This window comes from Stomoxys calcitrans, chromosome 1, assembly GCF_963082655.1.
Source record: "Stomoxys calcitrans chromosome 1, idStoCalc2.1, whole genome shotgun sequence".
NCBI classification, from domain to species: Eukaryota; Metazoa; Arthropoda; class Insecta; order Diptera; family Muscidae; genus Stomoxys; species Stomoxys calcitrans.
The window spans coordinates 173,384,748-173,619,864 of NC_081552.1; the positions used below are offsets into that span (position 1 = coordinate 173,384,748).

General features: G+C 39.2%; 4 protein-coding genes across 7 annotated transcripts; all 4 read left to right on the forward strand.

Annotated features, from left to right (window-relative positions):
• The first annotated feature begins 22,201 nt into the window (after positions 1–22,201).
• Positions 22,202–200,804, forward strand: LOC106081518 (titin). 4 transcript variants are annotated; one of them, XM_059360572.1, is made up of 35 exons: positions 22,202–22,413; positions 23,703–24,250; positions 43,305–44,868; positions 44,935–45,164; positions 45,226–46,590; positions 46,655–49,459; positions 49,534–55,380; positions 55,447–55,678; positions 55,749–55,920; positions 55,993–56,179; positions 60,601–60,946; positions 61,013–62,324; positions 69,011–69,140; positions 117,168–121,586; positions 121,799–123,034; positions 123,545–123,603; positions 125,534–125,834; positions 126,195–126,269; positions 146,033–152,167; positions 152,336–163,624; positions 163,969–164,196; positions 167,835–178,508; positions 179,564–184,408; positions 184,701–184,742; positions 184,827–185,078; positions 185,241–186,197; positions 186,357–188,024; positions 188,092–188,233; positions 188,292–189,310; positions 189,464–189,769; positions 193,768–193,791; positions 193,887–193,991; positions 194,062–194,256; positions 194,351–194,653; positions 199,538–200,804. In XM_059360572.1, the coding sequence occupies exons 2-35, from the start codon at positions 24,085–24,087 to the stop codon at positions 199,780–199,782; spliced, it is 58,875 nt and encodes a 19,624-aa protein (XP_059216555.1). In that variant the 5' UTR covers positions 22,202–22,413; positions 23,703–24,084; the 3' UTR covers positions 199,783–200,804. The 4 variants fall into 4 exon arrangements, with proteins under 4 accessions (XP_059216555.1, XP_059216556.1, XP_059216557.1 ...); XM_059360575.1 differs by lacking the exons at positions 146,033–152,167; positions 152,336–163,624; positions 163,969–164,196; positions 167,835–178,508 and adding exons at positions 135,198–135,302; positions 135,448–136,529; positions 140,665–140,725; positions 140,966–141,007 and having other exon boundaries at positions 22,233–22,413; XM_059360574.1 differs by lacking the exons at positions 146,033–152,167; positions 152,336–163,624; positions 163,969–164,196; positions 167,835–178,508; positions 193,768–193,791 and having other exon boundaries at positions 22,232–22,413.
• A 12,706-nt stretch (positions 200,805–213,510) lies between these two features.
• Positions 213,511–213,990, forward strand: LOC131997239 (uncharacterized). Its single transcript, XM_059367877.1, has one exon. It carries the CDS (start codon positions 213,511–213,513, stop codon positions 213,988–213,990), a length of 480 nt encoding a protein of 159 aa, XP_059223860.1.
• A 186-nt stretch (positions 213,991–214,176) lies between these two features.
• Positions 214,177–215,756, forward strand: LOC131997242 (uncharacterized). The gene is made up of 2 exons (XM_059367882.1): positions 214,177–215,371; positions 215,500–215,756. The coding sequence occupies exons 1-2, from the start codon at positions 214,177–214,179 to the stop codon at positions 215,754–215,756; spliced, it is 1,452 nt and encodes a 483-aa protein (XP_059223865.1).
• Positions 215,757–215,763: 7 nt separating this feature from the next.
• Positions 215,764–216,672, forward strand: LOC131997245 (uncharacterized). The gene has a single exon (XM_059367884.1). It carries the CDS (start codon positions 215,764–215,766, stop codon positions 216,670–216,672), a length of 909 nt encoding a protein of 302 aa, XP_059223867.1.
• Positions 216,673–235,117: the final 18,445 nt, after the last annotated feature.

Here is a 235,117-nt window from a genome sequence, read left to right on the forward strand (position 1 = left end):
TTAAAGAAACATTCAACTTTAAAAAGAGACGTTAGGGTGTTGCGAAGCACACCGGGCCAGCTAGCTTACATAAAAATCAGTTATACTGTGGCAAAACATGTATAATTCAAGTTTCCTGTGTATTGATGAAAATAACTAAAATAAAAAATAAAGTAAAAAAATAAACATGCAAGTAGCTAGAGGCACACCAAAGATTCCAGAATTTGAAAGGTAGTTCCCAGGCTTGGAAGCTCGTCTACTCTATAATTCCAGAGAATATCTCTTTGGTCCTGATACCAGAACGGGTGTATTTAAAACTCTTCAGCAATCTCGTTGAAAGATCTGCGACAGTCAAGTACGGCTTTTGAATTCAGATATACGTTCGGCAAAGATTTGATGGCCGCTTGGTTGTCTGATGGTAGCATTTCTCGACACTGAAGGTGCTTTCAGTAATGTAAAAACGACGTCAAACAAGAAGGAGCTGGAGTTTCCAGGCATCAACACTATCTCAGAACCCAATCTTTTTACTGCAATCAAATTGTATCCACTGCACTGTTTCTCAAAAGAGGTGTTTCTCAAAGCTCAATTCTGAGACCCCTTTTTCTATGTACATACAGGATCTCCAGAATCATAAAACACGCTCTAATTTCCAAGTTCATGCTGATGACGTCCAGCTATACTTGAGTAGCCCCAAATCTGATATACAATCTAGTATTGCCTTGCTAAACTAGGACTTGCTTAATGTTCATGTTTGGCCGAACTACAATGATTTAAACCTAAAACCTTCAAAGACAAAATGTTTATTATAAGACAGCAAAACCAGTCTCTTAAAGATCATGGCATCGTATTAAATAACCACTGTTGTCAATGATGTAAAAAATCATGGAGTAATTTTCAATGATCGCCTTACATGGCACTACCACATAAAAAACGCTACAGAGAAAATGTTTGGAATGCTCAGAATACTCCATGGAAGCCAATCTTTTACACCTCTACAGATAAGAGCGCTATTAGCAAAAACATACCTAGTTCCGTAATTACTGTATTGATGCGAAATATTTGCATCTTGCGACAAAGACAAAGTCATCATCGATTAAATGTGGCTTACAATGCCATCCAAAGATACGTTTACCGCCTACGACGGCAAGAAAGCACATCCAGAAAACTATACGGAGTTACTTTCGATAATCTTTTAAAAATCAAAGTTCTAAGATTTCTTCACAAACTCGTATATACCATGCAGCCGAGGTATCTGTTTGATTACTTACAATTTGCTCAGTCCACTCGAGGAAAAAAATTGATCATACCACGGCACCGCGCCAAGATTTCTGAATATCATTTTTCATACACCCAATAAAACTTTGGAACCAATTACCAACCAGCACCCAACTCCAAGGCAATGCTATAACGTTCAAAAGCGCGCTATATAAATGAATTCATGCTCTTGAAACTAATTTGTAAACAACTGACAACTATTCCTTATCTTACGTAATGCGTAGAATACTTAGTTGCTCATATCATCGATGTAAAAAAATGAACCCGCACAGTCAATTATAACACCCCGGTGTTGTTGTATGGGTTACCAATAAAATAAGAAAGTAAATTAATAACTTACTGTCTAAAAGATGTATTACGGAAAGCTTGGGATCTGAGGTTTACTGTCTCCTCTACTTTGGAACATGGCCATTAGGTTACGTAATAGTGGCAGTCCTTTACAGACTCACTTAGACAACTTGAGGTCCATTGTGATACTACAGTAGCGACAGACCAAGGTTACCGGGGCACCTAACATAGCCATTAACAATATATTATTGTCTCTTGAAGAAAAAGGTGTAAAAGTGGTCGGGACGTGGCAATTGCGGTTATGGGAAAGTTTCGCAGCACTCTTAGAGATATACTTCAGGAGGCTCTAGTTGCGACATCCAATTGGGCAACGGAAAGCGGTCTAGAAGTAAGTCCGCGCAAGACTGAATTAGTTCTTTTCAGCAGGAGAAACAAGTGGCACCTGTCTTCTTAGGAGGAGAAAATGTCCCTTTTAGTGAAAGCGCAAAATACCTGGGTGTTTTGTTAGACAGGAAATTGAATTTTAAATTCAAATCCAGAAAGGCAACTCTTGCCCTATACACCTGCAAGAGAGCCATTGCCAATAGTTAAGAAGGTTTAAACCACAAGTCATGCATTGGGTATATACTGCAGTTGCGAATCCTATGGTGCACAGTTGTGAGTCCTATAGTGCACATATCACAGCCGGACTGAGTACGACATCATCTGATGCATATGTCCGCCATGCGGGCATAGGAAAAACGAATTAAAACACATGGTCAATTTACACAACTCCGTGTGGCTTTGCAAAAACACTGTACTTTATTGACAAGGGCTTATGAGGACACCACGGCGGAAATTGAAACTGTACCATAAAATATAAGAAGTGATTTTAATAAAACTACTATAAAATCTACTCCAAACGATCGCTAAAAGTCACGCCCACCCTCCCAAGCTCTATTTTCGATAAATTTGATCATAAAATTAAATATATTTTATTTATTCCTATAATAAAATTAAAATTCAAAATACTTATGTCACCCAACATTTTGATAATTCGCCAAATAAAAATAAATATGAAATTTTAAATTACACCATCAATGATTAATTGTAGTCATACTAGAAACTTTTAATTTTAGTTTTAATAATTTCTGTAAGCTAAACCCTTCGAAAATTAGTTTGTCAAAATAATTATGCCAATGACTGTATATCTTAGGCATATCACCAACGACCTCCGCTTGGTACACTATAGAGTGATTGTTGAATATTTATTTTCGACAATTAAAGAGCTTTTAGTGAAATACCATGCTACAAAAATAATATATGTATATCGAAAATCATGACAATATAAATGCAGTTATCTGAATCCCATATGATCTTTACTGGTCTATGAATTCGCTCGCAGGGTTTAGAGCCATTAACGTTTGGGTCTTAGATACACTCCATTATTTAAAGTCTTTATTTCAGCTCGATATTGTCATGATGTCCGATTTAGGGGTGTTCTCAGGGGTGAGGTGGTCTTTTAGACACTTGGCCCAGAAAAAATATGAGCATCGTGCTCTTCTCTCAAATACCATTTATTTAAACCCCATATTGGCATTGGTTTAAGGGAGTTTATAGGATGAGGCGTCCTCAAACATTTGGCCCACATTTGGATATGAGATTCGTATTCTACTCCCAAATACCTTTACTTGAGCCCTATATTGCGATTGTCAGTAAATAATTGTTGTTTGTGGTTAGTTTTAGGGTAGGGGTAGACCCTCCCCCCCCTCCCCCCCAATACCTTTCATTTGAGCCCCACATTGACGTGGTTGGTAAATATTCCCGATTTAGGGATGTTTTGGGGAGTGGTGTGGTCCCCCAAACACTTAGCCCTGAAAATATATCAGCATCGTGCTCTACTCCCAAATATCATATATTTGAACCCCATTTTGCTATTGGCCTCAAAATTGGATATCAAATTCGTTTTCTAATCTCAAATACCTATCATTTACACCGCTTAATGCAATAGTCACCAAATATGTCCGGTTTAGGTTTAGGGCCCCAAAGACTATCAATATCGAGATTTACTCCCTTTAAGACCCAAAATTGTCATGGTGAGCAAATACGTCCTATTTGAGCGTTGTTATGGGGGTGGGACGTCCAGTTGATTCCGAATTGTTGATAACAGATTCGTGGTCTACTCCCAAATACCTTTCATTTGAGCGCCATATTTCCATAGTCGGCAAACATGACCGGTTTCGGAGGTGTTTTGGGGAATGGGGCGGCCGTTCAGTGTCTCGGCCCTGAAAATATATATTAGATTCGTGTTCTACTCTAAAATACTTCTTATTATTGCCCCATATTGGAGTGGTCAGCAAATACATCCTATATGGGTGGTGCAATGGGGGTGGGGTGGCCCCATACACACTTTTTCCTGAATATTGATATACGATTCGTGCTTTACTCCCAAAGACCTTTCATTTGAACCCCATATTGCTATTGCAGTAAATTTGTCCTCTTTGGGGATTGTTTTTCGTATTCTACTCGCAAATACCTCCCATTTGAGCCCTATATTGCCAAGGTCGGTAAGTATGTCCGATTTAGGGATGTTTTGGGGGTTGGGGTGGTCCCCCAAACACTTAGTCCGACAATGCGTTTTCTACTCGTAAATACCTTTCATTTGAGTCCCATATTGTTATGATTGGTCATTATATACATTCGGTATGTTTTGGGAGTGAGCTGTCCCCCCGAAAATTTGGATACCAAATTTTTTATTTTTAGGTTACTTTAAGAGCACACAAAATTTCGCTTAAAACACATCACCGAGATCTGGAGATCCGCTCCAAACCGCTTTATCAGGAATAGTGGTACAGTACTTTCTATTGAACAGCGGCTCAGACTATGTGTACTGCCTGCAATAACGGGCACTGTATTAAATCACGGAGAATGCTCCTTTATCCCCAAAGCAGTGGTCGCAGCTATTTCTCTGGCCACAATGTCCATAGTTGTTCAGTGTAGCATTCAATGACTCAAACAAGCCATCCTTTGGATGGGGCTGAGTATGGAACAGAAGGTGGATATTTGGGTCGCCGTCCAACTTTCATCACCTGCGCTAATTAATTTTTGTAATTGGTCAATTTTCTAAAAACAAAATTAGCTTCTACGTTTTTTTTTTTTTTTTTTGGTTTAATTTCCATTTTTAAGCAATAAGACAAAATTCTAAATTTAAATAAAATCAGGTGTGTTGCTCTTGTCTTAGTCATCGGTATGAAATTCAAAAGTAAGCTATTACTAAAATGAAATAAATTAAGAAAAAACGCTACACAAATACATGATAATGCCAAAAATAAAACAATCAACAATAGATTTGGTGCCAAAAAAACAAACACTCAAATAAACAAACATTAGAAGAGACAATGCATCAACAATAGGGACTAGATTCTAAAACGAAGAATTTAGCAATTGCTTTTTTAACCATCATACAAAAAGGTTTGAATTGCTTTGATGAATCAATCAGTGATTACAAAATAACATGTGCCTCCGCTATATATAGCCATATAGCCAAATTTTCAAAGTTCTTTTTCGTTTTTTTTTTTCTGAAAAGAATTGTGAATCACAACACAGTTACATTTTTATGACTAACTGCAAAATATTTCCTCGATATATATAGGGTTATTTTTTTCTAAATTTTATTTTTAATTTTTCTTCTATATCAGTCTGTAGGTTCTTTAATCTTTATCCAATGCTAACCGTATGAGTATTCCAAAATCATCAATAATTTGTTGTTAGTTTTTGTCAATATTTCATTTAATGCCATCATATTTGAGCATAAAAATTTCATTTTCTCATCGTTAATTTTTATTCAATACGGACGAACGGGCTTGATTATAAATTTTATGTTTCACTGCTCGTCGGCATAAATATCCCCCACACTGGCGAATATCTACTGAAGATCGACAAATCTGTGGGAAGGGAAAAGCCAAACATTGTGTTTGCGTGCGTGCAAGTTTCTTCTCATTCTCATTCTCCTTTATTTTATATTTTATTTTGTTATAATTCATGATATTAAGGAATATAAAATTTAGATATGTATCATAAATACAGTGGAAGCTTGACATGGTATAAAAATGATTTTTGCATTGGCCCATGTGAAGATATATCCGAAGCCCCCAGCTATAACGGTTGGTTATATTTAGAAGTCAGAGAACTTAATGACAATTTGTAGTTAGGAAACACTAGAGTTACTCGTAGAAAAACACATTTCCGGGCAAACTCTCCAAAGATCAACATGGCCCTGAAAGAGATCACTGATATGGGTTCATCACAAAAAATTAAAACAAGCTAAAAACTTCTTTGGATGATCAAATGTTTCGACTCTTTTAAATCGCTTAAACCAGATAATGTTTTAGCATTCAAACTACAAGCTGTATCCGAGACGACACTAGTTACCTGTCTAATACCAGTGTGCTAGTGAATGTATTATAACAGATTATGTCATCACTAGTTCTAAAGACTCTATAGAGTATGATAGATAAACATTTTGGAGCGAAAAGTCCTTAAGATCGGCTGCCACGACAACGACACCCTCGTTGTCAAGGAATGCCCAATGACAACATATTTTGAAATTGAAATACCTTCAATAATGTAAAAAATATGTTAGTCGTAAAGCGGCCAGAAACTCTGGGCATCAATTGTACCATCAGAAAGTTTATTAATAACTTGCTTCCAAAAAGAGTTTCACAACAGGCTTGAGATCTGTAACTCTATACATGGGTTAGGGACACATAAAAGAAGTGTACTCCACTTCTTTGAAATAAAGCCATTAACAACTTAGTATTGCCTCTGAAAAAGAGTGGTGTAAAACTCATGATAAATAAATTGTCCCAGCATCAGACAACTCTATGTACGACTACAAAGTAGGGTGCAGAAAGTGGTCTAGCCTTTAATCCGTCTAAGGCGGAAGTTGTTCCTTTTAGCAGGAGACACAAGTACCTGCAATGGGACCAGCCTCCTTCGAGGAGAGAATGGTCCATTTACTGAAAGCAAAAAATTCCTAGTTGTTTTGCTGGGCAGGAAAATTCCTTCAAAAAGAGGATGAAGCCAATCTGCCCATAAAGCAATTCCAAATTGGACATGCTGGAGGTGAAAGACTCATGCATTAGCCTATGGACCCACTGAGGTCTCCCACACTTTTTGGATATCAACTAGACATTGACTATGTTAAGTTTCGTTCCGTTCTTTCGTTTTGGCAACACAGTGGCCTGGAGGACGGCGCTCTAAAATCAAACCTAATGTTTAATACCCAGGTGGGTTCAAGATGAGGCTAGGTCAGACTCACTCAGACGCTTTTGACCCTTGTGATAACACAGGAACAGGAGAAGGAAGATGCCTTTAAAAAGCCAAACAACTTGCGAATGTTCACATCCTCTAAATCAGATAGGTTCTCGAAGAAATGAGAACCAAAAGTAGAACTCCTGTCCAGTGTTGCCGTCTTTGGTAGGTTTCTACCAAAATTGGTAGGTTTTTATTCTCTTGGTAGGTTGGTAGGCTTACCTCAATTTTTGGTAGGTTTTTCTAACATATAAATACCAATTTAATTACTGAATAAATCACCGGGGATGACTTAAAGTTATTTCACTTCTTGTCGTTTCTGTGTATTCGTTAAGAGTGTAGAATAAAACCATGAATGTCGAAGGGCCAAATCCTTTTACTAGGCGTATCACTGCAACAAATTTCTGGAAAAAGTGTTAATGTTCTGATATTGGCTGTTACTGGTATGAGTCGTAAATTCTGAGTTAGGTTAGGTTGAAATGAGGGTGCAGATATTAATCCGCCCCATGCCACTATGGACATACACCTAAGCCAATAATCGGCTTGTTGAGCGCTCTAAATACACAAAAAATTTTTTTGAGTTAAAAATGCGGCTTTTGAGCGTTCAATACCTTCAATCGGAAAACAGGGCTATACATATATGGTCAGACCTGGTCCATACTAAGATGTCCATGCAACTCACTGTACCGGCGAAAATGGGTAGTAGAAGCGCATGTGTGGGCTTAAACTGGGAGATAGTTGACAAAACAACGACTTTTATAAAAGGGTGCTATAACAAGATATAAAACATCTTTGAACTTTAAGCTGTTGAGTGATTGCAACAAACAGATAACGACGATCTAGTTTACATACATTATAGGGTTGAAGATATATAAATTAATCTGTTGCAAATGGAATGAAAAAATGGCCAACTTTTCGGTGGATGGTATAAGAACATATACTCCATTTTTGTAGAACATTTGGTAGGTTTTGGTTGGATTTGGTAGGATTTTTCTTAAATTTTGGTAGGAAATAATTTTCTTAAGTGGCAACACTGCTCCTGACTGCCAGTGCGGGACACACACACAGCAGATGTTCTATAGTCTCTTCTTCTTCCGTCGTCCTCCGAAGTCTATACTGACAACCTCTAGTCTGTCAGCATATTTTCCTATCAGACAGTGATCTGTCGCGACGGATACAATGACTAAGACGTCTCCTCTAGCCAGTGACAGCAAAGTGGTAGACTTCCTCACGTCTAGATTATGTCACCTAGTTTTGGAATGCTCACAGCCCTTTTCGCACATGCCCTGCTTTTCGGGCCTGATCCTGAAAACTCAGCTTACATGTCGCTAGAGGCATACCCACAGATTCTAGCTCCTCTGGATTGTGTAAGATAACCCCTAGAGTCGCAAGCTCGTCTGATCTACAATTCCTTGGAATTGATCTGTATTCGGAACACAGAACAGGTAAATTTTGAAGTTTTCGACGATCTCGTTGAAATATCTGCAATGAGATGAGATGTTATTTATGCCAATCGTCGTTATGATATTATATCTTGGCCATTCCACAATTTTTTTAATTGAAAGTATCTCCGTATGATAACACTACAGTGGTCGGATACCTTCTCGATTCCTCCAGTCCTAGTTCTTCAGAGTACACAAAACCCAAAAGAACGTCTAGTTTGGAACCATCCTTATGGAAGTCTATGTAACTTCTATTACCAGAGATATCGTAGTTCCCATCTGTTCTATCAGGAATAGTGGTACAGTACTTTTTATCAAAAAGCGGCTCAGGCAATGTGCACCCTACAATACCGATAGAAATAAGTTTGCTGATATCAGCAAACATTGTCTGCTGATTATTATTAAAATTTTTTTTAACCATTAAAACAAAACTTGCACTATATACCTCTTAAAATAAAAAATGAGATGCAACATACAAATATTTGAAGTATTTTTTGAAATTTTAGGCTAATTTCCACTTTTTATCATCTGAAAACAGCAAAAATGTTTGCTATTTTAGCAAAAAATTACTGCTGCCCCATTTTTAGCAGACTTTCTGCTGTTTCAGCAGATATTTTTGCTGATTTTACTAGCAAATTTCTCTGGGTGAAGGATAACACAGTGTCCATAGCTGCCGCATGACCTGACAGCAATTTGTCTAGCCGCAATGTCCAGAGGCAGTAGGTGTAGCATAAAATTTAGTGCATCAGACAAGCCATCCTTTGGATCCGGCTGAGTAATGAATAGCAGGTGGACTTTTGAAGCGCCGTCCACCAGACCAAAATATCATAGGTCTGACAACTGCTATATATACCCAATGCATGACACGCGATTTAAACCCCCAACTTTTGCCAATGGCTCTTTTACAGCTATATTTGGCAAGACTTACCTTTCTTCCCCTTTCCAATATATTTGATTTGATGTTCAATTTTCTATCTAGAATAACACTCAGGTATTTTGCGCTTTCAGTTAATAGAAATATCTCTCCCAAGGAGTCAGGTGCCACTGTGGTAACTTGTATCTCCTGCTGAAAAGAACAACTACCATCTTAGACGGATTTACGCCTAGACCACTTTCGGTAGCCCACTTAAAGCTTTCTGACGTATATCTCTTAGAGTGCTGGGAAACTTTCCCCTGATCGCAATTGCCACGTCATCAGCATACGCGATCACTTTTACACCTTTTTCTTCCAGGGAAAATAATATTTTGTAAATGGCTATAGTCCAAAGTAGAGGAGACAGTACACCTCCTTGAGGTGTTCCTCTGCTGACCCGTCTTTTGAGATCCACAGATCCCAAGCCTGCCTAATGAATCTTTTAGTAAGTACGTTGTTAATAAACTTTATGCTAGAGTTGATGGATAACCAGAAAGAAACCACATATCCTTCATGATTGACGTCGGTTTTACATTATTGAAAGCACCTTCAATGTCAAGAAATGCTAAATTCCTTGACAGCGAGTCGACCCCGTAGTCGACTAGGTCGTGAAGGGCTGTTTCAGTGGATTTACCTTTACTATGTACATGCTGCTGTCGCGACAGGCGATCTCCAGGGATCTCTGCAATAATATATGTTTCTATGAACCTCTCTAGAACATTCAGCATAAAGTATGACAGACTAATAAGACAAAATTCTTTCGCATTCGTATGGTACGGCAGACTATATCTCCCTTAGCCAAGGAGCTAGTCTATCGGACACACCTTGTAATTCAACCGGTGATACATCATCAGGGCCTGCCGATTTAAAGGACTCAAAACTTTTTATCTCCCAGGAGGTTTTTGACTCAGACATAATTTCCGTAATAACCTCCTACGAATGCATGTCAGTGACAACCTCTTCTGGAGCCAAGGTATCCGTTGGAACGTTTCTCAGGAAATGTGTGTCAACGAGTACTTCCTGCTTTTTTCGACTGGACATTGTCCATACATTCTCTGACTTCTTAATGTAGCCTACGGTAATAGATTATGAGGATAGGATTATCTCTTTCCGTCCTAGTCCAAGTCGATTGGTGCCCTTGTGGCTTTCGCCCTGTTGAAGAGTTTTCTACTAACATAACGATAATCAGAGAAGCAGTGACCATCCAACACTTACCAGTCACATATTCTTGCGCTGATATTCTCTGATACCAAGGTAACATCTAGTACCTCCTGACTGTTCCAGGTAATAAAGGTCGGCTTATCCCCTTTATTACAAATCATTAGATTGCAAATTATAACATATATTCGATAAGCAGCTAACCGATCTCTTGGATCTCCGAACTTGCTCATATCTGGTGATGTGCTTTAGCATCAATTCTCTTTTGGCTCTTTTCCATTTCAGAAGCGCCTTATACCAACAATTTAAGGCTTGAAGTCGGCATCTCTGAATCATGTGTCATATAAAGGGTGATTTTTTTTATTGTTTTTATCCTTTTGGCAACACTGGTTTAAAGAGCTTTCGTGTTTCGTTTCACTGTCAAACATCTTCAGTTTGGTCTATAATTTAACCATGAATGGTCTTACAAACAAACAACGCTTGCAAGTTATTGCAGTTTGCTATCAAAATGCGATCCACTTTTTCAACGAAAAATTGTGTTCAGCGACGAAGCTCATTTTTGCCTCAATGGGTACGTAAATAAGCAGAATTGTCGATTTTGGAGTGAAGAACAGCCAGAACCATTGCAAGAACGCAGATTTTGCTGCGGTTTATGGGCCGGTGGCACCTTTGGACCGTACTTCTTCAAAGATGATGCGAATAATAACATAAAGTGAATGGTGAGCGCTACCGTGAGATGAAATCCAACTTTTTTTGCCCAAAGTGTAAGATCTTGACTTGCAGGACATGTGGTTTCAACAAGACGGTGCCACATGCCACACAGCATGCGTAATAATGGACTTACTGAGAGGCGAGTTTGGTGAACATTTTATTTTACGTTCGGGACCATTTTGTTTCACGTTTTTGTGGGACTATGTTAAAACTATGTTCAATTGACGCATTGGAAGACAACCTTGAAGAGCTTATTCGCGAGATATCGGCCGAAATGTTGAAAACAGTATGCCAAAATTAGACTAAGCGGATGGGCCATTTGAGGGGCAGTCACGGTCAACATTTGCATGAAATAATTTTCAAACATTAAATTATTTTGACCGTACTATCGATTGAAATAATGATTTCATGCGTTTTTCTGAAAATATAGTCCGATTAGGCCCAATCTGCAACTTAGCCTGCGAACGAAAAAAATATGATTCTGTCCCAGATTTCAGCCCAATATCTCAATTCTTGACTGATTCTGGACGGACGGACAGACACACGAGCATCTTCTTAGAATTTTACGACGATCAAGAATATAGGCATTTATTTTGTAGGGTCCCTAATGGATATATCCATGTGTTGCAATGACAATTTCAAACAATTTTCCAAAATCGAAATGGGCCGCCCAGACTCTTAAAATTTAAAGTAAATTTTGCCAAATTTGATAGAAAAGGCCCAAAACGGCAACGCTGCTTATGGTGTGAGTCATGTCTGACTGGAAATCATGCTAAAAGACTAAACGCGAAGCTATCATCACATCGAGGAAGAAGAAACTTTAAAACATCAGATGTGTTTGTGTTCCGCATTGGCAAGCAGATGAAGTTCTACTTTAGGTTCTCATTACTTTGAGGACTTGTCTGAATTAGAGGATGTAAACTTCCGCAAGTTAGCTGTTCAATGGTAGGGGTTAAAAGGCATATTCCTTCATCTGTTCCAGTGATATCACAATGGACGAAAATAGATACATTTATAATTCTTCTCTATAGCAATGTAGTTATCCAGGAATTGTTCCAACACCCAGAGTTATTTAAAACATGGGCTATCGTAGAGGTATTGACGTTATTGAAGGCACCTTCTATTTCTAGGTGTCGCCTTCCCAAAGAGGTGTTGCACTGCGGCACGCTGTTTGGTCTCGGCTATAAAAAGGAGGCCCCTTATCATTGAGCTTAAACTTGAATCGGACTGCACTCATTGAAATGTGAGAAGTTTGCTCCAGTTCCTTAGTGGAATGTTCATGGGCACAAATTGCATTATATTTCTAGGAAGGCGGTTAGGGTGTATCGTAAACAGTTCGATAGTTCTCACAGCTTTATGCGAGATTGTGTCTGTCTAGCGTCATTTTAGATAGGCATGTTGACTAGTGGACGTGCCGTCGTCCATCTTCTTCCGAATATATGCATCCATTAGTCTTTCCAGCATCTTCAGCAGAAATGATGACAAGTTTATAGGGCCTTCGCTCTTTCATGACTACGTTTTCCCGCCTTGGATATGAAAACCATCCTTATTTGACTCCAGTTCAAAGTTATCTAGTTGAGGGGCTATATTTATGTACATTATGTACATATTGGCCTGGGATTTTATATGCAAAATATTTTTCAAATTTCCTAATATCCACAACATTTACTGGTATTATTAATAAATAATTTATCTGTTTTCTATCTATAATTTCTATGTTATCCTTGTATTCCAAGGTTTTACTGTGGTAAATTCAATAATTTTCTTTTCACAAAATTTTTTTTCGTTCTTTTAAATCTTTGCAATGTTGAAAAATACGTGTCAAAAATAAATCAACATTTATTTTTAGTTTTCCAACTCACAGTCGACACACAACGATTTAGCATACGATCGATTGAGAGCATTCGTGTGGGATTTTCACAGGAGAGTGAGTACCAATTTGTGTAAAAGAGAGCCGAACAGGGTGCAAGAGACAGGGGTGAATATAAGCGATTGTTGAGAGTATAATAGGGAAAAGTATAGCGTGAACAGTTGGTATGATTAATTTGGGGAAAAGTGACATTAAAAATCTGAGTACTAACTCCTTGAAATTAAGAGCAGCTACCCATAAAAGATGAAAAGATGTATAATAATTGAAATGGCAAACGTTTGGTAATTCAAAGGGGAATTTCACTGGGAATATCTATTGTATAAGGTTGATCATGTGAAGAAAATGTGACACTTTAGTGTGGTGCAGAATTGAAACGCTTTGGCAATAGTAATCATGGCGGTACCCAAACTGTAAGCCAAGAAACACAACTTGTTAACGGAAATATATTTGAAATAATTTAAAAATGGAGTTCTCAGTCGTTTTTGTTTAGACAACATAAAAGTCTAAAACTTTTAATGAGTTATAGGCCGATCAATGCGAATGTTTAGGGACGAGCAGGCCCCCTACGCTTCATCTTAAATTTGAGATACACAACGTTTGGATGTTAAGTAATACCCCTTATACTTATATACAAATTCAGATGCTAGTTTTGTACTCTACGCCTTATATGTGGACCGTCATTTTTAAGACTCACATTTTCGCAATCGGTGCAATAATTCTATGGATTCGCAGTATAATCCAAAATATTTTGCAGTTGACTTCAATAATGTCCCGACCAATCCACAGGTTTCCTTGAAAGGATTACTGCGAGATTGTGTAGGCCCATAACATATTATCATCCTTTGCTAATAACCCAATAACTTTAATATAAAATGTGTGCCCTACTCCCAAATATTGTTACTTCGGTCCCATATTGTGGTAGAGTGGTCGAGATACTTGTTCCCAAAATTGGATGCCACATTTGCACGCCTCTACTACTCCTTTCGTTGTACGATACGATATTGTTCCGCCCGATTTACGTGTCCGCTTGAGGGTATTGCAATATCATTAATTTTAATATCAGATTCGAACTGTACTCTCAAATTCCTTACACTTGAGTGAATGCGATTTTAGGTACGAGTAAGAGCTTCTCTCCAATTACTTAACACAGATTTTATCAAATTTTAAATAAGTGATTTCTACCCCACCTTCATCGATCTAAAAATTAAATTACCTAATACACTTAGAGAAATTTATTTATTTGTTAAAACAGCGAACATTTTGAGCAGTTTTCAAATGGTAAAAATAAAAAAAGTTCAAACTTTCATATATATTTCAAATATTCTTATATTCTCTCAATTTTGCAATTTTTCCAATTTTCTACAATTTTCTAATTTTTGAACGAATTTAAAAATATAGCAGACAAAAAAATTACTACTGTTTTATTTAAGCTTTTAAACATGAAACTTTTAAAACTTGACGCCTAAAATTGACGGAATGACTAGATTGGATGGCGGTATACCAATCTAGTCATTCCGTTTGTATTGTAATACCCCATATATATTCTTGATCGTCGAGACGTTCTGAGTCGATTTAGCCATGTCCGTCCGTCCGTCTGTCGAAATCACGATAGCGGTCGAACGCATAAAGCTAGCCGCTTGAAAATTTGCACAGATACGTCTTATTGCTGTAGGTCGTTGGAGAGCCACATCCGTTCAGATTTAGATATAGCTCCCATATAAACCAATCTGCCGATTTGATTTCTTGAGCCCTTGGAGGCCGCAATTTTTTCCGACTTGGCTGAAATTTTGCATTTGGTATTCTGTTATGACTTCAAACAACTGTGCCTAGTACGGTAAAAATAGGTCTATAACCTGATATAGCTCCCATATATAAAACGATCTCCCGATTTGACTTCTTGAGCGCTAACAAACCGCAGTTTTTTCCGATTTGGCTGAATTTTTGCATGTGGTGTTCTCTTATGACTTCTAACAACTGTACCAAATACGGTCACAATCAGTATATAACCTAATATACCTCCCATATGAACCGATCTCCCGATTTGACTTCTTGAGTCATAACAATCCGCAATTTTGGCCCGATTTAGCTACAATTTTGCACATAGTGTTTTGTTATGACTTCCAGCAACTGTGACAAGTATGGTTCAAAACGGTATATAACCTGTTATAGCTTCCATATAATCCGATCTCCCGATTTGACTTCTTGAGTCCTTACAAGCCGCAATTTTTGTCTGATTTGGTTTAAATTTTGCATGCGTTCTTCTATTACGACTTCCAACAACTGTGCCAAACACGGTCCAAATCAGCCTACAACTGATTGGGAGATCGGTTTATATGGGAACAATCCCCAACGACCTACGTCGATTAGAGGGCGACCCAGTAGCCGAGTGTGTAGCGTGCTTAGATTATCAGTGCAGGGGTCGTGGGTTCGGTTCCCGCCAGAAGCCTTGGTCTGTCGCTACTGTGGTATCACAATGGACCTAAAATTGTCTACGTGAGTCTATTAAGGGCTGACTTACCTAACCTACATCAATTAAAAGCACCTGTACAAAATTTCAAGCGGCTAGCTTTACGCGTTCGACCGCTATAGTGATTTCGACAGACAGACGGACATGGCTAGAACGACTCATAATGTCGAGACGATCAAGAATATATATACTTTATGGGGTCTCAGATCAAACGGAATGACTAGATTAGTATACCACCATCCTTTGGTGGTGGGTATAAAAATAGTTGTAGTTGTAGTTGAAACAGTAGATTTTGTTAGATTAAAAAACAGTAATACCGCAATAGAGCTTGACTAATGCCGTCAATTTAGGCAGATCAGGAATGCTCTCCGTTTAAGCTCGTATTTTGGCCAGAAAGTTGCAGTCTTCCCAACTTGTCCCTGATTGTCGGACATTGAATATGTCCCTTCAACGATTTTCATCTAAGTTGCAAATGGCGCCTTCTGTGTTTTATTTATGATAAGTCCTTTATGTCCGGGAGCCCAAGTTAGACTACTGCTACCAGACAACATAAATTAGCAGATGACGATGCTAAATTGCGATGCATGCTTTCTTTATAGCCAGTATATCCGTCGAAAACACATAATAAGGCTCAGAAAGCTTCACTGAGTTTGATATGTTGGCTTCCTTTGAGAAAACACCTGACTTCACAACTCCTTCTGACGTCCTATCCCCTCAATGGGATTCCATTTTAAGCATATGGTTTTCAAAATGACTAAGAATTTAGTTTTATTATAAAAACAAGTAAAAAGGCGTTAAGTTCGGCCGGGCCGAACTTTGGATACCCACCACCTCGGGTATATCTGTAAACCATCTTTCATCGAAATTCGGTGAAAATTTAACACCTTATGTCCCAAATCAGTTAAATCAAAATAAGTTCCGATTTGAACCATATACTAATAAGTACACTAGCTGTATCTAAAAATAGACCGATCAGAACTAAATATATACGACACGGATGTCGAAAAGCCTAACATAAGTTACTGAGTCAAATTTCAGTGAAATCGGATTATAAATGCGCCTTTAATGGGGCCAAGACTTTAAATCGAGATATCGGTCTACATGGCAGCTATATCCAAATTTGGACCGTTTTGGGCCAAGTTGCATAAAAATGTCGAAGAGCCTAACACAAAGCAATGTCCCAAATTTCGGCGAAATCGGAAAATAAATGCCTCTTTTATGGTCCCAAAACCTTAAATCAAGAGATCGTTCTATATGGCAGCTATAATCAAATCTGGACCGATCTGTGCGATATTGCAGAACTATATCAAGGAGCTTAACTTAACTCACTGTCCCAAATTTCGGCGACATCGGACAATAAATGAGCATTTTATGGGTCCAAAACCATAAATCAAGAAATCGGTTTATATGGCAGTTATATCCAAATCCTAACCGATCTGGACCAAATTGAAGAAAGATGTCAAAGGGCCTAACACAACTCACTGTCCCGAATTTCATCAAAATCGTATAATAAATGTGGTTTTTTGGGCCTAAGACCCTAGACCGGGGGATCGGTCTAATGGCAGCTATATCCAAATCTGAACCGATCTGAGCCACATTGACGAAGGATGTCGAAGGGCCTAACACAACCCACTGCCCCAAATTTCAGCGAAATCGGATAATAAATGTGGCTTTTATGGGCCTAAGACCGTAAATCGGAGGATCGGTCTATATGGCAGCTATATCCAAATCTGGACCGATCTGAGCCAAACTGACGGAGGATTTTGAAGGGCCTAACACAACTCACTGTCCCAAATTTCAGCGAAATCGGATAATAAATGTGGCTTCTATGGGCCTTAGACCCTAAATCGGAGGATCGGTCCATATGGCAGCTATATCCAAATCTGGACCGATCTGGGCCAAATTGACGAAGTATGTTTAAGGGCCTAACACAACTCAATGTCCCAAATTTCAGTAAAATCGGATAATAAATGTGGCTTTTATGGGCCTAAGACCCTAAATCGGAGGATCGGTCTATATGGCAGCTATATCCAAATCTGAACCGATCTGGGCAAAACTGACGAAGGATGTCGAAGGGCCTAACACAACTCACTGTCCAAAATTTCAGCAAAAGCGGATAATAAATGTGGCTTTTATTGGCCTAAGACCCTAAATCGGCGGATCGGTCTATATGGGGGCTATATCAAGATATAGTCCGATATAGCCCATCTTCGAACTTAACCTGCTTATGGACAAAAAAAGAATCTGTGCAAAATTTCAGCTCAATATCTCTATTATTGAAGACTGTAGCGTGATTTCAACAGACAGACGGACAGACGGACGGACATGTCTAGATCGTCTTAGATTTTTACGTTGATCAAGAATATATATACTTTATAGGGTCGGAAATGGATATTTCGATGTGTTGCAAACGGAATGACAAAATGAATATACCCCCATCCTTCGGTGGTGGGTATAAAAAGGATATAAGAAAAGATTTGCTCTGCTATTAGAGCGATATCAAGATATGGTCCGGTTTGGACCACAATTAAATTATATGTTGGAGACCTGTGTAAAATATCAGCCAATTCGAATAAGAATTGCGCCCTTTGTGGGCTCAAGAAGTAAAATAGAGAGATCGATTTATATGGGAGCTATATCAGGTTATAAACCGATTCAGACCATAATAAACACGTATGTTAATGGTCATGAGAGAATCCGTCGTACAAAATTTCAGGCAAATCGGATAATAATTGCGACCTCTAGAGGCTCAAGAAGTCAAGACCCAAGATCGGTTTATATGACAGCTATATCAGGTTATGAACCGATTTGAACCATACTTGGCACAGTTGTTGGATGTCATAAAAAAACACGTCGTGCAAAATTTCATTCCAATCGGATAAGAATTGCGCACTCTAGAGGCTCAAGAAGTCAAGACCCAAGATCGGTTTATATGGCAGCTATATCAGGTTATGGACCGATTTGAACCATACTTGGCACAGATGTTGGATGTCATAACAAAACACGTCGTGCAAAATTTCATTCCAATCGGATAAGAATTGCGCACTCTAGAGGCTCAAGAAGTCAAGACCCAAGATCGGTTTATATGGCAGCTATATCAGTTTATGGACCGATTTGAACCATACTTGGCACAGATGTTGGATGTCATAACAAAACACGTCGTGCAAAATTTCATCCCAATCGGATAAGAATTGCGCACTCTAGAGGCTCAAGAAATCAAGACCCAAGATCGGTTTATATGGCAGCTATATCAAAACATGGACCGATATGGCCCATTTACAATACCAACCGACCTACACTAATAAGAAGTATTTGTGCAAAATTTCAAGCGCCTAGCTTAACTCCTTCGGAAGTTAGCGTGCTTTCGACAGACAGACGGACGGACGGACGGACGGACGGACGGACGGACGGACGGACGGACGGACGGACGGACGGACGGACAGACGGACGGACATGGCTAGATCGACATAAAATTTCACGACGATCAAGAATATATATACTTTATGGGGTCTCAGACGAATATTTCGAGTAGTTACAAACAGAATGACGAAATTAGTATACCCCCCATCTTATGGTGGTGGGTATAACAAATAAAAGCGTGCTAAGTTCGGCCGGGTTGAATCCCATATCTTATATAAGCCAAATCGGATGAAAATTGCGCCATCTATAGGCTCAAGAAGTATGTTGGGGAGAGTGGTTTATATGGCAGCTATACCAGGTAATGAACCAATTTAGACCATACATAGCACAGTTGTTGGAAGTCAAACTAAAACACTTGGTGCAAAAAGCCAAGATCCGAAATCGGTTTTTATGGGAGCTATATCAGGTTATAGACCGATTTGGGCCATACTTGGAGCAGTTGTTGATGGTCAAACCAGAACATTTAATGGAAAATTTCAGCCAAATCGTATAATAATTGCGCCCTATAGAGACTCACGAAGTCGACATCCGAGATGGGATGGGGGGATAAAACAGCCAAATTGCGCCCTCCATAAGAAGAATTGCGCCCTCCAGAAGTATTTATGCAAAATTTCAAGTACCTAGCTTTACTTCTTTGAAAGTTAGCGTGCTTTCGACAGACGGACGAACGGACAGACAGACGGACATGGCAAATCGACTAAGAATGTTAAGACGATCAAGAATAGATATTTACTTGTTGTCGTTGAAAATTTTGTTACGAATCCAAATCTTGCATACAAATGAAAATTGAACCACAAAGACTTCGTAAATTGCAAAATATGATGCAGCTCTCGGTCAAAATTTCAAAAAGAAATTCAAAATCGAATATCCTCGAAACAAGAGGAGATATTGTAGACCTCAAGGGAACTTTTTTATAGGGCTTTTGCAAATCGCACCATAAACTAAGATTTGTCAACAATTAAAATTTTGCACACAATCTCGCTAACACCTCAGCTCTAACCATTCCAAATTTCAAAAAGATACCAGTTCTCTTGGGGGTATATTCATTTTGTCATTCTGTTTGCAATACATCGTAATATACATTTCCGACCCTATAAAGAATGTATATTCTTGATCGTCAGACGGACATGGGTAAATTGTCTTCGATTTTTACAAAGACAATTTAGCAATGTCCGTCTGTCAGTTGAAATCACGCTACAGTCTTTAAAAAAAAGAGATATTGAGCTGAAACTGTGAGACAGTGAGTTGTGTTAGGCCCTTCGATATCTATTTTCAATTTGGCCTTAATCGGTCCAGATTTGGATATGGCTGCCATATAGACCGATCTCTCCATTTAAGGTCTAGGACCCATAAAAGTCTTATTTATTGTACGATTTTACCAAAATTTGGGACAGTGAGCTGTGTTAGGCCCTTCGACATCTCTTTTCAATTTGGCTAGATCGGTCCAGATTTGGATATGGCTGCCATATAGTCCGATCTCTCCATTAAAGGTTATCGGCTAAAAAAAGGCGCATTTACTGTCCGATGTTGCTGAAATTGGGGATAGTTGGTTGTGTTAGGCCCTTCGATTTTTTTCAATTTGGCCCAGATTGGTTTAGATTTGGATAAAGCTGCAATATAGTCCTATGTCCCAATTTAAGGTCTTGGGCACATAAAAGGCGCATTTTTGTCCGATTTCGCTGAAATTTGGGACAATAAGTTATGTTAGACCCCTCGATATCCTTCTCGAAGCCGGCCCAGATCGGTCCAGATTTGGATATAGCTGCCATACAGACCGATTTCTCGATTTAAGATTTTGGTCACATAAAAGGCGCATTTATTATTCGATTTCCTTTGAATTCGACACAGTGACTTATGTTAGGCTTTTAAACATCTGCGTCCTATATGGTTCAGATCGGTCTATATATGGATATAGCTGCCAAAAAGACCAATACTAAATTTCCCTTGAACATTTCACTTAGTAGCAGGCGCTACTTCTCTCATATCAATTAGTGCAGTCCGATTAAAGTTTAAGCTCAATGATAAGGGCCCTCCGTCCTCCAAGTGCGAACGGCATACCGCATAGCGACACATGGCAAGATAACTCACAAAATTTTGTTCACTCCGAGGTTTGAACCTAGGCGAATATGGTTACCTCTGCGCCACGGTGGCTTCCAAAAGAATAATATTGAACCAAAATTGAACAGAGATTGTATATATCGGACTACTAAATATCCGTGCCGAATTTGGTCCAAATCGGACCCTATTTCAAAACAGCTGCTATGGGTGCATAAATACCGGAATATGAAGGTGATTTACTTGTTCACTAGTTTTTTTTTTCGATAAAGCCACTATGCGTTGTCCCTTATATTCACTGACTTCTTAATGTACCCCACCGTAATAGGTTGGGAGGCTAGCAGCTTCTGTAGCCCAGAGGCCTCGGACGTAAACTCCACAGAGCTGTAGAATTCCACCCGAGATTTGTTCTAAGCCTTCTTCAGCTCACCTTATGTTCTCTGTGCATAATAGACGTGCCAGTCGTATACACCACACGACTTGTATATCTGGAATAGGAGTGGGTTTTTGCTGGCTACTTTAAACTAAGACATTTCCAAACTGCTGAAGATATTCATGTCATGTAAACTCATTTTTAGTTTTTATCAAGCTACATTTTAATGGGCTTAATAGTTCAACAGTTATAGCCGTCGAGAGGTTCGAAATCTAATGTGGACAACTTACAAAATAAAAATACAAGTATTTAAAGGTCCATTCCTTCCTTTCCTTTGATTGGATATGACAGAACATTTGTAGAATAGACCATTTCCGACCGAACGTAGAATAGACCATTTCCTTATGTAAAAATGTTTGAAACATTTTGAATACTCCATAGCAATAGCTTCGATTTTTTTGAATTTTTTCCGGGTTTGCACTATTGTGCGATGGTGGTTATAAAAAATAGCAAGCATTTTTATAAATCTTTTTATTTGTATTTTAATTCTTCTTAAGTTTTGTGTTAAACCAAAAAATATCCCCTTCTCCCATAACACTTCCATTCAATAAGCTTTTAAAAAGTTTCTTTGTCATTCACTACCCAACATTATATACGCCCTTCGTATCCATCACCCCACTATGTCTTTGTTGAGAGAAAAAAAATATCCACATCATCAGCTCAACAGTTTGCCCCCACAGAAACTATGGTGGAAAATTCAAAAATATCCTAACGAACACAAAACGAAGCGGCACGAAGTACAGGGCATCATCACATATAGGCGCTCTCTTGCCACAGCTGCTAAACGAAGCGTTGGCCGTGTGTGCTCTATCTATGTTGAGCTATATGAACATTGGCCAAAGATTTTTGTGGCATTCTTCGCTCGCACCTCAAAAACGATCGACGTCTTGGTTTCAGTCTCGGGGATTATGACTTGAACCAATTCAAAATAGAAAGAACCAATTTTCAAATACATATAGAATTTTTTGTTAAATACATACATATATATATATTTTTCTAAATATATATATATAAAAGAAGAAAGTTTAAAGTATACATAGAGTTTTTTTACAACAACGAAGTTATAAATTTAGTGAAAACGATTTAAAGCAAATAAAGGATATCAATAAAGTAAGCTCATTTCCCATTGCCGACAAGAACGCAAGGCAAAATTTCAAACGGATATTCTGATTTCGTAACAAGTGATGAAGAAATGAACTGAACTGAGCACAGAATAGAATTTTTCGCTGAAATTCTAAAAAAAGACTGGTGGTGTACATATATACATACATATGTGATGATACAAAGACGAAAAAAAAAAAATAAAAATCTGAAAATTTTCTAACCGATGAAGAAGATAACGGTTGCGGACTTTCGCGGAGCGGCTAAACGGTTGAAACTCCCGGAATATGGAGTTTTTGAAAAGTGCCCACTGAACTTCAACTGAAACTGAGAACTTGCCTTGAAGCATAAACATTATTCGCGTTAAGTTAATGCTAAACCAGGATTAGGCATGGCTTAACTCGAATAATGAAGACTCAAAACCAAAGTTTTCAAACAAAAGTGAAGAAGGAAGGGGGAAAAACAATATATGCACCCCATCGGAATTACACATTTATGCATGTTGGTGAAAAATGACAAAATCCAATGAAAATAAATTCATGATTCACAAGTGTTAATCATAAAAATTTAACTTATATGCAAAAGAATTTTCTCAAGCAAACAAAAAAAAACACAAAATTATTTCAAAAGATCATAATGATGATGATGTTGATGAGGAGCATCACAATCATCCAAGAATATCGTGCACAAAATAAAATCCTCAAAGAAGAGCAAAAAAATTGAAAAGAATTTCTGAAATGAATTAAAAATAGATTTTGAAAATTAAGAAGACACCACCAACCAACCAACTAAGCATACCACCATACAAACATCCTAGAGAGCTTATCAAACTGTGCCTGTGTATGTATGTGGCTGTTCTGGTATAGTGCGCTCTGAAAAACACATATTTCCCCCCCATTGAAAAGAGACAGCACATGCAAAAAGTCCAAGCAATGGAAGGGGACAGCCGCAGAGCAGCCTTTCTAATCATTTATTTATAAATAGACGATGTGTAGGAAAAAACACCATTAAAATTATGTGAAAATTAGAAAATTATTAAATGGCAAAAGAACTATCCTCAGCAGCAGGGAGCACAAAATTAAGTCAACTAAAAAGTGAAAATCTAGAAAGATCTAAAACAAAATTTTACAAAAAAAACCTTGAAAACAACAAAAATTGTTTTCGTTTTAACTATTTTTTTTTTTTGTTTTTTTTTTTAAGTTCCCCATTTTTCCTCTATTCCTTCTTTATCTTATCTTTCTCTTTTCCCTACTTCCCTATTTATTTTTGTTTTTTTTTCTGATTTTTATTTTCTATAGCACTTTTAACACGAATAGTAAAATTTACAACAAATCTAGTAAAGTGTGTGTAGCAGATTAATAATAAATAAAAATAAAAAAATTAGAAAACGGTCATTTATTTTGTGAAAATAAAATAAAATTCACCCTCAACAGGAAACAAGGAAAGATTAGAAAATAAAGAAAAGAGATTTAAGAACGACCAAAACGACAAAGAAAAGTTCAACAACTATTTTCGCGCTACACCACCGCCCAGTTTAGAGAACAGCAAATAAGTGCAGTACACCCCAATACAACGCCTCGCACACTCTCTCACACACAGAGTGTTGCAATAGCCAAACGAATTTGTGTATTTTGTTCAATAACATTTTAAATGCTATATAGTGTTATATAACGATCTAAAATGCAACGACAAAATCCCTCGGATCAACAGTTGCAACAGCAACAGCAGCAACAATTCATGCAAATCCAGCAAACGCAAACCCATCAAGAAGTGCATCAGCAGCAACAAAGGATCAGCCGCACTGAACATCATGTTCAAAGGAGTCAAGTTACCACTCACCAAAGAGGTCAGTCTCCAAAACTCTCAGTCACTCTCACCCCACCATCAACATCATCATCTGCTTCTCTTCTCTCATTTTCCGCCTACATGCACATACAGAGATGAAGATGTATAGACAGATACACCAGCTGTATAAATCTCGTATAAATATATAACACAAATACTACGGCAACAATATTTGTGATCTCCCAAACTGTAGTTCCATGCCAAAGGCAGGAAGATGTTTGGAGAGAAATTTCACTTGAATATCTCTGCTTATTAATGCATATACACATACTCATGCTATGTATACTTTTCTCCATGACTAAGTGCGCCGTCGCAGACTTTATTGAAATTGTTGTGGTTGTTGTTGGCGTTGGCGTTGGTTGATGGTTGCTGTGATATGCTTTGCATTCATAAATAATGTGAGTGCATCATCATCATTATCATCATAACACCCCCAGCAACACCCACATGTACCACTTATACATACAAACAAAAGCAACAATGTGCAGCATACACCCAAATACTCTGGTGATCTCTTGATCTTACCCCACAAAGCCAAAAATTGGGATATACTCTCTTGCTCTTGGTATCTACTCTTTCTCTTGATTGATTTTGCTGTATGCAATATATCCACTTGTCTGCCCTATGTATTGCATATCTTTCTGTTCTATATGCCTTTGTATTTGTGTTCATTTTTCATTTATCCGGAAGGAGATGAAATGTTTGCTAAATTTATCAAAATTTAATCATATAGCAATGATGTCAACAAAAGTTTTATCATTATATAGAATAGAATAATGCAAGACTCTTGGCACCGAAAAAACAATGCAAAATCAAACATTAGGATGAAAGTTTTAATGTTCCTAAAATCAGTTGTTCGTTCAATACAACAACTAGCAACTTTAATATACAATATAAGCGATGTTTTTCTCGGGCTTTCTTGGTGAGAATTTATTAAATGAAAATAAAAAGAATCTTTATTTCATTTTTGATCGACGTTTCGTGGGCTTTTTTCCAACATTATCAAGAGCGTCTTTATTAGAATTTTTTTAACTATTTTAGCATTCTTATATATTGCTTATTGGTATTGAAAAATGGTCACCACATATAAATAATAATAAAAAAAAAACGATTAAATTACAGTTGAACTTAAGCTACTTTAATACATTATCGCAATGGAATACTCTTAGATATAGTCATAATTGAATAATAATATTCTAATTGAAAGAAAAAACAAATCAATTTTTAAATACGAAATGAGTTAAACTGTTATCATAAAATATGCGATACAACTTTAAATATTTAAACATTAGTATATTGTTAAGAAAATTTTGTATACCTTTTTAAACAAAATTCTTCAAAAACCAAGAAATTATAGATTCAAGACCTTATTCATAAAATGTAAGGTATATTTGAAATAGGTTTATTTGATATATTTCCTACAAAGAACTGGCAATTAAATAAATCTATTTTAAGGCTTCGTAAATTTTTCTGAATAAAGCCGTAAATGTTAATATTAAACATTTTTAACAACTTTCCTAACCTCCTTGAATACAATATTAATTTAAATTAATTACCAAAGCTTAATTCTACCTATTCAAAATACATACTTAAATGATTAAGATGTGGAGGATTTGAATAGAATTTGTCGAGTTCTTTTCTCGGTATCTCTTGTGTGTTGTTTCAGGCTACAGAGCAATTCAGACCATATTTGAGACGTATGTTGAAGGTCGTGAGAGAAACCGTTGTACACAATTTCAGCCAAATCGGATAATAATTGCACCCTCTAGAGGCTCAAGAAATCAAGAACCCAGATCCCAGCTATATCAGGTTATGGACCGATTTGATCCATACTTAGTACAGTAGTTGGAAGTCATAACAAAACATGCCATGTCATATTTTAGCCTAATCGGATAGGAATTGCGCCCTCCAGTGTCTCAAGAAGCAAAATAGGGAGATCGGTTTATATGGGAGCTGTATCAGGCTAAAAACCGATTCGGACCGCATTTGACACGTTCGTTGGAGGTTAGGGGGAAGCCGTTGTTCAAATTTCAGCAAAATTGGATAATAATTACGCCTTCTACAGGCACAAGAAATCAAGATCCAATCGGTTTATATGACAGCTACATCAGGTAGCGAACTGATTTAAACCATACTTTGCACAGTTGTTGGAAGTCACAACAAAACAATGCTAAATTTTAAAACCAACCGATTTCTTCCACCATACTAAGCACAGTTGTTAGAACTCATACCGAAACACTTCATGCCGAATTTCAGCCAAATCGGATAAGAATTACGCCCTCTAGACGCTCATGAAGTCAAGATCCAAGATCGGTTTTTATGACAGCTATATCAAAACATGGACCGATATAACCCATTAACAATCTCAAACGACCTACACTAATAAGAAATATTTGTGCAAAATTTCAAGTGGCTAGCTTTACTCCTTCAAAAGTTAGCGTGCTTTCGACAGACAGACAGACGGACGGACATGGCTAGATCGACATAAAATGTCATGTCGATGAAGAATATATATACTGTATGGGGTCTTAGACGAATATTTCGAGGAGTTACAATCAGAATGATGAAATTAGTATACCCCCATCCTATGGTGGAGGGTATAAAAACCAAATAATTTAATAACAATAATGTTGCTTTAAATTTTAATTGAATTTTTATTTTTTCTCTCATGATCTTCAAGTAAATAAGTTAATCGATTAAAAAATACCAACCTTGCGAAATTTTGATCAATTTATATATTCACACAAGCTAGGTTCTAAAATCCTAAAAACCTTACGATTTGTAATGTACCATTTTTCCATTTCTACAAATTTACCTCCAAATCTCTTCAATTGAAATTCAAACTGTTATAAGCATACATCGCCGCCTTTCAAATCCAAATATCGAAAAATATAAGTGATGTAGAGTTCATCGAAGTACAATGAATCTCGAAAGGCGGCTCGATTTATTTAAGAATCGTTTTCTAAAAAACTCCACTCCATAGAGTTGTAGCATTGCGGCACGCCGTTCAGAATTGGCTATAAAAAGGAAGCCCCTTATCATTAAGCTTAAAACTTGAATCGGACAGCACTCATTGATATGTTAAAAGTTTGCCCCTGTTAATTTCTTTTCTGAGCTGCATTGCCGTGATTAACACACTTGTGTATAATTTACCAAACAATGAATATATTCAGATGACAGGCGGCAACAGCTAAAACAAATTTAAAATATTCAAAAGCAAACAATTATGACCAACGTTTAATCAAAATGAAAATTTGATAGGACTCTAATTCAGTTTAAGTAGTATTTGTTTGTTCATTAGTTTTTTGCGCTTCTTTAGTTAGGTCACAAAATTCATTTCATTTTGTTCTTGGATTAACCAGCTTAGAGTAATGTATTTCTATTTCTTGCTTCTATTTCAAATAGAAAAGCAAAACAACCAAAACCCTTGTGTCTCAGCAATTGTAATGTGTTTAATGTATTGGGGCGGGCTTCAAGAATCGCGATTTCGGCCTTTGCCAGAGGCCCCATCAACTTGCGATGCCACCAAAATATTATATGCTTTCACCTAGTCATTAATTAGTGCGCAATGCAATGGTTGAAGCATTAACTTGCAGCCCGCTCCCAATACACCCTTCGCATTTGTGGTGTGTTAAATTTATTGGGGTGGGGTCCAAGTATCGCGATTTCGGCCTTTGCCAAGGGCCTCATCAGCTTGTGATGACACCACAAGATTGTATGCTTCCACCTACTCATTAGTTAGTGAGCAGTACAATGGTAGAAGTATGATCTTCGAATGAAATGTTGAGTCTTGTTAATCAACCGCAGTAGGAAAAAATTAAAATCGAACAATGAACATCTCTTCAAAAATCTTGTTAATTCAACAACAAAATGAAAAAATTAGATTGTTCAATTTATTTCTCAAAATCAATATTGATGTCATTTGTGCCTGTTGAATATAATAATAATGCATCGTCAAGGCATAAAAAATACCCCGAAGAATTGGTAATTAGTAAAAAAATGCAGAATTCGAGTAAACGATGAAGAATTTCTAGCTACAATAGTTTAAGCAAACAACTGCACAACGTTATGTTCAAAACGTTTTATTAGAGTGGGAAATAGAGGAAATGATTAACTTTAGAACAGGAGAGAGAACCTCATTGCCTTATTTAGCATTCAATTGATTTAATGTTATTACTTTACAGAAGATTTGAATTGCAACACAAAGTCTTCCTTATTAGTCTAATCATAGTTATTTGAATATCTGAATACAAATATCTTCTTTTAGATGAACCAAAACCACAAAGGCAGTTTCTAAACAGCTGCTTTAAAAAAAATCCAACTGATTTCGATCAACTTAACGAACAAAAGTTGTTCGTGCGAGTACTGTAGTTTGGTGGTTATGGCTGTTAAGTACATCAAATGTAAATATAAATCAATAATATATTTTGTCAGAAACCAGGAACAGAGCATTAATTTCGAAATTTCAAAAAGTTTAAGTTTTAATAGGATTTAGAAATGAGATGTTCAACAACTACATAATAGAACTGCTTTAATTTAATATCGCTTAGTGCAAGAATTTGAAAATTGTATGAAAATGATGGCCCATGGTACAAATAAGTTATGGATAGATATGTAGTGCAGACTTCTTCATTAAAGCAATACATCTGTTATGAATGACAGATTTCAGTTTAAACCACTACCTGCAAACAATTTTTGATGTTTTAAGATGGCTAAAAGTTAAAAGTAGCCTAAAATATCATAAATACCTTAACAACTTGTATTTGACATTATTAATGCTGGCAACATTTGTGAGATATGTAAACCATGTAAAACTTCACTCCAAAAAGGTGTCGCACTGCGTCACGCCGTTCGGACTCGGCTATAAAAAGGAGGCCCCTATTATTGAGCTTAAACCTCGATCGTACTGCACTCATTGGTATTTGAGAAGTTTGTCCCTGTTCCTTAGTGGTATCTTCATGGTACAAATTTGCATTTGCAAACGTGTCAAATCATGATTGGTGTGGTGTATCTCCTGTGGCTTTAATTTTTTACATTGCATAAAATTTTCGATCATCATTATGCTTATCTCGAAAGAGGAATAAACACATTATTGGAGAAAGGATCCTCGCCCTAACAAGCAAACAAAATTAGAAATCTTTTCTTTTAATTTTAAGAATATCTAGTGTAATTTGTGCCAAATTTTATACAGTTTGATATATTTTTAACGATTTCCAACAACAGCAGACAAAATAACTACCAAAATAATCTAATCATACTTTCGAATAAAATATGTACGCCTAAATTACCAAAAAATTATATGGATAAATATCTAATGCTTTAATTGTAGTTATGCACTCCATCAACTTTAAACAATTTGCTTAGAATATTAAAAAAAAATATTTGAATTCTGCAAACAGCTCTACCGACTTATTTCTCTAGGTGTATACAAGCTATTCCTTCAACTTCAATCTAATATGTGTTTTACAAATTTTATTTACAGATTTTAAAAATCCCACCTTTTTCACAATATTTTGACTGGCTGACGAAAATTTTTGTCACTTGAGGTCAAACAAGATTTTCACACAGATATAACTTTTTCCGTTTTTATTTTAACATGTAGGGCTCAAGGCCGGTACTACACTCAGAGAAATTAGTTAGTAAAAACAGCCAAAATGTTTGCTTTATGAGCAGAAATTCTGCTGAAAATGGGACAGCAGTAAATATTGCTAAAACAGCAAACATTTTCTGCTGTTATCAAATAGTTCAAAGGTTAAAAAATCTCAAAAATTACGTAAATATTTCATATAATTTTATCTTTCAATTTCACAAGCATATAGCTTAACATTTTTTCCAATTTGCCAATGATGACACCAGTCATAATAACTACTACTATTATAATTATGTTTTTACAGAAAAAAATATGCCTGAAATTGGCAAATGCTTTTATAAATACATATACAGCAATGCCTCAATTGTTGTTTAGAAATTCAAAAAAATTTTCAAATTTTTAATTTAACATCAGCAGGCAGTGTTTGCTTAAAATCTGCTTAATGGGTATATAAAACACCTCTATTGTCACGGATCCGACCTTACTGGAACCGTTGTTTTTAAGATTTAAAGATCAAAGATTTAACTGTTGATGAAAAAGCGCTGCAGTCGAACTTTTTTTTTTGCCTGCTGAGGGCTTGGCAAAGATTAGTGAAAATATCTGGAATACGTATGGATTCCACATGTCTACGACTATTCTCTAAAGCACCTATTTCTGAACCAGAGTTTTCTTCTTGTACTTTTGCGTCCGAATCAATTATGCAAGGCATGGCGAAGCCTTAGGTATATCCCTAAAAATTTCAAATGTTTTGGTTCTTCTCCAAATAACATTGTGCTCAATGTCAGTTATTCATTTAGGTTTTGTAGCATTAGGCCTTAAGACATAATTAATAGTTTTGGTTAGTTGGGTGACATGTCACATCCATTAACATCAAAGACCCAAAATTATTTCCAGAAAATGTGATTGTTCATAAAAGACGGTCATATCGCCCAAAAATGTGCAAAAACAACCTATATTAGGAGAAGATATGACAGAAGTGGGGCAATATGACATTTATCGCTATTAGAATTATTTTTGTTTTTGTTGATCTATGAGAAAAATAGTTCAACCAAAAAACAAAAAGAAACGTGGTTTACGACGATGTTGGCTTCGCGTATGCTACAACAACAAACCTTTTGCAGTCCCTCACAAAATAGTGGAGCTGGGTAAAAATCAAAAATGTTTTCAAAATTATTAATGACAGCTTTCATCGAAGTTATGAGCCGTAGAGTTTTTCTCATTTAGACTATTTTTGTCCAAGCCCATTACATTAATGATTGAATGGGCAATTCGTCGAAGAAGGCCGCTGATGAAGGTATGAAATTCCAGAAAAATATTTTTCATATAAAACCAAGTGGGGACTTAATAACTGAAACCACCCACGGTTGTCAACTAATAAATAAGTTGGACAACCATTGGTTTGCTAGTTATCCCTGTGGTAAATGCCAGCCAAAAATAACAGATCTTGAACGCATAGACTACAAAAAGAGTTATTAGAATTATATAAAAAAAAAACATTTGCAATTGAAATAGTAAAAGGCAATTCATAAAACATCCCTCCTAATAACAAAGATTTACAAACTTCACACATTATAATTCCATTATAATACAATTGCAGCGAATTTTGCTTGATTTTTATATCAAACTTATCTTTATGAGGGCATATATTATTGGCTGAAAAAAACACAATGTGTTTACTTAGTATTATAACTGATTACAGATTTTTGAAAACCATTTTGTAGCCTTCTAAAATACGCTTGAAAAAATTTGCCAATAGTAAAAATGTTTGCTGCAACAACAGAAAATTTGCTAAAAAATGGAAAAGAAGTAACTTTTTGCTTCAAGCTTGTGAAATCACTTTATTTTTAACTCTGTTTGCGCTTTCTGTTTTGGTCTTAACATCTTATTTAGATTTCCTTGCAGTATATTAGAAAATTTCGTTCAATGCAAATTCTGCTGATGAAGATTCATGGCTAATGAGAAATTACGATACAGATAGCCGGTCAAATGCTCTTTAGCAACATTTTGCCTTCCTTTTGAAAAGTCTATTTTTTTAATTAAAATCATTGAACGAAATGGTCTATAGCCGGAAAATATCCTACAATGGTATCTATATAAGTTTATTTTTATACCCTCCACCATAAGATGGGGGGTATACTAATTTCGTCATTCTGTTTGTAACTACTCGAAATATTCGTCTGAGACCCCATAAAGTATATATATTCTTGATCGTCGTGAAATTTTATGTCGATCTAGCCATGTCCGTCCGTCTGTCCGTCCGTCCGTCCGTCCGTCCGTCTGTCTGTCGAAAGCACGCTAACTTCCGAAGGAGTAAAGCTAGGCGCTTGAAATTTTGCACAAATACTTTTTATTAGTGTAGGTCGGTTGGTATTGTAAATGGGCCATATCGGTCCATGTTTTGATATAGCTGCCATATAAACCGATCTTGGGTCTTGACTTCTTGAGCCTCTAGAGTGCGCAATTCTTATCCGATTGGGATGAAATTTTGCACGACGTGTTTTGTTATGACATCCAACAACTGTGCCAAGTATGGTTCAAATCGGTCCATAACCTGATATAGCTGCCGTATAAACCGATCTTGGGTCTTGACTTCTTGAGCCTCTAGAGTGCGCAATTCTTATCCGATTGGAATGAAATTTTGCAAGACGTGTTTTGTTATGATATCCAACAACTGTGCCAAGTTTGGTTCAAATCGGTCCATAACCTGATATAGCTGTCATATAAACCGATCTTGGGTCTTGACTTCTTGAGCCTCTAGAGGGCGCAATTCTTATCCAATTTGAATGAATTTTGGCACGTAGTATTTTGTTATGATATCCAACAACTGTGCCAAATATGGTTCAAATCGGTTCATAACCTGATATAGCTGCCATATAAACCGATCTGGGATCTTGACTTCTTGAGCCTCTAGAGGTTGCAATTATTATCCGATTTGCCTGAAATTTTGTACGACGGATTCTCTCATGACCATTAACATACGTGTTTATTATGGTCTGAATCGGTTTATAGCCTGATATAGCTCCCATATAAATCGATCTCTCTATTTTACTTCTTGAGCCCACAAAGGGCGCAATTCTTATTCGAATTGGCTGACATTTTACACAGGTCTCCAACATATAATTTAATTGTGGTCCAAACCGGTCCATATCTTGATATCGCTCTAATAGCAGAGCAAATCTTTTCTTATATCCTTTTTTTGCCTAAGAAGAGATGCCGGGAAAAGAACTCGACATATGCGATCCATGGTGGAGGGTATATAAGATTCGGCCCGGCCGAACTTAGCACGCTTTTACTTGTTAACGTTACAAATTATCGAAAATTTTATTAAAAATTTTTTTTAATGCATTAAAAAAGAATATATTAGATTATTTTATTGAGCTTTTCGTCAAGTTTTTATAATGAAAAATACAAATTTTTATAATAAATTAAGAAATATTGTGAAATTTTTACTTCTTAAATATATTCTTCGACTTAGCTCTATATTGATGGGTTGGCATGCATTGCTCATATTCAAAATCAAACTTCAACTCAACATACATTTTTACTAATCTGTAGAACATAAAATGTACAATGTGTTGAAATCAAGCCAAGGCTTTGACCAACGATTGAGTTGCTTGTTGATGTTCAAGTTCATGCTTAACTTTTTACAGTTGGTCACATTTTGTTGCTTACCTCTCCGCTAAGGAGGCCACCGTAGGGTAGCATATTCACCTATGAAGTTGAAGGCCTGGGTTTGGATCCTAGCGAGAACATCAAAAAAAAAAATTTCAGCGGTGGTTTTCCCACCCTAATGCTGGCAAATGTTTATGAGGATATATTTTGCAATATTTTTTTGTAATATACATAATTTATTCCAATTGTAAATAATGGACATGTAAATAAAAAAAAAGTATACAAACATGCATTACCTACAAACATTACTTCCTCTTACATTCCACCTAGGGGAAACATTACTTACCATTCAGTTTTGCACCTCTGAATCAGGAGGTCAGTTTGAATAGGAAAAGAATAAAATGCTTACCTCACTACTTAAAACATTTAGGAGATAAAAGTGAATAAATCGAAGAATTAATGTCTAAACTCGAAAATGTGGAAGATGTTACAAATTTTCCAATAGCCAAAACTGCTTATAATTTAAGATGCTAAAATTAGTTAATATTCTATGTAAGAAAGAAATCAATAATGAACTATGTACTCCCTTGCGAATCGGCACATGACAAGATGCGATCTTGTGCGGAGGTTACACTCAATACAATAACAAACAAAGAAAACGATTAGAGTGTATGCCACAAAGTCTTCTTGGTTAAGTAAACCAGTTGTGTTTCGCTGCAATCTCAAAAGGTTTTTGAAAATTGCATTTTTAAACAGAGTAAATTAAAGGCTTTTAGGGAAAGAATCATTTCTAAAAATGGAAATTGGTTTCAAAACGAAATTCTAATGCAATAAAAGTACAATATTTCTAAACACCCACAGATTCTAGCCAGATTCTCAAAACCTTCCACTACAACCAAAATGCAAATTTGCAAATTTTGCCCATGAACATTCCACTAAGGAACAGGGGCAAACTTCTCACATATCAATGAGTGCAGTCCGATTCAAGTTTTAAGCCAATGATAAGGGGCATCCTTTTTATAGCCGAGTCCGAACGGCGTGCCGCAATGCGACACCTCTTTAGAGAGAAGTTTTAAATGGCATAGTACCTCATAAGTGTTGCCAGCATTAGGAGGGGAAAACCACCGTTGAAAATTTTTTTTGATGGTCTCGCCAGGATTCGAACCCAGGCGTTCAGAGTCATAGACGGATATGCTAACCTCTGCGCTACGGTGGCCTCCCTCCACTGCAACCATAATATGCTAATAATATCCTCTAATCGGTCTTTGGATCTACTCGAATGTTATGGGTAATAGATAGGAGACCCGACACAACAAAAAATTTTAACGTCAATTTCGTACTCCACCTTTCACCAATCTCTAGAGTTAGTCTTTGGATGGGTTAAAATGTATCAAACCCAACAAGTAAAAGCGTGCTAAGTTCGGCCGGGCCGAATCTTATATACCCTCCACCATGGATCGCATTTGTCCGGTCCGGTTTAGACCACAATTAAATTATATGTTGGAGACCTGTGTAAAATGTCAGCCAATTCGAATAAGAATTGCGTTCTTTGTGAGTTCAAAAAGTAAAATAGAGAGATCGGAGCTGTATCGGGCTATGGACCGATTCAGACCATAATAAACACGTATGTTGATGGTCATGAAAGAATCCGTCGTACAAAATTTCAGGCAAATCGGATAATAATTGCGACCTCTAGAGGCTCAAGAAGTCAAGATCCCAGATCGGTTTATATGGCAGCTATATCAGGTTATGAACCGACTTGTAATTTATTTGACATAGTTGTTGAAAATAACAATAAAAAACGTCTAGCGAAATTTCAGCCAAATCGGATAGGAATTGCGCCCTCTAGAAGCTCAAGAAGTCAAGTCCCCAGATCTGTTTATATAACAGCTATATCAGGTTATGAACCGATTTGAACCATATTTGGCACAGTTGTTGGATATCATAACAAAATACTACGTGCCAAAATTCATTCAAATCGGATAGGAATTGCGCCCTCTAGAGGCTCAAGAAGTCAAGACCCAAGATCGGTTTATATGACAGCTATATAAGGTTATGGACCGATTTGAACCATACTTGGCACAGTTGTTGGATATCGTAACAAAACACGTCGTGCAAAATTTCATTCCAATCGGATAAGAATTGCGCACTCTAGAGGCTCAAGAAGTCAAGACCCCAGATCGGTTTATAAAGGGTGATTTTTTTGAGGTTAGGATTTTCATGCATTAGTATTTGACAGATCACGTGGGATTTCAGACATGGTGTCAAAGAGAAAGATGCTCAGTATGCTTTGACATTTCATCATGAATAGACTTACTAACGAGCAACGCTTGCAAATCATTGAATTTTATTACCAAAATCAGTGTTCGGTTCGAAATGTGTTCATTCACCGTAACGTTGCGTCCAACAGCATCTTTGAAAAAATACGGTCCAATGATTCCACCAGCGTACAAACCACACCAAACAGTGCATTTTTCGGGATGCATGGGCAGTTCTTGAACGGCTTCTGGTTGCTCTTCACTCCAAATGCGGCAATTTTGCTTATTTACGTAGCCATTCAACCAGAAATGAGCCTTATCGCTGAACAAAATTTGTCAAAATTTGAACACATTTCGAACCGAACACTGATTTTGGTAATAAAATTCAATGATTTGCAAGCGTTGCTCGTTAGTAAGTCTATTCATGATGAAATGTCAAAGCATACTGAGCATCTTTCTCTTTGACACCATGTCTGAAATCCCACGTGATCTGTCAAATACTAATGCATGAAAATCCTAACCTCAAAAAAATCACCCTTTATGACAGCTATATACGGTTATGAACCGATTTGAACCACACTTGGCGCAGTTGTTGGATATCGTAACAAAACACGTCGTGCAAAATTTCATCCCAATCGGATAAGAATTGCGCACTCTAGAGGCTCAAGAAGTCAAGACCCAAGATCGGTTTATATGGCTTTATGGGGTCTCAGACGAATATTTCGAGTAGTTACAATCAGAATGACGAAATTAGTATACCCCCATCTTATGGTGGAGGGTATAAAAACGACGAATGGATAAAAAATATAGAATATTTCTAACTCGATTTAGGTGAGAAGTATGCTACATCTATGAATTAAAGGAATTAGTTAAAAGACATTTTCCCATTAGATAAGGTAATGTGAGTGTTCTGGAAATCGGTTTTAAATAGAAAATTATATATCATGATTCATTTCAGTATAAATATCTTCGAAATACTAAAATTTCGGCTTAAACTTAGCTTTTAAGAACCCTTAAGAGCGAAAGGTTTTATTTTTATACCCACACCGAACGAAAAATAGATACCAATGGTATATACATGGCTTGGTAAATTAATACCAAGACATGTAAAAGGGTGCTGAGTTTCGGCAAGTTTTTTACCCGGTATCTCTTTATAGGCAAACAAAGGTTAATAAATAAGAATTGCTAAGCTAATGGAGCTATATCAGCTTATGAACCGATTCGGCCCATAATTGGCTTTGATGTTGGAGACCATAGTAGATATCATAGTGCAAAATTTCAGCCAAATCGTATAAGAATTACGCCCTCTGGAGGCTCACGAAGTAAAATCGGGAGATCGGCATATATGGGAGCTATATCAGGTTATGAACCGATTCCGACCATATTTAGCACGTATGTACGAGGTCATAGAGTCAGCTAAATCTGATAAGAATAACGCCCTATAGAGGCTCACGAAGTTAAATCGGGAGATCGGTTTATAGGAAGGCTATATCAAGTTATCAAGATTGGCACGTATGCTAGGGGTCATAGAAGAAGTCATTTTGCAAAATTTTAGCCAATTCGGATAACAACTGCTCCCTCTAGAGGTTCAAGAAGTAAAATGGGGAATCGGTTAATATGGTACCTATATCAGGTTTTGAACCGACTCCGACCATACTTGGCGCATCTGTTGACTGTCATAAAACACGCCACGGTACAAAATTTCAGCCATATCAGACAATAATTGCGCCCTCTAGAGGCTCAAGAAGTCAAATAGACCAACATCACCCATTTACAATCCCAAACGACCTACACTTATAAGAAATATTTGTGCAAAATTTCAAGAGCCTAGCTTTACTCCTTTGAAAGTTAGCGTGCTTTCCATAGACGGACTGACATGACTAGATCGACTTAAAATGTCATGATGATCAAGAATATATATACTTTATAGAGTCTTAGACGAATATTTCGAGATGTTACAAACGGACTGACCAAATTAGTATTCCTTCATCCTATGGTGAAAAGTATTTCAATACCGTAAGGTATGAAAGATGTTAAGCGTAATAAATACCGTACGGTATAGTTCTAGTTTAAATTCACGGTAATGCTTTACTTAAAATACCATTGATGTCATATGGAATCAATTTTTCTTTCGGTGCACCACTATAGGGTAGGGGATATACTAACCAATCATTCCGTTTGTTATACCTCGTAATGCTGATCTCAGTCCCCCTAACGTATATAAAATCTTGATCATCTTGACATTCTACGTCGATCTCTCTGTATGTCGAAGTCACGATAGCGGCCGAACGTATACGAATAAAAATATCCGGTTGAAACTTTGCGCATGTACTTATTATTGATGTAGGTCGTTGGGGATTGCAAATGGACCATATCGGTTCGGATTTGGATATCGCCCTCACATAAAACGATCTCCTGTTCTGACTTCTTGAGCCCCTAGAGGCCTTAATTTCTATCCGATTTTCATCATCCGTGCCGAAAATGGTTCGAAACTGATATAGCCCCCATATAAAACGACCTCCAGTTTTGACTTCTTGAGCCCCTGGAAGCCTCAATTTCTATAGGATTTGGCTAATATTTGGCACAAGGTCTATAAACTGTTATAGTGCCTATATAAACCGATCACCAGTTGTAAAACTTGCTCCTCTAGAGGCCTCAAATTTGGCTGAAATTTGGCACAAGAGCTTCTGCTCTGACTTCCAACATTTGCGCCAAATATGAATCGGTCTATAAACTAATATAGGCCCCCTTAAATACTCGTACCCCAATATGAATGAATTCATGAGACCATATGATCTACAACTAATTATCGATTTGATTGTTATAAAATGATTCAAACAAACTGAGTTAATACCAGGGTACCCAAGATTCAGCCTGGCAGAACTTAGTACGTAATTACTTGTTTTTAGTTTATTATGATTGGTTCACAGATGCTCTCAATATTTTTTCTATATGAAATTTCATCAAAATTAGTCAAGGGGTTGGGGCATCTGGTACACTAAAAAAATTTTTGTCCTAATTTTAAAGATTCGAGACAAAGATTAGCAAACTTAATTTAAAGATGATAAATTTTCCCTCTTTTTAAGGAAGCATTCCCTTTGGTTAAAAAACTTTTTTTTCATTTTTAAATTGAGTTTTTTTTTTTAAATGAGGTTAATTAATTCTTAAATTTTCGTCTTGTTTTTAAAGACCAAAATCCAAAATCAAGGTCAAAATATCCTTGAAATTTAGGACATTGAACTTGGGACAAGACAACAGTGAACCGTAGTTAAAGAAGCAAAACAGCCTTACAAATAGGAGCGTATTTAAATGTTTAATTTTTTAGGCCAATAAAAATGTTTTCAAAATATAATAGTTGGGAAGTCATCTATAAAGTAAAAAAAGAATCAATCAGCTATCAAAATTTGAAACGGATGGTGATGTCCATTAATAAATAGGAAACTAAAATTAATGATAGCATCCTTATTTCAAAGTTTTGGTCTTTGGCTCATTTTCATTGCTAAAATCCTACGAATACGGAAAAATCTTAAATTATGGGAGAAATTTTTTTCCTGCGTATGGCGGTTTCAATCCACGCTTCCATTTCTACGATTAGAAGCCTTTATTTAAATCACGCTCTTAGAAGGCGACATCGCTACCAACTCAGTTACTGGGACACTTCACTAGCCTCACCAAAATTAGAAAATTATTTAATTTAGAACGGTATACAAAATGATGTTGTCCAATACATTTTTCATTACAAATGTAATGAGCAACGCAAACAGTTCCAATTAAAGTTCCATTCACAATATCCAGAAGTTAAGTCAACCGCATGGAAACACTAATCCGATATTTAGAAGGTTTGTTGGCCTGATCGTTTTGCATAGAGACCCATAAGACATAGGAGATAGAAGCATTTGGTTGATTATACTTCTTTTCAGGGCTTCAATGTTCTTATAAGCTTCATGCAAACGCAATCAAACTCAATGTTAACCTTCTATGATATTATTGTAAATGTTGTTGAAGTTTAAGAAGATCTGTGCATACTGGATCTTCTAGTCGTTGATGTGAATATTGATCAATTGATTCATCTAAACATTGCCGTAAGCCATAAGGATGAAAATAGTTGGGATGAGACGGTCTTGTCGTACTTTGGAAATTCCATATAACAACCTGTAATTGAAATATTTGTACCGTACCCAGATCTGTTTAAACGATTTCCAACCCTCGATTATGTCACGTTCTAAGCTTTAGTCGAAATATATAAGCTGAATGAATATGGAACTAAAGCATACTAATTATTTCCGAATACTTATAATTCGTAATGTATTTAAATATACCATATAAGAGCTGTTAAAGTGTAACTCAGCCTCTTTTGTATAAGTGATGGAGTTTTTTTCTAGTTTTCTCCTCATCTTTTGAAAGAAGAACACACCTTACTCCTATTACTGTATCAGATCTATGGTGAAAATTTCTACTGTGTTTCAGTATATTTGTATGTTTAAGTTATAAACAAATCACAGAAATGTTTTCTTTGGGTGTAATTTTTTTCCTTTACTGGAAAAATAAGCAATACAATTCCCCATATTTGTTTATTAAAACTTCACTTATATATTCTAATGATTTTTTTTAGAATTATTTGAAAATGTACTCTTTTCTATAAACAAAAGGAATTCCACAGCACTCACATCATCACCATCCGCATCATGCAAAAAAATAAATCTAAAATAGCATCATTTTACTGGTAAATTATCTAGATAAGATATCTCTAGATACTGGCCTGGGAATTTTATCTCGACGCTTATTAATCAGTCTCATGTAGTAGAAGCATTGGAGCTCAACAGCCAAGAATAAAAGTTCCCAGAAGAGAGATCCAAAGAAAAAGTAAATATAAAAAATTAAAAACAAAAAAAAGTTACCGAATAATTGCTAACATAATCCAAAAATTGGCATAAAATCTTATGTGCAACTAGCAAACATACCTCCTATATAATAAATATATAAAGCAAAAAACCCTGACAGCAGAATTTTGAGAAAATTTAAACATAAAGTAAAAAAAATTATCTGTGAAATAAACAAAATGAAAATAAAAAATACATATACAGTGGCTAACAGCAAGACCATACGGGATTTTCTGAACCAATGTTTGTCAGACACTTCTATACAAATCAAGGAAAAGAAAATGTTGCCAAAACAATGTTCATGATAGTTATATATAAAATTTTACAGCCTTAATCACTAAATGATTTTCTTTTAGTAGCTCAATAAGTCAAATTGAGGAATGAGTAAATATGGAGGCTGTGTCTATTTAGATACCTAAAGGATCTATATTTGGTATGGGTGTTAGAACAGTCTATGTACCCATATCCAACAATTTCGATTAGAGAAGGTACACTCAGAAAAATTTGTTAGTAAAAACTGCAAAAACATAAGCTGTAAGAACAAACATTTTCTGCTGATTTCAGATTTCACATTTTGATGTTAGCCTCAAAATTGCTGAAATACTTCAAAAACTTGTACATTACCTCTTATATTTTAATGCTAAGGTTTTCAACTAACTATTTTACCAAACCTTCTACGGTTTAATTATTTTTTTACAATTTCAAAAAAAAAAAAAAAAAACAGATAATATATTTACAAAAATCATATTTATGCGTTGAAACAAAAGCATTAATTAACGCCAAAAATATGCCTTACTATACTGGAAATACATTAACGATCGTTTAGATGTTCAAAAATTTAAGAGTGTTTCCTTCAAAGGTAAAAATATAGAATCAGCAGACAATATTTGCTGATACCAGCAAACTAATTTTTCTGGGTGCACAAAAAGTTGAATCGATAAATTAGCTTATATAAGAATTTAGTGTTGATGTTTGACGGCGCTAGTGAAAGGAGTTTTATATTTATATATCCATTAGGTAAATTAATATGGAAAGACAAAAGTCGGGTGGTGCCGACTTTGTGCCCTATAGGTACAAAGTGGGAGCTATGTCTAATTCTGAAACAATTTTGATGGACTTCGCCGGATGTTTTCAGATGGGTTGTTTAACAATCCGTATCACATTTCGAGCAGATATGTTCAAACTGTAATAATTACGATTCACAAATGACAACATTATTGCAAATTACCAAAAAATTGACGAACATACATATGGGAACTATATCTAACTCTAAACCGATTTCGAGCAAACTTTTCAGATAATGTGGTACTCGTCGAGAAAAGTGTTGTGCAAAATTTTGGCAAAATTAGTCAAAAATGCGATTGCAATGGCTCTAGAAGTGAATATCCGGCGATATACATATATGTCAGCTTTATCTAAATACGAACCAATTTCTATGAAATTCATATATAATGTCAAGAGTCAAGAGAAAATCCTTCCTGCCAAATTTCGAGATAATCGGTTAACAAATGACCATTTTATTGCATTGCTACTGCAAATCGGACAAAAATATATATTGGAGTTATGTCTAAATCTGAACCGATTTCGAGCAAACTTAATAGACGTTGTGGATATTGTCGAGGAAAGCGTTGTACAAAATTTGGGAAGATTGGTCAATAAATGCGCTTGCAGTGACTCTAGGAGAGAAAATCGGACGATATATATATGAGAGCTATATCTAAATCTGAACCGATTTCGATGAAATTCGTTAAAAATGTCGAGAGTTAAGAAAAAATCTTTCCTAACAAATTTCAAGAGAATCGGTTAACAAATGACCATTTTATTGCTGTATTACTGCAAATCGGACGAACATATATATAGGAGCTATATCCAAATCTGAACCGATTTCTGTAAAATTCACCTGTAATACCGGGAGTTATAACGATATATATATGAGAGCTATATCTAAATCTGAACCGATTTCCATGAAATTCGTTAAAAATGTCGAGAGTTAAGAAAAACTCCTTACTGCTAAATTTCAAGAAAATCGGTTAACAAGTGACAATTTTATTGCAGTATTACTGCAAATCGGACGAACATATATATAGGAGCTATATCCAAATCTAAACCGATTTTTTCCAATTTCAATAGGCTTTGTCTCTAGGCCGAAAACATGCCCATACCAAATTTGAAAACTATCGGATGAAAATTGCGACCTGTAGTTTGTACACAAATTAACATGGACAGACAGAGACACAGACGGACATAGCTAAATCGAATCAGAAAGTGATTCCGAGTCGATCGGTATACTTATCAGTGGGTCTATCTCCCTTCCTTTTGGGTATTACAAACTAATTCCCTATGTTACAAACCACTACTGTGGTGCAGGGTATAATTATAAAGACATTTTTATATGGGAACTACAACAAATTGTGGCCCGATCCAAAGTATACCTGACACTAATATTGTAGTTGATAAAGGGACTTAATATGCCAATTTTCAGCAAAATCGCCCGAAAATATGTCATTTCTAGGCCATGTTTGATGAATATTACTATGAAAATATATGAAAAATGTTGTCCCCTTTGAAAGTTATTTATCAACCATTCTTGCTCCGCATCCTTAAAATATATCATGAAAACATTTTTATTTTCTCTACCTAAAACTTTTTTCTCTCCACATTATTTTTTCTTTCTTCTCTTTAACAATTCTATGCTTGTTCTCTCTTCCATTACAGTGGAACAACATGGCGGCACTTATGTACCCCCCGGTATAACACATGTGTATGCTCAGGGTGACATCTCACCACCGGTTTTCGAACAAATCTTTAAGAATGCCCGCTTCGCTCAGGGCGGCAATGCCTTGTTCGAAGGTAAACTTCGTGGCAATCCAAAACCATTTGTCAGCTGGACTCGGAAAGGCGCACCCCTTCTCGAATCGCAAAAGTTCCATATGAATTACAACGAAGCCACTGGCGAGGTATCCCTGCTCATCAATCAAATTGGTCCCGGTGATGAGGGCGAATATACCTGCACCGCTCGCAACCAATATGGCGAGGCCATTTGTAGTGTCTACATTCAACCCGAAGGCGCTCCCCCAATTCAACCGGTGCAAAAATTCGAAAAGAGTTTGTACACCAATGGTTATTCGTTTACCTCGGTCCAGGAGGAGTTCCGTGTGGACACTTTTGAGTATAGACTTTTGCGTGAGGTGTCCTTCCGTGAGGCCATCACTCGTCGTTCGACCTACGAGTCGGATTACCATCTGTGTCAAGAAGTTGACCGTGCCTTGGGCCCGGCTCATGCTCCACAAATTGGCCAGAAACCTCGCAACTCGAAATTGGTTGAAGGTTCTGATGCTGTGTTCACTGCCAAGGTTGGATCCAATCCCAAGCCCCGTTTAACTTGGTTCCACAATGGCCAACGTTTGGTGCAATCCAACAAATACGACATCTCCTACTCGAATGGCACAGCCAGCATGCGCATCAAGAACGCCACCCACAAGGATGCTGGTCATTACACTTTACTTGCCGAAAACACCCAAGGCTGTGTTGTGTCGTCTGCCGTGTTGGCTGTCGAAGCCGCTGCCGAGTCTGGTTATGAGCCCAAACCTGTGGACACCACAGCTGAGCAATTGGAAGCTGGCAAAGCTTTGCCACCTTCCTTCGCCAAGGCCTTTATGGATCGTGAGGTTACCGAAGGTCGCATGACCCGCTTTGATTGCCGCGTCACTGGCAATCCCTATCCCGAGGTGTACTGGTTCATCAACGGTCAACAGGTCAACGATGATGCCACCCACAAGATTCTGGTCAACGAATCCGGTAACCATTCGCTGATGATCACCAATGTCAGCCGCATGGATGCTGGCACCGTCCAATGCTTGGCCCGCAACAAGGCTGGTGAAATCGCCATCGAAGCCCAGTTAAATGTGCTCGAGATGGAGCAAGTTGTCGCACCACAATTTGTCCAACGCTTCAGCACTATGACTGTGCGCGAAGGTGAGCCCATCACCATGAGCGCCAATGCCATTGGTACACCGACGCCACGCATTACATGGCAAAAGGATGGCGTACAAATCTCCTCGACTCCTGATCGTTTCATTGGCATCGATGGGGGTGCCACTTGCTTGGAAATCCCACGCATTAAACAATCCGATGCTGGTTGGTATCAGTGTACTGCACAAAATGCGGCCGGCTCAACGGCGAACCGTGCCCGACTCTATGTAGAAGTTCCCAGAGAACAGCCACCAACAGAACAAAGACGTCTTAATTTGCCAAGGCCAACGAAGATTATCGAACCAGAGTGAGTATTGCAAATTAAGGAAAAATTGAGAAGCCCATTCAAATGTAATTTTTCTCCCCCCCAAAGGCCCCAACCTGGTCCAGAAGTTATTTATTTGCGTCATGTTGAACGCGCCAAGCCCCAGAGGCGTCCCGGCGAGGAAGAACGTGTCTATCCACCACCACAATTTATTGTCCCATTGCAAAATGTGCAACAAGTTGAGGGTTCCAGGGTTCATATGGAAGCTCGCATTGAACCTGTAGGCGATCCCACGATGGTGGTTGAGTGGTTCCTCAACGGCCGTCCCATGGCTGCAAGTAAGTCCATCATTCCCTCACCATTTCAGCTTCAAGCACTAACTTCCGCTTATTTTCTTAGGCTCCCGTGCTACATCCGTCTTCAAATTCGGCTTTATTGCCTTGGATTTGTTGAGCGTCATGTCTCACGATTCCGGAGAATATTTGTGTCGTGTCACAAATGCTTCCGGTGTGGCCGAGTCGCGTGCCATACTCTCGGTTACTCAACGTCCTTCGATTGAGCAAACCTCCCAAAATCCAAACAGCCTTCAATACATCAGCCATTTGGAAGATTACTCTCGTTACCAACGGCAAGAGAGCACCGATGAGATGATGAAGCAATTGCCAGTCTTCATCCGTCCCTTGCATGATATGGGTGACCTTGAAGAGGGCAAAAACGCTCACTTTGAGGCCCAACTTAATCCCGTCAACGATCCCAGCATGCGTGTAGAGTGGTACAAGGATGGTCGCCCCATTACTGCCAGCTCTCGCATCACAGCCATTTTCAACTTTGGCTATGTCTCCTTGAACATCATGCACCTGCGTGCAGAAGATACCGGCACTTACACTGTACGTGCTGTCAACAGCATGGGAGAAGCCGTCAGTACCGCCAATATTCGTGTCAACGTACGCTCCCAAGTTACTGGCGATTTGGGTATCCCAGAACAACAGCGCTACATCGAGAAGGTGGAGCAACTCGAAGACTACAGAATGGCCCAAAAGAGGCGCCATGTTCATGAGGCTCCTGAGCCAATTGCTCCACCCCAATTCAAAACCCAGATACAAAATCAAGTCGATATGCGTGAAGGTGGTCATGCCCACTTTGAGGCCCGCCTTGAACCATCTGGAGATTCCACCATGCGCATTGAGTGGTACAAGGATGGTCAGCCCTTGGAGGCCAGCTCTCGCAGTACCACCTTTTTCAACTTTGGCTATGTGGCTCTTACCATCAAACAACTGACCATCTATGATGCCGGCACCTATACCTGCCGTGCCTACAACTCTATGGGTCAAGATGTTACCCAAGCCCAATTGAGTGTTATCTCGAAGAACGAAATCGTATATGACTCGCAACATCCAGGAGGCTTGCAGAAAATCCAACATTTGGAGGATTCCTCCCGCTATGGTCGCAGCCAAGAGGAGGAGGTGACGGTAACCCAAGCTCCTCGCTTCTTGGGTCCCATGAAGGGTACCAACAAAATCATCGAGGGCCAAAAGGCCCACTTTGAGGCACGCGTCGAGCCCCAGAGCGACTTGACTATGCGCATCGAGTGGTATCACAACGGCCAGCCCATTACTGCCGCCAACCGCATCCAAACTTACTACGACTTTGGCTATGTGGCCTTAGATATTACCCAAGTTCGTGCTGAAGATGCTGGTGTCTACACTGTGGTGGCCAGAAACAAGCTGGGTGAAGCCCAATTGCAGGCAACAATGGTTGTAGAAAGTAAGTGAAGCTCAGAAAATGCCGGTTAGAGCAGTTCTAATTCAATTGTCTTTTTTGTTTACAGCTCGTTCCAGCATTGATACATCCAGCATGCACCGTGGTCTTTATGAGAAGACACAGCATTTGGAGAGCAGGCAATTCGTGGAACCCCATTACGATGTCGAGGAAATCTCCAAATCCAAACCTATTTTCGTTCAACCTCTTTCGGATCCCAAGCCCATTCATGAAAGCAAGAATATTCATTTGGAGTGCCGCTTGGAACCCATGGGCGATCCCACCATGCGCGTCGAATGGTTCCACAACGGTCGTCCCATTACTGTGGGCTCCCGCTTCCGCACCTACTACGATTTCGGTTTCGTAGCTTTGGATATCATTCAAGCCACCTCCAGTGATTCCGGCGAATACACCTGCCGTGCCACCAACCACTTGGGTACTGCCCATACCTCCGCCTGCGTTCGCGTCATTGATCGTTCTGACATTGTCACTGAGACCCAGAACGAAATGTCCCTGGAGCATATCCAGCAATTGGAGGAAGCTGCCCGTCGTCGTCATGTTGGCGAAGATGACATCACCATCATGCAAGCTCCTCAATTCACCCGACCATTGCACAACGTCGAGACAATGGAAGGAACAAACGTCCATTTGGAGTGTCGTTTGCAGCCCGTAGGAGATCCCAGCATGCGAATTGAATGGTTTGTCAATGGACAACCGCTTAAGACTGGCCATCGTTTCCGCCCAGCTTACGAATTCGATTATGTGGCCCTTGATTTGTTGGGCTGCTATGCCGTCGACTCTGGTGTCTACACTTGCCAGGCCAGAAATCAATTGGGCGAAGCTGTAACCTCCTGCTCTGTGCGAATCGTCGCTAAGAACGATCTCATCACTGAGACCCAAAATCAATCTGGCTTGCAAAAGATTGCTTATCTCGAAGACTCTTCCCGCTATCGTCGCAGTGAGTACGTAGATGAGGAAATTGTCACCATTCCTCCACGTTTCCTCACGCAACCCAAGAATCTTACCAACATGCGCGAAGGAGGTCGTGCCCACTTCGAGTGCAAGATTGAACCAGTAACCGATCCCAACCTGAAGGTCGAATGGTTCAAGAATGGCCGTCCCATTACTGTGGGCCACCGTTTCCGTCCCATCCATGACTTTGGTTATGTGGCTTTGGACATTGTTGATCTCATCGCCGAAGATTCTGGTGTGTACACCTGCCATGCGGTTAATGCCATTGGCTCCGCCGAAACCCATGTGGAACTCATGTGCCGCAGCTCTGAGCAAATTGTAACTGTCACCCAGAATGAGACTGGTCTTCAACAAATCCACCACTTGGAAGATCGCTCTCGCTACAGTCGCCGTGAAGAAGTCGATGAAACAACAAGACAGGCTCCAGTCTTCACTACTTCCCTGAAGAATGTCGAGATTAAGGAAAATCAACGTGCCCACTTTGAGTGCCGTCTGATTCCAGTTTCCGACCCTTCGATGCGTGTGGAATGGTATCACAACAACATGCCCCTGAAGTCAGGTTCCCGTTTCACTGAGACCAACAACTTTGGTTTCGTGGCCTTGGACATTATGTCCTGCCTGCCCGAGGATGCCGGTACCTACACTTGTCGTGCTTTCAATGCCCTCGGTGAAGCAATCACCTCTGCCGTAGCTATAGTCCATACCAAGAAATCCATCTATGTGGAATCTCAACACGAAAGCGCTCTTCCACGTCTGCAACATTTGGAAGAGTCCACAAAACGCCAACGCATGAGCGTCCAGGAGGAAACCATCAACCAGGCTCCGGTCTTTACTTTGCCTTTGAGAGACTCACGTGTTGCTGAAGGCCAGGCGGTACACTTTGAGGCCCGCTTGATTCCCGTAGGCGATCCCCACTTGAAAGTCGAGTGGTTGCGCAACGGTCAGCCCATTGAGGCCTCCAACCGCACTACCACCATGCACGACTTCGGCTATGTTGCTCTCAACATGAAGTACGTTAACCCAGAAGACTCTGGCACCTACACCTGCCGTGCTGTCAACGAGCTGGGCCAGGCTGTCACCTCAGCCTCCTTGATTGTGCAATCCAAGACCTCCATTCAAATGGAAACCCAACATGAGGCCGCAATGCACAAAATCCACCAGCTGGAAGGCCACACCCGTTATCAGCGTCGTGAGGAGGAAGAGTATGTAGTAACTCAGCCACCACGCTTTGTGACCAAACTTGTTGGCCCAGCCAATCTTGTGGAAGGCCAAAGTGCTCACTACGAATGTCGCATTGAGCCTTACCCCGATCCCAACCTTAAGGTGGAATGGTTCCACAATGGACAACCTTTGAGCACTGGTCACCGTTTCCGTACCACCTACGACTTCGGCTTTGCAGCTCTTGACATTTTGACTGTTTACGCCGAGGATAGTGGCGAGTACACTTGCCGTGTCACCAACAACTTGGGAGAAGCTGTAAACTCCGTCGTTTTGAACGTCCAATCCAGATCTGGCATCAGCCATGAAACTCAACACGAGGAGGCCCTGCAAAAGATTCACCATTTGGAGGGTGCTTCTCGCTACCAACGCAGGATCGAAGAAGACACTTTCATGGCCGAGCGTCCACAATTCGGTCGCCCATTGCGCAATGCCAACACCAACGAAGGCAAGCCTGTGCACTTGGAGGCCACTCTTACGCCTGTCAATGATCCTACCATGAAGGTAGAATGGTATTGCAATGGCGTTCCCATCCAAACTGGCCATCGCTTTAAGACCACCTACGATTTCGGTTTCGTAGCCTTGGATATTCTGTATGCCCACGCCGAAGATACTGGCACCTACATGTGCAAGGCAAAGAATGCCGTAGGGGAAGCTGTAACGACTTGTGCTGTAAACGTCACAGGTGAGTTGACCCTTAGGGACTAAATGGAGATTCACCCCTAATAACACATATTCCCATTTTCATTTTCATTACAGCAAACAAGACATTGGATCTCGACACTCTTGATGCCGAGCGTTTGGAAAAGATTCGCCAATTGGAATCCTATGCTCCACCCAAGAGGGTTGAAGTTGAGGAGAAAGGTCAAAAACCAATCTTCCTGACACCTCTGAGCAATTTGGAGCACTTGAAGGAAGGCGAACACGCTCACTTGGAGTGTCGTGTGGAACCAATTAATGACCCTCACTTGAAGATCGAATGGTTCTGCAATGGCAAACAGCTGCCACTTGGCCATCGTTATAGAACAACTCACGATTTCGGTTATGTCGCCTTGGACATCTTGTATGTCTATGGTGAGGATACCGGCACCTACATGTGCAAGGCCACCAACTTCCTGGGTGAGGCGGTTAACACATGCAATGTTCGTGTTTTGAATCGCCGCAGCATGATTTTGGACACCCAACATCCTGATGCGCTGGAGAAGATCCAGAAACTCGAATCTAGGGCAGTGGCTACACGTACCGAAATCAGTGACCAACCCATTAGTCCACCACATTTCACTGTTCAGTTGCGTGGAACCGCTGAAATTCATGAAGGTGAAACCGCTCACTTTGAAGCCCAAGTGCAACCAGTGCACGATCCCAACCTGCGTATTGAATTCTATCACAACGGAAAACCCTTGCCATCTGCTTCACGTTTCCACATAACCTTTGACTTCGGGTATGTCTCACTTGACATTACCCACACTGTGGCCTCTGATGCCGGCGAATACTCTGTGCGCGCCGTTAACGCACTTGGCCAGTGCGTGTCATCGACCAATTTACGCGTCATTGCCCGTGGCACCATCATTTCTGACAGCCAACATCCTGAAGGTTTGGAGAAGATTCGCAAGTTGGAATTGTCATCTCCCTTCCAACGCCCTGAAGTGGAAACTCCTGGAACTTTGCAGCGTCCTGTATTCACCCAACCCTTGCAGAATATCGACCGTATTAACGAACACCAAACTGCTCACTTTGAGTGCCGCTTGATTCCCGTGGGAGATCCCAATCTTAAGGTCGAATGGTACCGCAATGAGAAGATCATTGAGGACAGCTCTCGCATTACCAAACAACACGATTTCGGCTTTGTCTCCTTGGACATTTCTCACATTCGTAAAGAAGACGAAGGTGTTTACATGTGCCGTGCCGTCAATCCTCTGGGCGAGGCTGTTACCACCGCTTCTATGCGCGTTGTTTCTGAGGCTAGTATCCAAATAGATACTCAACATCCAGACAGTATCAGCCGCATTCATCAATTGGAGCGTCCACCGGCACCTCGTCCTTTAGAACCGGAGCGCACTTTCGAAAAGCCCATTTTCACTCAGCTCCTCACTGGACCCTCTGAGGTATGGGAAGGTCAACATGCTCACTTTGAGGCCCGTGTTGTACCTGTTGGTGATCCTTCTTTGAAATTCCAATGGTTCATCAACGGTGTTGAATTGAAGATGGGCTCCCGCTTGAGAACAACCAACGATTTTGGTTTCGTCACCCTTGACATCAACGCCATCGTTCCCGAAGATGCTGGTATCTACATGTGCCGTGCTTACAACGAAGCCGGTGAAGCTGTTTCATCCACATCCATGAAGGTCAAGGCCAAGGCCAATATTTCCGGCGAATCATTGATTCCCGAGTCATGGGAAGCTATTCGTCTCAAAGAGGCCTCCTTGAACCGCGTACCCGAGATGTTTGTGGATAACACACCCCAACAAGCCCCAGTCTTCACTACCCACTTGCAGAGCTACGACAAGTTGAGCGAAGGCCAGCATGTTCTCCTTGAAGCTCAAGTAGAGCCTCGTGCTGATCCTAACTTGCGAATTGAATGGTTCAAGAATGGCATCTCCCTCACAACTGGCTCCCGCATTCGCAGCACCTTCGACTTTGGTTTGGTCACCCTTTCCGTCAATGGATTGCGTGCTGATGACTCGGCTATTTACACCTGCAAGGCCACCAACCAAATTGGAGAAGCCGTTTCCACCTGCACTCTTAAGATTGAGGACCGCCATTGGTTGCAAGGCGAATCCTTGCATCCTGATTCTTTACCTCGCATCGGCGAATTGGAGGCACCCAAGCCTGGCCGTCCTGAAGCTGCCGAACCCGTGTATGAAACCCCCGTGTTCATCACTCACTTGAACAACATTGAGTGCAAAGAAAACGAAAGCGGTCGCTTCGAGTGCAACGTTGAACCTTCTCGCGATCCCACTATGCAGATTGAGTGGTTCTACAATGGCCAACCATTGCAGGCTGCCGCCAAATTCAAGTCCATCTACGACTTCGGATACTGCGCCTTGGACATGTCTAATCTGTATGCCGAAAACAGCGGTGTATACACCTGCAAGGCCACCAACAGCAAGGGCTCTGCCACTACCTCGGGCACTCTTAAATGCTCTAGCGGCAAGCTTATGTTCTTGGACACTCAACATCCACAAGGTGAAGCGGGCATGGAAGCCATTCAGGAAACCGAGGCCGAATTGGCCAATCGTTATGCTCGCCAAGAATCCAAGCCCGAAACTCAATATCCCGCTCCCGTATGGACCAAACCTCTGCATGCCGAGTTCCACTTGTCTGAAGCCCAACCTTTGCATTTGGAGGGTAACGTTGAACCTAAGGAAGATCCTAACCTGTTTATTGAATGGTACTTCAATGGCAAATTGTTGCAACATGGTTCGCGTTTCAAGATGACCAGTGAGTTTGGTTTCGTAACCATGGATGTCATTGAAATCTATGCCCGCGACCAAGGTATCTACACTTGCAAGGCCTATAACAAGGCTGGAGAGGCCTTCACCTCTACCACCATCTTCTGCGACTCCAAGGACAACATCATCGACAAGACTCAACATCCTAAGGGTGCTGAGGGTCTTGAACAAATCCAAGACTTGGAAGAGTCTCTACGCAAGGATGGCGATAAGACCGATAAGGAGGAGGAGGGTATGGCTCCACGTTTCACCACCGAATTCACCAACATTGCCGATATCGGTGAGGGTGAAATTGCTCACTACGAGGCCAATCTCATACCAACTGGAGATCAAAGTATGGTCATTGAGTGGTTCTTCAATGGCAAGGTTCTCGAGGCCAGCCATCGTGTGCGCACCATCTACGCCTTTGGAATGGTGGCTTTGGAGATTCTCGGCACCAAAATCGAGGATTCCGGCACCTACACCTGCCGTGCCACAAACAAATACGGCTCGGCCGAGATCAGTTGCACTTTGGAATGTGTTGAGAAGCCACGTGGTCAGAAGCCCGTATTCACCACCCACATTCAATCGGTCGAAGGTCTCAAGGATGGCCAATCGGCTCACTTTGAGTGCACCCTCATCCCTGTCAATGATCCTGACCTCAAGGTTGAGTGGTACCACAATGGCAAACTTATGCGTCACTCCAATCGCATCAAGACCGTATCCGATTTCGGTTATGTGGTTTTGGATATCTCCTACTTGCAAGACCATGACAGCGGCGAATATGTCTGCAGGGCTTACAACAAATATGGCGAGGACTTCACTCGCGCCACCCTCAACTGCCGTGGACGTGGCGGTGTCTTCTATGACACTTTGCAACCCGATTCCTTGCAAAGAATTAGGGAATTGGAATGCCCTCAAGGCCAAAAGGGCGATACCTCTGCCCCTGTGGTTGCTGAACCGCCCAAATTCATCACACAAATCATGGATGTCACCAAGCTGGTCGAAGGACAAAGTGCTCACTTTGAAGCTCGCCTCACTCCCATCACCGATCCCGATCTCAGGGTGGAATGGTATTTCAATGGCGAGAAACTGCCCCATGGCCACCGTTTCCGCACTTTCCACGATTTTGGTATTGTTATCCTGGATATTTTGTATTGCTACGAAGAAAACTCTGGCGTTTATGAGTGCCGTGCTGTCAACAAATACGGCGAGGATTCTACAAAGGCCACACTCAAGTGTACCTCCAAGGCCAATTTGATTTTGGATTCCCAATTGCCACGCGGCATGGAAGGTGGCTTGGAGAAGATTGCCAATCTCGAGTACAGCATGGTCCGCACTCGCGATGAAAATGTTGAGGAGTCCAAAGGCAAGGCTCCCGTATTCACTGTCCCATTGGAGAACATTGACAATATGCGCGAGGGAGAAAATGCTCACTTTGAAGCCCGTATTACTCCCGCCGACGATCCTAAGCTCCGCGTCGAATGGTTCTGGAATGGTCGCCCACTTAAGGCTGGTTCCCGCTTCCGCACCTTCTGTGACTTTGGCTTTGTCATTTTGGAAATCTCTCCTGTGTATCCTGAGGACTCGGGCGAGTACTCTTGCCGTGCCATCAACGAGTATGGTGAGGCCGTTACATCTGCCACCATGAAAATCCAAGGCAAACGCAGCATCATCATGGAGTCTCAATTGCCCAAGGGCATGGAGGGAACCATCGATCGCATTGCCGAACTTGAAGGTTTGGGCGTGCGTAGCACCGAATTCGCTCCCGACGATGATACTGGCAAGCCCCCAGAATTTGTTACCACTCCCTTCGATATGGTCATCAATGAAAATCAATTGGCCCACTTCGAGTGCCGCTTGCAACCCATCAATGATCCCAGCATGCGTGTCGACTGGTTCCACAATGGAAAGGCCTTGTGGTCCGGCTCTCGCATTAAGACTATCAATGACTTTGGTTTTGTAATCTTGGAAATTGCCGGCTGTTATCAACGCGATAGCGGTCTTTACACTTGCAAAGCCACCAACAAACATGGTGAAGCTACAGTTTCCTGTAAATTGCAAGTCAAGGGTCGCCAAGGCATTGTCATGGAGCCACAATTGCCCTCGAACTTCCGCACTGGTACTGAGAGCTTGCAGAAACTCGAAGAGAGCATGCACAAACGCGAAGAAATGATCATCGATGAAGAACAGCCCAATCCACCAAGATTCACTGAGGAGATCAAGGACAACCTCGATGTTCAAGAGGGAGGACCCATACACTTCGATTGCCGCGTTGAACCTGTTGGTGATCCAACCATGCGCATTGATTGGTTCTACAATGGCCGTTCTTTGGCCACCGGTTCCCGTGTGCATCAGCTCAACGATTTCGGCTTCATCGCTTTGGACATTGATTACATCTACGCCCGTGATTCTGGCGAATACACCTGCCGTGCCACCAACAAATGGGGCACAGCTACCACCACTGCCAAGGTTACCTGCAAGGGCAAGAGCAGCATTGTCTACGACACCCAATTGCCTGATAGTATGACAGCCCAAAAATTGAAGGAACTCGAACAGGGCCGCATACCCGAAGTACCCCAAGAGGAAGAAACCGAATTCGGCCCTCCAATGTTCATTACCGAAATTGCTTCCCAAACTGTAGAAGAAGCCGAGGCAGTGCGCTTCGAATGCCAGGTCGAACCAAAGAACGATCCCAACTTGCGAGTGGAATGGTATCGCAATGGCAAGTTGTTGCCCTCTGGCCACAGATACAGAAACATCTTTGATATGGGCTTTGTGTCCTTGGACATTTTGTATGTTTACAATGAGGATTCGGGTGAATATGTGTGCAGGGCATACAACAAACATGGTGAAGCTCGCACCAAGGCCACCGTCTCATGCAAGAAATTGCCATCGATTATGTTGCAAAATCAAGTGCCACGTGGCATGAAACGCTCTGAAACGTTGACGCAAATGGAGGCCACCATCAAGAAGTATACCTCCGAGGTGCATTTGACAGAGGATGATCTTTTCGATCCTGATCGCAAGCAACCACCTCGTTTCGTTACCCAAATCAAGGATCAGACCAATCTTACTGAAATGGCTAAGACAAAGTTCGAATGCCAATTGGCTCCAGTGGGTGATCCAAACATGAAGGTGGAATGGTTTTTCAATGGCAAGCCATTATTGTACAGTAAGTTTGAGGCTTTTTGAAGCAAGAGATAGAAATGATTTTATGTGAGTATTCCTCCTTTTTCAGAGAATCGATTCCAGCCTATTTACGATTTCGGTTATGTAGCCATGAACTTTGGCTGGGTCTATCCCGAGGACAGTGGCGAATATGTGTGCCGTGCCACCAACCTGTATGGCAAGGATGAGACCAGAGCTGTCATCAAGGTAGCTGGTAAGCCAGGAATTGTCTATGATTCCCAATTGCCAGCCCATATGCATAGTATTGATCGCATTCGCGAAATGGAAGCCTCCTGGCAAGTGTAAGTAGAGAACAAATTCAGCAGCAAAAATTCTATGGGAAGTTTGCATACGTTTCCTTTGACATTTAAGGGTACCCGAGGAAGTTGATCCAGACGCCAAGCCCAGATCCAAACCAGCATTCGTTAGCAAACTGGAACCACAGACTGTGGAAGAGGGTGAATGTGCCAGATTCTGTGTGCGCGTAACCGGTCATCCCAGACCAAGAGTTATGTGGTTGATCAATGGCCATACTGTAGTACATGTAAGTTGGCTAAGAAATAAAATCTGAGTCTCATGTTCAAGCTTTACTCATGATGCTCCGTTTTGCTTTTAGGGTTCACGCTACAAGCTCACCAACGATGGTATGTTCCATATGGATATTCCCAAGACACGTCAATATGATACTGGCAAAGTTGAAGTCATTGCTCGCAATTCTGTGGGTGAAGCCATTGCCAGCACCGAATTAAATGTAGTGGCTCGTTCCGATGATTTCCGCGGTGTGCTTAAGAATTCACCACGTCGTAAGTACTGTTACTGTTGCATACACTCAGGCAAACAAACACAATTTCTTTCCAATACTACCACACCTTTTCTTTTAAATATTGTTCACCACAAAATAATAACACTAGAGCTAGATGAAGCTTTGAATACTTTTTTTACCACCCAAAAAAAGAAAAAAAAAAAAACCTAAAACATACAATTTAAGGCTAAGCATTATTTTTTTAAAAGAAAACTTACAAAAAAAAATCACTTTTAACATAATTATGATAAGAAAACCACAAACCTGCAGATTATGAAATCACTTAACAAGAACCACAACCACCACAAATATTTAACATTAAACACCTTAAGACATTGTAAAAAAATACATATGCCACCACCACCACCACCATATCAATCAAACCCACAAAGAGGAACTTTAACTGTCCGAAAATGAAAAAAGAATTTCCCGAAAACCTCAATTAAATCCTTGAACCCCCCTCACCTTTTTCCAAGTTCCTTTCTCCCTTCTCTCCTACCAACTTTTGTCCGTCAAGTTCTGTCTCTTTGTCGTTGTCCAAATGTAAATATTCCCTCCCACCATCATATGCTGCTCCAACACCAACGGTTTTCTAGAGCCCAAAATCCACTATGGGATTGATTTCACGGCGTCGCTTTCTAACCCCACCTAACAAAGAATGGATGAGAAGATGATACGGATTCAAGTAGATGGGTAGTATGATCAACAATAACCGTAAATGTAATAATCCCAAGATTCGCAAAATGTTTTGCTTTTATTTACTAAAATCATAATTGTATGTGGTGTTGCACTTGGTAGAGGCGATTTCTCCTTTTCTCCGATTATCGAATACAAAATGTAACGTTGAACAATACGTCAGCAATAAAAGTTAATTACATGACAAATACTGTAAATTATCCAAAAAATTTAAAAGGAACAAAATTTTAGTGTCGTTTCAATGAAAAAAAAAAGAAAGAAGTGACCCTAAAAAAGTAAATAAAAACTATGATCGGAGTATGAGAAATATGCCTTTATTCAGATCATTCATAAAAATTCAAATTCTTCCATATTTTTGTTTTAGTATCACTGTATATATGTATTGTCATCTTATTCAAATGTGTGCTTATATTTTTTAATTGGGTCAATGTGGTTGAAATTTTGGTATTATTTTTGCATATTTTTTTGAATGTTTTGTGCATTTTTGTTAACGCATTTCTTTATATACAATACAATACAATACAATAGTATTATTCATCATTGTAAAATCAACATTTCTGAAAATCTTTGATTGTTGTAGATATTTTCTATCTGTTGGATGAAAAAAGAATAGTTCTGCTTTTATTCCTTCAATATTTTTGAATTTTCTTTCGGCATTATGTACAGCTTTCGATCATTCGTTATATAGCTTAGGCAAAAGGACACACGCTTTAGATATTGGGATAGCTACTGCTTTCCCAATGCGAACCGCCTACGAAGATTGAAAGAATGCAGTGAGGAGTTCGATTTATAATTTGAAGTGACTTCACAAAACTTCCTTGTGTTGAAAACGCAATTAGTTAAAAAGCCAATCTACTTCCGTCATTTCAAATCAAAAATGTCCAATATTTCATGAAGGACCGATGTGCACAACGTTGCCTAACCAGATTTCTTGAATTCAGATGCTAATTTGAACGGCATAACGAATACAATGCAATGTGAATATTAGACACATTGCAGGATATAGAAAACCTCGTAAAGCGATGTGTTCATAGGTTTTCATGGCAAAGCAAATGCAAATTTTGGGCTTGAACATTCCACTAGAGAACAGGGGCAAACTTCTCACATATCAATGAGTGTAGTCCAAATCAAATGTAAGCTCAATGATAAGGTTTTTGCGTTTTATAGCCGAATCCAAACGATGTACCGCAGTGCGACACCTCTTTGTGGAGAAGTTTTAAAAGTAAATATATGTCAAAATCTTGTGTTTTTTTTTTTTTTTGTAGATTTTGCCATATAAAAATAAATTCCATATCTGCAGGATTTATTTTTAAATCCCAAATAAACCCGATTTCATGGCTGAATAATCAATAAAATTACCAACATATATTTTCTGTTTTCACGAATTGTGTATGGATGTGTGTGATATGCACTTTCATGTTAACAAAGTACGTTGGTGCATGTCACTTAAATCCCCAAAAACGCAGTGTAAACGGACAGGATTTGTTTTTGGATTTAGTTAAATCCGGATCATAAAAATTGTTATGTTAACATGTTTTAATCTATACTTGATTTTTTGCGAATTTCCGTTTAAGACCATAGGTTTAATACTCCAATCACAGAGTAGCATGGGTGAGGTTAAGTTTAAGCGGCTCTAAAATGCCCGGATATATCTCTGTGGTCCGGCATCCAGAACAGGTGAATTTTGAACTCTTAAGACATCTCGTTGAGAGATCTGCGAAAGTCGAGGGCGGGTTTTGAGTTCAGAAACAAGTTCTCCAGAGATTTAATGGCTCTCTGAGAAGATATTTATGCCAATTGTCGTTATGACATCGCATATTGGTCATTCCACCACTCCGCTCCGATCCCCGCTTAATGTACACTACAGTGTTCGGGTAACCTTCTCAATACGAACAGTCCTAGTTCTTCAGAGTTCTAGTTCTTCATATAGACGTACTAGCTACTTCTATTTCCAGTGTATTGTAGTTCCAATCGGTTCTATCAAAAATAGTTGTACAGTAGTTTTTATTGAAAAGCGGCTCAGGCAATGTGTAATCTGCACTACCAGGAAAATTGGGTATTGTATCAAAAATAATACAGTGTCCATAGCCGCAGCATGACCCAGGATCCAGCCACAATGTCCCAAAGACCATCCTACGTTGCACAGTGGGAGAAAATCAAAAAAAGAAACTAGCAAAAAATATGCCGTGTGAGAATGGGTAGAAATCTCTTTTTGAAATTTGAAATGGTTAGAGCTGAGGTGTTAACGAGATAGTATGCGAGCGCCTTTTGGCAGACCCGTAAAATTGATCAGCTCGGTATTTCGTAAAATTGTTCGGGCTGCTAAATCTTCATTTATGGTCTGGTTTTCTCTATCTCTACCCGTTCTCACAGGGCATATTATTTACTAGTTTTTTTTTTATTTTCTCCCATTGTGCGTTGCTCACGGGGAACAGTCGCCATCAATTTTGCCGACGTGTGATTCGTCTTTGAAGACCCACACGATCGATTGTTGTTTGGTTTCGAGCTCATATGAATAGATCCACGACTCGCCAACTGTAATGCTCTTATAATGTATTTTAGAGTGCCACGATGGTATCTTTTCAACATTTCTTCGCACAAATCGACACCGACATGAGCCTTTTTGGGTATTGTCTAAGTGTGTGGAATCCAACGAGAACAAACATTTTTTTACGACGAGGTGTTCATGCAATATCGAATGTATGCTAGTGGAAGATATGCCTAAGGATGCCGCCATCTCATGGTATGTCTTATGACGATTTTACGTTAAAAGTTCACGCCTGGCTAAAGGAGCCTAGAGGGTAAGGTCACATACGATTTAGGAGTATAAGAATGAGATTAACGCCTTCTCTGAGGATGACGCGATTTATATCTTGTGGGTTTTTGTTGTTTTAGCAGTCTGAGGAGGCAGCCTTTGCAGATCGGGTCAATTCGGTACGCACAACCGGCTACCATGCGGCACGAGATGGCAGAAGACTGGCGTTTAAAGGCTAGATGGCGGCCATCAGCAATGCCTTTCAGGATACGCAGTCGGTGTTAAGGGAGTGAGCAACGCGCATATAGCACAGTAGAACAGTTAAGGAGGTCTGGTGGCTTTCATTACGAGACACATAGATGCGGCAAGTGATAGCTTGTGTAGGGCATGTGCGGAAGATGATGAAACATCGAAACATTTTCTATGTCAATGCCAGGCTTTGGCGAAGAACAGACTGCGGCACATAGCTGCGGATATCATACCAGTCTTGAACCAACTTCGAGACATTAAATGGAAAATGATAAGGAATTTTTTGAGTAGCATGTAATTCCCGACATAGATTTAGCGGGTTTACTCTTCGGAATTTAAAGAGCAAAACAAGCCAATTGCTGGCTCAAGTGTATATACATAGTGGTAGGGGGCGAAAAAATCATCTTCCTAAGATGACTTTTTGTCTGTAGCAAATTTCAAACAACAATCCAAGATTTTCAGAATGTCCCATTGACCGCTCATCTATAAATATGTAAATAAATGTATTTAACGCCAAAAAAATGAATCGAATTGATACTAACCAATAATAAAATGTTAATTACCAATTTTTTGCTAAACTGTTTAAAGCAACCCAAGAAAAAAAGTGTCCTACGAAATAGGCACTCTTATGATCTATCCCTCAATGGTTTTTCTGTTTCAACTCCAACACAATGCAAAATGATTCACATTTGAACTTTTTTTGTAATAATTTTTAACTTTAGCTTGGTATGATTATGAACTTGCCGCCTATCAAAAGGAACGTCAAGAGAATGAACTTGAGAAGGTATTTGATGAGCGTAAACAATATTTGGCCGAAAAGAGTGGCACCTTGAAGGGCGTTGAACATCTCAAGCCCAAACAATACAAGCCTGGCACTACAGAATGGCAGGAGGCTGTACACAAGAAGAAGACCGAAAACTATTACAACAAGTTGCAGACTTTGGACAATGAGCTCTTGTTGAAGGAGACCAATTTGCGTAAGGATCACCATCAATATGCTATACCCGGCGAAAAGATTGTCAGCAGTTCCCAGGCCCGAGGCATGGCCCAATCCTATGAGCAAAATTTGTAAGTTTTTAAAAATAAAAACTTCTGCAAAAAGTATTGATATTGACCATGTATTTTTAATTCTAGGCAAGAAGATAAATCCTCTACCACCACCAAAAAGTTCATACAGAAGCCAACCATGGAGCCCTCTGAATCCTCAGTGCATGGCCGCGAAGTGCATATGAACAAACAGCAACAGACCCAAAAGGAAGTTGTGGGTGATATGGAAATTACGCGCAAGATTACCGCCACCGAAACCACTGAAATGGAACACAAGGGTACCATTCAAGAGCGTGTGGTCAAGGGCCCCGTAAAGCCTGCCAAGCCCCCAGTATTCACCAAGAAGATCCAACCTTGCCGTGTCTTCGAGAATGAACAAGCCAAATTCGAAGTCGAATTCGATGGCGAACCCATGCCCAAGATTAAGTGGTTCCGTGAAAGCTTCCCCATCCAAAGCTCTCCCGACTTGCAAATCCACACCTTCAGTGGCAAGTCTGTCTTGATCATTCGTCAAGTATTTGTTGAGGACTCAGCTGTGTTCTCCTGCATTGCCGAAAACCATGGAGGTACCGCCAAGTGCAGTGCCAACTTGGTTGTTGAAGAACGTCGTCGTGCTGGCAAGGGTGGCATGTCTCCACCCAGCTTTGTCAACACCATTCAAAGCACCAACGTGCAGACAGGCCAATTGGCTCGTTTCGACGCTAAGGTCACTGGTAGCCGCCCCATGGATGTCTACTGGATCAAGAATGGCATGAAGATCCAACCCAGCATTAAATTCAAGATGCTCGAGGAGGATAGCATTCACACTTTGCTGATTATTGAGCCCACCGCTGAAGACACTGGCCGCTATGAATGTGTAGCTGTCAATGCCGCCGGTGAAGCTCGCTGTGATGCCGATTGTGTGGTACAGTCATCAAATGAACCCAAGAAGCCCCTAACCCCTGGCGTAGAGAAACCTCCTCATATTGTGGAACAATTGAAGAGCCAATCGGTTGAGGAAGGCAGCAAGGTGGTCTTCCGCTGCAGAATTGAAGGCAAACCCACACCCACTGCTCGCTGGATGCGTGGTGACAACTATGTGAAGCCCTCTCGCTACTTCCAAATGTCGCGTCAAGGCGAATACTATCAACTCGTCATTTCCGAGGCCTTCCCCGAAGATGAGGGCACATACAAGTGCATTGCTGAAAACAAATTGGGCAGTATTAATACCAGTGCTCAATTGAAGGTGCGACCAATTGAGAATTTGGATGCTCCACCCACCATTACCGCTCTGAAGGATGTCAGTGTTCTGGAGGGCATGCCAGCCCAATTCAAGACAACTGTGACGGGCAAGGTGAAACCAACCAGTGTTCAGTGGTTCCGTGAAGGTGCTTTGATTCCCGAAACACCTGATTTCCAAGTGAGTAGAAAAAGAAATTACCTAAGCTGTTAGCAAGAAATATAAAAAATATATAAAACTGAGTGGAAACTTAATGAAAATATATTAACACCGATATTCACAAAACTTAATGTGGATTTAAAAAAAAAAATTATTTGACAGATTTCCTTTAAAGAACTGTCAAATAAATCTATTTCAAGGCTTATTAAGTTTTGTGAATAAGGCCGTAAAAGTCTAAAACATACAAAAAACAAGTTGAGTGTTGGGGTCCGTGCTAAATGAGTGGGGTAAAATGCTTATATCTAAAAAAGAAATCTAATAGTGAGTAAAAATGCAAATTTGCACTAAGGAACCGGGGCAAACACCTCTCTCATCCCACCAAACAAAAATCATTGCCTTAGCACAATATTCAGCTTTGGCGTTGATTGGCCGGGCTTAACATTTAATGTATCCATTTTTCTTCATCAGACCTTAGGTCAATAGGGTTCGCCCTAAAAGAAGATAGAAGGACGAAAAAGAAGACGGAGAAAGACAGATAATACACCAAAAACAGAAAAATGAAACTGACGCACTAGACAAAATGTTTGGTGAACCAGACAGACAGAGAATAAACTCTCACCGGGTGAGAGTATGGTTCAGTCAAGCCAATTCAGGTCTCTATAGAACTTGAGAATAACATGTGGGCTAATTGTATTGAGGGAACACAGGCACGGAAAGAGGTAGGAAAGTGATATAAAATGACCATCTCCAACTCCATAACCTCGATCGTGCCATCGTAAAAGGCGCCCCCTACAAGAAAATCAGACCGAAGTATAGGCGGTCACCCACAACCCCCCAAAAACGCCCCAAATGGGCATATGACCCATCATGACTACATGAGACTCGGTTTGTTTGTTTGTTCTGTAGAATCAAAACGGCTGAACCGATTTTCCTAAACTTTTCACAGATTGTGTAGGTTTGTCTGGTAGGAAACATAAAATTTTTGAATATTGGATGGGGGCGGACCCTCCACCTTATCCCAAAAAACGCCACCAAAACCAAAAGTGGACCGATAGGCACAATATAGGTATCAAATGAAAGGTATTGGAGACTGGAAATCGAATAACGTATTAAAATTTGTAAGTCCAAGTACCCAGCGAGCCGCCCCAACCCCAAAACTACTCTAAACAGATAAATTCGGCGTTCATGTCCATATGGGACTCAAACGAAAAGTATTCGACAGTAAATTACAAATATGGCATACAAAATTAGGTCTAAGCAATGGGAGGTCGCCCCACCGCCAAACACCCCCAATGGGTATATTAGCCGAACATGGCTATATGGGACTCAAATGAAGGGTAATTGGGAGTAGTTTACGAATATGACATTAAAATTTGCGTTCAAGTCTGGATAGAGCTTTCCCCCTAAACATACGTCAAATAAGTTAATTGACCCATTAGGACAATATGGGACTCAAATGAAAGGTATTTGAGAGTAGAAAACGAATTTGATATCCAATTTTGAAGCCAAGTGTTTGGGGTACGCAATAAATCACCCCTTACCTTAACTGAACATCATTTCCGACTATGGCAATATGGCGTCAAATCAAAGGTATTTGGGCGTAAAGAACGAATTTGATATTTATTTTCAGCCGCCCCAGACCCAAAACACCCTCCAAACGGTTCATATTTACCGAGCATTGCAATACGGGGTTTAAATTAAAGGGATTTGCGAGTGGAGCACGAATTTGATTTCTATATTTGAGTTGAAATGGCTGAGGTGCCATCCTTCCCCTTAACAGCACTTTCCATTACCCTAATTTTCAAAAATACCAAATCTCGGAGATTGGTAATGTGATTCGTTCGAAACTTTTTCGCACTCTCACAGTTACCAAACACAAAATGTGGTTTCTATTGTTGGGGTCGGGAGCCTCGAGGGCCCCCCAAAACCCGCCAAATGGATATATGAACCAATCATGAGAATAAAGAGCTCAAACGAAAGGTGCTTGAGAGCAAAAATGAATTTAATATCCAATTGAAGAACCATTATTTGAGGAGCCGCCCACCCCGAAATACCGCAATTGATTGATTTTCGGGATATTGAAACTCATTTTCGGGACAAAGACCCTGGGGTCCACCCCACCCTCAAACAGAATTTATTTACAGATCATGCCATTATGGGTCTCATATAAAATGCATTTGAAAGTGGAGTACGAATCTTATATTTACTTTAAGGGCCAAGTGTCTGGGTGGTCCCCGAAATACTTAATATTGGACTTACAAGCAAGGCATTTGGGAGTAGAGTGAAAATTTGCCCAGTAACCGAGCAGGGGCAAACTTCTCACTCAAAAACTCATTATAAAATATGAATATTTTCAAAGTAAGTTTCGCCGGGCCGAGCTTTGAGTGCTACTTAATTGCAAATATCGACGGATGCCACAAAATTATCACCTTTTCGTTGTTTTGATTTAATTTGGAAGGTTTTATATAAAAAATGTTGCTTATGAATTATGGAATGGATATGGAATCCAATAATTTTTATTAAAAAAATTAACATTTAAATAAAAAAATATATTTTACCGATGGTATCGATGTTGACGCAAAAATTAATCAATTGATAGTGTTATGGATATTTTATCAACTCTAGTTCTCATCACAATCACCCAAAGTTTAGAATGATGGGGAAAAATGTGCGCCTTTAAGGAATTTTTGATAATTGATCTGCATGTGCAACGCTTAGTTTTCCCGCCAACATTCTTTGTTTTAAAATTGTTAACGTTTGTACTAGCAATGATCGATAATGGTATGCCACTCATATAAGAGAGGATCACTGATTCCGTAACACGATCTGCGCTAACTAGCGACCCATTCCTGGGCAACTCGTGGGTCACTTCGTTCCCTACCACTCCGTGATGGCTCAGGTCCCAGCAGAGTCTAACAGCCTTTCCAAAGATTCGAAGAAGTTCTTTGTAGCTTCTAGCCAGTTACGTTCTACGCCAAAGCGCCGCCTGGCTGACCGCATATGAACATCGTGACAATGTAATCGAGCTGCCGTTTCTATATAGTCTTCAATACTTTCAGGATAGATAAGACTTCCGTCTGAAAACGCTGCACCCACTCAAAATAAAGCTAGCAAAATATCGATGACACTATCGATACTATCGACATTTTAGTATATATCCATTGATATTATCGGCAAAATTCCGCTATTTCGCTAATCGTCCTTCTGGTTGCACCTGAAAATAGAATAGGAAGATACTAAAGACCTGACAACAAAGTACAAAGATCGAGAATGGCATTCAGTGCCTAAATGGGCGCACTCATTCTTGGGGCAGAGATTAGCACCACCGCGGTACCCTGTACATTTTCGATCATCCTGCAGAGGGCACAGTTGTCCAAAACTCGATGATAGAACAACCGCCGTCAATATCCATTGTATTATTCACGGCCTAAGCTCAAGCTCCTTAGGCCTATCGATTTGCTACAAGAGTAGAGCATATACAGTACTTTGTACAGTACAGTACAGTATACAATTCTTCGTCAGCTTAGTGAGCAGGCCACACCATCGTGGTATAGTAGAGACGGCGATAGCAAATCTGGAAGGAATGGAAGAGACCACACCTGTCATCAGAAAGTTTATGGTACATGTATGGCTAAAAGCTAGAGGACAGAGTGACCCTACCTTGAGGACCCAGGTACTGAGAGCTGTTACCGACTGCCTGAGCATAATACGGTCCTGCGGAATGCGTGAGGTGGTGTGGTGTTAACGTGAGGACGTCGATTGCGAACATCTTTACGGACAGTAAACTGACCATCGGGGCAATAACAACCAGGACGGTAAGATGACGAACAGTCTTGGAGTGTAAGAATGAGATTAGCGGCTACTCTGAGGATTGCACGATCTGCATTGTTTTGGTGCCGGGAGCGGTGTAAGGGGGAATGAGAGAGGAGCCGATTTGGCAGTGAAGGCCAGGGGGTAGCCGTCAATTAAGCTTGGGCATAGGCGACGAATGCATGTAACACTATGGGGCACCGAAACGGTGGGTAGGATGACGAAGATCCTATGGATAGATCCGGATCGTGAGAAGACGAGTCTATTGCTGAAAGGAAATAAGAATAGGAATCGAACTCACTTATGCATAAAAGCTGAGGCAACTGATATCTATATGAACATTCCGTTAAGGAACTGGGGCAAACTTCTCACAAATCAATGAGTGTTGTCCGATTCAATTCTAAGCTCAATGATAAGCAACCTCCATTTTGCAGCCGAGTCCGAAAGGCGTGACGCAGAGCGACACCTCTTTGGGGAGAAGTTTTTACATGGCAAAGTACCTCACAAATGTCGCCAGCTGATATTCCTGCCAGGACTCGAACCCAGGCGTTTAGCGTCATAGGCGGACATGCTAACATCTGCGCTACGGTATATATGGGAGCTACATTCAAATCTGAACCGATCTGGGCCGTATTGAACAGGGATATCAAGGAACCTAACACAAATCGCTATACCAAATTTCTGCGAAATCGGACAAAAAATGCGCCTTTTAAGGGCCCAAGACCTTCAATCGAAAGATCGGTTTATATGGCAGCTATATCTAAATCTAGACCAATCTGGGCTATACTGAACAAGAATATGGAGAGGCCTAACACAACTCACTGTCTCACATTTCAGCGAATCGCCTGATTTCTTTACAGAAATTCCCAAAATACCCATTTCGGCATTTTTAAGTCAATTTTCTTGGAAGGCTGCAAATATTTTTTAGTGCAAAAAATTTTTTGCATGGGTTTTTGGGACATATGGAGTAATAAAACACAAGTCCAAATAGGTGATCTGGGCTTTGCGTTTTGAAAACTCGAGGAGTTTTGCGATTTTTTAATCAAAAATTGCCTATTTTGCAGTCCATATAGCACCCGTTTATGTTGACATAGCTTATTTAATCTTCACTTAAGACGCATCTACAATATGTCCTATTTACAAGGGGAAAAAATTAAGCCATTGAGGCAAATAAGTTTTTGACCACAAAATGCAAAAAAAAATACACTTTTTGACTTTCAAACTGTACAAATTTTAACTGAATTATAGGAATCAACGGCGTACCGTAGCAAAGCCATTGTAAATTTTATCACCAATCCACATCGAACCACCAATGCCATTGGAAATACGCAAATTGCAAAGCTAGTCTCGGGCAAAGTTCCAAAAAGTAAAAATTAAAAGTCGAATATTCCCGTAAGCATTAAATATATTTTAGATCTCAAGCTTTTTGAAAGGATTTTCGAACCACACCTCAACAACCACCAAAAAGATTTGGCAGCCCGAGAGACTACCAATTTTAGGGCCCAACCTTGAAATTTTGCACATTATCTTGATAACAACTCACCTCTTACCACTTTAAATGTCTAACCTTTTTCAATTGGCATATTTTTTACTTGAGTTTTTCGATTCTACACCACTGTGCGTAAAATCATTTCGTATGTCTTTGCCCGGCTTTCGCGGCTAACAGACACCAGCACTTAGGTGGGACACAATACATGAACCGACTTGGGGCGTGGTTTGGAAAAATAAATTAGGGATGTTGTTAGAAGCACCGAATTTAGTATTCAGAGCGCACAACAAGCCGATTTTTGGCTTAGGTGCATAGGTCCATAGTGGCATGGGACGGATTGATATCTGCACCCTTTTTTCAACCTAACCTAATCTAATATTAAATTGAAATTACTATGTAAATGTAAATTTCTTCACGAACAGCACACTAATGAACTGTGCTTAGACTTCCCGAAATGCTGTCTAATTCATCAATCAAGGTGTCTACTCTACATAGCCCAGTCGACAAGATTCGAACATAGGGGTTCAGCGTCATAATCAAACCTCTGCGCCACGAAGAATTTCTATAATAATGATTATTCTAAGAGATATTTGAGCATGTGTAGGGTATGCGGGGCAGATGATAAGACGTTGGAACATTTCCTATGTCATTGCCCGGCTTTCGCGGATAACAGACACCGGCAATGGTACGGGCAACAATTAGGGATTTTGAAAGCAGCACGTATTTCCTGATTAAGATTTTCGTTTTCGAGATTACTTTTTAGTATTTAGAGCGCACAACAAGCCGATTACTGGCTTGGGTGTATGTCCATAGTGGCATGGGGTGGATTACTATTTGCACCCTCTTCTCAACCCAACCTAACCTAAACAGCGAAAATTTAAATTACTATGAAAATGTCGATTTTTTCACGAACATGCCCTTAACAAACTGTGGGGATTCCTCAATCAAGGCATCTACTTTCTATAGCTCATTCGAAAAGATCTGTCTTTTAGTAGATAGCATAACCCCCGCGAGATTATTTTCTAGTATTTTCAGCAAGATTCCAACTCATGAAGGAGGCCACCGTAGGTATTAGGCCAAATAAAATCTTCTCCCCAAAGAGGAGCCACGCCGTTCGGACTCTGCTATAGAAAGGAGGCCCCTTAAACTAAAATCGGACAGAAGTTTGCCCCTGTTCCTCAATGAAATAGTCATGGGTAACTTTGCATTAGTATTCAAGCTCAAGTGTTTAGCGCCCAACCTCTGTGTTTATGACTATTCTAAGAGATATATGAAAATATATGCTTTGTAAACTCCTAAAAGTATGCTACACATTTATTGATAATTCTTATCCTTAAAGTATACATAGTATTACACAAACATTCTCCCCAAACTAATCACATTCTCCACTGCCTTTTTTCCATTTCAGATGATTTTCGATGGCAATGCTGCCGTGCTACTGATCGGAACAACCTATGAAGAAGATTCCGGTGTATTTACCGTACGTGCAACCTCTTCCACTGGACAAGCTGAATCATCAGCCAAATTGACTGTAAAAAGTAAGGATTAATTAAAATAAAAAGTACCCATATCCCCCCTTTTTCAAAGAAAACGAACAAAGCCCCCTTAAACAAAAAAAAAACTAAAAAGAAAACACAAACAAAAACAATGAAACCCCCCGATTTGCTCCCAACAACATGTCGAACTAAATATGTGGGAGCAAAAGTTATTTTTTTGTACTATAAAAATGAAATGAATTCAATAACGAAATGAAATGAAACGAATCAACTAACCATAGAACTATACAAAAGAACAAAAAAACACAGGGGCTTACTTATTGAGGTATTATTAGAGAAAAGTGGAAACAGTCTACAACTAATCTACAAAAAAGCGGCGAAGAATTAATAAAAAAAAAAGACTGCTTTCACTTTTCAATAAGCACCCCTGGGAAAAAAGAGAACAACTCAACTAAACTAAAACAAAAACCTAGTCCTAATCTTAAGTTTGGATTTGTCCAAAGAAAATGTTTGCTTTTTTATATAGATTTTTTTTTTAACTAAGAAAACCAAAAATTTTGCTTAACTCAAAGATATTTCGAGAATTAACTATTTATTAACTAACTGTGAGCAAAATGAAGAAAAACAAAAAAAAAAAAATGGAAAATAAAATTTCTCCAGCAAAAAAAAAAACGAGTTAACCAAAGAAAATAAAAATTAAGAAACATAAGTTTTCTTATGTTGTCGACATTAGGAGGCTAACTAAAGGAGGCTTTATTGGGGAAACACTGGACATTAGCAAGGGCACAACCATATATCAAGAAGGGCGAGATATATTTCTTTTTAAAAAAAAATCTATGCCGAAATCACATACTTGGGACTATTAGGGAGGGTGGCGCAAAAGAAGAATCAATAAGATTTTTTTTTTTTAGTTCTATTAAATCAAGATCTACTCAAACATATCTTTTTTTTCAAACTTTTTCTTTCATTTTTATACAACTTTTTTTTCTGCCCACCCTAATGTGCTCACCTAAAATCCTGTATATGTGTTCGCATTCAAAGTGTCAGAATCTTTTCGAAATAGATTCGACACAACAGATTTCAAGTAAATTTTTTTTTTTGCTGCCTTTGATACATTTCGTTGGAGGCCCGTGTGCAAAACACACCATCACTCCTACATAGTAATTAGCATAAAATATAGCCATATGTATGTATGTATGAATATCTATGGCTCTGACCGTCTGTCTGCCTGTATGTATAGCAGCGGCGGTTGGATGACAAAGAAAAGAATATTGCTCCAAACCCATTTTCAGCAGAAAAACCAAAAAAAAAAAGAAAGCAGAATGCAAAAGATATTGAAAATTTTCAAAATTAGACGCATGTTCTTTCTGTCTGTCTCTCTATCGCTTACGCTACCATGTATGTCTGTCTGTCTGTCTGTCCATCCATCTTTCATGGTGTGTAGCCCACAAAATGTATTACAAACAACATTAAGAAATAAGCAGAAAATATATTTAAAAAAAAATAATAATAATAATACGTGCGCAAAAATTGCTGTAGTTTTCAATACTCTTTTCATTTTTGCGGTAAATTCTAAGGAAATTCAACTCTCACACACACACACACACACTACCAACCAAACCCAGAGATTAGCTAGAAGATCCGCAAGATTGCAAGCAACTCTGAAATTTATTATCAAAAGGGTGGGTGTCTGTTGAAAGCTTGAAATCATCATATGTATATATGATCTACAAACACCACAGAAATAAAACAAAAAAAAAAAACAATTCCTCCAGCAGGTTTCCCCCATGGCTGCCAAAACAGAAAAAAAAACAAAAGTTTTGGTAACAGATTTTATTTATTTTTGATAAATCTTGGGCTTTTTCTTTCTTTCTTTTTTTTTAAAGATTATAAATAAAAATAATAACTACCAGAACCTTTAATAATGAATTTTTTATATTACCACAGAGTTTTCTTTTGAAATAAAACACATTATATATATTTTTTTTAATATTAATTTTTATTTACACCCTTTGAGTGATTTTTATTAATTACAATCATAAATAATATGAGTAAATACTTACGTTTTTTAAACCAAAAATCCCCTCGTCTACGCACATGTTTAAGGGCCTTCTTGGCGGCGGCAACAAAAACAACACCACGTTTAACAATGCGAAATCTGTGGTTTCTAACAAAAATTTTTCAAGAATTCTTTCTTTGACACATAATTTTATAGTCATCTAATGATTTAAATTATGATTGTCATGTGGCAATCGTTGCTAATCATACGCCACTTCCTCCTCCTCCTCCTCCTTCTTCTGGTTCGCCTACCCAAAAAAGTTGTTGAGCCCCTTACGACTACTGTGGTGAGCGTGCAGCGTCTTTTGGTTATTGCCACCTGCAACATCCATATGTCGCATTGCTCATGCCAGCCATGATTAATTTAATTAAATGAAAAATAAACACAAACAACAAAAATATCAGCCAAACTAGCAAGAGCAGCAACAACAAACACAATGACAACAACATTGTTTGGTAATTCGTCAGCTATGCAATTGTTGAGGTTGATTCACATGGCTATTTTAGCCCGGCCAGTATAGATGCATACTATGAGTGTAGCCTTCTTCTTCACGGCTCACCATCTGCTGGGGGACCTAAAACTGCAGAAGAAATTAAAAAAAAAGTAAAGTTCTTTTAGTATTTTTTTTTTCTTTTGGTTAATAAAACAAAAAAGCAAACCTTTTTCTTTGAGTTAAAATCCAATCATCTTGAATTTTGAGAAGTTAATTATCCTTTGAGCAAAATATAATACTCCAAACAAGTAACCATCGAAGAACAACCAAGCCAACCAACCAACAAATCAAATGGTTTATTAAGTCTTATTTAAAACAAAAAAAAAAACAATGTATCACTTTAAGTTCTATTATTTATAATTCTTTCTTTAATCATAACAATAGTATTTTTCCTTAAAATTAATAATTTCTATCAATAAAACAATTAAATGTTTAATAATTTTATTTAAAACTAAAAAACAAAAACCAAGCCTTATAAAGAGATAACACATATTTAAAAGGAAATTCAATTAGTTAAAGGGATTAATCATATTTAAAATGGAATTTAAATCGCTACAACAATAAATCACATTTAAAAGGAAGTTCTAATATTAAAGGGGATTTTTTTTTTTTTTTGTATAAAAAAAGTTTTGCTATAAAAAGGGAATGCATGGGAATGTCTTGTATTTTTTTCACATTTTTGAAAGTCAATCAACAACCGTATTCACAGAACTTAATGAAGCCTTAAAAAAGTTTATTTGTCAGATCTATAAGGGAAATCTTTCTACTAAATATATTTCAAATCTACATTAAGTATTAAAATTACCGGTGCAGGAGTTTTGTTTATTCTATTACTTTCGTATGATTAATTTGAAAGAGTTAGGAACTTTTGGGATTAACAGAGTTGAACTCCATAGAATTTTCTAAACATCTTACGGCTATATTTACAAAACTTAATGAAGCATTAAAATAGATATCTTTGGCAGTTCCATAAAAAAATCTATCAAATAAACCAATTTAAAAGTTTCGTTAGGTTTTATAAATAAGTCAGTTTAAGTTTAGTAGGAATTTTTTAAATTTTCCTATGCATTTCAAATTAGGACAGAGAAGAGTTTTTTTTTTTAATGTGAAATGCAAGTCTTTAATTAGATTTGAGTTTAGAATGATGAAAACATAAATCCAGCTAGCTTTGAAAGCCATGAAGAGAAAATTCCCATTACCATATTTAATTTTCTTTCAAAGTAAATGACTTTCAAGGAATTTTTTGTGATTTTTTAAGAGATTGGAAATTTTTGTAACGTCTACATAGTGTTAAGGGACTTCGCCTTTATATTATTTATTACTGAATTCGAAGCCATAAAGCAAAGTTCTATGCTGTGCTATTCTTTGAATAGAAAGCATTGGACGAAATGATCTATAGCCGGACAATATCCTGCAATGGAATCTAAATATTTATATACATTCTTGGAACTAGTTTTCAGTTTTAGACTTTCAAACATGTCAATATTTTCATGGTAGAAGATTTTATCTAAAGATAATCCTAGCTAAAAATGTCCATATATTGAAAGCTTACATAGAGAAAACCTTCGGTTATGACTTCTCATCAACTTGTTAGAATATTTGCTATATATTTCCCTTCAACACATTTTACTCACATTTTAAGATCACAAAATAGCAAATTATTAACTTTATAAGTTTCTAGAACTGGACGAACAAACCTATGTTTTCATAGAAAAGTGTAATTATAAACAATATAAAATATTGTTTGCAAGTCTCAAAGTTTCTTTAAGACTCACTAAAAAATTTCTTAGAATATATGCTACAAGGTTTTCAAAATAACCCAGCAAAACTTGTACTTTCTATCCTATATTTAATGTAATGAATTAAAATTGAGCTGTCATAGCAAGAACTCTATTTTTTCTTCAGCCATATCAGTGAATTATATTAAAAGTAGATAATTCATTGAACAAAATGGAATATAGCCTGCAGTGGTCCTGCAAAGGAATCTCAAGTAGAAATTCTTCCCTTAAGAAACTAGTTAATGGAATTGGAAATACAAATTGTCCAGAGTTAAGAAGACAATTAAACATAACAAAGAAACTTTTCCTTTCAACATATGTTTTTCTCCAAATAAAAGCACAAAACAGTATATCCCAACTAAAATTTTCCTGTAGGAGGTTCAACTTTTCTTACTTCTGCTGAAAAATGAGTTTAAATAAAATCAAATCCTTAAACTCAAAACTTAAGTTCAGTGAACATTTCTCTGTTGTGGTATAGTCTTTGATGTATAGTGATTTAACTTCAAATATCACATGTAGTTAGCTTAAAATTCAAAATATATTATCGTTTGAAGTTTTCTTAAAGAAATCTTCTTAACTGTATAAAAAGAGGCAATGGTATACAGGAAACCTTTTTAATTTACAATGAATAATATATCATTAATATGCCAGATATAGCAAATGTGCCAAGAACACATAGTGGTTGACTTTTTCATAAACAATTTGTTCTTACTCTTTTTAAACCATGGAACTTGTCAAGCCATGGCGATTCAAGAAGAAAATTTTAATAAATTTGTACATATTAGAATAATAAAAACAAAAATTTAAATTTTCATAAATTTTTACATATATCAAAAATAATTTTTTTGAAGAAAGCAAAAAGTTGCCTTGTTTTATACCACACGAAACGATTCAAGAATATTTTATAAATATTCAAGAAAAGAAATCAATGACAATGCTACACAAAGCAGCTTTCAAAGAAATGCAAATCTCTATAGTAATCTTCACAAAAACAATTTATACAACAACCTATACAGCAATCTAGACAACAATATATACTTTTGTATATACAGTACAAAGTTTACAAAGATAAACATACAGAAAAAGTTATCTAGATTCTTCTTTTAAAATAGACATTAATTAACGAAAAGCATTAAAGGCCAGCAAAACAGGGAAGACACTTATCAATATTATAAACTCCATATACGGTTTATCTGTTGCACTGTTAATTCTTCCCCAATATTCCTAAAATATATTCGCTCTGTTCAAGAAACATTCTTTTGGTCAATAAACTCTACGGAAACTCTGTGGTATAATAAATATAAAGATATGACAGGAAAAAAAGCATTTAGTCCAAAATCAATTAGATTTTTCTTTTTAATGACAGCTTATACTGAACTACTCTATGAATAGGAATAAAAAACAAAAATTGAAAGTAAACCTACCTAACATTTTGAGACTTAGTTGAGTTTAAGAAGATAAAAGATGTCTATCTTCACTATATGTAGAGAAAATCCTAAAAGAAAAGCAAGACTAATTCGAATATGTACGAGACAGTAGAAATTTTAATCTTTAATCAAAGTGAGTAGCCAAAAACAATTTCGTAATTCTTTTTAAAGAAAATAACTGAAAAAAAGTTCCCTATGTTCACTATATTTCTAGAAAATCTTAAAAGAAGTGCATTACTTCTATATTCATATGTAATATGATAGTAATCACGCTTCTGTGTCTCCAATATGAAAATTAAAATTTTAAACTTAAAGTACATAGATCATCAGTTAGGCTAAACCACAAAATGTTTCTTTTGAAAGATGCCAAGGAGATACATCTTTAAATCTTCTTAGTGAGAACAACATTTTTTTACCAATATCTTCAATATTAAGAGAAGAATTCAAAGTAGTTATAACATACAAATGTTTAGTTTAACAATCTTTGAGGTAAAATCCAAAGTCTCATCAACTATGAAAAGAAATCTTCGGAACGCTTAAAGTGAATATATCATCAGTTAGGCTAAACCACGAAATGCTTCTTTTGAAAGATGCCAAGGCGATACATCTTTAAACAAAATTTTTTTTACCAATATCTCCAATATAAAGAAAAAGTTTTTAAAGCAGTTATAACAAACAAATGTTTGGTTTAACAATCTTTGAGGTAAAATCCCAAGTCCTATTCACTTTTAAAGAAAGCTTCCAAAGTAGTTCTGGGATAATATTAAATCATTAAGTTTTTTGGCTTGAACAGCAATTAGTCTCCAATCTCGAAATTTCAAACAAAACACAAATCTTCTCTATTATAAGGTCCTGCACTGCATATACCTAATTGGCAAATTGTATATGTTGTAAAGATTAATAAAAATAACAAAAATAAACAAGTTGTTAGTTAAAAACCAAATCGATAAAACACAAAAAAATGTAAACTAAAATCTTTGAAGTAGCAAGCAATTGAAAATATCTGTAGTAAATATTATAAAATATGTAGGTATATTAGTTCTAAAGCTACGATATAACCTTTTTTTTGAGAATTCAAAATTTATTAAATAAAAAAAAAAATATATTAAGCCTAACTCTCTTATGACAAAGTCTTAGTGAAAATAACTTTAATTGCTATTAGGAAAAATTAAACTTAACTATCACTTGCAACATCTTTCTGGTAATCTATTTCATATGATAGGTGTATTGTTCACTATTTACCATTTAAGCTTAATTTAATATACTCATTTCGTTTGATTTGTTGGTATTGGTTGGTTGTTAAGCTATAGCTGTTATACATGTGATGTGGTGGTGTTTGTTTTCTTTTGAGATATTTGCGGTAAATTTAGTTGAAGATGTTGGTTTTGATAATTGCTGCTTTCTGTGAGATTTCGTTGAGAGAGTTAAAGTTGAAAGGTGGTGAATTTGATAATAGCTGCCTTGGCTTCATTGATAGAGGGAGAGAGAGTATAAGTTGAAAGCAGTGTTTTGGATAAATGATGCATTCTCTGATATATCATCGAAAGAGATTTTTCGTTTAAAGACGCAGAGTTTAAGTCGAAAGCAGTGATTTGAATTAATATTTTATTGTTTTTGATATATCGTTGAAAGAGATTTTTGGATTGTAAAGAACTTTAAGTTGTTTATGATTTTTGCTAAATGATTTTTATTTATTTCATTTCTAATGAAACATAAATTCTTTTTTTTTAAGGCGTCAAGCCTCAAACTTACTTTTTTTTTTAATTTCAAGCATAATTATATATATTTTTTTTTTAAATCTACATATACACACACACGTATAGATGTCATTTCCTATATGCATAAATATCATGTGTATATATAAGTACAGGGCCATGATTTATGATTTCATTTCGTTGTTTCATTACTTTTTTTTTTAATATATATATAAACATACTTATTTATACATGTATGTATAATTATGTATACCCTCACTTGTTTTAATGATTTAGTTATTTTACTTGTAGTATGTTGCATGAGATTTTATAATTATGTTTTTTTTTCCTTTTGTCATTTTCGCCTTTTTTCTGTGTTTTCTCTTCTTTATATATTCATATATATTTCTACTAATATCACACACACACATTTACATATATAAAGAATTTTTCTCTCAATAATTCAAATCAAAAATCCAAAATAATCACAACGAAATCTGTTTTTGATGTTTGTTGGGTTGTTTGTTTTTTCATTTTTCTTTTTTTAATTTTTTCTAAAACGAAATTTCTTTTTTATTAAACATGTGTTTGAATGTGTTTTTTTATTTTGTTACAAAAAAGGACGGCAAAAATTTGTTTTTTTTTAATTTTTTCATAAAAAATTTGCTGCTTTAATTTTATTTATTTTTTAAATTTAATCTCTAAAATGTTCTTTTGTTTTATTATTTTTTGTGGAAAAAAGCGCGCTTTACTAAAAAAAGCTTAATCGTAAAATACTCATGCGACTCAGGCTTCTTTTTATGTTTTATTTTTGTATGAAAAAAAAACAAAACGTTATTTTTAGCTCATCATTTTGTAAACATGTTAAACATTCATAGCAAGCACAAGATTTAAGCTATTCTCATACAAAACAAAACACAATTTTGCTCAAAACAAAAGGAAAAACAAAATTTCAAATGTTATTCTGCGTTCTTTTGATAATTCATCTTTCATAAATCTTGTGTTTGCTTATACCCTTTGAAAAAAAATTATCCTTCATCTCTTTCATTTATGTTTAAACAATTTTTTGTTAGTGTTTTTTAATACAATTTTATGTTTTTTTTTATTATTATTATTTTATTTTAAATGTATATTTGTTGTTTAATTAATAAAACAAAATTATAACATTCTTTTAAAAGAAGAAAAGAAAACAAAAAATGTTCTTTGGAATGCCGCCGCTTGCTTCATTTTGCCGCCTTTTTTCTTGTTGTTAAGTTTAAGAGCACCGAATATCAGACAACACAGGTAAGTGTTAACCGTTAATTAAATTTAATTTTATTCAAAACGAGCCCGGCGATTGTTCAACTTAACGCGTCTGCTTCATTTAGAAGACTGATGTGGGCCCTCTTGGTTATTCTGTGCATTGGTCTGCCAGCGGCAGCACAGTGCCGCCAATGCCGCTGTAGGCGGCGACGTTGACGACAGAAAACGATGCCGCAGCAGCAGCATAGACGTATTTTTTCGTAATTCAATTGTTTGCCCCACCAGGTGGTGACGTAGCACAGCCAACATCACCACCGCCATCAACAGCATCAGACGAGAGCAGAACACACGCTGAGTTATTTATAAATTCACCTCCCCATTAGTGCTGCTTACTAGTGTTGGCGCTCTTGTTGATGATTTCTGATGGTGATGATAATGTTGTGGTTCTTGTTGTTATTGGCGGTGGTGGGGTCTGCTTTCTCAACATCGCCAGCTAGCTGTGATGATTTTGCCGTTAAATAAAAAAAAAAAGAGTTTCGAAAGAAAGTGGGATAGTGTTTGGTTTAAATTATGTTTGTTGTTCTATTTTCTTTACCTGTTACACATATACTGTAGGCTTGTGTGTATGTCTATATTGTTGTATGTACACATAAACATACAAACATATATAAACTATTTATTTATATGTAGACCAAAGCTGACGTGTGTTATACTTAAAAAAAAAAAAAACACCAAGCACCTACATATATTTAAGCATATACGTATACTTTGGGTGTTTTTCTAGAGAATGTTTGGTGCCACACTTCTCACTTGTGCCAACAAATACTTTTACTTTTTGTCTATTTCTAACCTGCAGATATTTCGAAAATTCATATCCATGCATACAACCATTCTCAACCGCAAAGTTTTTTTTTGCGTTCGATGTTTGTTTTTCAATCGTCTGTTTTTCCCGCTCCTCCCAAGAAACAACAAATATTAATTTTCATGAAAAGTATAACTTTGACTAATTTCAGTGACTTTTGGCTTTCGTCCCACTCAGACGAAAAAAGCGAAAGCATATGCGGTGGGGGATCGATGATATCCATATTTTCTATATATTCCCTAAGATCTGTCGCAAAATTCAATGACTATATAAATTTATTTTTCACACCTTGATTCATCATCAGGCGGTGGCATTGTTTTTGCAACACATCGACCAGCCACCAAAGAGTGAACGTATTCGAAAATGATTCATGCAAAAAGTGCTGCCAATACACCTCCCAGTTAGGGGTCTTTGGAATCGATGATGAGTTGAGTAACATTTTTAAAATTAAATTTACAATTCATCAATGTCTTGCATGCGGTATTTAGAGACTACACTTTTTATTATTTTCTGTGAGCTGTCGTCCGAAATGATCCAATGACAAAAACAAGATGTTTTCAATTAGTCCACCCAATAAGTGCTTTCACCTATTAAGTTCGATTATGTATATCGTGATGTTTCATTGCTCTCGCAATGACTAATATTTGTATTCAATTAAAAACAATTTTTTGTAGTTAGTTTTGCCCATGGTCCATTATTCCTTTAATCATGCAAGAAACATTTATTCTTCTGCCTTATTTCTGCTTGAGCTTCAAACATGTCGAAAAACAACAGTACTCGTACCGATTTTAATAAATTCCTTCTAAAGCTGGTTATTTATAAACCACAAGCAAACATACTATAGTGGTTCGAAATTCCGTTGCATTTTCATTAGCTCTTTCACGGATATACCAAACATTCGAAATACTTGGGATAATTGAACAATTTCTTGGTTAGACTATTAATCAAGGTAAGGAATGCATAGCCATGTGATGATACAATCAACTTTTTATAGACTTGAACCGATTGCTTATAAATGGTATGGCAAATGTTAAACTCTGACCACAAAATCCCACAGGGTTCTTCAAGAAAATAATCACACTTCAGAGGGGCCGCATGTCAGTGAGGCTAAGAACTAAGGACCAGAGAATGGCACCAATTCAAACTCAAACTACCTTGCAAACTCAAAAAACTAAAACAAAATAGATAAATTCATTCCTTCGAACAATCTTTTTGCCAAATGAATGCTGATGGTTTCACGTACGTTTCGAAGTTTTCGAAATATTTCTGTGAAAGCAATCAACGTTGACATTGACATTATTGCTTTGTTTCTGCAACCAAAATCAGTACTGTGTAGTAATTTAGGGAAAAGAGTCTTTTTGTATGCTTATGTTGAATGAGCAGGATAGTAGGATAAAGCCGACAGTATTTTCTTAAATATCCCGGATAGTCAAATCCTGTTAACGACCAACCAGATCAGAATGAAGTGTAATTGTTAACTTTAGATCTCAGTAAAACTCAAAGTGCCAAAAAAGTCTGAATTGCAAATTTCCCCAAGAATATTCCATTAAGGAACAATGGGGATAATTCTCTCATGTCAATGAGTGTTGTCTGATTCCGATTTTAGTTAAATGGCAATAATGAATAAGAACTCCCTCTTATTAAAAAACACTTGTAAACAAATTGAAAAATGAATTCCCTAAGGAATAAGATATAACTTTATATATTCATTTCGATGATGATGATGGGCAACAACTCTTTCGACTGCGATCACTAATAAAATTCGGGCGATCAAAAGTTTCGAATCCTCTAAACCAAAAATGCAATATTCCCGTAAGCATTGTATTCCGGAAAAGCGAAGATACTTTTCTCATATCATTGCGTGCTTTCCGATGCATGTGAGTTTAGGTTTAAGTGGCAGTCTGCCATCAGACTCACTAAGACGGTTTCGTTAATTGTTAAACCACAGGAACAGGAGAAGGAAGATGTCTACTAGTTCCTGACAAAAATGCAAATATTCTCATAAGCATTGTATTTCGGAACAGCGAAGATACTTCTCTCATATCATTGCGTGCTTTCCGATGCAAGTTAGTTTAGGTTTAAGTGGCAGTCTGCCATCAGACTCACTAAGACGGTTTCGTTCATTGTTAAACCACAGGAGAAGGAAGATGGCTACTAGTTCCTACCGTTGACCTATCCAGATCGCTTTAAAAAGCCCAGCAACTTGCGAAGGTTTTTATGCGCTAAATCAGTTATAATAGAAATGAAAATCTTAAATGAAACTGCCAGTGCGCGAAAAACTGGCAACAGATGTTCTATAGTCTCTTCTTTCTCGATTTCCCACAGCAGAAGTCGTTATTTACAATCTTCAGTCTGTCAGCATGTTAACCGATCAGACAGTGACCTGTCATGGCGGATACACTGAATGAGAAGTCTGTTCTAGCTACCGACAGCAACGCGGTCTACATTGGGTCGAATAATATTTGACTGCCAATGAGGGACAGACACAGCAGATGCTTTATAGTTTCCTCTTTCTCGACGTTTTACAGCTTCTGCAGAAGTCGTTACTGTCAAACATTGAACTGTCATGACGGACACAATGACTGTGACATCTGTTCTAGCTTGCGACAGCATAGCGAAAGACCTCTTCATGTCTTGAATGGGTCACATTTTTTGGAGTGTTCACAACCCACACTTTGTGACCAGCTGTCATTCGTTACTCTTCTGGCCTGATCCTGAAAACTTAGCTTACATGTCGTTGGAGGTGTACCCACAAATTCCAGATTTTCGCAAGCTCGTCTGCTTTACATTTCCCTGGAATATCTCTGTGGACCGGCACCAACAACAGGTGAATTTTGAATGGTCCAGCCATCTCGTAAAGAGACCTACGACAGTAGTGTGCGGTTTGAGTTAAGAAATATGTTCCCCAGAAATTCAATGGTTGCTCGGCTGTCTGAGAAGACAGTTGGCCCGGCACCAACAACAGGTGAATTTTGAACGGGCCAGCCATCTCGTAAAGAGACCTACGGCAGTAGAGTGCGGTTTGAGTTAAGAAATATGTTCCCCAGAGATTCAATGGTTGCTTGGCTGTCTGAGAAGACATTTATGCCATTCGTAGCTATGACATTATACTCGTATTTTAGCCATTACAGCACTTCTTTAACCCCAAAGATCTCCACTTAATACACACTACAGAGTTCGGGTAATTATCTCGATATGACCAGCACTAGTTCTTTAGAATACACCCCAAAGGTCACCTGGTTGTTTAGTTTGGAACCATCCGTATAGAAGTCTATGTAACTGCTATTACCACGGATATCGAAGTTCTATTCAGTTTTATCAGGAATAGTGGTACTGTCCACAGGCATTAGGTGCAGCATTAAAATCAGTGTATCAGATGGTGACGTCCTCAGTGCGGTTGTAATGCATAAACAAGCCATCATTTAAATTCGGCTGAGTATTGAACAGTTTTTGGACTTTTGAAGCACCTTCCGCCAAACCACAACACCATATAGCATTGTAGATCTGATTATACACTCAGTGCATGACACGCGGTTTAAACCCATTAACATTTGCCAATGGCACTCTTCCAGGTACATTGCTTTTTCTCTCCAAAATGTTGAATTTGTATTTTGAGCTTTCAACAAATGGACCTTTTTTTTCTCCCAAGGAGACAGATGCCACTGGGATAATTTGTATACCCTGCAGAACTGCCGTCTTAGACGGATTTATGCCTAGAACACTTTCGGTAGCCCATTTCACTGTGACATGTAGAGCTTCCTGATGTATATCCCTACGAGTTCTGGGAAATTTTTCCCTTACTGCCAGAGCCCGTCATCAACATACGCGACAACTATTACGTCCTTTTCTTCCAGAGAGAATAAAATTTTTTAATGGCTATATTTCACAGTAGAAGAGACTTTCTCCTCCTTGAGGTGTCCCTCTGCTAGCATTGTCTGCAATAATGCATCTTATGGTAAAAAAGTTGTTAACACATTTTCTTATGGTTGAATTTATGGTTAGAAACCCCAGTTCCTTCATGATTGGTGTAATTTTTTACATTATTGAAAGCACCCAATAAATGCTACCATTGTGTATTCCTTGACAGCGTGATAACCCTCTATGAAGCCGACTAGGTCTTGAAAGTCTGTTTCAGTGGACTTGCCCCTACTATATGCATGCTGGTGTCGAGACTGGCGATCTCCTGGGATCTTTGCCCTGTGTCTATCAACCATTCTTCAGTCTTCAGCATAAAGGATGACAGACTAATAGGACGAAAATCTTTCCCATTCGTGTGATTAGGTTTCCCTGCTTTTGGAATACCATCTCACAGGTATACGACATGATACAATCAGAGTACATCTCTTTAAGCCAAGCTGGCTCTCTGGCTATCGGAAAAAGATTATAATTCAACCGGTGATACATCATCAGGGCCTGACGATTTAAACTAATCGAAACTTTTTAACTTTTTTTTCGACTAAAACACAATTTCCCCAACTACCTCCGACGAATGCATATCAGTGACAACCTCCGACGAATGCACATCAGTGACAACCTTTTCTGGCGCCACGCTGTCCATTGGAGATTCCCCGAGAAATGTGTGTCGATGAGTAGTTCCAGTGTTTCCTCACTCGACATTGTCCCGACATTCTCTGATTTCTAAATGTATGCTACGGTAATAGGTTTAAAGCACAAAAAATGAGCTACAAAGCCGGAGGCCACGACAGCCAAATGGTAATTAGCAAAAACAAGTAAAAGCGTGCTAAGTTCAGCCTGGCTGAATCTTGGTCACCCACCAGCATGGCTACCGCTAAAAATGTACCCTTAGTAACTGAGTTTGTATATGAATTATTCTGTTCTCTAGAAGTCATATGGGAATATCGGTACTAAGGGAGCCTATATCACCAAATTGACCGATTCGGATAAAACTTGGCACTGATATCGTTAGTCATAACTTAAACCTTTGTTCCAAATATCAACCAAATCGGATAAAGATTGAGGCTTCTAAGGGCTCAAGAAGTCAAATCCGGGGATAGGTTTATAGGGGAGCTATATCTCTTTCTAGCCCAATTCGGGTCATACTTGGTATGGATATTGGAAGAAGTAATGTAAGTCCTTGTTCCAAATTTCAGCCAAATCGGATGAAACTTGAGGCTTCTAAAGGCTCAAGAAGTCAAATCAAGGTATCGGTTTATATGGAGGCCTTATCCAAATCTGAACCGATATGGCCCATTTGTAATCCCCAACGACTTACATCAGAAAACTTCATTTCAGTGACTTCAAGAATGACATCTTCTCTGCTAAACATAGTTCTCTTCTTCATTAGCTCGAATCCCCTTAAAGGAAAAAAACTCAAACCTATTTGCATTTCGCTAGACTTATGTCAAAAATGTTCACCTCCGCTGAAGAATGAAAGATAGTTAAAAGTCTTATAACTTGATTCCTCTAGGTGCAGAGAAGACAAAACAAAGGAAGACGAATTTCAATAGAGCAATACGAGTATATTACAAGTTCTTCATACAGCTTTACTTATGAAAAAGTCCTTAGATGATGCTTCATACATTTCATTTCTTCGTATGCTCTTTAAATCACAATAAGTAGAGGTGATAATCTCTTGCATAATAAGAAATCATAAATGCTTGATTTAAGAGAGAGAGAGACAATCTGAGACAGAGAGACTTCATATGGACAATTTAGTTCATTGCTCTGTTCAACCTGTTCTTTAAAACCTCCGACATCTTCCCTTCCTTAAAAACAATAAGAATATTCCTAAAATATAAAAATTTGTTGTATACCCACAACAACGATTAGGCCACCATTTCGTTAAATTCAGTTTCACTTCTACATATCAACTATTGTCAGTGAAGTTACAGGTTCATTATGGTCTGATAAATACTATGATAGTTTCGGTCAAAAGCAATCCACATCTTAGATTGTGTCTAGGATAGTAAATCAGTTTTATCATTTACAAAGGAGAGAATGAAGTGAGTTTCCTTAATCTAATAGCATTGGTTGCAATGTTCCGAATAAATTTCATTTAGATAACGACAGTGGCTGCTATTGTACTGCCAAATTGCGATAAATTCATACTCAATAAGGCCTTGATCCTCAGATTAGCCATTCTTTTACATCGAAATCTGTATTCCAATCCTTCTTTATAATTGTTTGTTTAAAAAGAGATTATTTTTGTTAAAAGCGACAATTAATTATTTGTATACCACAGTGTTCTAAAATGATAGTTTAATAATAAAATCAAGAACTCTATGGTTTTATTTCTTTAACAAATCCACTTTTTTAGAATTTTAAGTTCTGCTAAAAGCGATTATAGTTTAGCGTTCCTTGGAAATTTAAGCCTTAGGCTCAAACACAGTGGCAGTGACTTTTTAAAAATATCACATTTGACACATAGAACTTGGTCCTCCTTCCGGGTATCGATATCTTTTCGTGATCTAGCCAAATCTTTATTGCAGTTATGAAACCAATGCTTCATTTGAGTTAAATTTCTCTTAAGTAAAAAAATTTTAATTTTCAAGTTTTTTGCCTGTTAGGACGAAGATCATTAAATTTCACAATTTTCGTTTGTTTCTCTTTCGAGACAAGCTCAATGATCGGAGATTTTCTTTTGCAAATGGAAAAGGAAAGCCAGAAATCGCAACACACACCAACCACTATGGAACGCGTTTCGTGTTTGGTTAGAAGACTTTTCAACCATTTTAGGTGTGATGGCTTCAAGGGCCATACGTTAGTATGTTGCATTTGTGTCGTATTTATTGCGAAAACGCCTCTATGATACAAATACCCCATTAACGACCACGCTCGACAACCTCGTCTATTAGCTGTACTTTTCTCAATGCATTTTTTCGTGTAATGACAAATTTTTTGTCTGTACTTTTTAAATTTAGACACGAAAATATTTTTTACTCTTAGGTTATATTGTGATTTGATCCCTCAATATTAAAGCATAATCTTGACGATTCTCTATGCTCAAGAAAACTCCTAAAGATCATTATTCACATAAGTTTCTTAAATTAATATGATAATATCGATAAATCTAATGTTTTGTAGCGTTTTTAGTATTGAGAACAACTCCAGATCCAGATAACTCTAGATCCAGATAACTCTAGATCATATATATTAATACATTAAATGTCTATAGATATCTCCATCTGTGAGTAGCAAGGCCAAAGTTTGCCAATGGCAGATAGAGATATTAATATATATGATCTAGAGTTATCTGAATCTGGAGTTATCCTTTATACTCAAAACGATACAAAACATTGGACATATCGACACTAACCACAATATTTAGTAGGGACCATTTCATTCAACACTGGCTAATTTTTTTCTTAATTAATTAATGTCAATGACAAGTTTTTCCAATTTTTTATATTTTTTTCACTATTTAATAAAAAAACATGGAATGAAAAAATCATCAGTTTCATTATATATACATTCATCTTATCTGTGGTGCTTATAGCACCAAATATCTTGATCATAAATCTCATGGATTTTGTTTTTTCTTTGTTTTTCAAAAATTTTCAAAATAAAATTCAAAAAATTTTCAATGTCAATGCCAATGGAAGCAAAAGCACACAATTATTGTGCTTATCTACAACTAATATAATCTCTTGTTTTGTTTTCTTAACAATTTAACGAAGAGTTGCCTCTCGACCACCCTCTCCCCCAAACATTGTGATTTTGCAAGTAGCCTAAATACACTTAGTACATATTTGTATAAATTTAACTGAGACGAATCACTTGCACTTTCTTCACCAATCGAAAAAAAATTTCAAATTTATTCCTAGAGCAACAACAATTATGTATGTGGAGGCGTTGAATTATTTTGATTTTGAATGCATCATCCAACATGCCTTTTGGATTTCATAAAATTATCAAAATGATGACTCTCCATCAATTATAGTCTAAACAAATAAAATTAATAATGCCACTGAAAAGAACAAGGATTATTTATGTATACTCATAATGAAGATGCCTGTGTTCACATGTGTTCTTTTGGGTGAAAGAAAGACATTTTTTTTTCTTAATTTAAATTGCATTTCCACTAATTCATTTTATTTGAATTTTTAAAAATTATTTTTAGATATAAAATGAAAAAATATTTGTATATTATGTCATATATATAATGACATAGCTATGCAAGAGATTTACAAGGAAATGTTTTAATAGTTCACCAAGGAAAGAATTTTATTGTTCCCGCTCATTCCCCCACTTAATTATAAAATATTTTTAATTCTAATGTTTGAACAAAGTTATAAACATTGAATATAAAAAAGAAAAAAAAATCATACACGTACGACGAATTTTTGAAAATTAGTTTTTGTCAACTTACAAATATAAATAGGAAATAACAAACTCAAAGTAGTTTGATCTAAAATTGATTAGTATAAGGTTTGACTATTAGCATAACAATGCCACAAAAAATTTTCTACGTCTCCTGAATTTCTATCCCATGTTTCGGAATTTCTTGCTTCATTAGGTTATACCATCCAAGTTTCGGTCATCTCTCCAGCGCAAATCAAGAGTTTATTTTCTATCATTAAAAGTAGTTATTCCTATTCTCACGAATAGTCTTAACAATCTTGGCTCAATAAGGAACAGAAGATAACGCCGCTTGCCAAAACCAAAAAGTGGAAAGGCCTCATGAACATTGAGTAAAGTCAAAATGAGCCGATTAAAAATATTACAAATATGAAGGCAAAAAGGGAACAAACAAACTGACATCCAAGTACTTTGAGGAATTCAAAAATTTTTATATCGGCTGATCGCTTTGCTTAACCTTATTTAATGAATCCTGATGGAAAATGGTATATGACTCCTACAAGTTGCGATTCCAAAACCCTGAATTGTTTAAAAATCCAAGCACTTGATTGACTCTATTCGTATTGCCTTTGATTTTGAACTAAAGACCATCAATGTATTAAAGTGTCATATATCTCTGAAGAGAAATTTAGGTTTGGATAAAGGTAACAACCTGTAATTAGACACGTTCAAAAATACTGGTCCATAATGTACAAAAACGAATAAAAAAGATCAAATTAAACAAACAAACAAACAGACACACATTAACATTTTAGTGCATTGCGATACCACTGGCTTGTCCTATCCTTGGACAAGCCAGATCACTTTGAAAAAAACCCTACAGATTAAGAAGTCTACTTTCGCTTCTGCAGAAGTCGTTACCAATAATAAAAAGTTCAGCATGAACAAGCCTTTTTCATCCAACTCTATAGTTGGCCTAAGCCTTCGCTAGATTTCACGATGCATGGGTTGATCCAAACTCTCTTTGCACACACCAGATCCAAATGTTTCTCCGGCGTTCTCTTCTTCGATTTCCTTGCGGAATCCAGTGTAGGACATTTTCTAGCTATATCATCGCCCTGTCGGCGTGGAGTATGACTCAACCAAATCCATTTTCTCTTTCGGATTTCCACATCGAGAGGGGTAGTATTTGTTTTGAATCAGAAAATTCCAAGTATTTGTCGTAGTCAGCGATTTAAAAAAAAAAATGATTTTGCGTTTAGCATTACAATAGCCGCCATACTACTATTGAAGATTCTGACGTTTGTATTATAGGAGATGTCACCGCATCTCCATACTTTGTTGAGTTTAAGAAAGGTGCTTCTAGTCTTCTTGATACGTTTGTAATTTTGATTGAAAAAGTTGTCAACATCTTCAATGAAATGGTCGTTTATGAAAAGTGTTGTCAAATTTGCTATTCCTATCCTCATCAACTTGGTCCTGGCAAGGTTTAACTTCAGATCTACTTTTGCACCATTTTTATTGAAGCATTCGAATTTCGCTTTTATGTGCTCAAAGCGATTCGTAAAGAGCCATATAAAGGGTGATTTTTTTGAGGTTAGGATTTTCATGCATTAGTATTTGACAGATCACGTGGGATTTCAGACATGGTGTCAAAGAGAAAGATGCTCAGTATGCTTTGACATTTCATCATGAATAGACTTACTAACGAGCAACGCTTGCAAATCATTGAATTTTATTACCAAAATCAGTGTTCGGTTCGAAATGTGTTCATTCACCGTAACGTTGCGTCCAACAGCATCTTTGAAAAAATACGGTCCAATGATTCCACCAGCGTACAAACCACACCAAACAGTGCATTTTTCGGGATGCATGGGCAGTTCTTGAACGGCTTCTGGTTGCTCTTCACTCCAAATGCGGCAATTTTGCTTATTTACGTAGCCATTCAACCAGAAATGAGCCTCATCGCTGAACGGTGAATGAACACATTTCGAACCGAACACTGATTTTGGTAATAAAATTCAATGATTTGCAAGCGTTGCTCGTTAGTAAGTCTATTCATGATGAAATGTCAAAGCATACTGAGCATCTTTCTCTTTGACACCATGTCTGAAATCCCACGTGATCTGTCAAATACTAATGCATGAAAATCCTAACCTCAAAAAAATCACCCTTTATCATCCGTGCAGTCGTAGTCGTGTTTCCAAGGAAGTCGTTTATACTTTAGCAAATGCCATAGAGCACCTCAGCATTTGTTGCTTCTAAGAAGGAGTCTAGAAAAACTAAAAATAGCATTAGTGATGCTTCACTCCTTTATCGATCCCGTAGGGTCGGCACTCTGTTCCATTGAAATGGATTGAAACTTCAGTATTCCTATACAGCTCCATAATTAGCGTACTAGGGGTGTCCTTATTCAACATGCTCCACATAGAGCCTCGCAACACTGTCGAAAGCACGCTCGAAATCGTTGAATAACACGCATAGGTATGAATTGTTCTGCAGACTTTTCAATGATTGAACGCAAGGTGTTAATGTAGTCGGCACAAGCACGAACGCAAACCTGTATGTTCGTTCCGCAAATGCAGTCAAGTGCAGGCGAAATATGCTGAAGCAGAAGACTTGACATTACTTTATTTTTGGCGTTTAACAATGTTAACCCTCTTCAGTTTTTTTACTGTGTGATGTCACCGTACTTTGGTATTGTGACCTTGATTCCCTTCTTCCATTCCGAAGGGCAGCGTTTGTATCCCAGGCTTCTCTGATTTTTGAAGTTATTGATTGAACAATGGGGTGTACTTCATACAGCAACAGTTCGGCGGGTACGTTATCAGAACCGGCTCATTTGCCGTTTTTGAGTGAGATCAATCATTTAGTGAGCTGTAATGAAGGACACATTGTGTTAGGCTTCTATTCTAGCCGACGACAGCAAAGCGATTGGCTACATAATCTTAGAGCATTCACTGTGATATTTTGATCTTCGGGCCTTATATCGTAGAGACTTATAGAAGTCTTTTTACCTGTAGTTCTTCAGAGTTCAGCTTACATTGTAATCTAGTATAGAAACATGGGAACAAAAGTCTAGGTGCCTTCTATTACCAGGCCTAATATAGTTCAAGTCAGCTCTATCAAGTATAGTGGTACAGTACTTTTTATCAAATAACTCTTCAAACATTTTGTCATCCATACTGCCGGAAAATCGGGCATGGTGTAAAGGATAACACATTGCCCATGTCTGCTGCTAGATCAAAGATAACGCTGCCATAACCTCACGGTAGTGGTCGGTGCAAATTGTTTAGCAACAAGCATTAATTGTAGCATTAACTTCAGTGGATCCGATGGTGTCGGATGTGTTGCACTAACAAGCCATCCTTTGAATTCGGCTGAGTATTGAATATTGGGTGAATGTTTTGGAGCGCCAATCCAACCTCAGTTTTGGTTTGCTTTAGAAAAACCTCAGTTTAGGCCTGATTTATACCAGGTAGTACAAAAAAAATTTCATAAAGAAGAGTGCTAGAAAATTTAAGATGTTGACTCTATACTTTTAAAACTCCCTAAGCATGTTGTTATTGTAGCAGTGTATTGTACACTGAGGCGGCAGCCCTTGCCGATGAAGGTCTCCATCGGGTCAATTGGGTACGTAAAACCGGCTGCCATGGGATTACTCAGTAAAATTCTTTTGGAAGAGGACAGTAAGGTTAAGTTTTAGGATTTTGTTAAAATTCAACAGTTTATTTTAGATGCGCACTTCGTACCACATTGAATGAAGCTGTATAAGCGATAAATGCAAAGATGCTTTGATTTGATTTCCATTGCGGTTTAAGGAAAAGTAGTTCGGCAATTTGTATTGTGGTGAAGGTGAGACACCTCTTAGGGGAGAAGTTTTAACATGGCATACTACCTCACAAATGTCGCCAGCATTAGGAGGGGATGTTCTCGCCATTAATCGAACCCAGACGTTCAGCGGCATAGACGAACCTCTGCGATATGGTGGCCTCCAACATTTTAATTACGAGAAATCGTTATGAATGCTTCTGGACATATGGTTTGACAACAACTCCATTGACAAACAAAAAACAATCATGACTAGAGATGGGTTTCTACCGGGTAAATACCCAACGCTTGGGTATTTATTGGGGTTTTGCCGAATAAATACCTTTTGGGTATTTATAATTTTGCCAATATCTTGGACATAAAAATATTTTCCATACAATTTTTGATGATTTCGTATTTTTTGTATATAAATCAGATCTTCTGAACAAATAAAATTGGATTTTAGTTATATATAGCCGCTATATAGACCGATCTCCAGTGAGTTCTGGCAGAATCCTACCCATTTCTGTGAAGTGTGGTTCAGATCGGACTATTTTTGGATATAGCTGGCTTTAGACCGACCGATATAGTGTAATGAGCCTATAAAAGAAGCATTTTTCATCCGATTTCAATGAAATTTAGCACATCGAGTTCTGATACCTCTCTTAACCTTTTTGTTGAATATCGTCAAGTTCAGACCATATTTGGATGTAGCTGCCATATAGACCGATCTCCTTATATAGATTATTGAGCTCATAAGAGATCTACCAGAACATACTGTGCCAAATTTCATCGGGTAAAAAATGGATCTTTTATGACCTCAATATCATATATCGGGAGATCGGGCGGTCGGTCTAAGGCAACTGTATCCAAATATGATCCGATCTGAACCACACTTCACAGAAATGGGTAGGAGTCCACCAGAACTCACTGTGCCAAATTTCATCGAAATCGCTTTAAAAACTACCTATTTATTGCCCCAAGACTTTATGTCTGGAGATCGGTCTATATAGCGGCAATATTTAACTAAAATCCGATTATATGAGATCAGAAAATCAGGTTTATATACAAAGAATACGAAATCATCAAAAATTGTTTGGAAAATATTTGTATACCCAAGATATCTGCAAAATTATTAATACCCAACTTTTGGGTATAAATGGGTAAATACCCAAGTATTTATCAAATTTACCGGGTAAATACCTTTTGGGTATTTACCCATCGCCCATCTCTAATCATGACGAAATGCAGACTAGAAGTGAGTTGCTATTCGTAGAGAGGTGATGGGACTTTCATAGATTTGCACATTACTTTGAACCCTGGGAACTTAAGTTTTTTAAGTGACAATATGGACACTACTCATATAAGAAAAAAACAGCTTGTATCTGTATTAGAAACTAGATCGCTTATAAGAAAAAAGTTGGAGTTTTTTGGATTTTCTTATATCCGTTGTCTGCTGTGTTGCATAACAATAAAATTCTGTATCCGTTTAAATTGAAGTTTGGTCTGCTTAATATGAGTACTGCCCTCAACAACTACTTTGATCAGGTGAAGCATATAACGTTACCATAGGGCGACAGCTCTTACATTGAGAAGATCCATATGCCTCAGTTTTGTTGCTGACAGCCATTGATTGCAACAGAATTTGCCTAAGATTTTAGTATGGGGCAGAGCAACATCTCTGTAGGAGTTTTTTTTTTACCAAACAAAGATAATCAGGCCATCCACTTCAAAAAAAAAACAAAAACCAAAACTTGAAAACAAAAAAATTAGAAAGTTGTTTACACAGCACTTGAAAATCTCAATGTTTTGTTTAAATTTTAGAAATTTTAAATGTCTTACATATATTGATGCATAAAATATTCATACATGTAGATATAGAGGATACCATAAATTTAAAATTTCAAAAGAAAAAAAAATCCAATTAATTTCCATTTAAGTAAATCTTTCGCTACCCTTTCTGACTTAGTCAGCAGTTGGTTATTGCAGGTGTTCTTCTCAGCATGAAAGCCGATTACGTTTTTGTGGATCTTCTAAAAATATTGCCTTCATTTACTGGGGCTATTTTGGGGGTTATATTTAGAACTAAATTTCCTGGATAAGACGTTTTGTTGTTGTATGCGTGTGTTTGTAATAAAAATTAAGCAAAATCAAAACACATACAACACAAAATAGAAAGAAAACAACAACAACAATGATATGCTTGAATTGTTGTTTATGTTATTGCCCCTGTCCATATTGTTTTTTATACCCTCCACCATAGGATGGGGGTATACTAATTTTGTCATTCTGTTTGCAACTCCTCGGACTATTCGTCTCAGACCCCATAAAGTCTATATATTCTTGATCGTCATGACATTTTATGTCGATCTAGCCATGTCCGTCCGTCTGTCTGTCGAAAGCACGCTAACTTTCGAAGGAGTAAAGCTAGCCGCTTGAAATTTTGCACAAATACTTCTATACCAACACCTAGGTCAGTTGGGATTGTATATGGGCTATATCGGTCCATGTTTTGATATAGCTGCCATATTAACCGATCTTGGATCTTGACTTTTCGATTGGTCTGAAATTTAGCATCAGGTGTTTTGTTATGATTTCCAACAACTGTACTAAATAAGGTTGAACCGATCTCGAATCTTGACTTCTTGAGCCACTAGAGGCCGCAATTATTATCCGATTTGGCTGAAATGTTGCATGAGGTGTTTTGTTATAATTTTCAACAACTGTACCAAGTATGGGTAATAACCAGATATAGCTGTCATATAAACTGATCTGGGGTCTTGACTTCTTGAGCCTTTAGAGGGCGCAAATCCTATCCGATTTCGTTATGACTTTAAACAATTGTGCAAGGTATGGTTCAAATAGGTCCATAACCTGATATAGCTGCCATATAAACCGATCTGGGATCTTGACTTCTTGAGCCCCTATAGGTCGCAATTATTATCCGATTTTTGTGAAATTTTATACAACGGCTTCTCCCATGACCTTCAACATACGTGTCAAATATGGTCTGAATTGGTCTATAGCCTAATACAGCTCACCTATAAAATGATCTCCCTATTTTACTTTATGAGCCCCTAAAGGCTGCAATTCTTGTTCGATTTGGCTGAAATTTTACACAATGACTTCTACTATGGTGAGATAGCCCCAATAGCATAGCAATTCTTTTCTTTTATCCTTTCCTTGGCTTTGTTTGCCTAAAAAAGAGACACCGGGAAAAGAACTCGACAAAAGCGATTCATGGTGGAGGGTATATAAGATTCGGCCCGGCCTTACTTAGCACGCTTTTACTTGTTATGGTATATGTATGTGCAATCATTACGTTTTGAATGTAGTGGTTCACCAAAGCATTTGTTATAATTTTATTTATTTCAATGGATTAGCTTTATTGCCTTTTTGGGGGCATTTCAGTGTGAAATTGAGATTTTTTCCTTAATTCTTGACAAGTTTAATGTTTATATATGGCTTAAGGATTTAAGAAGTTAAGTAATGGGCCATAGTATTAGTCAATAAAAATATGTTCTTCGAAAGAAACCTAAATGCGTTTCTTTGAAATGTTCATTAGAATTGCTTGTATTCACAAACATGGCGAGAAAAATTTACAGCAAATATTATTTTAAACTATGAAAATTTTTGATAGTGTTACAAAACAGAACAACAAATTTCAATTAATATTTGAAATTGCATCTTTTGTAGTTTTGATCTTTATAAAACCAAAATTAGTCTGTAAGGGTATATATTACCTAAAGACTTAAATGAAACAAAAAAATCTTTATCACTTATTTTTAAACAAATTTTATAAGTTCTTTGCTAAGCTATTCTTTGAATAGAAAGCATTTAATATGACCTTGAGCTAGACGATGTTCAAAAAATACAGAAAAATTTTAGAGATCAAAATAGAAGAGCGCCAACGGACCGAACCGGCCCGTCGCTGTGCTGTGGGTCAATGCGGCCTCAGCACAAAAAGCACTTGCAGTGACATTCAAAGAATATTCAAGTCCACAACACAAAGAGTTTGGCAATATTGATGTGTTGATTATTCTTACCAAATGCAAATTTTGCCCATGAACATTCCACTTAGGAACAGGGGCTAACTTCTCACATATCAATAAGTGCAGTCTGATTCAAATTTAAGCTCAATGATAAGGGACCTCCTTTTTATAGCCGAATCCGAACCGCGTGCCGCAGTGCGACACCTTTTCGAAGAGAAGTTTTTACATGGCATAATACCTCATAAATATTGCCAGCATTAGGAGGGGAAAACCACCGCTGAAAAGTGTTTTTGCTAATGGTCTCGCCAGGATTCGAACCCGGGCGTTCAGCGTCATAAACGGACGTGCTAACCTCTGCGCTACGGTGGCCTCGTTATTATTCTCAACATTGATGATAATTTTGTATCAGAATAGTGGAAATTAAGGCTTTATTCTCTCCTACTGCGCCAAGGAGAGTTGGAGAAATTATTGAGACCTGTTTCAAAACAAAAGCCGTACCCAATAGTCGTTGGGTATGTAGGGCACCTTAATCAAATTGACAGACGTGTTGTTGAAGATAAATGGCGTATCAGAAATTATGATCCACTAGCCAGTCAAAGTGTTTTGAATAATAACACACACTTGTCCAATTTTTGAATATGGTCTTAAACATTGAATATGATCTCGAGCTAGACGATGTTTGAAAAAGTCACAAAATTTAAATTTTTAAAAAAATTTACAAAATTTAATTTAGATAGAAAATTTTGTGAATATTTTGTTTTTATAAAACAAACATATTGTCGAATTTGTGTAGGCTATAATACAAACATTGAGAATTTACTCATAGGCAAGTAAAAGTAAGCGTGTGCTTACTTCTCCGCGTACAGAGTTGCACTTCTGTATGAAGCATTGTTTTTGTATTTTGAAAAGACAATTAACGAATGATTAGAGATGGGTTTCTACCGGGTAAATACCCAATGCTTGGGTATTTATTGGGTAAATACCCATCTCATAAAATCGGAATTTATTTATATATAGCCGCTATATAGACCGATCTCCAGACTTTAAGTCTTGAGTCAATAAATTGGTCATTTTTCATCCGATTTCGATGAAATTTGGCACAGTGAGTTCTGGTAGAACCCTACCCATTTCTGTGATGTGTGGTTCAGATCGGACTATATTTGGATATAGATTCCGTTAGACCAACCGCCCGATCTTCCAATATATGGTATTGAGGCCATAAAAGATCAATTTATTACCCTGATTCGATGAAATTCTGGTAGACCCCTACCCATGTCAAATGTGGTCCAGATGGGACCATATTCGGATATAGCTGCCATATAGACCGATCTCCCGATATAGTGTAATGAGCCTATAAAGGGAGCATTTCTCATCCGATTTCAATGAAATTTGGCACAGCGAGTTCTGGTGCCCCTCTTAACATTATTTAGATATAGCTGACATATAGGCCGATCTCCCGATATCAGCAATTTTCATCCAATTTTGATGAAATTGGAAACAGAGAGTTTTGATATTTAACTAAAAGGTTTGGAAATCGCATGAAAAATTACCAATTTATTGCTTCAAAACTTTAATAACTAAAACCGAGTTTATGAGATCAGAAGGTCAGGTTTATATACAAAGAATGCGAAATCATCAAAAAATGTTTTAATACCCAAAATATCTTCAAAATTATAAATACCCAGCTTTTGGGTATAAATGGGTAAATACCCGGGTATTTATCCAATCCACCGCCCATATCTTACCATGAATCGTCTTACAAACGAACAACGCTTGCAAATTATTGAATTTTATTATCATAATTCATGTTCTGTTAAGAAAGTTCATCGCGCGCTTCTTCCATTTTACGATGAAGCTCATTTTTGGCTCAATGGGTACGCAAATAAGCAGAATTGTCGATTTGGAGTGAAGATCAGCCAGAAACATTGCAAGAGCTGCCAATGCACCCAGAAAGTCACAGTTTGGTGCGGTTTATAGGCTGGTGGCATCATCATCAAAGATGATGCGCATCGTAACGTAACTGTGAATGGTGAGCGCTACCGTGAGATGATATCAATCTTTTTTTGCCCTAAATGCAAGGTGCCACATGCCACACGGAACCCGTAACAATGGACTTATTGCGAGGCGAGTTCGGTGAACATTTTATTTCTCGTCTGGGACTGGTCAATTGGCCGCCTAGATCGTACGATTTAACGCCTTTAGACTATTTTTGGTGGGACTGTGTTAAAGCTCGTATCTATACAGACAAGCCAGCTTCAATTGAAGCGGATGGACCATTTGAGGCGCAGTCACGGTCAACATTTGCATGAAATAGTCATCAAACATTAAATTATATGGACTGCACATCGATTCAAATAAAGATTTCACGCATTTTTATGTGCTTTTTTGAAAAACTTTCCTATAGCTCTTGAAAAGTCGCCCCTTATATTCCGTACTCTCTGAAAATTTGTATTTGTTATATATCCCACAAATTCGATATCCCTTGAAATGTCATTTATTCTTGTACTGATTGTTAAATCTTAAGTGACCTCAATCCACATCTCTTTATTATTAGAGCATATAGACTTGTCGCATCTATTTCTTCTTATGTCAATTTTCTTTCTTTGAATTCGCCTTTGACATTCATATAGGCATGGCCTGTCAATACTATCATTTTACCTGGCCGAATACACATTTCAGAAAATTTAATTAAACAACAAACAAAAATTTCAAAATAATCCATTATTGGCTTTAAAAACACAGAAAAATTAAAAACAAAAAGAGAAATCCAATTGCCAGACGACACATGGCGCACAACGGGCTGCCGCCAATCATTTTGAAATGATTTTGAAATTGAATTGAAGGCAAACAGTTTCGTTGCATTCTTGCTGGTGGCGCATTCATCTGCCAAAAGAACATTGTTTCTTGATTTTAGTACTTTGTTGTTGATCCCTCGCGGTTTTAATGTCTTTCGAAATAAATCGCTTAACAACCAACCGGGCAGACGCAAACAAGAATTTCGGAAACAAATTGCATCTGGATGTTATTTGGATTAAGCTTTTCGCTTGGCCTCTTTTTTTCCTTCTCAGACATCCAAAAGGTATACATCTATATATATATATATATGTACATTCATTTTGACATATATATATATATATATATATATATATTTATATATGTACAAACAGATCATACATATATATATACATACATATATATGTATGTATGTATATATGTGAACGATCATATTATGGCACACTTAAGAGCATTCATAAACGGCTCCATGTCAATGGGTAATAAAAGACCAAGGAACATTTGGTCAACATTTTAGTTGTTCAGACTGAAAACTTAGCGGATGTTCCAATATTTTGAAACTAAAAATAACTAAAATGCAACAAAATTGCTAAAAATTGAGAGCAATAAATGTAGAAACAAATAAAGTTTATAATGTTGGTGTTGTAAACGGAAATGCAACAGTTTTTAATGAGTTTTGTATCGTGATGCTTTGCAGCGACGTGATATTGGCTATGTATAGGAAATCGAACTTTTATGAAACGATCTATGAGAATTGAATTAAAAAAAAAATTGTATAAAAACCTAGATAGGTAGGAGTGGACAATTTAAAGTCCATTGTGGTATCACAGTAGCGATCAGCAATATCTATACTTTATAGGGTTGTTGTCCAATATGCATTCCGCAGAAAATTCTCTACGGGTAAACTGATTGTATTTCTGTCACACGGTGGTGTGGGCCAACCATAAGATTGGGTGAGAGTAAAGTCATTGCTCTTAATATCTTCAAAACATTTGGTATACAGAAATAACTATCACGAAAATTTTTTCAATGAAAGATGTGATTGAAAGTAAAAACATTTTCAATTAAAAATGTTATTGAATCAATCAATATCAATTTTTTTTAATAATGAACGTGATTGGAATTTTTTTCATTTTCAATCATTAATTCAATCTTTTTTTCTTAATTGAATCTGAAGTTTTTTCAACTACGATTGTGATTAATATGTTTGCGATTTTCAATTAAAAAATTAGTTGATTTAATCATTTTTTAGTTGAATCTTAAACATTTTTAAATATAAAACTTGACTGAAAATATCATCTCTATCAAATATACAACAAGTTCTTTCAATCAGTTTTTAATTGACTCGGAAACTTTTTTATACTCAACAGCACTGTTACGACTGTCTGTTTTTAGAAAAGTCTAGCCGAAATTTTTTCAATATAAATCGCCTCACAATAAGTCAATTGTTACGTGTACTGTGTGGCATGTGGCACCGTATTGTTGAAACCACATGTCATGCAAGTCAAGCTCTTGCATTTTGGACAAAAAACAGTTGGATATCATCTTACGCTAGCGCTCACCTTTCACAGTTAAGTTACGATTCGCATCATCTTTGAAGAAGAACGGTCCAATGATGCCACCAGCCTATAAACCGCACCAAACTCGGAATTTTTTTGGGTGCATTGGTAGATCTTGCAATGCTTCTGGCTGATATTCACTTCGAAATCGACAATTCTGCTTATTTACGTAGCCATTGAGCCAAATGATTCATGGTTAAATTATTGACCAAACTGAAGATGTTTGATAGTGAAATAAAACACGAAACATACGTGAGATGTTTAAATCAGTTTTGCCAAAAAGATAATAGCTAAAAAATCACCCTTCATACAGAAGAAAAAACTCCACACAGTCTTTCGGCTACCTTTTTAAAATTCTAGCAATACTTATTTTATTTATGATCAAACTAATGCATATTAATGGCATAACGGCTTCTTCAGCATATTCTAGAAACATTTTTTCTGAATGTAATTTATAAAGTTCCAACAAATCACCTTCCATTAAGGAACAGGGACAAACTTCTCACATATAACTGAGTATTGCCGGATTCAAGTTCTAAGCTCAATGAAAAGTGGCCTCCTTTTTAGAGCCGAGTCCCCACTGGTGAATTCTTGATTATTTGGAACAACAATTTCTTTGCAAAAACACATTTGACTTAATCTTATACATAAAACACCAAGATTTTTTGTCTATATGGAGTCTATATGCTCCATAATGGCTAAACCGTTTTTTTTTTTCTAAAATTTCACATAATGTAATGTTTGGCGAATCGATGAAAATAGAGTAATTCATTTCACGATGACCATTAAATATATATACTAGTAGAAAAAAATCAAAGAGAAAAAACATTGCTGTAGCCAATCTTTCGTGGGACTTTGAAACATATAAACAAGTAAAAGCGTGCTAGAATTTGTCGATTTTTTTCCCGGTATCTCCTTTTAGGCAAACAAAGGACAAAGGAAAACAATTGCTATGCTATTGGAGCTATATCAAGTTATGGTCCGATTCGGACTATAACTGAATTGAATGATGCAGATCATAGTAGTAGTCATTGTGTAAAATTTCGGCCAATTCGAATAAGAATTGCGACCTTAAGGGGCTTAAAAGTAAAATCAGGAGATCCGTTTATATGGGAGCTGTATCAGGCTATAGGCCTATTCAGACCATATTTGTCACATATGTTGAAGGTCATGGGGAAGTCGCTGTACAAAATTTCAGCCATATGGGAAAAGAATTCCGCCCTCTAGAGGCTCAAGAAGTCAAGATCCCAGAACGGTTTATATGGCAGCTATATCAGGTTATGGGCCGATTTGAACCATACCTTGCACAGTTATTGGAAGTCACAACAGAACAAGTCATGCATAATTTCAGCCAAATGGAATAAAAATTGCGCCCTCTGGAGGCTCAAGAAGTCAAGATCCCAGATCGGTTTGTATGGCACCTACATCAAAATATGGACCGATATGGCCCATCTACAATCCCAACCGATCTACACTTATAAGAAGTATTTGTGCAAAATTTCAAGCGGCTAGCTTTACTCCTTCGACAAACAAACGGACGGACGTGGCTATATAGACTTAAAATGTCATTACGATCAAGAATATATTTATATATTAAATGGGTTCTAGACGAATATTTCGAGGAATTACAAAGGTATTGACGAAATTAGTATACCCTTATCCTATGGTGGATGGTATAAAAATAAATAAATAATAACAGTGAACGATTTGAGGAAGTTTTATGGATGATATATTGACCTGTAAGTAAACGGGGATGTTAGTTTCAATAGTTGTTCTGCTTTCCATATGCCTTTTTAAACCCTACACCACCACTGTGATACAGGGCATTATAAGTTTGTGCATTTGTTTGCAATGCTAAGAAGGAGAAGAGCTAGACCCATTGATAAGTATACCGATGGACTCAGAATCACTTTCTGATTCGATTTAGCCATGTCCGTCCGTGACTTCATTTATTCTTTTAATCAAAGTGCAGGTCGTATTTGTTGGCCAATCATTAGGAAATTTTGCACATATCACTTTTTGATCCAAGGACAAACGCTATTGATTTTGGTAAAAGTCGGTTCATATATAGATATAGCTCCCATATATATGTATCGCCCGATTTGCATTTAAATGGCCGTAGTAGCTACAATTTTCAACCGATCTGCACATAATTTGGCACGAATTGTTTTGTTACTGACAAAATTTCATCAAAATCGGTACAGATTTAGATATATCTCCCATATATATGTATCGCCCGATTTGCACTTAAATGGCCGTAGTAGCTACAATTTTCAACCGATCTGCACTAAATTTGGCTCGAATTGTTTTGTTACTGACAAAACTTCATCAAAATCGGTACAGATTTAGATATAGCTCCCATATATATGTATCGCCCGATTTTTACTTAAATGGCCGTAGTACCTACAATTTTCCATCGATTTCCACAAAATTTGGCACGGATTGTTTTGCTGCTGATCTTAACATTTCTGCGAGATTTCATCAAAATCGGTTCAAATTTGAATGTAGCACCCATACATATTTATCGCCGGATTTGCAATACAACAATTTTCAAACGATCTGTTTTAAAGTCGGTTCAGATTTAGATATAGCTCTCAGAAACATATATATTTATGTATTGCCCGAATTTATAATTGTAGGGTATTATATAGTCGGCTTCGCCCAACTTTTGCCTTTCCTTACTGGTTTTATATAATGTTGAAAAAATACCACAAAAACTGGTAGACAGAACAGACAAGTTACAGTCTATGATATATAAGGTAAAACACTGGTAAAGGTAGCCTAACTCAACTATCGAAATGTCTACCAAAGGATTTTATGTTTATGTCCAAGTATCTGTGGCTCAGACAAATTCTTACCAATAACTTTCCAATAATCAAATCTTCCCTACCAATATGAATTCCTTGGTTATTAGCTCGACTCCTTTCGGTGACAAAAAACGAATATATGTACTACATATATATGAACGAAATATAGATACTATAGAATATATTGGTTCAAAGTTTCATGTACAGTTCTAGTATATTAGATAGCAATTTTTCTACACAGTCTACCCAGCTCACCCAAGCAATGTTATCTTTTGAGAATCAAAGGTTTTTTTTCTTAATTTTTTTTAATTGCCAATACAAGCGAATTTCTGATTTTTTGCTTAAGATTGTAAAAACGAAAAAAATGCTCATCTTCAGAAACTTAGTCTCGAAAGGTGTAAAGATGGAAGAAATCATTAAAAAAAAATATTTTACTATTTGTTTTTTCTTGAATAGAAATCTCTTATTTCATAATATTCATATCATAAATTCATAATTACCAATACTTATATCACATATATATGTATATATATATATATATATATATATATATATATATATATATATATATATATATATATATATATATATATATATATATATATATATATATAAATACATATGTATGGGTTTCTATATGTTAGAGATTGCGTCTATGACATAAACCTATTTATGCCAAAATATGTATATCACTAATTTCAACACCCACAAGCAGTTTGTTATTTTGCTTAAAAGTGCATTTAATGATGTGCCATGACAGTCAGACAGCAGAAATGAGTGAAAAGTGATATGACATTAACATTTCTATATTTAACTGGAAATGGTGTAGCCAAAAATACCTGAGATTTTATTATGCCAACATATACACACCCACACACATACTAATGCGGAGACAACGCAATACGCACACACACTAATGTCTGTGTTACGAATGTTCTATATAGATAATTTATCTTTCCATAATGCCATGAAGAGACCCCTAACTAAATTTCACTTTTTAGTGGCTGCTACCAATAGCACCACAAGGCATTGTTAATGTATACAGCCATACTTTTCTCGAATATTGGCCAACACATTGGTAAAACAACTCTTTGTAAACACTCATCGCAAGGGCTAATGATCGATGCGGCCTTTGATGATGACAACCAAAGCAAACAAAAAAGTGTCAAAATAAAAAGGCTAAACAATAAGATCTCGGCCAAGATTAGAACATTATCGAATGCGTCACACCCATCACACTTGGGTGTCATGTGTAACCTTGTAAAGAATTTAGCGATTTTTGATATATACATATATTAGGCAAATTTTGGCCACCATCAATGCTATGCCCGACAAATTGCATTGAATGCATGGATTGATATATACCTGAGCATAAATAATTTTTCACACTCATATGCACAACGAATACCTTGATGATGTACATCCATCGTATAGCATTTTAGTGGGTATTCATAAGACAGTCAGTTATGTTTCATTAAAGATATATAGTGCATTTTGTTGTTGTTTTGCATGGTATACCTGGGCAGGTGCCCTAGAGTGGGATGTATAGATGATATGGGTCTTGGTTGGTCTACAATAAAAATTTTAATTACCAAAAATGTAATGGCGTCAGTTTTGCTTCAATGATTTTATTAAAAATTAAATTCAAACATTTCCGCATAGAAAGTCTAATGAGGAAGTAGTGAAATAAATTGACCAAGACGTTGGCGTAAGTGGCTTAACAGTGCTGGGATAATTGTGGTTTCAACACTTACCGTTAACATTCTGGACTTTAGTAGTCTCAGTCGATATAAATTACCTTTTGGCAATATTTTCAATAATAAACTACTGACGAAATTTTGGGTTCCAATTCAGCTCTTTTTTTTATCAAAATTTTCCAGATTCTAATAAATTTTAACGATAACTTTCCATTCAGTTAATCTTTCACTTTTAATTGTAGTCGAACAATAAAATTAAAGAGAAGTATGAAACGCACCAATATTTTTTTTTTATTTTGATAAAACTCCCTATGTTTTACAAATAGTAGGTCAGGAGATTTTTTGGTACTGTTTTGCTCGAGGAGAAAATTTTTTTTTCTGCAGAATGATAATAATTTTTCTGATATATAAACCACTCTCATACATGGCTTAAATCACCATTGAATGTACAGGGTGAATAGGTGGCAGGTGGAGATTTTTCTCTAGGAAGCCTAGTTAAGCCTGGCTCCAGTTAAAATATAGTTATCCAAAGGATTTACTCTTGTTGTTCCCCATTTCGGGACTGGGTGAATGTACAACTACTACAGGCATCAGCATTACAAGGTAACGCCACTTTACGAAAACAAAAGTGAAAGGAACAAGTAAAAGCGTACTAAATTCTGTTACTTTCTCTTCCGAGACGATCTCAATGATCGCAGATCATTTTTACAACGGAAAAGGAAAGCCAGAGATCGCAACAAACACCAACCACTATGGGGCACGTTTCATCATTTGGTTAGAATAACTCATTGGCCATAATAGGTGTGAAGGCTGCTGTTATACTTATATCCAACTTATTGCGAAAACGCCTGTATGATATAAACATCACACTAACCACGCCCGACAACCCTGTCCGTTAGCTGTTCTTTTCTCAATGCATGTGTTTGTGTAAAGGCAGATTTCATGTCTTCACAATTAAACTACTCCAATGACAGCATACACATGATTCTGTGCATCTTTTGGAAGTTGTATTGATAGCTTCGAACGCTAGACAACGGCAACGATTCTTGCTGTTGCTCCGTATGCCCAGGTTCGAATTCCGGCCGGGCTCTACCGAATTTTTATTTTCAAGTATTTTTTCTGTCTGTTAGGACGAAGACCATTTAATTTTAAAATTGTTGTTTGTTTCTCTTTCGAAACGAGCCCAATGATCGGAGATTTTTTTACAACGGAAAAGGAAAGGTTAGAAAAGTTAAAAAAAACACATAAAATTCAGAAAAATTCATGAAATCTTTATTTGAATCGATAGTACGGTCCATATAATTTTAAATTCGAAGATTATTTCAAGCAAATGTTGACGGTGACTGCACCTCAAATGGTCAATCCGGTTAGACCAATTATGGCATACTCTTTCCAACATTTCGGCCGGTATCTCACCAATAAATGCTTCAATATTGTCTTTCAATGCGTCGACTGAAGCGGGCTTGTCTATACAGACATGAGCTTTAACATAGCCCCACCAAAAATAGTCTAAAGGCGTTAAATCGCACAATCTAGGCGGCCAATTGACTGGTCCCGAATGAGAAATAAAATGTTCACCGAACTCGCCATCCATTGTTACGCGTGCTGTGTGGCATATGGCTCCGTCTTTTTGAAACCACATGTCATGCAAGTCAAGCTCTTGCATTTTGGACAAAAAATAGTTAGATATTACATCACGGTAGCGCTAACCATTCACAGTTACGTAACGATTCGCATCATCTTTGAAGAAGTACGGTCCAATGATGCCACCAACCCATAAAACGCCCCAAACTGCGCCTTTTTCTAGATGCATTGGTAGCTCTGGCAATGCTTCTGGCTGATCTTTACTCCAAAATCGACATTCTGCTTATTTACGTACCCATTGAGCCAAAAATGAGCTTCGTCGTAAAACGGAAAAAGCGCGCGATGATCTTTCTTAACAGAGCACATATTTTGATAACAAAATTCAGTAATTTGCAAGCGTTGTTCGTTTATAAGACGATTTATGGTTAAATTATAGACTAAACTGAAGATGTTTGACAGTTAAACAAAACACGAAGCGTACATGAGCTGTTTAAACCTGTGTTGCCAAAAAGATAATAGCAAAAAAATCACCATGTATATTTAATCGGATTTGTGCTTTTATTGTTGTGGTAGCCTTATTTTTAAGTCCGACCTTTACCGAATTTGGTAAAAGATGTGCTGTTTGATGTCTCAAACATACGTTTGCCAAATTTCTTTAAAATCGGTTCAGATTTAGATATAATTCCCATACATATCTTTCATCTGATAATCGCTTCTATGGTAGCAGTAGCTACAATTTTGGTCCGATCTTTACCAAATTTGATATGAGATGCTCTTATTTATGTCTCACTATGTCTGCCAAATTTCATCAAAATCGGTTTCGATTTAGATATAACTTCCTTGTATATATTGTATTCGATTTGTGTTTTTTTGCCAATTTAATTTCGAAATTGGTTCATATTTGGATATATCTCCCACCATTTCAGCCATTTTATGAATTTTGATACAATCTTTACAAAATATAGCAGAGACATTAGTGTACAAAACAACATCGGATAAGATTCATATATATAGCTATCCAATATATATTTTATACGCAATTTAATTGCTGTAACTACATATGTATATGGTATATATATGGCGAGCAAAGAAAAACCCGAACATTATTATACCCTCCACCATAGGATGGAGGTACACTAATTTCGTCATTCTGTTTGTAACTCCTCGAAATATTCGTCTAGTATATATATTCTTGATCGACATGACATTTTAAGTCGATCTAGCCATGTCCGTCCGTCCAACCGTCTGTCTGTCGAAAGCATGCTAACTTTCGAAGAAGTAAAGCTAGGCGCTTGAAATTTTTCTCAAATTCTTTTTATTAGTGTAGGTCGGTTGGGAATGTAATTAGGCCAAATCGATCCATGGTTTGATATAGCTGCCATATAAAACGATTTGGCTGAAATTTGGCATGACGTGTTTCTGTATGACTTTCAACAACTGTCCTAAGTATGGTGGAAATCGGTCCATAACCTGATATAGCTGTCATATAAACCGATCTGGAATCTTGACTTCTTGGGCCTCTACCAGGCGTAATTATTATCCGATTTGATTGAAATTTTGCACGTGATGTTTTGGTATCACTTCCAACAACTGCGCTAAGTATGGTTCAAATCGGTTCATGTTTTAATAAAGCTGCCATAAAAACCGATCTTGGGTCTTGACTTCTTGAGCCTCTAGAGGACACAATTCTCGTCCCAACGCCATCGGACCTGTTTATGGAAAGAGTATGAAAGCTACTTTCAGATAATTCTTTTTATTTACCACAATATTTTTTTCCATTATCAAACTGTCAAAGGCGAATAAGATACAGAATACCATGAAATGCGATATTCGCCTTCGACTATGACTGCTGTCGATTTGCGCCTTCGACAACGGGAATAAGGGTGAATATTTACCGAAATTTTATCATGATTTTCATAGAAAATTTTGTAAAAATGTTGATGTTCATAAACATTTTTCGGAAAATGTACTTTTTCTTCTTAAATTAAGTTAGGTTGAAAATTAATATCCGCACCCTCTTTTCTAAAAAGTAACCTCGAAAATTTAAGCCAAAAATTTCTAATTGTTGTCCATACCACGCCCCTATGTCTGGTATTGTGTCTCCACCACTTTTCTTATTAAATTTTTTTTTATTTTTATATTGTATCATTTGTCAAAATTTCTTTAAGAAATGTTTCAGCATAAAATATTTTAAAGTTAATTTTTAGGAAAATATATTCTTGGATAATTTTCATGATAATTGCATTTTCATGATAATTGCCGCAACACATTGTTAAACTGTTATTTTCAAAGAAAAAAATTCCTTATTTCTGTTTTTCAATATATATATATATATATATATATATATATATATATATATATATATATATATATATATATATATATATATATATATATATTGGGTTGCCCAATAAGTAATTGCGAATTTTTCATATAGTCGGCGTTCAAAAATTTTTTCACAGCTTGTGACTCTGTAATTGCATTCTTTTTGCTGTCAGTTATCAGCTGTTACTTTTAGCTTGCTTAAGAAAAAAAGTGTAAAAAAAGTATATTTGATTAAAGTTCATTATAAGTTTTATTAAAAATGCATATGAAAAATCCGCAATTACTTTTTGGGCAACCCAATATATACAAAATTAAAACATAGAAAGGAATGGCATACAAAGGGCAAAGATAAAAACATTTTTTTATATCAGCAAACAACTGAAATGCTAGAATATGGGCCAAGACAAACAATAAATACATAATGCCAAAATAATTTTAAAGACAAAAAATGCCATCATTATCTTAACAAACTAGACAACAAAGAAACATAAACAACAACATTCTAAATGCGACCCACTCTATTATATATCAGTGTACATATACTCAATAATTGACTGAAAACACTCATAAACATAGCAAATTGTCAGTATAAATCAGTTTAAAGATTCATTTTCGCACTAAATCGAAATGGGAAGCAAAATAAACAACCAACCAAAAAAAAAAAAAAAAGACACAAATGTTTGAAAAAATATTTTACCTCTAATGTATATCTAATCCATGTATGTATGTATGCAGAACAAAAAAACACCAATCTGTAGGAATGTTTTTTATAATCCCACATAAAAATACTTCACGCTACATGATTCTCATATTCTTGCACGTATGACATACTATTCCCCGGTGCCTGCTATCCCGCCTGCATTATTTTTCGTTACGTTTTCAACGCGAAATCCTTTGTCAAAAATTATATAACATTTTGACACTCTCTATGTGCAAATAGAATATTTAACATATGTAGAACAACAGACCTATAGACAACAACAACAACAACAAGAAAACAGAACATTGCATATGGTTATAAATATTTGCCCATCTATTTTTAATAATGCTAATCATTTCAATAAAACAAAAAATTCAGAAAAAAAACATTGTATTTAGCCAAGAGCAGCATTTGATAAACACTTTTCCGATGGATGGATGGACGGACAGACAAATTTGGGTGGACGTGTAGATGGATGGTTGTATAGTAGCTGCTGGTGACGCATGCGGCCTTATGGTGACAGTGAAAGAAACGTTTTTGCCCACTTTGTTTCTTATTAAAATGAAATATGACAAATAAAATGTTAATAAAAATAAAATTGAAAACATTAATGATCAACAGCAACAGCGGCGACGACAAAAAGTTGAACCAGATGATGTGCAACATCAGCGTGACAAAAATACTTTTCTAAACTTTGGAATGTGGCGGCACAGACAGACAATATGAGGACAATCGAACCCCATGCCTGATGTCCATCCAGGTCGCTATAAATGGACGCTACGCTTGAAAAGTTGCACAAGAACTGGCTATATGGGAATTTGAGAGCATAGATAGAGCACATTATATACCTCGTTTCCTGGTGGAAAAATTTCAGCAGCAGCAGTATATTTTCTAACATTGGCTGGCACAATGTTCGTTTGTCATCGTTGAAAACCCATGTTTTTCCCGATTACTTTCTTGGATATTAGGCAAATAACAGTTTTATTTAAATTTTACCATAAGTAATGAGGGAATGTTCTACTGAATGACATGCTTTAGTATCTTTTTTTTAAAAAAAAAAAGTAATTGGCGAAAAATATCGCGAATATATTGGGTTGCCCAAAAAGTAATTGCGGATTTTTCATATAGTCGGCGTTGACAAATTTTTTCACAGCTTGTGACTCTGTAATTGCATTCTTTCTTCTGTCAGTTATCAGCAGTGACTTTTAGCTTGCTTTAGAAAAAAAGTGTAAAAAAGTATATTTCATTCTAAGTTTTATTAAAAATGCATTTACTTTCTTTTAAAAAAATCCGCAATTACTTTTTGGGCAACCCAATAGTACCAGCCTTAACCCATTGGGAGCAAATTTAACTTTAAATGGTCGCAAACTTAGGATCTACAACCACGCTATTAAAGTTAGTTCCAATAACATTTAATAATTAGGGTATTTAAACGGATTAAGAAATAAAATCGGAGAATCATATAGTCGCAATTCAATGCAATTCTGTTATTGTTGATCGCACTTGGGTTGGCAAACCTGGAATGCTTGAGAACTCTCATTAAATGCTGATAACATTCATGAATATTTCAGCCACACGGAAGTCTGCCGAAAATATCAAACACTCTCCCCGCACTATTTGTGGCTAATTTTGCTGTAATAGTCCTGCTATTTTAGCAAAAAGATTGTAATTTAAGAATACCAAGTTACATGTCTGTTGTTTTTGTATAATGACTGCTACTCCATGAGATAATATGAGATGGGATTTTTAGGTTGCATATTCCAATTATTTGGTGCCTCAATTAATGCAAATCGGATAACGTTGTTAGTTTAAATTTGCGCACATTTCTTGCTTGGTTTTGGACACAGTTAATTGATTGCTGACCCAAAAATCATCAAGGGCACAAAATCTATTTGAAGCTGAACAAACATTTACGTCAAAAGGCTTCAACGATCTTTAGGTTACGATAGGTTTAAGTGGAAGTCTACCATCAGACTCACATAGATGTTTACTTCCATTGCGATAACACAGGAACAGGAGAATGAAGATGCCCTCTACTTCCTATTGTTGAACCATCCAGAACGCTTTAAAAAGCCCAACAACTTGCGAATGATCACATCCGCTAAATGAGGCAGGTTCTCAAAGAAATGAGAACCCAAAGTGGAGCTCCACCTGACTGCCAGCGCGGGATACGCACACAGAAGGTGTTCTATAGTCACTTCTTCTTCGATGTCCTAACAGCTTCTGCAAAAGTCGTTACTGGCAACCTTCTGTGTGTCAGCACGTTTTCGATTAGACAGTGACCTGTCATGACGGACACAATGACTGAGATGTCTGTTCTTGCCAGTGACAGCATAGAGGTAGACCTCTTCAAGTCTAGATTAGGCCACATAGTTTTGGTATGGTCACAGCCCCCTCTTTGTGACCATCAATCATTCGTTGTCCTTCGGGACTGGTTCTGAAAACTTAACTTACATGTCGCTAGCGGCATACTCACACATTCCGGTTTAAATCACAACTACTTAGCCGTGTCGACCGGGAGTTTTAATCTCAAACAAAGATTTAAAATAAACACAACACCATTTTAGAGTAAACATTCTATTTTTTGAAACAACAAATTGCATACTCTAATAGGAGAACAATTTGTTTGCTCTTGTAGCAAACATTGTTTGTTGGTTTAGCAAAAATGTGCTGAATATTTTTGCGGATTTTGTGTTTACAACACCATGCAAAAAAACGGAGCAAAAAGCTAGTCATATGACATATTGCTTTAAAACATTCACATGTTGGCTATCACAGCAGTCATGTCTGCTATTCCAATTTCAGCAGAGGAGGCTGCTATTATAGCAAACTATTTTGCTTTTTGAAATAAAAGATAGCTGCCATGCCATTAAAGCTATATCACGTTATGGATCGATTTAGGCTATACTTGGTTTAGATGTTGGAGACCGTAGTGGAAGTCATTGAACAAAATTTCAGCCAAATCGGTTAGGAATTGAGAGATCGGTTTATATGGGAACTATATCAGGTTATAAACCGATTTGGACCATACTTGGTATAGTTGTTAGAAGACGAAACAAATCACCTCATGATAAAGTTCATCAAAATCACATAATAATTGCGTACTCTAGAGACTCAAGAAGTCAAGACCCAGCTCGGCTTATATGGCAGCTATATCAGGTTATGAACCGATTTCGATCATACTTGGCACAGCTGCTGGAAGTCATAACAAAATGCTATGTGCAAAATGTCAGCCAAATTGTATATGAATTGCGCCGTCTAGAGGCTCAAGAAGTCAATATCCGAGATCTCTTTATATGACAGCTATACTAAAACATGGACCGATTGGGCCCATTTAGTATCTCAACCGACCTGCACTAATAAGAAGTATTTGTGAAAAGTTTCAAGTGCCTAACTTTACTCTTTCAAAAGTAAGCGTGTTTTCGACATATAGACGGACGGACAGGCACACGAACGGAAGGACATGGCTAAATCCACTTAGAACGTGAAGACGACCAAGAATACATGCGCTTTGTTAGCTCTCAGATCAATATTTCTATGAGTTACAAACGGAATGACAAAGTTAGTATAGGGTATAAAAATACTTCCAGAGAGTATTTCACAATTACAGTCACATTTTCATTTTGAACATCGCTGCTATAGACAATAGTCTTTTTTCATGGTGTAAACTGTTTGTTTAATTTTTTTTTTCAACCATCACGCTTTGGAAGTCCCTTATGGATGCAATGCATTGCGCAGGCTTGTGGATAGTCAGGAATCGGAGTAGAAAAACAAGGAGTAGTGTTTACTGTTATTTGCTTTTGATATCTGGATGTCCTGGTTAGGTAAGGTTTAAATGGCAGTCTGCCACCAGACTCCCTAAGACTATTTCGTTGCAATACCCCAGGAAGAGGCTATGGAAGATACCTCCTAGTGTCATTATAATACCATAGTAAGAGGAGAAGGAAGATGCCTTCTAGTTCCTACCGTTCATTCATCCAGATCGCTTTAGAAAACCCAACAACTTGCGAATGTTCACTTTCGCTAATTCACACAAGTTCTCAAAGAAATGATAAGCCAAAGTGGAACACTTTCTGACTGCCAGTGAGGAAAACACACACAGCAGATGTTCTATAGTCCCCTCTTCCTTTAAGTCCTCACAGCTTCTGCAAAATTCGTTACTGGCAACCTTTAGCCCATCAGCATGTTGACCTGTAATGGTAAATACAATGACTGAGACGTCTGTTCTATCCAGCGACATCAAAGCGGTAGTAGACCTCTCCAAATCTAGATATGGTCACATGATTTTGGAATGCTCTCAACCCTTCTTTGTAACTATCTATCATTTGTTACCGAAGGGTAAGTTACAGACTTAGCTTACATGTCGTTAGAGGCATACCCACAGATTTCAGTTCCCCTGGAATGTGTAAGGAGGTTCTTAGTTTCACAAACTCGTCTGCTCTGTGGGCAGGCACCCAGAACTGCTGGACTTTTACTGTACAGCTAACTCGTTGAGAGATCTGCGACAGTCGGGGCGGCTTTTGAATTTAGCAATTCACACTACAGTGGTCGCGTAACCTTGTCGATATGAGCAGTCCAATTTCATCACCTGGTCGTCTAGTTTGGAACCATCCGTATAGTAACTTCTTCTATGTCACTTCTATTACCAGGGATATAGTAGTTCCAATCGGTTCTATCAGAAAAAGTGGTTTTATCAAAAAGCGGCTCAGGCACTGCCTGGTATATCAGACATTGTATCAAGTATAACACAGTGTCCGCAGGCGCGACATGACCAAAAGGAAGCTCCCTTAGCCTCACAGCAATGGTCGCTGCAATTTGTCTAACCACGATGAGCAAAAGCATTAGTTGTAGCATTAAATTCAGTGCATCAGATGGTGTCGTCCTCAGTGCAGCTTTGATGCACAAACAAGCCATTCTTTGGATCCGGCTCAGTATTGAACAGTGGGTGGACTTTTAAAACGCGGTCCACCAGACCACAACACCATATAATATTATAGGTCTGACAACTGCGGAATATTCCCAGTGCACTTACTATACGCATGCTGTTGCCGTTCTGGCTGTCATAGGCAGGTGGAAAAGCATTTACCGGAAGTCGATTCTATAGACTAACCGTTCGGCTGAAATATGAATTATCCCTGTAGTGCATGTTTAGGCCAGCTGCCCAATCAACTACAAACCGGTGTGAGTTCCCGAAAATCTACTATTTCTGAGGAACATCCTTACATCGGGAATGAGTAGACGTTTATCCGTGGAACACACGATGGGGCAGCGTCACACAGCCCACATTCGACGATGCTCATTTCATTTTTCCTGCTATTCATTTCTTGTCAAGCATAATGCTATATTTTGAACTCTTAGTAAAAGGAACATTCTCTCCTACTAGTGGTACTATAGTTGAATCCTCTGGAACTTCGTTCTTTAACCTGCCCATCGTTGAAGACCCTATTGGGTGAAACGTGTTACCTATGGCTTAAATCTTAAGTCGCTGGCACAGTTCAAGCGAAGTGTGTTGTTGCCAACCGAATGCCACTGCATTGCCAACGTGAACTGTTACCTCAAGACCCAGCAAACCCCTGAACTACGTTATTTAACCTGCCCAACGATGGAGACCCTATTGGGTGAAACGTGGTACCTATGGTTTAAACCTTTAGTCGCTGGCACAGTTCAAGCGTAGTGTGTTGTTGCATTGCCAACTTGAATTGTTACCACGAGAGTCAGGAAACCTCTAGAACTTCGTTATTTAACCTGTCCATCGATGGGGATCCTATTAGGTGAAACGTGGTACCTATGGTTGAAACCTTTAGTCGCTGCCACATTTTAAGCGTAGTGTGTTGGTGCATTGCCAACCTATTGTCACTGCCATTGCCAATCGTTTATCCAAAGAAGCTCCGCTACTGACAAAGGTATGCGAAATATTTTAACAATTTGGGACAATATTGATACCCATAATGTATATTGCCAGGGGAAGGGTTCGGGTTTTTTAAAAACCTCAAACTCGGCTCAACAACTAAAAGAATAGTAAATTTTCCGAGAACATTCCACTGAGGAACAGGGGATACTACTCTAATATCAATGAGTGCAGTCCGATTAAAGTATAAGCTGAATGAAAAGGGTCTCTTTTTTATGCCGAGTCCGAGCGGCACGCAGCATACCGATATCACTTGGTAGAAAGGTTTTAACATGGCAGGATACCTCACAAATGTAGCCAGCATTAGTAAGCGGATAACCGCCGCTGAAAGTGTTTCTGATGATCACGCTGGTATTCTCGGCGTCATAGGCGGACATGCCAACTTCTGCGCCATGGTGGCTTCCAACAACAACTATAGCCGCTGTTTATTTCATAGTCAGAATGATCAGAATTAAAAATAAGTTCAATACGTTTTTACAAAACTGTATTTATTATACCCACCACCGTAGGATAGGGGGAATATTCATTTAGTCATTCCGTTTGCAACACATCGAAATATCATTTTCCGACCCTACAAAGTATATATATTTCGGATCGTCGTAAAATTCTAAGACGATTTAACGATGTCCGTGTGTCTGTCCGTCTGTTGTAATCACTCTACAGCCTTCAAAAATTGAGATATTGAGCTGAAATTTGGCACAGATACGTCTTTTTGATAAGTTCTTAAACGGGCCAAATCAGACCATATTTGGATATAGCTGCTATATACAGGGTGGCTGATGAAAGCCGCTACCAAAAAAAAATGTAATAACTTTTTTTCTATTTAATAATAATAATTTAATAATTAATTTAATTAATTAATTAATTAATTTAATTAATAATAATTTAATAATTAATTTAATAATTTAATTTAACATGAATAAAAGAAAAATGTATTCCATACACCGAAAAAAAAATGTAGCAATATTCATCATTGTAGCAATATTCATCAGCCACCCTGTAGACCGATTTTCCTATAAAGGGTCTAATGCCCAGCTTTAACTTTATTTTTCATGCGATTTTGCTGAAATTGAAATGAAACAGTAAGTAGTTAAAGGCGTCCCGACAACTGACCCAAATATGATTCAGATCGGACTATATTTAGATATAGCTACCATATAGACCGATCTCCCATATAAAGAGTCTGAAGACCATAAAAGTTTTATTTATAACCCGATTTCGCTGAAATTTGCAACAGTGGGCTATTTTAAGCCTTCCGACATCTGACCTAAATATGGGTTAGATCGGTCCATATTTAGATATATTGTAGCTGCCATATAGACCGATCTCCCGATAAAGGGTCTGAAGCCCATAAAAGCTTTATTTATTGCCCGATTTCGCTGATATTTAAAACAGTGGGTTATATTAAGCATCCGACATCTGACGTAAATATGGTTCAGATCGGACTATGTTTAGATGTAGCTCTCATATAGACCGATCTCCCCATAAAGGGTCTTAAGTCCATAAAAGCTTGGTTTTTTATCCGATTTCGCTAAAATTTTAAACATTTAGTTATTTTCAGCCTTCTGATACCCAATCTAAATATGGTTCAGATCGGACTTTATTTAGATATAGCTGCCATATAGACCGATCTGCCGATAAGGGGTCTGAAGCCAATAAAAACTTTATTTATTACCCGATTTCACTGAAATTTGAAACAGTGAGTTTTTCTGAGCCCCACGATATCCGACCTTAATATGGTTCAGATCAGTTTATAATTGGATATATCTGCCATAAAGACCAATATTTTGTTCTACAAAATTTAATAGTGACATATATATTGGACCACTCAATGTCCGTGCCGAATTTTTGTGCTTAAGTTATCCAATGTTTACCGGATTGTGACGAAATGGGGTTTACATACATACCCGAGGTGGTGGGTAGCCAAAGTTCGGCCCGGCCGAACTTAATGCCTTTTTACTTGTTTTTTTTTTTATTCTATGCGTTATGCGACGGACGGACACCTTAATAGTTGGACGATGATTTAACAACTGACTAATGATGTTGATTGGTAATCACAAATTTCCCAGAAAGCGGTGTTATTAATTATGAAGGGTACACAGGAAATGGGTAGATAACACTGACAGGGCAACTTTTAAACGAGGTTCAAATCCGGCAAATGCTATAAAAAGGAACGAAAAACTAAAAATTTTTTTCCAAAATTGAAGAAGTTTTAATGAAAAAAGAGGAACACTTGGTAGTTTTTTTATGGAAGCCTAGAATTAGCTCTTACTTAAAAGGTAAACCTTACCTTAAAAAACGCTGTGAAGCATCTTATGAAACCAATAACATGGCTAAAATATTGCCTGCAAAGGATCAAACTGTATTTGAAAAGGCTATACTTAGATGGAAGAATAAGCATTTCCACCTAACGTTCGTGTGTTGAAAGTCATTTTTTCGACATAAAGTTTTTCCAAGCTTCCTTCCTCCTTTCAACCAATTCTGGTCCTTTGGTCTCATCATTATGACTCATTATGATCCTTATAACTAAAACTTTGGTGCATGATCTGCTGTTGCCATTTCTACTTAACGGAAAGTCTACATACACCTAATAGACAACAAAATTCGCATGCTATGCATGAAAAACTAAAACAACAACAGTCTTCCCACATACTATAAGTGAAAAAATATCTCTCACACATATGGCATGGCGCAATGGCGCACGAAGTAGACATTCTGGTGTCATGCAGAGTGGCAAAATACTGTAGAGACGGGAAACACTAGCGCCTGGTCATTCATAAAATTTATCAACATTATTTGGATAACACTGACATTGAATATATGAAATAATAAGAATATTTTAGATATATGTGACCACTGACAGATAAGCAGATGATGTGTGTTTATTTTAGCAACGGGAACAGGTAAATATAGAAATGGATGATATCAAATTAAGAAGGAATTATGAGGTAAGTATAAAATTCATTAAAGAAATAACCATTGCAGTGAGGGTATACATATATGTAGCATGCTTTAAGGTATTATTCCCGCAGTTTGTAAATTTATTACTTATGTTGTCCTTTTTGCTTATCCTTTTTCAGAACGCCGCTTCTCGGCTTATCAATTGGAAGCACTTGATTCCACCGACGAGGACTCGTCCTCTGGCAGAGAGGATAGCTATCCCCCATCCCCAAATGGTTACCCACAACAGCAGCCCCCACAATTCGGACCATATCTGGGAGTAAATGGCCAAGTACCACATGAATCACGTTCGCGTACCAAGACCAAAAAACCACGCAGCAAATCATTGCAACCACAATCGAATATTGTGCCCTGGCGTAAAGCATCTCGCCCCCTGCGTGGTCGATCTCTTGGTAAATCACCCTTCTTGCCTGGTTTCAAACCAGAGCCCATCAAATCATGGACTGAGGAGCAAATTGATCTTAAACCCGCTCAAATTGAGAAGAAGGTGATACCTAAGACCGAGGTGGCAAAGGTTGTCTTGAAATCCATTAAGAGTCAGCGTGATCAGGGCTTGTTAAGCCTTGGAGCAACTCTCGACAAAATCATTGAGGGCAAGACGGATAATGAAGCCATTCCATGGATTACAATGCGTGACAAGCTACGTCAAGTGGAGACGGTTCAAAGGCAACTGGAGAAATTCGAGTTGGACGAAGTGTATTTGCGTGACTTTGAATTGCCGATTGTGACCGATGCACAACAGCCGCAACAGGCCACACATGAACAGGTACAACGTGATAGGGAAATTCAAAGGCTCAAGAGTATGGAGAGCATCGAAATCAATGAAATGACTCAGGAGATGGAAAAACTCCTTGATAAAGAATACAAAATGCCAAGGGTAAAGGGAGAAGACATTCCATGGCAAGAAATGCGCAAATACCTCAAGAAGGTGCAGCGCGAACACAAGCAGATAGAAAAGTTCAAGATAGAAGAGGTTGACTTGCACCATCTCACCGCCGAAGAACTAATTGCCCACCAAGCAAACCTGGAAGCCGCCCAAGCAGCCGGTGTCATGTGGATAGATGATGACACTAGAGCTGCCGTACAGCGATACATTCAGCAGAGAGACGAAATGCAGAAGATGGTAGAAATTCAGGACATCCAGAAACAACATTTCACCAGCACTGAACAATCGTCCACTTTCATTGAGCAAACAATGAGAACACAAATCGATGAGCGCACCAAAATGACGCAACACCACATCACCCAAGACATTACCCAGCAACAGCAGTACGTTAGTGTTGAGGATACCAAGTTAATGAGTTTCGAGCAGCGGGAACACCAACGATTGACCCGCCTGGCTAAGGAGCAGCAAAGCATGCACTGGCGCCATCCCAGAGAACCTCAACAATTCGTCCAAGTAGAAGATGCGCAATTCCTCAGTCTTCAAGAGCGCCAAGATACTGAGGAGCAGTCCTTGATACAGCCTCAGCCAGTAATGTGGGAGCGTGGTAAGAAGAAGCCCCAGCAGCCAGTGCCAAAGACTTATGAAGAGTTGCATGATGAACTTGTGGAAGGTGTGCCACAAACGCCCAAACCCGAAGAACTCGTACCAGTAATGTGGGAACGTGGCAAGAAGAAGACACAACAGGTTACACAGCTGCAACAAACTCAGCAATCTACGAAGACCTACGAAGAAGCTGTAGACCAGTTGGTTGAAGAACAGAAACCTCAGCCCGTGGAACAACTGCAACCCGTCATGTGGGAAAGAGGCAAGAAGAAGCCCAAGCCTCAGCAGCAACAACCCGTTGAGCAGCAACAACCTCAAAAGGGCTACGAGGAAGCTGTTGATGTATTGCCAGAAGAACCTAAACTCCAAGAACAGCCGCAACCTGTGATGTGGGAACGTGGAAAGAAGAAAGCCGCCAAACAACCCCAAGAGCAGCCAATTAAAACTTACGAAGAGGCTGTTGATGAACTGCCAGAAGAACCCAAGACACAAGAAACACCACAGCCAGTTATGTGGGAACGTGGCAAGAAGAAGAAGCAACAAGAACTCTCGGAAATAACACAAGTTACCGAAGAAAAGGTCCTGGAAGAAAAGGTGGTGGAAGAAGTCAAGAAAAAGACTACCATCAAGGCCATTCCACAACAGCCTGAAGAAAAGATCGGACAAATGCAGCTGAAACCAACTCCAAGACCCAAACCCAAAGAGAAGCCCACAAAGGAAGAAATTCACCTTAAGCCCGTTAAACGGACGCAAACAGCTACGACAGAAGATATTCAGGAACAACCTCAGAAATCATACGAAGAAGCTACCGATGAATTGGTCGAAGAACCACAACCACAACAGCCGGAAGAACTCAAACCAGTCCTATGGGAGAGAGGAAAGAAGAAGAAGCCTCAAAAGCTCCAGAAGCCAGCCGTCGAAGAGCCTGAAAAAACATACGAAGAGGCTATCGATGAGCTGCCCGAAGAACCAAAGGTAGAAGAGCAACCACAACCGGTTATGTGGGAACGAGGCAAGAAGAAGCCTAAGAAACCAGTTGATGAGCCTCAACCAGAACCCGAAGTTGTAGAGGAGACCACAGTGGCCGAAGAACAAGTAGAGGTTGAAGAAACAAAGGCAAAGGTGGTCAAAAAGAAGAAGGTTAAGAAACCAAAGGCTACTGAAGCACCCGAAGAGGAACAAGTGATTGAAGATGAGACTGAAGTTATCGAATCCATTCCACAGGAAGAAGAAGTAATCGAAGAAGTTGAGGAGCAACCACAGGAACCAGAGCAAGAAGTCACCAAGAAACGCCTCAAGAAGAAGAAGCCCAAGAAGAAGCCAGTTAAACCGGAAGAAGGCGAAGAGGAACCCACCGAAGAACAACCCGAGGAAGAGGAGGAAGTTCCTGAAGAAATTGTTGAGGAGGAAGAAGATAAACAGTTGGAACCCCAACCCGTATTAGCACCCAAGAAAATACCTCAACAAATTGAAGAGAAGGTGGAGGAAGTTAAACTTAAACCGGTTAGAAGACCCATCAAACAGCTGCCTAAAGAAGAAACTCTGGAAGAAGTTCGTCTTAAACCGGTTAAGCGCGTATCTCTTAAACCCGAGGAGCAAACACTGGAAGATGTCGAACTTCAACACGTTGAAAAGATTGTCGAAGAGGTGGTATTAGAAGAGAAGAAAAAGGTCAAGAAGGTTAAGAAACCCAAACGCGAAGAACTTCCCGAAATTCCAGACGGTGAACCGGTTGAGTTGGAAACCGCAGAGCATATTGACATAGAAAAGGAGCCACAAATCGAAGAAGCGCAACCTCAGTTGCCATGGAGACGTGGTGAGAAGAAGAAGCCTGTCGAACAACCCATGGAAGAAAAACAAATGCCTAAGGGCAAACGCCGCCCACTGCAAGAAGAGAAGCCAGAGGAAGTAACTCTGAAACCCATTCCTGCCAAGCCCAAGGAAAAACCTGAAAAACCAGAAAAAACTGTACCTGCTCCAGAATTTGTACCTGAAGATAAACAACCCTCCGAGGAGAAGGAGTTGGAAATTGAGCCTGTTCCTGTGACAGAAGAAGAGAAGCCCACAAAGGAGAAGCCCAAGAAAAAGGTTAAGAAGCCCAAGCTCCAAAAGGCAACTCCTTCTGTCGATGAAGTAGCCGAGGAAATTGCCGAACCATTCGCTGAACCCATTGCCGAAGAGGACCAAGTCGAAGAGGTTCCCATTGAGGAGCAAAAGGAAGTTGCCGTGTCCGAAGAAATACAGCCAGAGGAAGAGGTCACCACCAAGGAAGACACTGTCGATAAACCCTCTGTACACAAAGCCCACAAGAAACGCACAAAGCGTCTCAAGGAAGTTTCATTCGAAGAACAGCCTAAGCTTTTGCAGGCCACTGTCATCAATGCCGAAGAAGAAGTTGTCCAAGAGGAAGAAACCTCGCAAGAGATCTCACAAAAGAAGATAACACTGAAGAAGAAGACTGAAGAACCGCTGCCTAAATTCATAACCACCGAACAATTGATCGAAGTCGATGTCGATGACGTAAAGCGCAATGTCGAAATGAAGGTCACCTCCAATATTATCAAAAAGGAGAAACGCCGTGTGGTGCTTGACGACAGCCAACCTCTGCCCGAGCTCGAACTGATTACCCAGAAGAGAGTTCAAGAGGGCATCGACAAGGTGGCCGACGAAGAGATCATCGAAGACCAACAACTCACTCAAAACGAGCAGGAGACAACCACTTCGGAGGTGATGGAACAACGAAAGATTGTGAAGAAGAAAAAGAAGACAGTCAAACCACCACGCATCACGGAGAAGCTCCGACCTCGAATGGTGGTTCCAGAGGAGCCCACAATTTTGGAATGCAAGGTCGAGGGCATACCATTCCCCGAAATCAAATGGTACTTCAACGATATCCTATTGTTTGCTTCCGAAAAATACGAACTCAATGTGGTGGAGGATGTGGCGCAGCTGAAAATCGCTAAGGTTACACCCAGTGATGTCGGTATCTATACATGTGAAGCTAAGAATGAGGCCGGCGTAGCCGTTACACGCACCAATGTTGCTCTCGGTAAGTCTTCATCCATGCAAATGGAATGGTTAGTGTTATCCCATGGTAATGTAGAGCCCCCCTCTGAAACTTCTATTTTCCATAGAGTCCAACAAACGTCCTGTAGGTTTCTTCTACTCTCTTACTTAGTTGACTTTCCCTGCCCCTCTTTTTTTGTTTCACTTATTCATTCTTATTAAATTCTCACACCCTACCATTGCAAACAAATTTAGAAAAAGAACAGGGCATTGCACCACAGTTCACAAAACCACTCAAGATCGACTTCACTGAGGAGACCCCAGAACGACTGAGGGTCAAGGTAACCTGCCAAGTGACTGGCAAACCTATGCCCGAGGTCAAGTGGTATCAAGGCGTCGAGGAAGTCTTGCCCAGCGAGACTGTACAGATGTTCTACAACGAAAACACCGGCGATGTGGCCCTGGAAGTTATCAATCCACCACCCAACGAAGCTGTTTTATATTCGGTACAAGCTCTCAATCCATTTGGTCGTGCCGTTGGCAATGCCAATATCATGAGCAAGGTAGACGATGAGAAGCCTAAAGAATTACTTAAGGCCCCCACTATAACACCGCTGAGTGCCGTGGTTGTACCCCATGGCGGTACTCTATTTTTCGAGGCTAAATACGATGGCATGCCAAGGCCTCAAATTAAATGGTGTCGCAACGGACGACAAATTGAAGTCAATGAAGAAGTGACCATTGAAACCACCGAAACCACCACCACCATTAGAATTGTCAATATGACGCGAAAACGCGCAGGCAAATACGAGGTATCCGCCACCAATAAAGTTGGCGAAGCCAAGTCTTCGGGCACTGTTACCGTGTCGGATATGCCAACCGATAAGAACATTAAAGCTCCACGATTCATACAGCCATTGGAGCCCAAATTCTTTGGAGAAAATGAGGTGGCTTTGCTAGAGGCCGTTGTTGAATCCGAGCCATTGTCTTCGTTCCAATGGTATGTAAACAACGAGGCCATTACCAGTTCCACCGAGTGCCGCATTGTTACGAAAGAGAACAAATCCACACTTCTGATAGAGCAATTCAAGCCCAAATTCACTGGTCCCTACACCTGCAGAGCGGAAAATGTTGGAGGCTCCGTCACCTCGACAGCCACTGTTAAAATGCTGGAGGAAGCGCCACAAGAAGAGGCCGAAGAATTCGAATCGCCTCGTTTCCAGGAAGAACTCGCCAAGCCCGTAGAGGTTATGGATGGTGAACCCTTGCTGCTGACTTGCAAGGTGGTAGGTAAGCCAACACCACGCGTGGCCTGGTATCACAACGAAGAGAAGGTGGTGGAAAACAAAGAGACCCATATCTCCCAAGACTCCCAGGGCACATGCCAGCTTGAGATAACCGAAGTTTTCCCCGAAAATCAAGGCGAATACACATGTGTGGCCACAAACAAAATTGGCGAGACCCTAACCAAGACAACAGTTAAGATTCAAGGTACATTTAATACTCTGGCCACTGCAAAACAAAAATGCATATCTTCAACATAAGCAACACTAAACCCTTAGAATATTAGACTGAAACCATAATTAGTTTTAGATTTTCCTATAACCCTTTTGCAAATATTTATTTATTATTATTTTTTTTTATTGTAAAAACAAAGAGTCCAAAAAGGTTACTTGTTGATATGCTACTCGGCAGCACTAATCACTTAAGGTACTGGAAAGCATGGTTCCTTTATGGCCTCTTTAAATTGCTGACTATTCATCTGTTGTATCTTCTACGATACTTGTCCACACGTCCGTATCCTTGGATTTGTCCAATGTTTTATCTACAGCATGTCTTTATTTCACATTTATTTGCCTTCCTCTCTATCTGTCTCACGTTTTTTTGGTTTTTTTTTTGCTAAGCGTCTTTTTTCTCTTGAATGTGAAATGTGTGTGACGGATGGCAATTTTTAAATTTTCTGTTTTGGATTTTCTTTCTATTTTAATCAACATTTTATAGCATTTGAATATATCCCCGATTCTGAAGTAACTGGCTCAGAAGATGACCTACTGGATAGGGTAAGTAAAATGAAGAATTTTTTAGTTAGATTCTTCATTACCTCTGTGTGCTTTTACAACGCGGATATTCTCTCGACTGAAGGCAAATATTTTGGGTTTGGACTAGACTAAAAAACTTCTTAGAATACCAAGAAGTCTTTTGTGGAGCACGATTTTCTTATAAAAATTTGGTACTGCTCCACCCCAAAAACTCCACCAGACAGACATTTAAGCTATTAAATATAATATGGAACTTAAAAATGGCAAGTAAGAATCTGACGTTAAAATCTTTGATCAAATTTTTTTAATAAAATTTAAGAAATGTAAAATTAAAGAAAAATCATGTAAAACATAAGTAAAATAAATATATAACAAAAACTAGAAAACTAATATACTATTATCTAAAAATAATGCAATAAACTAAAATCAAAATAAATATAAAAAAATAAAGTATATTTTACTTATGTTAAAGCAAAATAACAAATAAAAAAAAAGAATTGTTCCATATTGTAAAATGGAACACCCATTGAAATTAGTACACCCCCATTCCATAAAATAAAATAAAAATAAAGTAAAATAAAATAAAATAAAATAAAATAAAATAAAATAAAATAAAATAAAATAAAATAAAATAAAATAAAATAAAATAAAATAAAATAAAATAAAATAAAATAAAATAAAATAAAATAGAATAAAATAAAATAAAATAAAATAAAGTAAAATAAAATAAAATAGTAATAAAGTAAAATAAAATAAAATATTAAAAAAGTAAAATAAAATAAAATAATATATAATATAATAAAATTAAATAAAATTATAAAAAATAAAATAACAAAATAAAATTAAACAAAATAACAAAATAATATAAAATAAAATTATGTAAAACAAAATAACAATAAAATCAAATACATTAAAACAATATGAAATAAAAGGTCCATTAATAAAAAGTAAAAAAAAGAATAGCGAAAGTAAATAATGCAACGTGCAAAAATACAAATATAATTTTAAATCTTATGTCATCTTTATGACAAAATATTGATTCCTCGCTCATGAACGTTATGATACTGTAGAAGACTGGATCAAACAATTGTTGATGTCCTGAACCAAACATCTGGAGAATATGGTGGATGAATCCGACCACAACTATTCGTCAATCACTCATTTTGTCTAGCTAATAACAATACACTCTAGAATCAATCGTGGTATTGTCCGTCAAAAACTCAAATAACCGAACCCCTTGAAACACCCACTAAACACAATTTTCGAAGTGGTTTAAGCTGCTAAATACACAACAGAACACAAGTTCTCTGCACACATCATGTAATATTCGCCTTGCTTACACCGCATTGTTACCCGCTTTAAGCCTAGTATTGACTTCATTCACCACGAAAATGCCTATTAAATTGTTGCGAAATCCGACGGACTCTATTCTTCGCCAGAACACAAACAAATGTCATACAACAACACACAATAAAGACAACAGCATTGAAGCAGGGTTGATTGGTGCCCATTTCGTGAGCATTTAATTGAACGATATTTCAACTGACGCAGCGGCTTGTCGTTACTATTTTGCTGATAGAACTCAGTACCACTTTCAGCGAATGATTGATTGCGAAAAAATTGAATAAGATCAACTGTTGTCATAAAAGCCAATTACTTAGTGAACGGAGTTCAAATTTTATTGTATTTATTTGTAAAATAATCTTAATATGCAATAATCTTGGTTTTTATACCCCCAGACCCTTAAGACTGTAGTTTGACATGCAAGTGTGCCATTCACAGGTATTTTCGGACTAATTATGCTACACTGACCTTTAGTTGACCAACATTAACATTTGTTTTTCTTTTGTTGCCCCAACCTATGTACTTAAGCCGTGAGAATATCCGATAATCCTGAATGCTTTGATTTGTTGAGCGATTTTTTCATTTTTATAAATTACTTTTTTTCCAGTCAATCGATGAAGACAAACCACCGAAAATAATTAAGAAATTACCCGAAAAAATCGAACCCAAAGAGGGTGAATTAGCCAAACTGGAAGTCAAAGTTATTGGCAAGCCAAAGCCAAAAGTCAAATGGCTGCGGGACGACGAGGAGATATTCGCTTCCGAAGAATATCAAATCGAAAATTTCGAAGATGGCACCTCAGTGCTGGTCATCAACAACATTTATCCCGATGATGTGGGCACAATTAGTTTTGAGGCCCACAATCCATTGGGTGTGGCCGTGACAACGGCTCTCTTTTCGGTCGAAGGTATTGGCAAACAACTTATTGTGGAATCATCATGTTTGAGTGTTTTATTGTACATATATACTTTTATATTAATTAAGATGTTTATAATGGATTCTTTTGCAGCATTCCAGCAGGGAATATTTGTTTATCCTTCACTATTTGTATCCTCTTTCTCTCCTTGTATATAAAAACCCCACCCCAACCACCCAGTCCCCTGTCCCCCATAGAAAATCTCAGTACAAGACACAGAATTACACATTCTTCTTATTGTTGTTTTAAGTTAAGGAAATACACTGTATAAATACTTTGTTTTTTTCCAAAGCAAAACATTTTTTTCAACAAAAAAAAACTAATTCATGTTTGTCTTATCGCCTCTATTAGGCATCGTTGGATCCAAGGACTATCGCAAGCCGGAATGGGTGACTCATATGGAAGAGATGCAAAAGGCTCTCAAAGGTGAGTTCAGAAATGTCTAGTCCTTGTGGTCCTTTAGGACTCAAACTGTAAATCTTTAAATGTGTTTTATTTAAAGAAATCCTTCATCTGTTATGGATGAATAACTTTAATCCACTTTGTGTATATGTGTTTTAATATGAAGTTCAAACTTCGCTGTCTTACTTTCTCTCTCTCTCTCTCTCACTCTCTGTCTCACTCTGTGTGTCTATTCTCTGAAACTATTGTAATAATTACCCTCCTATTGTTGTCTTTGTACTCTTCAAACTCTTTTATTTTTTCTTCCACTATATGCGTCTATGAACTATGAAGAAAATATATAAACATGTGTGTCCCAAATACGTGCCGTTTTTCTTAATCACCAAGTTTTTTTTTTTCTTTGTAAAAAGCAACATATTTTTTAATGTCTTATAAAATCCCTGTTGTACAACTGTCTATCCTGTGGCCAACATTGTCATGCGCCTCTTTTCCATACCTAAAAGCGCAACCTTAACTAGCTGTACCCTGTAAAAATAAAGAAGGTCTAAAGCTCTTCAGGTTTTTGTGTATTTTTTAAATACACAAAAATATGACAAAAAAAAACGCACATTATCCTTTAAATAAGCAGAGAATCCTACCCTTGATAACTTCTCCCCAGTAGAACCCCTTTTATTCAGAGAAAAATAAAAGTATACGCCATTATTTTAGTTAGCCTTAGTATAGATTACGTTTAATGTAGAATTTATTAATATATTTAGCAAAGGTATTTTTGCATTTATAATAATTATCACATACAGAACATTATCTATCATTTGATTTTTTCCAAATTTGTTCTCTAACAAAACATTTCTTTTTCCAAGTATTAGATCATTCCAAATTATACTAACAATACTTCTTCCCCTCCACACACACACGCAAAATTTTACTTTGGTGATAATACACATACAATGTTTAGCAATCATTTATTATTGCTTTTTTTAAGTTATTAAAAGGATAAAAAATATTTGGACTATTGAAAGGAGTTTTAGAACCTTTATCCTTGGCCAGATAATAGTTACATTCCATTAAAACCCTTATCATATCCACAACAACAAATAACACCTACATACACCGCAAATAAGCTTTCAATGTTACCTTACATGTGTGGTTGAACCAGAAATAATCTCAACATCATCTTCTACAATAAACAGACAAACAATTTAAAAAGAAAAAAAAACTAAGAATAAAACATTTCAAATGTATTGATTGGTATATGGAAATAGCTGTATTGAATGAATGTATTCAATAAAAACTTTCAACAGTAATTACAATGGAAAAGAATGGAAACTTTAGAGAACACATATCTCATTGCAAAAAAGCGACGTCTGTTACAAGCTAAATCGTAATTATTTATGTATGGCCCAGAAAGGTTTGAATTACTGAAATACTCAATAAGCCTTGTTAAGGAGGGTGACAATGAAAATCGAGAAAAAATCATGTTGAATCCATTAAATACTGTATATTGTTTGAATTATTAAACAAGTAAGAGCGTGCTATGTTCGGCCGGGCCGAATCTTATATACCCTCCACCATGGACCGCATATGTCGAGTATCTCTTTTTAGGCAAACAAAGAATATTGATTAAGAATATGCTGTTTGTGTGTAATATTTCAGTTCATTCGGATAAGAATTGCTCCTTGTAGGGGCTCAAGAAGCTAAACCGGGAGATCGGTTTATATGGGAGCTGTATCAAGCTTTTGATCGATTCAAACCATATTAGACACGTATGTTGAAAGTCATAAGAGAAGCCGTTGTACAAAATTTCTGCCAAATCGGATGACAATTGCGCCCTCTAGAGGCTCAAGAAGTCAAAATCCCAGATCGGTTCATATGGCAGATATATGAGGTTAGTTACCGATTTGCGCCATACTTAGCACAGTTATTGGAAGTCATAACAAAACACCTCGTGCAAAATTTCAGCCAAATTGGATGAGAAATGCGCGCTCTATTGGCTCAAGAAGTCAAGATCCAAGATCGGTTTATATGACAGCTGTACCAGATTATGAACCGATTTGAATAACACTTAACACAGTTATTGGAGGTGATACCAAAACACAACGTGCAAAATTTCAGTCAAATCGGACGAGAATTGAGCCTTCTAGACGCTCAATAAGTCAAGACCCAAGATCGGTTTATATGGCAGCTATATTAAAACATGATTTGGTCCATTTACAATCCCAACCGACCTACAATAATAAAAATTATTTGTGCAAAATTTCAAGCGGCTAACTTATCTCCTTCGAAAGTTAGCGTGCTTTCGACAGACAGGCGGACGGACATGGCTGGATCGACTTAAAATGACATTGCCGATCAAGAATACATATACTTTTTGGGGTCTCAGACGCATATTTCGAGGTGTTACAAACAGAATGACGAAATTAGTATACCCCCATCCTATGGTGGAGTGTATAAAAATAGTACACTCTATCAATCTAAATATCATTGATATAGTGTGAGAATTGATAAATTTTGAAATATTTCAAAAGGTTAGCAGTTAAGCTACAATTCTGTTGAATGTAGGTTAAAGTGACAAGCAGCAATCAGGATCACTTAGATAAGCGAATTCATTGCGATATCATAGCAACGAAATACAGGTACATAATTTGCCTTTAATTTCTCCCGTTGAAACAATTTTTGCGATTGTTTAATATATTTTACTTCAGGCAAATGTCTTGGAAATCCTATGAACTTTGCAGCCCATGTGTTAAAACTTCAAGTTGAATTCGTATTGCTTGCAAATGTGGAGTCTACACCAGGGCGAAGTCGAGGTTTTGAGACCAGAGTCGGACTATTGAGCTAGAGTCAGAGTTCGGTTTAAACTTGAGCTTTCTTGCTGCAACTTCGAACCGCACTCCGACTCCGGCTTAATCGTACGACTCCGACCAAGGGTCAGACTCGGCCGCCCTGGTCTGCACACAGTTGCAGTTTTTTGTAAATGCCTATTCTTCAACCTCGATGTTTCAGCAGAGTTCTAATCTTTAGTCCTTGAAACAGCAACTTGTTATCAAAAACATTTTGACATTTACGTCAACCATTGTGGCAAATCTTACCACAAGAAGGCGAATTATTTTCGTCCTACTAATTTGCCATCCTATATGCTGTGGAGACTCTTTAAAGGTTTATGGGAGCATATCATAGAGATCGCCCGTCTCAGTAACAGCATGCATTCAGCAAGGGCAAGTCCGCTTAAAAAGCCCTTGGCGACCTAATTTCCTACATTGAGAGTTCTCTCGCTGTCAAGGCAAATGTCAAGGAATATACAACAGTAGCATTTCCTGACATTGAAGGTGCAATAATGTTAAACCGACGTCACCCATGAAGGAGCTGGAGGAAATTTCTAGGCGTCACCATTACCGAACGAAAGATTATTAATAGCTTACTGACAGGACACATAAGACTACGAGCTCTTACTTACTTGACTTGCAAATGCAATGCAAATTTGCCTATGAACATTCCATTAAGGAAAAGGGGCAAACTTCTCACATATCATTGTGCAGTCCAATTCAAGTTTTAGCTCAATGATAAGGGACCTCGTTTTTATAGCCGAGTCCGAACGGCGTGCCGCAGTGCGACACCTCTTTTGAGGAGAAGTTTTTACATGGCATAGTACCTCACAAATGTCGCCAGCATTAGGAGGGGATAACCACCGCTGAAAGCCTATTAAAGTAAGTTACTTGACTTACTTTACTTTAATAGGCTATGACAGAACATTTGTTCCACTAGCCGAACGTAGAATCGTGTTCCAAGCACCTCGATCTTCTGCGCTCATTCTAAAATCTCTGACACCAAGTTTCAAGGTGTTTCGAACCACTTTCATCGGGCTTTTGGTCGTCCCGATTTGAGTGTACCACCGCGTTTTCCTTCAAAAGACTTCTTTCCCGGAGCTTCTTCATCCATGCTGACAACATGACCTAGCCAATGCAGCTGTAACGTGTAACTATGATATCGTCGTCATACAGCTCGTGGTTCATACGACGCCTATATTCTCCAGCAACACCAAGCACTGCCTCGTCTGCTTTCACAAGTACCTGTGCCTCAGAACCACATAATCTTCGTCTGTCGAGAGGTGGCGATGTTTCTTAATCTTAATGCAAAGTAGCATCGGTTTGCCAGTATTATTCTTCGCTTTATTTCAAAGCTGGTGTCACTCGTTTTGGTTACGGCGGACTACGAGCTCACTTATACAAAATCGGTACTGCAAGTGATAACATATGTAGGGCATGTGCGGAAGATGATGAGTCATTGGATCATTTCCTATGTCTTTGTCCGGCTTTCGCGGCTAACAGACACCGGTATTTAGGTGGGAACACAATATCAGACATAAACCAACTTAAGGGCGTGGTATGAAAAACAATTAGGAATTTTGTATGTGGCACGAAATTCCTGACTTAGATATTCTTTATCGAGGTTACACGCACAACACGCCCATTACAGGCTTAGATGTATGTCCATAGTGGCATAGGGCGGATTAATATCCGCACCCTCTTTTCAACCTAATCTACTAAGAGATGATTTACGGCCGGCTTGGGATCTATAGAACTAAAAAGATGGGTCGGCAGGGGAACACTACATGAAGTTGTACTGTCTCCTTTACTTTGGAATATAGCCATTAAAAATATATTATTATCTCCGGAGGAAAAGGGTGTTAAAGTGGTTGCGTATGCTGATGACGTGGCTATTGCGCTTAGGGGGAAAGTATCCCCGCACTCTTGAGATATACTTCGGGAAGCTTTACATGCAACAGCGAAATGGGTTACCGAAATTGGTCTAGGCGTAAATCTATCTAAGATAGTAGTAGTTCTTTTCAGCAGGAGATACAAGTTATCCACAATAGCTCCTATCTCCCCTTGAGAGGAGAGAATGTTCCACTTACTGAAAGCACCAAATACCTTGGTCTTTTGCTAGACGGGAAATGTAACTTCAAATCAAACATTCTGGAACGGACAAAAAAGACAACTATGGCCCCATACATCTGCAAGAGAGCCATTGGCAACAGTTGGTGGGTTTTAAACAAGTGTCATGCACTGGGTATATTCTGCATTTGTCAGACATCTAATGCTAGATGGTGTTGTAATCTGATAGACGGTGCTTCAAAAGTCCACCTACTGTTCAACACTTGGCCGGAAATGATGTTTGTGCATCATTAAATGCTACACCTAATGCCTCTGAACATTGTGGCTCCATACACCTGCAAGAGAGCCATTGGCAAAAGTTGGGTGTTTTAAACCCGTGTTATGCTTCATGGTGCTGAGGTCTGGTGGACGGCGCTTCAAAAGTCACCTACTGTTCAACACTTAGCCGGATCCATAGGATGACTTGTTTGTACATCATTTAGTGCTACACCCTCGACCATTGTAGTATAGTATGTATCAAGCCGAGATTCTTGCAATTCCAGAAGTTGTGGAATGACTAGGATATAATGTCATAACGACGATTGGCATAAACAACTTCTCAGCAATTGCAAAATTTGCCCATGAAAATTCTAACAAGGAACTGGGGTAAATGGAACTTGAGGCCACCATAGCGTAGAGGTTAACATGCCCACCTATGACGCTGAACGACTGTGTTCGAATCCTGGCGAGAACATCAGAAAATTTTTCAACTGTGGTTATCCCCTCCTAATGTTGGCGACATTTTGTTGAGCTTAAAATTTGAATCGGACAACACTCATTGTTATGAGTGTTTCACCTGATCTGGGTGCCGGGTCACAATGATATCCCAGGAATTGTAGTGCAGACGAGCTTGCAAGATTTGCGACTATTCTACACATTTCAGGGGAACTTGAATCTGTGGGTATGCCTCTAGCGATATGTAAGCTAAGTCTTCAGGATCATGCCCAAAGGTCAACGAATGGCAGACGGTCACAAAGTGCGGGTTGTGAACACTGCAAAATTATGTGGCCCAATCTAGACTTGAAGTGGTCTACCGCCTTGCACCTTTTTTAATCAATGACATTATAATTGATATCGGGTACATATTTATAGCGTCTACTGTCTAAACCAGTTGTTTGGGATATAAAGCATTGTGTCACAGTATCCGTAGATGTTACTCTACCAAAAGGAGAGTTCCCTTAAACTTTGTACTATATTGTTGTCAAAAAATAATTTGAGGATACGATTGAGCCAAGACCATAACAGTTTAGAAAAGTGCAATATAATTTGAAATTCGATTTCTTGTTCAACTAGCTGAACTTAAGTTTTCACGGTCGCAGAAGGTTCAGTTTCGAGTCTTTCGACCTTTTTTTTGTAGGACAAAAGTCGCATTTCACATTATATTAAACGATTATGAAAACTGTAACTGATTTCACCGTTTTCCTGAAATGTTCATAGAAAGTCAAGTTTGGCTCTTCTGTGAAAAGGTTACTTCATTTCTTGATATCCAAAGGGGGGAAGGTGGACCCTCTTCCTTACAATAATTTTCAAAAATGGCAAACCTCGGAGACAATTGCAGCGAAAGGGGACAAAACGGGACTTAAATGAGAGGTCATTGGGGGTAGAATGGAAACCTGATATCCATTTTTGGACCAAATGTCTGCTAACCGTCCATCCCCATTAACCCATTTTGGAAGTAGAATAAGAATCTGATATTGGAATTTTAAGGCCAAATGGTTAAGCCGCGCAATCCTCCAAAACAGACATGTAGCATGACCAGGTGAATATAGAACTTTAAATAAAACTCTTTAGCAGTAGAAGAAGATTACAAATCTGATATGAATATATGGGACAAAGTGTCTGAGAGCCGCCCAAGGGAACGGTCTTTATCTCAAATATTATATTCAAATTTATGATAAATTTGACCCAAGAAGAACCTGTGTGTCTTTGAAAAGCTTGTATTCAATATGAAAATGCAGATTTCCATTAGGTAACAGGGGCCAACTACTCACATATCAATCAGAGTATTCAATATGATACTTATATAAAATGTATTTGAAAGCAGATAAATTCATTGACGCGAAGGTATTATCCCGTAAAAATAAGCTCAAAGCTTTTGGAATTATTCGCATTTAGAGTATCTGCTAAAAGTTGATTCAAAATTGCAGATTTCCCCATCTAATGGTAGTCATTTAAGCTTTAATTTGAGCTGTGACAACGTCATGAAAATGTATTGAAATGTGAATTACAGAATTGAACTCTGTGGTGTTCCTCCATTAATTATATAATCGATTATTGAATTTGTTAACGCTGAAAGTTATCAACGGCTTTTCCATACAAAAAAATCATGAAATTGACAAGTCGAAAATTGGCATTTTTCCACCACCTGGGGGAATTTAGTTAGGTTGAAAGTATGTCACAAAGAGGCAAATGTGATATAAATATGCCGTTCTGTTGCCTCCTTAGGTCGCCCTTACACTGTCTTTACTAAAGCATACAAAAGATAAATACCCAAATGCTGAAATTTAAAGTTGAATTTCCCAAAGCGTTATTATCAACAAGTAAGGGTGCTTACAAACAACTAGACCATTTTGGTAAATAATTTCATGCTTTAAGAATATATCAAGTATCTGACAAGAAGGAAATACAATCGAAATCGGATAAGTGAAATACTAAAAAATCCGTCTTTTTTTGTTTCACTTAACCGTAATTACCAGTTAAGCGTAGTTCGGTTAAGTGAAACCCATTTTCAGTTAAGCAATAACCCCTAAGTGAAAGTGAATTTTCAGCTCACCATACTAATGGAATGTATGGAACAACATGATTTGGGAAGAAGCAATGCTCAGTAGCGTTCTTACAATTACTAACGGAATGACAAAACATGTTTTTGATGACGCAAATTTTTCCAATCCCCAACAGTTTCCCATTTAAATAACTTCTAAACTTATCCGAATTAAGTTTAATTTAAAAATGGAATTTGAAGTGTAATAACTTTTTCAAATAAGCGATATTTCCGTTAAACGATATCTCACTTGAACAAATTGAATTTCATTTAATAACACCGTTAAAGAAAAAATCTTTCCACCAAGATTCACTGAAGCGGGATTTTCACTGCGGTTTCGAGGGAATTTTCACCAAAACGTATTGCAGTTAAGCGGTATCAACTGTATTGGTTTTTCGATTTTTGCACTCAATAATTGTTGATTTATAGCAGAAGATGAACATTAAAAGCTAAATGTTATGCTAATATTGGAGAATAGAATATATAGAGTTTGATCTCACTCGTCTAGGGTAGGGCTGAGATTTAAAATAATTCGGTACAATTTTACAATGTCCCCAATGTGATTAACAAGAGAACTAGCTGTTGCGTAGAACAGATGCGGGTTTTTTGATGGCAAGCAATAATTTTCGTAGCGCATGCAAAGGTGTTAAATAAGAGAAAATTGCACACCAAGTGAACTTAGGCCTGCGTATAGAGTTCTCAGGATTGGGAAATTATGACTTTTACAAACTAATCAAAGTAAATTCATTGTATTCAATTTACTCGACATTGTTTATAGGGAATAGAGGCTAGGCTCAAAACTTAATATCTAAGATACATACAACTATTAAGGAATATTTTGCAACATTGATTCGCATTAAATGAGTATTACTCCAATTCAATATGTAATTGATCCCAAGAACCTGTCAACTATTTCCATTTTCAAAGTCCTTTGTCTAACAAGAGTATTATAGTATTAAATAAACCCATAGATACTTGACAACACAGATCACAAAATTCAGTCAAACATCACAGTAAGTACACATTTATGTTTTCTTTTTTGCCCCCCTCTACCCCCGAAAACTCTGTACATGACGCCCTTGCTCACTATTTTTTTCGAAATTTGTATGTGTAAACTTGTTCAATTAAGCACATCGCATAGAATTATAGAAACAAATGGCAATTTGTTTTTTTTTTTCTTTTGTAGTAATAATGCAGAAAATTTATATTTTCTCTTTTTTTTCTTTTTATGCTTTTAATCGTTAAAACTGCTGCTTTTAGCTGCTAAATGCTCGCCATCGCTTGTCAATGATATGCTCGATTGCCGTGCGGCAATAGGTGAAAAGGCTAAGTTCAAAGTACAATTTGCAGGAAATCCGAAACCAGGTATTATTTGTGGCATTCGATACAGACTTTCGCACGCACAAATCTTCCATACCATATCGTTCCACAACAACATAAACGAACCAAATATTGGCTCTACGCCCAGCGATCCTTTTTTATTGATATCATGACAATTTTGTTTTTATAGATATACAATGGTATTATAATAATGTACAACTTAGGGCCTCGGAAAAGTACCAGATGGTGGTTGAGGAGCACGAAGCCTTTTTGTACATAATAAATGTTAGCACCGATGACATTGGCTATTATACGTGTAAATTGATCAATGAAATTGGCATGACCATGACTAGGGCTAAATTTGATATATCGACCACATCGACGGAGACCACTGTGACAACGACGCGCAAGGGCAAAGGCAAAAAGAAGGTGGCCAAGAAAGTGGTGGCGCCCGTGATAGTACCACAGCCCTACTGTTCTTCCAGTGAATCGGAAGCTCAGGAAACTGAAGCAACTACCAGCACCACAGTGGTGACCACAACAACGGAGGTAGAGCCCACAGTGGAAGTGGAGACGACCATGCAGGTAATTAGAGTGCGACAACCTGTGTCCGTTTTGGTTGAACAAAGCGGAGTATCTGAGGTTATGGAGGTCAAGGATCGTGCCGTCGCAGATGCTGAAATGTCTACCACCACCACCAGTAGCAGCGTTGTCAAAGAGACAGTTAGCGAAACTGTTACCAGCTCCTCCACCATCACATCGAGTACCACTACAACGTACACCGAAGTCAGCGAAAGTGTCAAGACCATACGCTCTAAGATCTCCTCAAAATCCATAACAATTGAAGATATGATCGAAATCAAGCAGCATCGCGAAGTCAACACCTTATTGGAGACCATAAACGCTAGCTCCTTTGGCAGCATAGGAGAGTCTGCCTTGCGCGATTTAGCCACCATTGGTCTGCTTGTGCGTCACGGCTGCACAATCATAGAGATCATCTACATGTACGAACAGAATATATTCATAGCTTTGCAAAAGCCCGAAGCCCAGTCAGCTCTGGTGCAGCTGGTCGAACGTGAAGGTCATGAGGAATTGATAACTCAAATACTTAGTGAATCTTCAACGGAGGACGAAACCATATTGGCGGCCACAGTAGGTTTTAAGGCCTTCATACGCATGATCGAAACGTGTGAGATAACAATTGAGACGGTCATCAGGAAGTTTGTGCGGGAGGATTTCATAACACAAGATTGGAAAATAGCTTCAAAAGAGGTTTGGCGGTTTGAAAATATATTAATTTTTCTTTTTAAGTTTCACAAGTGTCCATGCCTTTAAGTTATCTGCCATCATCATTTTTGTTCTAAAAAGTGAAAGATAGGAAAGGGAGGCAATTTTTATTGCCTAGTTAACGAATTGTTGATTGAGGAATGTGAAATGCTTGCCGTATATATATATATATATATGTATTTCAATGTTATTAAGGCTCAGGTAAAGTGAGCGGCCGAAAGTATTCTAGGCGGAAGGTACAAGGTATTAACGGTGGCCCATATCTCCTTGGCAGAAGAGTAGTTTCATCTACTGAAAATACCTGTTTTTCAGGAATTGCCGGGTAGGAAATCCAACATTTTGGAAAAGACAAAAAGGCAACTCTTGTTGTACACACCTGCAAACATTGTGTGTTTAAACCACGTGTCATGGCATATGATGTATTTTGCAGTTGTCAGATTTATTATGTTGCTTCAAAAGCCATCTACCGTGCAATACTCAGCAATATTTGAAAGAATGCCTCTTGTTTGCGCATCGCAGCCGCACTGAGGACGACACAATCTGATGCATTGAATTTAATGCTACACTTAATGCCTCAGAACACTGTGACTACACCAAATTGCTGCCAACACTGCTGTAAGGAGAATGGAGCTTTGATAAAGCAATTTGAAACAAATCCCAAGATGGTGGAATGATATAATGTCTTATCGACGGTTTGCATAAATACCTTCTGCGACAGTCATTTAAGCTCTGAGGAATGTTTTTCTGATTTCAAAAACAGTCCTCGAGTTGACTGAATAGTTAAAGATTCGCTTGTTATGGGTGCCGGGCCACAAAGATATTCCGGGGAATTGAAGACCACATGATTTTGCAAGACTAGGTACTACCTTACAGGCGCAAACTTCTCACATATCAATGAGTGCTCTCCCATTCAATTGTAAGCTCTATGATAAGGAGCCTTTATATAGCCGAGTCCGAATGGCGTGCCGCAGTGCGACACCTCTTTAGGGAGATATTTTGACATGGGATAGCACCTCTAGCAACTTGTAAGCTAATGCTTTGAGTTGAGGGCAAGGGATGACATATGGTCACGATTTGGCTGCTGTGAAAGCTCCAAGCCTACCACTTTGATGTGGTAGGGTTAGAACAGAAGTCTCACCCATTGTGTCCGTCATGACAGGTCATTGTCTAGTTGGTATACAAGTCACGATATCCGCAGAAGGAAAAACAATAGAACATTTCGTCTACTTTGTGTCCGCTCTGCACTGACAAGAGCATTAGCTTATTTTTCTGTAAATACTTGTCTGAATTATAAGCAGAAATGTGCGCGTGAGTAATTTTTCACTCACGCTAACGAGAAAAAAATTATTCACGCACGATCACGCACGACTTTTTTATATCGACTCACGTTCACGCACGACTCACGGTCTTTATTTAATTGGCTTAAATGGTTAGTTTTTTTTTATTTATTTTCGAAAAAATAAATAAAATATAGAAAACAATAAGTGCACATAAAAAGACGTATTTTGGTATGGAGACAAAAACATTTGATTGATGTCAAATTTCGCTCGCGAAACAATTTAAAATTTTAGCGACTTTTCCGAAAGCAGAATAGAATACCAACCCTAAGTCCTGATTTATCTTAGGAGTCGTGGTATCTCGTAGTTCGTGATTTTTTCGTGAGTCTTTAATAGCGTTGTGAGTCGTGATTACACTCACGCACGAAGAGTTTTAATTCAATCACGCACGATCACGTGATTAGATTTGGATCTCACTCACGAATGAGGTGACTCACATGGACACGACTAGTGACGACATATGTGTACACCTCTTATACACAACATTTGAACGTTTTCATGTTACGGATATTGCAAACTAGCCCATTTTCATTCCTTTAAGAAAAAGCGGAGGCAAAGTTGTAACTTATCAATGAGTGCTGTCCGACAAAGGCCTGCACAAAACCATTCATTAGTGTCTGTTTTTGCTGAACTCGTCAACGCTGAACAAACACATGATGTTGTATTTGAAGACTAATACTGAACTAATAGTAGACAATTTTGAAAAACAAGCACCATTCAGTGCTTAGGAGTATTTTTTATCTAGAATTCAATTACGCGCTGCACACTGAGTCATATGAAAACGTTTCGTTGTCATTTTCAACAGATGAACTGATCACACAAATAGTTTGCAAACTGTTTGTTATCCTATGTAAAAAAATTACACGTGTGTGTGATTACCCATGCTTTTGACAAATCAACCACTGCGTTCGTAGGAATTTCGGACTACGAAAGTAGACGACAAGAAAAATACTCTATCTTAAGCAAAATGTACCCAAAATACATGCTTTGTACAAATTGTACATACTAAAATCTGAATCAAATTCTCTTTTTGCTGTAGGGCTATGTTTTGCTTGCATTCATCTCGTTATCCTGGTGTCTTATTATCTGCTTTACTTAGTTCTCAATTGTCTCCTACAATTTTGTATTTTTAAACGAAGACTTCAGTACTTGAAATACTCTATGATTGTTAGTGTGTCTTAAAAGCATAAACAAATGGTCTTGCGCAGGCCTTTGCTATCTTCCTCTTTGGAGAGAAGTTTTTCATGGCGTAGTACCTCAAAAAATTTTGTCAGCCGTAGGAGGGAAAAACCACCGCTGAAATTTTTTTTGATGTTCTCTACAGAATTCGCAACCTAGCGATTAGCGATCAGTGTTATATGCTAACCGCTGAGCTGCGGAGAACTCCAGTTTCAGAAATTATGCTGTTAAAAGCGATCTGGCTGGTTTATCTGTTCTTCTGGTGTCACAATGGACTAATATGTCAAAGTGAGTCTGATTGCAGACTATATATATATATATATATATATATATAAGCAATACTTATCCAAAAATTTTAAATAACATCTATGGGATTTCTTATTTGGTCATCCCATTATCTTTTAGTGAAGAGAACCCGTGCAAAGAAATTTACAAACGCAATACATGGTGAAACTTATTTAAGACTCGGCCAAGCCCAGAACCTTTCATTTGCCTCTAGAATTTTCATGGTTCTTGAACTAGTTTTTGGAAAGAACAAAAAAAATGAGTCAATCCTACAATAAAGAGCAGACTTCATGTTGTTCTTTAAAGGGCATTCTTGGACAAATGTCCATAGTTGCAATGAACCGGCAACGAAAATTAGGCTGAAGAATTTTTGGATTTTGTACTCTTGACACTAACAAAGATATCATTGTAATAAAAAAAACTAACGGCATTTTGTGTTGAGCTTCAAATTGAAAAAAAGACTTCAAATACCTGAAATTTAGATTTTATGATTTACGTTTGAGGTGGGAAAGGTGATGATCGTGGCTAAACTAATGCATCTAGATACTTAACGGCCGTATTCGCAAAACTTAATCAGACCTTAAAATAGGTTTAGTCGACAGCTCTGAAAAGTGCGTCTTTCAAACAAGTTGTCATTTGTCATAGTTTATGCTCAAAAAATAGATCATGAGGAATAGTTAAAACAGAAAATTTGCCAACATATTTCAACGCGATTCGGGTTAAGTTTTGTGAAAACCGGTGTAATAGTGGATGGAATAACAAAATGAAGTGAACGACAATCGAAATACTAACCAGCAATGGATGTTCTTTTCATGTATCGTTTTGTTACGATAAGGAACAACGTTGCTACAGATACAATTTTGATATGATCTTTGGACAAGCATGTTTCGAAAAAGGGTATATAAATAATACAAAAAAAGAATAAATCTTAGAGTTTTACTTTTCAAAACTAAACAAAATGTTAATTACTTCAAAGTTTTATGACAAATCAATCTATTTTTTTTATTATAAATATGTTGAAATAAAGAAAATATTAATAATTTTAAAATAAATAAATGTCAGGTACTTACCTTACCTTACCAATTAGAAGATTAAAGATCTACCTGCAACGAAACACAAATATAGTAAATAAATTGCGAAGTTACAATTACTTTTTTGGAACTAAAATGATGATGATTGATTATTGTTGCACGTTTGCCAAATTATTCAAACAAAATTTTAGAAAAACCCAACAATGCAATTCTAAATGAATTTCCATTATTTTCATGCCAAAAACCAAAATTGCCAACAAATATAAAAAACCTTAACAAATTGTACAGAGGACCATTGAAACAACGCATGTCTATGAAAGTCGTGAAGCTGTGACTCATATTAAAATTGGTAAGCATTTAGGGATTTTGAGATTTGTTGCATATTTTGCTCTCAGTTGAAACTGCAAGAAATTAATTTTTTATTTTAAATATATATATTTTTATTTTTTATTTTGCAAAACCAAAAAAAATGCCGCTCTTGACCCAACAAAATAAACTGCTTGAAACCAATTGCTAATGGCTGCTTTGAATATGCTTTGCCATCCCCCAAAAAATATATATATTTTAATAATCATATATGCACGTGCAGAGGAAACAATCGTCGAGGAACGTACCATAATCGTCGAAGAAGGTTTGGAAATAGAAGATTCAGAACCACTATAAAATCAACCCGAAAACCTTAAACTTAATTAAAAAAAATTAATAATATAATAATAATCAAAAAAAAGTCATCATCTTAATTAAAAAAAAAACAACTAAACTACCACAAACAACAGAAACCACCTTTTTTATATATATGTATATGTCAAAAAATAATAGAGAAACAACAAAAGAACCTTCAAATCCAACACCACTACAACTAGCCAATCAATATACTTCATCATAACAATGTGGCATTATACGATTCTGTAACTCTTTAATAAAAAAAAAACACTAATTTTGGTAAACATAAAAATGAAAACAACAGAAATAATATCTTTTAATTATGACTTACTTACTTATTTACTTACCGCCTACACTTGCTAACCGTGTTGATGACCACAAACAATTGGGATTTTTTTTACTACAACATGTAATCGAACAACTATAACTTTTAACTATTTCCAGGCCCAAGTGTTGTATCCTCGTAACCTTGTAATATTGCTAATTTACTTAACACTAATTCTTTCCCATAAAGCTTTTACAGTTTAGCTGATAATAACTTGCTTGAATATTCTGTCATCATATAAGCTTAAGAACTCTACGCAACCTCCACAAATCTTTCAACGTCAAATCTTCTAAAACTTCATTTTCAACAAAACAAAAAATATCGTATAAGCCATAATAAACCATACATAGCCTCATAGTATATACATAAGCAAAAAACCACCGTTTTGCTAGCTCCTTCGCTTCGTTCGCTTGTTTTGCTACAATTCGCTGTATAAAAGGCCCAACAGTTTGTAGAGATGAAATGAAAACCAATGTATACTGCAAAAAAGAGGTAAGTTTCACCCTTTAGGTTATCACCACAACAATATTTTCAAACAAGAAGAAAACTCATGACTGTGAAAAATATTGCAAAATATTCATTTACAAATATAACGTTCAACTTAAGATGAAAATGTACAACTATTAGGGAATAACAATAAATTTCGAGGATCTTTTTAACGCAATAGTTTAATATTTTATTGTCCATATGGAAATGCAAATGTACCCATGAATATGTCATTAAGGAACAGGGCAAACTTCTCACATACCTTACTTTTTAAGTGTTTTCGTGTAATGACGGAAAAAAGTCTGTCGTTGCATGAAAGCACATGAATTGGACCTTATCGGTTCAGATTTGGACTTTATCGGTTAAGATTTGGATATAGCCTCAGATAAACCGATCCCCCGGTTTGAATTCTTGAGCCTCTAGAAGGCGCCGTTGTTGTCCGATTTGGCTGAAATTTTGAACGGAATGTTTTCTTGGGACTTCCAATAACCATGCCAAGTGCAGTCCAAATCGGTCATTACCCTGATACAGTTCCAATATAAACTGATGTCCCGCATGTATGGTATCTTGTGTCCCTGGAAGCCGCAATTGTTATACGATTTGAGTGAAATTTTGCACGGAGTGTATTGTTGTGGCTACAATTTTCAAAACCGGTCTATAACCTGATATAGATTCCCTATCCTGATTTGTCTTCTACGGTCCGTAGGATCTTAAATTTTTGCCTCATATGGCATAATTTTGTTTTTTTCTGAACTATATCTCCATAATTTCATTTCCTTGTGCTTAATTATTGTCTTAAAGAAATAAAATTTAAAAATAAGTTAACATTAAAACATTTTTGAACCATAGATACAATTTTAAAAAGTCCATGAACATTTAATAGTTGTGGTCTAGCCAGACCACGTTCGCTCAACAAGATACGTAAAACGTTCGCCCATTCGAGGATTAAATGATGACTCTATACCATTGCATATAGTGTACCACTACATAACATACATTTTATGGGTGTCATCAGCATGTAACTTTGATTGTTTCACTGATTTTATATAAATCGGAGCTAACATGACATTTTTTAAGGACCCTAGAATAGCAAAAAAAATTCCAAAATATTTCAATTAACAGTATCGCCTAACAAGCATTTACGTATACAGCAACAAAGATTAAGAAGATAAATCAGCATAAAATCGCAGATCACTTATTCAAGCTTAAATAATGTTTATTCGAAATACGTGCGCAATAGGTTAGTCGAAAATTGGCATACAAGCAATACAAACAGCATAATACATGCAATATTTGCTTTTTTGGCATCGACTTATTTAAAGAAAATCCAAATGGGGCAAAAACGGGCAAGACTTTTTTTGAACATATTTAAAGTAAAGGATTCCCTGAATAAGAAAAACAAAGATTGTAAGCTTAATTCGTTTTTTAAAACTTTTCTAAAAAATTTTTTTTACGATATGAAAATTATGTAGCATTCCACTGAAGTAAAATTTGTAAAATTAGTTAACGCATGAAACAAATAGGTTTAAAGTTTCAAAATCATATAACCTATAGTTTTTCCGAAAAAAATCGTACAAAAATAATACGAAATCTTTTTAATTTGAGAAACCAACGAACTGTGTTTATGAACCTACTACAACTAGGTTATGTGTCCTAAGACCATATTTTTCCGGAATATGAAAGAAATTTTTATATCCCTTTCGAGTGGTATATAATATGTCAATATCTTATTGCCAATATTATATTGTCAATTTCTTATTGTCAATATTGTGTTGTTAATATTACATTGGCAATATTATATTTTCAATATTGTATTGCCTATATTGTATTATCAATATTGTATTGGCAATATTGAATTGTCATTACTATATTGTCAATGCCGTAATGCCAATATTGTATCATTAGAACTGTATTTTTAATATTGTATTGTCAATACTGTAATCCCAATATTGTATTGCCATTACTTTTTTCTCAATATTGTAATATTGTATTGTCAATTCTTTATTATTAAAATCTTATTGCCAACATTGCATTGAAAATATTATATTTTCAACATTGTATTGTCAATATTATATTTTCCATATAGCATTGCAAATATTTTATTGTCAATATTGTATTATCAATATGGTGTTGGCAAAATTGGTTAGTAAATACTATATTGCCAATGCCAGATTACCAGAACTGTATTGTCAATACTTTAAACCCAATATTGTATTGTCAATAATGTACTTTCATTATTTTATTCTCAATATTGTATATTCAATTCTATATTGTTATATTGTATTATCAGTATTTTATTGTCAATATGGTGTTGGCAACAATGGAAAGTAAATACTATATTGTCAATACTGTAATGCCAATATCGTATTGTCAGAATTGTATTGTCAGTTTTATACTGTCAATACTGTAATCCCAATATTGTACTGTCATTACTTTATTCTCAATAGTGTAATGTCAATATTGTATATTCAAGTCTTTATAGTATTGTCAGTATTGCATTATCAATATTTTATTAGCAATACTGCATTGTCAATACAACATTGCAAATACAGTAATCCTTATATTGTAATGTCAATATTTAATTGTCAATATTATTTTATCAAATCTATATTGTCAATATCTTATTGCATTGGCAATATTATATTTTTAATATTATATTGAAAATGTTGCATTTTCAATATTGTATTGAAAATGTTGCATTTTCAAAATTGGATTGAAAATGTCAATAATACATTGTATGAAGTTAAATATTAGCTATACCTTAAGTGATTTACTTTGAGGCGGGGATTAAATAAACGATAAGGACAGACAAGGATATTTTCGAGACATTAGTTTCGGTTGAAGATGTTACCATTCTTTCTTAGCAGTTTGTATTGCAAACAAGGAACATCTGGTTCCACATATGAAGACAATAAACTTACAAGTATTAGTTTCAGCAGTAACTTCAAAGATTGACTTTACGGCGATAATTAAAAAATACTTAAAAAATACTTACTTACTTAAAAATACTTACTTACTTAAAAAATACTTACTTGACTACAAAGACATTCAAGACAAAAGTTGGACTATGGAATTTTACTTTACAATGTTAGCAGCCAGTATAGTAAACAACAAATATTCGGTTACATGTGTGAAGACAAAGTGCATACAAGTATTAGTTCTAGCAATAACTTCTGGAATTCGCTTTACATTTAGGTAAAAAAGAGAACAACATAAGCATAAATAAAACCGAAAGGTGATCGTAATGCTTGTCTCGTGCTAACAGAGTTAATTATAAATACACCTGCCGAGAATATTAAAAAGATGTTAAAGAGATTGTTTGAAAGTTGTAGTTCGTCTGTTCGCTACATAGTTCATAGAGAGTTTCGATGAAACTCTGCGGCTTGTAACAACCAATATCAGCATTCTAAATGTAGAATGTAGTTGAATTGGCAGCGAGCTTACATTGTCCGAACGAAAATCATTGATTCAATTCTCACCAAAGCGGGCTTGAATTATGGCCACTTTTAATGTATTGTTATACAACCATTGTGTTGTTATATTTCTAGGTAAAACTGTTGTAATTCGAATGTAGTGAAGAAAGGTTCTCCCAATAGTCTATCTGCATCAGTCGCAAATAGTTAACATAATATTCTGAAATTCTGCAATATATTTTACCATCAAGTTGTACCATCAGTTGAATGAAAGCAGCCCATAATCCAGTACAGATCTCACGCTCTCTATGAGATGAAAATGAAAATGTTTGTCTGTTTCACATTCTTCCATTCTATTTTCCCTTTGTGTATGTTCCTCCCTCTTTCTTACTCTATCTCTCTCTTCTCTCATGCACACATATACTAACACTGTAAAATCTAATTCAAGCTCTTAGATGTGTCTACCTTTAGATTAAGCTAAAATTGTCTTGTGTGATCCCTCTTCCAATGCCTACATAACTTTTGTGTTTCCCGTAAATTGTTGGAACCCTGTCCTGTAGTCTCCTGCAATCACCCGTATATCTGCTGCTGACATTGACATATTGGTATTAACAATACACTTGTCGTTCACTGTGTACAGTACTAAAAAAAAAACGTAGATAAAAGCGTACAAAAAAATACAAAACTAAATATCTATGTTTAGATTTGTTCCATTTTAAATGGTAGACCGAAAATTTAGTTAAATTTGCTTACAAATCACAATTCACAGAAACAACATTAGTGGAACAACAAGAACAACAAGTGCAACAAGATATACAACAACATGAACAAATCCAAAACATACAGGAAACAGAACATAAACAAACCACAAAAGTGGAAAAGAAAACTAAAAAGCAGAAGAAACTCAAACATGTCGAGGAACAAGAAACACAACCTCTTGAGCCAGAAGTGCCAGAGGAAGTCATTGTCCAACAGCCAAGTCATGAAGCGCTGGAAGAAGAAAAGGTGCAAGTTGAAAGTTTGGAGGATATCGAAACACCCGTCTTTGAGACTTTAACTGTGCAAACGGTGCCCCAAGAAACCGCTGAAACTACAGGTCTAAGCGAGTTGCCCCTAATGGCACCATCTAGCCAGCCCGCATTGGCAAAGGCTCTCGAATCGTTGATATCGCAACAGAATGTTGTTGTCCGCGAAGAAAACCAAATACTGGAAGTAGAGAAGATAGTTAATGTCGCCAAAGGACGTACCGAGGTAGTTAACGAATCAGTTGAGGGAGTAGAACTTAAGGCACCAAATGTAGAAGAAGTATTGGTAGAACAAACACCAAGTGAATTGGCACCATTACAGCCAAAGAAAGCAAACGCGAAACGAAGCAAAGACCTCACGCAGCGTAAGTCCCTGGTGGTAGAAAAGCCCATGGTTGAGGAGAGCGCAAAAGATGATTTAGTCGGCAAGGCAGAAGAGCAGCATGCCCAGCCTAATGTGGTACCGCTACAAGCAGGACAACAGCAAGAGGTAATTGTAACGGAAAATGTCGGAAAACTGGAGGCTGACCAAAAACCCAGAGTTGAGAGTCAGCCAACGAAGGAGTTAGTAGAGCAAACAGGTTTGATTGTGCAAGAAGTGGTCAGTGGTGAAACTATCGACAGGCAGGTCTCTGTCGAAAAGCCAAAGCCAATGGAAATTCCCCAGACAGTGGTTTCTGTCGACTCTAGCGTTGATGTCGCCGAAATACAAATTCAAGATTCCGCTAAGGAATATAAGAGACCCAAAGACCAACCTAAGGAAAAATCCCATACCTCATTTGTGGAACACAAGTCATATGTGGCTCAAGAGCTCTTCCTAATTGAGACTGAGGGAGAATTTCAAGAGCCAACTAAAGCTCCAGAAATTAAGGCCTCCAAGTCTGTGAAGGAAGTTAGCAGTTCACTGGAAGTGACGGAAAATAAACTTGCGGAAACCGTGCAAGACGTGCCAGTCAAAAAACCAGAAACCTATGCAAAGGCACTGGACAAACTTATAGTACTCGAAGGCTTCGAGTCCACACAGGCCGACCTACAAAGTCCTCTGGATGAATTGAAAACACTTCAGCAAGAGAAGGGTAAACAAGCCAGAGTACAGCTTGAGGAAATGTCTCACTTGACTCATGCTTTAGAATTTGTAAATGAAGCCAAGCCTGAAGATTTCTCAGTACCCGAGATCAAGGAAACAAAGGCCCAAGTGGAAGACCAAGTGCCCCGCCTAGTGTCTCATGAAGTTACTACTACAATAACATCGGAATCAACGAAAGAACTGGAAATGCCCGATGATGCAACACAGCAAAGTGTTAAGCAAACACTGACGCAAGCAAGCGCAGTGGTACAGACAAGGGAAGGTCAAACATTTGAAGGCCTTAAAGAGGAGGAATTTGAAACACCCTGCCTGCAAAAGAGTAAAACTGGCCTAGAAGGTACAATGCTGGCGGCCGATGTAAGCCAAGTGCAAATTCAAGAGAAAGAATTTCCTTTTGAAAGCCCAACAACACAGGCATTGGCTTCCACTGTGGTTACCATGACCGAAAATCTTACTCCAATATCTGGCTTATCCCAACAAGCCATCGAGAGTGAAGAGGGCTTAAAAACATTCGAGCAGCCACAGCTGCAAAAGGCAGACGAAAAAACAATTCTTCAAGAATTGAAAGCCCCCCATGTGGCTTTGGTGGAAACAGAATCCACCGCAAGCCCTCTGCAGACCGAACAGCCAGAGGCACTGAAGGCCCTCCCACAAGTGGACTCTAGCTATGCTAGCGTGACCTATACACAAACTCTTATGGAGGCTGGCAATATTATGCCAGAAGACGAAAAAGTTGCAGAGGTCACCATCAAGCCGACACTAAGTCATACCTCTAAGAATCTCGAAATCTACGAAGTTACCGTCTCCGAAGATTTGGCCGAACAGCCAAAATTGGATAAACCTGAAACACATCAAGCCCAGGTGCAACAAAACGCCCATACACAGAAGTACATACAGACCTCAGAACCCATGGTACTTGAGTCCTCGGAAGTAACCAATATTAAAATGCCCAAAGAAAAACCCACCAGCACTACTAACCTTGTAGCCCAACATGCTCCGCAGACTTTTAGCCAAACTCCATTGGATGGCACCACAGACATGGAGGTAGTCAAGCAGCCAGATATACACCATATAACTTCCGATGTAGAACTCATTCACTCTTTGGAAGCCACACAGATTGAGACGCTGGACAAGGAAAGCCTACTTGAAGTTGCTGAACAGCCAACAGGCAGGGAGGTCACGGTTTCGGCTGAGAATCTTTTGAACGTGGCCCAGAAATTCGCCGAAGAGGCCGTGGAACATCCTGAATTGTTCAAGCCACATGATCTAAGTCACCAACATGCTCATTACAACGTGGATCAAGTGATAACGCCAACTCTCAGCTCCGAAATGGAAGGCCTAGACTCGGTGGCGACCTACGACACCAAACCATTGTCAGCTGACAAACTAACAAACATATCAATGGTTGAAAATCGCACGGCCTTGGACATAGCCGAGGTAATGGTTACCGAAAAGGAATCCACAGGAGTGGACTTCAAGTCTCCCGCAGAAGCTTCGGTAGAACCGAAACTAAGCACCGAACTACACAAGTCTGTGTTGGTACAATCAGAGGCGCCTTATGAAGAGCTTGGCAAATTTAAGGGAATACCCTCCCTGGAAACCAAGGGCCAACTGAAAGACGTTGAGAAACATAATGAGTTAGCGGTAAAAACGGTTGAGGTTTACGAAGGTGTACAAGACTTAGGTGCAACAGATACCGCAAAGCCACAAGAAGCCGATGTTATTATTAAACCTCAATCCCAACTAGCCTTAGTGCAAAAAGAGGAAGTCTTCGAAGCTTCCGACGACTACAAACTCGAGGAAACCGCCAAGGATATAGCGCAAATGACATCCCATGATGTCAACTTAAAAGTACCACTGCAAGAGGGTACACAACAGCAAGACTCCACGACATCCTTGCGTGACTTTGTGCCAACTGAAGCTCAAGCGAAATTCAGTCAACATCTCCTGACTGAAACTGTGACAACACAAGTTGTGGTTCTAGAGGAGACTCAGCCTAAAGAGTTAACCGCTTCCGTTAAAGAGGAAAAGCCAAAGGAGGATTTAATTACAAATGCCAACTATGTCGTTGTTGCAACAACTCCCATGCTAATGGAACACGAGGAGATTTTGGAAGCCGCCGGCAGAGACAATGAAAAGATTGCCCAATCGTCCATAACGGATGATAAACACAGTGTTCCATTAAGTTTCCAGCAGAATTTACTAGAGCATGCAGCAGAATTTAGAGAACCTGAGAGCGAACAGCACAAAGCAAAATTAGCCAGCGACGATCGCAAGCTCCTTGTGGGCACAACCGAAAAGCCACAAATTCTTGATAGTCTGGCGAAAACAGCAAGTCAGGAAATACCACAGGTCATACAAGCAAATGTTGACCATGTAACGAGTCATGCCACCATCACCGAAGCTACTCAAGCAGCCGAGATGGAAGAAGCTCTGCATCCTGAAAAACCAGCAACTATTCAGACGTCACAAGCATCCTCGACGCCACAACTAAATTTACCCCTTATAGAGGAAGTCAAGCCGCAAGAGAGTGCAAAGGAGACTGCCCAAATTCCAGACACATCTGTCAAGGCATCCAGCAGTATAGAAGGCGCCCAACGAGAGTTAGCTATTACAGAAATACAACCGATTGAGGAATCAAGCAAATTTGAGGATGAAACCAAGGACATGCCCCATAAGGCTTCTCTCACTCTAGATGAGCCATTTACAATTATTCAAACTGAAACTCAGCAAGACACTCTCATTAAAGAAGACCAACTTAAGGACTTTGTACCACTCGAGGAGACTCCAAAGTCATTTATTGAAGGTACACTTAGAGAAGTCATCACTACTATGCCCACAGCATATGAGGAAACACCTAAGCTGGAGACAGTCAAGCCCTCTAGCGAGCAGGCAAAACCCTCCAAGCAGGACAATGTAAAGCAAACAAATGTTCAACAATTGGACACTATAATGTACAAAGAATCCGAGCTGCCCTCGTCTACAGATAAAGCTCTGCATGCCAAACCAAAACTCGATGGCACAAGGCAAGAAATGACCGTGAGCGAGATACGCACTATGGAAAATGTGGAACCGTTTGATCAAACACACACCAAACAGGAGCAGTTGGCCACAGTTGCATTCACTGATACTCCCACCAAGGTCCAGACAACCACATCAACCATTGTCTTTGAAAAAGAAACTGAGCAATCGGAGGAAAAACCAAAATCGGAAAGGATTTTTGCACCGTCAACAATCGGCCAACAAAACGAAAAGACGGTAACCGAGGTTGTTACATGTGAAACCACCACAACTCTCAAGGATACTCCAGAAGTAGTACAACAGTCGGCCAGTGTTTCAGTTACCGAGACGAAAAAAGAAATACCACAAAAATCCGAGGAACCCACATACACTAAGGAAGCACCCGTGGAACCACTGCAGGTTCAAGAGGAAAAAGCGAAAATTGTGGAAGATAATCTCAAGGCCTTGATCGCTGAAGAAAACGTTAGTGTCTCCACAATAACCGAAACCTACGAACTAAATAAGCGGCCAGAGGTCTATGCCAATGTCATAGTAGATACTCCCAAGTTGCAAGCAAAGACCGTTGAGGCCACAACCACATATGAGGATACTTCTAGCTTGGAAACCCCAGCTCCATTCGAACATCTAAAGGCCGTACCCATTGACGGAGACCAAAGGCCCATACAAACCACCACTGTCCAGACATACGAAAGCATAGGAGAGGAAAGCGGCGACTTTAAACCACGGGCAGAAGATACAAAATCATCCATTGCGCTCCCTGAACTGAAGGCCTCCGTAACAGAGGAAATTGTACCTGATTCGGGTGTTGAGGTTTTGCACACAGCGCCAACAAAGGTTCAGACCATACCGGCACACCCCCCACAAGAACACCAAGAAAATCTTACAGTCCATACAATTACACCATTCGAAACTCTCAAACAACTGTCACCAACCACAGACGAAAGTACACAACACCAGGCAAATGTGGCCCTAAGCGATGCAACCGGCCAAATAGTTAGCACAACCACGATAGTCTCGCGACAGGAACCAATGGCCGCTCTGGAAGTGGAGAAGCCAAAGCTACAGCAACTGCAAACTGAAATAGAAACACAAAGTATGTACCTTGACAAATCAGAAGTTATCATAAGCGAAAGCACCCAAACGCTAGAAACACCACAACCCGCGATGCCTCAGGAAGTCAAACCAGTACCTACTCCAAATCACCAGACATACAGTAGCAGCACCGTAGACACCTACGAGCACACAGATTCCCTAACTAACACCGGTACACCGGCCGCCAACAGCTACACCACACAGAATATGGCACCTAATGAATTCCACACTGCCATAAGCACTACACATGTAACGGGCGAGCCCCTGGAGCCAATAGATGGCCCTGCGACAACTCCCAAACACGTCGCCCACACTACCATTGAACCCACACTGGCCCATGAACACACCTCACCACTGATTCTAGAACGGGAGACCACTATGCCTGAGACCATACTCCCCGAAAAGAAGGAAATACCGGGTCCCACACTCACCCCCGCACAATTAAAAACAGTCACCACCACAATTGTACACAGCTCATCACCACCCACAGAACCTTTACAGATCGCGGAAAAGCCCCTTGCCGATAGTGTCGTTAATATTGTTAAATTTTCAGACTACATCACCGCCGATACAAATGTAGCACCCATATCACATCCAATTACAGAAATCAAAGAGTCGCACGATGATGTTGACTCGACAGCAACACCACGAAAAACATACACGGTAACTCACCCCTCCGGTAAGTACATAGACATACAAATAGAGTGTAGTAGTATATGGCGTAATACTTTTCAAGACCCCAAGATTCGAAGCCCCTGACAAAAACACATAATACACAATTAATGAGACAAGCCCAGCACAGTACAAATTTTGAACAAACTAACCCTCCTAACATTTTTATATACAGATACCACACAAAAATCTCACACATCAGACACAGAACACACACAAACCACAGAAACGATCACCGAAGAAGACAAGCTCACCAAGAGAAAGATACGCACACGCGTCATCAAGAGGATCAAGGGTGGCAAGCAGGAGATTACAAAGGTCGAGACAGTCGAAGAAGAAGACAAACCCGAAGAACAAATAGTACAAGAACTACCCGAAGAGGTTAAAGTTGTCGAGTCGGTTTCCGAAGATGGCAAGATCACCAAAAAGAAGACGCGCACTCGCACTATAAAAAAGATCAAGGGCCAGAAAGAAGAAGTCACCAAGATTGAAACTGTAGAAGAAGACGGTGAGGAGCCCGAAACCACAGTCACAATAGAGGAAATTCCTGTTGACGACAGACCCAAAGAAATGGAAGAACTTCCAGAAGAGGTGCGCGTTATTGAGACAGTGTCTGAAGATGGCAAGCCCAAGAAGAAAAAGCTGCGCACTCGTGTCATAAAGAAGATCAAGGGTGATAAACAAGAAATCACCAAGATCGAGACTGTCGAGGAAGACGACAAACAGCCTGAAACCACCGTCACCGTCGAAGAGGTTCCAGTCGTAGACATCAAGGAACTTCCGGAGGAGGTTAAAGTTATCGAAACTGTGTCCGAAGATGGCAAGCCCAAGAAAAAGAAAATTCGCACGCGAGTCATCAAAAAGATCAAGGGTGACAAACAGGAAGTGACCCAGATCGAAACTGTTGAAGAGGACGGCAAACAACCAGAGACTACTGTAACGGTTAAAGAAGAACCCGCCGAAGAGCAACCCAAAGAAATCGTAGAACTTCCCGAAGAGGTTCGTGAAATTGAGACAATAGCCGAAGATGGCAAACCCAAGAAGAAAAAGTTGCGTACCCGCGTCATCAAAAAGGTTAAAGGCGACAAACAGGAAATCACTAAGATCGAAACGGTTGAGGAAGACAACAAAGAACCTGAAACCACAGTCACAGTTGAAGAAATCCCTGTTGAAGAAATCAAAGAACTTCCCGAAGAAGTCAAGATTATCGAAACCGTTTCTGAAGAAGGCAAGCCCAAGAAGAAAAAGATTCGTACACGTGTCATCAAGAAAATCAAGGGTGACAAACACGAAGTCACCAAGATCGAAACAGTGGAAGAAGACGACAAAGAACCCGAAACTACCGTCACAATTGAAGAGGTTCCCGCCCAGGAAGAACAGCCAGAAGAAATCAAGGAAATGCCAGAAGAAGTACGTGTTGTGGAAACAATCTCTGAAGACGGTAAGCCTAAGAAAAAGAAGATTCGCACACGTGTCATCAAGAAGGTCAGGGGTGATAAGCAAGAAGTCACCAAGATCGAAACGGTTGAAGAGGACGATAAACAACCAGAAACCACTGTAACCGTAGAGGAAGGTCCAGCCGAAGAAGAACCCAAGGAATCTGAAGAACTTCCCGAAGAAGTTCGCATCATCGAAACAGTCTCAGAAGATGGCAAGCCGAAAAAGAAGAAGTTGCGTACTCGGGTGATCAAGAAAACAAAGGGCGACAAACAAGAAATCACCAAGATCGAGACCATCGAAGAGGACGATAAACAACCAGAAACAACAATCACCGTGGAAGAAGTTCCCGTCGAAGAAATCAGAGAACTTCCCGAGGAAGTGAAAGTCGTTGAAACTGTTACAGAAGATGGCAAACCCAAGAGAAAGAAGATCCGCACACGTGTCATTAAAAAGGTCAAGGGCGACAAACAGGAAGTTACCAAAATTGAGACTGTCGAAGAAGACGATAAACCGGCTGAAATAACAGTCACCGTCGAAGAAGTCCCAGCTGAAGAAGAAACTGGCGAAATCGAAGAACTTCCAGAAGAAGTTCGCGTTATAGAGACCGTGTCCGAAGAAGGCAAACCCAAGAAGAAGAAGTTACGTACCCGTGTCATCAAGAAGATCAAGGGAGATAAACAAGAAATCACAAAGATTGAGACCGTTGAAGAGGATGACAAACAACCGGAAACTACTGTCACAGTTGAGGATGTCCCAGTTGAAGAAATCAAAGAACTTCCTGAAGAGGTTCAAATCGTTGAAACCGTTTCCGAAGATGGCAAACCCAAGAAAAAGAAGGTGCGCACACGCATTATCAAAAAGGTCAAGGGCGATAAACAGGAAGTCACCAAGATCGAAACCGTTGAAGAAGATAACAAAGAACCAGAAACAACTGTAACTGTCGAAGAGGTTCCAGCTGAAGAACAACCGAAGGAAATTGAAGAACTTCCAGAAGAAGTCAGAGTAATAGAAACAATAACAGAAGATGGCAAACCCAAGAAGAAGAAGCTGCGTACCCGTGTAATAAAGAAGAACAAGGGCGACAAGCAAGAAATAACCAAAATTGAAACTGTTGAAGAAGATGACAAACAACCAGAAACTACAGTCACGGTTGAAGAAGTCCCCGTCGAAGAAATTCGGGAAATGCCGGAAGAAGTAAAGGTTATTGAAACCATATCAGAGGACGGCAAGCCTAAAAAGAAGAAGATACGCACACGTATCATCAAGAAGGTCAAGGGTGATAAACAAGAAGTCACCAAGATCGAAACTGTCGAAGAGGACGACAAGCAACCTGAAACAACTGTTACTGTCGAAGAAGTTCCAGCGGAAGAAGAACAACCCGAAGAAGTCAAGGAAATGCCGGAAGAAGTTCGAGTTATCGAAACTGTCTCAGAAGATGGCAAACCTAAGAAAAAGAAGATTCGCACACGTGTCATCAAGAAGGTCAAGGGTGATAAGCAAGAAGTCACCAAGATCGAGACTGTTGAAGAAGACGATAAAAAACCAGAAACCACCGTGACAGTCGAAGAAGAACCTATTGAAGAAACACCAGAGGAAATTTATGAAATGCCAGAAGAAGTACGTGTTGTCGAAACTGTATCTGAAGATGGCAAGCCAAAGAAGAAGAAGATTCGCACTCGTGTTATTAAGAAGGTCAAGGGCGATAAACAAGAGGTTACCAAGATCGAGACAGTGGAGGAAGATGATAAACAACCAGAAACCACCGTAACTGTGGCGGAAGTTACCGTCCAAGAAGAACAGCCAGAGGAAGTAAAGGAAATGCCAGAAGAAGTACGCGTTGTGGAAACAGTCTCTGAAGATGGCAAGCCCAAGAAAAAGAAGATTCGCACACGTGTCATCAAGAAGGTTAAGGGTGACAAGCAAGAAGTCACGAAGATTGAAACTGTCGAAGAGGATGACAAACAACCGGAAACCACCGTAACTGTGGAGGAAGTCACCGTCCAAGAAGAACAGCCGGAGGAAGTAAAGGCAATGCCAGAAGAAGTACGTGTTGTGGAAACAATCTCCGAAGATGGCACATCCAAGAAGAAGAAGATTCGCACACGTGTCATTAAGAAGGTCAAGGGTGACAAGCAAGAAGTCACCAAGATTGAAACCGTTGAAGAGGATGACAAAGAACCTGAAACAACAGTTACTGTTGAAGAAGTTACCGTCCAAGATGAACAAGAACCAGAAGAAGTAAAGGAAATGCCGGAAGAAGTTCGTGTTGTCGAAACTATTTCCGAAGATGGAAAGCCCAAGAAGAAGAAGATTCGTACACGTGTTATCAAGAAGGTCAAGGGTGACAAGCAAGAAGTCACAAAGATTGAAACAGTTGAAGAGGATGATAAAAAACCGGAAACCACCGTAACTGTGGAGGAAGTCACCGTCCAAGAAGAACAGCCAGAGGAAGTAAAGGCAATGCCAGAAGAAGTACGTGTTGTGGAAACAATCTCTGAAGATGGCAAACCCAAGAAGAAGAAGATTCGCACGCGTGTCATTAAGAAGGTCAAGGGTGACAAGCAAGAAGTCACCAAAATTGAAACCGTTGAAGAGGATGACAAAGAACCTGAAACAACGGTTACTGTTGAAGAAGTCACAGTACAAGAAGAAGAACCGGAAGAAGTAAAAGAAATGCCGGAAGAAATTCGTGTTGTGGAAACTATTTCAGAAGATGGCATGCCCAAGAAAAAGAAGATTCGCACACGTGTCATTAAGAAGGTTAAGGGTGACAAACAAGAGGTAACTAAGATCGAGACTGTCGAAGAGGACGACAAACAACCTGAAACTACTGTTACAGTTGAAGAAGCTCCTGTCGAAGAGGAACAACCCGAAGAAATCAAGGAAATGCCAGAGGAGATTCGTGTTGTCGAAACTGTATCGGAAGACGGCAAGCCCAAGAAGAAGAAGATTCGCACCCGTGTCATCAAGAAGGTCAAGGGTGATAAACAAGAAGTTACAAAGATTGAAACTGTCGAAGAAGATGACAAACTACCCGAAACCACAGTAACGGTTGAAAAAGTCACCGTCCAACAAGAAGAGCCGGAACAAGTAAAAGAAATGCCTGAAGAAGTACATGTTGTAGAGACAGTGTCTGAAGATGGCAAGCCCAAGAAAAAGAAGATTCGCACTCGTATTATTAAGAAGATCAAGGGCGATAAACAAGAAGTTACCAAGATCGAGACAGTGGAGGAAGATGATAAACAACCAGAAACCACGGTTACTGTAGAGGAAGTTCCAGCAGATGAGGAACAACTCGAAGATATCAAGGAGATGCCAGAAGAGATTCGTGTAGTGGAAAGTGTATCTGAGGACGGCAAACCCAAGAAAAAGAAGATACGCACACGCGTCATCAAAAAGGTCAAGGGAGACAAACAAGAAGTTACCAAGATTGAAACCGTTGAAGAAGACGATAAGCAACCAGAAACCACCGTAACTGTGGAGGAAGTCACCGTTCAAGAAGAAGAACCAGAGGAAGTAAAGGAAATGCCAGAAGAAGTACGTGTTGTAGAAACAGTCTCCGAAGATGGCAAGCCTAAGAAAAAGAAGATTCGCACTCGTATCATCAAGAAGGTCAAGGGTGACAAACAAGAAGTCACCAAAATTGAGACAGTCGAAGAGGATGACAAACAGCCCGAAACAACAGTTACGGTTGAAGAGGCCCTAGTTGAAGAGGACCAACCGGAAGAAGTTAAAGAATTGCCGGAAGAGGTGCGTGTCACGGAAACTGTATCCGAAGATGGCAAGCTCAAGAAAAAGAAGATTCGCACGCGTGTCATTAAGAAGACAAAAGGTGACAAACAAGAAATCACCAAGATTGAGACAGTGGAAGAAGATGACAAACACCCAGAAACCACAGTTACCGTTGAAGAAGTCTTGGTTGAAGAACAACCAGAAGAAGTCAAGGAAATGCCAGAGGAGGTTCGTGTAGTCGAAACAATATCGGAGGATGGCAAGCCAAAGAAAAAGAAGATTCGCACACGTGTCATTAAGAAGGTCAAGGGCGACAAACAAGAAGTAACCAAGATCGAAACTGTCGAAGAGGACGACAAGCAACCCGAAACAACAGTCACGATTGAGGAAGTCCCCGCCGAAGAAGAGCCCGAAGAAGTAAAAGAAATGCCCGAAGAAGTTCACGTTGTTGAAACTGTTTCCGAGGACGGCAAACCTAAAAGAAAGAAGATTCGCACGCGTGTCATCAAGAAGATCAAGGGTGATAAGCAAGAAGTCACCAAGATCGAAACTGTCGAAGAGGATGACAAAAACCCAGAAACAACAGTTACCGTTGAAGAAGGTCCCGCCGAAGAAGAAACGCCTGAGGAAGTCAAAGAAATGCCAGAAGAAGTTCGCATAGTCGAAACGGTTTCGGAGGATGGTAAGCCCAAGAAAAAGAAGATCCGTACACGCATCATCAAGAAGGTTAAGGGTGACAAACAAGAAGTGACCAAGATTGAAACCGTCGAAGAGGACGACAAACAACCTGAAACTACTGTTACAGTTGAAGAAGCTCCTGTCGAAGAGGAAAAATCCGAAGAAGTCAAGGAAATGCCAGAGGAGGTTCGTGTTGTCGAAACTGTATCGGAAGACGGCAAGCCCAAGAAGAAGAAGATTCGCACCCGTGTCATCAAGAAGGTCAAGGGTGACAAACAAGAAGTAATAAAAATTGAAACTGTCGAAGAAGATGACAAACTGCCCGAAACAACAGTCACGGTTGAAGAAGGTCCCGCCGAAGAAGAAACACCTGAGGAAATCAAAGAAATGCCAGAAGAAGTTCGCGTTGTCGAAACTATTTCGGAAGATGGTAAGCCCAAGAAAAAGAAGATCCGCACCCGTGTCATTAAGAAGGTCAAGGGCGACAAACAAGAGGTAACTAAGATCGAGACTGTTGAAGAGGATGATAAACAACCAGAAACCACAATAACAGTAGAAGAAGAACCTGTCGAAGAACAACCAGAGGAAATCAAGGAAATGCCAGAAGAAATACATGTTATCGAAACTGTATCAGAAGATGGTAAGCCTAAGAGAAAGAAGATCCGCACACGTGTCATCAAAAAGGTGAAGGGCGACAAACAAGAAGTAACCAAGATTGAGACCGTTGAAGAGGACGACAAACAACCTGAGACAACAGTCACTGTAGAAGAAATGCCCGCCGAAGAAGAGACTCGAGAAGAAGTCAAAGAACTGCCGGCAGAAGTACATGTTATTGAAACTGTATCAGAAGATGGTAAGCCGAAGAGGAAGAAGATCCGCACACGTGTCATTAAGAAGGTCAAGGGTGACAAACAAGAAGTTACCAAAATAGAGACTATAGAAGAGGATGACAAACAACCCGAAACTACAGTCACAGTTGAAGAAGTTCCTGCCGAAGAAGAAACAACGGAAGAAGTCAAAGAAATGCCAGAAGAAGTTCGCGTTGTCGAAACTGTCTCTGAAGATGGTAAGCTCAAGAAAAAGAAGATTCGTACACGTGTCATCAAGAAGGTCAAGGGCGACAAACAAGAGGTAACTAAAATCGAAACTGTCGAAGAAGATGACAAACAACCAGAAACTACAGTCACGGTTGAAGAAGTCCCCGCCGAAGAAGAACCAGAAGAAGTCAGGGAAATGCCAGAAGAAGTGCGTGTGGTTGAGACTGTCTCCGAAGACGGCAAACCCAAGAAAAAGAAGATACGCACACGTGTCATTAAAAAGGTCAAGGGTGACAAACAAGAAGTCACCAAGATCGAGACGGTTGAAGAGGACGATAAACAGCCGGAAACCACAGTGACTGTCGAAGAAGTTTCCGCAGATGAAGAGGAACCTGAAGAAGTCAAAGAAATGCCGGAAGAAGTTCGTATTATTGAAACAGTATCCGAAGATGGCAAGCCTAAGAAAAAGAAGATTCGCACACGCGTTATCAAGAAAGTCAAGGGTGATAAGCAAGAAGTCACCAAGATCGAGACTGTTGAAGAAGACGATAAACAACCAGAAACTACTGTAACTGTTGAAGAAGCACCCGTTGAAGAAGAAGAACCCGAAGAAGTCAAGGAAATGCCAGAGGAGGTTCGTGTTGTCGAAACTGTCTCGGAAGATGGCAAGCCCAAGAAGAAGAAGATTCGAACACGTGTCATTAAGAAGGTCAAGGGTGACAAGCAAGAAGTTACCAAGATTGAAACCGTCGAAGAGGATGACAAACAACCTGAAACTACTGTCACTGTTGAAGAAGTCACTGTTCAAGAGGAAGAAGAACCGGAAGAAGTAAAGGAAATGCCCGAAGAAGTTCGTGTTGTTGAAACTGTCTCTGAAGACGGTAAACCTAAAAGGAAAAAGATTCGCACACGTGTCATCAAGAAAGTGAAGGGTGACAAACAAGAAGTCACTAAGATCGAGACCGTCGAAGAAGACGATAAACAGCCTGAAACAACAGTTACTGTTGAAGAAGAGCCCGCCGAAGACGAGCAACCAGAAGAAGTTACGGAAATGCCAGAAGAAGTACGTGTTGTCGAAACTGTCTCTGAAAACGGTAAGCCGAAGAAAAAGAAGATCCGTACTCGTGTCATAAAGAAGGTCAAGGGCGATAAACAAGAAGTCACTAAGATCGAGACCGTTGAAGAGGACGATAAGCAACCTGAAACCACAGTCACCGTTGAAGAAGTCACTGTCCAACGGGAAGAAGAACCGGAAGAAGTAAAAGAAATGCCAGAAGAAATTCGCGTTGTCGAAACTGTATCAGAAGATGGCAAGCCGAAGAAAACGAAGATCCGTACACGGGTCATAAAGAAGGTCAAGGGTGATAAACAAGAAGTCACCAAGATCGAGACGGTTGAAGAGGATGATAAACAACCTGAAACTACTGTCACTGTTGAAGAAGTCAATGTCCAAGAGGAAGAAGAACCGGAAGAAGTAAAGGAAATGCCCGAAGAAGTTCGGGTTGTCGAAACTGTTTGTGAAGACGGCAAACCTAAGAAAAAGAAGATTCGTACACGTGTCATTAAGAAGGTCAAGGGCGATAAACAAGAAGTCACCAAGATCGAGACGGTTGAAGAGGATGAAAAACAACCTGAAACTACTGTCACTGTTGAAGAAGTCACTGTCCAAGAGGAAGAAGAACCGGAAGAAGTAAAAGAAATGCCCGAAGAAGTTCGCGTTGTCGAAACTGTCTCTGAAGACGGCAAACCTAGGAAGAAGAAGATTCGCACACGTGTCATTAAGAAGGTCAAGGGCGATAAACAGGAAGTTACCAAGATAGAGACGGTTGAAGAGGATGATAAACAACCTGAAACTACTGTCACTGTTGAAGAAGTCACTGTCCAAGAGGAGGAAAAACCGGAAGAAGTAAAGGAAATGCCCGAAGAAGTTCGGGTTGTCGAAACTGTGTCTGAAGACGGCAAACCTAAGAAGAAGAAGATTCGCACACGTGTCATCAAGAAGGTCAAGGGTGATAAGCAAGAAGTCACCAAGATCGAGACGGTTGAAGAGGATGATAAAGAACCTGAAACTACTGTCACTGTTGAAGAAGTCACTGTCCAAGAGGAAGATGAACCTGAAGAAGTAAAAGAAATGCCGGAAGAAATTCGTGTTGTCGAAACTGTCTCTGAAGACGGCAAACCGAAGAAGAAGAAGATTCGCACACGTGTTATTAAGAAGGTCAAGGGTGATAAACAAGAAGTTACCAAGATCGAGACGGTTGAAGAGGATGATAAACAACCTGAAACTACTGTCACTGTTGAAGAAGTTACTGTCCAAGAGGAAGAAGAACCGGAAGAAGTAAAGGAAATGCCCGAAGAGGTTCGGGTTGTTGAAACTGTCTCTGAAGACGGCAAACCTAAGAGGAAGAAGATTCGCACACGTGTCATTAAAAAGGTCAAGGGTGATAAACAAGAAGTCACCAAGATCGAGACGGTTGAAGAGGATGATAAACAACCTGAAACAACTGTCACTGTTGAAGAAGTCACTGTCCAAGAGAAAGAAGAACCGGAAGAAGTAGAGGAAATGCCAGAAGAGGTACGTGTTATAGAATCTATATCGGAAGATGGCAAGCCCAAGAGAAAGAAGATACGCACACGTGTCATTAAAAAGGTCAAGGGTGACAAAGAAGAAGTTACCAAGATTGAGACTGTTGAAGAAGACGATAAACAACCCGAAACCACAGTAACGGTTGAAGAGTTGCCGGTTGAAGAACAGCCGGAAGAAGAGGACAAGGAAACCCTCGAAGACAGTAAACCTAAACGAAAGAAGACTCGTACACGTGTCGTCAAGAAGTTCAAGGGTGAAAAACAAGTAACCGTGGAAGAAGATGAGCAACAACCAGAAGAGGAACAGCCAGAAGAAGAACAACCAGAAGAAGTCAAGGAAATGCCAGAAGAAGTTCGTGTTATTGAAACGATAACCGAAGACGGCAAACCCAAGAGAAAGAAGATCCGCACGCGTATCATTAAAAAGGTTAAGGGCGACAAACAAGAAGTTACTAAAATTGAAACTGTCGAAGAGGATGATAAGCAACCTGAAACCACTGTAACTGTTGAAGAGGTTCCCGCAGAAGAAGAAGAACCCGAAGAAATCAGGGAAATGCCAGAAGAAGTGCGTGTGGTTGAGACGGTTTCCGAGGATGGAAAACGCAAGAAAAAGAAGGTTATTCGCACTCGCGTCATCAAGAAGGTTAAGGGCAATAAACAAGAAGTCACAAAGATCGAGACTGTCGAGGAAGATGACAAACAGCCAGAAACCACAGTTACTGTTGAAGAAGTTCCTGCCGAAGAAATTCCCTCTGAAGAAGAACAACTAGAAGAAGTAAAGGAGCTACCTGAAGAAGTTCGTGTTGTCGAAACTGTTGCCGAAGATGGTAAACCAAAGAAAAAGAGGGTTATCCGAACACGTGTCATTAAGAAGGTCAAGGGCGACAAACAGGAAGTCACCAAGATCGAAACAGTTGAAGAAGACGATAAACAGCCAGAAACCACTGTCACTGTTACAGAGGTTCCTGCCGAAGAAGAAAAGGAAGAAGAAGTAACTGAACTTCCCGAAGAAATACGTGTTGTTGAATCTGTAGCCGAAGACGGCAAACCAAAGAAGAAAAAGGTTATTCGCACACGTGTGATCAAGAAAGTCAAGGGCGACAAACAGGAAGTCACCAAGATTGAGACTGTTGAAGAAGATGATAAGGAACCAGTGACATCTGTTACCGTTGAAGAAGAACAGCCAGACGAGCCAGAAGAAATAGAAGAGCTCCCTGAAAAGGTCGAGGTTGTGGAAACGGTTTCGGAGGATGGTACTCCCAAGAAAAAGAAAATACGCACGAAAGTCACTAAGAAGGTTAAAGGTGATAAGGAAGAAACCACGACTGTGCAAACAGTCGAGAAAGAAGGCGCCAAGCCTGAAACCACTATCACTGTCGAGGAATCGACTGTGCCCTCGGACGAATTAAGTCAAATTAAACTGAAGAGAGTGATACGCACGAAGCATGATGCAGAAGAAAAGATTTTAGAGATGCCAGAACTAAAATCAGTTATAATATCACAAAAGGAGGATGGTACGCCAACTAAAACCGTTATCAGAACTAAGGTTATTAAGAAAATGAAGGGACCTAAAATGGAAGTCACAAAAATACGAACCGTAGAGGAGTTCGAAAAGGAACCAGTAACAACGGTCACCGTTGAAGAGTTTATTGAGCCATACCCAGAACAAGTTGAAGAAACCCAAGAAGAGTCACCCATGCAGCCAGTGCCAGTGGAAGAACTCCCTGAAGAAATTATTGAATCGCAAGTCATTGATGAGAACAAAAAGCCCAAAAAGAAGACCACCAGAACACGTACATTCAAGAAGGATGTAGAACCCGAACCAGAATACTACCAAATTCAAACCGTCGAAGAGGAAGGCAAAGAGCCTTACTCTCAGATACAAGTAGTAAGCGAAGAAAACCTACTCGATATCATTGATATCAGTCGGTTGGATGATGAAAAGACACCAAAGACACCCAAGAAAACACAAAAAACCAAAAAGCCCAAGGGTAAGATTAACACTATTTACACTTTTACACTTTCTATGTATGTCTATTTATACTGACACACCGACACGAACACCCCACGAACACACCAACGAACACAAACACGCACACGTACACCAACACTCTCACTTACATTTAAACTCACTCATACTGAAACGAATCGAAATACCTTGTGTGGCATGGTTGTGGCAAGCCATGCGCTGTCTCGCCTATTTTCGTTGATGCTACTTAAATCGATGAATACATTTTTTAACAATTTCCGTATATTTTCCATACAATATAATCCACACCACCACAAACACTCTTATCATCAACTACATCCAACAACAACAACAACAAATAAATAGAAGATAAGCCGAAAAAACAGATCACAGATGAAAAGCCCGTTTTCATTACCACATTCAAATCCGTACAAAACGAAGACGGTGCGACAGTCATTGAAACCGAAAACAAGAAGGTTACCCAAGAGGAGGGAGTACTTGTCGAAGAAGTACTCAGTGATACCGAATCGACCAAAGAACCTGAAGAAACTTTGCCCGCTCAAATCGAAATCGTCGAAGTCAGCGATACAACAGGTACATTTCTACTTACTCTCCCCTACTATAAGACTATTATATATGTACTCGTATATATATATATACATAGCACTACTACATGCTAGTCTACAAGTTCAGGTATTATTTCATTCCCCTCCACAACAAGTGGTGGTTAGGTCAAACCCTTTGTTTCTCATATATACAGTCCACAGAAAGATTGTGTTTACTTTACAATACAATTAAATATATGTATGTATATGTGTGCATACATACATACACATATGCAAAGAGAGGTTATAATTATGGAAACAATAAACTAAATTACTCTCAAGCTAATGTCAATATTGTCAATTGTTAGAAACCTAACAGACGACTTTCGAAAATAACAAGAGTCTGAATGCATTTTCTCTTACTCTCTTTCTTAGTATGAAACTACACTCTCTATCTCAAGAGATCAATTTTATAGTAAAATCGTCTAAAATACCCCTGCTGCGATTTTCCAAACCCAACTTGGAAGGAACTTCGGAATAGAGGATGTCCTATCCTATATAGGAAGCCATATTTGGCTTCAATCCCATACAGAATCAGCTCTTCACCAAAAAACACTTCCGAGCTCATTTTTGTTTCGCCTCATCCTTTTGACAACCAATTTAATGTCATGCAAAGAAAGACAAGTAAATGCAGCACGCAAGTTCGGCCGTGCCGAATCTTATGTACCCTCCACCATGGAACGCATTTGTCAAGTTCTTTCAATGACTTTTTCAATATATATATGAGCTACATCAAGTTATTGACCGATATGGACCAAACTTGCGTGTTAGAAGTCATAGAAATATACCACCTCCAAAATTTCAGCCAAATCTAGTATAACTTGCGCCCTCCAGTGGCTCGGAGTTCCAAATTGGGAGATCGGTTTATATATCAGGTTATCAACCGTACTTAGCACAGTTGTTGGAAGTGATATCAAAACATCACGTACAAAAGTTCAGCCAAATCGGATAAAAATTACGCCCTCTAGAGGCTCAAGAAGTCAAGATCCAAGATCGGTTTATATCAAAACATGGACCGATTTGGCCCATTTAAAATTCCAACAAGTATTTCAGCAAAATTTCAAGTGCCTAGCTTTACTCTAGAGGCTCAAAAAGTCAAGACCCAAGATCGGTTTATATGACAGCTTTACCAAAACATGGACCGATTTGGCTCATTTACAATCCCAACCGACCTACACTAATAAGAAGTGCTAAACTAACTAAATTTCCCATGAACATTCCATTAAGGAACGGGGAATACTTCTCACATATCAATGAATGATGTCCGATTCAAGTTTTAAGCTCAATGATAGGGGGCCTCCATTTTTATGCCGAGTCCGCACGGCGTGCGCATAGCGACACCACTTGGTAGAGAAGTTTTTAACATTGCAGGATACCTTAAAAATGTGCCAGCATTAGTAAGGGGATAACACCCGCTGAAAATTTTGTACATGTTCACGTCGGTATTTGAACCCATGCCACGGTGGCCTCCACTAATAAGTAGTATTTGTACTCGCCTAGTTTTTCAAAAAAAAAACACACACACACATAAAATTCACAAAAAATGCATGAAATCTTTATTGAATTGATAGAACGGTCTATATAATTTTAAATTTTAAGATTATTTCATGCAAATGTTGACCGTGACTGCGCCTCAAATGGTCAATCGCTTAGTCCAATTATGGCATACTCTTTCCAACATTTCGACCGGTATCTCACAAATAAATGCTTCAATTTTGTCTTCCACTGCGTCAATTGAAGCGGGCTTGTCTGTATTGACATGAGGTTTAACAGAGCCCCACAAAAATAGTCTAAAGGCGTTAAATCAATAAGTCCATTGCTACGAGTGCTCTGTGGCATTTGGCTCCGTCTTTTTGAAACCACATGCCATTCAAGTCAAGCTCTTGCATTTTGGACAAAAAAAAATTGGATACCATCTCACGATAGCGCTCACCATTCACAGTTACGTTACGATTCGCATCATCATACCACCAGCCAATAAACCGCACCGAACTGTGACTTTTTCTGGATGCATTGGTAACTCTTGCAATGCTTCTATCTGATCTTCACTTGAAAATCGGCAATTCTGCTTATTTAAGTAACCATTGAGGCAGAAATGAGCTTGCTCCATGGAATGGAAGAAGCACGCTATGAAATTTCTTAACAGAGCATGCATTTTGATAATAAAATTCAATAATTTGCAAGCGTCGTTCGTTCATGCTTAAATTATGACCAAACTGAAGATGTTTGACAGTGAAACAAAACACGAAACGTGCGTGAGCTGTTTAAACCAGTGTTGCCAAAAAGATAATAGCTAAAATATCACCCTTTATGTACTTCATGGGGTCTTAGACACATATTTCGAGGTGTTACGAACGGAATGACGATATTAGTATGCCCCCATCCTTTGGTGGAGGGGAAAAACTGTTATCTGCGTTTCTTGCTTGTCAGCACAAATGGGATACCCTATACCCAGCCGCCATGGCTTTTACGCTGAATAAACCTCAGTCTATTTTCGTCAGACTATTTTTTTCATACGCCCCCCTGACACCTCAACTTTTGAACTCTTCCAAGGGTCAAACTGCCCATCTATGGATTAGACCATACTGGGTTTTCGTTCCAGCAGGGTTACTTTGGACTCCAACATCTACGCACTTTGCGAGAAATTGGTGTTCTTCAAGAAAGATCGTAAACTGAAAATATTGTGACCATCATAATACATACTACCGTATGTTTTATTATTGGGCATAATACCATATAACTTGATCTCAATCTTTAGAATTGTTAAACCACAAGAGATTCCTCAAAAAGCATTCCAAAAGATATGTTAAATACTTTTACTTTAAGAACCCGACAAAAAACATTCCTACTGACTATTACTACAACCTCCACAATCCAAAAAAAGGAAATCCAATCAACAAAACTTTCAACCAACCGACGAACCTACTCCTACAATTGTGTGAAAATATTTACTAATAGTAAGAAAAAATTGTTTTAACCCTCCCGCCCCTACTCAAAAATTATATTCCAAGAATATATAATACAGGACACTTGAGTATTCTTAAGATGGAACTACTTGATAATCAACTAACCCTATGCGATTCGTATTTCTGTACTAACACATAATGTTTGTTCTTTTGACCAATATATATATACACACACACACATATATATATAACATATATACAACACATATCCTTCAAGTGCACATCGACCAATCATAGACACAAAATAAGTTGGCAGGCAGTGCATTGTCCCAAAAGGCTGTTGAGACCAAGAACTGAATTGAAGTGATGATGTTGCAGCATACAAATATGTATATGTTTGACATACTCACACACACACACACACACACACACCCACGAAAACGAGAAATGCATTTTCTAAACTAAAACCACACAAATACCACTCTGACCACACAACCACCCTCTACCCACTACTCCCACCCACCCCTATTTTTTTTTTTTTTTTGTTAGTTTGAAATGTTCTCAGACGTTGAGTTTTTTTTATCTCAATTTATTCCATATCCCAATGTGTAGGATTTTTTATATATATATATACAATATACTGTTTTTTTCCAATAAATTTTTAACTATAAGTTTGCAAAGGTATACCATATCCAATATAAACAATATTTTTGTCAATTAGACCAAGAAAACAAAGCATACACTATTACCGAACCAGATGATGTAAGTGAAGACATAACACAAACAGAGCATACAGATACGCCCAAAGAAAAGACCAAAACCAAAAAGCCCAAGACGAAGAAGACGTCTTATGGCGTTATCGAAGAGCAGCCCGAAATCGAATATCTGCCCGAGGAAGTTATGGAGATCGAAGTGCCAACCGAAACGACCGAGGATCACAAGGGAGATGTTTTGGAAGAGAAAGGCACCACTGTGATCAAGAAACGCAAGATTAAGAAGAAGGTTGGCGATCAGGAACAAATAATCGAGGTCATCTCGACTCAGAAACCCGGACAGGAGGAAGAAGTTACTGTAGTTGTGAGGGAAGACGAAGACGACAATGTTGACAAGCCTGAGGAGACTACCCAGGAGACGGCCGTGGACGACTTTAAAGTTAGGGTTACCGAAGGTATGGCTGAGAAGCCCAAAGAAAAGAAAAAGAAGAAGTCGACCAAGAAGAAGGTTAATAAGGACGACTTATATGAGTACATAGAATTTTTGATACAGCAGGAAATACCCAAGACAGTGTTACAGGACTACAAACGTACGGAATTGCAAAAACCGCAACAAGCGCGTCGGGACTCGTCGGTGAAACCGGTTAAACCTCTCAAACTCGTGCCCATGAAAATCGAAAAAATTGAAATCAAAAAATCGCGTCAAGTGGAAATTACTTCAGTTGCCGAATTCCCACAAATGCTGAAGCTCAAAACACCCAAACAAAAGCCTGCCCAAGTCAAACCCAAGAAGGAAAAAGTTCCCTTCAAAACCAAACTCAAGAGCTGGATTACTTTTATTCCTTATGCCCCATACAATTTCAAGTTCACCATCACTGACTTGGAAACCAAACGTGGGCGCGGTGAACTTTCGCGAAATGTAGAAGAAGCTTTACTGGTATTGAAGAAACGTCCTAAGGCTTTCAAGCCTACCGAATTTAGTGATGAGGAGTTGGAAAAACCCACCCTGTTCGAAGACGAAGAGCTACCTCAAGCCGAAGAAGCTCAACCCCAAACAAAGTACAGGCGTCCCAAGAAACCCAAAAAGGAAGAAGTACAACCCGAAGAACGTAAACTAAAACTTGGAAAAGGAAAACTTCCGATCGAGGAAGAGCTCCTGGAAGAAGTGACTCTTAAGCCATTCACCAAAGAGACTACAGAAGAGCTAGTTGCCGAAGAAACCCCCAAGGTTGGCGAGACCACTAAGAAAAAGAAGAAACCCAAGAAACCACGCGAGGAAGATACTGAAATAGCTTTCAAGGCCCAAGAATCCCCGGACAAGCCCGAATCGGAAACCGAATCCGTTCCAGAGGTTTTGGATGTTATCGAATATAAACCCGAGTTAATTGAAGAGGATCAAGTCGATGGGGAAGTCGAAAAGAAACGCATAACAAAGAAGAAGAGAAAGATTGTGCAAAAAACCACCACAGGAGACCACATAATAGAAATTGTGGAAACGCCCAGCGACAAGCCCGATTCTGAGGAGAAACAATATGAAATAACTGTTACCACCATCCAAACAGATGAGACTCCATCAGCAGCACCCACCATCGTTAAAAAGAAAAAGAAGGTCAAGACCATGGCGCCTCAAGACATCGAGGAGTTTGTAACCGAATTGCAGGAACAACCCGCAGATACTGTCGACGAGCGTTTCTATGAAATATCAGTGGCTGAATTAGAGCCCACCATAGAAACCGAAGAACTGACCAAGAAGGTAACCAAAAAGCGTAGAATTCAACACAAGAAGGGAGACGAAGAGCACATCATTGAAATAACTGAAACCACTAACGAAGAGGGTGAGGAACCCATGTTTGAGGTTGTCGTTTCTACAACTGAGGCGCCAGACCTTGAAGAAACTCCGGAAGAAGAAAAGCCCCTCAAAAAGAAAAAGGTCAAAAAGATGAAGAAAGACGAATTGGATGAATATATACAGAAACTAATTGAAGCTGAAATTCCCAAGACAGAGCTGGAGAAATTCGAGCAAATGGAATTCACCAAGACGCCTAAAAAGCTCAAGAAAACAAAGAAGGTTCCCAAAGAAGTTATTCCTCTCGAGGGAGATTTGCTGGAAGTAGGTTTGACAGAGGTCGAACCAGTCGAGAAGAAGCCAAAACAGAAGAAACCATCGCATACCCCTAAGCCCAAGAAGCCCGATGATGTTCCAGCGCCCGAAGAAACCTATGAAGATCTATCGGTTAGGATAACTGAAACGGAACCAGAAGAACGTAAAGGTATCGAAGAAGAAGAAGAGCACCCAACTCCTCTTACTCGCAAGGAACAACCACAAGATGTGCCAGTGCAGCAAGTGGTTGTGCAAGAAGTATCCGAACAAACGGAAACTGTAATCGAAACTAAAGAAGACGGTAAAGTAGAGGAGAAAACTAAAACAAAACGCAAGATTAAGAAGAAGGTGGGCGAAAAGGTGTACGAGGTGTTGGTCATTGATGAGCAATCCGATGACAAGCCCGAAGTGGAGCTCACCATTATAATGACCGAATTTGAGCCGGAGAAACCCACAGAGCCTAAAGAAGAAAAAGAAGTTCCCCACAAACCAAAGAAGGTTAAGAAAACCATCAAGAAGGAGGAGCTTGATGATTACATTGTGCGCATTATTAACGAACAACCTGAAGCCCTCGACACAGTCCAAGTCGTAGAGGAAGAGAAGCGACCCCTGGAACCGCTTCCTCAAGAATTCGATGAAAGTATTTTCTCCGCCAAAACTATAGTGGAAGATATTTCAGAGGGTGACCAACCCAAGCCCGAGGAAGATGTGCCTCAAGAAACCACCAAGAAAACGAAGAAACCGAAAACGCCCAAAATCAAAAAAGTTAAATTCTCCGAGTCGGAAATTGAACAGCCGGAACCAACTACCCAAGAGATTGAGGTTATCGAATCGTTAGATCAGCCAACTGAGAAACCCTCGGATGAAGAGTTTACAATTGGAGTTACCGAGGAAGAGAAACCAAAACCAAAGCCTAAGGCAAAACGTCCCAAGGCCAAGGTGCCCGAAGAAACGGTTAACGAATACACGATTCGTATTGAAGAGCTACAGCCGGAAACAGTCACACAGACTATAACCGACGAGAGTGGCGAAAAGGTGAAGCAAGTCATCACCAAGAAAAAGCTCAAAAAGAAGGAGGGGCCCAAAGAATACATTATCGAGATAGTAGAGTCATATGTCGAAAACAAACCAGAGGCTGAAGTAGAAATAACAACCACCGAAGTTCTTCCCAAGGATGTGACTGAAGAAACCAAGCTTGAAACGGTCAAGGTAAAGAAATTCAAAAAGAAACCCACCTCACCGGATGACTATGAGGCGTACATTCAAGAACTAATAGATCAGGAAATTCCAACAACTGAATTGGAACAGTACGAGCCAACAGACATGGAAAACAAGCCTAAGAAGAAACCCAAGAGTGTTAAAAAACGTCACAAGAAGGTCACTGAAATAGTTGAAGGTGTTCGGGTTACAGTTCACGAATTTGAAATTGAAGAGGTAATGCCACAAGAAGAGTTGCCAGACCAACGTATAGAAGTTGTCGAAGAAGAAAAGCCTAAATCCGAAGAAATCCCTGAAGATTTTAAATTCGTTGTGGGAGAAGAGGAAGTTACCGAATTGCTCACCGAAGATGCACAGGTGAAACTAAAGGAAACCAAACCCAAAACAAAAAAACCCAAGACTGCCAAGGTTCAGGTTACCGAAGAAAAGCCCTTCGACGTTGAGGAAATTGTACAGACAGTTGAAACTATAGAGCAACCCACGGAGACAGGCGAAATCAAGAAGAAAACCGTTACCAAGCGCAAGGTGAAGACAAAGACAGGACCAGAGGAGAAGATATTCGAAATTGCCGAAATAGTAGAAGACGGTCAGCCCAATGCTGAAATCATTGTAACGGAAATCACCAAAACCGATGAGGCTCCAGAGGAAAAACCACAGCCCTTCAAGAAACCTGTCAAGAAGTCCAAGAAGATTCCAAAGGAACAAATACAAGAATTCATTGTCAATGTCATAGAAGAGTATGTAAACCCAATGCAATTCGAAGAGCAGCCAGTAGATGTACAAGAAGAGGAACAGCTCACCGAGATTGTGGAACAACACACGGAAACGGGAGAAGTAAAGAAGAAAACGATTACAAAGCGTAAGATCAAAACCAAAGCTGGTCCCGAAGAAAAAGTTTTTGAAATCTCCGAAATATCTGAAGACGATAAAACTAATGCCGATGTAACAATTGTTGAGATAGTAGAGACTGCACCAGTTCCTCAAGATGAAGGGAAATTGAAGAGAAAGAAGTCAGTTGCGAAGACAAAGAAAGTGCCCAAAGAAAATATTGAAGAATTCGTTATTAATGTGCTTGAAGAGTATGTAACACCGACTGTTTTTGAGCAAGAATCAGTCGAAGAGATTGACGAAGAAACTCCAAAGGAACAAAAACCATCAAAACCCAAGCCCAAATCCAAGCGTCCAAAAACAGAAAAAAAAGAAGTCTCCGAATATTCGGTGCGCATTGAAGAACTGCAACCTGAGGTCACCACTGAAACTGTTGTTGACGAATCCGGCGAAGAAGTCAAGCAGGTTGTCACCAAGAGAAAACTTAAAAAGAAGGAAGGTGACAAGGAGTATGTCATCGAAATAGTGGAGTCTACTGTCGAAAATCAACCCGAGACAGAGGTAGAGATAACCACTAGGGAAATTGTGCCTGAAGATGCTCCAGCTGAATTGCAACCAGAAGAAGTCAAGGTTAAGAAATTCAAAAAGAAGAAACCCTCCCAAGATGACCAGGACGTCTACATTCAGCAACTTATTGAGCAAGAGATTACCAAAGCCGAATTGAAACAGTACGAGGCGACGGAAATTGAAAGCAAACCCAAGACTAAGCCAAAAACTGTAAAGAAGGTGCACAAAAAGACCACCAAAATCGTGGAGGGTTTGCCGGTAACGGTGCATGAGTTTGAAATTCAGGAATCCGCCCCAGAAGAAGAAATTCCCGAAGAACTTCCCAAAACAGAAGTTGAAGAAGAAATTAAACCAGCTGAGGAAACACCCAAAGAGTTTACCGTTATCACAAAAGAAGAAGCAGAAAGCGAAGTAGAAGAGCTAAAGGACGATAAAGTTAAGCCTAAACCGAAGAAGGTGAAAAAGGCTAAAGTTGAAGAAATTCAAGAGAAGCCAGTCGAGGTGCAAGAAATTGCAGAAACAACCGAAGTTGTTGAACAACCAACGGAAATAGGCGAAGTTAAGAAGAAAATCATCACTAAGCGAATAATTAAGACCAAATCCGGACCTGAGGATAAGGTCTTTGAAATTTCCGAAGTGATTGAGGAAGACCAGCCCAATGCTGAGGTAACAATTGTAGAAGTCACAGAAACTGATGAAACTCCTCAAGAAATTGACAAATCCGAAGAACCTAAACGTGTGAAGAAAACTAAAAAGGTTCCCAAAGAACAAATTAAAGAATTTGTTATTAATGTACTGGAGGAGTATGCCACACCTACCATCTTCGATGAGGAAGACAAACCGAAGAAGGTAAAGAAGCCTAAGGTTAAAGAAATTGAAGAGAAGCCAATCAAAGTGGAAGAAATTGCGGAAACAACCGAAATTATTGAACAACCAACGGAAACAGGCGAAATTAAGAAGAAAACCGTTACTAAGCGAAAGATTAAGACCAAGTCCGGTCCTGAAGAGAAGGTCTTTGAAATTTCCGAAGTGATTGAGGAAAATCAGCCCAATGCTGAGGTAACGATTGTAGAAGTCACAGAGACTAATGAAACTCCTCAAGAAAGTGACAAACCTGAGGAACCGAAACGTGTAAAGAAGACTAAAAAGGTTCCCAAAGAACAAATTAAGGAATTTGTTATTAATGTGCTGGAAGAGTACGTTAAACCCACCATCTTCGAAGAGGAGGATAAACCGGAAGAGGAAATAGACGTCAAGGAAACGTCAAAACGCAAACCCAAGAAACCCAAATCAGATAAGGTGGTAGAGGTTGAAGAGCAAGCTCCCAAAGAGGAAAAACCTGAGAAACGCAAACCCAAAGAAAAGAAACAAACCGGAGAGAAGCCAGTCGAGGTGGAAGAAATTGCCGAAACAACCGAAATTGTTGAACAACCATCGGAAACAGGCGAAATTAAGAAGAAAACCATCACTAAGCGAAAGATTAAGACCAAGTCCGGTCCTGAAGAGAAGGTCTTTGAAATTTCCGAAGTGATTGAGGAAAATCAGCCCAATGCTGAGGTAACGATTGTAGAAGTCACAGAGACTAATGAAACTCCTCAAGAAAGTGACAAACCTGAGGAACCGAAACGTGTAAAGAAGACTAAAAAGGTTCCCAAAGAACAAATTAAGGAATTTGTTATTAATGTGCTGGAAGAGTACGTTACACCCACCATCTTCGAAGAGGAGGATAAACCGGAAGAGGAAATAGATGTCAAGGAAACGTCAAAACGCAAACCCAAGAAACCGAAATCAGAAAAGGTGGTAGAGGTTGAAGAGCAAGTTCCCAAAGAGGAAAAACCTGAGAAACGCAAACCTAAAGAAAAGAAACCTATGGCTACGGAAGAAGTTAAAGAATATTCCGCACGAATTGAGGAATTGCAACCCGAAGTTGTTACTCAAGAAATAATTGACGTAGGTGGAGAAGAAGTCAAGCAGGTTGTGACCAAGAGAAAGCTGAAGAAAAAGGAAGGTGACAAGGAGTATCTTATTGAGATAGTAGAATCCTATGTGGAACACAAACCAGAGGAAGCTGATGTGGAGATCACAACTACCGAACTAATACCAGAAGAGACTCCCGCAGAGGAAAGACCTGAAACTGTTCGCGTCAAAAAATTCAAAAAGAAGAAGACTCCACAAGATGATCACGATGCCTACATCCAACAACTAATTGAGCAGGAAATTCCTACAACTGAATTGGAACAATTTGAGGGAATTGAATTCGAATTGACTCCCAAGAAAAAACCAAAAGCTATTAAAAAGCATCAAAAGAAAACTACAGAGATCGTCGAAGGGGTTCCAGTAACGGTGCATGAGTATGACGTCGAAGAAATAGTGCCAGAAGAAGAGCAAATTGAAGAAGTGTCTGTGCAAGTCATAGAGGAGGAAACAACCAAGCCGGAACAGCAACCCACTGAACAGTTTGCAATCGATTTCAAAGAAGAACATGATATAAGCCCCAAAGGACCCAAAGAAGACAAGATTGATAAAAAGGAAACTACGCCAAAGCCCAAAAAGACCAAGAAACACAAAGTTGAAGTCAAAGAAGAACAGCCAGTGGTTGTAGAAGAAATCGAACAAGTTACGGTTACTGTCGAAGAGCCAGACGAAGATGGCAAAGTCAAACCCAAAACCATTACCAAACGCAAGATAAAGACCAAGACTGGTCAAGAGGAGAAAGTGTTTGAAATTTCCGAAGTCACTGAAGGTGACCAAGCTGTGAGCGAAGTCACCATTGTCGAAATCACTGAGACAGAAAAGACACCCGAAGAGGAAGTCGAAAAACCAAAGGAAAAGAAAACGGTTAAAAAGGTGAAGAAGATACCAAAGGAAGAACTACAAGAATTCATAGTCAATGTGATCGAAGAATATGTTCAACATGATGTAGAAGAAGCAGAAGAACCGGAAGTCACCCCAGATGTGCCAGAGGAAAATATTCCCGAAAAGACAACGGAGAAAGTTAAGAAACCCAAGAAACAAAAACCCGCTAAGGAGGAAACACCCCAGCAGAAAGAGAAACAGCCGGAAGAACCTGCGGCACAAGAAATATTTAAGACCGAACAGCCTGAAATCACTAAGTCCTATGAAATAACAACAAAGGAATCGGCCGAGGAACAACCTGTTGAGGAAACTGCAGCTCCCAAAAAGCCAAAGAAGCCCAAGACCAAAACTGCTAAACAAGACGAAGATCAACCCCAATACAAAGTCAAAATGTCTGCTTCCGAAGAAGCTTCTCAGGATGAGCAAGTAGAGAAATCTCCAGAACCTGAGGAAGCGCCCGAAGAACCAGCAACCGAAGATTTGCAGATTTCCATAGTTGAGGTCGACCGCAAAGAGGAAGAACATGAGGTTGTCAACGAGAAAGGCGTAGTTGAAAAACAAAAGGTTACTAAACGCAAGATTAAGAAACAGGTTGGTGACAAACAGGAAATCATTGAAATAGTTGAAACACAGCAAGGAGATGAACAGCCTGTAGCCGAAATATCCGTAATTACCACGGAGCCAGAAGAAGTACTCGAGACACCCAAGTCCACCGAGAGGAGACCATCGAAGCCAAAGAAGACCAAAAAGGTTAAGAAGGATGATTTGGAGGATTACATCATGAAACTCATAGAACAAGACATACCAAAAACCGAATTGGAAAAATACGAAAAGATCGATATAGAGGAGCCCATCAAGTTAAAGAAAAAACCCAAGCAAGTGGTCAAGGAGAAACCAAAGACTACAAAGCCAGACGACAAACCAACGGAGGAGATTCCACAAGAGACACAAGAAATCATTGTGCAAGAATCCCAGCCGGAGGAAGTGGAAGAACAATTCCCCGTCAGCGTTGTCGAACTAGAAACTAAACAAGAAGAGGTTCAAGTAACCGATGAGACAGGCGATGTAAAAACGCAGAAGATTACCAAGAGGAAGATAAAGAAACAAGTTGGGCCCAAAGAAGAAATCATTGAAATTGTAGAAAAGCAAATAGGCGAGGAAGAGCCGGTGGCCGAAATAACCGTCACATCTGTGGAACCTGAAGAAATTGTTGAACAACCATCCGAAGAGAAGCCCAAGAAGCCAAAGAAAACTAAGAAGGTTCCCAAAGACGAACTGCAAGACTATATACAGAAACTCATTGAGGAGGATATTTCAAAAACAGAATTGGAGGCTTATGAGAAGATAGAAATTGACAAACCCATTAAACTCAAGAAGAAGCCATCCCAAAAAGTCAAACTAACAGAAAAAGAACCCAAAAAGGATGAAGAGAAGCCAATTGCTGAGGACATAACTGTGAAGGAAGAAGTACCAGAAGAGCCGGCCGTAGAAGAGGATAAGTTTGAGATTACGGTGGAAGAAAAACAAGATGAAACTCCCAAGGTAGAGGAGACTGCAGAAGTAACATTACTCGATACTGAATTTAAGAAGGAGAAGAAAAAGAAGCCTAAAGTCAAACAGATGGAGGAAGAAAAACTAGAAAAACCCAAGCAGCCAACCCAGGAAGTGGTGGTCAGCGAATCGGAACCACAGCCTAAAGTAGAGGAATACGAGTACAAGGTGTCGGAAGAGGAGCAAGTTAAACCGACACCATCCCCCAAGAAACCCAAAGAGAAGAAGGCCAAACCAGAACCCGAAAAGCCCGAAGAAAGTCCAGCATTTGAAGCAACAGTAAAAGAAACTTCACCGGCCCCCAAGGAGCCCGAGCCATTTAAGATTGAGGTAGTCGAGAGCCAGACCGAGGTGGTTGAAAAGGTCAACGAGGAGGGAGTCGTTGAGAAGCAAACAATTACCAAACGTAAAATCAAACGTCAACAAGGCCCCAAAGAGGATATCATTGAGGTCGTGGAAGTTAAGACCGATGATAAGCCAGATGTCGAGGTGACCGTTCTCGAAACACAGCCCGACGAACAACCCACCGAAGAAAAACCAAAATCTGTAAAAAAGAAGACCAAGAAAGTTAAGAAAGACGATCTCTATGATTATATACAGAAGCTCATTGAACAGGACATACCGAAGACAGAATTGGAAAAGTACGCCAAAATTGAGTTTGAGCAAAAACCGAAAAATGCCACCGAAAGCACGTACCCAGCACAAGTCACTGAGGAACAACCCCAGCCAAGCGAAGAGGAAAAACCAAAGAAAAAGCCAAAAGCAAAGAAACCCAAAGAAACTCATGAAGAGGAAAAGCCAATCTCCGAAATCAAGGTTATAGAAGAGGTAGAAGAAAAACAGGAACCTTTGCCCGTGATCGAGGTTGTAGAGAGTGCACCACTTGAAGTGCGCGTCGAAGAGGTGACCGATGAACAAGGCAAACCGAAGCAAAAGACCACCAAAAAACGCACGCTTACCAAGAAGGTGGACGATGAAAAGGACTCCACCATTCATGTTGTAACCATACACGAGGAGGACAGTAATGAGGTTACCGTAATCATCGACGAAGAACCCGTCGAGCAGCCTGTAGAAGTTGCCGAAACCGATAAGCAAGTTCTTCCGGAAGAACCTAAAATCAAGAAACCCAAGAAAATCATTAAAAAAGTTAAAAAGGACGAAATTGACGATTACATACAGAAACTGATTGACGAGGAAATTCCCACGACCACACTCGAACAATACGAAAAGATAGAAATGCCAGAGAAGACTAGGACTGTTCAGACTGACGAAACACCAGAACCGGAAAAGCCCAAAAAAGAGAAAAAGAGACCGACAAAGCCCACGAAAGCGGCCAGCGTTGACGAGCAACCCGAACAGCCAGAAACCCAAGACACTTTACACGAAATCATAATAACAGAAACAGAACACGAAGATCAGCCAAAACATGATAAGCAGATCGAGGAAACTGAACCAAAATTCACACCATCCACATCTCACAAGGTCACTACCACAGAAGAAACAATCCCTGATACAAAGACCACCACCACCAAACCCAAAACAAAACCCAAACAGCAAACAAGTAAGTGTTGTGGAAAGATGCCTTCAAATTCAGCCATAAGCAGCCAACCAATGTGTTCTCTTTCTACCAAAATTTCCCTTCCTCACTTCTCCCTCAAAAACAAAAAAAAAAACAAAAAAATCCTAGCCTTGGCATCTTGCAGATGTAGATGCTGAGTTCGCTATAAAAATTCCTTTCTCTCTACCTGCCCTCTACTAGTCTACATCTCTGAGCGTTGGAATATATGCGTATCCTGCTGCTGCTGCGTATCTAGCGTTTTCGTTTTGTTATCCTTTGTCTCTACCCTACCATATTGTCTACGATTATTGCTTTCTTAAAAGATTAGTTTTTATTTATTTTTTCGTTTTGTTTTAGTTTTTTTACCTCCTCCTTATCCCACTCAAGAAAACACTTTATATTGACACCTACCAGCCGCCTACCACTATACGATACTAATCATTCTAGCAGTTTTCTACACTAAGTGCAAGCTCAGCGCGCCTGCTTGCCAACGCTTTGATTTTTAGATTTAAGCCTTGTAAGCCTTGCGTGCAGCAGCTACAGCCTTGGATCAACATCGTTATGACCGACCAATTTCTTTATTCACTTTTTATTTATTTCAAATTCAAAACAAATCAAAGAACTACTAAAACCTGGTGTAAAAAAATTGGTAAGACAAAAAGCCATTAGGACAACAACAAAATTATAAGAAAACAATTATTAGATTTATAAATTTGGACAATTGTACGGTTTTGACAGTTCGAAAACTCAATGCTTTAGACATGACAGCGATTGTGAAAGAAGTAAAATTACATAGAAAAATTGCCGCATTTTCAGCCCAAAGCGAATTTGCCTTCCTCCCCCTCTATTTAAACCTCTCCTCTTGTTTTCTAAAATCAAAATGATGCTCTGTAAGCGCACTGTCCACACTACTTTATGTAAATACGTCTTCCGCCTAATGAAAAATTGTCTTTCATTTTAAAACAAACAAAAAAAATATGCCTTGGAATTCCCAAGTCCATGGTGATTTTTTCTTTTTAGGAACAGCTTGAAATTAATCCTTGTATATTTGAATCTAGGTGAAGAACCAATTGTACATAAGGACTATGCCATTAATGTTATCGATGAGCTGCCCGAAGAGAAGGAAAATGAGGTGATGCCCGTAATAAAGACCAGCGAGGAACGTCCCGAAGAACAGGAAGAGTCCCATCCCATTGAAGTCGTCGAAGAGGAAGAAGAGGAAGAACAACCCATCGAGGAAACGGTGGTCGATGGTACCAAACCCAAGAAGATCACTAAGAAGAAGAAGGTTGTCCGCAAGAAGACCGATGACCATGACGCCCTGATTCAGAAACTGCTGGAACAAGAGGTCGAAAAGACACAACTCGAAAAGTACGAAAAAGTTGAATTTGACAAACCCAAGAAGGCTGTACAAGAAGTATCCCAATTGGAGCCCGTCATTATCGTACGTAAAGATCAAAAACCCAAGAAACTGGTTGTGGTCGATGCCGCCGAAGCTCCTCAAATGATCAAATTGAAGCCCTCGAAACGCAAGGAGCGACCTGTCGAGGAACAGGGCGTGCAATTGCCACAATTCAAACTAAAAAGCCGCATGACCATGGTGGAATATCCACCAGAACTTCTAACACCAGTCATCACAGTTATTGGTGCTGTCAAGGATGTGGGTGAATTGTCCCGTAACATTGAAGAGGCCGAGGAATTGTTGAAATTCAAACGCCGCAAAGTCAAGAAGATCAAGAAAATTAAGGACGATTTGGAAAAGGTCGAGCTGGAGAAATACGAGAAGTATATAAGCAGCGAAGAAGAGCCCGAAGAGAAGGAATTGTACAAGAAGCAAGAGAAACCCGAAAAGGTCGAAGAGAAACCGGAAGAAGTCAAACTGAAGATAGGCAAAGGCAAAAAGAAGCCTCTGGAAGAGGAACAACCCGAATCGGTGACACTCAAGAAGATCCCACAGAAAGCCAAACCCGAGGAGGAGGTCATGGAAGAGAAAACTATCAAGAAACACAAGGTAGTTGTCAAGGAGGAAGAGGCCAAACCCGAAGAGCCTAAGTATGAACTCAAGCCTCTTGAACCTCTTGAGTTCGAGGATATTGAATACGAAAAAGAGGAGCTTGAACCTCTCGAGTTCCCCGAAAAACCCAAGAAGGAGAAAAAGGAACCCAAGGTCAAAAAGATAACTAAACCCAAGCCAAAACCAGAGCAGGAGATGAATGTTACACAAATAGTACCTGGCGAACCCAAGCAACCCGAAGAACAGCCCGAAGAAACAGTCAAATTCCGTATTCCAGAATCTAAGCCCGACGAAGAACCCATCGATGAATTTAAATTAAAGCCATTCAAAAAGGAGAAGGAGGAAGTTCCCGAAGAAGCAACCGTTAAGTTGGTTACTGAGGAGAAACCCAAAGAAAAGTCTCCTTCACCCGCCCCAGAAGTTCAGCCCAAGGAGCCCAAAAAGCCCAAAGCCAAAAAGGAAAAGCCTAAAAAGGAGGAAGTTCCTGAAGAAAAACCTGAGGAGCCGCTAGAGGTTACAGTTACAGAGGAAGAAGTTCCAGAGGAAAAGCCTGTCGAAGAAAAGGTTGAAAAGGTCAAAACCAAGAAAAAGGTACCAAAACTGAAACCTCAGGATGAGGCTAAGGTCACCGAAGAAGTTGTTGAACAACCTGAAGAGCCTGAAGAAATCCCAGTTGAATACAAAATTACCACTACTGTTATGGAGCCCGAGGAAATTCCCGAAGACTTTAAGGTCCGTGTTGTCGATACTGACGAAACGAAGGTAACCACCGAGGAATTAGTCGAAGAAAAGACAGTTATTCGCAGAAAGAAAGTCAAACCACAGGCTCCTGAGGAGTATGAGTTTACTGTTAAAGAACCCAAGCCCGAATCGGAAGAGGAGGAGGAGCCCACTGCAGAGGCCACATTTAAGAAGCCTGAGAAACCCGCTCCCGAGGAATTCACTGTTGAAGAAACCATTGCCCAGCCCCAAGTGGAAGAGTCTTCTGCCGAAGTAACTGTTAAAAAGAAGAAGCCCAAAAAGAAGGTTGTGGAAGAAGCCGAAGCCAAAATTGATGTTAAACTTGAGGAGCCAGTTGAAAAGGCGGAAGAAGAGCCAGTTTACGATATTTCTGTAAAGGAAACTGTTGAAGAAAAACAACCTGAAGTAATCGAAGAGGTAAAGGAGGAGAAGCCCAAAAAGAAACCCAAAAAAGAAAAGCCAATTGAAGAGTTCCCAAGCTATGAAATCAAAACAACCGAAACTGAACCCGAAAAACCTGTGGAAGTCGAAGAGGAAGAACCCGAAGAAGTCCAATTCTCTGTTAAACCCAAAAAACCCGTGGAAGAAGTCGAAGAATTCGAAGCTGCTATCTCGCTAACGGAACCCAAACCCACGGAGCAAGTTGAAGTCGAATCTAAAATCAAGACCAAAAAACCCAAGAAACCCAAAGTTGCTAAGGAGGAATCCGCTCAGCTCGAAGTTAAGGTAACAGATACTGAAGAGAAACCAGAGGAGGAAGAAATTGTCGAAGAAGAGCCCAAGCCAGTAGAGGTTATTGAGGAAGCTCCAGTTGAAGAAGCACCTGAAGAATACAAGATTAAATTGTCCGAAGAAGAGAAGGTGGAAGAAGAAGAAACGACAGAGGTTAAAGTTGTTCGCAAACCAAAGAAGGTGGAAGAAAAACCGGTGGAAGAACCGGAAGCTAAATTTGTGCTCAAAGAAACCAAGCCTGAGGAACAAGTAACTGAGGAAGCCCACATTAAAACGAAGAAGACCAAGAAGAAGCCCAAGCAGGAGGCTGCTGACGAATTGAAGGTTACACTGAAGGAAGAGGTGCCAGTTGAGGAACCTGAAGTTGTTGAAGAAATAGAAGAGGTCACACCCGTGCAAAAGGAAGAGAAGCCCAAGGAAACTCCCAAAGACTACGAAATTAAACTGAAGGAATACGAAGCGCCCAAGAAAGAAGAAGTTGTCGAGGAGAAGGAAATTCCAAAACCAAAGGAGAAATCTGTGCCAAAGGAAGAACCCGTGGAGGAAGTGAAGGTAGTTACCACAGTACCCACCGAAGAAGTTGAACAGGAGGAAACCAAGACCACAAAGAAGAAGGTTAAGAAACCTAAGGAAGAAGCTCCTAAAGAGCACACTATCAAGGTCATCGAAGAGGTAGTTGAGAAACACAAACCTGTGCAAGTCGAAGAGGAAGAGCCTGAGGAGGAATTGCCAGAGGAAGAAAAGCCAGAAGAAAAATACCCAGAATACCAGGTTAAACTAACTGAAGAAAATCCACAGTTCATAACGGAAGAAACTGAGGAGCAAGAAGTAAAGATTATACGCAGAAAGAAACCAAAACCGCAAGTGGAACCCGAAGAGGAGGTTGTGCTCGCCCCCAAGAAACCTGTAGAAGAAGTCGAAGAGACCGAAGAAGTCAAGTTGCCAAAGAAACCCAAGAAACCTGTACAAGAGGAAGATGTCGAAGAAAAGGTGGTAATCAAGCAGCCTTCCGAAGCGCAAGAGGAAGTTGAAGAGGAAGAAATCGTTGAAGAGGCCCCAGAATACCAGGTTAAACTAACCGAAGAAAATCCACAGTTCATAACGGAAGAAACTGAAGAGCAAGAAGTAAAGATTATACGCAGAAAGAAACCAAAACCGCAAGTGGAACCCGAAGAGGAGGTTGTGCTCGCCCCCAAGAAACCTGTAGAAGAAGTCGAAGAGACCGAAGAAGTCAAGCTGCCAAAGAAACCTAAGAAACCCCTACAAGAGGAAGATGTCGAAGAAAAGGTGGTAATCAAGCAGCCTTCCGAAGAGCAAGAGGAAGTTGAAGAGGAAGAAATTATTGAAGAGGCCGTCGTGAGACGTAGAAAACCCAAGAAACCCGTTGAACCGCAATACGAAGACCTCGAGGAAGAAGAGGTCAGTCTGGCCTTTAAGAAACCACGTAAGGTAGATGACGATGTTACCGAAGAGGCAATAGTTGTTAAGAGACGACCAAAGAAACCATTAACTCACGATGAAGCCGAGGCCGAACTCCACGTTAAGCGTCAAGAAGAGTATGAAGAAAGTGAAGACGTTGAAGAGTTCGTAGTGGCCAAAAAAGCCAAACGAAAACCACTACAGTTCACCGAGGAAGATGACGAGGAATTTACTCTCAAGAAGCAAACTAAGCCAGTAATTGACGAAGGCGTTTCCGGAGAAGCCACCGTTCTTAAGAAGAGACCAAAGAAAGCACCGACACATGATGAGGCAGCTGCTGAACTACACATTGTCCAGCAGCCTGAAGTGGAAGAGACTGAGGATGTAGAAGAGTACATTGTGCCACAAAAAAGCAAGACGAAACCAAAGCAAGTCACCGAAGAAGACGAGCAAGAATTCACCGTTAAAAAAGAGAAAAAAAAGAAGCCGGAAATTTCCGAATTCACCGGCGTTGAAAATGTCACTCTTCGTCCCAAGAAGACCACCACCAAGGAAGAAGTTGACCAAGAGTTCAGCATCGCCCTGGATTCCTATGCAGAGGAAGAGGTCTCAATGGAGGGCAAGATCAAGCTTAAGAAGCCATTGAAGAAAACATACGGCGAGGAAGCCGGCGAAGCCAGCATTAAGATCATGAAAGATTACGATGACGGCAAGGCTCCCATAATAGAGGAAATCCCAGATGACACCGACATTCCCGATGACATCTTCGACGAAGAAGAAGATGCCTATCATATTGAGGAATTACCACTGGATGAAGTCGACATCAAACTTAGGCCCAAGAAGGTATCCGCCAAACCAAGGTACTCCATACAAAACGAAGAAGAGGAACAAGTGCTTATCGGTTTCCACCGTCCCAAGAGCGATTCCGTGCAATACGAAGAGGATACGCTAGTCTTCAAAAAGAAGAAGAAGGTTGTGGAGCAGGTGTTCAATGAAGGTCAGTACCGAAAAACATTTCTTGAACTCGTTATACGCCAGCACTGTTTCATATTGAAATTCTAAGCTTTAATTCTAACATGCAGCTTTCTATTAGCCCGATTCAGCATGCTTATATGATAACAGAATATTGAAAGCCAGGTAAAACTGTGTCCACCCCTTGTGTATTTAGTGTGCTAAAGCAAAGCATCCAAGTCACCAAAGTCATAAATATCTCCTATGTAGTTGTAGCCCTTTCAAAATCATATCACTGGAATATTAAATAAAACGTTCTTTTTTTTATTGGTATACAGAGGGCGCTTCTCTGAATATTACACGGGCAATGGATGTTGAAGGTATGTAGGCGTTGACAGTTTATACCCCACAAGGAAGCTGTGTGTTTCACATTAACGCTGTACTTTTTTCTTCTTTCTTCGCAGAATCTGGTGAAGAGAATCTCATGTTCTCAATTTGCACCTACATTGCCGACACCGATGAAGCCATTAATTTGGTTGAAGGTGAAAAGGTCCTTGTCATAGGCCGCCACAGCTCCGAGTGGTGGTTTGTTAGGAAGTGCACCACCGAGGAAGAAGGTTGGGTTCCCGCCCAATATCTCATGGAGCCCGAGGAGTATGTGCAATATGTGCAAAAGAAATTGCACGAGAAGATTGATAAGTTGCCCGTGTTCGAGAGTAAGTATCGGCGGCGAAAAGTACTGCTGTGAGAATTGTTTGTTTCCCCTATAATAATTACATGCCTTGTGGTCTCTTGTGCCATTGTGATTGTTTGTGACCTAACAAATGTTCTTTCGTTTTTGTGTTTTCCCTTTCACGTCACTTGCCAAACAAAAACAGGACCTGGACCGGCAGAGAAGCCAGTTGCTCCCAAATTCATTCAAAAATTACAGCCCATTCACACACCTGAAGGCTATACGGTGCAATTGGAATGTAAGGTGGAAGGTGTGCCTCGCCCACAAATCACCTGGTTCCGCGAGACCGCAGTCATTAAACCTTCCCAGGACTTCCAGATGTTCTACGATGATGATAATGTGGCAACTTTGATTATACGTGAAGTGTTTGCCGAAGATGCTGGCAAATTCACTTGTGTCGCAAAGAATGCTGCTGGTTTTACCTCGACCACCACCGAGGTCACCGTTGAGACTGTGACATCAGAAAATGCCTCTGATCGCAAGAGCATATCGCGCGAATCGTCTTTGGTGGATATCCTTGAAGGTATACCACCTACGTTCTCACGCAAACCCAAGGCTCAATATGTCGACGAGGATTCAGATGTAGTGTTGGAATGCCGTCTAGTGGCTGTGCCCGAACCTGATGTTGTATGGTTCTTCAATGACGAGGAGATTGACTCCAAGGTTACTAAGAATGTCACCATTGTCACTGAATCTGACATGCACATGTATTCCACTGTGGTCTACATCAAGAAGGTTAAGAAGTTCCAAGAAGGCACTTACGAGGTCATTGCCACAAATCGCGAAGGCGAGGCTCGCCTACCAATCAAACTGAAGGTGCGCACGAAGGACAAGGAACCACCAGAGGTATTGGAGCCTTTGCGCAACATGGTAATTCGCGAAGGCGATAGTGTTGTGCTGTCCACACACATTGTGGGCAATCCCACTCCCAGGATCACCTGGTACAGGAATGGTAAACCACTGAAGGGTGACACAAAATCCGAAAATGGTGTCCATTCATTGACTCTAATATCCCCAAAGAGAGAAGAAACCGGAGAATATACTGTTAAGGCTGAAAATCCTTTAGGAAGCGTAGAGACCACCGCCAATCTTACTATCGAAGGTAAAACTCCTATTGTTGTTTGATTTTGACAGTGTATGTGTGTATATCCACTGTTATTTGTTTATCTCTCTTATTTTATAATGCGTTTCCTCTTAATGCAAGTCTTCCCCTCTATCTCTCTCTCTCTCTCCCCCCCCCCCCCCCCCCCTTTTTTTTCAGAACCCCCAAGTGGCAACGGAGAACCTCCGCTATTTGTTGAACGCTTTGAGGAGCAAAGTGTTAAACCAAAGAGTACCATTAAGCTTGAGGCCAAGGTTTCTGGTAACCCAGTGCCCGAAGTGAAATGGCTCTTCAACAATAATCCCCTGGAGCCCGATGATCGTATAACGCAGAAATACGATGGTGAGAATATTGAACTTACTATCAAGAATGCCAATCCCGAAGTCGATTCTGGCGACTATAAATGTATTGCCAGCAATCCTCTGGGGAAGACCTCGCATGGCGCTCGAGTCATTGTTGAAGTGGATAAGGTCACATTCACCAAGAAGCTCAAGGCCAAGATTACAATTGAAGAAATTCAATCTTTGACCTTGGAGTGCGAGACATCTCATGTGGTTACCACCAAATGGTTCTTCAATGGCAAGGAATTAAGCGGCATGGATCACAGAGTGGTTGTCGAAGAGGGTAAAGTCCATAAATTGGTCATTAAGAATACCAATTTGAAGGACAGCGGCAAATATGTTTGCAAGGTAAAGAACCAAGAGACCCAATCCACGGTTGAAGTCTTGAAACGCAAACCCGAATTCATCAAACCTCTGGAGGACGAAGAAGTTACTGAGAAGGACACAGCCATTTTGGATGTCGAAATTACCACCGATGTTCCCGAAGTTCAATGGTTCAAGGACGGCGAGAAACTTACCCCTGAAAAGAAGAACATCGACTTCATCAAGGACGGCAAGGTTCATCGCCTGCTGATTCGCGATGCCACCAAACACGACGCCGGCGAGTACTCATGCAAGTTTGAGGACCAAATGTGCAAGTGTGAAGTCAGAGTTATTGAGTTGCCGCCCGAAATTGTTAAACCTCTGCAAGATGTGACCGTGACCGAAGGCGAGACTGCTACATTCACCGTTGAACTCGACAAAGAGGATGCTTTGGTCAAATGGTTCAAGGATGGCAAGGAATTGCCCCTTAATGATCGTGTACAAAGCTCCATTGACGGCAAGCGCCAAAAGATCACCATTAAGAAGGCCAAGCCTAGCGATATGGGTGAATATTCCGTAAAGGTGGGAGAGCACACCTCAAAGGCCAAGTTGACCGTCGAAGAACCTCTGGTTGAGTTTGTTCTGCGACTACCTGATGTCACATTGGCCACCAAGAACTCGGATGCCGAGTTCAAGGTCGAACTCTCCAAACCCGATGTTGATCTCACATGGTTCAAGAAGGGCAAACCCATTAAGCCCAACAAGAAACATGAAGTTTTCGTTGAAGCCACTGTCAGACGCCTGGTTATACACAATGCCGATGACGATGATGCCGGCGAAGTCAGTTGTCAAGCTGCAAATGTTACTTCAAGAACGAATTTGTGCGTGGAAGAGGTAAAGACTGTACCCATCATCACATCGGACAAGGAGCAAACCGTAAAGGTGAAGGAAAACGAAGATGCCACATTCACTGTCAAATATACTGGCTTGCCACAGCCCGAGGCTGAATGGAGCACTTCGAAGAAGGTTATTGTTAAATCGAACAGACTGATACCCACCATTGATGAGCAATCGGCAACGTTGACCATTAAGAAGGTGGTAGAAGAAGATGAAGACAGCTACACTCTTAGATTGAAGAATCCAGTGGGTGAAGCTGAGGCTAGCCTTCATTTGGTTATTATGCGTAAGTTGACAAGCATTTGGTTGAAAAATCAAATTTTTCTTTATTTGAAAATACCCAAACATTTTAGGCAAACCTTCGGCTCCTGGTACTCCACAACCTTTGGAAGTAATGCACGATTCCATTACCTTATACTGGAAGGCTCCCGAAGATGATGGCAAGGCTGACATTGAAGAATACATTTTGGAATACAAAGATGTTAAGACTGAAAAGTAAGTAGCTGCTGGTTGTTTTAACCATTTTATATCATTCTCCTTACTCTCCTTGTAGATGGACTGAAATTCGCAAGATTAAGGACACTACTTATACTCTGACTAAATTGAAGGTGGACACCGAATACGTGTTCCGTTCCATTGCTGTCAACGAAGTTGGTCCTTCTCCTCCATCGCCTATGTCTCCTCCCATCCGCTTGGTAGCCCAAGTGAAGAAGGAAAAGCCTACAGTTCAAGAGCCTCTGCAAGATATCACCACAGAGCCCAACAAGGAGATCACACTGTCGTGTGTATTCGGTGGTGTACCCGAGCCTAAGGTTGTTTGGAAGAAGAACGGCAAGGTCATTGAGACCACCACAACGATGACATATGAAAATCGCGTTGCCAAATACATCATCAAAAAGGCCACCACAGAATGGGAAGCCGAATACACTTGCGTTGCCACCAATGAGGTGGGCAGCGTCGAAACCTCATGCTATCTCATCATTCGAGAGAAACCCACCGTGGATATTGAAGAGAAATATTTGACACAGAAATTACGCGCTTCCACAAACTTAACCATTCCAGCTACCATCAAGGGCTATCCCCAACCCAAGGTCACTTGGTACAAGGAGACCACAGTCATTAAGAAATCCAAACGTCAAACCATCGAAACAACAGAGACCATTACGACACTAAGCGTCGAGAAACTGACACGTGAAGACAGTGGCCGCTATAAGATTGTCGCCGAAAATGATGCTGGCTCTAGCAGTGTGGAATGTGTGGTTCAAGTAATCGATAGACCTAGCCGACCACAATCTCTAGTTGTTAAGGACATTAAGAAAGACGCGGTTGACTTGGAATGGACACCACCGACAGATGATGGTGGCATGGAAATCAACAAATACATTTTGGAAAAATGTGAAACACAGAACAAGGTCTGGATGAAGGTTTCCGACTTTGATAAGGACACAACCTCCTATACTGTACAAAAACTTGCTATGAATTCCCAATATATGTTCAGAATAGTTGCGGCTAACCCCATTGGCGAATCTGAACCCACAGAAAGTGAGACTGTAACGATAACAAAGAAATTCGGTAAGTTCATGAAAGAAACCCTCCCCAAACAATGGAAATATACAAAAATTACAAACTCAAGATTGTTTGATTAAACAATTATTGTTGCAATAAACAAATTTTGTTGATTAACTTTCTTACAAAAATTCTATCTCTTAAAATTTAATTTTTCAGACAAACCATCTCCACCCAGAAAACCAATCGATGTTTCGGGCATGAACGACACCTCCTTCACATTGTCATGGGAAATTCCCGAAAGCGATGGTGGCTCCAAGATCATCGAATACATTGTTGAAATTAAGGAATTCCAAGAAAAAGAATATAGACTTTTCGGCAGTACAAAGGGCAATACACCAAACATTCGCATAACAAATGTGGTCAAGAACAAAGCCTACACCTTCAGAATATATGCCAAGAATGAAGTGGGCGTGAGTGAGGCACTTGAGACTGATGAAAAGATTGTTGTCACCCGTAAAATTAGTACGTATATCAAATTAAAATTATTCAACATTATTAAGCTATAAGTGAGATTTAAACTTGGGAGTAAACGTTCCTAATGTTATGGACCACAAGGATGGGAAATTCCAAGTTAGGATGATGTCATTAGGTCAGAAGTAAAGTGTAAAACGTAAATGAACTGTTTGTCGATCTCAAAGTCAAACTGTTGTGTAACTTTATAGTTTGCTTAAGCGGCTATTCGAGCAAAAAAGGAAGTATCTATTATATAACAAGTAAAAGCGTGCCAAGTTCGGCCATGCCGAAACTTATATACCCTCCACCATGGATCGCATTTGTTCTTTGCATGACTTTTTCAAATATATATGAGCTATATCAAGTTATTGACCGATATGGAGTAGAGTACGAATTTGATAAAAAGAAATAAATGTTTCCCCAAGTGTCTGGTGGTCAATTCATCCCCAAAAAATCCAAACGCACATGTTTACCGATTGGGGCAATATGGGTATCAGATGAAAAGTATGCTAGAGTTGAGTATGAACTTGATATAAAAATTTGAACCCAAATGTGGGTTTCGCCCTACCGTCATAAAATCCCTCAACAGACCATGTTTACTGATATGGTAAAAACCCCAAAACGGGCATGTTTGTCCAACAATAAAAATCGGGTCTCAAATTAATGATCTTAGTAAGTAGACTGAGGGTCACTTCACCCCCTACTTTATATGTAGATCATTTGGAACAATATGGGACGCATATGTAAGGTATTTGAGAGTAGAGTAGGGATCTAACATTAATTTTAAGGGACCAAATATCTGGGTGGCCGCGCCACACACCCAAAACATCCTTCAACTTGACCGATCGCGACATTATGAGACACAAAAAAAAAGTCGCTGTCAGTAAACTACAAATTTGATTTTGTTATTTGTGACTAAGTGTCTGGGAGACCGACTCCCCAAAACTAAAAATACAACCAAATGGACGTGAGACCGTTGGGAACAAAATATGACGCCAATGAAAATTGTGGTAATAGAGTATATTTTTTGCCCTCAAAGTGGACACGTAAAGGATCTTAGATAACTAAAACACCAAACAGATCAATTAATGTGGATCTAAGAAGGACCCATAGTCTGGATGTCTTGATCATATGAGCACCAGATTCAAAATATTTTAAGAAGAATCTATTTTTAAAAAGACTTTCAAGTGTGTGGCGTGGCTCACGGGGCCAACTAGTTTCAATATATAAAAACATTCTTCAATGTGAAAAGAGCTACCAACTCATCGAAAGTGAATACCAAAACAGTCTACATACATAGTATGTATACATATATAGACGAATCTGGATCAGAGTGCTTGTCTTTTATTAGCCTGGGTTCCTTTTTCGATATTGACAAACAGGTTTACAAAGGGTTTGGTATAGCCCGTTTTTAAGTATTTAAAAGGCTTTAAGTCATATTTTCCAAATGATTTGCCTCCCTCCCGTTATGATAGGTTTTAGTGGCAATCTTCAATCAGACTCACTAAGACATTTCAGGCCATTGGGATAATACTGCAGAAGGAGGATGCCTGCAAGTGCTAAATGTTGAACCATCCAGATTGCTTTAAAAAGCCTTATACCTTGCGGTTAATCTAATCAGCTAATTCAGACTATTCTTTAAAATAAAAAAGATCTTTGCCAGTTGAGGACTGGCACAAAACAGATATTTTACAGATTCTTCTTCCTCGACTCCCTCGCAGCTTCTTCAGAAATTTTTAGGTTAGGTAAAGTTTAAGTGGCGGTCTGCCATCAGAATTACTTAGACGTTTCCGAACATTGTGATACCTTCGTATTCCTAACGTTGAACTATCTATACAAGTTTTCAAAGAAATGAAAACCTTAAGTGGAACTGCTTCTGACTGCCAGTGCGGGATGCACACATAGAAGGTGTTCTTTTGTGTCTTCTTCCTCGACGTCCTCACAGCTTCTGCAAGAGTCGTTACAGGCAACCTTAAGTCTGTCAGCATGTTTCCAATCAGACAGTGACCTGTCTTGACGGACACAATGAATGAGACCTCTGTTCTAGCCAGCGACATAAATTTGGAATACTCACAACAAAAGAAAGCTCTGTCTTTCCAGAAGCATTAAGTAAAGCATATAAATTAGTGCGTAAGAAAGTGTCTTCCTCAATGCGGCTGTGACGCACAAACAAGCCAGATCCATCCTTGGATCTGGAAAGTATCTGCCAGTCTAAATTTCAGTGAAATCCAGCGAAAAAGGACTCTAATATGTAGGACTCGATCTGCAAACGAAGCATAAGGTGAACGACAATGTGAAGCAGGACAAGCCTTCTGTGCTAACTGAAAATTATTTAGACATTATAAAACCCATGAGCCAGAATTTCATCGAATTGGAATATGTAGACTATATCAAAGCATGGATCTTTGATATAGGTTAGGTCAGGATGATGCCAAGACCTTAGTCGTCTAGACATCCACGTTGGTCAGATTAAGGCTCATTGTGATTCGTCATCTTCCCTCTTCTTCTACCGATGGATTCACTTCGCAAAGCAAACCATCCTTTAACGTACTTTCTGGAGCCACCCATATGAAAAAGCAAACCCCTCGAACCTGTACGGATTTACGCCTCATAGTTTTTCTAGTGCCTGAAAGAAAACAAGAACCCAATATCCTGTTTCTACTCTGACATAAAGCAGGGCAAACTATCCTCCGAGGGGTCAATCTCATGACCCCACCGACATATGTCATCGTTTCTAACGCCAATACGAGACATATGTTTACTTAACTTATTATGTTCTGTTATAATTCCGATAACCATACTCAGATGTGCCGATCCATTGACAACAGACTATCTATGTTCGATTTCGAGCGTTCATCCCACAGAAGCTTTGTTTGTTAACATCCGTCATTTGAATTCCAGCAATTTAACCATGAATCCTTATAACGCTTCTTAAATTCATTGAACATTTTCGATAGAGAGATGGGTATACATCCAGTATTGACATAAGAGCAAGGCTTACACCCGATCTCGCAAGCAGGTCCGCCTTCTCATTTCCTATAAAATCCTTATGTCCGGGAAGCGAGCATTTAGCCAGATTATGATACCTCTGAAGGCAATTTAAGACCTCTCGACAGCGACCCAAAACCTTAGATTTTATACTCGTGCCAGCTAAAGCCTTCAATGCTGCTTGACTATCGCTGTAGATACAAATGTTAGATCGATCTTTACCTGTGGATAGGGCAATCTCTGCCGTCGTAGTTATCGCAAGGACCTCTGCCTGGAAAATGCTGCAGTCACCACGCATACGCAAAGAGGCGTTGATGTCAGGTCCACCGCATTTTATGCGACGACCGCTCCCGTTCTCCTTCGTAAACCTAACTCGTCCCTTTAGCTATTCCGCCAGAGTTGGTATCCTGACATATAGTCGGTAGTCTTCTATTTCCGTTCCTACTAGTAAGTCCGTTTGCAGATCTCTCAATGTGCTGTCCAGTATACGGGTATGTCTAACTGGAGTTTTCCTAAGCAGGCCAAGCTGTGATAATCTAAATGGAGTCCTCTCAGGTGGCTCCTTTATAGGGACCTGTTATAAATAAGGACTCATGAGTACAAATGCCATCAGCTAAAACATGATTCTTCGACGTGAATAATCCAAATCTCAACCACATCATTCAAAAATGTGGCAGCTTTAGAAGTGATATTACATGATCTTCCCCACATATTTGCTCAAACAGTCTATGAATCAATAGTTCAACTGAATCTAGTTTCGAGCCAATAGCCATATTTTCAAAGACTGTAGCCCAATTACAACAAACAGTCTGACTTAAGGACTAAAATGGTCACATCATTTTAAAATTTCACGACAAACAAGTATCTGGCGACCGAATTGTTCAAAAACTCCATACCTTCACTTAATATTTTACATTGGGAACGTTATGCTCTTTATCTGACCAAAATGCCTCTCCGTTTTTGCTTAACAAATAATGCTTTTATGCTTTGCCTCTAACCTTACTGCTTTTGCCACACAGCCGATGAAGATAGAGCAAAAATTGGTATGTATGCACAGAAAAAAAAAAGCAAACTTCTTTCCACATTGTTGAATCATATACCAAATATTAATACCATGTTCATACGTAATTGCAAACAGCTCCCCCCTCGCCTCCTCGCAATCTCAGATGTCCGGATATTACAAACAGAAGTGTTACACTCGATTGGGAAACACCTGCACACAATGGTGGTTCTGAAATCACTGGTAAGTCTAACTGTCTGAGATCCAAGGATCAGTGTAGACCAACTGTTGACCTTTGTGCTATACTTTTTAGGTTATTGTGTTGAAAAACGTTCGGCTACATCCTCAACATGGGCTCCTGTCATCACATTGGATGCCAATTGCTATCAATACACGGTAGATAATTTGCAAGAAAAATCGGAATACTGGTTCAGGGTATCAGCAGAAAACGTTGCCGGCATGGGTGCTCCAGCGGTAACAGATAGTGTGGCATTGAAAACACATGCAAGTAAGTACAGAGATGACTAAGCAAGACCTACTCGTATCTCCCTTTGGCATTTGTACTTAATTCAAACCATATTTGTCTTGTTTTTATCTTATAGCGGTTCCATCACCCCCAACAGCTCCTCTTGAGGCTAGAGTTATTGGAGCTAATACTCATGTCTTTGAATGGGGCATGCCAGAATCGGATGGTGGTGCACCACTATTGGGTTATCACATTGCTATCAGGGATATGAAGAAGAGTATGTGGATTGAAGTTGGCCGAGTGCCAGCCGGTGTCCATAGATTCCAAATTAAAGACATGCAAGAGAAACACAACTATAAGATTCGCATCTTTGCCAAGAATGAAATTGGTCTCAGTGAACCCTTGGAATCTGAGGAACCATATCATGTGGAAACATCTGGTAAGTTTAATGGAAAATTGTATTCTCTACTATTATTCCCTCTAGTTGTAATAAATGTGGGAAACCATAGGAGCAATTTTGGCAAAAGTTCTTTCCCAATTTTTGTTTTGCCAAAAACCATTGAGCTGTGAAAGTAAATCTGCACTGCTTTCACCATCTCTCGTTTGGGAAAATTAGTCCTTGAATGAATTTTTTTTGGAAAACAAGAAAAAGATGGCTAGAACTAACGTTCCTATGGATCAACAACGGATGAAATCTGCGTTTGGTAAGAAACTTTTTCGAAGTGTCAGAACGGTAACCATCTACGATATAAGAGTATGAAGAGCTATGTCTTTGAGTATCGATTTCTGATTTTCAGTATCGGATAATGTTTTAGGATATTCCCATATAAAAGTACCGCCTGACTAAGGATTTCGGCTCAGGCCAAGGGTGCTGTATAACACCAGTGCTGACATATGGCAACTGGTATGATGGAAGGCTGTACATAGAACGACTCGTTCCAGGGAATTCAGCTCCAAAAACTGGACTGCGTTGAAATAACGGGAGCGTTGAGATATACTATATTGAAGACTATATTCGGAACTGTGCCGCCAATGTTGCACTTTTGGCATGCCGAGGAAGGACTCTGAACTCTATTCTCTGAACTCTATTCTGTACGGTGTTATTTTTTATCACAAGAAGTTTAGCTGGAAAATGGAATGCTCCATACGGAATAACTGCAACTGCATTCGTGGACAATCAGCGGTATCGAGTGGAGAGACTCAGTGGGACTCAGAGTGCCTATGATGCTCTTTACGACAATGTTGCCCGACCCCAAAAATCTGCCAAAACGGACATGTGGGACAATCGGGACAATAAGAGAATCAAATAGAAGTTTTTTTTGGAGTAGAATACGAATCGTATATAAATTTTTCTGTCACCTCAAAGTGCCAAGTTTCAGTAGTCCAACCTATCCCCCAAAAAATCCCTAAACGGAAAAGCACTCCAATCCATGAACATTCCATTAAGGAACAGGGGCAAACTTCTCACATATCAACGTGCTGTTCGATTCAAGTTGTAAGCTCAATGATAAGGAATTTCCTTTCTATGGCCGAGTCTGAACGGCGTGCCGCATTGCGACACCTCTTTCGGGGAGAGGTTTTTGCATCAAATGTCGTCAGTATTAGGGGGATAACCACTGATGAAAAATTTCGATTGATTTTCTCGCCAGAATGCGAACCCGGGCGTTCAGCGTCACGGGCGGACATGCTTACCTCTGCGCTAGGGTGACCTCCTCCAAAAAGAAAAGTAATTCGAACAATATTGTAAAGAAAGAAAACAAGCTCTTTACAGACATATTGTATATTGTCCAAGACACTTTCAATTCCTCAAGTCAAAATTAGTCAGGAACCTTCCACTTAAATCGAAAAGCGTCCATCTGGGATTCCTCCGCAAAACTGTCCATGACATTTTACTGTAAGGTAGTTCATAGTCTCGCAATCTCGTCCGCTCTACATTTCCCTGCGTCCCGCCACCCAGAACAGGTGGATATTGAACTGTTCAGCCATCTCGTTGAGAGATCTACCACAGTCGAGGGCGGTTTTTTAATTCAGAAATATGTCCTCCAGGGATTTAATGGCTGCCTGGCTGTCTGAGAAGATATTTATGCCAATCTCGTTACGACATTACATCTTTGCCATTTCACCACTTCTTTAATCGCAAAGATCTCCGGTCGAATAACCTTCTTGATATGACCAGTCCAAGTTCTTCAAGAGTCGCCTTTCTTGCCCTTCCAAAATGTTGGATTTGAAGTTCAATTTCCTACCCAACAAAACAACCATGTATTTTTCGCTTCCTGTAAATGTAACATTCTCTCCTCCCAAGGAGACGGGTGCCACTGTAGGTAACTTATATCTCCTACTGAAAAAACTACTTCTGTCTTGCACGGATTTACGCCTAGGCCATTTTCTGTAACCCACTGCCGCACGTAAGTCTTCCTGAAATATATCTCTAAGGGTGCTGGGAAACTTTCCCCTAACCACAATTTTTACAACCATTCATTTGGTAAGTTTGGTGTGGTGCCAAACGAAATCAAATTGCAAATTTTGCCCATGAACTTTCCACTAAGGAACAGGGGCAAACTTCTCACCTATCAATGAGTGCAGTCCGATTCAAGTCTATGCTCAATGATAAGGGGCCTCCTTTTTATAGCCGAGTCCGAACGGCGTGCCGCAGTGCGACACCTCTTTAGAGAGAAGTTTTATATGGCATATTACATCACAAATGTTGCCAGCATTAGGAGGGGAAAGCCACCGCTGAAAATTTTTTCTGATGGTCTCGCCAGGATTCGAACCCAGGCGTTCAGCGTCATAGGCGGACATGCTAACCTCTGCGCAATGGTGGCCTTCAAATGCCATTACAATTTTCCCTGCTTAACTTTTAAAATAGGGTTATTAGTTTTTCTATTTGTAATAGAAACTGGCAATACTACGGTCTGCAACCGGATAATATCAGTTTATAGAAATTTTCTTAGAGGAAATTTCATTAAAAATTTCGTCTTCTCAGAAAATGTCATTAAAATTTTTTTCTTCAGCAAAAATAGTAGCAAAATATTTTTCGCACGATTAATATTGTTTCAGAAACTTTTGATTTCATAAAAGGTTATTTCATAGAATTTCAAAATGGCAATTTTTTATAGAAAAAAAAAAGGTTTAGGGCTGGTACTATGTTCGTTTTCACCGTTGAAAACCTGTGTTTTTCGCGATTACTTTTTTGAAAATCTACAAAGACCTCAATGATAAAATAAAAATTTTATTAAAATTTTTCCATAATAAATGAGGGAATGTCCTGCTGAATAAAATCAACAAGTTTTTTTTTTGCTTTAAAATTGATTATCTATAAAAAGTAATCGCCGAAAAATATCGCGAAAAACTAATATAGTGCCAGCCTTTAACCGGTTTTTGTCTAAATCTGAACCGATCTGGACCAAATTGAAGAACGATGTCGAAAGTCTTAACACAACTCACTGTCCCTAATTCCTGCGAGATCGGACAATAAATGCGCCTTTTATGGTCGGTCTGTATGGCAGCTATATCCAAATCTGGACCGATCTGGGCCAAATTGAAGAAGGATCTCGAAAGGCTTAACACAACGCACTGTCCCTAATTTCTGCGAAATCGGACAATAAATGCGCCTTTTATGGGTCCAAGACCATAAATCGAGAGATCGGTCTATATCGGGGCCAAATTGAAAAAGGATGTCAAGTGGCCTAACACAACTCACTGTCCTAAATTTCAGCAAAATCGGATAATAAATGGTGCTTTTATGGGCCGAAGACTTTTCAATCGGCGGATCGGTCAATATAGGGGCTATATCAAGATATAGTCCGTTATAGCCCATCTGCGAACTTCACCTGCCTATGGAAAAAAGGAATCTGGGGAAAGTTTCAGCTCAATATCTCTATTTTTAAAGACTGTAGCGTAATTTCAACAGACGGACGGACGGACGGACATGGCTGGACCGTCTTAGATTTTTACGACGATCAAGAATATATATACTTTATAGGGTCGGAAATTGGTATTTCGATGTATTGCAAATGGAGTAACAAAATAAATATACCCCCATCCTACTGTGGTGGGTATAAAAAAGCTCATTTTTCGAATAGTTCGAAAACCGGATTTAGGAAACAGCCGGTTTATTAATCACCCTACTGATATGCCCATGCATGAGTATTCTTAACACATTGCCTTCTTTGTCTGCCCACCATAATAAATAATAAATGGGCCTTACAACAACCTAAAACAATTTTATGCTACAGATGAACCAAAAATCTACGTTTAGAAATCTAAACAAATATGGAACTCAAATGTAACATATTTAACAGTAGACTACGAACATAATATTAACATTTGGGATCTGTTCTTAGTTGGCCCAAAAACCTGCCAAACCTAAAAGTAGTCCGATCGCGGTTATATGTATCGGGTGTAGAGTGAACATTTGGCTACCAAATTCGGTGTTTGGGGGACGCCTCATCGCCAAACCAACATGTAGCCCTATCGATATAATATGGAACTCGAATGAAAGGTTAGTGGAAAAAGAGTACGAATTAAATAGTAACATTAGGGACCAAGTGTCTAGAAGGCCACCATAGCTCAGAGGTTAGCATGTCCGCCTATGACGCGGAACGCCTGGCGAGACCATCAGAAAAAATTTTCAGTGGTGGTTTTCCCCTCCTAATGCTGGCAACATTTGTGAGGAACTATGCCATTTAAGACTTCTCTCCAAAGAGGTGTCGCACTGCGGCACGCTTACACTTGAATCGGGACTGCACTCATTGATATGTGAGAAGTTTGCCCATGTTCCTTAGTGGAATGTTCATGGGCAAAATTTGTTGTTTTGTAAGTGTCTAGGGTGGCTAAGAATTCTCCAAACATATGTGCAGGCCGACCCGAACTTTATGAGACTCACATAAAAGGGCTTGCAGAAAAATGTTGGAATCATTTACCAATCCAAATTTGGTAGAAGGTTGATCGAAGAAGCATCTGTGGTCGTCAGTAACAAAAACCGATAAACAAATAAAGTAATGTTAATCTGAAAAGGACGCATAGCCCTAAAGTATTTATACTCTGGGCACCGGCTGCGCAATAAAAAAAAAATTATTTTTGAGAGGCCACTTAAGGGTGAAGGAAAGCCCACCGTCTCAGCCAGATTTCTATATTAACAGCACAATGGAAAATATTTAGATTAGGTCAACTACACACACAGCCTATTATAGGATAAGCCAACAATGTCAGTGCGGTTTTCCATATTGGTTTTTATTTTTTTAACTCTTGCTGTCGTAAATCAAAATAATATTACAACTGTGTTTTCTTTTTTTCTTCAACCCCCAACTACCTACCCCCATAGGTCATCCAACGCTGCCAGAAGAAGAACGCACTGAAATGAGTTCGTGTAATACATCATCCTGGTTACGTATGCATCATATGGTTGCTGATATTCACTCCTATGCACGCCAACAGTTGTTGCGACATGACGAATACTTCTTCCGCGTTTGGGCCAATTTGCCTGGAAGCCAGAAGCGTCCCCCATTGCAAAGGAGTAAATCAGTGACCACAGACCATCTCATGAAGATCAAAGCAAAAAAGAACTAAAAATACTATAAATAACCGAACTAGTAACTGAAAAATCATAAATGAATTTGTAAAAAAAAAAAACCAAAAACAAGAAACAAACACTGGAAAGGAAAAAACTAAACGAAACTACTAATACTACAATAATAGGAGAAACAAACCAAAAATTTAATTCGTAATTTAAAGTATAGCCTTAGAATTTTTCTACTTTTAAATTGTATTAAAAATTTAATTAAACTATCCTAATTTTCATTTTTCATAGAGTTTAAGCGTAATTCAGAATTTTTTGTGAAAATTGCACAATGTCCATTGCCTTGCCTTGCGAACAAATCGATACGGAACATCTAGCAAGGAAAAAGTAATAATCCCCAAAAATTTGACTTGCGTTCAAGCCGATGCCATCTGTTGCGTTCACGGAAGTTTTGGAAAAAATGCGAGCGAAGAGTTATTTTCCATAGCTTTGCGTCAACGAAAACAGTCTACAAGCAAGGCAGGCATTGTGCAATTTAAAAGAATTCTTACATCATTTATATATGAATATTTAAAAGTGTTAAATATTTTTATTTTTTGTTGTTTTTTTTTAATTACTACCTTTTAGACTTTTCCGCTATTTTTTTTTTTTTGTTCATTTCTTTTTAATTTTAAACTGTGATAAAATTTCAAAAATCACAAAACAAAACCAAACGAACCCACCAATTGCAAAATGCAATAATTTTGAGAATGAAAAAAACAAAAACAAATACAAAATGTGCAATCTCCAGAATGACAAGAGCTTCGACAATGTGTTTATTTCAAAACAGATCGCATACACTAATGGTGCGACTTGTGTATGTGCATTTCGATGAAGTAAATGCATGGCGAAATTAATGTTGCCACTTTGGAATAATCCCCGACGACCATAGATATCTTTATTTCAATGTAATATTTATCACGAGAAGTTGGTACATCAAATGCATATTTTCAACCTAAGACATGAACACTATTGTAATATAAATTAAAAGATATTACAAGAAGTAAATAAACGAATTTTAATAAAACCTAAAGACTACCGGATGTGTTTTTTTGTGATTTTATAAAGAGCATAGGACCTTTATAAGTTTCAAATCGAAACTTCTTAACTGGACAAAGATTTTTTTCTGTTTTTTTTTTTTTTTTTTTTTTGTCCCAATGCTTTCCCGGAACACAATATACAAATGCAAATTTTGGCCATGAACATTCCACTAAGGAACAGGGGCAAACTTCTCACATATCAATGAGTGCAGTCCGATTCAAGTCTATGCTCAATGATAAGGGGGCTGAGGAATGGGGAATTCCAAGTTAGAGTAATGGTATTAGGCCGACACGGATAAATCCGAGCATAATCGTCTGTTTCTATTTACACCCATACAAAAAATCAAGCACGGCGTTGACAAAGTGACCACATCTTCTTCATATATAACAAGTAAGAGCGTGCTAAGTTCGCCCGTGTCGAATCTTATATACCCTCCATCATGGATCGCATTTGTCGAGTTCTATGCGCTGTATCTCTTTTTAGGCAAACAAAGAATATTGAATAAGAACTGTTATGCTACTGGAGCTATATCAAGTTATAGTCATAAATGAATGCTGAACATTGTAGAAGCCATTGTGTAATATTTCAGTACATTCGGATAAGAATTTCGCCTTGTAGGGGCTCAAGAAGCAAAATCGGGAGATCGGTTTATATGGGAGCTGTATCAAGCTATTGATCGATTCAGACTATATTCAGACCACAAATCTCGTATGTTGAAGTTCATGAGAGAAGCCATTGTACAAAATTTCCTCAAAATCGGATGAGAATTGCGCCCTCTAGAGACTCAAGAATTCAAGATCCCAAATCGATGTATATGGCAGCTATATCAGGTTATGTACCGATTTGCGCCATACTTAGCACAGTTATTGGAAGTCATAACAAAACAAATAATGCGAAATTTCAGCCAAATCAGATAAGAATTGCGCGCTCTATTGGCTCAAGAAGTCAAGATCCAAGATCGGTTTATATGACAGCTATATCAAAACATGGACCGATTTGAATCATACATAGCGCAGTTGTTGAAAGGTTGCCCATGTGCAAAATTTCAGTCAAATCGGATAAGAATTGTGCCCTCTAGACGCTCAAGAAGTCAAAACCCAAGATCGGTTTATATGGGAGCTATATCAAAACATGAAGTGGCTAGCTTTACTCCTTCGAAAGTTAGCTTGCTTTCGACAAACAAACGGACGGACTTAGCTATATAGACTTAAAATGTCATGACGATCAAGTATATATTGGGTTGCCCAAAAAGTAATTGCGGATTTTTCATATAGTCGGCGTTGACAAATTTTTTCACAGCTTGTGACTCTGTAATTGCATTCTTTCTTCTGTCAGTTATCAGCTGTTACTTTTAGCTTGCTTTAGAAAAAAAGTGTAAAAAAGTATATTTGATTAAAGTTCATTCTAAGTCTTATTAAAAATGCATTTACTTTCTTTTAAAAAATCCGCAATTACTTTTTGGGCAACCCAATATTAATTAAATGGGGTCTAGACGAATATTTCGAGCATTGGCAAAGGGATTGAAGAAATTAGTATACCCCCATCCTATGGTGGGGGGTATAAAAATCAATTTGTGTTTGTTTGTCGATTAGTTAGTTCGTTTGTGTGTTCCTTATAGACGCAAAAACGGCTGAACCAATTTTCTTGAAATTTTCACAGATGCTGCATAATGATCCCATGGTGAAAATAGTGTACCACATTTTTTGATATCTGATCTCGCCAGATCTCGGAGATGGGTGGTGCAATTTAAGCGAAATTTTGTTTGCTCTCTTATAGTAACCTAAAAACAAAAATTTAGTATCCAAATTTCGGATGGGGTACCTAGGGGGCCAAAGTATTAGTGGACCATTGCAATATGGGATTAAAATGGGAGGTATTTTAGAGTTGAACATGAATCTGATATATATTTTCAAGGTCAATGGCAATATGGTGTTCAAATGAATGATATATAGATATATGAGAATAGAACACAATGCTGATATATTTTCGGGGCTAAGTTTTTGGGGGACCACCCCACTCCCCAAAACACCACTAAATTGGGCATATTTACCTATCATGTCAATGTGGAGCTCAATGGAAAGGTATTGGGGAGTAGAGCACGAAATTGATACCCACTTTCTAGGGGTATACCCCTTTTCCAAAGCACCTCACAAATAGGAATTATTTACTGAGCTATATGGAGCTCAAATTAAGGCATTTGTGAGTAGAATACGAATCTGATATCCAAATGTGGGACCATGTGTTTGGGGCACCGCCCCTTCCCCAAAACACCCCCCAAAGGGTAAAAATTTACCGACATGCCAATATGTGGCCCAAATGAAAGGTATTTTAGATTAGAAAACGAATCTGATAACTAATTTTGGGGCCAAGTGTTTGGGGGATGCCTCATCCTATAAACTCCCCTGATACCAATGGCAATATGGGGTTTAAATAAATGGTATTTGAGAGAAGAGCACGATGCTGACATTTTTTTTCAGTGCAAAGTGTCTGGGGGACCACATCACCCCCGAAAGCACCCTAAATCGGACAAACGTATTTACCGATCATGCTAATATAGGGATCCCACTGCCAAAATCCCCATGAGAATATCGGGCTCAAATAAAGTCTTAAAAAAGTCTAACATCCAAACTTAGATGATTTTGAAACCGCCGAGCGAATTCATAGTACAATAAAGATCATATGGTAGTCAGATAAAGGCATTTATATTGTTGGTCAAGCGATATACATATACTATTTTCATAGCATTGTATTTCACCAAATGCTCTATAATTGTCGAAAATAATTATTTTACAGATAATAAAAAGAATCAACACACAGATGTCATCAGATCAACCATAAATATTCATCAACAAGAACAGTTTTTTTAATGAAACGTCCACACCCGTTCACATTCTTACAACGTCTTGTGCACAGTTTTTTAAAGATTGCAAAAAGTTTTTGTATGGTGCTGAGTATCGAACCTGTGTTCCATCCATTCCATTGAATGTTTACAAACACCTTTCCTCATTGCAAAACAGACACCTATGTACAAACATTGTTTTAAGATTAATTTGAACTTAGGGTTGATTTATATACCTGAGAACGATTTGAGTGCCATTTTCATTGTCTATGAATCCATTCGTAAAAATAATGCATATTGCCGTCACCCCACACAGTTTCAAAACAAAAGCATTCAACACCAGGGATGGAAAAGTCAGTACATTAGTACGTTTTTAGTACCTTTCCACACGAAGAGTACCGTGGTACCCCCGCGACGGATTAAGTACATTTTTAAGCCCTAAGAAATTTTCAAACAACTCGGATGTTTTCGAACCTTTGTTTTCTTAAGAGGTGTGTATTTTTCACGATAAAATGGGGATAATCACTTGTTAGCCGATCGAATCAAGTCCATCCGATTGTCGAATTGGCGTTATGCAGATCGCTGGAAGATTGTAAGGGGGCAACATGCGTTCATATTTAGAAACATATGCCTCATGCACAAGTCGCCTTATTTGACTTATTTAGCCTATAGCAAGCTTTGGAAGCGACACGGACCCCTGATACTTGGCCTCCGAATTCTATATGAGATTTGTGCTCGAGTTCCAGATATCTTTCATTTAACTCCCATATTGTACCAATCTATATGCCCGTTTGGGGGTTTTTGGGGTGCGGCGTTTCCCCTAGTTATATGACTCAAAATTTTAATATCTGATTTGTGTTTTTGGGTAACTATCATTATATAATCACATATTCGTCCAACCATCTCCGATATATCTATACCTCGGATATATCGCAAGCCCTTCGTCTTCGCCTTCCATTAAGGTACAAGTGATACTTCTCCCTTATTACAGAGTGTAATTCGCCCCATGCCACTATGGACATACACCTAAGCCATTAATCGGCTTGTTGTGCGCTCTAAAAACTATAAATTAACCTCTAAAAAGAAAATTTTAAGTTAAGAATTCCGTGCTACTTAGAAAATCCTTAATTGTTTCCAATACCACTCCTCTAAGTTGGTTCATGTCTTGTATTGTGTCTCCACCTAAGTGCCGGTATTTGTTAGACGCGAAAGCCGGGCGATGACAAAGGATATGCTCCAACGTCTCATCATCTTCCCCGCAGGCCCTACACATTCTATCACTTGCCGTACAGATTTTACATAAGTGAGATCGTAGTCCTATGTGCCCCGTTATGATACCAATAGCTAAACTGACCTCATTCTTGCTAGCCTCGTCTTCTCACAATCTGGATCAGCCCACTCCCTTAACTCGGACTGCGTCGACCCGAAAGGCTTCGGGTTCAACAAGTTTATTGACTGCAGTCCTCTGGCCTTCACCGCCCAATCGACTGCCCTTTCATTTCCCCTTACTCCGTTATGGCCCGGCACCCAAAAGATGCGGATTTTGCCATTCTCAAAGAAGGCGTTAATCTCCTTCCTACACTGCAAGACTGTTCGTGACCTTACCGTCCTGGTTGTTATTGTCAGGCAGTCTAATACAGATCTCAGTCCCTGGGTTCTCAATTTAAACCCCCAGGCCCACTCTGTCCTCTTTGCTCTAGCTTTGATCCATCCGTGTAACATGATCTTCCAGATGGCAATACTGGGGTTCCGTCAATCCAAGACTGTGGCGATGGCAGCAGTGCCTCGCACTCGACTTCAAGGTTCATCTCAGGTATCCGATAGGAAACCTCTTCCCTTCCTACCAGGTTTCCTATCGTCGCCTCGATTCTACCGCGATGGTATGAGCTGCTCCCATCCTCAATCCATTCTCCCATCGCCTTAAGTCTTATAGCCGCAGTGGCTGCCTCACACTTAATCTGTATTTCAATGGGTCGGATATCTAGAATAGTCTCCAGTGTCCAGTGGGCCTGAACCTGATGTATGGTCCTTCTGTTGCACTTTTTCTCTATAGCAGTCCACCAAAGTATTGTATTGGTCTAATCATGTTCCTATAGAGCCAGTGGACTATCCTCGGATTCAGGACCCATTTCGAGCCTGCAGCCCGTCTACATAGTGCCCAACATCAAAACTCTTTCTTTTTCTCTGTAATCTGTAATCAGTAAGACAGAGATATATTTTGTATACCTGAACTCCAATATTCTTGAATTTTCTTAAAGGTACTCTATCGGCCCAAAAAGTACATCCCTGTTCAACACTATTCATAGAAAGAGAATATGACGAAAGCCGTGCACTGCATTGCATGACGTTTGTTTATCTCACTTAACACTCTCAAAGGCAACGAATATGGATCGAATAAATGCTTATAGCTTTCAAAGGAAACATTTTGAAATACTTCGTTAATTTCTTTTGTACCCGCCACCATAGAATGGGGAAAGCTATTAGGGAAGAGAATGCCAAAAGCATGTTGGACCCAAGTGTCTCGGAGCCGCCCTGGATCCAAAAGAACCACAGATGAACATATAGGCCTATGTGAGATTTAAATAAAAGGCATTTGGGAGCGGGTTTGTAATTTGACTTGTTCAGTATAGACTCAAAAACGGCCAAGTCGATTTTCTTGAAATGTTCACAGATTGTGTAGGTTGATCTGGAAGAAGTAAGAGGTGTTATTTATTTTTTTGATAACAGAAAGGGGTCGAACCCTTTTCCTTACCCCAAAATAGAAGTGGGCCGAACGGGACTATATGGAACTCAAATGAAAGGTATTTAGGAGTAGAGTACGAATTTGATATTAAAAGTTGGGTCCCAGTACCTAGGTAGTCGCCCCGATCACAAAACCCGCTCAAAAAGGCATATTTGACGATCATGACAATATGGAACTCTAGTGAAAGGTATTCAAGAGTAAATTAAGAATACGGCCTGGAAGGAGCAATAGACTATATAATTTGTTGATATCGGACGCGGACCCTCCCCCTTACCACAATAGCACCGCCCAAAATGAAATTAGACCGATCGGGACAATGTGGGACTCAATTGAAAGATATTTAGGGATAAGGAGGAATTTGATACTAAAAATTTGGTCCAAGTAAGTATCTAGGGAGCCGTCCCCACCTTTAACCCTCCTTGGCCGATAATGGCAATTTGGGGCTCAAATGAAAATAATTGATGAGTAGAATACGAATATGGTATTAAAATTTGTGTCAAATTACGTGAGTTGCCTCTTATATTTCGGGAATAAAGAACACAAAAACAAATACTAATCAACGATAATCGAATGCTTAAAAAAGCAGTCATCAAAATATGAATGCATTTGAAAGCAACAGCATTACTTGCTACTATGGAATGAAGACAAGTGAAAAGCGACGAAAATGTGAATGCGTTATAAAAGCGAATGGTAGCAATCTGTTCTCTGATACATACACGTTCTGTAGGGATGATGTTTACAACGGGCGGTGCATGAAACAACAACGCGTGTTCACAAAATCATACACGCTTGTTGACAGTATTTCCAACAACGCTCAGTGGGATGGGAAAAAAATAAGTGGAAATAAGTCTGCCATTTTGGAACGGATAGAGATATCTTACATGGTTATAGCTGAGTGTTATCCATTTTATATGCAAAATTCCAGGGCCCTAGAAGTCCCAGGGGCCCATTGGTGGGCCTTCAAAGTTGGTCGCCTCGGCCCTACAAAATCTTGTTAGGGCTGTCATAAGCGCATTTATGGTCCGATTTTCCAAATTAATTTTGCTGAAAAGTGCTTAAAACGCCCTACAAAAAACAGATCTAAATGAGCGGGATATCTTTTATAGTGTCCAAGAAATTGAACAAACAAATTTTTTTTGACATTTTTGCAGAGGCTATTCCCTTATTTAGTTGCTTGCGAAAGGATCTCTGAACAGATTTCAAATTTTTTAACTGATTTGGAAAGCTAATCAAATTTTATATTTTTTGTTGCGATAAGGTGCTAAGGTCTGATTCTTCAGTCAAAAGTAATGCGAGTTACAAATCAAAAAATGTGAAAAAACTAAATTTTTGGCATTTTTTCTTAAAAAAATGTAATTTTATTGTTTCGTCTCTACATAAAAAACTTAGCCCAGCACTATCAATCAATCAACGGATTGAGACATTTTACTAAAAGATGCCAATTTTGCAAACATTTTTCCGCAGTGTGGGGATTTTGGGTGTTTTCATCAAGAAATGTGGCTAAAACTTGTACTGATATTTTCAAAGAGATATTCATCTACAAATTTGTGAAAAATTAGAAGAATATCTTAGTTTTGGTTTTACGATATTTTTAATTTGAATTTTATTTTTCAAAAAAGAGTATTTTTCTTACTTTCCAGCAAAAATTTTTTTTTTTTTGAAAATCGGACCATAAATGCTTTTTTGACATCCCGAACAAAATTTTGTAGGGCCGAGGTGACCAAATTTGAAGGTCCACCAATGTGCCCCTGGGACCTCTAGGGCCCTGAAATGGCCTATAAACTGGATAACATCTCAGCTATAACCATGTAAAATTTCATGAAGATATCTCTATCCGTTCCAAAATGGTAGACTTATTTCCACTCATTTTTTCCATCCCATTGTGCAATGTCTGTTTACCATAGTAATGACAATATAGGTGTATGATTTTGCAACGTCCTTTTTCTATCAGTTTAGGGGAATTTAATGCGCATCACATTTCATTGCATTCTCCCCTAGGTAAGATCCAGCGGGGCATAGCTGTGGCAAAGCAGATTTAAGGCTCCACGTTTTACACGATGAATGAAGATGCCTCCACTAGGATTGCGAGGAGATTTAGCAGCTCGCCAGGCATTTCCATTGTATCCCTTGATCTCCTGAGTGACGTATCCTGGCAAGTCGTCTCTCTTTGGGATCAGAGCATCTCCATAATCTCAGAGCGCCGCACATTTATCAATCAGAAGAAGGCCGATTGGTTCGGCTTCAGAGAGTACACCAATCGCCGCTTCAGTGAGCTGTACTAGTTGCCGAGAGGAAGTTTCGAGACATCATTTACACAGCAGCCGCTCGCTTTATACCAGCTGAGATTAGTGTTGCGGTATGCTTTTCGCCACTATTGTCTGACACTAGCAGCTGGGAAAAATGTTCTTTCATTAACCCAAGAACACTATTTGGAACAGTTACCAGATTTACTTCTTTGTCTCTGCGGGAGGATGTGCCTGCGCCAACATCGCCTTGATGTTTAATTCCTTGGTAAAATTTCCGGACGTCATTCTGACTCCTGTACATCTCAATTCGCTCACACTGACGTCTTTCCATCTCCTTTTTCGTTCTGCGGAATAGACGCTTCTGCCCTATACTTTTCTCCTCATACCTCTTCTTCGTCTGGCGCGTTGCAACTGATTGCGGATTTGCTCTGTATGTCGCATTCTTGGCTTCAGTAGCATTTCGACTCTTGGTCGTTCGTTTGATCCCACAACTCTCGTACTATGGGTTTCTTGGAGGAGGCTTCTGGTACCAAGTACGCATTTCGCGGCATTTTCCATGGAGCGGGCAATGGATAGCCACTACGCCGTTATATCATCGGGACAAGGAGTGCTTTTATCAAGAAGTTGGATCAGTCGAGCGGAGTATGCCGTTGCCGTGCAGAATTAATTTTAATTTGTAATTTTCAACGACACCCTGTCGGAATTATTAAGGTATCTCTATTAGAAAAGAATTTTGGGAATCGGACCACAAATAAAAATTTGGCAGCACGAATTATTTTTCGAAATGCAGAGGTGACCCACTTTAGAGCCCTGGCAAGAGGCGCCCGGACAACCTAGAGCCTTAAAATTTTGCACATCTCGATAATATCTCAGCTAAGCAAACCCATAGCAGCCGGTTGTACGTACCGGATTAACCCGATGAAGTTCTTCATCGGCAAGGGCTGCCGCCTCTGTGTACAACACACTGCTACAACAACTACAACCTCAGCATTAACCATTTTAAATTTCAAAGAGTTATCGCTATCCGTTCTCAAACGGCATATTTTTAACAATTTTGTTCTTCGATTCTATTCACTGCCTGATACTCGATATGATTTATTGGCGCATTTAAATAACCAATAGCCATCGTGTTCCCACTGTGATCGGTCCTAAGGACCAGTACGAGCTTGCTCTCCTATAGGAGCTTGACGAGAATCTCTTCCTACAGATGCAAATTGGTCTACAACAACAACGAAGTGTTTTCCTTTTTTGCGATATATATTTGAGATTTGTTTTACACATTTCGTTTAACAACATGGAACAGCCTTTTGACAATGACTAAAAACACAAGCAGTCCAAATAATAGCACCTCATATAAAGAATTGACCAAACATTATATTATTTCCAATTGAATTGACTAGTATTGGCATCTTTCTTGGGAAATAGATCTCCAGATATCCTGTATTTCATTTCAAAAGCTTTTATTTCGTATTGACTCTCTTGGATACACTCCTTTCTTAATGTCTGCCCGAGTTTTAACAAAGTGACTTTTCTGGCCATGCCATTTTACTGAAACCCCCGTGTATTTTCGGGTTTGAGGATTATTTGCTGTTTACCAGATCTTCTCAACAAGCATCGAGCGCTGTTTTCACCAAACATCACAAAATAAAGAGTGATTTTTTAAGAGCTATAGGAAAGTTTTTCAAATAATATGAAATTCCGAAAAATGCATGAAATCTTTATTTTAATCGATAATACGGTCCATATAATTTAATTTTTGAAGATTATTTCATTGTAAATGTTGACCTTGACTGCTCCTCAAATGGTCCTTTAACTTAGTCCAATATTGGCATACAACATTTCGGCCGGTATCTCACGAATAAATGCTTCAATGTTGCCTTCCAATGCGTAAATTGAAACGGTCTTGTCTGTATAGACATGAGCTTTAACATAGCTCCACAAAAAATCTTCTCAAAGCGTAAAATAGTACGATCTAGGCGGCCAATTGACTGGTCCCGAACGTTAAAAAAAATGTTCACCGAACCCGCCTCTCAAAAAGGCCATTGTTACACGTTCTGTGTGACATGTGGCACCGTCTTGTTGAAACCACATGTCATGCAAGTCTAGCTCTTGCATTTTGGGCAAAAAAAAAAGGGATATCATCTCACGATAACGCTCACCATTCACAGTTACATTACAATGCGCATCATATTTGAAGAAGTACGGTCCAATGATGCCACCTGTTCAAGCAAATGCTTTGAACATGGAATATCACAGTCGTTGATATTCCGCGGATAATAATTATGTCCCTAGAACGTACATGTAGGGCACTTTGGCCATTATCCACAGGACATAGTGTATGTGAAGTACACATGGTTGTCTTAGGGAGGTCTCTGTTATCAGTGCCTTGTGGGTCTTTGTGTTTCATGATCTTCTTTCCTAAGTAGACCCTAATAAAACGCAGCGATATATGTTTACTTAGGATCGCAATAGAATATTACCCTAAATGCTTGTGCGTGTGGCAACCATATGTGTGCGTAAGTGCATTGAGGTTAGTCATAAAATTAGAAGATAAGGACGAACGAGATAACACCGCGTTGGTATCTCGTTCTAGACTAGTTTTAAGATTTTCATTTGCTGTACTTATAGAAAATGTTTTAAAATAAAATTAGTATAAAAAAATTACTCAAGCTGTTCATTATTAGTGAACATTTGGTCCTTCGAAAAAATTGAAGCTATCCCCCACCAGAGGTAAGAAGCTCAGTTAGAATCAGACCCTCTAAACAATAAAACAAATTACAATTGTTTAAATAATTCACTAAAACTTAATAAAAATAGTGAATAAGCGTCCTCGTGGCTTTTGACAACGAGAAGATACATAAAAAAAAAACAATTAAAAAAAAATTGGTGCAAAAAGCGTAATTCGTGGCTTTGACAACGAATTTAAAGAAATATATACACAAATAAAACCACAATCAAGCCAGAATGAGTCGGGAACAACATTACAAGCACCAGCAAGAAATTGGCGAAAAGGTCGAAATTTTAAAGCGAAACTGTGTTAAGGAAACAGCCCGAGGTGTTGTAAAAGAAACCTGCAAAGTTCAGTTGGAGGCACCATGACAGGAATTTAATAATAATCATGCCAAATTGGAGCAATTGGGGATCAACAATGACCCTTATTTTAAAAACCAATATTATTTGACGGTGAAAACTGCACTGGGAGAGATCGTTGCAGTTTTGAAGTCGGAAGAGAAAGAGACACTCCTGCAGGACGCTGGAACTTCAAACTGTTTAAAAGTGCAAGAAATCCATCCGCCAAAAGGAGAGGAAGCACGGATGAAGTATCGGGCAAGAGAAGAATTCCAAGATTTCAAAGTGAGAAATTGGCGGAGAAGAAAAAAGACCGCATACGGAAGCTGATTGATAAAGTGAAAACCGTAATGTTGAAATTAGAATCAGTGGACAGCAGAGTAGTGCTAGGGGAAGCACAGAAGTCCTTGGAATGACAGATGGAAGAGTTAGATGAACTCTTTTGGGATTTGAGCTTTAACCATGATGGAGACTGCGAGGCTATCAGCAACGAAATCCAAGCAGTTGAGGAAATTTATGATGTTAGTAAAACAACTCTACTACAAAAATTGGACAGGCTGAATGAGCAACGAAATCCCATTAAACTAGGGAAAATAAAAATACCCGATTTTTATGGTAAAGTGGAAGAATGGTCGTCTTTCCACGATTTATATAAACAACTAATACACGATAACGGCAGCTTATCAGACGTCGAGAAAATGTTTCACTTGAAAGCTCACATAAAAGGAGAAGCTTCAAAAGTCATAAAGCATTAAACAGCAGATGGAAGCAATTATAAACCAGCTTGGGAGATAATAACCCAACGCTATGGAAATAAGAGAATTTTGTTCGAAACAACACTGGATCGTCTTTTGGACCAACCCCATGTTAACAGCGAAAACCCTAAACAAGTTAAAACATTACTGGATACGACAATAGAATGCGTCCAGGGGTTAAGAGCAAGGCAGTGTGATATCGACGATCCAGATGCTATCATAGCTCGTATAGTCATCCGTAAGCTGGACAAAGAAGGGTTACTGTTATACGAGCAGCATACAAAGAAGTCTAAGGAAATTCAGGAGCTTAGCGTTCTTGGAAGAGCGGTGGCAAATATTGGAAAATGCGGGTACAAGGAAATATTCGAGCTATCAGAATCAGCGCCAACAACAGCCCATGAGAAGTACGGCTCTTTATACAGACAGGAACACATGTCTTTATTGTAAGAAACAAGGTCATCCGACTGTAGAGTGTCGAAGCTTGTTAAGATTGTCGACAGCGGAGCGAGTTTCATGGGTCAAGTCGGAAAAAATATGCTATAGGTGCTTAAACCACAACCAAAGCAGTCGCTGCGAGAGTAACGTTAAATGCGGAACCTGTGGGTTTAACCATCATTCCATACTACATTTGAATAAAACATCCACCTCATGTGTAGCCAATGGGACAAAAAGTGTCCTACTAGCAACGGCCCAGGTGCAAGTGAAAAATGTACATGGAGAACTAATTACATTGAAGGCTTTGGTGGACCAAGGGTCGCAGTCTACATTTATAAGAGAAGAAGCAGCGCAGATGCTACAGATTCCGAGAAAAAAGGTTAATATGGAATTACTTGGACTGGGAGACAATTTAGTGGGAATTGCCAAGACCAAAGTAACGGTGGCGATACATCCAAGGTTCCCTAGCAGCTTCTCGCTAGAAGTAGAAGCGCTGGTCTTGCCAGCACTTGCATTTGTTCACTTAGATCCTTCCTTCATACGCAAAAAAGGACATATGGAAGAACTTTAAATTGGCTGATCCCAACTACCTGAAGAATGGAAGAATAGACATGGTACTTGGTGGCGATGTTTACGTAGAGATTTTAAAAAATGGCATATATAAAAAAAATGGAATGCTGGGACAAAATACGAAGCTGGGATTGATGTTGTCAGGTCCATTAACAGTTCGAGCTCCAGGAGGAAAGAAAGTCGTTAATGTCACTACAGAAATTGAAAAACTTTGGGAAACAGAGGAATTAGAAAATGACATGGTCTCAAACGACGACGAAAGATGTCTTGAAATATATGCTGCTACTACAAAAAGGAATGCGGATGGCCGATTTGTAGTTCAAATCCAGTTTAAAGAAGACTCAAAACTTGAATCATCATACAAACAGGCAGCAGCAAGGTTCAGAAGCCTGGAGAGAAAATTGAGCAAGGATGATGTCATGAAAGCTGAGTACGCTCGAATTATGGAGGAGTACATTGAGCTGGGACATATGAGGCTGGTGGAGGAGATTCGCCGAGGTAAATATTATTTACCACATTAGGCTGTAGTTCGAGAAGACAGCCTAACTACGAAAGTCAGAGTTGTTTTCGATGCCTCAGCCATAACAACAAATGGAAGAAGCCTCAACGATGTAATGCATGTTGGCCCTCGATTGCAGAAAGACGTTTTCGACGTGTTAGCAAACTTTCGCTTGAAGAGGTTCGTGATTTCATCAGACGTCGAAAAAATGTACAGGCAAATAATGGTAAACGGGGAGAGCCAGCGGTATCAACACGTTTTGTGGCGCAAAGAAATGGAAGAGGAGATAAAAGAGTATCAGTTGACAACAGTAACATTTGGAACAGCCAGTGCTCCTTTCCTAGCGGTCAGAACATTGATACAAATTGCCAAAGAATGCGAGGATGCTGAAGTGAAAAGAATAATTGAGGAAGATTTTTATATGGACGATCTTCTTACTGGTGCCGACTCGATAGAGGAGTGTCTACAGCTTCAGCAAAAGATATCAAGACAATTAGAGCGCTACGGCTTCCATTTAAGGAAATGGTGTTCAAACAGTGAGCAAGTCATAAAATCTTCGAAAGCAGACAAGGAGTTTGATATAATAGATATCGACGAAAACACCAATGTGAAAACTTTGGGGCTACAATGGAAACCCAATGAAGACTATTTTCGGTTCAAAATATCAGAATACTCATCTGAGGTTACAACTAAAAGACTGGCGTTGTCGTATTTAGCCAAGATATTTGACCCACATGGTTTGCTGACACCAGTCATAATAACGGCTAAGATATTCATACAAAGCTTGTGGCTGCTGAACATATCTTGGGACGACACATTAACTGAGGAGTTGGAGAAGACCTGGAAGCAGTTTGTGACGAAAATTTCATCTCTGCAGGACGTCCATATACCTAGATGGCTGAATACTTCGTCCACCAATAAAATACAAATTTTGGGATTTGCAGATGCATCTGAGAAGTCATATGCAGCCGTAGTGTATGTTAAAACTGGAAAAGGAGTGGCTTTGCTTGCTGCTAAAAGTAAAGAGAACCCAATTAAAAACAAGAAGACTCTTCCGAAACTAGAGCTTTGTGCAGCCTTTTTGCTGCCGAGGCTCTTGAGAAAAATCGTTAATGTAGTCAAAGCGGATTTGGAAGTTTATGCTTGGAGTGACTCTACAATAACTTTGGCTTGGATAGAGAACAATAGGAGTAAGGATAAGTTTATAAGAACACGAGTAACCGGCATACGAAATTTGGTTCCTGAGGCGCAATGGCGGTATGTCAAATCAAAGGAAAATCCAGCAGACTTGGGATCGCGAGGAGAGTCTCCAGATAAATTGAAGGGCTTAAAATTGTGGTGGAGTGGTCCCGAATGGTTAAGCATGCCAGAAGCGGAGTGGTCCCTAGCCCCGCCAGAAGCAGGTATATGCACTTCTACGGCGATCAAGGAAGCGCCCACCCTAGTGAACGAGTTGATAGAGAGGTATTCCACATACGAAAGACTACTAAGAGTTTGTTCTTACATCCTACGTCTTATTTAACCCGAGAAGAGTTGTTGAATGCAGAGAAATATCTTATTAAAGGTCATCAGATTGCAGAATGGCCACTGGAGTTACAGAAGCTAAAAAATGAGCTACAGATTAATCATCGGCACAAGTTGTCGACCTTGCAACCATATGTGGACGAAGAAGGGATCCTAAGAGTTGGAGGTCGATTGCAGTACTCCAATTTGCAGTTTGATCAAAAACATTCAATAATTATTCAGAAGATCCAGACTGGTGGACTTAATTATCCGGAACGCACATGAGAAAACGATGCACGGAGGAAATCGACTTGTGGAATGTACAGTGAAGCGGAAGTTCTGGATCATTAATGTGAAGAATTGTATAAAAAAGATTCTAAAATCTTGTCCGGTGTGTATCCGCTACAAACAACAGAATAAGCAGCAGCTGATGGGCATACTACCTGAATATCGGGTCAAAGTGGCATTTCCATTTTACCATTGCGGAGTAGATTATGCCGGCCCTGCATCCATGAAGTTCTCTAATGGTAGAGAACAAAAGTCGTTTAAAGGATACATAGCTGTATTTATTTGCATGACGACAAGGGCCATTCATTTGGAAGCAGTTAGCGGTCTCACTACAGATGCTTTTATGGCCGCACTCAAGCGGTTCTTTGCAAGAAGAGGGAAAAGTGGCCATATCTATTCAGACAATGGCACCAACTTTGTTGGGGCCGCCGGCGCTATGGAGAAGGAGTTTGCTCGGGTAATAAAGCAAAATGCCAATTTAGCAGAAGTTTTGGAACATCAGCTGGTTAAGTGGCATTTTATTCCGCCGGGAAGTCCTCACTTCGGAGGATTATGGGAGGCCGCAGTTAAATCCATGAAATTCCACTTAAAAAGGGTCATTGGAGAAAACAAGATGACGTTTGAGGAAATGAGCACGCTTCTGGCTCAGATAGAGGCGATTTTAAATTCCAGACCCATGTGCGACATCAGTAACGGCGATGAGAGTCTGGACGTTCTTACTCCTGTTCATTTCTTAATTGGCCGACCAATGATAGATGCTCCAGAATTTGTAAACGACGCAGCGATCGGCTGCCTAGAAAGATGGAAATTGGTGCAGAAAATGAGAAAACATTTTTGGAACAATTGGACAAACGACTATTTGACCAATTTACACCTGAGGTACAAATGGAAGACAGCAAGTCAAAATCTATAAGAAGGTCAAGTGGTCATTGTGAAGAACGAGGAAACTCATCCGGCGAGGTGGCCTCTAGGACGAATTACGAATGTGCATCCTGGGAAAGACGGCTTGGTGCGAACTGTCACAGTAAAAACTGATTCAAATTCATTAAAGAGGCCAATAAATAAGATATGTCCTTTGGAGAATGTGTCATCAAAACAAGAAACACCGAATGTTACACGGGTCAACTGTACAACGCTTGGTAGCGGATCAAAAGTTAAAATATCTTATATCTGGGCGATACTTTTGATATTTATTGGATGTGTAAAATCAAGTCACCCCCCGATTGGAGCATCGCTAAAGAACATTAAGGACTCAGCCATAATATATCTCGATCACATTGGTTCGGTGGATGTAGTTTCGTCAAAATGAAATTTGATAGTGTATTTCGATATGAAACCTTTTTTGGCGTGATTGAAAAGGCGGATCCCGTTCTAAAAAGTATGCGGCGGATGTGTACGAAATTGCAGTCGTTCGAACCTCAGTGCAGTCATATTCTGGATACCATAGAACGACAGTTACTAAATACGGAGAGAACAAATCAATACCTTTTCCCGCACTATAAAAAGAGAACGAAACGAGCCCCATTTGAGTTCATCGGATCACTTCAGCATATCCTATTCGGTACTATGGATGCTGAGGATAGAAAAGCTTTGGAGCAGAATATGAAGAATCTACTTGACAATCAATATAATCTGAAGTATCTGGTGAAGCAACAAACATCAGTAGTGGAGTCCACCTTAAATATTCTGCGCCGAACAACAGATGACGTGAGTAAGAATTTTAAAAGTATAGATGACCGCATTGATAACATCACCGATACTGTTAAAGAGGACTATTTCTTCCATCGGGAGTCGACTAAATTCTTTATGATCGCTAAAGAACTTCAGATCATTGTGGAAGAAAATGAAAAAGTTCAACAACAAATGTTGGCATTGCTGATCGATATAAATCACGGGAAATTAAATCCCTCTTTAATAACACCTATGCAGTTGCAGGAAGAGATAAATAAAATTCGAGAGCACATCCCGGAGCACTTGAAGTTGCCAGGAACAGCGGAGAACCAGCTTCGCAGCATCTATAAACTTTTGAAGGCGAGGGCTACTGTCATTGGAGACCGGCTGGTAGTATCAGTATGGGTGCCTCTATCTAATGACCAAGTGTCGCAGCTCCATAAAATGATTGGAATGCCTTTCGATAAGCTCGGAAGGAGAATGATACCCGTCCTGCGAAATGAATATATGATCTATAACTTCAAAATGGACTTGTATCACTTGTTGTCGTAAGCGGATTTAAATATTTGTCAGACATTTGCAGACGAAGAATACGTGTGTGACGGAGGTTGGCCTTGGATAGATGCTAACGACCAATCGTGTGAGACATCGCCACTAAAGCCCCTAATCAGTCCAAATTGCCAGTTCGCTGATTTTGTGGTCGATGCATTCTGGAAGAAACTATAACTTACAAACAGTTAGATCTTCAAGATTTTCAATCAAACTACTGGTCATATTCAGTGCATGAATCGCGCGCAACGAATAATCGAATTACCTCTTCAAGGTATCTTGGAAGTAGAGTCTGGCTGCACCATAAGAGTTCGAGGGACAAACATTACAGCTCCGCTTAGCCTTCAATCTACCCGGGTCATGGAAGACAGGATGACGTTTACGGCAGACATCGCTCAAATTGCCGATTTCAATTTAATACTATTGGGACCTATGATCATCAACCATACTCGGAAAGTCGATGAAGTTATGAAAAAGTTAAAAGACGTCCAGAAGACGAATCTGGACATAAAAGGGGTTGCAGTTTCACCATATAAGCGGTCATGCGGCTTTCATTTTAGTTATCTTATTAACTGTAATTTTAGCGATATATTCTGTTAAAAGGTATATAAGTATGCGTGCAATAGCAGCTTTAAATTTTCCTCCACCAAATATTCACTGATACTTTAATCAATGAAATCTCTTTAGTAATTGCCAAGTTTACAGTCCACTAACATATCAATCATAATTTTACTCAGCCTAGATTATGCCCCCGGCAGAATGTTCAAGCAAATGCTTTGAACATGGAATATCACAGTCGTTGATAATAATTATGTCCCTAGAACGTACATGAAGGGCACTTTGGCCATTATCCACAGGACATAGTATTTACCCAAAAAATACCCAAGCGTTGAGTATTTACCCGGTAGAAACCCATCTCTATACATGACCTTATATCTGGGCGATACTTTTGATATTTATTGGATGTGTAAAATCAAGTCACCCCCCGATTGGAGCATCGCTAAAGAACATTAAGGACTCAGCCATAATATATCTCGATCACATTGGTTCGGTGGATGTAGTTTCGTCAAAATGAAATTTGATAGTGTATTTCGATATGAAACCTTTTTTGGCGTGATTGAAAAGGCGGATCCCGTTCTAAAAAGTATGCGGCGGATGTGTACGAAATTGCAGTCGTTCGAACCTCAGTGCAGTCATATTCAGGATACCATAGAACGACAGTTACTAAATACGGAGAGAACAAATCAATACCTTTTCCCGCACTATAAAAAGAGAACGAAACGAGCCCCATTTGAGTTCATCGGATCACTTCAGCATATCCTATTCGGTACTATGGATGCTGAGGATAGAAAAGCTTTGGAGCAGAATATGAAGAATCTACTTGACAATCAATATAATCTGAAGTATCTGGTGAAGCAACAAACATCAGTAGTGGAGTCCACCTTAAATATTCTGCGCCGAACAACAGATGACGTGAGTAAGAATTTTAAAAGTATAGATGACCGCATTGATAACATCACCGATACTGTTAAAGAGGACTATTTCTTCCATCGGGAGTCGACTAAATTCTTTATGATCGCTAAAGAACTTCAGATCATTGTGGAAGAAAATGAAAAAGTTCAACAACAAATGTTGGCATTGCTGATCGATATAAATCACGGGAAATTAAATCCCTCTTTAATAACACCTATGCAGTTGCAGGAAGAGATAAATAAAATTCGAGAGCACATCCCGGAGCACTTGAAGTTGCCAGGAACAGCGGAGAACCAGCTTCGCAGCATCTATAAACTTTTGAAGGCGAGGGCTACTGTCATTGGAGACCGGCTGGTAGTATCAGTATGGGTGCCTCTATCTAATGACCAAGTGTCGCAGCTCCATAAAATGATTGGAATGCCTTTCGATAAGCTCGGAAGGAGAATGATACCCGTCCTGCGAAATGAATATATGATCTATAACTTCAAAATGGACTTGTATCACTTGTTGTCGTAAGCGGATTTAAATATTTGTCAGACATTTGCAGACGAAGAATACGTGTGTGACGGAGGTTGGCCTTGGATAGATGCTAACGACCAATCGTGTGAGACATCGCCACTAAAGCCCCTAATCAGTCCAAATTGCCAGTTCGCTGATTTTGTGGTCGATGCATTCTGGAAGAAACTATAACTTACAAACAGTTAGATCTTCAAGATTTTCAATCAAACTACTGGTCATATTCAGTGCATGAATCGCGCGCAACGAATAATCGAATTACCTCTTCAAGGTATCTTGGAAGTAGAGTCTGGCTGCACCATAAGAGTTCGAGGGACAAACATTACAGCTCCGCTTAGCCTTCAATCTACCCGGGTCATGGAAGACAGGATGACGTTTACGGCAGACATCGCTCAAATTGCCGATTTCAATTTAATACTATTGGGACCTATGATCATCAACCATACTCGGAAAGTCGATGAAGTTATGAAAAAGTTAAAAGACGTCCAGAAGACGAATCTGGACATAAAAGGGGTTGCAGTTTCACCATATAAGCGGTCATGCGGCTTTCATTTTAGTTATCTTATTAACTGTAATTTTAGCGATATATTCTGTTAAAAGGTATATAAGTATGCGTGCAATAGCAGCTTTAAATTTTCCTCCACCAAATATTCACTGATACTTTAATCAATGAAATCTCTTTAGTAATTGCCAAGTTTACAGTCCACTAACATATCAATCATAATTTTACTCAGCCTAGATTATGCCCCCGGCAGAATGTTCAAGCAAATGCTTTGAACATGGAATATCACAGTCGTTGATAATAATTATGTCCCTAGAACGTACATGAAGGGCACTTTGGCCATTATCCACAGGACATAGTATTTACCCAAAAAATACCCAAGCGTTGAGTATTTACCCGGTAGAAACCCATCTCTATACATGACCTTATATCTGGGCGATACTTTTGATATTTATTGGATGTGTAAAATCAAGTCACCCCCCGATTGGAGCATCGCTAAAGAACATTAAGGACTCAGCCATAATATATCTCGATCACATTGGTTCGGTGGATGTAGTTTCGTCAAAATGAAATTTGATAGTGTATTTCGATATGAAACCTTTTTTGGCGTGATTGAAAAGGCGGATCCCGTTCTAAAAAGTATGCGGCGGATGTGTACGAAATTGCAGTCGTTCGAACCTCAGTGCAGTCATATTCTGGATACCATAGAACGACAGTTACTAAATACGGAGAGAACAAATCAATACCTTTTCCCGCACTATAAAAAGAGAACGAAACGAGCCCCATTTGAGTTCATCGGATCACTTCAGCATATCCTATTCGGTACTATGGATGCTGAGGATAGAAAAGCTTTGGAGCAGAATATGAAGAATCTACTTGACAATCAATATAATCTGAAGTATCTGGTGAAGCAACAAACATCAGTAGTGGAGTCCACCTTAAATATTCTGCGCCGAACAACAGATGACGTGAATAAGAATTTTAAAAGTATAGATGACCGCATTGATAACATCACCGATACTGTTAAAGAGGACTATTTCTTCCATCGGGAGTCGACTAAATTCTTTATGATCGCTAAAGAACTTCAGATCATTGTGGAAGAAAATGAAAAAGTTCAACAACAAATGTTGGCATTGCTGATCGATATAAATCACGGGAAATTAAATCCCTCTTTAATAACACCTATGCAGTTGCAGGAAGAGATAAATAAAATTCGAGAGCACATCCCGGAGCACTTGAAGTTGCCAGGAACAGCGGAGAACCAGCTTCGCAGCATCTATAAACTTTTGAAGGCGAGGGCTACTGTCATTGGAGACCGGCTGGTAGTATCAGTATGGGTGCCTCTATCTAATGACCAAGTGTCGCAGCTCCATAAAATGATTGGAATGCCTTTCGATAAGCTCGGAAGGAGAATGATACCCGTCCTGCGAAATGAATATATGATCTATAACTTCAAAATGGACTTGTATCACTTGTTGTCGTAAGCGGATTTAAATATTTGTCAGACATTTGCAGACGAAGAATACGTGTGTGACGGAGGTTGGCCTTGGATAGATGCTAACGACCAATCGTGTGAGACATCGCCACTAAAGCCCCTAATCAGTCCAAATTGCCAGTTCGCTGATTTTGTGGTCGATGCATTCTGGAAGAAACTATAACTTACAAACAGTTAGATCTTCAAGATTTTCAATCAAACTACTGGTCATATTCAGTGCATGAATCGCGCGCAACGAATAATCGAATTACCTCTTCAAGGTATCTTGGAAGTAGAGTCTGGCTGCACCATAAGAGTTCGAGGGACAAACATTACAGCTCCGCTTAGCCTTCAATCTACCCGGGTCATGGAAGACAGGATGACGTTTACGGCAGACATCGCTCAAATTGCCGATTTCAATTTAATACTATTGGGACCTATGATCATCAACCATACTCGGAAAGTCGATGAAGTTATGAAAAAGTTAAAAGACGTCCAGAAGACGAATCTGGACATAAAAGGGGTTGCAGTTTCACCATATAAGCGGTCATGCGGCTTTCATTTTAGTTATCTTATTAACTGTAATTTTAGCGATATATTCTGTTAAAAGGTATATAAGTATGCGTGCAATAGCAGCTTTAAATTTTCCTCCACCAAATATTCACTGATACTTTAATCAATGAAATCTCTTTAGTAATTGCCAAGTTTACAGTCCACTAACATATCAATCATAATTTTACTCAGCCTAGATTATGCCCCCGGCAGAATGTTCAAGCAAATGCTTTGAACATGGAATATCACAGTCGTTGATAATAATTATGTCCCTAGAACGTACATGAAGGGCACTTTGGCCATTATCCACAGGACATAGTATTTACCCAAAAAATACCCAAGCGTTGAGTATTTACCCGGTAGAAACCCATCTCTATACATGACCTTAAGCAAAACTTAATCTAGCTTGAACTACACGCTTTCGAATTGTTTTCCCGGAGTAAATGGCCCCTAATTTTCACTCTTTCTAGTATATTAAGTTCTTTTCTTGGTTCCTTGACAGGCATAAAAGGTCTCTCTTAGGATTTTCGAACCAAATGATGGTTAACCAAAGGTGCGACAATCCATTTTCGACCGATTTGGTTTTAAACTTGCATATAAGAGCGTTTATGATATTTTTCTATTCTGGGTCTGAGTCGAGTGGGTCTGGCTGGGCAGTTAAACAGGTAACGTGTATCGTGTGGTCCCTGGTTACAATCGGGACATACATCTTGCACGTCGGCATCAATCCTTGCTCTGTAGGAGTTGAGGTGGCTGCATCTGCCGGATCGTAATTGAGCCAGAACTACTCTGGTTTGCCGGGGAGGTCAATTTCTTCTGGTGCAATGGGAGGCGGGTGTTATCCAAGGACGACATTCACCCGGTAGCTATTTACCGCATCTGCTACAGTGTCTGCAGGAATGTTGTCTAGACCCGCTTGATCTGGAGGTTCCCTTTTGTAGCGCTGAACCTCACGCTATAGATCATGTAGTTCTACCTTAGGCTTCTGTGCGGTGGATATCTATCCCAAAAGTATTGCTTAGAAAGCATGTAGTTATGTCTTCGCATTGGTTGCATCTTTGTCTCCTGATGGAGGTGGTCCACATGTGAACTGACAGCCCGTCGCAGTTCGGAAGACGGCATTTTGACTTTATCGCAAATTGCTGTGCCATTAGGGGAGAATGAGTAAGAGCGGTTTAAATCGGTCTATAAGCTGATGTAGCTGCCATATTAACCGATCTCCCAATTTAACATCTTGAACCTCCAGAGGGTGCAATTATTATCCGATTTAGATGAAATTTTGCACAATGACTTCTGCCATGACTCATAAACTACGCCAAGTAAAGGGTGATTTTTTTGAGGTTAGGATTTTCATGCATTAGTATTTGACAGATCACGTGGGATTTCAGACATGGTGTCAAAGAGAAAGATGCTCAGTATGCTTTGACATTTCATCATGAATAGACTTACTAACGAGCAACGCTTGCAAATCATTGAATTTTATTACCAAAATCAGTGTTCGGTTCGAAATGTGTTCATTCACCGTAACGTTGCGTCCAACAGCATCTTTGAAAAAATACGGTCCAATGATTCCACCAGCGTACAAACCACACCAAACAGTGCATTTTTCGGGATGCATGGGCAGTTCTTGAACGGCTTCTGGTTGCTCTTCACTCCAAATGCGGCAATTTTGCTTATTTACGTAGCCATTCAACCAGAAATGAGCCTCATCGCTGAACGGTGAATGAACACATTTCGAACCGAACACTGATTTTGGTAATAAAATTCAATGATTTGCAAGCGTTGCACGTTAGTAAGTCTATTCATGATGAAATGTCAAAGCATACTGAGCATCTTTCTCTTTGACACCATGTCTGAAATCCCACGTGATCCGTCAAATACTAATGCATGAAAATCCTAACCTCAAAAAAATCACCCTTTATAATCCAAATCGGTATATAATCTGATTTAGCTCCCATATAAACCAATCTCTTGATTTGAATTCTTAAGCCTATAGAAGGCGTTTACTTTAACTTACGACTTTACCCATGAATTGTGTTTTCCTTTTTACTGATATGCGGCATTTATGTTGAGTTTAGGGTTTTGGTTACTCAAGGGACTATAGTAGAATTTGGCGAACATTTTTGTAGAATATTTTGATATGCTAGAATCCCAATTTAAATGATTTGGCTACCCTGTTTCCAAAAAAAGGGGCCTAAAAATCATTTTTTATCAAATAATCCAAAATTTTGAATTGGTGCAAGTTCGTGCAGCTGCAATTTAGCGTTTTTCAGGACACTTCACTGAAAAAGAGTTAGGACGGCCCATGTCGGCCCTTTTTAAATCAAATATTGCAAATTTTGCCCATGAACATTCTACTAAGGAACAGGGGCAAACTTCTCACATATCAATGAGTGCAGTTCGATTCAAGTTTAAGCTCAATGAAAAGGGGCCTCCTTTTTAAAGCCGAGTCCGAAAGGCATGCCGCTGTGCGACACCTCTTTGGAGAAGTTTTACATGGCATAGTACCTCACAAATGTTGCCAAAATTAGGAGGGGAAAACCTCGCCAGTATTCGAACCCAGGCGTTCAGCGTCATAGGCGGACATGCTAACCTCAACGCTACGGTGGCCTCCTCCTTTTAGATCCACTCTGCTGAAATTCTCAATTTTGACAGTTATCTTATTTAAAACTAACGTTACCAACCATATGCACATGTCTGTATCTATCTATCGTTGACAAATGAGCTCTCAGTTGGCAGTTTTGGGGAAGTATGTATATGGGTTTACATTGAGAACCCAGGGACTGAGATCTGTTTTAGACTGCTTAACCATAATACGGTCCTGCAGGCGGAGATCCGGGCGATCACGGAATGAGGGAATTGGTGTGGTGCTAACGCGAAGATTTCGAGTGTGAATATCTTTACCGACAGTAAAATTGCCATAAGTGCAATAACAACCAGGACGGTAAGGTCACGAACAGTCTGGCAGTGTAAGAAGGAGATTAACGCCTTTTCTGAGGATAGGAAAATCCGCATCGTTTCGATACCGGGCTATAACGAAGTAAGGGAAAATGAAAGGGCAGACGATTTGGCGGTGAAGGCCAGACGACTGTCGTCAATAAACTTGGTTAACCCGAAGCCTTTCGGGCCGACGCAGTCCGAGTTAAGGGAGTGGGCGACGAATGCGCATGGAACATTGGGGATCAGCAAAACGGTCGATAGGACGGCGAAAATCCTATGGGGGGATCCAGATCGTGAGAAGACGAGGCTATTACTGAAAGGAAGCAAGAAGTGGGTCAGTGTAGCTATTGGTATCATAACGGGACACATAGGACTACGAACTCACTTATGTAAAATCGGTGCGGCAAGTGATAGCATGTGTAGGGCATGCGGAGAAGATGATGAGTCGTTGGAGCATTTGCTTTGTCATTGCCCGGTTTTCGCGTCTAACAGATACCGGCACTTAGGTGGAGACACAATACCAGACATGAACCAACTTAGGGGAGTGGTATTGAAAACAATTAAGGATTTTGTAAGTAGCAAGGAATTCCTAATTTAAAATTTTCTTTTTAGAGGTTATTTTATAGTTTTAAAAGCGCACAACAAGCCGATTACTGTCTTAGGTGTATTTCCATAGTGGCATGGGGCGGATTAATATCTGCATCCTCTTTTCAACCTTACCTGAAAGGGGACCTCAAATGTGAACATATATATTTTTTTAATTTTCTTATTTGAAGGGTTTTTTTTAAACATTAGTAAAAAATTTCATTACACTTTTTGCATTTTTAACAACGGGGGCAACACTGTGTGGAGTGCCGCTGTGTGCCATCTCTTTGGGAGAAGTTTTTACATGGCATAATACCACATAGGAGGAGATAACTACAGCTGAAAAAAATGTTTTCCGTTAGGATTCGAACCCTGGGGGACGTGCTAATCTCTGCGCTATGGTAGGCTGCCGACTAAGGTATGACTTAGGACTGCCAATAGGAGTCCTGACTGGTGATTGCAACGTCAGCTCTTTGACGTTGCGCTGAGCGCAGAGAGAGACAGACTTCTGCAGGATGTGCTATGACGAGGTGGAGTTGGAGACGGTCGAGCACCTGTTGCGTCACTGTCCCGCAATTGCGAAGAGCAGACACAGGATAATGGGTTTACACCGCTTTCCGAGCCTGGATTCCCTACAGGCTCTTAGCCCTCTTGACATGTTGGAGTTCTGTAGAGGCCTGAATTGGCTGATTGGATCATACGCTCGACGGTGAGTTTTTTCTTCTTGTCTTATGCGTGAGTTTCATTTTTCTGTATTTATTTGCTGTCTTGTATTGTTCTGTGGTGTATGTTTATCTATTTTTCTCCTCCTTCTTCTCTTCTACTTTCTTTTAGGGAAAACACAATGGACCTAAGGACTCCGAGTGAAGCGGCTAGTAACCGAGGAATGGGGGTCCTCCCCCTTACCCTAATTTTCAGAAACGCCAGATCTCGGAGATGGGTGGTGCGATTTAAGCGAAATTTTGTGTGCTCTCATATAGTACCCTAAAAATAAAAATTTGGCATCCAAATTTCGGATGAGGTACCTAGGGGGGCTGCCCCACCCTAAAACCTACCAAACATATATTAAGACCAATCACGACAATATGGGACTCAAAGGAAAAGTACTTAGGATAAGAAAACGTATCTGATATCCAATTGTCGGACCAAGTGGTAGGGGGACAACCACAAGCCCCAAAACACCGCTAAAGCGGACATATTTACCGACCATGGCAATATGGGACTCAAATGAAAGGTATTTGCAAGTAGAATACGAATCTGAAATCCAAATGTGGGACTACGTTTCTGGGGGTCCACCCCTTCCCCCTTCAAGGCCAACTCACTGAGTGGCCGCCCATCTCCCAAAACACCCCCAAGCCGGTCATGTTTGCCGACTATGGAAATATGGAGTTCAAAAGAAAGGTATGTGGGAGTAGACCACGTAGCGGACGTCCCATCACAATAACAACCCCCAAATAGGACGTATTTGCTCACCAGGACAATTTGGGTCTTAAAGAGAGTGTAACTAAATAAATATTCATAGTTTTTAGGGCCAATACCCCAAACCGAACATATTTGCTGACTAATGCAATAAGGAGTTTAAATGAGATTAGAAAACGAATTTGATACCCAATTTTGAGGGCAATGGCAATATGGGGTAAAAATAAATGATATATAGATATATGATAATAGAGCACGTTGCTGATATATTTTCCGGGCTTAGTGTTTCCCAAAACACCCCCAAAGGGAAAAAAATTTTTAACCATGCCAATATGTGGCTCAAATGAAAGGTATTTGAAATTAGAAAACGAATTTGATAACCTATTTTGGGGCCATGTAAACTCCTCTTAAGCCAATGGCACTATGGGGTTTAAATAAATGGTATTTGAGTGAAGAGCACGATGCTGATATTTTTTCAGGGCCAAGTATAGATCATATGGGATTCAGATAAAGGTACTTATATTGTTAAACTGTTGGTCAAGTTAGCAGGGTATTTCACTAAAAGATTTTTAATTCTCGAAAATAAATATTCCAAGGAAACTTTTTCCCATATAAAGTAAAAGAAGACGCAGCGGAGCGGGCCCTTGTAAGCTAGTCTAATATAAAAATAAGTAAGTTAGGTTAGGTTGAAAAGAGGGTGCAGATATTAATCCGCCCATGCCACTATGGACATACACCTAAGCCAGTAATCGGCTTGTTGTGCACTCTTAATACAAAAAAAAGGTAACCTCTAAATAGAAAATCTAAGTTTGAAATCCGTGCTACTTACAAAATCCTTAATTGTTTTCCATGCCACTCCCCTAAGTTGGTTCACGCCTTGTATAGTATCCCTACCTAAGTGCCGTTATCTGTTAGACGCGAAGGTCGGGACAATGACAAAGGAAATGCTCCAACGTCTCATCATCTTCCCCGCATGCCCTACACATGCTATCACTTGCCGCACCAATTTTACATAAGTGAGCTCGTATTCTTATGTATCTCGTCTTGATACCAGTAGCTATACTGACCTCCTTCTTACTTCCTTTCGTCTTCTCACGATCTGGATTCCCCGTAGGTTTTTCGCCGACCTTCCGACCGTTTCGCAGTTCCACAGGGTTGCATGAGCATTCTCCAATATTAGGGTCCCGTCAATCCAAGACTATGCCGCTGGCAGCAGAGCCTCGCACTTGACCGAAAGGTTCATCTCTGGAATCCGATTGGAAACCTCTTCCCTTTCTTCCAGGTTTCCAATCCTCGCCTCGATTATACCGCGATGGTATTAACTGCTCCCATCCTCAATCCATTCTCCCATCGCCTTAAGTCTCATAGCTGCAGTGGCTGCCTCACACTTAATCTGTATGTCAATGGGTGGGATATCTAGAATAGTCTCTAGTGCCCTAGTGAGCGTGGTCCTCATCGCTCCGCCTATGCCAAGACAACATGTTCTCTGAACCTGTTGTATGGTCCTTATGTTGCACTTTTTCTCCATTGAAGCCCACCAAACTACTGAGGCGTAAGTAAGTGGACTATCCTCGGTTTCAGGCCCCATTTCGAGCCTACGGGCCGTCTACATACTGCCCAATATCTGTGAGCCTTCTCAGTACGCTCCTGAATGTGATACTTCCAATTCAGTTTCCTGTCCAAGAGCACACCTAAGTATTTTACCTTGTCAGATATCGAAATCGTCTTATTGAGGAAACGTGGTGCGTTAAATTGGCCCACTTTCGTCTTCCTCGTGAACAGGCATATTTCAGTCTTCTCTGGGTTAACATTGAGACCTCTGGGTCTAGCCCAGGGACATGGCCCTGTGGCGTGCCTTGCGCCACTTTCTCCCCCTTATATTTATGTCATGGGACACACAATTTATTCATCTGTTCTTAGCATATGGTATATCCAGTCTCTAAGGACCGGGTCCACCCGGTACTGGTCTAAGGATTGAATCAGTGAGTCGGTCCGAACAAAAGCCACCTCGTTGTCAATGCATACCGCCAGAGTGTACGTTTTGGCATCGAAGGAGTTTTCTTATGCACAACCTCGTGCAGGGCAGTCTCCACCGACCTTTCCTTGACGTAGGCATGCTCTTTGTATTTGAGCCGTTCGCTGGATGTCCTACTCTTTATCATGGTGTCCACAATACGTTCCATTGTTTGAAGTAGAAAGGACGTAAGGCTTATAGGTCTGTAGGCCTTTGGTGTCTCATAAATTGCCATGCCGGGCTTGGGTATAAATACCACCTTGCCTCCTGCCACGCTTTCGGAGTATATGCAAGTCCCAGGCATGCTGTGAAAATATTGGACAGGTGGGGTGTGTTAAGTTCGGCCATCCCGAATTTTATATACCCTCCTCCATGGATTGTAACTGACAAGTTCTTTAAATAACAGTTAAAAGTCATAAAAACAAAGATCAAATACAATATTTCATCCAACTCGGATAATAATTGCGCAATCTAGAGGCTCCAGAAGTCTAATCGGTAAAACGGTTTATATGCGAGCTATACTTACTTTACTTAAATTGTCCAAGCGCCTCGATCTTCAGAGCGTCTTCTCCAAGTTCTTACACCCAGTTTTGAGATGCTGCTCTCCGTTTGGTCAGTCCATCGGAGTATTGGTCTTCCCCTTTTGCGTATTCTATTATGTTCGCCTTCAAAAACTTCTTTGCTGGAGCTTTTTCATCCATTCAGCATTTTGATGCGTTTATATATGCTATCGTGTATAGTTTAATTTTCCTCTGTCGAGAGGTAGCTTTGCTCCTCATCTGGTTGTTTTATCCAAAGTAGCATCTGTTGGCCAATATTGTCCTTCGTTTTGTATCAAAACTGTTACTGTTACTGTTGTAGTTCCCAACTTTCTCCATTTTCTTTATCTGCTTAGGTTTACAGGGCGTTGTGGGAGTTGATATCATCCACTTTATTTCATCTCCATTTACTGCCAAACCCACTTTTGTTGATTCTCTTTCGATACTTTCAAAGGCTGCAATTGCTTCTTTCGGTGACCGACCCGTAATATCGATGTTGTCGGCATAGGCGAGTAGTTTTCTTGTGAGTAGTGTGCCATGCCTATTCACACCTTCTTCTCATATAATAATCTGGCATTGAACAGTTCGGGAGAGGTTCTTTCCTACTTTAACTGAGGAGCGTGTATAGCAAGCGTCAGCATGTCGAAGGCGGATTTGAAGTCAAAGAAAATATGGTAGGTGTTGTTGTTGTTGTAACCACATTTGTTTGTGGAGGTGGCAATCCTCGTCAAGCTCCTGTAGGTAAGCAAGCTCGTTCCGGTCCAATGCTTATTTAAAGGCGCCAATAACTCGCCTTGTCATTTTGTGCATCATAGGCACTCAGTATTTGTGAAAGAGCCGGTGCCACCCGACCTCTCATTTAGACTCTCCACTGGATACCGCTGATTGTCCGCGACTGCCGTTGCAGCTACTCCGTAAAAGGCATTCCACTATCCGCAACCTGTGGACGCGCCCGGTAGCTCGCAGCTAAACTTCTAGTGACAGCAATGAACACCCCACAGATCGGACCTCAATGTTCCAGCTTGTGTGGTGCTCACAAATATCCTGTGCCGGGTGGTAGGTTTTAATTTGGAGCCGTATAAATATCTGGTCTCTGGTAAGGCCACACTGATATTAATTCTAAATTTCCCATGAACATGCCATGAAGGAAGAGGGGATACTTCTCCCACACTGATATGGCCCAATTATTTCGTTGACTTTAGACAGTAATCTTTCACATAATAATCACGATAGTATCTTGTATGAGATAGGAAGGAGACTTATTCCTATGTGGTTGGCACATACCGCCTTGTCTCGTTTCTTTTGTTGAGGTTCCAATCATCGGGTATGCGTTATTCTTGCCAGATTGCGCAGACGATCTTTAACAGTTCAGCCGGCAACCCATCGGCTCCCGCTGCCCTATTGTTCATCAGCCGGGTTATTACTACATAGACCTTGTTCTGATTAGGTGGTACACATTCCATGCCATCATCAGGTATTGGTTCTGAGGTATACTCATGGTAGCCATCATCGAATATCAGCAGCTGGGAAAAGTGTTCTTTCCACGTCCTCAGCACACTATCAGTATCCGTTATCAGATTTCTTTCTTTGTCTCTGCAAGAGGTTGTGCTTGTACCAAAACGATCGGCTTGATGTTTAATCCTTTGGTAGAATTTTCTGACGTCATTCGGGCTCCTGAACATCTCGATTCGCTCGCACTCACGACTTTCCATTTCCTTCTTCTTCTTGTGGAAGAGATGTTTTTACTTCTCCTTTTGTGCCGATAGCTCTCCTTCATCTGGCATTTTGGAACTGACTGTAAGATTGACCTGTATGAAGTATTCTTGGCTTCAGTAGCTTTTTGGTCCTCTTGGTACCATGAGTTTCTTGGGAGAGGTTTTTGGTACCCAAGTACGGATGTTGCGGCTCTTTACTTGGAGTGCGCAATGGTTTGCTATTGCGCTACTATGCTGTGGGGACAGAGAGTGCTTTCTACAAGCAATTTGTCCAGCCGAGTGGAGTATGCCGTTGTCACCTGCTGTGTTTGCAGCTTTGCTAATCCAGCTTCCGTGCAGTATCAGACCGTAAGTTTCTCGCCACACTAAGACGAGTACGAACCTTTGCTGCAGCAAGGTAATGATCCGAATCGATGTTCCCCCCTCTGATCGATCGTACATCTAACGCGCTGGTTGAATGCCTTTTTTCATCTATCACAACATGACAGCCATGTGGCCGTAGGAATTCTTCGATGTTGGAATCTGGCGCTGGTACCTACCATGATCTTTGCCGCGGCGAAGTCTACGAGTCATCCATCTGGCGCCTTAATCCATTATTAGAAGATTCCTCATTTAGGCTACATTTTCCGACTGTTGTGCCAAAAATATTTCCTTTCCCTATTTTTGCGATTCAAATCTAACAAACGATTTTAATGTCATAGGCAGGACAGCGGGACGTGGGCGCCAGTAAGGCTGATGTTGAAGAATTTGGCCTTTATGCGGATTGTGGATAACCTCTCATCCATCGGACTAAACCAGGAGACAAGGTGTTTCAGTCTCCGACTAACGACAACAACAACAAATCCACCGCCAAATTCATCTCTCGATGCATGGCATCTATAATGTAGGGCTTCACTTCTCGGTGTTGCTGTAAAGCCCTTCCCGAGTCATCGCACTTCTTGTATGGCGGTATTGTCTGCCCTGTATTTCTCCAATACATCAGCCAATGCACATACTGCGCCTTCTCTATAAAGATTACGGATATTCCAGGTTCAGCTACGCAAATCGTGTTCCTTAAAACATTTTGCGGGGGCCGTCAACATTATCAGTTTTTAATCTTCTTAGTTTTTTCAAAATATTCTCTTCAGGTTTTCCGTGTGATGCCACAACCCATCTTTTTATCATTCTACATGAACTCGTGGCACATAACGGATGTTAAAGGTAGCTACCCAGGTAACACCGCGGTCATGTCTGTGTCCACATCCCCCCGAACATCCCCAAGTCACCCAATCAGAACCGTTACTTGGTTTCCAACATTCCCAAGTCACCCATTCAAGCCCGGCAATGGATAAACACGAACATCACACTGGTTGGAACTTTGAGCTTCAATATGTGTAGAGTTCTTCGTTATCAGGAGAAGCTTAGCTGGAAGCCACTAGGCACGACCGGATAGATATCTACACGAAACTTAACGTAGTCAATATTGCCATTTTTATACCCTCCACCATAGGATGAGAGTATACTAACTTCGTCATTCCGTTTGTAAACACATCGAAATATTGATGTTGGCTGGGATTCTAAATGGGCCATATCGGTCCATATTTAGATATAACTCCCATATAAACCGATCTTCCGATTATACTACTTGAGCGCCAAGCGAGCGCAATTCTTATCCGATTTGCTGAAAACTTTCACTATGACATTTTCTGGACATTCAACAGATATGCTAGGTATGGTCCGAATTGGTCCGAATCGGTCCATAACCGGATATAGCTCCCATAAAAACGAATCTCCCAATTTTACATCTTGAGCCTCTAAAAGGTATAATTCTTATACGATTTGGTTAAATCTAGTAAGGTCTCCAACATACAAGCCAAGTATGACCAGAATTGATTCATAACCTGATATAGCTTGAATAGAATAGCAATTATTATCCATTCCCCTCTGCTTATACAGAGATACCAGGCAAAGAAGTTGACAAATGCGTTCCATGGTTGAGTTTATATAAGATTCGGCCCGGCGAACTCAGTATGTAGTATAGGAGACTGAGCAATCTTCGGCATGGATGTCGAGTGGTCTAATACAACTCACTGTTCAAAGCTTCAGCGAAATCGGATGAAAATGTTGACTTTTATCCGTTCAAGATCTTTAATCGCGATATCCCTCTATATGACAGCTATATCCAAATATGGAGCGATCCTTGCTAGACTGAGTGGTCGAACACAACTCACTCCTCCAAATTTTATCCAATTTGGATGGAAAATACGGCTCTTATTGGCTCAAGATCTTCAATGGGGAAATCAAGCTATATGGCAGCCGCAGCCACATATGTATGGTCCGATCTGAACCATACCCACCAAGGATGCGAAAGGCCACCTTACTCCTCCAAATTTCAGCGAATGAAAAATGCGTCTTTTATACGTTCAAATTCATTAATCAGGAGATCCGTCTATATATAAATCTTAAAATTTACTTTTTTGTTCTTGTTTTATAATTTTAAGATTTAAAAACCTTAAAAAAGAAACAAAGATTCTATAATTGATGAAAACAATGAAAACGAAATGAAAAACAAATGAAAGGAAATGAATCTACAAAACAATAGGGTGGTCAACAAAATAGGAATTCATGACTAGAAAACTCTAAGCCAAGCAACATAGGTTGTTGTTGTAGCCACATTTTCATGTGGATGTGGCGATCCTCGTCAAACTCCTGTAGGTAAGTAAGCTCGTTCCGGTCCAAAGACCCGATCGCCACGAGAACAGAGTGGCCACTGGTTATTTAAAGGCGCCAATAACCCGCCTTGTCATACCGAGCATTATAGGCACTCAGTATTAGTGCAAGAGCCAGTGCCGCCCGGTCTCTCACAGAGACTCTACGCTCGATACCGCCGATTGTCCGCGACTGCTGTTGCATCTACTCCTTATGGAGCATTCCACTATCCGCAACCTGTGGACGCGCCCGGTAGCTCGCAGCTAAGCTTCTCGTGACAGCAATGAACACCACATAGATCAGACCTCAATGTTCCAGGCTTTGTGGTGCTCAGAGCTATCCCGTGCCGAACATAGGTGTTTGTTGTTGTTGTAGCCACATGTTTACATGTGGAGGTGGCGATCCTCGTCTAGCCCCTATAGGTAAGCAGGCTCGTTCCGGTCCGAAGGACCGATCGCCGCGGGAACATGATGGCCACAGGTTATTGAAAGGCGCCAATAACTTACCGTCATATAGAGCATCATAGGCACTCAGTATTTTTGCAAGAGCCGGTGCCGACCGTCCTGTCACTGAGACTCTCCGCTTCTGTTATCGCTTCTGACGGGGTTCAAGAGAGACTTAACAGTAGACCACAGCCTACCAATGCCGAAACCTAAGTCCCGGCACGGGATATCTATGAGCACCACTTTGAGCTCCGATCTGTGTGTTGTTCATTGTTATC

Bases quoted from the DNA above. Each gene is read 5' to 3' on its own strand.
- LOC131997239 (XM_059367877.1), top strand. From the start codon at position 213,511: ATGGTACTTGGTGGCGATGTTTACGTAGAGATTTTAAAAAATGGCATA.
- LOC106081518 (XM_059360572.1), top strand. From the start codon at position 24,085: ATGCAACGACAAAATCCCTCGGATCAACAGTTGCAACAGCAACAGCAG. The intron at 45,165-45,225 runs GTAAGTCCATCA...TTATTTTCTTAG, and splicing joins CGGCCGTCCCATGGCTGCAA to GCTCCCGTGCTACATCCGTC. The intron at 188,025-188,091 runs GTAAGTTGACAA...CAAACATTTTAG, and splicing joins CCTTCATTTGGTTATTATGC to GCAAACCTTCGGCTCCTGGT.
- LOC131997245 (XM_059367884.1), top strand. From the start codon at position 215,764: ATGCACGGAGGAAATCGACTTGTGGAATGTACAGTGAAGCGGAAGTTC.
- LOC131997242 (XM_059367882.1), top strand. From the start codon at position 214,177: ATGTACAGGCAAATAATGGTAAACGGGGAGAGCCAGCGGTATCAACAC. The intron at 215,372-215,499 runs GTATATGCACTT...TAACCCGAGAAG, and splicing joins CCTAGCCCCGCCAGAAGCAG to AGTTGTTGAATGCAGAGAAA.